Source organism: Dryobates pubescens, chromosome 4, assembly GCF_014839835.1.
Source record: "Dryobates pubescens isolate bDryPub1 chromosome 4, bDryPub1.pri, whole genome shotgun sequence".
In the NCBI taxonomy this organism is placed as follows: Eukaryota; Metazoa; Chordata; class Aves; order Piciformes; family Picidae; genus Dryobates; species Dryobates pubescens.
The window spans coordinates 14,958,714-15,247,071 of record NC_071615.1 but is presented as its reverse complement, the minus strand read 5'-3'; positions in this window follow the sequence as shown (position 1 = coordinate 15,247,071).

Below are 288,358 nucleotides of genomic sequence, written 5' to 3'. Positions count from 1 at the left end.
AGTTGAAATTAACGTCTACAAGAAAGGTTCTTACAAGATTGTCATGTATTGTACTCTTTATGGTTGCCACTGTCACTGCAAATCAGCACTGAATATTCACATGGGGACAAATTTATCATGTAGCCAGCATATCCATAGTGAATTGTAGGCAGTTTTGTGTGGTGGGAGGAGAGCTCTGCTGCAGCATGGATCCACTCTTCCCCTAGATGAGTACAGTGCTGATATATCAGAGACTTTCTGTGGTCCTGTTCCATGTCTGAATGTTTCCAGGGATGGGGCATTTACATCTTGTCTGGGCAATCTGTTCTAGTGGTTCATTACAGACATTGTAAAGAATGTCTTCTTTGTACCTATTCTAAATCTCCCTCTTCTAGTTTAAAACCATCATCCCTTGTCTTGTCACAACAGGCCCTACTAAAAAGATTGTCCTCATCTTTCTTATAGTCCCTTTTAAGTACTGAAAAACCACTATTAGGTCTCTCTGGAAGCTTCTCTTCTCCAGGCTGAACAACCCCAGTTCTCTCAGCCTGTCCCCACAGCAGAGGTGTTCCAGCCCTTGTATCATTTTTGTGACCTCCTCTGGATCCTCTCTGACAGGTCCACGTATTTTTGCTCAGGACTCCAGAGTTGGACTCAGCGCTTCAGCTGAGCTCTCACCAGAGTCAAGCAGAGGGGCAGAATTGAATCCCTCAACCTGCTGGCCACACTGTGTTTAGTGTAGCCCAGGATATGGCTGGCCTTCTGGTGCAGTTCATGTCTAGCTTTTCATCCACCAGCACCCCTGAGTCCTCTGCAGGACTGTCCTTATCCTCCAGCCTGTATTGAAACTGAAGATGCCACTGAATCAGGCACAGGACCTTACACATAGCCTTGTTGAACATCAGGAGGTTCACACAGACCCGATTCTCCGTGGAATCATGGATTGGGTTGGAAGAGACATTTTAAGGTCCTCTAGTCCCACCCTTCTGAAGTGAGCAGGATGCCTCTAAGATCATCTAGCTCAGAACCCCACTGAACCTGACCCTAATTCCCCTTAAGACCCAGAGAGACTGAATGACCCTTAACCATTCTAAGCAGCCTCAGCTGGCCCTCTTCCCATGGCTCAGGAGCCCTATTTAAGCTTAGGTCCACATGAGAGTTTCTTTCCTCCTGGAATCTGCTGAGTATTGGTCCTGCTGTACTACCCTTGCTCAGGTACTGTAAGACTGCCAGCACTGTGGGGTCATTTTTTGGAAGCAGTCCCACCCTTGACAACTGTGCAGTGGCTTTTCCCAGCATGGTTGGATCTAAGTTGCAGAAGAATTGTATTGCTCTTCTATGTCTTCCCATATCTGATTTTACTCATCTCTATTGTGACTGCTAATGTGGGCTTTGAGTGTCTTTTATAGGGCAGTCTATTTTTGATGTGGTGTTTTTTTTGTTTGTTTTGCTTTTATCTACTGAAGTTGTTCCCTGCTTTGTCTAAGAAGCTGCATAATTTATCTGCTGCTTAAAACTCCTCCCTCTCTACAGCACAAAGAATGACATTTTCAGTTTACCAAAATAAATTTAAAAAGAGGGAGAGAGCAGGAGGAGCCAGGGATATGTTTACATGCCAGTGGCTTTTGTTTGTGCCTGGCAGGTAAAATGATTGAATGGCTAAATCACTGTTGTGCTCCTGTATGAGGTCATCATTGATTTCTATGAAATACTTAAAAATTGTTCCTACCTCCTAAAATCTATATTTTTGAAGATTTATGGGCTGTCCATGAAGCATTCAGTCATGAATATGTTACACAACATTTTAATATGAAACAAATCTTTGGGTGATAATTGTTGTTTTTTCATTTCCTGAGCAGAATACGCTCTTGTAAGCACAGCACCTGCATTGATCTATCACTATCTAGAACGACTGTAAATGTATTTACGTTTCAGTTGCTATGATAGACACTAACTTGTAGCTCTTGGTGAATCTTAGTTGTGAAATTGTGACTTGAATACTGTGGGCATATGCTCTCCCTTGTTGCTGGAAGGAGTTAATTTCAGTTGAAATGCAAGGAACAGGGTTATTGTGGGCATTTTAAACAAGGGACCTAGATTGTGTCCCTGAAGCAGCCTTAGTGGTCTTTCAGCTCTCCAAATAGAGTTGCCATAGAAAGGTTATTTCTGGATACCTGGTCACTCCAGCCAGGCATGCTGCCTAAAGGTCTTGAAGGATAAGGATATTTCTGCCGTGCGAAGATAACCTCAATCTTTGTGAACTTCCTGGTACATGCTTGTCAAAATGCTGGTTTTAATGCAGATCTTTTTAGCTCTGTACAATGCTGTGCTATCTGGTAGTTTGCTCGAGCAATTGCACTCATATTTTCTAGATGGCTGGAGGTATTTCTGAGCCTGGACTACTAAAAATCTGGATGTTGTATTGTCCTACTCATGAATACTTTTCCTAATAAATGCAGTAGAATTCAGCTATTAGCTTCTCTTTTGGTGAGTGCCAAAATGCAAACCTGTATTAAATCTTAAAGTGAGTTGGGAAGATGTTGTCTTTGTACTCTCACTATATGTGAAGCTTGTCTTTAGTAGGGTCTCTTTAGAGAGGAGAGTAAAAGTTGGTCTGCTTGTGCATGCCTTGAGTCCACACCTGACTTTATTGCTGGAGAGTGTATCGTGCCACAACACGCTGCAGTGATGCTTTTCAGGTGTGCATAGCAAGAAGGATGAGCCTCTGCAGCTGCACAGGGAACACTGCAGATATATTCTCCTGCTTCTCATCCCTCATTTTCCAAGAGCTGTCTTGACACACTGCTTGAGCTGGGATTTTTAACTATGCAGTTATACTGTCAAAGAGAAATATGGATTGTGATCCACATCTGAGCTGTTTGCATTTTGTTTACGAAATACTGTATTTTTGGATTCAGGTCTAGTCCTGCACACACTTATTAGAGTACAGGCAGAACTTAGCAATGAAAAGATAACATCACTTTGGTTTGCATCTTAAAACTGGAGTGTTTGCTGAAGATGTGCTTGTTACGTCCTAAATGCAAACAGTCCCTCTTAAGTCTTCTAGTAGCAATCGAAGCTTACTTAGCTCAAAGCTAATTTTGAAACAAAATCATCAAGCATGGCCTTTAGAAAACCAAATTATGCTTACAGGCAGAAATTAATCCTGGCTGTGGAAGGTGCCACATACAACTTAAGCTTTCCATTAACAGCTCAATAATCCTCCAGAGTTGGAGGCTGTTTCATACCAATACAGGAGCAATACAGAGAGAACAGTCTAACCACTAACCACTACAAAAGGGGCAAAACCAGCTATTTGATTTGGGTTACTACAAGAGTACCGTCACAAGCCCATCTCAGTTTGGGGGTTGTAGGATTCCTGTTCATATTAAGCACCAAAACCTGATGTTAGGATTCTTATTTGAACAGTTTCTCTTCAAATGTTTTTGTGCTCTTTATTTCCCTCTCCCCCCATTTATTGTTTACAGGGTCCCTCCTTACCTCAACTTTTAAATGAGTCTGTGGAATAATCAAATAAGTTTGTTCTAAGGTGGTAGGCATGCTTATTTTTCAAAACTATGTTACAATTTATTTGTAGGGAATAAATTTTTCAAGAGGTTTGTCAACACAGTTATTTCTCAGACTCCGCATAAGTAAATGAATTCTCAGAATTAATGATAATTGCTCATAATATGGTTAAGGTGGTTAGGATCATGTACAGATACAGAATGTTCCTCAACTTTTGACTATGTAATGTGATAGTGAAGAGATTCAGCCTAATCCTTTAGAATGAATGGTAGCAGAGTATGAATCTCTTCTGCACTAGCTCCAAGTAGGAGCAGAGGCTGGATAGTATCTGTACCTAATGTCACCTCACTGAATCAGCTTGCTGAACTCTACAAGCTTCTGTACTATGATCTCATGCTGTTGATTTGCCATCTTGGTTTTGTGGCATGTTCTTTAACTTTGAACTATTTCTCTGAATAACTGGACTATTGAGGAATGCTTGGAGGACAGATGGGTGCTGGTCAGACTTTTGCAGTGATCCTTGGAGTCCTATCTGATACCTGACCTACAGTTATCTTTCTAGCATATTTGGTATGGAGCTGAAAGCAGGAGATTACAGATGTGTAAGCTGCTGACATTATCATAATCGAGATACACTGGCTTGCTAGAAGAAATTTCAGTAAATGTGCTGAAGCTTTCAACTGGCGTAACACAAACGCCTAGTGTTTACTTTAAATGTCTGCATTTGCATCTTATGCAACCCTGACTAAAAATTCTACACTCTTCATGGCTTTGGATTTGTACTGAGAGCGAAGTGTTTCTCTTCATCTATGCTACCCTGCTGCCTGAGGCAGAAAGTAGATTTTGATTCTGTCTGTATTTGCCTCATTAGTAGAGGAAGCATGATCAAAGGCCCTCTCAAGCTAATACCTTAACACCTGTCTGGCCTTAAACATTGATGAATACATTCTGAGTCCTACAAAGCAAGAGGTAGTTAGGCAAGGATGATAACAACCAGGCTCCCATTTACTCCTCAAGCAAGGCTGGAAGCAGTGCTGAGGTTTGCATGCTGCTCTGTGATGCTGTCTGTCCCAGGGCTGCAGGAAAGCATGTGGGCAGAGCTGGATGCTGAAGCCAGGAACAGGGTTTTTGTGGTTCTATTCCAATAAGCAACTTTCAGTCTGTTCTCCGGGAAATGGAGGCATATATAATTCTGTTGCCATTTATCTGCCTGTTTGAGTCTCAGATTTAGTCTTTTAATGATAAGAAACAAAAAAGAGACATTTCAAAGCCAAATAATTCTCTTACTTGCATCTGGTGGAGGAGACCCAGGGAAAGAACAGCCAGGCAAGCTTGTTCCTGGCAACTACCAGTGAAATCACATGTGAGGGCACTGCTAGAAATGGCTACATAGCAGGATGCTGTTCAATTAGAAATCACTATCAGCTTCCAACACATGCCAATCAGGCTTCATTATTCATGTAGCTTTTCTGTCTCAGCATCTTTGATATTGGGGTGTACAGTTTAGAAATCCAGCCCCAAAGCTTACACCTTGTGGATTTAGTCTCTTACAGCACTGGGATTTTTCAGGCTGTCTCACCAGTTAGATGCGGTAAGCTTTGCATTGTTTGAGTATTTTCTAACCATCGCTCTTTCTGCTTTTTGCAACAGTGTAAGGAAAATAGTGACATTTTATTTTACTGGTTTGTGTTCTGTTTTACTGTCTGTATGAATGCAGAATTTGCTACAGGAAAGGTAAAAGAACAGCAAAAATATCTTCACAATTAGTAAGCAAGTTTAGCTAATGATCTGTTTTGTAATTATTCCCTACTCAGCTTAATGGAATAATTTTTGTTGCCCAAATTACCAGAGACTAAATTTTACATATAAATAGAGAATATTTCCTCTATACAGCCATGCAGCTCTCTCTGTAAGGCAGAGGAACATGTATGTGCATATTTTATAATACCACTGAGCCCACATTTTTCATTCTTTTTAAGTCTCAGTAGGTTTATGTGGCTGAAACTGTTGGGCCTTTGATCAGCCTCGCTGTTTGAAATCTTGGAGGGGCTAATACCTCCCTGTTAGCAAGGGGGAGGAGATGAGCACTGAAGCTTACAATCACACTCAGTCACTCGGTGAACTCCTGAACCAAAGTGTTTTGGAGTGATTTTTTAAGTGAGAGTTTGAATTCAGTGTTTGAAGTTTGCACTAATATCAGTGCCTCGGCACAGAGTTAACAGAAGTCTTGGCAAAAGAACGTGTTCATAAAAGGGACTGGAGAAGTGCACAGGACATAAGAGTACATAATTGCTCACATCTAACTATCCCTTACAGGCATGTTGATCACCTTGAGGAAGGTTCTTATTTGTCCTTATTTGACATCTTGTACTATTGAAGGTAGGCCAACTCACTGTATTCTCAAAGCCAAGGTTAGAGGTTGCACTCAGAGGGCAAGGAATGTGCTTTTAGTGCTGTTCCCCAGTTACAGGTACCAATGTGAAGGCTGGAAAGGAGAAAAAATCCTAGTAATGTACTGAAATATCTTTTCTCTAAGATAATTGAGACAAAATGTCAAAAGCTTTGAATATAGATTTCTGGAAGTGTTGTACATGCTGCTGGCTTTGAGAGATGGTGGAGGTCTTCTGGTGGAAAAAAAAAAATGTATCATTTGGGTGGCCTCTCAATCAATAAAGAGCAGTGAGGAGGAGTAACAAAAGGTGCAAAAGTACAACAGATGAATGTTTATTTCAAGTAAAAGCATGGCTAATGGAAAAAAAAAGTGAAGGAAGACTTACTGAAATGAAATGATTACATAAACTTGTATGCCAGTATTAAGAGGCATAAAGTCTGCTATTGAAGTAGGTGACATGATTTCCATGATTGAGATGTCAGAAATTGATAGTTATGACTTGGGAGGGATCTGGTAGGCATAGAGAGAAACAACTCTCTTGTATGAAAGCACATCTCTAGGTAAGAGATACTGAAACTAAGTTGTCTTGATGAATGGTTAAGGATCGACTTCTGATCAAACCCCCTCTTTAGTTTAGCAGCCATGAAGTTGCAAAAGAGAACTGGGGAGGCCTTTTGCTGTATTGACTTGCAATACTTAGTGGAAGAACTATGGCTAGTTCAGCACATTTTATTTTGGGACAGATGCTGGAGGTCGAATGGTGCAAGTAGTAGACCACAGCTGGACTTTTAAACTACCACCATTTTAGAGCTATTTTATTTAGTATAAGAAAAAAATGTGACTAGTTTTCCTAATTAAAGGCAATGGAAATGCCTACAGAATGAAATGCTAGTGGTTACTTAACTATATGGAGTAATTCTGAGGTATACTTGAGGCAAGTAGCCTACATGACTGAATAAAAAGTTAGACATTGAACAACAGAGTTTGGACCCTGCTTTCAGGCTAGAGTATTTGCCTACTACCATGTTAAAAATAAATGAGGATCTGGAGAGTGAGAGTATGATGGGATGCTAACTGAAACAGTTGCCTCATCTCCTTTTTGAGGCAGTGTGGCTTTATGATTTTTTTGTTTGTTTGTTTTTTAAGATTCTGAAAAGTGTTGGAAAACAGGTATTACTATATATCATACTTGACTGTATACTTCTGTATCTGAATTTGAATTGTCCTGCACAAGCTGAAGGTATGAAGTTGCTTGGAAAGTCCAGCTCACTTTTGTGGGTAAGCTTGAGTTTCCAGTTTTCAGGAAGGATGCCAAGTCAAACTGGGAAAGGGTGATTATTTTCTGCCTTTCTCGGAAGGCTTATTCTGTGTTTTCCCCCAGGGTCTGTACCAGTAAAAGGTGTTTTGCTCTTGGTCTGAAGCGGAGCTTCCATTTAATTTTGTTATTGCTATGAAATCTTAGTAAAACTCCCAAATGTTCAATATCTGTAAAAATGTTTTGCCAAAAAAGCTTCTCGGAGATCTGTCTGGTTTTAGACAGTAACTTTATGCTAAAGGTACAGGAAACAGTAAATAGATGCAAGAAAAGCTTTAGAGGACGGTGTGTTCTGCAAATCCGCAATTCTCATTATCTCCCCTCAGCAGCACATCCAATCCATGACTGTCAGATGAATTGGACCTTGCATTGCAAAAGGCATTATCTTCCATTGGGAAAAAATGTTCAGGAGGCATCAAGGAGTGCTCAGAGAACAAGAGCATCATTTAAGCAATGAGTAGCTGCTGACTCACCAGAAAAAAAATCTGCAGAGGCAGCTAATTTACATATAATGACACTTAGCGTTTGTAAATACTGCCTTGCATCTACCAAGAGCTGTGCAAACATCTAATCGTACATCACTTACACAAACAGATTAGTTCTGTTAGCCACTTTGGACTCCTCCATTCCTGAGAAATATAATCCAATCTGTAGTCTCAATTTGACTTGTTTATCTTTCAATGCAGCACTTTGTCAGGACAGAAAAAGGGAAGCGAAAGTCCTAGGATATTCCAAGTTGCTTTGGGAAGTAAAGGGCCCCCTCTTACTGAGCAGCAGGGGGGTGGGGGTAACGGTACTTAACTGCCTTTGAAAGTCACTGCTTCTAAATGCCTACAACAGGTAACACATATTTGTGTGATTCTTTCACATGTGAAATAGTTATTTTCCACTGAGATATTCTGTTGTGTTTACAAATGCCTCGAACAGCAGCAAGAGGAGGGCAAACTGAGGTGGCAACTGAGAGGAAACCGAGACTAGATTCACGCTGTTTTTCTGTCAATTTAATACGTGGTATTTCAGGCCTCTTACTAAATTATTCTGCTTTGTAGATGAAGTAAATGCTGAACTCTGAGCTTTCTGAGCTTATTAATCATATTAATATAATCTTAGACCAATGCATCTGGAAAGGTGTAAAATTTGAACAACAGTTAACTACTTAACTGCAGTTACTCACTTGACTACAAGTGAGTTAGCTTGATATTCATGTCCAACTGAGATAGAAATAAAAATGTACATTGAAGAAAATCTTGAGGTTTTTTGAGGGCAAGTGGTTGGCAAATTATCTTTTTAATGAAAAAAATACAAAGCCATATGAGGAACTAGCATTCCTCAAAGTGTGTGTATGTATATTTAGTCATAATGTGTGTCAATCAATATTAAGTTCAACTACTGTTTCTTTCCTTCTTTCTGTAAAACTTAAACCAACAATAGGGGGCATAAAGTCCTACATCATTGCAGCTTCTATTGCTTCTCACTGAGCTCTCTTTGAACCTGATGATGTGCTTTTTGAGCAACTCTGACAGGCAAGTCTGACTGGACTGTGTCAGAGATTCTGGGTTGCATTTCTGCCTCAGCCATCAGTTTTTGTATGTTATTTTTAGTACTGAGTGATGATTTAATACTATGCCATATTTTTGATAATGAAGCATTAATACCAACTTCATAGCATCCAAGATTATGAATAAATTTGTGTGTATGTAATATATATATAAAAATAAAAGTTCATAGTATTTAAGAGTAACAGAAGGGTCGTAATGAGGAAACAGGTCAACAGAAATCTAGAGTGCTTAGCAGCTTGTAGTAGGTATCAAAACTGTGTTTCTTGACTTTATTCCATTTACTTCTTCATGAGTAGAAGTTGGTAATAGACTGTTTTAATACTTTTTCAAAAGCTGCCTAGGAAACCTAGCCACTAAGTCATAAAGGGAATGGGTAAGTCCCCAGAAGACTTCCTTTCTTTTCTTTTATAAATATTCAGGGGGAAAAGCAAGATAGATGTAAAATAATTTTCCTTTATCTATTATCTTGCCTACTGCAAGGAACTCAAGCAGTTTTCTCAATGTTATGGAATTTAACATTAAATAAAAAAAAGCAGAAACCAAGATCTGTTCTAATATCCTTCTAATTTCTTGCTCAGAACCAATCAAGCTGCTAGTCTGGGAAATTCATGACAGCACACAGATTGATATTTTGCTCTCTTTGTTTTTTATATACAGAATTTGGGTACACTGTTAAAGGGCATTAAAAAAGAGTGTAGAAATTGGTTTCAAATGTAGATATCTGATTATTTCTTGAAAGAATATTTACATCATCTTGTGGCAAGCTAATCTTGAGATTGTGGCAGTGTGTTTGATTTGTTGTTTGGGTTTATTTTTTCAATACTATTGGTTAAGGAAAGATGCTTTCCAAATCTCGAGAAGATTCTTCTAAAGCTGCTGAACAAAATCCTACATTGAAGTAACATTGATAACTTCTGCTCATTGAAAATAAAGATGAGAATGCTGAGCTGGAGTGTCTTTAGAACAAATACATTTCTAAGGATCAGAAACAGTTCAAAACTTCTTTTGCATCTGCCCTTGTGTAATTTTGTACCCATTGCTAAACCTCCCACCATAGTGTTTTTTTTTTTCTCATGTAAATGAAAGGAATTCACGGGCTTAACGTTTTCAAAGTGTTACCTACACTCCTAGGAAAAGTACACTGTATATTTGGATTGTTGCATTTCATTTTGCTGGGTCTCAGCCATTATCTACTACACGCGGGAAAGAATGTGATTTGTTTTCCCAAGAAACGGTTCTCTTCAATTCCTTTGAAAAATCTCTTTCACTAAATCTCTTACAGCCCTAATTCTTTATAGAGATAACAAACAGCATGAGCTTTGTCTTTATATGCTCACAAAAAATACTTTGATTAATTCTAAACTACAGTCAAGGCAGAAGACAGAGTTATAATGGATTTGTAAATGAGAAGAATTGTACTTCAGTTTCTCCTTTTTTTTTTTTCCTCTTCTCACCCCTGCAGCTTTATTAAAGTTCACTGCAGGTGAGGAGAGGAGAGCTTACATTTAAGCTATCAGTTTGGAATATAGGAAGAGTTCAGATTTTCCTCTGAAATGTTTGTTTCTGAGCTTGATTACCTTTTTTTTTTCCCCCCTATGTTGGCATATCTCTGCAAAACACTGGTAGCATAACATTTATGAAGTTCTCAGAAACTAAGGTGAGGTAGGGAAAGCGATGCTCACACCAAACATTTTTGTTTAAATTCTTGTGAAAAATGTTATAAACCAAACCAGTATCAGAAAATCTTCAACAGTCAGAAACCCCAGCTTTAGCCCCTTTCTACTCCCTAAAACTTCAAACTTTTATGTAGTAGCAAAGATGCACCTCTGCTGCAGAAAGATGCCTGAAGCCAGGATGCATCTTGTGGGAGAGAAGGGAAGGCCCTCTGACATTGAGCACGGCATTTACATGTGGACCCATGCCAAGAAATTATTGTTTTGAGTTTGCATTTCTTATTTGTTTTATTGCTTATATAGCCTTTCTTGTTTATATAGCCTTTCTTTCTCAGCTACCATTTGTTTAATAAGCTGAACCTTGTTGAACATTTTAAATCTTGTTCCAGTGTATAATTTTTTAATGGAAAACTCTTTTTTTCTTGCTTACCTTTTCTTTGGATGTGGTTATTTAGCTCACTCAGCGGTGAGTTCTGCTTGCTGACAGAATTACTGAAAAATCTATAGAAGAGAGACCATCAAATGGCAGCAAGAAAATTCTCCTTGTGAATATGAAAACATTCTCATGAGCATGAGGGAAACTTCTGAACTGCCCGCAAAGCAAAGCTTTGTTGTGCAAACTCACGGTACAGAAGCAAGCATTATTTTTCAGCAGCATTATCCAGTTTTGTTCTAGCACTGTAAATACCTATTTTTCTTGGTGTCCTAGCCCTGAGTGAGAACTATAAACATCACAATATGCTGAGCTAATGAGGGAGCACCAGGCTGGGCTCTCTGCAAGTCTTTGTTTTGCGGTTTTAAATCAGAAAATCAGACCCTTAAATTTATCTGCACATAGCCTCTTTTTTGCCTGTGTGGTTTAATGTGGCTTAATTAACTAATGTCTTAAGTGAGAATTCAAGTACCCATGTAGATTAAATGAGGCAATTTAGGATCCTGCAGGAGCTGAGTCCCTCTGAAAATACATTACATCTCTTCCACAAAGGAATACAGAAAAACCTTAGAAGGCGTGAAAGGAAAACAGAAGTGAATAAGAGAGGAATTTGTCTTTTTCTTCATTAGTTTTGGTATAGTTTTTGCTATTTTCTTCATTTGTTTTTTGGTTTTCGTCCTCCAAATGTTTTGACTTGGCCTCCCAAAAAGAAAGAGCATCCTGCCAAGAGCCCAAAGAGTTCAGGGCCCCTTCCTTAGCAGCAGCTTTACTCAGGATTGTGGAATAAAAAGTACTCTGCTCCCAAACTCTACTTCTTCCATTTGGTCTTCAGTGGTGACCACAGTGGTGTAACCCATGGCTGGTGCTGCCAGCTCAACCAAAGCACATGTGCTGCAGCCCAACAGCCATGACTGTGGCAGTACTGCTGTGCAGCAGGCTCCATCTTCTTCTGAGTGCTAGGACCTGGGCATGTGCCGGCTGCATCTAGTTTGAACACTGCTGGGGTGAGGGCTGCTCCCGTCTGCTGCTTGAACCTCTGAAAGGGCCACTTGTGGGGAAGGACTTGCCTGGCTGTGGTGGGCTCTGGGCAGCACCAGAAACCAGGGCCTGGGCCAGCTCTGTGCCTCAGGGTAGTGCCGCCACAAGCAATCGGCTTCTGCTGCCCCTGGGCATCCCCTTCCAGTGCAATGTTGCCCTACTCCTGAGCAGCCCCAGCATCACTTGGGGAGCCAGCAGGCAACAGGAGTGAGAACCACAGCCGAGAGTGCAGGCAGAATTGTTTAACAATTTGAGGTGCATTAACTAATTAGAGAGAAGCCTCATTAACATCTAATATTAATGATGTAACTTGGACTGTTAGGCTCTTTAAAACCTTATCTAGGCAAATGAAAACTTCTTAGCTTTGTGTCTTGCTGGTGCACTGTCTTTCCCCTACCCAGCAGGATTTCTGAGGGTGACTCTTTATCTGGCCTATGGTTTGCTTTTGCACATGGTGTCCTAGTTGGGCTTCTGCTGCCTCAAAGGTCTCATGTTGTAGACTGTCCAGGTGCCTGACGTGGGCCAGGGTCCATGTTTAACATCACCGAAACTTCACAGTTATTTGCTCATGTGCTATTATTTTTGCAGTTGAGATGAATATTCAACCATGTAAAACAGCCTGCTATGTTAAGAGGCCAATTGTTGTATGAGTGAGGATGCTGAAGAATAAAACTTCTGTAGAAAACTTTAAAGAGCTAACAGTAAGTCAAAGGAAGCATATACACACATTTAATTTCTACAGACACATATCATGCCAAGGCAAAAGAAAGAGAGAGATGTACTTGTTAACAGTCACCACAAAGCAGACACTGAATTTAGAATAATGAAATCTTCAGAATTAAACATCTACAACTCACTATCAAAAGACTTCTTTGGATTTAGCATCTCAGACAACATTGCAGTTGAAATAATGGAAGTATAGTATTATGACTGTTAAATGATAAACTCCTGTGCAAAGAACAATTGCAAGTTATTCCAAAGTACATTCTTTCTGATGAAGGGTGCTTATAAAAATGCAGAGGCTCATCACACCTTGTATAGATTCAGAGGCAGTTAATGGTGAAGGCTTCTGGTAACAGAAATGAGATTTGATAAGTAATTGCTAAGATAAATATTACAGAAATGCTGAGGTCCTGCTTTTAGAAGCGAGAAAGGCTTCTAATTCTATCAGGTGCTCCTGAGAATGTTGCTATTCATTATATCTCTGCAGCATTTCAGTGTTTAAGTACCCATTTTGAGATTCTTTGGGCCTGATTTAAAAAATAATAATGGCTGAGCAGTTGGGATGCCCACAGAATTCAGTCAAGCTGATAGAAGGCTGAGTTGCATTATGATCAAAGACAAGATTGTCAGTGATGAGTTTGCCAAGTGGTATTTTAATATAAAAAAAAATAATATAAAGCTAGTTTTGTGTCTGCTAAGGCTTTCTTGTCTGAGTGCTGAGTTGTCTTTGTTAGAAATGGACTGATCCAATGCAACCTGGCCTCTGGACCTTGGCTGGCCACTGCTGGCTTGAACTCCTAGGTGAGAAAGGCTGTTTAATGTTCTATGGGAGATATGGACTACTCCTTGAGCTTTAGTTTCCTCTCTTTAAAAGCCCTGATTTTATCCTCATGAGAAGTATGAAAGCACTTTAAATGTTAGGAATGCTTATGATACAAGAAACTGTTTTCTGCTCAACTCCATTTACAGCTATGGGAATATAATAAAATATTTAGGCTGAGAAGAATCAGTACCCTTAAAATATTATTAGAAAAATATTTTTCAGATCTTTAATACAAATATTCAACTTACACAGACATTTACTGTGACTGTTTTTGCATGTAGCTGTTTTTATGAAGCTATTTTGGTGTTCCTGAATACTATGTGCAAAAGAAAGCATTCTCATTTTGTTAGTTACTACTTATGAAAATTACTTTATGCACCTTATTTATAACCTAAATATAAAGTTGTGACTTTATCTTGATTGTTATGTCCTAGTGGAGTAAAAATACAGTTATACTAAAGCAGCAACAGAGGAAAGAAATCCTGTGGTTTCTGTAGGTAACTATTGCACTCTCTATTTTACTGGGTTGGCTTACAAGACAAAAATGCTCGTTCTTTATTTGTGTGAACAGCCAACTGTAGCAGCACCAATGTCTGTAACTGGATTTCATTATGGAAATTCAGCTAAAAAGGGCCACAGGCACAAAAATCCATTAAAATGTTTCTATTGCTTTACATATTCTTCTGTGATAAAAATAGCCCTATATTTGAATTTAAGAAGCTTTAGCCTAAAGGGTAGCAGATGGATATTAAGGAGATTATAATAAAGAAGGGTATTATAGAAAAGATAAAAAAAAAAGGAAAAAGGCAGATGGGGGAAGAACCATTCTTTCATATTTAGGGACAACATTTGTAATAGCAAAGGTATTCCAAAAATCTGATATCTTTGCAGGTAATCGATAATGACTTGTTGACTCTTTATGTTACTACACGAAGGCCTGAAATAAAAATGTCTCATCCTGTAATGATACAAATGACAGCTAAAAATTGTGAATGGATCGAGGACACTTGCATTGTTGTCACTGTAACAATGTAAAGTGTGACAAGTGGCTGCCATCTGAGCATATTTTGAAATAAACAGCCAATGCTGTTTGGCTTATTAAGAGTTTCAAAGAGCAGCCTTCAGAAGTTTCTGAGAATGTGCAACCATTGCCAACTCGAGACACAATTTCCCTTGCTGTAAGTCTACTTTAGAGCTGAATCTTTTTCCTTATTGTGGCAAATTTGTCCTGACAGATTTGAAGGGTTTCCCAAGTTTCTTCAAAATTCCTGGTTCCCTTGGAGGCCAGAAAGCTTTCCAGCAGCAGATCAAAATTTCTGCTTCAAAAACAGAAATAAGTTCTTAACTAGTGTGTGTGCACAGATCACTTACACTGAACAGCTTGGTACATGTTCTAGAAGTTTGGGACAAATCAGAATGACTTGCCATATTTGCATGGGAGGGGAAAGCATGTTATCAGCATACCTGGCAGTTCCCAGAGGTGCACAGGAGTGAGACTGCAACTAACCTGTCCACAAGCATTGAATAGTGAAGCGGTAGCTTATTGCTCCTTAAAAGTCAAACAGAGTTTCAGTAGTTCAGCATGCTGCACCCTGCATCCTTCTCCCTGCCTTTGCAAAGGCAAGGTTCTTGGATGGCAAGGGGTTGCAGCATCCTCTGGATGCCTGTGATGAAGGGTAGAGAAGCTGACAGGAGGGTGGGGAGTAAATCATATGTGGCTCATCTCAAGCTCTCTGGTGTGCTGCCTGTAGTTGGCCCATTTAAGTCGTCTGGGATTAGCTGGCTTCAGTGGGCTTGACATCTGTGTGAGTAAGGTTAGGCTTTCTCTTCAGTTTAAAGACTGTCATACCTAGCTGGCCCTAATAACATTTCAATGATTGCATTCCCCTTCTTATACTTACCGTTTCTTGGCTGAATGTTGTGAGCTGTGTTATAAGGAAGGATTTGTTTGATATTGCTCATGCTGTTTGAGTGAGCCTTGGGACTTTTCCACTGAAAGATAAGGGAAGAAAGGAACAAGAGAATAAAAAAAGGAAACAATTGCAGGTCTTAATAACTAAGAAGGGTTAAACAAAGAGATGACTGCTGCAATGCCTAAATGTTTTCGGCATCCCTTTAATGTGAAGCCTTTTCATCTGAGTTATACCTTCAGAAGTCAGATCTCGCTAGACTCCCTTTGAGTTTTGTTTCCATTTCTGTCCTAATTACCTTTCTCAGAGTGAGATTGCTCTTCTGTCTTAGCGGAGGGGGACTTTTTAATGCAATGTTGTATTTTATATATATATATATAGAGAGAGAGAGAGAGTTGGTTTCAAGTCTTTTGTTCTTGGCACTCACCATATGCTACTGTTTAATATTTAATCAGCCCCACCTCATCAGAAACACTGCTGGCCTCATTAGATAATTAATGGCTGCCTGCGTCTCATTTGCTTCAGTTGATACATCTGCAGCCAGTAATTAGAGCAGGAGTTTATTAGTTGCACGGGCTTAGTTTATTTGTGAAACAATCTCTCCTTTGATTGAAGCCGCTGGGATTGGCATATGTGGACAGCCTGCCTCCCTGTTCAGTAGGGCTCTTTTGTTTACATTTTTGCTACAGTTTTGCAACACTGCACATCCTGGCAGTCCTAGGAACAGTTGGTGGTGAAGATTTGCCTTTTATAATTTAGAAGATAATTGGGTAATTCAATGCAGTAAAGCTACTGCAAAGCAATTCTGTAACTTTGAGGAGGGGTGAGAAGGGAAATCTGCTAGACAATTTGTTCATTTATAGTTTATAGTTTTTATTTTTTAGGATTTTTATCTTAGTTTTCAATCATTTCTTCATCTCTAGATCTGCGAAGGCTATATGTGCATAACACTGTGTTTGGCAAGCTTTTAATTGACAATTTGTATCTTTATATATTAGTTAAAATCAAACCAGTGTTCTTAAATATTGGTGAGTGATCACATGCAAGTATTGGTAACCTCTCCTTCTTAATGAATTCCAGCATTAAATCTCTCTCCTTGGTCTGCCTCTTCATTTGAAAAAGTATAAAATGTACTGTGATATTTTCTGGCCCTGTGAATTTATGACAAGTCCCTCACTGAGTGGTTTAAAGGAAAACCTTTATACACTTGACTATATTAAAATAATGAGATGAAGTGTTCCTGCCTCAGAAGGAAAATACAGATTCAATCTCTGAAATATCCTTTCTTATTGTTATACCTCTTCAAGTATAACAGCCATCCTGATTAAGTGTTGGGGTTTTTTTTTCCTCTGAGAAGGTCAGTCTTTCTTCTCCTCTTAAACAGGCTTCTGTACCAGGCAGAAGCTTGAAAGTTTGAATGGGGAGCTGCTCCCTCCTCATTTGGCATCCTTACTGAGCAACGTGCCTTGGTGTTGCCTTTGTGTGTACAGGTATTGCTGTATTCAACCTCTGAATGGCGTATGGGTATGCTGAACAGCCCCTAGCAATGTGATGCAAGAGTTAAGTTAATGCTGGGAAGAGGTCTGTATCACTCAATTATCTTTACCAGGGTGAATAGAAAGGACAAAAGAAATATTGTTGTTTTTCCATTTGTTTATTTGTTTTTCTCCAAAGGGCTGGATTGTTGAGTTGGCACTAATTTTTCAGTGTGAGAAAAGATAATTCAGGCTGCTAACTCTGTTGTTGCAGAGGATTCCAACTACAGTGAGTGGGTTTGGTGGGGTCTTGTTCCAAGACTACGCTCTCAGATCTAACTGTCTTTTCCTGTGTCCAAGAATTCCTGTAGTTAAGCATTTGTGATATAAAGTAAGCTTGATGATATTAAACCTGGAGGGGATGGCTGACACACCAGAGGCTGTGCTGCCATCCAGTCAGATCTTGACAGGCTGGAGAGCTGGGCAAAGGAGAATTTCATGAAGTTCAATAAGGATAAGTGCAGAGTCTTGCATCTGGCGATGAATAACACCAGGCACCAGTACAGACCAGGGGATGTCGTGCTGGAAAACAGCTCCATGGAGACAGACTTTGAAGGCTTGTGGACAGCGAGTTAACCATTAGACAGCAATGTGCCCTTGTGGCGAAGAAGGCCAATGGCATCCTGGAGTGCATTATGAAAAGTGTGTCTAGCAGGTCTGGAGAGGTTCTTCTCCCCCTCAGCTCTGCCCTAGGGAGACCACACCCGGAATGCTCTGTCCAGTTTTGGGCTCACCAATTCAGGAGAGACAGGGACCTGATAGATAGTCCAACAGAGAGCTACAGGGATGACTGGGGTGCATGAATATCTCTCCTATGAAGAAAGCCTGAGAGACCTCCGGCTGTTTAGTCTGGAGGAGTCTGAGGAAGATCTTATCAATGTCTATAAATATGTGAGGGGTGGGTGTCAAGATGAAGGTGATGGCCCAGTGAGAGGGCAAGGAACAATGGGTACAAGCTAGAACACATGAGGTTCCACCCACCATGAGGAGACACTTCTTCTTGGTAAAGGTGAAGGAGCACTGAAACAGGCTGCCCAGAGAGGTTGTGGAATCTGCCCTGGGGACTTTCAAAACCTGCCTGAATGCATTCCTGTGTGGCTTGTCCTAGCTGATCCTGCTTTGGCAGTGGGGTTGGTCTTGGTGATCTCTGAAGGTCCCTTCCAACCCCTAACATTCTGTGATTCTTATTTCTCATGTAGTACTTCTGTCTCTACGAGCATGTGTGCTTCCAAAAAGCATATACTATAGCTGCTGTGCTCTGGGATGATTTTTACTCCTGCTTCTTATCCCTTACATAACCAGGTGAAGGCTATTGCAGGGCTTTCAGCATGGTGATAATTTTTACCTTCAGTCTTGCTGTAAAAGAATATAGTGTGAGTCGATGTTTAAGTTACACCTTCTTTTAGCTTCTGTGCAAACCAAGTAAATGACTGCAGGTTACAAGTATCCTCAGTCTCCCAAGAGGGCTAGGAGAAACGTAATCCTGGGTGAGTTATTCAGTTAAAGACATAAACAGTCTGACAAGATTTGGGGCTGCGAACTCCCTACCCTTGTTCTTTTCATGAGGCAGTAAAATGCCTTTAGCTGTCTTTCCTGTGAAGCCTTCATTCCATTGTTTGGTGCTTCTGGGTGGTTTTTCTATTGTTTGGTTTTTTCCTTATTTTGTAAACCCACACTTTGTTCCTGATCCCAGATACCACTCAGACATGGCTGCTGCGCTGTTTTTTTTTTTTTTTTTTTTTTTTTTTTTCCCCTTTCTGATGTTGTTTAGAGATTTAACCCTGGAGAGAAGCTAGAACTCATTCTAACGACATCTGTAAATGATGGTACCAGGCAATCTGGCTTCACAATTGGAAGGGGTGTCAGTAAGCAATAGTTTTACTGTAGCTCCAAGCAATGGTTTCCTTATCAGTCCTCAAAACATTAAAAAGTCTTTTCTTCTACTAGATAATCCTTTATCATACCTCTGTAGCTCCACTTAGCCTACACTGGCAGATTCAGTGTGTTTTGACAGTTCTGACCTGATGAAAAAGCCTGTGCTATGTTTGTAATTGATTGTACCCATAAATGACTCACGGACTCTATTTTGTTTCTGTTGTTCAGTGTGTCACTTGAGCTTTTTGTTTGTGTTTCTCTGGTTCGATTTCTCCACAGTGAGAAGAGCTTTGCAGAAATAAGCTTAGATTCTCATTTGGAAGGTGTTGCTGGGCTGCCTCTGGAAACAGAGGAGAAGGAGAGGCAGCCGTCAGCATTTTCTGAGCAGAGCAAGAATCTAATGATCGCTGCCTGTACTCCGTGGGGTATGGCCAGGCTGCCTGGGCGCTGCTGCCGGGAAAGCTGGATCAGACTAGTTGGTTAACAAGCCCTTCTTCCTTCAGACTGTGCTGTCATTGGGATTTTTTTTGGTCAGTAATGATATCCTGAACCCTGATCATGGTTAATTTCTACTTTACTCTATTACTGATACAGGGAAATCTACCAAACCAGATTTGGGTTAAATATCTCGATGGTAGTGCTAGATCTTTTCACACAACTAATTTTAGTAAGCATTTGGCTAGAGATGTAGATACCTGTGTGGATTGCCTGTACTGCTTCATAGATCTTACATATTTGAACAAACTGTGCATTTGTTAAGCTTTACAAAACTTACTTTTTTTCTGGAGCCTCCTATGTCTTATGAATTATGTTTTTAAATACCAGGATGTTGAGGCTTGATTGTTTAATGCTGTTACATTCCCAGACCTCCAAAATGGCATCTGGGTTTCTAAATTATGAAGATGCCTTTGAAAACTTCTATTTTAAAAAAATATTTAATTCTTTTTCATCCTAAACACTGCACTTTGTTTCTAGTTTGTGTACCTCACTACTTTATTAACTTACAGGACACTCATTATTGAGTGTATATTCTGTTAGATTGTGACATTTTTTCACTTTGCGTGGTGAAGTAATGAAGGCAAAGCCAAAGGCATATGCTAGCTGATTCTCCAGAGAGCCAAATGTCTTGTGGTAGTGGTGTTTTGGTGACTGGTTTGTTGTGGTATTTTTTTTTTTCTATCTCCTTTCCCTCACTTAAACTTTCTATGGCAATTTATCCTTGCACACCCTCTCCTCAGATCTGAAATGTCTTATTCGCCCATTTTACACAACCTCAACAAGAGAATCTGCAAGACTAGAAAAGCATTCTTAAATTTTCATTGGGGTGGAGGGAAATAATAAATTCCAGACTACTGCATACTGTTAAAAATCTTGTTTAAAGTAATATATAGATGAAACCTAACACCAGCAGTTGAAATGTAAGAGAAATTTAGCTGACATATTATATAATGGTGAAAGAAACAGAAGAACACAGGCTTCTTTGATTACAAGGTTATGAAAGGTTACAGTAAATCTCTCTGCATATGCCCCTTTTTTTTGTCTTAAAACATTCTAATTTTAATGTTGTCAAGTTTATATATTCAGAGTCTATCTCCTTTTAGTAATCTCTGGCTTGCCATTCTCTCAAAGGAACACAATCATGTTAGTTCCAAATAAGGGCTCTTTGATCTCTTTTTATTCCTGCTTTGTTTCGGCACAATGAAAGCGAGGGGAACTCAATTAAAGTGACTTAGTCTAGTCTCTTGACAGAAGTTGTTACAAGTAAAAGGTTTGATTCTCTCCTCAGTTAAACCACTGTTTTGCCAGTGTAGCTACACTGACACTATCAGAGTTGCATTGACGGAAAGCTGATATAATGGAAGAAAGGATCAATCCCAAAGTTTTTCCAAATAGGCCATTTGAAGGAACTACCACTTTCTTTCTCCGCTGAATTGAAAGCAATTTAATTTGCTTTCAAAGTAGGCTGTTCAGTGAAAGATTCCCAAAGTGAAGGTGACCATGTTTTCACTATGAACAAGAAACAGACTTTTGTGGGAAAAACCTTTTGTATTAACATCTGGCAATCATATAAAAATAAATTATAAAACCCACATGCCCATGGCTCTCCCTGTTGTCAGACATTAAAGCAGGAATTTTGCTCAGATATATGTATTTTTAGATTGGTTTTTTTTTCTCCGCAGTAAACAGGTCTTAAACTCCTTTATCATGCATCACACATTAACAGTTTCTTTTCTGAGAAATACGTGTGTTTCAGGCTGTATGCACTCAGCTTTTATTTTCAATCCAGATAATATTCTTTATCCCCAATATATGTTTTTAGGTCTTAAGTCAGCCTGTCTTTTGTAAAATCCAGAGATTTGTTAGCGCCTGCAGGGATTCTGAACACTTGGTAATTACTCCAAAATAAAACACTTGTATTGAGAAAATGGAAACTGTAAACATTAGTGCATGTGCTCCTGTTCAGAAAGCGAGTTCAAGAGAGGAAAAGATCACTGCAAACTTGGAGTATTCCAGTGAAAATAGAATACACTGCTCTTTGTGAAGTACAGTAACGGGTCATTAGTGCTTTGTATAACTACTGGGGTTTGGCATAATATTTGGCTTTTTGCTGTTCCATTTCTAACTTGGACATTAATCAGAGTCTGGGCTATAGGAATATATCTTTGGAGAGATGATGACTCCGAGACAACTAGGAAGAAATACAAGCTAACCTGATGGGTTAACCTAACCTTTTCAACTTGTTTTTGTTTAGTTTTTGAGTGGTTTAGTTGCTTTTCCTCCTCCTTTTTATATCTGCATGCAATTTTCATTATTGATTTTTACTAATTTAATTGGAAACACTTATTTGCACATGTGCCCCTTCATATTTGAGCAGCACTATCATGATTAAATGATCTCTGTTATTACCATAACAGATATCAAATACATCTTCTCCTTTACCACTTTTGTTTTGAGACATCATTTCCTAATTACATCTTGTGAAGGCTTTTTTGTTAGTCAGTGGAGTTATTTCACATTCAGTTGTGCACCAGCCTCATTCATCCTATAATGCTGCTGTGAAGTTTGTGGTCCTTAGGTTCTCCACCTTCTTAAAGATTCCTTGTCAAGCTTTATTTGGGAAGTGCCTGACTTGGCTTCCTTTCTCTTCTCTCAGGATGCACACCTCCCCAGTGTGTGAACTGTTCAAAGATGGTTTTCCTATTAGAATCTAATAGAATAGAATTAACCAGGTTGGAAAAGACCTTTGAGATCACAGAGTCCAACCTATCACCCAACCCTATTCAATCAACTAAACCATGGCACCAAGTGCCCCATCCAGTCTCCTCTTAAACATCTCCAGTGATGGTGACTCCACCACCTGAGCAGCGCATTTCAATGGCCAATCTCTCTTTCCGTGAAGAACTTCTTTCTGGCATCCAGCCTAAACCTTCCTGGCACAGCTTGAGACTGTGTCCTCTTGTTCTGGTGCTGGTTGCCTGGGAGAAGAGATCAACCGCCACCTGGCTACAACCTCCCTTCAGGCAGTTGTAGACAGCAAGAAGGTCTGCCCTGAACCTCCTCTTCTCCAGGCTAAGCAACCCCAGCTCCCTCAGCCTCTCCTCATAGGGCTTGTGCTCCAAGCCCCTCCCCAGTTTTGTTGCCCTTCTCTGGACACGTATAAGAATTACAGTTCATACAGTCAGGTTAGTTACTGTGTCCTATGTGATTCCTCCTTTTAGCCTTCCCACTCTTCTGCTCTGCATTTGTTTCCCACTCCTGGGTTAACCCCTTCCTCATCTTCCTCTTGTTTAGTTGGAAAGCTTCATTACTCTGCTTTATCAATCAATCCTGACCAGTGTAAGGGTTGACTCTTTTTGGTTTTTTTTTTAAACACAAAATATTGTAGTAGTAGTGGAGATTACCATAGTAAGAAGATCTCAGAAATGTCTACTTTGTTTTTCTTCCCCTTTTCTCTTGCTTCTAATCATTCTTCCCCTTTTCTCATGCTTCTTCAAAATGAAAAACAAAGGTCATGTGCTTACTACAAAGAAGACTGAAATTACAGATGAGCAGGAGATGAAGGGCGAGCAAAGAATGTAAGTGTGGAAGGCATTTTGCTTTCCTCTCTTAATCAGTTTGTATGCACCTAGAATGAATTCAATGATCTCTGTGATATTTGATCAACTTGTATTTAAGCAAATTCTCTTCTTGGATTCAGAGGTGATTCAGTGACTAGGGAACACTTCAGATAACTCTTTGGTTTATATACTGTATACTGAGGTTTGGCTACCTAATTAATTTGTTTATTAGTAAACTTCAGAATGGGAGATCACTTCAGAATTTTGTACTTTTCAGTAGGGGAGGAAAGTTACTTGCTTGCAAGGATCTGAATCTAGTGATACATAGAGCTGGAGTGAAACAGTAAGACATTGTGCATAGTTACAGAATCATACAATTGTCAGGGTTGGAAGGGACGTCAAGGATCATCCAGTTCCAACCCCCCCTGCTATGGGCAGGGACCCCTTACACTAGATCATGTTGCCCAGGGCCACATCCAGCCTGGCCTTAAAAACCTCCAGGGATGAGACTTCCACCATCTCCCTGGGCACATCCAATCTGAATCTACTCACTTCTAGTTTTGCTCCATTCCCCCTGGTCTTATCACTACCTGGCACCCTAAAAAGTCCCTCACCAGCTTTCTTGTAGGCCCCCTTAAGATACTGCAAGGCCACAATAAGGTCTCCTCAGGGCCTTCTCTTCTCCAGACTGAATAGCCCCAACTCCCTCAGTCTGTCTATTGCTCTGTGATAATTCTGCTCCATTCACTTAAGTGGAAAATACCATCCTAAACGTGATGATGAGGAAAAAGATGAGTTATTACTGAGTTGTGCATATGTTCTTCCATATGCTAACATGATACAATTAGGTTAAGATGAAGCTACAGCAGCATTTTCTACCTGTCTAATAATGCTTTCGTGCATTCACCTGTGCTGGATGTGGATTTCCTCTGTCCTTTCTTTTTATCTGCTATACACAATGTAGGTGCTGCTACAGGAGCAACACAAATCCTTTTAGTCATGTGCAGCCTCCTGTGTATTTAGGCCTTACCGTACTACAGTTTTATCCCCTCCACGCATACCTTTGGTTTTACCAGGCTCTCAAGAGGAGGTTTATCTTAAGCTTAGTGTGAAGAGGAAGTCTAAATTCTGAGCTGTCTCTAAATCAATTCTCTCTTCCCTGGTAGAAAGAGTGCCATTCATGCCTATAGTGGAGACAGTACTCTTTTCAATAGTAGTTAAATCTTTTATCCTTATTTATCTTATTTTAATTCAACAGTTCTAAAGTGCTTTTCAAAGTAATCAGGTGTGACAGTGCTGGGGTTAATTAACAGTTGGTATGCTGCCAGCAGCTTCCCTGTGATGGTATTGATGATGATACTGATCTTATCTGATAAGCTTTGCTAGGAAAAAACCCTCTAGAAAGAAGCAAAGGCATTATGATATGAATGTGTAAGGACGGTAGGTGTCCTTCCTGCTGTTTTATCAATGTGTCTGAAGGATTTCCTTTGTGAGAAAGAAGAGAAATTCAGCCTACCCCTTATCTGTATTATGCCACAAAAATCTGTCTTCAAATGACATCAAACACTTGTCTCAAAACCACAAAGCAAAGAAGTATAAAGCAGAATCTGAAAACTCATCTTACTGATTGCACTGAAGTAGTATCAGCCATGTGATTCTGAAGGTCGCTTGGTATGTGAAGACATGAGTAGTTGCTATCCATGGGCTATGGACTTGCCATATTTCAAGTTTCAAATTGTCAGCTACTTGCACATCCTGACATTAATGAGACACATAGTGAGGCCTTTGTTTTATGAATCTGGAAGTTTTGCAATGTTTGTTCGAGGTAGAGCAGTCTGAGAGGCCTTAAGGACATTGATGCCTTGTCATGTCTTGCTTTTGCAGTGCAAGGAGTTTTTGTTTTCCTACCACAAACTAACTACAAAGTATGATGCTAATAAATTCTTTAAGAAATTTAAAAATAAGCTAGCAAAAAGCTTCACATAAATACACCATGCTGTTAAATGCTCATGGAATTGAAAATATAAAATAAAAAAACCAGGTACCCCAGTTAAGAACATGCCTTAAAAGCCAGCGGTGACTACCATATAAATTGTACAATGGCTTAAGTGGAAAGGACCTTAGTGATCATCCACTCCAACCTCCCCACCGTGGTCGGGGATGCCTCTCAACTAGACTCAGCTGCTCAAGGCCTCATCCCACTTGGCCTTGAGCACCCACAGGGAGGAGGCGTCCACAACATCCCTGGACAGAGCTTAGATTTGCCAAAAGCACATGTAAGCTGGTGTTCTTTATCAGTGCTTAAAGCCTGTCTCTAGTACTGACCAGCTCTGTCTCGCACAAGCTGTCTGAAAATGCACGTGTTTTTACAGTCTCTAAGTACTAATGGTTTTTCATGTAGCCATCAATCAAATTTATATACTGGGCTCTGGTTTTTAGAGACAGGCAAAGGAGAAGTCCCTTCAGACTACTGGAGCGTTGCTGCTCAGCAGGACTGCTAGGATGAAAAGTCAGTGCAAAAATGATTTAGCTCAAGGCAGGTGAATGGGCAAGATATTAACCATGGATGCTGGGAAAAGTCAGCATCCACACTATCACTGTGGCATTGTTCCATCCCTGTTTGTGAATGCTTTTCAAGGATTTAAGATGTACACATCAGTACTTTTCACTGGAAAATGATTTTTTTTTTTTTTTTTTGTTCAAAGCACTCAGGACCTCGAAAAAACCCCAAAGAAAAAACCCCTAACAAACAACAACAACAACAAAACCCCACCAAAACCCCTACACCCTGATTAAATTGGCTGTAAAACTTTCTCACTGAAGCCTGGAAAAAATAGTTAAACTTTCTTGTTGGTTTTGGTGTTTTTTTCAGTTGCAAATACTCCTGATTATGATCTTAACATTTGTGTTCTTTAAAACTGATCTCCACGTGTCTGAAGTCATGTTTTGCTGGATTTTTGGCTTCACTTGAACATAGTTTGTTCATAGACTTATAGAATAGAATCACAGAATCAATAAGATTGGAAAAGACCTCAAAGATCATCAAGCCCAACCTATCACCCAACATCTCGTGACTACTAAACCATTGTACCAAGTGCCACATCCAATCCCCTCTTGAACACCTCCAGGGTTTGCAACTCCACCACCTCCCTGGGCAGCCCATTCCAGTGGCTAACAACTCTCTCTGGGAGGAGCTTTTTCCTCACTAAGCCTAAACCTCCGCTGTTGCAGCTTGAGACTCTGTCCTCTTGTTCAGGTGCTGGTTGCCTGGGAGAAGAGACCAACCCCCTCCTCGCTATAACCTCCCTTCAGGTAGTTATAGACAGCAACTTCTTAACTTGAACTTCTGTCATTACTATAATTTAATTCTTCAGATTTGCCTCTGCAGCTTGGCGCTCCTGCTTCTTCACCAACTTCTAGAGTTCTTTGCTTGAGCACAGGGCCAAAGATGTTTTAACCTAAGCAAAATTTTTGTCCCCCTTTTCATTTAGAAGAACAATGATTACTCTGGATGAGAGCATGAGTTTCTGGCCTGGTTGTTTTGATTTTACAAACCAAAGATAATGCAGTTTGGCAAACATTACACATCATTATTTCCAGGTACTGATCAACAATTATTTTGTGGGAACATGGCAAAATTTTGAGCCAAGCTGGTATTTGCTTGTGATGGCTGCAGTAAGAAGAGTTCAACTCTCCAAAGAGCTTACAGTCTGATATGAAAATATCTTCCTTTGAGATATTTTGTCATTTTTAACTCCCAACAATCGTGAGGCTGAGTTTGATACATGTTGGTTAGGTTAGCTTCATTTAAGAAGTATGAGAGGCAATTTTGTGGAGTTCTAATATCTCTGTGAATACTTTCTTTTAATCAGCTAAAAAGAATTCTGTGTTGCTTCTCATTTTGCAAAATAGTGAAAATAGGTAATAATTCCAAATTTCTCCTAGTGACATGACTTCTGAAATTCAGTGATGTCAGGGAAGCTGTTGAACTGAAGACTTCTACTAAAATATTGCTTCCTTCATCCCAATCCTGAGAGAGCACTTTATATATAATAGCAGTCCTGTATTCTTGTCTCCCGAATGGGGTTGGTTATTTCACTGTTCTGAGTTGACTGTTGCTTAGGTACTGCTCAATTTGCAAGTTGTGCTCAAAGGGGTTCCAAGGTCTTGGTAGGTCTTGAGTTGGCTGTAAGCGGAGGATGTTCACAGTTCGGGGATTAAAGTTATCTAGAGCAACCATTTAAAAGATTAATTCTGTGTAGAACATACTGGCTATTTAAGATAGCATTAGTTAGGTATTTAATGCACCAACTGAAAGTAGGAAAATTTAAAGTATTTTTAAGAGTTATAGAATTGCTTTTAAATTGTTTCTAGTGTTGCATTTTTGACTCAAAGTGGGCAAAACCTGACCATTGGCCAGTCCATCTGTTCTGTTCCTGGTAATTTTAGTATCATCCCTGACCCACATATCTGATGTTCTCTATTAGGAAGTTCTTTGTTGTCATGGATATCTCCACCTCTACACTTCAGAGGACACAGTCTCAAGCTGTGCCAGGGGAAGTTTAGGCTCAAGGTGAGGAGAAAGCTCCTCCCAGAGAGAGCTGTTAGCCATTGGAATGGGCTGCCCAGGAAGGTGGTGGAGTCATCATCACTGGAGCTGTTCAAGAGGGGCTTGGACTTGGCACTCAGTGGCATGGTTTACTACTCATGAGGTGTTGGGTGACAGGTTGGACGTGATGAACTTTGAGGTCTTTTCCAACCTTATTGATTCTATGATTGTTTCAAAAACATTGTATGTGGTGCTACTTTCTGCCCCCAGTGTTTCCTGGTGTACCTACCTGCATATTTGGGCAGAGTGTGATCTTCCTGAGTTCTTTGGATAGTGCTGTTGGACTGCTATAGAAATCAGATTTTTCCAGTTCGTGTTTCTGTATGCCTGAGCACAGACTTCCAGATGTGTTTGAGAGGAAGTTTAGTAAGGACAATACTCACCAGGTCTGAGGGTTCCTTCAAAGAGGGTTTTTTTTTATATGCAGGTATCTCCTGATCCATATTAGCATCATTTTTGGTCTCCATTAAGTCCCTGAAGCGGCTGTATAAGCTTTGAATTTTTAGGGAGCTGAGGTGTCCATAAGATTTGAGGAGACTGTGCTGTTGTAAGCTAACCACATTTTTGAGCAGTTTTCAAACCTCATTAACAAATCAGACACTTCTCTTTTTAGTTGCAAAATTCTGTGTTGCAAGGTCAGTAAAGGAATTTGTTTGACTTTCTCTTTAAAAGGTTGTTAGGTTTGGGTGTTTTTTTGGGGATTTTTTTGTGGGTTTGTTGGTTTTGTTTGCTTGGTTTTTTTCTTGGTGATATTTTTAAGAAAATGGACAAGACAGTGTTTTACTTGAAAATTCAGTCAAGGGCATGTGATAAACTGACTAAACTAGAGCATGTTTGAGTTGCTTTTGTAAGAAGTAGTTTTGGTAGTAGATAGCGTTCTTGGATTTCTTGGAACCTAAATTCCATGGAAGGACTCTGGGGAGCCATTGCACCAAAGATTTTCTTTTTTACATGTTTCAATCACAAAAAGAGTCAGAATGCCAAAGGGTAGTTCAATATATTGATGACTTTGGAGCCAACATTAACTGAGAGTGCGAAGGAGGAGGGATGAGTCTGCAACACACAATGAATTAGAGCCATATTTTTAATATCTTACTTGAGCCATTCTGTTTGGGATATTGGTTTACACCATCTGCATTTTGGTTCTAACAAGCAGGGTAAAACGAACCAACAAAATCTTGACAAGATATACAGTGTATGTCCTTTTACAAATTTAGCTTTAAATGGATCATAGTATCAGTCAGGGTTGGAAGGGACCACAAGGATCATCTAGTTCCAACCCCCCTGCCATGGGCAGGGACACCCCACAATGGATCAGGCTGGCCAGAGCCTTATCCAGACTGGTCTTAAACACCTCCAGGGATGGCACCCCAACCACCTCCCTGGACAACTCATTCCAGGGCTTCACCACTCTCATGGTGAAGAATTTCCTCCTCACGTCCAGCTTGAATCTCCCCATCTCCAGCTTCATTCCATTCCTCCTAGTCCTATCACTACCTGATATCCTGTACTTCAGTTCTGAAGGAACTTTTCCTTTTAGAGTAGCTCTTCCTCTCATTTACTTAAGTGTAAGGAAAAAGAGCTCACTTTGTGCTCAAACATACGGTACTCTATCAAACTTGTATATAAATTACTTGATTCTTCATACTGCTGATATTCTTCCAATTGTTTTAATAGACCATAAAAATGGTAATACTGTGGTAAACCATTAAATGCTTAGCCATTTAGCCCAGCAGTATTCCTTGTTTAATAGTTTTACTCATTTAACACTTAGGATTTGTAACAGAGTAAATCTAATTTTAAAGTAGGTTGAGGAAGTTAAACCACCTCTGGGGAATAAATCTACACTCCCTTACCTGGAGGGCAATACTAATTTGCTATCCAGACCCAGAACAGGCTCAAATGAAGTCAAGCTCCAAGGATTACTAATGAGTGAGGCTTACATTGTATGAGCTAAAAGCCTTTGAATGCTATTTTTTACTTGAGAAACTGGCTGAACAAAAGTCTGAGAAAATCCATGCCATCAGTAGACTGCTGGTGCTTTAAGCATTAGTAATTATCAGCCTTCCTCCTTGGGATGTTAATGATAGTGGTTTGACCTTACCCCAGCATCCCTATCTAAATGTATAACTTAGCCATGGGTTTGCTTTAAATCAAGCACTAAATCTGAGTGCCATTTCATATGAATATTAAAACAAAAAAAATAATCAGGGTCTACTTGGTTCTTTTGTCAGCTAAATCTTGGGTAACTGCATGAATTAAATTAATGGATTAAACTGACTTTTAAAAAATGTATTTTATGTTTTGTGTTGGCCTAAAGAGGAGCACTTCTCTGTATTTTCAGTGCAGATGAGCTAGTCTCAAACATCATTATTATTGTCATCATTATTATAATACATATTAGTGGCAAGGCAAGAGAGTTGCTTTGTGTGGAGACCTTTAGCCTTTCTAGCAGTCTTCCACTCTTTACCTATAAATCTTGCAAGGTGTATTCTGAGGTTGTCAGGCTATATTTCCACCTTGTCTTCAGTTCTCTTTGTTCTGCTGATATATAAGAACAGAGCATCAAGGTTTGTTTGAAACATTAGCAAGCTGCATCTAGACCTTTTCAAAACAAAGTGTGAAAGTGTTTGCAATGATTAGCTAGACAAACCTTAACGATGAATAAATTGTGATGTAAAACACTTTGCAGGGCATAAAAGAATGGGAGAGGAAAAGATTAGGTCTCTGTTCCCTCATTTAAATCCCGTTCAAGCCCAGAGGGTTTAATAGGTACTTAAATGGTGCTCTAGAGAGTCTGACTAGAACTTATAGGGTGCAAATACCTTCATCTGACTTTCTACTGCAGCTGAATTTTGCCCCCAATGGCCAACCTAAGTTAAACCTAGCTGTTTTCTTTGAATAATGAAGCAGTGGAAAATCCAGCAAGTATGTGGAAATCAGAACTAAGAACAGGCCCTAGAGGATTTTTAACCTAAATAGAAGAAGCTGTATCTCCAGCTCTGAAAGTTGTTACTGTTTCTCTATTCTTTCTGTTTGCCTCTAGGATATTCCTGAAACGTGTGCATCTTCTGTTTTATGTGATGTACTTGCCTGCTTTAGATGTAGAAAGAAACAGGAGGAGGTGGACGATGGCATGGCCTCCAGCACTTTGTTTATGAGAACATCCTTCTAGCAATTTTATGTCTGCATGAGGTAGAAAAATTGTTTCCAGTCTGCCCTTGAGCTGTGGATCAAGCATTTTACTTCCTCTTACTTTTTTTCTGCTTTAAAACTTTATATTCCTTTTCCAGAGTCTTTAGACGGATGAGATTTTTGTCATTTGTACTGGTTGAAGTGCTTTCAGCTCCCTTTCTTTTTCCTAGCCATGTTTCACAGTTGATCAAGATAGCATGGTGCATTTCTTTTTCTGCAAAAGAGCCATCCTGAGACAAGCCCTAGCATGTTGTCTTTTCCTCACGATACCTGTAGGACCGTGTTACAGTGCAATCATTGCCTCAAACTTCTTTTATTACAGCTGAATGAAATGGGGCCGATTGGTCTGTTAGCCAGAACTGTGTCCGCAGGCTGTGTATCAGCAGGTATGCATTCAGAAGGTGTGGAGAACTAATCTGACCACTGGCTCCTTCCTGGGAGAAAAGACATATTTACTTGTTCATTTGTTCCTTTTCCAGTCCCACTGTTGCTGACATTTGAGAAATCCTCAGTTTTCCCCCACCTTCTCCCCACCCCCAAAAAGCCAGGCAAACCAAAAATCGCCAAAAACCCACCCAAAGTACCCCAAACCCTGACCCCTAGAAATGTTTTGTTTTGTTTTCCCCCCAGAGAAGGTAACCTGGCACATGGTCATAGCACTGTGTATCATTTAGCCCTACAAGTATTTGCAGTGCACCTTGGGCTCCAAGGGCTGCATCACCTCCTGGATGGCAGCACCACTCATGTGCAGCGCTGCATGTTTCTACATGTACTTCCAAGGTAGAACACACAAGTACTGCATTTCCTGTTGGGAATGAAATATTGGCCTCTGCAAAGCTGCTAGATCTATTTGTGAATAAAAATGATGACAGTGTTTTTCCTAGTAGGCTCACACACTCTCTATGTGGTGCCCTGAGGGAGAGGATTATCTGATATATTAGTTGCATCCTCTGAGGAATTACAGGTGTTACACTACCGCAGCCTTTGTTGGGGTAGCCAGTGTGATACTGGGCTTAATTCATAGAAGACAAAGAAAAGCCTATTGCTCAAATACCAATGCATCATCTTCTGGCAATGTTGATTCCTAAGCTGTGATGACTATATAGAATACTGCCTTGTTTATCATATTGCTAATTTACAGAAATAAATTTCTTTATCCACTGAGCTTTGAGGCATGCATGTGCAATCCACCAGTTGTAACTTGTGTTATTAGCTCTTATCCCTCCACAGCAATTTGCCAAAATAATTGTCTCAGCCACGATGACCTTGTTATGTGATGTTTCCGAGTAAGACGCACAACAATTTATTTCTTGCTGTAGCTTTCTTGTTTGAATTAGCATAATTTCTTCTTAAAAACAAACAGATCTGACTCTGTTCAGCAGTAGAGCAGATAGAAATTGTTCATGCTGGTTTTACTGTGTTACTGTTTCAGCTTGAGTTTTTATTTACTTTTGGGAGATAACAGTTGATAGATCAGGAGGTGAACAGCTGCTTTCGTGGCGTAATGCAGTAGCATGTGGCTCGCTTCTATAGGGATTGCTTTTAAATATGAGTGTCAGAGTGAACTTTATAATGAGGAACACTTTACTGCAGGGTTTGCTTTTGTAAAGCCTATCTGAAAATCTGTGCAGATAAGAACATACATATAAGGGTATTTCCTAGCCTTAGTTTCCGGTCTTTTTATGACTTATTAATCTACAAGAGAACCTTTCCTGCTATTCTGTGACTGTTATCAGTGAAAGCCTGTCTCACACTCTTGGGCTGGGCATGTGTGCAGAAATACAAATGCTCCATTAAAAAAAAAGAAGTATCTTTTTATTTATTTATTTTTTACACTGCTGTAAACTAGAATAGAATAGAATTAACTAGGTTGGAAAAGACCTTCGAGATCATCAAGTACAACCTATCACCCAACAGCATCTAATCAACTAAACCATGGCACCAAGTGCCTCATCCAGTCTCTTCCTAAACACCTCCAGGGATGGGGACTCCACCACCTCCCTGGGCAGCACATTCCAATGGCCAATCTCTCTTTCTGTGAAGAACTTCTTTCTAACATCCAGCCTAAACCTCCCCTGGCACAGCTTGAGACTGTGTCCTCTTGTTCTGTTGGTGATTGCCCAGAACTGGACACAGCAGTCAAGGTGTGGCCTGACCAGTGCTGAGTACAGGGGCAGAATGACTGGACTCTGCCCATCTGTCCAGCCTGTCAAGGTCCCTCTGCTGAGCTCTCCTACCCTCTAACAGGTCAACAGCTGCCCCCAGCTTGGTGAAAGACCCGGAAGGCTCATCTTCCCTCCAAGATGCTGTGTCTTTCAAAATTCATCAATATTTAATCAATGAGGCAAACATTTTAGTCTTTTATTGGTAGAAATGGCAAGGAACCCATTCCAGAAGTCAGATTTCCTGGTCTCCTGATACTGTGCTTATTATCTTATGCTCTACCGGCATTAACACTGATTTAAATTACCGGTTACAAACCACAATTAGATATTCACAGATTTTTATATCAGAGTTCCTTTGGAGCCACTGGGTGTATACAGTGTGTTTCTATTAATTCTATCAATTTATACTAAGAACTTTCCATTGACAGCTCAGTTTGAGGAAGCATTTTGTTTTCACCTTATGTGGAGAATGAGAATCACTCCAGTCCAGAAATATCCCCAGGCTTCTCTCTGGAAAATGTGGATGTGTAGGATTCATTCAGTTTGCCTTACATGCACATTCTTCATTCACACCCATCAGCTCCATGTGCTCAAACAGGCTCGCTGATCCTTGAAACTCTTTGTTATTTTCAATTTTTATGTCTTTAGCAAGATATTTCTTGAAATATTCTGGTTGCTGGCTGTTTGTTGGTTGGTTTTTTTAATCCCTGCTGATTCTGGTTTGATGTTAATTTTGTCAGAGTTGTTTTCTTTTCTCATGTGGATGCATCTTCTGCTTCCTGAAGGATGTCTTTTCACATCTAATGGCCTCTCTTACTCTGCTATTTGAGCACACTGCCTTTTTTTGGAAGCCCATTTAAAATTATTTCTGAGAGGTAATGTGCATGTACTCTGAGCTTTTACAGTGGTGCCTTTTAAAGAGTCTCTATGCCAGTTTTTATAAAAAGAAAGCTTTAAAATATTTATATGAATATTTTAAAATTTTAGCTGATTCTTTTTAATTTATTTTTAACTAGCCTCTTCATTTTTGTACCATTCTTCTTTTTCAAGTTAAGCAAGCTAACCTTTCAAGTTAAACCTCTTGTGGGTTTCTTTCAGGTTCCTTTTTGGCTTGCCCGCCCCCTCCCCCCTTCCCCCCCCTTCCCCCCCAATCTTCCCATACAAGCAGATTTGTATCTGAGTGTGGTGCAGTGTCTATTCCTGAGTTTTTTTTTCTTGGGTAACTACTTCTCAGACCTTGATCTGATTCAAGAATTGCTTCTCATCTTGTGAGTTGTTCCATTAGCTGCTCCAAAAAGCAGCTCTCTGTGGTTTAGTATGTCCACCTAACATGATATGTGGCCATAGTACACTCTATGGGGACTAAACAATATTTGCCAATATTATTCTGCTTTCTATCTTCACAGCAGTCTGCTTGCCCCAACAATCTGTAGCCATTGTCTAACTGGTACGTTTCACGTATAGTTTGCATTTCTATTTCAATTTATCTTGCTTCGCTCTCCAAAGCTTTATAGAGCATTAGGAGACATTTTCCTCATACTTGCAAAAAATAATTATTAATCCTTAGTCATAAAAGATAAAGGGTTCACAAGAGACAGTATGTCCCTATTCTTCTCATTCCACTGATAACGTCTTTCCTTCCCCTGTAGCCTTGAATTGCACTATCTCTTGGGTAATTCTGATGATTTGCAGTTGTGTTTTGTTGTATCAGTAACTTTTCATCCCGTGTTCTACCAATTACACTGCTGCCGATTGTCCCTGCATGCCAGTGCCACCTTTTAGATCTCCTGTAACAAACTGCTTGTAAGCCAGCTATTCTGTATGTCCCCTTCACCACCAAGTCAGCAGTGGTTTTCAATACAATTTCTCAAACTAGAATACCATACAAATTTTCATGAGTTTTTCCTAATGGATGACAGAAATTCTTCATTTTAGATATTTCCTTTCATCACTTCTAATCAGTCAGACTCCCTTATGGGTTTTCATCTCATAAAAACCTCTTGTAATCTGTGGTGATTTCTTTTGTTAGCTGTCTCTTACTTTCTGGACCACTTTTAAATGTCTTCTCTTTTCCCAGTAATTGCTTGTTTTCTCTCCTTAAGCTGTTGAGTCATTTTCTGAAACCTACTAGGAGTTCAGCATTTGCTTTCAATCCTTATGTTCAACTTGGAAAAAAAAATATCTCCCTAACTATACTTACCCTTCCTGATCTTCTCCGTGTTGGCTTTATATGGCAATTACTCTCACTCTAATACACTATGGACTCAATCACCCATTGTGTACATGACTCTCGACTAATTTGAGTTAATTGCAAGTTAATTACTATTTAAGAGATTTGATTTTCTTCATTATTTGCTGAGCTACATGTTAAATTATGCTTTCTTTGTGACAAAATGACTTTATATAATCACAGGTATATGCCCCATTCAATGTGTTTGACACTGTTAGATGTGGCCACAACTTTTGCGCTTATGTTTTTCTCCTGTTTATTTGAAAACACAATTCTGCAATATAGATTTCTCATTTACTTTTTGTTCTTTGATGGCCCTGATGTACTCCAGGAGTACAAAAAGCTTTCCTGCACGTCCAACACAATGTTTCTAGAAAGATTACTATAGATGTGCAGCTCTATGCAAAGTTTCTTGTGCTTGTTATTTTATGTTTGGTTTGTTGTTTGCAGGTTTTTTCTTTGGTTTTGTTTGTTTTGGTTTTGTTTTCATTTTGTTTTCTTAGGCATTGATCTATTGAGATTATTTACATTGTGACCAAATAAACTTCATAGAATAGAATAGAATAAACCAGGTTGGAAGAGACCTCCAAGATCATCACGTCCAACCCATCATCCAACATCAACTAAACCACGGCACCAAGCCCCCCATCCAGTCTCCTCCTAAACACCTCCAGTGATGGCGACTCCACCACCTCCCTGGGCAGCCCATTCCAATGGGCAATCATGCTCTCTGTGTAGAACCTCTTCCTCTCCTCCAGCCTAAACCTCCCCTGGCACAGCTTGAGACTGTGTCCTCTTGTTCTGGTGCTGGTTGCCTGGGAGAAGAGACCAACCTCCACCTGTCTACAGCTTCCCTTCAGGTAGTTGTAGAGAGCAATAAGGTCTCCCCTGAGCCACCTCTTCTCCAGGCTAAGTAATCCCAGCTCCCCCAGCCTCTCCTTGTAGGGCTTGTGCTCGAGGCCTCTCCCCAGCCTCGCTTCCCTTCTCTGGACACCTTCAAGTGTCTCAATGTCCTTCTTGAATTGAAGGGCTGGAGGTGAGGAGGAAGTTCTTCACAGAGAGAGTCATTAGCTGTTGGAATGAGCTGCCCAGGGTGGTGGTGCAGTCTCCATCCCTGGAGGTGTTCAAGAGGGGATTGGACATGGCACTTGGTGGCATGGTTTAGTCATGAGGTCTGTGGTGACAGGTTGGACTCTATGATCTTTGAGGTCTTTTCCAACCTTGGTGATTCTGTGATTCTCAGACTTGTCTTAAGCAATTCTTACTTTAACTCTTTGTGCTAAGTTCTTAGGAGCTTATCAGAGTTTCACTTGCAGTGTTTTGGGACATATCATCATCCTCCTTTTTATCATAATCAAAATCTAGTCCTTCAGTGTAACAATTTAATCAAATTTAACATGCCTATGTGATTTCCTGCAATGGCTTCCTCTAGATGTGATCTTATTTGGTAAAGCTGGTATTTATCTACTAATTGCAGAGAGCTATGGGTTCCTTATTAATATGGTGCACATAGTATTGTTTTGTATTATGTAAGTAGATTACAGTACTGTGTAGTTCCTTGCATGGTATTTTTATCCAGTTTTATATAGGGCTTTTAGCAGCACTTCTGCTCAAGGCAACAGTGTATGGACAAGGTGGTGTGCAGCTGGGGAGAATTGTATGCAGGAAATGCATTAGAGAAACTGTCACTGAAGTTTAGCAGGGCTTTTTTTCCCCCTGAACACTGTGTATCAACATCAGGTATTATTTGAATTATCTAGAAATAATCTGAATAAAATACTTGAAAGAAAGTACAGGCAGAAAGCAGAAGCAGAGTTATACATCTGAGTTAGAAAGCACTCCAATCTCAAGAACTAGCATAGTGGGGAATTTTTGTTCCTTTCTACTTTTATTTTCCTTCTTGTTTTCTTCTCTGGAAGTAAAACAGGTTGGACTTGATGATCTTTGAGGTCTTTTCCAGCCTTTCTGATTCAATGATTCTATGCCTATTAAACTTTTCCTATTTCTGGTGTTTACTCACCTTGGGTACACATGGTGATGCTAAATATTCAACTGTAATTTGATGGAGTTGCAATGGTTTTTGTCATAGATGGTAGGTTTATGAACAAAAAATTGCAAGAATTTTGAGTTAATTACTTTTTCTTCTGAAAGCCTCTATGCTCAATTCCTAGAAAGAGGAGAAATTCAAATCCCTTGCATCTTGTCGTCATTGCACCCTCCTTTCCTGTTGTATGAGATTTTTACCCATTAAATATTAAAACTTAGTGTACATTTTGCCAGCTGATGTGTCCATCTTGCTTTTATCACATAGGGATTACCCTATGTGCTCTCATCTATTGACCAGTATCTGGAACTAATAAACAGCTCTGCATTGTGACTTTTATTGTAATTTTGAGTGTTTGCCTGAAGAGAGATTCTCCTATACTTCTGCTTTCAAAACAGCACAGATATCTAAGCATTACTCTTTTACTGAGCTCTATCTTGCACCATTTAAGGTCTAAACGAAAACTAGTTAGAAAAACTTTCTTAATTGTATGGTGATCTTCTGTGTTACTGAAACTAAACAGATGAGATTTTGAAAGAAGAAAACTTGCCTGTGGTATAGCATGGTGCATTAATTCCTCCTTATCTTTTGCCTCCTATAATAGAGAGATTTTTGTGCTGTGAGCTCTAATCATATCTTGATCTCTACAAAAGAGGGGTGTTTGTGTCAAATGTGGCTTTCTTAATGAGGACCTGCTGTTCTGTGGGAAAAACTGTCACTAATAATAAACACCACCCAGTTTCTGCCCTTGTAGTAGGAATGAAAAACGGCTACTGAATCTTTCCTCCACAACTGCGCCAACTACAGGTCCCCATTACCTGTCAATGGCAGCTGAAAACTGATTTATCCTCTGATGGTCAGAATGCTGCCTAAGCTCATTTGTGGAATTGTTTGGGATTTTTATTTTTTTTTAAAGACAAACCCAAATGTCTTCCTCTTTTTCAAAATGATTTTGTTGGTGTTCTCTGAAGCTGGTCAAGTTACTTTCAATCCATTATATTGCTAATGGACTTTCTGGACACAGAGCCTGTGTGCTGTAGGAATTGCATACACAGGCGATTCCAGCCAAGCTTTGGAACTTACAGGTAGTCATCTGATTAGGAGATGGGAAATCAGATTGCATGGTTTGTTTTGTTTTTCTTGCTTTCAATGAGAATTTGCCTGATTGTCCCCACTTTTGCAGTAAATACACAAGAGCCTACTTTCCACGGGGAAAAGATGAGAAGCTCAGTAAAGTCATTACACGCACCACAGTTCTGGGTTAAAACAGCCCACTCTTGCAAGCACCTTCCCCCCCACACTGAAACAGGGGAAAGGGCCATGGAGGCTGAGTTGTTAGTTGAGATTAAGACAATTTACTACTGTATTGGAGAGATATCAGATTACACAAAATATAACAGGAGAGAAAAGGTGCTGGCATATGCAACAGAGGGACAGAACTTGAACACCGCTGAACCCTGAAAAACTGAAATCGGAACAACAACACAAAAAGGTCATTCCCCAGCAAGAAGCCAGGGAAGAAACCACAAAAACACAGAACAGGAAACCTCACAAGCTATGGAATATAATTCAAATCCCATAAACCCTTGCCAGCTCCTCCTTGTCATTCAGTGAGCATGATACCAGCATGGTGTAGAATATATGATCTAGCTGTCACTGTACCACTGAAGTAGGAAGGTGGGGGGTCTACATCTAGTGGGACCAGTGGCTTAAACCAATACATTCATTTTCCAATGCCCTGTTTTCCTCTGGAGTGATCTTCGGTTACTCAGGGCTGCAGGAAGGAAGCATAGGAAAACTGGTAGAAGAGTGCTTGACTTAAAAGAAAAGAGTGAAACAAGATCTGAATAGAGTAACCTTTTCTGGAAGATTGTCTTGGTGAAGGGAATAAAAGTTGCTCCTATTGAATGTTTGTTTTTGAAGACATCAAAAGGAACAAAGAAACTGGATGCAAGAAGACTTTTTTTAATTTATCTTGCAGCCTAGCATAGGTCTCTCCACAAGTGCAAGGAGAGACAAAATAAAATGGTCAGGACTGCTCTTGTTGTCCTGAGGAGCTCCCCTGCTGACACTTGGAATATGTAAGTAGAAAAGACAGTGTTATGTGGAAAAGGTGATTCCATGTCATTTAGCCACCGATGTTTATTGCACTTTGTTTGGAGATCACGACCACACTAGAGAAGAACAGAGTTAACTGTTACTATTGGGGCCCTTGAGGCTCCTCCATCAAAGGCTCCATTTTAAGGTTGAAAGATTTATACCCTTTATCTGACTCATGGCTACTGCAGGCTTCATGATATACTCAGAATCAAAGGAGCCTTTAAAGGTCCAAACTTCATTAATCTTAAATCCTGTGTAAGCACCCTGGTTCCTGGAATACCAGTTTCAGGAACTTCAGGAAATACTGCATGACAATATCTTTGAATCTTACAGTCCTGTTTTCCAGTGAAGAATTTGAATTTAAAGAGGGGAGAATTAGATGAGAAACCTCTGTTGGGACTAATTAGAAATATTTTGAATAGGAAAAACTATGTAAAGTCATGGCTGTCCAGCTTCCAGCAAACTGACTGCAAAAGGAAATTGGAGACTCCCCCAAAGGTAATTTCTTTTGGAAGAGGAGGGAAAGCTTCATGGATGATGGAGTCTGGTTTGTGCTACTCTTTCTCTGAATGTACCTGCTTGTGGTTAAAAAATGTTGCTTTTCTGCAGCAAATCTCTGAAGCAACAGATTCTAAAAGGGGCAAAAGATCTAATTTTGTGACTGTTGCCATAACATTTGAGATTAGCCTTCTTTACCATCAAAACCAAACTGAAGCTGTGCCATATGCTGGAGTGCACACAGACTCTTGGAACGAAGATAAACATAGATGTTCCTGGTTTAGAGTGGGAGGACTTGGGGGTGGGAGTGTTTTGGTCCTTTTAAAATTATATTTCACAGAGGAGTAAGGAGCTTTTTGTGTTGATATGTCCATCTGTCCCGCTCACCCTCTCAATACATCAGAAAGAAAAAGCTTCTAGAGATACATCTTGGGATGAAAGCAACTGTAAGACTTAACCAAACTCAGTTCAAATAAACTTAGGCTTGTGACACCTGTATGCTTTTTTCTTGGCATCACTGTTTGGGTCTGACACTTCTGGCTGTATCTCTTATATGCAGCACGTGAGATGATTGTGTGAATAGGATAGTTAATGTTACAGGCACACGTTACAAATGGCTCCTCATAGGAAAGTTAGAGTCAATGCCAGCAGCTCCCTGGGAGCCTGTGGCCATGAAGAATCCCTGTTGGGATCTTCAGAGGCTGGCATGGCTGGCCTGTTCCTCTGCCCCTCAGCCCCTAACTGAAGCCATTAAGCACCTCTGTAGGGTCAAGGCCAGGCTTAGAAATTGTTTGAGCAACCGGTACATAGCACATGACCAACATCAAAACCTGGGCTAGATTCTGTTGTCTGGTATCTGTTAGAGCAAGTTAAAGTAAGCATGCATTTATAGAGTACTACTTTAAGCATTTTATCCTTGTCAATGTGTCATTAAAGCCTGCTGGCTTTTGCCAATTACAAATGGTAATGGTTGAAATAAATTGCTCTCATTTTGATAACAGGGAAATGATACTTCTGGATGAGAGGCTTTTGTTTTACCTTTACTGTGTTGTCAGTCAGCGTTCATTTCATAGTGATATATTGATTTGATTAATGAGCAATGTTTAATATGAATGGAATATCTTTAATGAAAGTATTAAACTATCCCATAATGTTCTCCCCAAAGGCATAAATGAGAATGCCACCAAGTGTAGGAGGTTCTCCCTATCTTGAAAATATCAAACACTGTCTGCTGAGATGCTAGAAACTTCATAGAAACACCTACTTTCTTTTTGTGCTAATTAGTAGGAACAGAAATATATGTTCTCATCTGTTAAAATCTTAGTAGTCACTGCAGAACTTGGGGGTTCATGCCTTAGCCTGAGACAAATGCAGGGTTTGGGAGATATGCTAGTCTGAGTTAGTATTTTTCTTATGAACAGGTTGGATGACCTCTGCAGGAGTTTGTCTTGTGCACCAAGAAACTGTTCAATACCTCTGCAGCGTATTTTTCTTGAATGAAAGGTGTGGATTTGTATCCTGGTGCTTTGTTCCTGTGATTTGGAAGAGAAGTGGAGGAGATTATTTTGCTGAAGGTATCTGTATGCTGTCCAGAAATTTCAATTCGGTGCTGGAAAGGTATTTCTACCTACAGTTGAAAAAATGAGTTTCACTTTTTCACAAAGAAGTTTTCACATTGTTTGGAAGTGTTTGCAGCACTGTTTCCACCCCCTTCCCTCTGACCCCTGTTTACCCAGAAAAGTACAAATATACCCTCCAATTCTTGGACAGCGTTATTCAGTACAGGGTTTTTTATGTCACGTACTAAATTTCACTAAGGCTCTTTGTTCATCCATTCACCTCTAATGGCATCTTAATTTCCCCAAAGGGATCTCAGCAGAAAACTTCAACAATCTTTATTTTTATATGTCTCATGATGAAAGAATTACCTGATGGTAACTCCAACTTGCAGTGATCCCTGTTGACTATATTCACAGAGGCTTTAATATGATTATCTTAATCTTTAGGGGGATTTGTGTAAACATGAAGTATTCAAATGAATTGAAATTTGGAAAAGCCTTTCATAAATTTTTTGTTACTCAGTTTGTCAGGCTACTTGATTTGTATCACTTAGCGTTTGTACTTCAAATAAATGCACAGGAGGTCTTGCTTCACCGTAAGCTGCACTTCAGTGGAACAGTCAAGAGTTTGGAGGGCTTGTGTCCAAGACTTACCCATTTGAATAGAGTTGTCATCATCTCTTAATGCTGGGAGACTACTCAAACTGTTCTGAAGCACTGTACACCTCTTGCTGAAGTCAGGTTCTAGTGTACAAATAGTCTTAGTTTTCTCTGTGTCATGCTTTCCAGATTGGATTTCTCAGTGTCCAAGGAAGCTGAACGTTTTCTGTAACGTTTTCTGCAAAAGTTTGATTATGACCATATCCCCTCCCCCCACGATGTTTTAGTGTCATTTTGTTTAATTTTCTTTTCAAAATCTTGCCACTGTCTTTGGAAAATTCTTTCAGGTACAGGCAATTGCTTAAATGTTAAACTACAGGAGCTGGAGCAGATGACCAGGTCTGTTTCTGCTATTTTGCATGTATGGTTTGCAGTTGCTGAACTGACCTGTGGGTTACTGACATCCACAGCAAAACTTACAAGTGTGTACAGGCATAATTCTGCTTATTTAATTTGGACAGAAAATAGAGGACTATCATTTTTACAATAGTATGAACTGCAGAAAGTCCAGTGTGAACTTCTGATCTCTTTTACTGCTTATTCTGGATTTGGTTCTCCTGTTTATTTTTTTTCTTGGTAGGTATTTTTGGTGGTGGTGGTTTGGTTTTGTTTTCTTTTGTTTTTTAAATATCCCATCTTACCTTTGCAATGTTAGGTACAGTGGGCAGTGTTCCCTGTGAGAAGGCTCACAGGAATTGTCTTTAAAATAATCACAGAATCACCAAGGTTGAAAGATACCTCAAAGATCAAGTCCAACCTGCCACCCAAGACCTTGTAACTAAACCATGGCACCATGTGCCATGGACAATCCCCTCTTGAACATCTCCAGGGATGGTGACTCCATCACCTCCCTGGGCAGCCCATTCCAATGGCTAGCAACTCTCTCAGTGAAGAACTTTCTCCTCACCTCCAGCCTAAACTTCCCCTGGCACAGCTTGAGACTGTGTCCTCTTGTTCTGGTGCTGGGTGCCTGGGAGAAGAGACCAACCCCCTCCTGGCTACAACCTCCCTTCAGGGAGCTGGAGAGAGCAATAAGGTCTCCCCTGAGCCTCCTCTTCTCCAGGCTAAACAATCCCAGCTCCCTCAGCCTCTCCTCATAGGGTTTGTGCTCAAGGCCTCTCCCCAGCCTCGTTGCCCTTCTCAGGACACGTTCAAGTGTCTCAATGTCCTTCTTAAACTGAGGGGCCCCGAACTGTACACAGTTTGAAGATCTGTAGAGTTCTTCAGAAGGTGGAGGAAATAGTGCCTCTTATGAGGCATCAGAGAGTGTGAGCTGTAGTGTCTGCTTTTCCAGTACTGTACAGCTTTGGGCATTAGCTTAATTTCTGTGTGCTTTAGTGTAGTTCATTACACCCTGTGCTGTGTGTGCATTGAACTAGCAACAGTTTAGAAAAAGAAAATTTTTATTAAATATGTTAATCAAGTAACACCATTTGGCTTGCAGCCTTGACTATAAAAGATAAGAAGAAGAAGAAAAAGAAAAGGTTTTATGCAAAAATTAAATGTAACCCTTGAAGTAAATGAAAAAACAAAGGGGGAAGATCAGTTGTTCTTTCAAATCCTTTCAATTCTAATACCTCAAAAAAGAAAAAAAAAAAGAAAAGAAGAGAAGAGAGTCTTTATTTGTGACTTTTAGCTTGACTCTGATCTTTTATTACCACTAAAACACTTGTATTTGTCTGAGAAAGTCTCCTTACAAGGTATTTAATGTGTTTATTGAAATGACAGTACATTTCCATACTTTATGATGATTATAGTTCAATTGGCTGGACTGTTCTTGTACAGCATCCAGTAAGTGGTTTTGTTTCTGCATCGGTGGTGTATGGGATTTGCAATAATGGATGTCATAACCCTCCCCTGAAGCTTTGGAAAGAACTGGCCATCAATCATAATGTATAGTCTTCTCAATTGTAGCTCCCAGTAAATGTGTTTTCTTCATTTATTTGGAAGCTATTAGCTGTTATTTAAAAGCACAAGGGAAAGGGGAAAAAGCCCTTTTAATGAGGCTTTGATACTCTGGGTTCTTTAATAATAATGGATTGTTTCATGTTAAATTTAAAGCGTGTAGTTCCTTAGCAAACAGGTCTTTAGTTGCTTCATATAATCAAAAGTAGTACAACTGGAATATGAGGATCTGCTCTGATCCCAGTTTTCAAACACAACAGAAAGAACAAGCATATGTACTTCCCCTATTTTAGACTTTGGAAAGTCAAAACTTTTTCTCATGTAATTGCCCTTGCAGATCTCATCAGTGATGGTTCACATGCTGTGTTTCACAGATCACAGAGATTTGAAAGCTTTCTGATGAGTAAGATGTTCTCTGGCCATCATTACCAAGCCAGCTTTGCTTCCTGCTTCTCTTTAGCTCTTGTTTTATTTCTTTATCTTCCTTCCTGATGCTTAACTTGTCAGTTTAGGTTTTGGTACTGCCACATAGCACAGTAGGGCCTGAGCAGAGTAGAAGAGTTATTGTTTGTCTTTGATGTTGCTTACTTCCCCTTTATCAGGATGACAGCACAAACCTTTAAGATTTTGTGTGACTGCAATGTTAGTTTAACATAATTTTTTAAAACCAAATTTTCTATGTCACTTTTTAATGATTTGAGATAGTCAATAATCTAATAAATCAGTCAGGATTGCATACTATGAGAGAACTCATTCTTTTAGACCCATCTAGTTCTTTTAGTCTGTTCCTTGATTTGTGTGTAGTAGGAAAGTTAATTTAAGACATTTAATAAAAGCCCGCTTCATAAATACGATCACATTCATGTCAGCTGTGTGGCTTTCATGACTTTAAATGCTAGCATCTGTCAATGTTTCCACAATTTTCACTTACTACATTAGGTCTGTTATTCATAGAAGTTCATAGTACTTCTGTCAAAGTTTACAGTGTCTCATAATAAGTGTTCCCTACACTTCGATCAACAAATACCCACTTTCCTCTGACGACTTGACCTTCATTGTAAAGTGCTACTATAATTTTATGTTTTGGTGTGTTTTTTTGTTTATTTGCTTGGGTTTGTTTTGTTCTGTTTTGTTTAAGGAACATCCACACAATGTCCTGTTCTGGGGAAATCCAAAAATCTCTTTTTAAACCTCTGAAACGGCAGAGCTACAATTACCACAGCGTTCCAGAAGTTCCACAACTGGTAGACACACATTGCTTTGCCAAAAGAAATAAAAAGAGAGAGAGAGGAAATTTATTAATGCACAAGAAAAACATTTGGGCCGCCATGTAATTGCTTCTTTTTAAGCAGACTTTCCTCCTGAAAATGCTGAACAAAGATACTGATAACAGCTTGTGTCTTTTTTATCTTGCGTGCGAGTTTTCCTTGCCTTCTGATATAAAGGTAGCCATGGCAACTTAACATTTTAATGACTCCTTTGCAGTGCATTTCTTAAGCAAAGAGTACGTAGAACCTGCACTTGATGACTGAACTAATTAATTCTGCTTTCTTTCAAATAGTAGTACAAGGTAACTATTCTTACTTAAAAGTATTGGAACAAAGATGCCCAATCTGTGAAGGAGAGCACAAATTTACATCTGGAATTTTGTTGATGGGTCCACCTGATTGAAAGACAGGGATTTTCTGTGCTTGTAACATCATTTTTCCTGAAGCATGAGGGAAATCCCTCATGACTCTAAGGAACTGCTCATATTTAATCACGTGTCAGCAGCAGTTCTGCAGGCCCTGGCCTTTTGGCAAATGCAGTATCTTGGAGAATTCTGAAGTAACACTTGAGTTCATAGTGACTGTTGGCTCTGCAACAAGCTATGCCAGACTTTTCTCTCAGTGCTCTCAAGTATTGTATAGTATGGAGTGAAAACAAATGTTGAAATCTTTTTCTAATCAATAAACAATTTTTCATTGCTGCATTTATGTGGTAAACAAACATCTGCCATCTGTAACTATGTTGATAGTTCTATTGTAGGGGAAGCTTGTTAAGTCTGAAAATGATAATTTTGACTTTTGATTTTGGATTTGTGAGTGCTCTAAAACAGTAGAGTGAGACAAGGTTTGATAATGGGCTTTGTCATTCGGTGGTAATTCAGGTTTATACTTTCTGCTCTGCATTTGGATATTATTATTGAAACTCACTATGAATTTTAAGCACAATCTGTGATACTCTAATTCTTTTAGCAAACCTCTTGCACAGAGGTATGTCCTATACACTTCACATTCTGTAACTGCAGTATAGGAGCATCACAGTTTTCCTAATAAAGAATACTTTTTTTTTCTCCCCAAAGTAAAGCTTAAATTTGCCTGCCTTCTTTCTGTGGTCTTAAATCAGAAGCCAAGAGCTGTTGTTTTCGATGGCTAGGCAAGGATTTTGAGATCTCTTCATTTCACAGATACCAAGGTTGACACTCAACTGGCTGATAGAAGAGAACAATGCAGGGCTTTTTTGTGTCAGCTTGTCACTTTTTTAGGACAGTTGTAACCCTCTTGTAAGAAATATCCTCAAAAACCATTAGGATCTTACTTAGGAATTCTCCAGCCTGGTTCTTTTGGATTCCACAGGAGCTAGTAAGATTAGTGTCATAAGCTTCTATTTGCATCTGTGAAACACTTGTGAAAAGGAGTTATTTCACAGCAGTTATTGAGGAGACAGTCTCAAGTTCTAAAAGAATCTAATTCACAGCAATTACCTGGTGGGGGGAGAAGGAAAAGGAGAAAACCCAACACCTTGCTAACTGTTTGGAGAGTTTGCTATGTAGGACTGTCTTACAGACCAGCTCACTTAAGTCTTTTTGTGGCACACTGGTGCTTAATTGATCTTTGAGTCATGCACTTGATGTATCTCTGTTACAAGTAAAGAAAAGAATTTCCAGTTCCCTTCCTGCGTCTTGCCAGCATTCTCTCCCTCTCTGCTCGAGAAAGTGCTTAAGCAAGAAAAAAGTTTGGAGTAAATCCATCTCTGCATTAACAGAGCTTGCTGTAGCGTTGCGCTGCAGCCTTCTTACCCGGCACTTTGTACTGCGGCTTTGAAGAAAGGTGTAGGATAGAGGAAGGTTTGCAAGAATTTTGTGGGTTTTGTTTAGGAGATGTTGTGAATGGGTAATTGAAGCAGGGGTTTTCAGTGGCCTGCTGCAACTAAGAGAAATCTTACTGATATGTGTGGTGCTAGGCGAGCCTTTGGCATTTTATGTGTTCTATGTAGTGTGATCAACAACACTCCATCTTTCTATGGTCATGTTTTGAAAGGGTCACTCAGACATTGATAGGAGGCATATGGAAGGATGGGTGATTTCAGAGGGATGCAGCTTGCTGTACTTATAAATGTCAGGACAGAGATGTTATTTTTAATGCAGGTCTTTTGGAAGATGGGAGAGACTGCTCTGTGGCAGTAGTGCAGAGAATTAGAGTAGGAAAATGCTGTATGAGTTGAGTGTGGAGAATTTTGGGAAGCAAAGGGTTTGTGCATCTGGTATGTCTTTTTGATGCCAAAAAATGTGCCTGGTCTCACATGTGGGATATGTCAGCATTTGTAGCTGTTTCTTGTATGTCAACAGTCAGGAAAGAAGCATAGTTCTTTCTCTGCAATTGTACTTGTGCCAGGAAACATGACTTTAAACACACCAGCATTGCTCTTTGCTTTTCATAAAATAGAAGAATAATAATATTCTGTCCAAGTCCTGCCACAAGATCTATGGACAGACTGGTCAGAAATTATTGTGAGCGCTGTGGCGAGTGCCACGCTTCCTCAAGTTGTGAAGCAGCTGAGCAGTTTGAATGTGCTTTTTTTGCAGGCTGGCTGCCTGGGATGTAGCCAAATTAGACAGCCAGTTTTTCAGTCTTGGTATGTAAATAAAGGAGGATTGTGTCCCTAACTATTAGCCCCTTCTACTAGAGGCAAAACAACTAAGGAGGGGTTAATGAATGAATTCCCTAAACCATTGTGCCCTAGAAGAGGGGGCAGGGGGAAAGAGTAAGTTGCCTTTGTTTATTTTTATCTTTTTTTTTTTTTTTTTCTTAAGGAGGGGGGCACTCATTATACTTGATTAAGTAGAGAGTAATCTGAGAGTCAAAGGCCCTTAATTATGTTTTTGCTTGGTATGAGTTTTGTTTGTCTGACAGGTATCTTTGGCTGCCATGCAAAGAGATTGTGATACGCTTGAAGCTGTTGGCATTCAATGTCTGAACTATTACCCACACCTCTAGACAAAGAGTTCATATGTAGAAATGAAAATTCACCTGCACTTCTCTGAGGTGAAGGAGTCAATCCCCAAATGGCTGCAAACTATGTATGTATGAGAACTTTGGATTGCAGAACAGAGTGGTAAATGCTGAATGTGCAGAATGGCTTAATTTCCTGTGTGCAGGGCTGAGCAAGGTTATTAAGAAGCCCTTTCAAGTTTAAGATTTTCCCCAGGGAAACTCCAGAAACACAGCTGCTTAAAAGGAGGGAAAGACAGAGGAGGGAGGAAAGTAAGAATAAAAAGTGACTGAAATGTGCCAGTGTTTGCTACGTGCTGTAGAGAAGCTGGAGGCGGTATTTTGTACAAATCCAAGGTGAGGCAAGGTAGTAGCAGCAGGAATGGGAGGAGGGAGTGAGCTTTCAGCAGCGCTTGCTCTTGCTCCTGATACCTCATTCAGATGTGTTGCAAGTGTTGAGAGTTGCTGACACATGAGAGAATAAAATATGAGTTCTGAGTGAGTGTTGAATCAACAGCTATAGCTGAGAAAGGGATGAGAGAAGAAAGCATGGATTTATTGTGACTAGTGATGATCTGGGGAAGCTGTATATGTGAAACTTTGGGGACTTCGCAGCATCACTGGGAATGTCAGTCTCACTGGAAGCCACTGGCTGCTGTCCAGTGCACCTAAAGGGATATTGTACTAAAGGGAAAGAGGTGTTTCTGAGAAAGATAGCAAAGTCAAAAAAATAAGCATAAGAATTCAGGATTGACAAGCTCTTTAAAAGGATAAGAATTCCAAGTGGCTTTCTAGAACTCTTCCAAAATGACTAATGAGAAAAGCCCTAATGCAGTGAGGAAACTGAGGGGAAAGCAGCACATGGATCAGGATACTGGTAAATTTTTCAGCTATCTGAAGCAACACAAATGTTTCAGGAATGCTGTGCAGAGTAAATATTTGCTTTCAGTGGTGTTACATTTATCCCTAAATAAGTCTCAAAGAGCCCAGAGTTGGGAACAACTGGAATTATTGCTAGTCTTGGAGCACAGAATATAATAACAGCATAGAAATAGTAGAACAGAGATTCTAACAATACCACAGTGTCTTTGTGCAGATAGTGGGATTAGGTAATACTTGTGTTAGGTCCTATTCCTACTGCCTAGACATTTTGTTTGTCTTAAGACTGTGAGTGGAGGAGTGCACCTTCTTTAGTATAAATACTTTATTTACTTAATCACCTATATACAGCAGGGTGCCCTTGTGGTCAAGAGGGCCAATGGTATCCTGGGGTGCATCAAGAAAAGTGTGTCCAGCTGGTCTAGGGAGGTTCTTCTTCCCCCTCTACTCTGCCCTGGTGAGACCACACCTGGAGTATTGGGTCCAGTTTTGGGCTCCTGGATTCAAGAGAGACTGGGATCTGCTAGAGAGTCCAATGAAGAGCCACAAGAATGATTGAGGGACTTGAGCATCTCCCCTACAAAGGGAGACTGAGAGACCTGGGGCTGTTTAGTTTTGAGAATAGGAGACTGAGAGGGGATCTGATCAATGTCTATAAATATCTGAGGGGTGGGTGTCAAGTGGAGGGGGGCAATCTCTTTTTGGTGGTGCACGGTAATTAACAAGACAAGGTACAATGGATACAAATTTGAACATAGAAGGTTTCACATCAACATGAGGAGAAATTTCTTTACAGTGAGGGACCACTGGAACAGGCTACCCAATGGGGCTGTGGATTCTTTTTCTCTGGAGATTTTCAAAACCTGCCTGGATGTATTCCTGTGTGGACTACCCTAGATGATCCTGCTTTTGGCAGGGGAGTTGGACTCCTCCTCTGGTCACAGTATCACCAAGGTTGGAAGAGACCTCAAGGATCATCGAGGCCAACCTGTCACCACAGACCTCATGACTAAACCATGGCACCAAGTGCCACATCCAATCCCCTCTTGAACACCTCCAGGGACGGTGACTCCACCACCTCCCTGGGCAGTCCATTCCAGTGATGAATGACTCTCTTCATGAAGAACTTCCTCCTCACCTTGAGCCTAAACTTCCCCTGGTGCATTTAACATTCTCTAATTCTGAATCAATGTACATTCCATGTAAATCTTTTTCTTTCACCATCAATATTGAGAATCATATTTATTCTTATTTAAACCTACTTGTTGAATTGTCCAGTTCTGGGCTCCTCAATTTAAGAAGGACATTGAGACACTTGAGAAGTGCAATGAGGCTGGGGAGAGGCCTTGAGTACAAGCCCTATGAGAAGAGGCTGAGGGAGCTGGGATTGTTTAGCCTGGAGAAGAGGATGCTCAGGGGAGGCCTTATTGCTGTCTACAACTACCTGAAGGGTGGTTGTAGCCAGGAGGGTGTTGGTCTCTTCTCCCAGGCACCCAGCACCAGAACAAGAGGACACAATCTCAAGCTGTGCCAGGGAAAGTTTAGACTCGAAGTGAGGAGAAAGTTCTCCACAGAGAGAGTTGTTAGCCATTGGAATGTGCTGCCCAGGGAGGTGGTGGAGTCGCCATCCCTGGAGGTGTTCAAGAGGGGATTGGATGTGGCACTTGGTGCCATGGTCTCGTCATGAGGTCTTGGGTGGCAGGTTGGACTTGCTGATCTTTGAGGTCTTTTCCAACCTTATTGATTCTATGATTCTATGAGTTCTTTAGCAGCTTTAGGTAGGGTGAAAGCCTAGTACAACATTCATCAAATTTCAGGTACATAAACCAAAATTTTGCAAAAACATGCAATAAATTTTGTACCTGAGTTTTTGGATACTTAGTAAGAAATGCTATGACAAGACAAATATTTTGAAACATTGAATTATTCATAATGAAGTATTTTAATTATTTGGTTAATTACTTTACAGTTTTTTAGCAGAATAATTAGCTGAGCTTCAGTAAAGTCTGAAAAGACCTAGCATTTCTGGAAATGAATTAACCTTGCTGAAACTTCCCAACTTCAGGATTAAGCCTTTTGTTGTAAAGAAGTTAGACCTCTAATACGTGTGGGAATAAATATATTTTCAGCCAGCAGCTTTGTGTAGCTACTCTTTTGTGATTACAGCCTGCATAACCATGAGAAAATACTCTTTCCTCAATTCAAAATTTGTGCTGAGTATTATGGAAAAGGATTTTTGACCTGTAGTAAGAGTCTGATGATGAACTTGCTCATCAAAGCGTCGGAATAGCACAAGGGCACAATAAATTGCGTACGTTGGTATTCGAAGGTGCAAAACTCTTCTGTGCAAAGGGCAAGTTCTATCATGGTGGGCTGCACCCCTTATTGTTGCCATACCTCAAGAAAGACGTGCAAAATGACACTCAACAATTGCCAATAGTTGCAAAAGAAGCCATTCTTAACAGCAGAGATGTGTATAAACAGGAGATGTTACAGCGTAAGTGGTTACCTGCCATATGAGTGACCTTCAGTTTAATATGCAGTTGTCTGTATTGATTTTATCTTACAGCATGTTATTGAACAGAAAAGCAAGATGAGCCAAATCCCCCTTATTGTTCTTGAATGCTGCAAGACTCCTTATGTGAATAAGGGGACCAGGAGGTGACTCTATAAGAAGAATATTTAGCTGGGTTTTTAGATCATCTGCCAGATTCTAATCTCTGTAGGCATAGAAACAGGATTTTTTTTTTTCCCTTTTTGACAGCCACGCATCTGAAATTAGAGTTTAACTCCTACAGTTGTCAAAATAGATTTTCTGTGGTGTCAGAGCTTTTTCTAGCATCAAAAGAATATTCAGTTTAAGTTTCAACCTTATGAAGACTTAGGTTAGATTTTTATATAGGCTGATTTCTTATCTTCAGCTAGAAGACTAGGTGCAGCGTTGTGTGCCCCTAATTATTATAATTTCTCCTAAAGGAAACAGAGTTTAGAAACAGTTAGTTTAGATGACATATGCCATTGGAGGTTATGTCTGTACACACACCCAGCTGTAATACATCTATTGTCAATCAATGACTTGTACTCTAGATATGCTTTTATACCAAATTTCAACCTAAGGATTGCTGAGGCAGTTGAAATCTGGGTTAGAGTAGATCAAGATGAAGCTGGTTAGAATAAGAGGATATTCTGCTGAGCCAGGAGAAATTTTTAGAGGTGTTCTGTGAACTTGTAACCTGAATATGGGTAAGGAATGTTTCAAACCATCTTCAGTAATTTTTGTTGGAATATTTGCCTTTTTAATGTGTCTTTTTTTATCTCCTTTTTTTTTTCCCCCTTCCCCAATCCCCATCCCAATTTCCGACTTCCTAACAAGATGCAGCTTGAAGTTCATTTAAAAAAAGTCTGAACAGCACAGCTCACATAATGATAAACACTTTACTCTCAGCACAAATTTTATTCTATGAAAAGAAAAAGCAGCAGCTTCATAAATTCCCATTTGGGGCTGTGCTACATTTGTGATGTGTTTGGAAGCCAGATAAATGATAGGGAGGGGAAAAGTTGTATGGAAAATATTAGAAGACATTTTAAAAAAGTCTTTCTTTCTAAAATTCAAAATTTTGTGGGGATAGAGACCGTACCAAACATTATACAATAACAGGTGTAAAAACAGTTTAGGCAAAGTAAGATGATTTCTTTAACGCCTTTGCCCGCAAGGAAGTAATATTCCTCCATTTGTTTTACCTTTCCTGGCCACCTTATCTTTCACACACTAACAGTTGGAGTGTTAGGATTTCTTATTTCTTTCACTGTGGGTAATTGAAATTTATGCACCAAATTAAACTCACCTCCCACGTTGAGAGACTGTCCATTTGAGATCCCACTGTAGGAAATCAGTTTTCTTTTTCAGAGGAAGAAAAGAAGGTAGAGATCCTCGTCATCGTGTCTGTCATGCTTCAAAGCAGGATCAAGTGTACTTTTTTCATCTCTGGCAGATGAATACACAACTGCTCTTAAAGATCTCCAGTTATGAACCCTTTGCAGCATCTTCAGGGAAATCTGTGCTGGGCTTAAGTGTTCTTACAATTAGAAAGATTTTCCTGCTATCTAACCTAAATCTCCTTAGCTGTAAGTTAAGCTCATTATTCTAGTGGTATCCCAAGTAAAAATGGTGAACAGATTCTTTCACTCCATTTAGCACATTAAGACTATTAGCAAATCTCATCTCAGTTCCTGCCTTTTTTGTTTGCTAAGCATCAACAGTTTATTTCAGACTCTTCTTGATCACTCTCACACTCTCTCTTTTTTTTTTTTTTTTTTTTTTTTTAAATTTTCTTTTTAATTAATTTGCACTATTTTAGTTGATACTTAGATGAACTCTTATTTCTGGACATACTTCTATGCCTCCCAGGAAAGTGTTGTCTGTATTGTCAGGACATAAGCCCTATGAGGAGAGACTGAGGGAGCTGGGGTTGCTTAGCCTGGAGAGGAGAAGGCTCAGAGGAGACCTTATTGCTCTCTACGACTACCTGAAGGGAGGTTCTTCTTCCCCCTCTACTCTGCCCTGGTGAGACCACACCTGGAGTATTGGGTCCAGTTTTGGGCTCCTGGATTCAAGAGAGACTGGGATCTGCTAGAGAGCCACAAGAATGATTGAGGAACTTGAGCATCTCCCCTACAAAGGGAGACTGAGAGACCTGGGGCTGTTTAGTTTTGAGGAGACTGAGAGGGGATCTGATCAATGTCTATAAATATCTGAGGGGTGGGTGTCAAGTGGAGGGGGCCAATCTCTTTGGCAGGCAGAGGTTGGTCTCTTCTCCCAGGCAACCAGCACCAGAACAAGAGGACACAGTCTCAAGCTGTGCCAGGGGAGGATTAGGCTGGAGGTTAGGATGAAATTCTACACAGAGAGAGTGATTGTCCATTGGAATGCGCTGCCTGGGGAGGTGGTGGAGTCACCATCATTGGAGGTGTTTAGGAGGAGACTTGATAGGGTATGCATGGTTTGGTTGATTAGGTGGGTTGGATAATAGGTTGGACGTGATGATCTCAAAGGTCTCCTCCAACCTGGTTTATTATCTTCTATTCTATTCTACTCTATAACATTTTCTGAGCCATAAGCAACTTATGATCTGCTATAAACGTCCGATCAAGTCTTCAGAATTCCTGGCTAGCTGACTATTCACTCTTTCCAGATTATTTCTCCCATTAGCCATACAGTTCTGGGGTAGTTTTAAGGAGAGTTTGTTTTATTTGTACTGATTTTGTGCACTTGTAGAACTTCCTGCACTCCTGTGTCTCCTTCAGAAAAAAATCAATGTGTACTCTATAATCCTGTTACTGAAAATGTTGAAGTGTCAGAACCAGTGCAGAGAGTGAAGGAACCTGTCTTAATGCTCCCTCTCTAATGGTGGATGCCTAACAAGTGTAGACAATAGTTTTCATCCTGTATTAGTACTGCTTCAATATTAGATTAATCTACTTCACAGGGCTTTTTGTTCGCTGGATTCTGTTGTTTATGTTTTACATTCTACTTATATTTTTCAAGATTACCCTTAAGAATGTGTCAACAAGCTTACAAGTATCAGCAGGTTTAGCACCTACCTTTACCTTTTTTTTCCTTTTTCCCTCCCCCTCATGCCTGTCCTTTTATTAGAGAAAGGAATTAAGTGTATTTCTGGTAACTACTTTTTGCCAAATCTGTTCTGATCACTTCTCATAATTTTGAACAAATAGTTTGAAGATTTGTATCAATATTTTTCCAGGTAAGAGATCAGACTTTGTAACTGCCTAACCCTCACTGTTATCTTAAATGCTGATCAACACATTTTCCTCTTTTTTCTGTCCTATATTTTACTATTATTTTAAGTTCCAAATGGTGATTTTCTAATTAGCTAAATCCACCCTTGCTGTTTAGAAAATATTTTATTTAACTAAATAATCTTAGATTGTTCTTTCTATATTTTAGAGAGATTCTATTTTGCCCTGATTCATTTGTATTAACTCTACTGGCAAACTGCTTGTAGTTATGTCACTATTACAGACTGAAGCAAAAAAGAGGTTAAACTTTCTGGCCTTCCCCATTTTCCTCTTTCTTTCTTCTCTATACAGTAACAGATCAGTTTTAAATTAGAGAAGAGTAGATTTAGGTTGGAATGTTAGGAGGAAGCTCTTTACCATGAGAGTGGAGGAACGCCAGAATGGGTTGCCCAGGGAGGTATTTGAGGCCCTATCCTTGCATATATTCAAAGTCATGGCTCAACAGGGTTCTGGGCAACCTGATCTAATGGAGGATGTCTCTGTTGACTGCAGGGGAGATGACCTTCAGAGGTCCCTTCCAACTCAAACCATTCTACGATTCTATTCAAAGCATATTGAATTTTGCTTTCATGAAGCCTTTGGTTTTAATCACAGTCTCAAAATGCATCACGGGAACTTTAGGCTCGAGGTGAGGAGAGAGTTCTTCACTGAGAGAGTTGTTAGCCGTTGGAATGTGCTGCCCAGGGAGGTGGTGGAGTCACTGTCCCTGAAGGTGTTCAAGAGGGGATTGGATGTGGCACTTGGTGCCATGGTTTAGTAGTCATGACACCCAAGTAGTCTTGGGTGACAGGTAGGACTTGATGATCTTTGAGGTCTTTTCCAACCTTGTTGATTCTATGATTCTGTATTCTTTCTTTCGTTTCAACATGACTGTCAACTACTATCTCATGGTGGCTCTTATCGGTGCATAGCAGAAGGATCATTGCTATCACTGCATTATGAAGACACTGAGGAACTAATTTCTTCTATCACAGGCAACTGGAGACCTGTTTGGATTTCAGGGAAATGTCTGAGCTAAGTGATTTCAAAAGAAATGGAAAAGAGTTGAAGAGGGATGAATCCTACAGGTGAACTTAGGCAATGCACGCGATGTCACAGCTTAAACACTGCAATCTATCTGTATCATCAAACTGAAAAAATGTAGGAGATTTATATTGTGTTTCTCTTGGGGGATTATTTTTCTTTGCCTTCTTAGCAGCTTGTAATGTTTCATCTGGGTGTGTTTTTCCTCTTTGACTGTGGAACGTGAGTCTTCCAAGGACTTTTGGAGTTGGCTTTATATTCTAGAAGAAACTGTCTGTGAAAGAAGCATGAAGGGAAAATATTGAAATAATATCCATTTCTGTGAGAAGAAACAGTGATTGTGACTGCGTGTTATACTAGAATTTACACATGTTTTAGGGTATTGTTGGGGTGGAGATTTTTAAGGTATCATTCTGTTGGTTACTGCTACCTATGACCAAACATCAGACAATCTAATAGAAGCTAATATCTTATATTACAGAGAAACGTGTTCTAAAAAGCCTGGATGCAAAAAGCAGGACTGATGTTTTCAGTTTAAGATGCCTTTCACTGCAGGATCTTGCAAACAGGCAGTTACACACACCGATTTTTCCATTTATAAGTGCATAATTTAAGTTTTCTTGTCTCAGAACAATTCCACTCCCTTTCCCATTGAAGTTTTTTGTAAGACAATGTTGAATTAGATGGGTAAATGAGTTTGCAACAGGACTACTGAAAGGCCACTGAGAACATACCAATTTTTGACCATTATTTGTAGTTTTTCAGTATTAGGAGAACACAGTAGATGTTGTCTGCAAAGAAATTACACCCTGTATTCTCCTATGACACACATCTGCAGCTTTTTTTATGCAATACATGTTTACTATATTGCTCTGTGGTGGAGATTGTCTGTTTGTTTTTCCTTTTTTAAATTTTTTATTTCTTGTCTGCATCTGCAAAGGGTTATTTAGTTATTTCACTGATGGAGACTTCCAGAAAGCCTACATCAGATCTTTTTATTAGTATTCCCCCCTTCCCCCCAATCCTTTGCATATAGCAAATGCAATTAGCAAACTCAGTGAGTTTGCTTAGATATACCAGCCACCTCGCAGGGGGAATGGCATCCAATTTCCCCTCCCTTATCTCCTCTGCACTAAAAAATTGTAAGAAATCTTATTTTAATTCCACAATCTAGCATGTAATGTTTTTCTGCACATAATGTGCTGTGGACAATCTCGAGATCAATACATTTTCTGTTTTGCACTGCAGTGCTATGTGCATTAAAAAACATGTCAAAAATGGATTTTTATGCATATTTTAGATGCCTACTGTACCTTTTGTAGTGAACAGGATTATGAGCATCTGAAAAAGATAGCTGAGTTTAACTGGTGTGCTAGTCCAGTCCTCTATTGTCTGAAAACAATGCATGTAGCCGGACTGGGCTGATAGCCCATAATGACTTTATTATGTCAAACAAGGTATGACATACCTGGTCTTGAATAGGCAGGGTGATGGCTTTAGGAGCTTTGGAGGAGAGCTGCTGGTTTAACAATGATAAGAGATAACCGCTTGAAGGCAGCAGTTCTCTCTTTCAAACCACGTGTAGCTGTGCCATGTGGCAGACATTGCACTGCAGGGGTCTGGGACATACCTCTCTTTGTGATTGTTAGCAGCAACATAATCTACACCTCCAAAGCTTCATGAATTGCCAACCATCGTAACACTTCTGACACTTTAGTGAGGCCAGAGAAAGAGGTGAGCTCAGGCTGTAGGAAGGACCAAGAAGAGCAAAGTTTCAGTGAAAACAGGTTAAGAGGCAGCAGGCTGGAATATGGGAAATTCCCACTTGATGTAAGGGAAAACTTTTGCTCTAGGAGTGGTAAAGTACTGGAATGAGTACTGGAGATGTTGTTCAAGACTTCACTGCACACAGCCCTTGGAAACATACTTAAAGTGAACTTGCTTTGAATTTGGACTAGAGACCTCTGGATATCCCTTTCAACAGTCTGTGGTTCTGGGCATCACAATCCAAACACAATTAGTTCGATTTTGTTGCACCTTTGTGTTCATAAGTTAAACTGACACTGAAAAGACTGGCATATCTCAACAGAATTTTGGAATGAAATAGTCAAGAAGGTTTCTCAGTCAAAAAGCTGAATAATTTCAGGCAATTAGGCAGATCTTCAGGTAGAATCACAGAATCAATCAGGTTGGAAAAGACTTCAAAGATCAAGTCCAACCTATCACCCAAGACCTCATGACTACTAAACCACGGCTTCAAGTGCCATGTCCAATCCCCTCTTGAACATCTCCAAGGATGGTGACTCCACCACCTCCCTTGGCAGCCCATTCCAATGGCTAACAACTCTCTCTGTGACGAACTTTCTCCTCACCTCCAGCTTAAACTTCCCCTGGCACAGCTGGAGACTGTGTCCTCTTGTCCTGGTGGTGGTGCCTGGCAGAAGAGACCAACCCCCTTCTGGCTACAACCACCCTTCAGGTAGTTTTAGAGAGCAATAAGCTCTCCCAAAGGTACTTCTAAAACCCAAACAAACCTGGGTTCCTAGACTTTTGCAGACTGTCTGTGTCATCCTGAATTTAGCTTTTTAATTGGCCAGTAGCTTATTGAACAATTTGAAAGGTCTTAAATGATTTCTAGGCCAAGAACTACACAATGACCTAGACTATGCTTATAACTGTATTAGTAACTTCATACATTACATGATGGGGAGTCCCAGGAGCTGCACATGGAAACTGAATTGTCTAACCTTCACTTCATCCTTTTATATGCTTGGTTAATATCACACCAGCTACTCATGCAGATGCACCTATATTTTTAATATATGTATAATATATATATTGATATATAGTCAATGGAGATAGGTTGGTTTATATATCTATTTAATATATATATATTTTTATATATATTTAGTAAAATGCTGTAAAATCTGGCAAGGAGATTGTATAATTTCTGCAAGGTTATAGAATTTTCTTTAATTTTTCTAACCTGTTGTAGACACCCAAGACTTCTTTTTTTTTCTTCTCCAAAATTAAATAAACATTTAATTAAATAAAGATTTTTTTTTTTTTCTCTTCAAAACAGAGCCTACAAATATCCAAATCCCAAAGCTACAATTTCTCAACCTTCCTCCTCTTCCATGAGATGTTGCTATGGTTATTACCCTGCTGGGTAGTGAAATGCAGTAATTTGTTTAGCAGTTCCACAATACTGTACCCGTATATGGGAGGCTTGCATTTGCTAAGTGCATCAGTGTGACAAGTATGCTGCTTTTTCACAAATGCTTCTAATATGAATCATGGCTTGCAAAGCACATATATTTTGGGTTAGTAACTGAAATTCTTATGCAGCAAAAATGAATTTCCCTGCTAACAAAAATAAGTTTATAGAAAGCTGTTTCAAGTCCGAGGTGACTTAATTGTGGCCTTCCAGTATCTGAAGGGGGCCTACAAGAAGGCTGGGGAGGGGCATCTCAGGATATCAGGTAGTGATAGGACTGGGGGGAATGGAATGAAGCTGGATGTGGGGAGATTCAGGCTGGATGTGAGGAGGAAGTTCTTCACCATGAGAGTGCTGAAGCCCTGGAATGGGTTGTCTAGGGAGGTGGTTGGGGTGCCGTCCCTGGAGGTGTTTAAGCCCAGGCTGGATGAGGCTCTGGCCAGCCTGATCTAGTGTGAGGTGTCCCTGCCCACGGCAAGGGGGTTGGAACTAGATGATCCTTGTGGACCCTTCCAACCCTGACTGATACTATGATACTTTTCTTCCTTTTCCCCCATCTGCAGAAAATTTGATGGGCCTTTGTTAGAAAGAGCTACATGTGTGATATCTTTGAGAATGTGTAGGACATTATTAGTTGGCAAAATAATCAGAAGCTTGAAAAAGTGAAAGTCATTACTGAATTTAGGAGCAGGAGAATTGTACTGGGGTCTGTTTAAGAAAAATGGTGAGAATAAAAATTCTCTTGTTGCATCTGTTACGTTTCAGTGGCTTACTTCAAATGTTAAAGCATGACTGTAGTAGAAGAGGTAAGCCATGATAGGATTTGCAAGGGTTTCTTTGAATAAGGCATGTATCTTCAAAAGTACAGAGTATTTTAAAGGCACTTTAGTTTATAGGCTTCTTGAAAGAGTTGGTCTGCAATGAACAGAAAATATTTGAAAAGGTAGGAAGTGGTTTTATTGTGGCAAATAGAATAAAAATTTGGGGCTTTACTTGATAGATGGTGGGGTTTTAAGCGACCCAGCTCCAGAGGAGCTGAATATGATCATTAAGTAAAGAAGATGCTGCATTGCAGAGGTGGATTTCGAGGATTAAGAGGGCAAAGAGAAAGGGTCTGCTGTTTCATAAAAAGATGCAAGGAAATAGGCTGTAGTCAAAATGAGAGTGGGTTTTATATAGAGAGAAACCCCAGCAAATTGATGTTTGGAAAGTATAGCAGACTCGCTTTCACTCAGAAATCCACGGCAAGAGATCAGGCTCACTGCCACTTTGTTGGCACTCTGTACAGAAGTGAATGCCTTTTGCCAACCTTTTCAATGCAGGGAATGTATCTGCACCTTATGAAAAATTATAGGCTAATTAGGCTTTTTACTCAAGAGAAGTGGGAGAAGATTTCCATGTCCCCCTGGCAGCAGGTTGCAAGGTGTTAGAGCCTTCTTTTGTGAGTCCCACCTATGCATTAGAGATTTATCAAGATACTGTGCTCTTGTCTAGTGATGCATAGAATCATAGAACTGTTAGGTTTGGAAAGGACCTCGAAACTCATCTAGTTCCAAGCCCCCTGCCGTGGGCAGGGACACCTCACACTAGATCAGGTTGCCCAGAGCCACATCTTTAGGTCCAGCATCTTTTTGCGCTTGCTGTTCCTTTTCATGTCACGGAAATTCATTTCTCTTGCCCAACTCCTGGCTGTGGGACCAGGTAGTCCTTTTATTTCAATATGCAATCATCATTTTTTTTTTTTTTTGACAAAGAATTGATCTTCTAAATGTCTACTCTACTACCTTACCAGGCTGTGGTTATTCTGCCCTAGACTGTCCTTAGTTGTGTTCAGTCTCTTGTCATAAAGATTCAAGCAATGAATATTCTACCTCTTGTTTTTGCAAAGTAGCTATTCTGCAGCTTAATCTTACAACCAGGGTGTTGAAGTGAGTAGAGTGTTGACTTCTCATACCTAATACCAGGTGAAGATGTGCGAAGGGAGGTTTAGATTAGCTATTAGGAAAATCTTTACTGTCAGAGCAATCAGGCATTGGAATAGGCTGTCCAGGGAGGTGGTGGAGTCACTGTCCCTGGAGATGTTAAAAAAACCACATAGATGTGACACTTTAGGATATGTTTTAATGGCCAATGGCTATGGTGGTAGGTCAATACTTCAATACAATGTGAGATAAAAGCACAAATCATATTTCATCCTTTCCTCCTTCACCTATTTGCACATTTTAATGCTATCTTTCAGCTATCTGTGCTCCTAGGATTCTAACAAACTCTTCTGTTAATTTTTAAAGGATTAAATAAGTGTTTTATTGCAATTGTCTGGAATTTTCTTCATTCAGTCTTGCAGAAAAAGTATGTCTGTCAGATGTGCCTGTCTTTCTGTACTGAACTGTCAAAAATTGCTGCATGACTCCCAGATGGATAGAGAAGTTGTTCTCAGCACCTTGACTTTTTCCTTTCTAAACCACCCAGGATTCTCCTAACCTTTTATTTGCTCCACAATCACATACTCAATTCGCAATAGACTAACTTCACTTCTCACTCAGCCGTCCAGACTGTTCCTTCTATAGAGAGGTTTCTATTTTTCTACTTCATCTGCACTGGCTTGAGCTTATGGGATTTTCCCCCCAGGTTTGTGGATACTTACTCTAATCTCCAGAATGTGCAAGTTTTGTGGTAGTTTGGTTAGTATGATGTGTTTTGAAATGGCATTTGTTTTCCTGAAAGTCTTTTATTCTTATCTTCTATGCCTTCCCAGTCACCCCCTTCACTTTTTCACAACCAAACAAGGCTAGTATAGCTTGGGTCCTTAAAGGTAAGGAGTTAACAAAATTAAGAGAATAGCAGGGTTAGAACAGAACCTCCAGACTCTATATTCTATGCACAGTAGGAGAAATACAAAGAATCTTTCACCTAAAATATTAATAGCAATACTTACATGGGGAAAAAAAAAAGCGCCCAACTTGACTGAAGTCAACCAATTATAGTTCTGTTGATGTTAGATGCTGTATTTCAATGTTGATATTATTATGATGTTGATGATTACAATCAATAGATTATAATTATGTTGATCTTATTTTATATGTGCTATATGTTGATGTTGAAACTGTAATCATGTTGGTGATTAAAATCAACAAATTATAGTGATATACTGATGTTTGTAAATTGGATTAGGTTCCTCTTGGCCTTCCACGTTTGAGTTTAGAATATCTCCAAGCATACTGATTTTCCTTTTCTGCTCACTTCTGCCTGGCTCTGTCATCTCTGCACCTCCCTGTAGGCAGTCTTAGAAAGCAGTAGACCTTCCTGCTCCCTTCCCACTGAGCCTTGTCTACCTTCAGGCTGAAAAAATAAATTTTGTCTTTCCTGGAGTGTCATGAGCAGCAGCTGCTGCCTATGTTGGTAACTCCACTGGACTGAAGTCTGGTTTGACAATGTCTTCCTTCTACTGAAGGCCACAGATGTGTCCTTCCTCTTCTGTACATCCAATTTGCTCTTGTGTAACTCAGTCTTCCTCTATTGTGGGTAGTACTTCACTTTGCCAGAGTCTGCCTCCCAGCACACCTGTGAGTAGGGCTTGAGGCATTAATCCTTATTGAGTCCCTTCTGTATCCTTTAGCACTGCATCCTTCACCTCATTGAGCAGTGGGCTCCTATTTTACTTTGTTTTCCATTGCTTGGCCTATAGAAGTCCTCCTTTCCTGCCCTTTGCATCCCTTGCCGGTTGTGTTTCTCCATGCTTTCTGGTCACAGAGCAGCATAACCAGGAGTAACAGCAGGCTGAATTGCTGAATGGCAGATAATGCAGTGATGTAAGTCTTGTGATCCCAATTCAGAAAACTTTTCATTGTTTTCTCAAAACCAAATTTCACCTGTAGCAGGCTGCTTTAGGGAGTATGTGTATAAGATGAAATACAAGTTTATAGTTCTGAACCCTGGGTGCTGAGGTAGAGCAACTCCTTCATACTCTTATTCAGCAATAAAACATTAAAAGCTTGTTTCATCTCTTCTTTTGACAACTATGTCTTAATGACCAAGAAAAGAGGTAGCCACACAAAAATATAATAGGGCTTTAAAACCCTAAAGGAATCCAGTCACTAAATTGTCTCCAATTATTTGACACCCACACATGCTGGCTCAGTGTACTACGCTGAGGATATGTTGATGACTTCACCAGCAGTTTCACATTAAAATCACCGAGCAAAGCATGGAGATTTTATTTTTCACTCTTTATGTGGGGAAATAATAAATATTTTTGTGACTACAGTTATTTTGTTAGCTATATTTACATTGGCAAGCATCATTTTAAAAGTAACTATTAAACTCAGCAGTAAAAAGTGAGAATACACACACACACACACACACACACTATTATGCTCATTAAATAAGGTTGTGAACTGACTTCATCATTAAAGTCGAGGTATGTAAATGGAGAAGAAATGCCAGTGCAGTGTTTTACAGTTTCAGTGTTTCTTAAGAAGCAAATCTGATTTCCCTTCACCCCAGTGAAAATTAGGATAAAGTTTTGGTGTTGGTTTTTTTTCATACAGAGCTGGATATAGATTGCATCCTTTAGCCTCAGTTAAAATGGTAATAGTTAATGCAAGAATAGTATCTTTTGAATTTGTGAAGTTGAATTTTAAGCTGAGGGAGTTTTCCTTACTTTTTAAATTTGGGTATTTTTTAAATGATAACTTAAAGATCAAGCAACCTTTGGTCACAGTGACCTTGTGCCCTTCTTATTAAATCTTGTGTAAACAAGAAAAGCTCTAGACCAAATGACGGTAAAAATTGTTGCAAAGAGGCTCCACGTAGCATTTCCGACTCCTTGGCCTTGCTGCAAACGAAGTCAGGAAATCTGCTTTAGGTTTTCACAGATTTTTCATCATAAAAGTTCAAGAAATTCAAGTAAAAATGGGTAATCCCTGAAGAACACAGACACTGTAGAGAGACAGCAATTGCTTCAGGAAGAGGAATTCCAGGGATTTGCCAAAATTCTGTGGTGTGGTGCATTTCTGCTATTGGATAGTGGGCAAGTTAATATTATGCCTCAGTTTCCCTGCCCATAAATGGGGATAATGATACTTATCTCCTGTAAATTGCTTTGGGAACTTTAGATTATGAAAGCTGAATATGATTATTCATTATGTTTGCTTCCTATGAATATTCTAGTGAATGTGTTTCGCAAGGGGATGATTAATTTTCAACAAATATCGGAGACTTGAGAAAATGAGTTTATATCCTCATAAATATAAATGTTCTGTTTCAGATATTGAGGAAATGTGACATATTTGTATTCCATACAAATGAAGCCAGTGTTATCAAATGAGGAACACTGAGCCCACATGTGTTAATCACATGTTCTTTCATGCCATGAGCCGTCAGGCTTCCCTCATGTCAGAGGGAATGCTTCTGAGTGAGGAATGTTCAGACAAAAGTAAGGAAGAGTTGTAGATATGTAGTTTAGTAATTTATGGCTATTTCCATGTGTTACAGAGGGATTGCCTATGGGCTGTTTGCTCTGACAAGTTTTAAATATAGGAAGAGTCATGCTATCAGTCAGTTTGCCTGCTATAACATTGGTCATGACTATCCTGTGCATGTCACAAATGTCATTCTAGTGTAACTGGAGGGAGAATACTGTAACTATATATTTCAGAAAGGCCTGAAAGTCAAGAAATCAGAAATCTATGATTTACCTTTTTAGGTTTTTGCAGTGGTTAGTCATCTTCGCTGTGAAGATCTTTTGCCTCGCAGCTGAGTTATCCTGCTATCTTTTTTCTCTCCATGAAGCTGCTTAGATGGTGGAATGACTTAACAGTACAGACCCCTTTTAGGTAGGCTAAAGATATCAAGTCTTTGTCTACCAATAACGAGACATTCTTCTAACCTAATTTGTGATATATTTGCACTTTCCCTCTAATTTTTCATCTCTCTTTAAAACTGTGATTACCAGATACAGTGTGGATTTATATGGACTCTAACTTTGTCTTGTATGTGTTCATTACTCCTTTTTTGTCAGGTATAGAATTTGTGTTTGGTTTTGTTTATAACTAGCATCATAACAGAATTATCTTTCCACTTACTCTCCACTTCCTTGTCAGAATTGAAGGTTTTGGGCTTCAGTCTGTTATTCTCTGTGGTAGGACTTTTAATCCGTGCTCCTCAGTCTATAATTTAGGTCAGTATTTAATTCCGTGCAATTTTCTTGAGAGATGAAATCTTTCTAGATGGCTTTGGTTACTATATCACCTACAACTTATATTAGGAGTATTTGTATTGGCATTCAACTCTGGTCAAAACATCCTAGCTTTGGTCATTATTTTGGTGGGTGGGTTTGTTTTTTTTTTTTTTTTTTTTTTAATTTTTCTCTCTTTCATGTTGTCTCTCAGTTACACTGTTATCTACCAATATCTTTTACCAAATAAGAATGCGTGTATGTGTGTGTGTGCGTGCTGGGTTACACCCATCCTAGGTGGGGAGGGTTGCGAAAGCCTTGCTTCCCCCGAGGGACAAAAGAAACCTGATCCAGGTGGAAGTGGCTTCTTCCTCCTGGCAAGAGGGGTCCCCTGGCTCTAAGACAGTCTGTTCTGCTCCCACTTCCTGTCCAGCCAGACCATAAAGGGGAGGGCATGGCAGCCTTCTTTTTTCTTTGTTCCTGCTTCACCTGTTTGAAAGGACCAACAGCTGCTGCCAGCCTCCTGGTTCTGCTGCATGGTTGGGCCTGATCTTCTCCCTGCCGCATCCACGCTTCTCTAAAGGATGGAAATCCCCATACAGAGAGGGAGATACAAGGCCATCCAAATTTGCTTTTGTATATTTTCCTATTCATTCTTATTCTTTACCCTCGTAAATCCTGCCTGTTACTGCTATATATATAGAGAGAGAGTTAAAAAATTTACTGCTCCTACTTCCAAACTGACTCCAGATTATTTTTTGGTAAATTTCAGTTAAGGCTCAAACAACCACAGTGTGTCTGTGGATCTTTTACAAAGCAAATCTTGATGCATGAATGAATATGCATGAGAATACCAATACTGTTATCTTCACTTGCTCTTGAAAAGCAACATGTAGAAATATCTCTTTAAGTGTCTGAAAAATATACTTAGATTGAAATCAACACAATTGTACTCCACTTAGAGGAGCAGGAGTTAAGAAGCAAGGGAGAGAAAGAGATACTCATCTCCATGTCTGCCTAAACAAACACCATTAATGTTTTTATTACTGCTCGCAGGACTGGTCAGAAATGAGTTGCATCAGCAGAGGTGCCTTTTGCCCTGAATTTAGTTGTTGTTATTATTAAATAACTCATCAACAATGAGAATTCAACCCTTCTTAGAGAGACAACTGTCAAGTTGACAGAAATTCATGTAAGGAACAATTTCTGTTTCCAGTGATGAAGCACCAGAAGCATCACTGACAGACAGAAAACAGGAGCCAAGGAATGATTTCAGGTAATCTGAAACATATAAGGTAGAAACTGAAGAACCTTGATGCAAGATTTCTTTAGGATAGCTTTTAAAAAGAAAGCTATTTTCACTTACAGGAGCTTAATTGAGTAATTATTGCCCTGTGGGCATGCTAAAGGTCAGTAAGCACTTGTTCCAACCCTCTGTAACAATCTGACGATTAGTTGGGGTGTTGAAAAAAACAATAAACAAACAACGAAAAACCAAACCAAACAAAAAAAACCCAGACAAAACCAGAAAGCAGCCAACAAAAATCACAGTTTGACGGTATGACCAAGGTTGGAAGAGACCTCAAAGATCATCGAGTCCAACCTGTCACCACAGACCTCATGACTAGACCATGGCACCAAGTGCCACATCCAGTCCCCTCTTGAACACCTCCAGGGATGGGGACTCCACCACCTCCCTGGGCAGCCCATTCCAATGACAAATGACTCTCTCAGCGAAGAACTTTCTCCTCACCTCAAGCCTAAACTTCCCCTGGTGCAGCTTGAGATGGTGTCCTCTTGTTCTGGCAAGCCAACAGGCCAAAGAGCTTTAGAATTTTGTCAATTTTTATTTCATTTTACTTTTTTTTTTTTTTTCTCTTCCCCAAGGGGCGTGAATAGGCATTGAATTGTGCCTGGAATGTCTGATTGTTTTGTCACTCCTGCTACACCAAGTGATTTTTTTATTTCCCCCCGCCTTGCATTTATCATTAAATAAAAACTGCCAGTGAAAGAGTTGAGCTGGAGGAACATATTTGAAAGAATCCTGCACCAGTCAAGCTCGCTTAGCCCCTTAATCCCTTACATTGGCAGTTGAATCCAAGAGACATGTAGCAGTGCACAGAGGAGCTATAAACAAACAAGGCTTGAAGCTCTTGGCACTTTAAAAAAAAAATTGCCTGTTTCTCTTAAATACATTGCAATAAAACAATAGCTACTGAACATTAGTGAAGAAAGAAATCAGCTGTGAGAAACTCCAACTAGCTGGCCTTCCGGTTGTGAGGAAAAAGCACTATGAAAGAGGTTGAGGTAAATCCTGCTAATACTGTACCAAGGTTTTGGAGGACTTATTAATAAACTACCCTAGTAGAGTACATGCAGAAGATTAAACTGGCTGGTCATTTGAATGGTGGAATATTTGTCTTGGGCACTGAGATGCTCAGTTCCCTGCTATTTAAATAGCTTTCTGTGATTAGCCATTATACTACTACTGCCTTACCACCTTTCTTCGCCTGTAATTGCTCACATTCTGCAACCTTTTTTTTTTTTTGCTATAGAATATGGGAAAGACTTAAATAAAATTAAATATCCTGTTTTTAAAGTGCAGCAATGACAGCAAGGATTCATTCTTGTAATTAAGACTATTTCACTGTGAATAGTTTGAGTATCCTGTTAAAAATGCAACGTGAAGAATTTTTCTGCTGACTTAATGATGCATATGCCCCAAACTGAAAAAGCAGCATGCAAAATTGTTAAGTTTTAGTGGATTGAATTTCTACTACATTAAAAACATTGCACTCCTATGAAATACAGACTTAAGAAGAAACACTGTGTAACATAGATGACAAATGGATGAATTAAGGCTTTCCAGTTGGCCATTTTATGCATGCAAAATGCATTTATTGGTGGGGAAAGTTATAACTTTCCATAAGAAGTGGGTTGGACAGGTAAGGAGTTAGGAGAAACTTGTAGAAGGAGATGAAACAAAATTAAGCTGTTTAAAACTGAATTTGCTTGTTATGCTTTGTACTGCAGTTGGTCTTTCTTTTATTATCCCATACATTTTCCTTTCTGCTATCTATCTTAAACCTCCTGTTACTTCCTTATACATAGTAAAGTGTGTGGGAAAAGCATGAGGTGCTATGCTTGTAAGTTTACTTCATTTGTATAAAGCTGCTCCTTGGAGTGGTTAGTAATACATGTGCCGGTATGCCTGTGAGGTGAGGATTGCAAAATCATATCTCATGGGAATGAGTGGTACACACAGTCTTGTTAGCAAGGGAATTTAACAAATCCCCTGTCTCCAGGCTGCCCAAGGTAACTTTACATCCCAAGTCACACCATTTCCAAAGCACACTGCATCCTCCAGCATGGATTCTGCAGGGCAGAGAAGAGGCTTCCTTGATGAATCCTCCTCCTCCCAGCTTCCTCAAGAGTGTGATAACTGTTGGCCATGAAGGTAGCAACTTTTGGATGTCTGTCTGCCTTTATAAAGCAACTCTGCTAAATCAGTGCATTCTTTGAACTGCTTGTTGGTTTACTGAAATCTGGAAGCAACATAGAGCGCATCATTGTTTCTGAACCTGTATAACTTAACACTGTGTGGCCATAGCAGTGAGGTTTCTCTGATAGCCTGGGATCTTTTGCATCATGAAGTATCCCAGGGGTGTATCAATGGCATCTTATAATGCCATTTGATGTCACCCCTTATATGCTACAGGATTTACTTATGTTGCTCTGAGCATGATCCTTGTGGAAGTCAGTACTGCCAAAGAGACGTTTAGTAGCCACTCCAGGAGAATGAAATCCTCCCGGCAGTTCATGTGCAACGCAGGCAACAGAACACAGACTCACCATAATGTGTGATTAATACACCATAATGTATTAATCATGTGCCTCTCTGCTATCCTCTCTAGAGATCAGAGAAATTATGATTTGTCTAACTGTGAACTAAATAGATAGTCCCTATTTATTTTGCAATGCTCAGAAAGCCCTGAAGTCAGAGTGATGTCTTAAGTGAATGTTTCCCATCCACATCCAAGGTTTGTTCAGTGTTTTGCATTCACTTGTAATGGGTTGGGGCAGATCCCCTCCCCACCACAGGCAGAAATAACGACTCAGACAAACGGATTGCAAAAGTGATGAAAGTTTAAATAGAAAGCAGTGAATGTTACAGAAAACCCAAAGCGCAGTGACAAAGAAAGATCCCATCCCCACCTGAGGGTGCATCCAAAACCCCCAGGGCTCCTTCTTCCCCCTCCCTCTGCTGGGCTAGTCTCAGCTGGCCAGGCCTGAGACTGCCCATCCCCCTGTGGCCTTGGGCCTAATCAGGCCCATGGCCGGGAGATCTCTCCCCCAGTTACCAAGTCTCAGAGAGGGAAGGAAAGAGGAAGTGCCAGACCCCGCACTGGATCTTATAGTGGTGCAAAGAATTATGGTAGGAAATACACAATTTCCTGTGTCCATCCCTCTGGGCTGGACTTCTGGACACAGGAAGTGAATGCACCAGGGGGGCACCCAGCTCAAACTACAACATCACTACATCATAATTTTGTCCTAGAATTCGTGGGGAATTATTTTCACTCAGATGAAGATCTCTTCATGCTGTTCAGGCAGTGAAAAAGGAGACTTAAAGTGGGAGTAATATTGAGTGCCATTAAATTGTCAAAGAGATGCAAAGCAGTGTTTTTGTAGTTGGATGTTATGTCCATCTGCTTGCTTCAGTTCTCAACATAGTTGAAAAGGATACTGCAGCAAGTGGTGAGCAACTAACTTAGAACAATGGAAAAGATAGTAGCCTTTTTTTGTTAAACACCTGATTTAAGCCACTAGAAGAGCACTTTCTACTATTACCAGTTTTCTAAGCAATGATGTTCCCTGGATGACTGTATTGCTGCTTCAGTTTACCTAGGTAAAGTCTTTTACTCATTAGTGAAATTTGTGGATTTAAAATAGAGAATATGTGTGAGTGCCTGCATGGGCTGAGAAAAGTTAGCTATTACTGCTGAGCAATGATAGAATAGAATTAACCAGGTTGGAAAAGACCTTTGAGATCATCAAGTCCAATCTATCTTCCAACACCATCTAATCAACTAAACCATGGCACCAAGCACTCCATCCAGTCTCTTCCTAAACACCTCCAGTGATGGTGACTCCACCACCTCCCTGGGCAGCCCATTCCAATGGCCAATTTCTCTTTCTGTGAAGAGCTTCTTCCTAACATCCAGTGTAAACCTTCCCTGGCACAGCTTGAGACTGTGTCCTTTTGTTCTGATGCTGGTTGCCTGGGAGAAGAGACCAGCCCCCACCTGGCTACAACCTCCCTTCAGGTAGTTGTAGAGAGCAATAAGGTCTCCCCTGAGCCTCCTCTTCTCCAGGCTAAACAACCCCAGCTCCCTCAGCCTTTCCTCATAGGGCTTGTGCTTGAGACCCCTCCCCAGCTTTGTTGTCCTTCTCTGGACACACTCCAGCAAGTCAACATCTTTCCTAAACTGAGGGCCCCAGAACTGGATACACTACTCAAGGTGTGGCCGAAGTGCTTACTTCAGAGAGATATTATCACAGAGCAGTATCAGTGGGAACTCTTAAAAACAACCAGCTAAATCAACCCCCCAAAACTGCAAACCAGCAAATAACAAAGTTCATGGCAGGGACCTGTAATGAAAGAAATTCTGATTTGGTATTCAAGCATTATATGGTAACAGGGAGAGCTCTTTAAAGATCTATTTAGGATCTTCCTACCTCCTGGTTGTCACTTGAGAATCCAATGCCGTGATGAAAGGACAGGGAAGCTCTTCTTTCAGTCTTTAATCTGTATGTCACTGAGCTGGTTTTCATTGAATTCAGCAATATCTTTTCTTTCAGGAAGGAGTACTCTGAGATGCTGTTAACATTTCAGATCTTGATTTTTGGTAGTGCTGTCTGATAGCCAATATTTATTTTATGAATAATATCTCTTAGTATGAATATTTGAATTAAATTTAGTAAGAATTACTATGAATAATATATTTTAACATCAAAAGCAATCACTAATACTGTAGTATTTGATGTTCTGGATTTCCTTTACCGTATAAAATCCTTCTCTGTGCATGTGGAGTCAGATTCTCTGGTTTAAAATATAAATACATAAATTATGGGTTTAAATATTTCACTGTATGTCTTTTGTCCTACACATACTCTCACAAGCTCATTGCAAAGTGGCCATTTTACACTTGTGAGAAATTCAAGTTAAATCCTTGGAGTGAGGGTGAGAGGCAGCTGGCTGTGGTGCTAGAAATTTCAAAAGGCACCTTCACAATGAGTTTTACAGCGGTTGTATGAGCTCAGAAGTCAGTGGTTAGTTCTTGTTCTTATGGAAAGAAGTAATTTAAGAACATGTTCTGGCTGAGTTAATATTGGAAGAGGAGGAAATTAAATGCTTTTGTGATACTTTTACAAAGTAAAAATGGCAGTGTGTGAAAAGTAGATGGTTATGCAGATGAGAAATTTGAGGAGGATTGTAGAAAGGCTGCAGTAAGTAAAATAAAGGAAGGCAAATTTTCCTCATGTAAGCAAGTTCAGTCCAGCAGCAGTTCTGGCCATCTAAAGTTGTACAGCATCTATCACGGCCAAGTCACAGCCTTTTGGTGAGGACTTCTAGCAGTTCTCCTGATATTAATAGCTTTATGTGGTAAGTTGGATCATCCATATGGCATTTCCTAATAAACTAATTTCATTAAAAAAACATGTCTCCAAGAATAAGTACAGGTCTGTACTGTTCTGTTTCTGTCCTATGGCTAATGGAAAAAGGATTAACTTTATTACCTCTGACTCAAGATACAAATGTGCAGTGTTCAAGGTCATTACTGCAACTCTTTGTCTCCTTGAAGTGTAATCTTAAGTGCATGCAGAACAGATGCTGCAGAAGAGACTATTGTCTGGTACAAAGGAAGTGACAATCTGTAAAAAAGTTGTGTTTACAGTCTCTTCCCTGCATCTGTGCTTTTTGAGCCTAACCCACAAGCAAAGTAAATATATGTTGGTGACATTTGCTTTTGTGTAGAGAATAGATTTTGTAGACCATTAATTTTCTTTCAGAAAGAGAACAGTCATTGAACTTGCATTCAGAACAAAGCATTCTATGGATCTCTAAACTTTTATGGACCTTGTTTTCAAACCAGGTGAGCTACAGTTTTACATCAAATATAAAGGGGGAAGAGGCAGACAGTTTTTCTTTTGAGGTGATAATGAAGCAAGTCTTACTGCTGAAAAGTTGGAACTGCTTCAGCAGTTTTGGTGAATGTGAAAAAGTGTTAATGCTACTTACACGCCTCTCTAATTTTACTGGCTGAATAGAAACAGAAAAGAGCAGCAAGGAAATTGTTTCTGATTCCAGTACTTTCTTGAAATCCAGCAGTGAGCATTCATGGGTTTAGACCTGGCAAACCTGACCAGAAACATGATGCATTCTACCTGATCTAGTGGAAGGTATGCTGCCCATGGCAAGGGGTTGGAACCAACCCTGACAATTCCATGTGTTGAATGAAGATGTTATTTGTAGCTGCCTTTTTTTGATGAAGGGTTCACAAAACAAAAGATTCATTACTGGTCGGCTAAGTTAGGCATCTTCTTCAGATGAGTGGCCAAAACAGCAGGAGAAGGAAGGTGAAGGGTGATGAAATCGAGGAGCCTGGGCATCAGAATTCTGTTGGGTGTGCTGTTCAGTGCATGCACTGAAGCACCTATGAGCTGCATTATTTGACTCTCTGATCTTTGGGGTTTTTTTGTGGCCATGGCCAAACAGTAATAAAAGTGAATTTGCAGGTCCTAGATGTGCAGCACAGCAGCTTGTTTTAGTCTATGCTTTCTCTTAATGTCAGTGTGAAATTAAGGTCTGTAAAACAGCACGTTGAAGGAAGAAAGTGAGATGGGAAGAGCAATTCCTTTCATTATTTTATTTACTAATTGGGCTTAATTTCCAGCATAGTTATTTTGGTCCATTAGTTCTTGGCTTCATGCTCCCCTTGTTTACCAGAAATTATTTTAACACAGTTGGGTTTTATGAGTAGGCATCTTTGGTTTGGACTAATTCAGTCTTGCTGTCTTCAGTTTTTGCTGACTTCAGAAAAATGATTTTGAACATCAGCCTGAACTTCCATTTCCTTGGATAGCTAAAGTAGCCCTGTGGAACAGGAGCTATGTAAAACTGTAGTAGTACTGTCTTTATTTCCCTGTCACATGCTTACTGTTTTAATTTGTTCTTTTTTGTGTGTGCCTGTTTTCTTAGCAACCTTTGGGAAACTGGAGCAAAAACAATATAAGATGAAAAGTCAGTTCAGGAGCATATGAACTTACTTTACATTCCAGCACAAATTTTAGCATTCTGCCTTTGCTGCAGAAAAAACTGTGGAGGAAGATTAAATTTGCTGTGTATATTTAAGCACACCACCTTTTTTAACTGAAACAGTTGTGCCAAGAGCTTTGTTGTTTGGTAAGCAAGTGTTGACATGCTTGCAAAATGAGGCACAGGGGGAGAGGAAACACCCAACATCTTAATCTCGTATGCAGAAATGAAAAAAGATAGTGAGAAAAGCGATAACTTTGTGCAGTTTAAAAGTAGCAAGAGCTAAAGCTCTACTAACTGGATAGATTTCTCTCCTTGTCTGGAGATTTACATTAGTTTTAATAGACTTCTGATAGATTTCCATGATTAGCGATGCTATTGTAACAAAATGTGGTGGTCATGTGAAACAGTATTGTGTCATTGTCCACAGACTACTGATTAGAAGTTGTAGGGATCACAGGGAGCTCTACAAATCTTTATTTTATCTGGTGTGTTTTCACTAAAGCTTTACAGCAGGCTTAATCAGTTGAACATGAATTAATGATGGTCATCAAACAGAAAATAATGAATCACAAATAAATACTTATTGCATAATTGAAGTCACAAGAATTTTCTATGAATAAAATATATTTGTATTTGCAGTGCTTAAATTCAGTTGTGACACTGTTGGTCATAAACAGGTTTCTGATGGAAGTATTGATGAGCTATGTTAAATTAGTAATAGCTTGAATACATTTCTTAATTATGTCACCAGCTTTAGAGGAATGTTGTTGAAAATGAATTGTGTCCCATTGGTTTTGTCTATACTTGAAGCAGAAAATGGTGTTCTGTTTTGATTTTTAGGCTGTAATATACACTGGAGACTCAGTTAGTGATATAATGTTTGAGATTAGTCTTTTTGTGTGCATATATGCAGGGGATATTATGCAGTTTAATTCTGCTTTGCCAAAGACAATTCTGATGACTTTTTCATCAATGCAGTAATTAGCATAGATTAACGTGTCTTGCCAAAACCATAAATATGCTACTCTAAACCTTCTGGAAGAGCAAGACTGAATATGCCAGAGTTTTTTCATACATGTTGCACTATTAACAGGAAGAGTATTTAAGTTTTAAACAGAAACAAACAGAGCTAAAAGGATAATTAGGGGGTCGACCTGTGCAGCTGCATCTGAGGCTGTCAGTTCTCTGGAAATATTCAGCGTTAAGAAAAGAAGGCTCAGAAGAACAGTGGCTTTGCTTTGTACAGGGCTCTGTGAGATTGTGCTACACTGTTCAGTGATCAAGGAGGGAATGATTTCTAGACCTGGACTTACACTAGGTGTAGGATCTTTGTAAAGCACATCATCTTTTTGTACATCAGTTTCCTATTCATGAAATACCTCTTACTTACACAGCTGGGACAGTGTGAAGTTTATATCATGTTTTTAATCAATCGAGCTGAGCAATCCTCAGTCACTGCAGCATTACTTTTTGATAGATTATTTGAATGCTATCAGTTGAATTACCATCACACTTTTCAATAAAAACCATCTATAGGAAATTTGCTTTTCAACGTGTGTTGAACATAAACCACCTTCTGCTTTGAAAGCAATTCTATCACTATTGCTGTCCTGCTCTGAAATCCATAGTTATGGACCATAGTAAAATCCTTCTTCTGAAGAGCTCTGAAAAAGAAACAGATAAACAGAAAAGAAAGGAAGGGTAAGAACATGATAAGTAGGAGCCTTAGTGTGTCAGCAATGTAATTATATTTTGCTCTTCTTTTCTTCACAGCAGATGAGAAATTCAAGGATATAATTGCAGAACAAATAATGAGCATTGTAAGAGTGAGCCACTCCTAAGAAATACAAAATGGTCAGTGTTCAAAGATGTGTGTTTAAAAATGGTACAGAGATAGGTAAGAGAAAGCTGGAGGAGTGCAAGTGCAGCACATAGGAGAAGAGGGGTTTGGGATCATGTGAGCAAGTGACAGAGTTAGAGGAGAAGTGCAAAGAAACTTGTACTTGAGACAGAAGAATCCAATGTGGTAACCGACTTCAAGAGTATAGAGCATATGTTTATCTACAATAATATCAACCCATGGGTGATAGAGGAGATAACATATGCTTTTGTGAGCCCTGGGGAACTGAAGTGGATAAATAAGAGGGAAATTAATGCAAGGATCAACTTTCCTTATTGCCCCTTTAGCACTCAGTAGTTCTGAAGTATGATACTACATCAGTAAAAATATTTGAATGAATGAAAGGCAGAATGAAAAATAGTAATCCATGCACACAGTTGCTGTTTTCTAATCAATGGCACATCTACTTGTGGAGTGGTATCTGATGTTCTATAAAGCTTCATGCTTCTCTTAATGTTTCTGAGAATTATGGCCATCTGTCTTGAAAACCCAAAGCAGACCACCCTCTGTAGAAATGTTCAAATGCTTCAAGTCACAGTTCTCCCTTTGGCCTATCAAGGAATTTTCAGGTCTAGTCCGTGGAAGAAATCCTCTTGAGAAGTCTTCTACTTGCACATTTAAAAATTTCCAGGAAAGAAAAGTGTAAGAAACCTGCAACCCAGGGCAGTGGGTTAGCAGATACGGCATCACCACAGCTTTTCTCCCTGTTTTGGTATTTTCTTAATGGTTTCTTCTTTAAAGACATGGATATAAATAATACACCTTATCCACTTCATCTTTATATTCCACTAGCTAAGAAAAGTTCAAAAAGGTAAAATTTAGAGTGGTTTTCCTTGCTTGGAATAATGACTAATTAGAGCAATATTTACAGTGCTGCTTAAACTTCTGGTCGACCTAGTCTTGGATTCCATTTCTGACAGAGGCCAGTGTGAGACACCCAAGAGTAAGATTAGAAGGCCTCCCACTCAGCAGTTCTAATAAATATCTGTTCTGCAAATAAATATTCCCAACAATAGAGCCAACTAACATGCAGGAACAGCTTCATTTTTGTCATAAGATTTGCAGCATTTGGGTCATACTTAGACCGAGGACAAAGAAACAGTAAGATTTTCACTTTATTGCCCCTATTTCACCAGTAGCAGGAATAGGTCAGAACAATTACAGTGTGTCTCATAAAACTGTCTGCCTCCCTACTCTGCAACTTGATTATTCCATATAAATTTTCAACAGAAACTGTAAAATCTGCAATATTTATACTGTGACATGAAGCTGCAGCAATGTGGAACCTCTTCATTTGCTTATGCTGTCTCTGTCCATGAAAGAATTGAGATTTTGGGTTGTTTTGCTCTTTACAGACTGTTAGACAATACCATAGACTTTGCCCTTCACAAATCTGTTTCACTGTAGTGTGTTCTTTGAAAGTTACCTAACATTTTGGTCCTAAACACATGCGAAGGAATAATTAAAACAAACCCCAGCAGTATCTGTGGGTTGTATTTTTGAGGAGAAAAAAAATGACAACACACAAAATGTTTTGGGGGAGAACTTATCAAGAACAGCACTATTTTAGGACCTGAGCAAACTTTTACATCCTTGTGGCAGCGCCAGTTGTGTTCTGGTTTTTGAATGTTGTCAAAAATTATAAAGCATAAAAGCTTTCAAGCACTGAAGATTAATCCTCCCTCCCAGAAAGATATAGATTGTAGTCAAATTCTATAAACCTCGTTTTGCTGCCAGCTACATATTTTTAAGTATAATTCTGAAGCAATATCAAAGCAGATGGTGCAACAGCAGCATTGAAAAAGCATTTGGTGTATTGTAAGTGTCAGGTTAGAATTCACAACCTGATGAATTGCCCACAAGTTCGGCGCTAAAATGGTGCCATTTCTGTTTTAAAACAACGAAGTTGGAAACTATTTTCAGAACTAGAATTAAAGTAAAAAGAAGAAAAAAAAAAAAGACAATAAATAACCCATATGTCCCTTGTTGGTTTTAAATATTTAAGTGTCAAAGGGAATTATGGAAGCGACCGTTATGTGTATTGTATTGCCGCGAAGCTTTACATTTGTTCAGGATTTTCACGCTGCGTGAACAGTGCTTGCCAAGACCTTTGCAGCTGGTGTTGTCAGGGTATACATTGGATTGGAGTTTTACAAAATACTTCAGGAGCAAACACACCCAGCTTTGAAAGAAACTTTTTGTTTTAAAGCAACGTCACTGGCTGGATTTGGAGATCTCTTCCTCAGGTGACGGATAAAAAATGACCTTTGTAACCATGAGTAATGTGAAGCACTGAAGATGTTAAAGCTTAGTTTCCTCACAGCTACAAGGTTACATGATGCTCTTTCATATTTCTGTTCAGGGAAAAAGAAAAGGAAACAAACAAAACCACCAAAACAAAACACCACCACCACCAAAAAACAACTATGATTCCTCTCATACTTTCATACTATAGATAAGAGGAGCCAGCTCCCATTTAGCTGGCAATACCCACAAAGATATTAGCGGTTTTATACCTGTGTTTCAACACCAGAGGACCTGTGGATCTTCATTTAGAAGCTAGGAAGACAGAAGGCTGTAAGAAACTCTGGAAGAAGAAGCTTCCAGAGAATAAGAAACTGCTTATTCCAGAGTTTTTCTGCTCTCTGTTACAGAGAGAATCCCCTGCTGGCAGATTAGTGGCACAGACCTGGGAGGATTTGCCATCTGACAGCCTCTGACAGCGTCGGTTACCTTGTCAATGATAATGCAGCTAAGGAAGCGTCTTTGGGAGGAAAGCCAAGCATTGATTTGTTTCTGGAGCTGTGCTGGTTCATTGGCAGCCCTATGGGCTTTGGGAAGCAAAGTATAGCTTGTTTCAAAACATGCTGCCATGCTGGAAGGGAAGCTTTTATAATGGCAACCAGTACTCTGTGACACAGCCTATCGTGTGTTCAAGGAGGTCTCCGCGGGCTGCTAGCAGTGAGAGCACGTGGCTCCTCAGGCTGGCTGTACTACTGTATTGCAGTTGTGGCTTTGCTTATGTACAGATAGCTCTTGGGGGGCTGTAGTCAGATTCTGACTTGGAGATATGCTTTAAGAGAGGAAGACATCTTCCTCTGTAGCTTTGGACATAGCAGGCTGGGGCATTGCTCGCACAAAGCCACATTCATTAATACCCTTTCCAAAACAGTTCTGTAAGCTTGGTGCATCTTCAGTGGAAAGTGCAAAGCCTGTGGCCTTGCAAGTCAGCAGGCATATCATGGAAACAAGGTGGTGAGACTATCTCATTCTGCTAAGAATGTGAGAAGCTTCCTCCTGTAAAGCTTTGTATGGTTTCCAATATGTTGACCCGTGGAGAAGTCAGCTGCTTCTCAAGAGGCTATAAAAATGAGAAGCTTAGCTAGAAGTATTCCACTGTATGACAGGTTTATGGCTATAAGCATACTACATGGGGCATGTTGTTTGAAAGAGATATGAGATGCTGTTCTGAAAAAAAAAAAAAAAAAAGTCAAATTCTGAAGTGAGGCAAAGACAAAAGCAAGGAGGGCTCTTGGTACATGAATAAGTTGTTTTTTTTCCTCTACTTTGAAGCACAGCTGATGTTTAATCAAAACTTCAGTGAATTTAATATACACTGTAGGTATTATAGTACCTATAATCTTATTTCTTGCTTGGTTTCCTGAAAGGAAAATAAACTCTCTTAGGATTTGTTGTTAATGAAATGTAGGTAATGTGTTTTCTGAGCTTAAGAAGGTGATGCCATGAGGCTGCTCTGGGAGGAAATATGAGCGGTCCTATCACTTCTGCCCTTTAACCGTGCTGGCCCTGCACATTCACCATGCAAGCAGGTGTCTCTCTAGGTCAGTGATGCTGGCAGGCTCTGCTGCTCTCCAGGGGAGGGGAGACAAGCCCTCAGGTGGTGACAGTGGCAAGACTAGAATGGCTGTTACTTCACTCTGCTGACCAAGGGCTAGGAAGACCTTGTAAGTTCTCCTTTCTCCTCTGGGACAAGTCAGTGCTTTTCTAATTAATTAAATCTAGCCTTAACAGAAAACCTGAAAACTATCTCCATCTTTATGTATCTTCACTACAGGTTAGTATTTCAATTACCAGTAGTGCTAAGATTTAACTAAGGAGGGATTTGTAGATGCTTTACATACTTGTGCCTAAAGCACAGAAGATTCCTGTAGTTAAGCTGGCACCTAGGTATGGAGAGTTTGGCTGACTTTGGCTATCAATGAGTGGAGCAAGATGCCCAGACCCAGTATCATAGGAATTGCAGTCCAAATCCCTTTTTTTTTTTGGCTTCAGGAGTTAAAGCAGAAGCATTTATTGCTAACTATTGTGCATCCATGAGCTAGTAAGAGATTTCTAAACTTGTGCAGGAAAAGACTTCTTTTTATTGCTAAAATCTTTCTGTTATGGAATGAATGATCAAGTACTAAGACATAGGATTTGCTTATTTTTAGCTTATATATCTGATTGGGTTTTTTTGTCATCCTGATGTTCTGTGTTTGTGGTGATGGCAAAATTGCTGTTTGGCAGCTGATGGGCAAGTGCATAGGGAGTGAGTGGGCAACACCGATTTTGTACTAGAAAATATAGTTGGTGTTAAATGGCAGCAGCAGCAAGAATGCAAAGGGAAGAGCAAATGAACCAATTGCCCTTCATACTCTTTGGCTGCCTGAAGGCCCTAAAAAGGGACACAAGTGTTGTGCTTATACGTGTCTGGCAGCTGCTTTCTTGTAAAAGGTGTGGATTTATATTTTTAACTGTTAAGAAAGAAGTGGGGATTATGCCTTTACCTTTCTCCTTTGTGACACGCTGTATTATTGCCTCAGATGATGGTAACTACAGGTTGATTCTGTAGTCTAACATCAAGGCAAGACAGGACTTCCTAATACACTGCCCCCATCATAAATTGAAAATACAGAGACAGCTTCACTCAACTTCTCTGCACCAAGTGTCTCCATACCACGTACGTGCTCAGGGTTAGTTGCCTTGGAAACAAGTGAGTGTGCACACATGGTGCAAAGAGGGTCCGCAGTTTGTGGACGTGGCCCTTGGGGGCCCCATTACAGAATTTCTTATGTTTAGAAATACTTTGTAACAAGGCCCCTGGTGTCACTTATTAGCAGTAAAGTGTACAGCAGCCTTCATCAGCATCAACTTACCAATTTGTTTCTTATGGAAATGAATCCACGTTGATGGTGCATTAGATTTTTTGGAGATTTTATGCCGGAGCGGAATTCGTCCTTGCTTTTTATGCTGCCACTTGACACACACTCCTTTAATTTGCCTGCTTTTCTTCTCACCTTATTGATTTCAGCCTTCCCAGTGAAATGAAGTAGCCACTTGCAGGAGAAGGTTGGCAGAAACAGAGAAAATAAACTTGTATAGCGGCATTTTGGCTGCACCATGATCTGCCTTAAATTACAGCATTGGAGTGGAGCAATTGTCATCTTCACTGTTTGACTCATCTGATGTCTTTTAAAAAAAGTTTCATGTCTTCATTTTTTATTAAATAGTGTTTTGATTTCCTTTAAAATGCAAACTAAAATGTTAACATTTTAGGGAAAGTGCTGCATGATTTAATGCATGCCTATGTTACTTTTTTTTTTTTTTTTTTTCCTCTAGTATCCCATAGAAAGTAAAAAGGTTATTGATATTTTAAAGGCTGTGAGCTAGATAGGATAGAATAGAATTAACCAGATTGGAAGAGACCTTTGAGATCATCAAGTCCAACCTATCATCCAACACTATCTAATCAACTAAACCATGGCACCAAGCACCCCATCCAGTCTCTTACTAAACACCTCCAGTAATGGTGACTCCACCACCTCCCTGGGCAGCCCATTCCAATGGCCAATCTCTCTTTCTGTGAAGAACTTCTTCCTCACCTCCAGTCTAAACCTCCCCTGGTGCAGCTTGAGACTGTGTCTTCTTGTTCTGGTGCTGGTTGCCTGGGAGAAGAGACCAGCCCCCACCTGGCTACAACCTCCCTTCAGGTAGTTGTAGAGAGCAATAAGGTCTCTCCTGAGCCTCTTTTTCTCCAGGCTAAGCAAACCCAGCTCCCTCAGCCTCTCCTCATAGGGCTTGTGCTTGAGACCTCTCCTCAGCTTTATGGCCCTTCTCTGGACACATTCCAGCAAGTCAACATCTTTCCTAAACTGAGTGACCCAGAACTGGACACAAATATCTGACGAAAAACAATTTACCAGGCAAGTTATGGACAAAAGGCTGAGTTTTAGGGATGTGGAAGAGGCTTCGTTTTGGTGGAACTCCTGTAGTGGTACTGGTGGTAGATAAGTTGATTCTGCTGTAATGATTGCTTCGTTATCCTGCAAATACTGCAGTGGTACCTGTAGTTTGTGGTTAAATGACTGCTAGAGATTGAACTAGCAAATACATGGAAATCAAGGAAAGGGAAATAAACACCAATTACTATGATTGTTCCCTCTCCCAAAGGGAAAGAAAAAGCAGCAATTGAGAATAGATTCTTGGAATCACTGGAAGTCAGTGAAGAGAATTATCTCACTGGGCAGGGAACACCAACTAGGTCTTCCCTGATTTACAGCAGTCTCGAGCTGAGATGTGCTGTGAAACAGGGATTCAGGCATGTCAGCTCACCTGTTAGGCTCCAGACAGAAGTCCAGGAGCTGCCATTCTTACCCAAGAACACAAAGTAGCTGGTGAAGGCAGTTTTCTCCTCAGGAAAGTAGCATCCAATTATGTAGACAGTCATCTGCTCTAGTAACTTCCACTGTGGCTATACCCTTCTATGGAGCCTCTCAAGAAGGAGTAGTTTTATGTTATGGACTGAAGACCACAGTGAACAGAGGTTGTGGGCCCTCTGGGGCATTTTTGTCCCCATCCCATCCATGGTGGAAATGCATAAACTTCTCTTCATATCTGCTGTCCTGATATGCTTGTAAAAGAAGAGGAGAGACAGAGAGAAGGGTATTTCACTATTTATATTGTGTAGGTTGGTTTCTTCCACTGACAGTCGTGAGATATTTGAAGGGAAGGGATAAGGACTATTGGAGGAACCAGGCAAATATGAGAATTTAATTTGAAGCCCAAAGATCTTTTGCTATTATCTTTTAATTAAAAATCCCAGAAAATACAAGTCTGAAAAGCTAAAAGGAATGAGAAGCATATACTGAATAGATGGCCTTTTCAAGCAATCACACTTCTGGGCTCTTTAAGAGCCTCTTTGCTTCAGGGCTGAATTCCTATAATCAAAGCTGTACATACACTACTATACACCGAGATCAGTATCTTTTGAGTAAACTGCTTTCTTGTCATTAAGACTTGACATTTCTGTTCATTGTGGCTGCCTCACTGCAATGAACTTTCCCTGGAGGATATACAAACTCTATTTTCAGACATGTATACCAGGACGGGGCTGCATATGAAACAGGCAGAAGAAATTATTCCTGTTCACAGAAGATGACTGGAGAGGAACACAAGTTACTGACACATGGTACACATTTTTAGACAAGAGAGGATATAGAAATTGGAGCAATAAGATGGACTCTGTAAGGTTTTTAGTCTTGTGTAGTCCCTGACTGATGTGGGTTCATTTTCCTATAGAAAGGTCTCTTAGGTTTTGTACTGCAAAGCTTTAAATGTCTCCAGTGATAGAACATTTGACACTTCCATTGTGAGATTGTACTAAAGACAGTAGATTTCACCAGTAGACAGTCTCCTAATATTCTCTAAAGGAAGAAAAAAGAGAGAAGTGTGAAAAGTTTCTCTGTGGAGAAATAGAGAAATCCTAATGAAATACTGCCACTGAATAAGCTGAGCCTATAAAGATCCTGCAAGAAAAAATGAATGGCAAAACTCCAGAGACAGAGAAAAGATTAAATTCAAAATGGCAAACAATGAAAGAAGAGTCCTTTAATGAGCACAAATCTAAATTACTTGAACTTCATTGTGTAAAAGGTCTCAATTTCTGAAACCTGTTTTTCTTCCGCCGTCATCTGTTAATTACAGTGAAAACGTCCCTTGAATACCTGACATTATTTATAATTGGATCTCATTCATTGTTGCTCATGATAGTCTCATCATTAAGGCTGTAATCTATATATATGCGTGCATGGCTTTAATATTGAAAACCCCTGTGAACTGTGAGCTATAAGTTGTAACTTTCCTTTTTCTCTTCCACTTGAATAGGAGCATGCATAATTATCACCCGAAATTCCCCCACAGAAAAAAACCCAACCAAACAAACAATATCCCTAGGACCAATAAATAACACCAACAAAAATCCTTCAAAATGCCTTTCTGGAAAAGAAGAGCAAAGGAGGTTATCAATGTGATTTCACACTGCCCTCTAACCTTTCCTCATGTATTGTAATTCTTTCTAAGTTGTAGTTATACTTTTATCTCTACCCTATGGTTGTCAGGGATGTTGAAGCTATATTTGCTTTCCCGTGGCCATATCCTTTATCCTGGCTACTGGGGACAAAAAGTGGGTATTTGCTTCTCTGCCCAGCCGAGATTACTTTTGCAGGAGGGAAAGTAAAATAATCAAATTTCCTCCTTTTTATGCTTGGATCTTCCACACTATCTCAGGGCATTCATGTTCCATGTTATTTAGAATGAGGCAAGCTGTAAAAACACCAGAAGATTTTTCCTTCTTGCTTTTCCTTTTAGAACTCCTGAAATTTCAGAGCTCTGATGACTCTTTCTCATACCATAATTTCAAGCCATTGATTTGTTCTAATTTTGTATTGATGTTTAATGTAAGGAATATCTGAAGAGACTACAAACTCCAGGTTATTTAATATAATTTCAGTTAATCTTCATTAAGTCTGAGTAACTCTGCAGTGGCAGAATAAGAAAAATATGCTTTGAGGAAGGTGGAGCTCAGAAGCAGCAATAACTGCTCATGCTGTGCATAATGTTCTTCCAATTAGCAATCCTTAGAAGTTTGCACCTAATAGAGATTAGCATATTAACTGAGAAAGGGTTGTCCTGTGACCACTTAGATATAGTAAAACTCTGCTGTGAGTTCTTCTGCATTAACTTGCTCTCAGCACTGGGAAGTCTGTTCATCTAAAAATGTCAAGAAAAGATGTAAGGGGGAATGTTGTGGGCTCAAGTGCCAAGGTGGGAATCCTGACATTTTCCACTGGTTGCTGTCAATATGAGCATTTTGCTTTGTACACACAGAAACAGCTTTGCAGGGCTGAGCATCTTGGAGACTGAGTCAGACACATCTGAATGGAGCCAACATTTATCCAGCTGAGCCTCTCAAGGGACTCACAGTGCTGATACCACCCAGTAGCTGTCCACTACTTACTACTCAAATACTAATCAAATTGATGCTATTTAAAAAAAAACCCAACACATGATAGGAAATGTCTTCAATGGCTCTTTCTTTTGATGTTGTACCATTAGAATAAATTTACCCTATGAGTAGGATGTCTGAAAATTTACATTTCTGCAGCTTGAGCTTTTATAATAAGCAGAGTCTTCCCACCTAAAGCTGCGGCATTGCACATTGAGAATCAAAGTTTGTTTCGTGTCCTTATCGAGTGAATGACAGTGTTCAGCACAATTAGAGCAAGCATACCTCACCCTGACAAACCTCCCTGGCTTCTGGAAATGCAGAGAGATGAACAGTACTCAGATTTGTCTGATAACTGTTGTAATATGGTTTTGGTGTTCACACACACACAGAGAATGACCACGGTTGTAAGAGACCTCAAAGATCATCAAGTCCAACCTGTTCAATCACCCTAGAGTCACTACAAGCACAGCTTCCTGGCCAAGATGTTACCAATCAAAGATGTTTATTATGTTATACAGCAAGGTTATGTATTCTTTTAGAAAGCATGTGTGTCACATCTTAATTGGTTATTTTCTACTGGTGCATGTGTGTAATTAAGGCATACAATAGGTTAAAATAAGAAAACAGTATTTCAACACATCCAACCAAATTCTGGCACGTCTTTCCCTTCAGTTACAAGATGCTTACATTCTTTTCTAAGTCAAAGATTAAACACAGCCTTCTCTAACTCAAGCAAGGGCAAATCTTCCCCTACATTTCCCTCTTTCTTTCTCCCAGCTACTGATAAGGTGTGCTTTCCTAACTCAAGGGCAAAACATAGCTGTTCCAAAGCTATCTGAAAACAACCCTTCTCCTACAGATAACAAACCGCTCTTCCTGAAAATACATTTAGGTTAGTAGAGATGAAAACAAACTAACAAAAAACTTGAGTACTTTGCCCACAAGCTTCAGATACCTGTGGTAGAACTTGAAGGGCTCAGAAGGGGTGTCTGAAGCCAGAGCAGTACAATCTAGTGTGACCTGCCAGCTTGGTAATCAAAGATTGACTGTTCCCACTCTCTGGCTGCTTCCATTCAGATTCTGTGCAGAGCCAGTTATGACTGTTGCTTGCACTGAGGTGCAGTGATCTCTCTATCCAGAAATAATTTCTCTGTTTCAAAGATGCTAAGTGAACAAGTCAACACTCTCTGAATCAGGCATATAGAGGTCTTCAGCTATAACAGGTGGGATGGATGCTTTAGTTGTAAGCCACTTGCTCAGTTAACAGCCTCCTTGGAGGCTGTGCTTCAAAATAAGCTCTCCCATTTGTGCAGTTCCTCAAGACTGTCTGTTGATCCATCTTTGTTACTCGGGGGAGGACAATGTGCTGTCAACTCTGTCTTTGGTTTTCTGATACTTCCACTCATTGTCTGCTGAAGGAGCCTCTCCTGTCTCTCCTACAAATGATGCAGAGTGTTTCTATTGCCAGTAACATGGGAAATCCTCACACAGACAAGACACTAGCTTCATGGATGTAGCTCAAAATAAGTCTAAATCAAATTGATGCCAGTGAGAGACTGACTTTGCTCAGCTTTCAATGCTACTAACATCAGTGAGGATGAATCATTGTTAGCAGTGGTGGGAAAATGATGAAATAAGTCTCCTAGTGACTTAGGTCTCTTGGGATACCTGCTGCCCCAGGCACAGCAGCTGCTTGTGCAGTGCGTGCCTCTCCAGCATCTTGTTCACTCCTGATATTTAGTGATGGCTGGAAGACTCTTGGCCAGGTCTTTTGCAGGTGCTGAAGGTGGGATTTATTTAAGCCTCTTTCAGGGACAGACCATTAACTCTTTTTTTGTCCCTCAAATTGATATTTCTGATGCAGCGCTGCCTGGCTCTCACATTTGAAACAGCACTTTGCAATCGGCTCGTGTTTGGGAGATACTGATCAGCTCACTTTTGCCATCGGTCTTTTAGTTAAAAATACGAAAGAGGGGATCATTGCATAAATCTGGATTCCCTGTGCATGTTTAAGCCCTACCATTTACTGTAAGAAAATGTGGACATAGGGGCTGCCTGAAGCAAGGCCTTACTAAAGATGTAGGCTGGTGTAAAAGAACAGATCACTGTTACAAAATAAAAATGGTCAGGTATAGTTTTAAAACAGTTAAGATTAAGATTATTAGACTGTTAGATTCTTTGACATTTGAAGACAACACAGTGAAATAGTCTAACTTAAACTCCTATTTTTCTTTTAAAATATTTGTCTGATCACTACAACAATAGCACTCTTGAGAAAGGATTTGGTCTAATCATGGAGTGTTTGCAGTAGCAGTTAAGGTACATGTTGTACTTGCTGCCAATTAGTTTAATTGATGTGAAAGTCTGAATACATCTTAAGAGGACAAGATTTCCCTACCTGAATTGGGCCTTCTTCAAAGACCAGGGGGAACAGATTGTGTGGAAGAGGGGAGGAGGGAGCTGAGTATAACAGAAAACATCTCTCTCTAATGGTGTCTGAATCAGGACAGAGCTGGATCTAGGGGTAGAAGCTAGAAACCCACCTCATCATCTTTGACTTCACCTTTTTAATCTAATTTGCTAATTGACTGTTTCTGCTCCCCTAATAGGAAAGGGCTTTGCATTGGAATTTTGATTTGTATGTTTAAACTTACTATGATTTAAATGGAATGCTTCCTGATTCAAGGCAGTTTGCTTCTCCTGATGTCACTGCAGTGTCACAGAAAGGAGAGGAAGGTGACAAGTTTAGCCTGTTTTGCAATAACTGCTGCTTGGAATCACAGAATCACCAAGGTGGTAAGATACCTCAAAGATCACCAAGTCCAACTTGTCACCACAGACCTTATGACTAAACCATGGCACCAAGTGCCACGTCCAGTCACTTCTTGAACACCTCCAGGGATGGTGACTCCACCATCTCCCTGGGCAGCCCATTCCAATGGTGAACAACTCTCTCTGTGAAGAACTTGCTTCTCACTTAAAGCCTAAACTTCCCCTGGCACAGCTTGAGACCATGGTTTAGTTAGTCAACCCAAGAAGTACAGCACTTTTCTTCAAGCACAGATGATCTGGGTTGACATTTCCAGGAGGTGGGGAGATTCAGACTGGATGTGAGGAGGAAGTTCTTCACCATGAGAGTGGTGAAGCCCTGGAATGGGTTGTCCAGGGAGGTGGTTGGGGCGCCATCCCTGGAGGCGTTTAAGCCTGGGCTGGATGAGGCTCTGGCCAGCCTGATCTAGTGTGGGATGTCCCTGCCCATGGCAGGAGGGTTGGAGCTAGATGATCCTTGTGGTCCCTTCCAACCCTGACTGATACTATGATACTATAATAATATGTTGGGTGACAGGTTGGATTTGATGATCTTTGAGGTCTTTTCCAACCTTATGGATTCTGTTTCTGTGATTCCAACTTTCTGTTTCTCTTGTTCTGGCGCTGGCTGCCTGGGAGAAGAGACCAACCCCCTCCTGGCCACAACCACCCTTCAGGTAGTTGTAGAGAGCAATAAGGCCTCCCCTGAGCCTCCTCTTCTCCAGGCTAAACAATCCCAGTTTCCTCAGCCTCTCCTCACAGGGCTTGTGCTTGAGGCCTCTCCCCAGCCTTGTTGCCCTTCTCTGGACATGTTCAAGTGTCCCAGTGTCCAATATTTATGTAGCGTTTTGTTTTGTGGTTTTTTCTTTCTTTCTTTCTTTCTTTTTATTTTCTTCTTTTTTTTTTTTTCTCTTTTCTTTTTCAAATAAAGAGGCAGTTGAGATGTGATCACTCCTGTGTGATTGCAATCGCAGCTTGCTTGGCTTCCAGATAGTTGAAGCTGTCAGTTTAGCTTTTCCTGAAATAAAGGAAGGGTTAATTTGTGGGAAATTTATTTCCTCTCAAGCTTCTCCCTGTAGTAAGCTGCATTCAAAGGTACATGTGCACACTGCTGCCTCAGCCCCTGCTGTGCTGTGCTCTCAAGAACAGATCCAAGTTCAGGAGAAGAGTTGCACTGCCAACACTGCCAGGCTGCAGCCAGGTGCCAGCTCTGCAGCTTGTACTCTCCCTGTGCAGGGCTCTGCAGAGCCATGCTGGCATCCGTGCTGGAAAGAACCTCTTAGCTTCCACTTCTGGCTAGGGTGAAGATTTTTACAGCAGCTGCCAAGCAAAGCAGAGCAAAAGGAGAGAAGTTAGGAAATCACGACCAGCAAACAGATGGAGGAGGAGAATGGGGATTTTCATGCTCTGATGGCTCATTTGGCTCTCTTTGTTTTGGGCTACTCTTTGGTACCGTGTCTGTATTTCCCCATTCCTGGCTTGAAGTGCATGAATTTAAAATGCACTGCCATTTAAAAAAGGGAGATAGGAGCAAAGGAGAGGGAAAACGAATCACTGTAAAGAAATCCAAACACTGAAATTGCAAAATGCTGAACAGTGACCGAGTGTTGCTCCCTTGCAGTATTAGATGATTCCTTTATGCAGTGACATTTTAGATTCCTTGTTTTCATTTGGCTCAGTTCTGCCTGAAACTGTAACCCTTTAGGAATTCTTTCCAGTAAACTCCCATTCAAACCACTGGGGATTTCAACAATCTGTTGGCACAGTCTTCCACTGTGTCTTTGAGTTATTTATAGATTAGATCTTGCATCACTGAAATATTTCTGCCATATTGTTCAAGATAAAGCCAGTAAATTCAATATGCCACTGTGTATCCCCTGACTTGCCTCCAAGGCCTTGTTTTTCACAGAGTAAAAAAATACTTCATAGAAGAGTGGGAGCTCTCTGACTGTGAAATAGGCTTGAATAATAACACCAGGCTCTCAGCTGAAATTTTATACTCTAGCTGAATCGTCAAGTGCTCATTAAACATCTATCTACTGTAGGAATAGATAACAAATCTTCCTCTTGATGTTACCCTTAGGATCTGGACAAAAAAATAATTTTATATTGGAACGTGAAAATGGCAAACTTGACCAAGCCATTAGCAGTAGTTTCACTTCCATTTGATTCTAACCTGAGAAACACTTCCCCTTGATGTTACTACAACACTAATATAACAGCACTCAATATTCTTAGTAGACCTTGTGGTGAAGCATGGAAAGGACTCTGTCAGACTCCAGCCTCCCTGGACAAATTGTCTTTAGGCCCAGACACCAAGAGTGCATCTCTCTTCACATCAAAATACTAAAGGGCATCAGGGCACATCATGAAAGTGAAGCCCATTGGAATGGGCTGCCTGGGGAGGTGGTGGAGTCACCATCATTGGAGGTTTTCAGGAGAAGACTTGATGGGGTGCTTGGTGCCATGGGTTAGTTGTTTAGGTGGTGTTGGATTGGTTGATGGGTTGGACGCGATGATCTTGAAGGTCTCTTCCAACCTGGTTTATTCTATGTATGTATGTATTAAAACACACAGCCTTTAGCATCTTTTCCTTGTGAACTTAATTTTGTGGTGGGAGAGAAGTGTTTTGAATATGAAATAGATACAAAGACCGCAACTATGAATAGTTTTTGTCTTCTACAACCCTGTTTTAGGAATGACAGCTGTGGATCATGCCAAATACTTCGATCTAGTTCTTTAATACATTCTTTATATGGCATCATTTTTCTTTGCAAGTAACAGTTTTCCTGTGCTGTGCAATGACTGTCTGATGGCACAGTGGAGTCTCTGCCACGCTATCACTGAGTTTAATTCCCTCTTTAGAGTGTTGCATGACCCCTTACTTGTCCTGTGTTCAAAACCTGCTCAGTAATGGCTACACTAATTCTCTTCCCACTGCAATCTCACTCTATTGCAATCACATTTTATTTTAACCCAAGTTTAACTTGTTGCTGCAAGGCTGTATTCTGTTCAATATAACAAACTGTCAATTTTATGTTTGCACAAATATTTGATTTTTAATGTTTTCATAGCCTAGTTTAACTGCAGTCTCAGCAAATAAAACATTCAGCTCTACAAAGTCATGCACCATAACTGTTACATGTTGTTTCTAAGTGATTTGCTCTTGTTTCTTCCATTCCCCACTTAAATGAGAAGCCACCAGAAGCAGTTTTTAGTCCTCTCATTACTTACTCTTAATTGCAATATCTATCAATTTAGAGTGTGTCAGTGCTTTAGTGATAGGAGAGTCACTAAATAGCTACTGTTAGCTATAAAAACACTGTGTCTTTGAGTTTTGTGTTTTGTTTTAAGCCTACTTCATGTCAGTTTTGTTAGGTGACGGGTACTGTAAGGAAGAATGAAGTAAAGAAGTTGTCATTCATAGCAAACTAAGATAGCTCTCACAGTACAATCATTAGTTTATCAGCAAATAGTTCTCCATTAAAACTACTTTATGATTAACTGTTAAAAAAGTGAACTTAATTTTAAGTTCCTCTGGCAGTTCATGTTTTGTTTACTGGACAAAACTTCCTGTCAAGTTTGTGTTCGTATTCCTATGGCTGATATATCTTATCTGGATAAAAAGGTAGATGCTGGATTTCTTTATTTTGGGGGAGCTGTGTTTTGCATGAGTCATGTTTGAAGGAGAACAGAGAAGGAACAGTGAAGGATTGATTGACATTATGTGGCTGCAAATATAAGTTGCAAACCCTTCAATTTTTCCATGCCAACTGATGGGTCTTCATGTACAAAGCTATTTGAGTTTGATCTCCTGCTTAATATGATCTTAATTTTACCTTGAGAAAATGTAATATGTGAATTCAGCAAGTGTGAGTAACCCTGAAGCTGGCTCAACATTGTAAAATATTCAGGACATGTCAGAAGAAAATAGGGCAGCAGGCATTTTTTAATTGAGCTGTATGGACATGCTGGAATGTGTCCAGAGAAGGGCCAAAAGGATGATTAGAGGGCTGGAGCATCTCTCCTATGAGAACAGACTGAGACAGATGGGGCTATTCAGTCTGGAGAAGAGAAGGCTCTAGGGAGATCTTATTGTGGCCTTCCAGTATCTACAAGAAAGCTGGTGAAGGACTTTTTAGGGTGTCAGGTAGTGACAGGACTAGGGGGAATGGAACAAAACTAGAAATGGATAGATTCAGATTGGATGTTAGGAAGAATTTCTTCCCCATGAGGGTGGTGAGACACTGGCACAGGTTGCCCAGGGAGGTGGTGGAAGCCTCATCCTTGGAAGTTTTTATGGCCAGGCTGGATGTGGCTCTGAGGAACCTGATATAGTGTGAGGTGTCCCTGCCCGTGGCTGGGGGTTGGAACTGGTTGATCCTTGAGGTCCCTTCCAACCCTAACAGTTCTATGATTTTATGCCCTCAAATACTTGATATAAAGTTCTGCTTCAATACATTAAATGAACAGAATTAGTGATGGGGAGCTACATTTCATGTGAAAATGGTGTTTTGCTACTAAGTTGCTGTTGGTGAATATAAAGGCAAGCACAAGGCCAAAAAAAGGAAGCAGAGAGGAAGGAGTTGTGGCTGCAGTGGCTGTTGGTATTTGTGAGATGCTGACATTGCAGAAGTTACAGGCAGCCCTACTGTCTTTCTCACTTTGTGCTTTATCCTACAAAAAGATAAACTGCTAAAGCATATTTTTATTTAAAGCCTTTCAGTTCTGTGTGTAATATGCAAGTGCATGAGGTAGTGAGAAAAAAAAGAGCAATGAAGAGAGTTTTCTGTGGGGTGAGGGAGTAGGAGGCAGCTTGCTTTTCTCTGCTTGGTTTGTATAAGGGAAAGAGTTACAAAGAGCAGTTTTGAATCACAGAGGATATCCTCTTGACCTACAACAGAGAGGCAAATAGCTTCTTATCCCAGATTTGTATTTGATATCTTGAAGGAAAATCAGACAGTGAAGTAAGTTAAGGTTGTTAGTGTCCCCTATACTAATCCCTCTGAGCTGCTTAACAGTGTGCACTGTACCGTCCATGCAGTTACGCTGCTGCCTTTGGAAAGTCTTTGAATTGCTCTTCTGTTTCACTATGGTAATAAGATCTTCTGAATCATAATAGAATTCATAATATTAAAAACAAGAGATATAATTTAGGTTCTTATAAAAATGTGCATTACTATATTTTAAACTAAAGGAGAGTCAAGACTTTATTCTCTTTCATGTAGCACAGCCTCTTAAGGAATTGCTTTGCTTTTTTTTTATATAGGTTCCATTATGGCCTAGATATTGGATCCAGTAATATGTTTATACTAAGACCAAGATGTTATTTTCTGTTATCTGAGCACTCCAAATCCCATATTTTTAGATGATAGTGGTAATTATGATAACATTTCCAATTTAGAGCGAGTGCTTTGTGTTTTCAAAGTGCTGTGCAAGATTTGTTATTTTAACAAACAAGGGGGTCAGATTCTGCTAACTGTTTTATCAAGTAAACAACTGATGGCAGTGGAATGTCCTTTGTGAGTAGCTGTGGGAAACAGACCTACCCTGTGGCTTCTTGGGTCCCTATCCTCCTGAATATTAGCTCATCTTTTCAGATGAGAGTGATAGGATAGAAGTCCTTTACCTGCTTCCCATTGTTGTTATGCAGTGTATTATTTGATAAAGAATAGATCTGTCTAGAAGATACACTGTTTTAGACATCCTCTTCTGTTAAGGTAGGGTAGAGTTCACCAGTAAAGGAAAATACTTGATCCAGGAACCCCCCAGGGAACTCTTGGGGTTCCTAGAAGCATACAGTACTGACAGTCTGAAAGATCCTTTGATACAGCCAAGTTGTTTTCGTGTAAAGAGAACCATCAGAAAACCCAAACAAACAAAACAGAAAAAGGAGATGGAGATGCTGGCCTAATGTGTCTACTGACTAGTCAGTATTCTGACTGAGGAAGAGGACCCCAGAACACCCAAAGTAACCAAGTTCAGTTGCTAGGCACCACTCGATGTAAAAACAAGCAAACCAACCCCCCACTTTCACCTTTCTGTTCTTTTCTTGACAGTCCTGGGTACAAGGCAGTTAAATAAATAGAAAACCCCAGCTGGCTGATAAATGTTGTATACATATCTCCATATTCTATTAATAGGACCACTCACTGCTTTTTGCAGTTCCACCTTCTTCAATTGATTTTGCAGAAGGTGAATGTGTTGATGGTTCAGATCCTTCTTGTAACAACCGGTCATTTAGAAGTAGACTGTTGGCCTTACTTTTTAGTTAGTTTGTTTCAAAATGAAGGTAAATATGGAGTAATTTTAGAATCACCAGGTTTGGAAAGGACCTCGAAGATCATCCAATTGCAAGCCCCGTGCCATGGGCAGGGACACCTCACACTAGATCAGGTAGCTCAGAGCCCCGTCCAGCCTAGCCTTAAAAACTTCCAGGGATGGGTCTTCCACCACCTCCTTGTGCAACCCGTTCCAGTGTCTTACCACCTCCATAGTGAAGAACTTTTGCCTAACATCCAATCTGAATCTACCCACCTCCAGTTTTGCTCCATTCCCCTCTAGTCATATCGCTCTCTGACACCCTAGTCTCTCCCCAGCTTTCTTGTAGGCCCCCTTCAGATACTGGAAGACTACAATAAGGTTTCCTTGGAGCCTTCTATTCTGCACACTGAATAGCCCCTACTGTCTCAGTCTGTCCTCACAGGAGAGGTGCTCCAGCACTGAAAATGTGGCATTAAAAATCAAAACAAATAAACCCCACAAAACAATAAAATTCAAAGCAGTAGAATAAAGGCTTGTAGAAGAGAAAAAAAAAATAACAAGCACATTATCATTAATTGTGACTGTGAGATTATACATTGTGTTAGTGACTATGAGCATTTCCTGTTGTAATAAAATAACAGAGTTAAATAAATGACTTGTCCAGATAGCTCTGTGATAAGTCCTTTAGAAACATTTCAAAGGAAGCTTGATAATAAAGGAAATGTGAATTTTTACATCTCCACTTTGACTAGAGCTGAGATTGAGATGAAAGTGTTTGATTGTTTCCCAGACTATTAAGTGCTCTGACAAATCAAGAAGCACCAATACAAATGGTGGAATCAGTGACACAGGCTTTTAAAAAATGTTCTTCTGCTAAACATATAAGATCCAATTGAAAGCAGTTTTGATTTAATGTGTCTTTTCAACACTCTGAAGGAGCTTTCCATTCTAAACCTCAAGATTGCTTTGTGTGTTTTGTAAAAAGATGCACAAACTATAATTCTTCTTCCCTAGAAGTGCCAGAGGAAATTTACTCGAGTTTGGGCAGTTAAGCTGTCACATTTGAATGAGTTTGTTTGTGCAAAATGTGTTTGTAGCCTCTGTTGTAAGAGGCAGTGGTAATGCCTACTCGAAGTGCACTGATAAATAAAGCGAGGTGCAAGAATCTCCTCAGCAAAAGTTAAAACTGAGTTTTTATACTGACTAATTGGTGGCCCTTCTAGGGGATGTCCATTGAATGGCTGTTTGAAAGGAATCTGAAGAAAATTTCTGGTTTCTTTCCTGAGGAAGGTCACACCAAGTGAGGCAGAGATTTCACATTGTCCTTTATTTGTGCTTTCCTTGTCAAATGGAGCACTTTTATGTTTCAGACCTAGTGTCTTAATTGATGTAACTTTCCTAATGCCTTTGTAACAGACTGTAAGAAAGGAAACCCAATCGGTAGAGAGCTCTTAATCACATGCATATATTACACTCCACAGGATGTTTCCAGCTCATTTAATAGCTTCCTGATGCCCCAATAACTCCATCTTTCAAATAGTGCTTATTTTAACCAGTTGTTAAGTAAAGCTCCAAACATTCTTCAACCATTTTGTGTCGAAGGTAAAGTATAGAGGTCAGGAAACCATGTGAGTGATGGCTTGTTAAAATATGAATGGTTTAAAAGAATGAATTATTATGTCGATATGTAAGGAATCAATAAATAATTCCATCAGCTTGCTACTGAAATGATTGACAAAATTTTGCAGGAGAGTGCAACTGCAGGTAGCAAATAAATCTTATGTGACGAAACTTTTCTGAAAGAAGCTTAACAGTTTTCTTACTCTTTTGTTGTATGCACTGATCTATGGGGATAAGAATTTCTACTAGTTTGATCTGAGCAAAATATTTATATTTATTTTACAATACACCTTAGATATGGTTTGATCTCTTGAGTAAGAAACAGTATCAAACCTTCAGCAGCATGGATTTTTCACAGCTAGCATTCATTTCATGATATTTTTTGAAGGCAAGCTTGCAGTTGCAGAATTATTGATCATGCATGTTCATTCAAATCCAGTGGGCAAAGAATACACTGGTGTTACCACTTACTTTCACTGGGGGTCTCTTCTTTAGTGACTGAATTAGCAAATGCAGATAGGAAGGGAGGAAATGTTCTATAATCCACATCATTCCATAGTGAGAAAAATTTAGAGTGAAACTCGGCTGAACAAACCCAAACTCACTGTGTGCAACTAAGCACACATGTGACAATTGCTTAGTGACAGCCTAGTTTCAGCCACACCTACTTAAATCCTGCTTTGTGCTTTCAGCCACTGAGGGGGTAATACAGACTTTGCTTTGATCCACCAGGTCCTCCCCAACACATACTTGCCATGACAAATGCGGTTAAATTTTAATGACTGTTTTCGTTTGCACTGTCTTGATTCCCATGATTCCTTGCACACTTACAAAAATAGATTCTTTTTCTTATGGACTGGAATATTCAGGATAGCAACAAGTATTCACAAAGTAGAACTGCTGCTTGAATTCAAAAGTGAGATTTCTTGTGTTGCGCTGATGAAAACCTTGAGACAGTGTCAGGCTGTTTGCAAACAGGCAGCAGCAGAGGTGCCCAAGAGGCTGCAGTTTCATAATTAGGTGTTTAGGGTTAAACTGTAACCTGTTGTAGAGATGTTTGGGTCTCCTCATTTGAATGTGTTTGTAATTGCTTTTGTGCAAAGCTTGCCTTTCACTTCTGCCAGCCTGACTGGTTAACTTTACAGTATTGTGGTCATTTACCAATGCCATCAAGTGTCAAACCATAGAATCATTTTGGTTCAAATAGACCTTTAAGATCGAGTCCACCCATTAACCCAGCACTGCCAGGTCACCAATAAACCATTACCCTCAGCAGCACATCTGAAAATCAGAAGGCACTACACCAAATCAGAAGGACTCTGTCTTTTTTTGATATTCTTACCAGATACCCAGGGAAACTTCTTGCATGGATATTTCAAATCCTGACATATTGATGGGGTTCCCAGTGATTGAGCCTTCTGGAGCAGGTGTTTGTACTTGCTGGCAATAAAAGCTCTCAGAGCCTCCATTTTAGAGACCACTTTCATCTCACAGCTGTTTCCTTTCCTCTTAAATTATATGTAGACAAACTGAGAAAACAAAGCAGGCTTGTGAACAGAAACAGCAGTCCCCCCACGCAGGTTGACTGCTCTCTTGTAAGGACAGCACAACTGTGGAAAAACAATTGAATAAATGACATAGACAATAAAAAAGAAGCAGTTAATCACCTTCTGTGTGCCCTTCATTGAAAGCAAAATGCTACCCTCCACCTTTGTGTACTGCCAACTACCATACAAACTAACGGAAAATCCAATTGTCTGCACTGATGCCGAGGATTTCCAGTGCTACAGTCATGGGAACCTTTGGCTGAAGCAGACTTGTCCCTGGCAGGTTCATTTGTCAAAACTGGAATGTGCTGTAAAATGTTTTGATAAGTTTCTGGTGAAACGTGGATAGGTCTCAAAAATCCATTCATTGGGTAACTGGTCAGATGCTCTGGAGACAACTTAGGTTATTGTTGGTAGGGTATTGTTACTGTTTGAAGGGGGAACTTTAGCCTAGTCCCTGCCTGTGGTGCCAGCACTGCCAGGGTTTTGCTTCTCTGTTTTCAGACCACCACAGGTGTATAGTGCAGAGTCAGAGACAAGCATTCCTAGGTATCAGTGGGCTAGAGGAGAGGTGAAGGACAAGTTATGGATTGTCTGTTTGTCTGCCAAGAGCAGGTTAGACGCCTGGAAATAAATAGCTGGAAGATTTTGGTTCACTTGGTGCCAAATAGTATGATCTTTATTAAGATTAAATGTAGTTTTCTCTTCTAATGTTTAGTTTAAAAGGGAAAAAAAAAAACAACCTCTGAGAAATGGAAAATGTCAGGGATGAAGAAAAGTTTTTTGTTACAATATGTTGTTGAGTTTCAGGTGGTTGAAATGATGCATTTTGGAGGTAATTCCCACATGCAAAGCATCTGTTTGTAGCAGAATGTTTGGGCTTTCTCTTTCTGAAGTATCCTGGCTTTTCAGAGATGAAGAGACTGTGTCTGGTGTGTAAAATGCTTTGATTTATCAGAGATAAGCCATGTTGTTAGCAGAGATGAAGGACCATGTTTACAAGGTGTCTATATCCTCAGAAAAAAAAAAAAAAAAGAAAAAAAAGAAAAAAAAAAGGAGTTTCCAATAATTGAATAAGGTGTCCTGAATGTATAGATTAAACTAGAAGGCCAACAGCAAACATGATGAACTTCAAAAGAACAGCTTCTCATCTCTCTGGGGACCTTCATTAACGAGTCACCAGATAGGCAATTACTGTACAGTTCTTATAATGACCAGGATCAGACACAAGCAATCAGCACAGTAGGCAGCAAGAAAGCAAGCAGAAAAAAACCTGTGAAAGTGTGCCATTAAATCTTAATTATTCTTCAAAAGAAAACAAGCACAACTAGGGGGCAAATAACTGTAAGGATATACACAACTGTATCAAAACCTGCTGGCTCAGGGCAATGATATTTAGTTATTAGCAGCATCAACGTTTATTTAAAGCTAAGCACTGTGTTAACAGATCATTCAGAGGTGTATTTTCCACCTGTTTGTGAAAAGCTAAGTAAGAATTAGTCTCTGCTACCACAGGATTGCTTCTCAAATTAAGATATACCCATGCACAACCCCTCCCATTATTTTTGCCTCTATTCTAATAGCCTCCTGAAATCACATCTAGGGCGGTGGCCTCAGGTATACATACAGGCAATGAAAGGCAGCTTTCACCAGAAGAATGACTGAAATTGCTAGAGAAGGAGAGGCCATAAAGGGAGAAGAGAGGGCATCAGGACTGCACACTACTGGGTTTAATGAAGTCCCAGCCCAGTGTTGTAGCCACTTCATCATGCTAGAGTATTTATGCAGCAGATTTAGTAGAGGTCCACAGTTAGCAGTGAACACTCCCCTATTGCCTAAGTGGCTTCTTTGCAGCTAAGTGGTCCTGTTGAGCTCACCAGAATTCTCTGGGGAAATCCTTTGATGATTATGGGAATATGAGTTTCTTGATGAGTTTCTTCTCATCCTTCTTTGTGAGAAATAATTTGGAGCTTATGAATAACACAGGCCCCATATGCTCACTGCTGTTAGGGAGGGGGACTACGTAGACAAGGAGTTATTATGTGTTAACTCCTGTAGCAGGAACTTGCACCTCTTTCATCTGATTTGTCTTAAAAAAAAAAATATCTTACACCTTGACAGCAAAGATTTCCAAAGATTTCATTTTTTTTTTCTCTCTCCCAACTGTTCTCAAACAAGTAAACCCACTTGTGTGTATCTTAAGAGGTATGAGTCATTTGCTACAATGTGGAGCTATTACTTGACCATCCTCACACAGCATGTAAGCCGCCATGTCTTATTGTGTGCAAGTTGGTTTTTAGCCTTTCAAAAAACAAAGGTGTTTAGGATCAAGAGGACAAAAAGGTAAAACCAAAAATTGTCCTGCTGTTAGCATAAGGTTCACCTGCTGAAGTCCGAAGGACTCTAAGTTTGAGATTTGAGAAATGGGCTAATTTCTACTTCTTGCAAAACACGCCAGCAAGAAAGATGGCAGAAAGAGGTAAAACTTCTAATAAAGGAGTACTGGTACTTCTAATGGCTACACAAATTGATCTGTTGATTTAGTAAGTGCATGTAAATTTGAAGAAATTTATTCTCTGCCTTCATACCTAGGGAGATTTGACTTGAAAACTGGTAACTCTCTTAGGATAACCTTCCTTCAGAGAAACACATTGAGGAAGTTACTTGTTTGCACATTATTGTGGATTTAGCTCCGGAGCGCTGTATGAGTAATTGTCTAATGACTTTTTTCCTGAGTATGTTTTTCATAGTGCACTGTATTTTCCCTGCAGGAAGAATAATTATGTAAATAACTATTATCAGTCTATAGTGTGCAGCTAAAAAGTATAAGATGCATTGTGTGATCGTATATTTGTGTAATACGCCTGGCTTTGTAAAAGATGAAAGTGAATATTGGAGCCGTGGTCGTTTATTTATATCTATTTCTGTGCACTTATCACCTAAGGTGTTTTAACAATTTAAAGATTTGTTATATCTGGTATAGATTATTCAGTGTGGAAATTACCCCCACACAATAGTAAGATTCTGCAATCAGAGCTTCCAGATATGGAGGCTGAAACTGGCGATGCATCAGTGCTTTTGATTTCAGTGCCAACTGTCACAGTCATATTACCTCAGTAAGCATTCCCCTAGTTTTCTTGGGAAAACAAACACGATACTAGGAATAATGAACCTGTTGTGCTCTTTCAACATTACAGATCTCTAACACATTAAAAAAAAATTAATTTCCTAATCTTTCCTCTTTTTGTACTCTAAATCAGTTTGACTTTTCTCTTTCAAGCAGTATTTAGTTATCAGGATACAGTATGTGATATGTCCTCGAGTTAGTTTGCAGGAAGGATGCATTAGTCAGTGTTCTCTTCCATCAGCAGCTAATATGAAAAGGAAAAACAAAAAGAAAACCACACAAAAAACCCCAACCCAACATGTGACAGTAGAACAGCTCAGTGACTTCACAAAACCCAAGTTCATCTTGCATAATGCACTTCAAAATACCTTGCTGGACATAAATCAAAGTTGCTCCCAAAAAATTTAGATCAGCATGCTCTGTTGAGGCGCTTTTAGAATATCTGGGTCTATCTTCAAGCAGTTTAATTTAGTGACTGCTCTTGCTAAATACATTTATCAGTTATTTTGAGCCAAATAGATGTTGAAGACTAAATCTCAATTCTCTACATTATTTTTTCTGACTAGGAACTCATGGTAGTTTGCTGGATTCGGAATTTTTATGATTTGTTATTATAACTATGTAGTGTTCACAGATTTTCTTCTCTTCCCTCTTCCTCTCCCTCGGCATGCGTTTGCCATATCTCTTGTTCTGTTTGCCTTTTCTAAGGTGGCCAAAAGTGGCAGTTGAAACTAGCCTGCATAATTCCCTGCTGATTCTGAATGAGCCTGGTGATTGCAGTGCCCTCTCGGCTTCTTAATGAGCAGTCCAACATGCAGCTAGGCCACATTCATAAGGCACTCTTGTTAGTTTTCATCTGTTTTTGGCAGGGATTGCTGATTCTTTTGGAATGACTCTATCCATATGAGAACTGAAAATAATTATATATATGAATATTTACTTGGTTGTTATCCAATGGTTTGTAAGTGGCACTTCTCCTGTAGAAGAAATAGGATAAGGTGCACACAACCTCAGAGCATCCTTCACAGCAAGCCTCGGCTACAGCGAGCCTAAAACACAGCTTCTCTGACTAGCTCTTCTGCACTAAGCAAAACCTAACCAACAGATTGTCATAATAGTCCTGTCTTCCTTTGGCATGTGTAACATTTTATTGAGCTCTCCATGAATCCAACCTCAATTAATCAATGCAAATAAGCAGGTATTCATAAAGAGGTCAGAATTCTGATGGCAAAAAATGAGTGCAGCCTCTCACTGCCCTTCTTGCACTGTCAACCTCACTCATCCACGTGACTCTCCAGAGGTTATTCTTGTTCACTCTAACAAAAACTCTGAATGGCAGAGTACCTGGACATGCTTACCAAAAACTACACCTGGAAAGACCATTGAGTACATACAAAGATGATGTCCATGAGAAGGTGGATGTATGCTAATTGTAGACACAATGCTGCATGTTCAGACCTGTAAATGTTATCTGATATTCTGCGTGGGTCTATGGAACGATGAGAGCAAAGGATTTGCAAGGTCACCTAATGAACTCTCACAGCTGACGTTAAAATTCGGTAACTCATGGCTCCCCACATCCCAGTTTCACTTTATCATCAGTAGTATACTTTAATCATTATACAATCTTCATTTTTGCAACTCTATTTTAGCTATTAGTATTGACTGCCCTGACTATGCTTCATTTCTGTAGGAGGTTAACAGGTATTTATTGCCAGCTATCAGGAGAATGTGATGTGAGTTCATCACCTAGGCAGAGAGATCCTCTATAGCAAGGCCTTTTATTTCCAGGCCTTCCCTTCTGTTTTATTTTTTTTCTTTCTTTCCCATTCACCCTTTTCTATTTTTCTTGACAACTTTGATGTCAACTGGACTGACAGGTCAAAGTGAGCAATACTCTTTCCCTGTCTTCAGATGAAGTATGTCACCTTTGTGTCATTCTTAGATGGTGTTATGACCTGGAGCAAATCTTAGTTCACTTCCATACACTGATTCTTGGGAGTTGTGCTAAAATTTATTATTAATAATAATAAAAAAAGTCTTTAAGGACATATTATTCAGAAGAGCTTTTCTACCACTTAGCTTTAGTGAGTTTATTTGTTTAATTGCTATTATTAACTTCTCAATGTTAGGTTTTGGCATATTTTTGTGTCAGACTCCTTTTTGAGGTTTGCTGACAGAGCAGATACACTTTTGAAAGCAACTGGAACATCAAGCTATATTAAAACCTAGGAAATCTAATGGAGGAAAAGGAGGAACTGTGCATGGTAACTGCATACCAGTGTAAAATAAGTAGGCACCTCTAAAAAGCTGCATATCTTTAAATATCAAGCTTCAGATATTTTAAAGTTAGTTTATTTCTACTGGGATATTTTCTTAGCAAATCTGTTCTGACAATGCAGTTCGTAAATTGAAAGTACTTGTTCAAAACAGCCTAAGAGCTCTTGATTCTTGGTGTCTCTTCTGGCAGCAGGTCACTGTTAGGTGTTTCTGCTGGGTGAAGGAGCTCAACCTGTGTACATGAGAGAACAATAAGATTTAGAATATTTCTTATCAAGAAATGTGGCCAGCAGTCAAGAGAGGTGGTCTGCGTTTCTGCTCTCTGCCCTGGTGAGACCTTGCCTGGAGTGCAGCTCAAGGCCCTCAACACAAGAAAGACAGAGACCTGGTGGAGAGGGTCCAGAGAAGGGCCACAAAGATAATCAGAGTTCTGGAGCACCTCTTTTATGAGGACAGGCTGAGAGAATTGGGGTGGTTCAGCCTGGAGAAGAGAAGACTCTGGGGAGGCCTTATAATGGCCTTCCAGTACCTGAAGGGGACATACACACAAGCTGGTGAAGGGCTGTTTAGAAAAACATGTAGCAACTGGACAAGGGACAATGGTTTTGCACTGGGGCAGGTAGAGATTAGGGACAATCAGGTTGAATGCTTGTGGGCAAGAATTAGAGGGAAGACCGGTAGGGCAGACATCCTGGTTGGAGTCTGTTATAGACCACCCAACCAGGAGGATGATGTCGACGAAGCATTCTATAGACAGCTTAAGGCTGTCTCAAGATCTCCTGACCTTGTCCTTATGGGCGACTTCAACCTGCCTGACATCTGCTGGGATCTCAACACAGCAGAGAGGAGGCAGTCTAGGAGGTTCTTAGACTGCATGGAGGACAGCTTCTTATCCCAGGTGCTGCGTGAGCCTACCAGGGGCAAGGCTATGCTTGACCTCCTCTTCACCAACAGGGAAGGGCTGGTGGGTGATGTGGTGGTCGGAGGCTGTTTAGGGGCCAGTGACCATGAAATAATAGAATTTTCAGTATTCAGTCAAGCTAAGAGGGCCAGCAAGAAGACCTCCACTCTGGACTTCCGGAGGGCGGACTTCAGGTTGCTCAAGGAAATAATTCAGATGGTTCCTTGGGAGAAAGCCCTTAAAAATAAAGGGGTCCAGGAGGGCTGGACCTGCTTCAAGAAAGAGCTGATGAAGGCTCAGGAGCAGGCTGTGCCAATGTGCCGGAAGAGGAGCCGCCGGGGCAGACGGCCAGCCTGGCTGTGTAATGAACTTTTAATAGAACTAAGGGAAAAAAAGAGGGTGTATAATCTGTGGAAGAAAGGTGAGGCAACCCATGGAATGTTTAAAGAGGTTGCTAGGGCATGTAGGAGGAAAATTAGGGAGGCAAAAGCATATTTGGAACTTAAACTGGCCTCTGATGTGAAGGACAACAAAAAGTCCTTCTATAAATATATTAATAGCAAGAGGAAGGGCAGGGACAACCTCCACTCCTTGGTTGACATGGAAGGAAATGTTGTAACACAGGATGAGGAAAAGGCAGAGGTACTTAACACCTTCTTTACCTCAGTTTTTACTAGCTGGAAAGAACGTCTACCAGACAGCTGGCCTGCAGAACTGGCAGAGGGAGCCAGGGAGCTGCATGGTTTCCCTGTGTTCCATGAGCAAGTGATAGGAGCTCTCCTCAGCAGCTTGGACCCCCACAAGTCCATGGGACCAGATGGGATCCATCCTAGGGTGCTGAGAGAGCTGGCAGATGAGCTGGCCAAGCCACTCTCCATTATTTTTCATCAGTCCTGGCTCACTGGAGAGATCCCAGATGACTGGAAGCTGGCCAACGTGGTACCCATCCACAAGAAGGGCCGGTTGGATGAGCCAGGGAATTACAGGCCTGTCAGCCTGACCTCAGTGCCAGGAAAGATTATGGAGCAGGTCATCCTGAGTGCAATCACGCAACACTTAGAGGATGGCCAAGGGATCAGGCCCAGCCAGCATGGGTTTAGGAAGGGCAGGTCCTGCCTGACCAACCTGATCTCCTTCTATGATCAGGTGACCCGCCTGGTGGATGTGGGGAGGCCTGTGGATGTAGTCTACCTGGACCTCAGCAAGGCCTTTGACACCGTTCCCCATAGCAAACTCCTGGCCAAGCTGTCAGCCCATGGCTTGGATGGGAGCACACTGAGATGGGTTAGGAACTGGCTGGAGGGCCGAGCCCAGAGAGTGGTAGTGAATGGTGCCACATCCAGCTGGCAGCCAGTCACCAGTGGTGTGCCCCAGGGATCAGTACTGGGCCCCTTGCTCTTTAACATCTTTATTGATGATCTGGACGAGGGCATCGAGTCCATCATCAGTAAATTTGCTGATGACACCAAGCTGGGGGCAGGAGTTGATCTGCTGGAGGGTAGAGAGGCTCTGCAGAGGGACCTCGACAGGCTGGGCAGATGGGCAGAGTCCAACGGCATGAGATTTAACACATCCAAGTGCCGGGTTCTGCACATTGGCCACAGCAACCCCATGCAGAGCTACAGGCTGGGGTCAGAGTGGCTCGAGAGCAGTCAGGCTGAGAGGGACCTGGGGGTGCTGGTCGACGGTAGACTGAACATGAGCCTGCAGTGTGCCCAGGCAGCTAAGAGGGCCAATGGCATCCTGGCCTGCATCAGGAACAGTGTGGCCAGCAGGAGCAGGGAGGTCATTCTGCCCCTGTACACTGCACTGGTTAGGCCGCACCTCGAGTACTGTGTCCAGTTCTGGGCCCCTCAGTTTAGGAAGGATGTTGACTTGCTGGAACGAGTCCAGAGAAGAGCAACAAAGTTGGTGAGGGGTTTGGAACATAAGCCCTACGAGGAGAGGCTGAGGGAGCTGGGGTTGCTTAGCCTGGAGAAGAGGAGACTCAGGGGTGACCTTATTACTCTCTACAACTACCTGAAGGGAGGTTGTAGACAGACGGATGTTGGTCTCTTCTCCCAGGCAAGCAGTACCAGAACAAGAGGACACAGTCTCAGGCTGCGCCAGGGGAGATACAGGCTGGATGTTAGAAAAAAGTTCTATACAGAAAGAGTGATTGCACATTGGAATGGGCTGCCTGGGGAGGTGGTGGAGTCGCCATCGCTGGAGGTTTTTAGGAGAAGACTTGACGGGGTGCTTGGTGCTGTGGGTTAGTTGCTTGGGCGGAGTTGGATTGGTTGATGGGTTGGACGCGATGATCTTGAAGGTCTCTTCCAACCTGGTTTATTCTATGTATTCTATGTATTCTATGTATTTGACATTAGGAAGAAGTTTACTGCAATGGTGGTGGAACACTGGAACAGTTTGCCTAGGGAGGTGTCAAAGGCCTCATCCCTGGAGACATTCAAGGTCAAGTTTAATGGGGCTCTGAGCAACCTGCTCTAGTTAAAGATGTTCCTGTTTACTGCAGGACTGTTGGACTAGATGACCTTTAAAAGTCCCTTCCAACCCAATGTATTCTATGATTCTATGATTTCATCCATTCTGTGGACATTGCCTGTTTTCATTCTGCTCAGTCTGGAAAAGTGCCCTAACTTTACCGCAACTGATGGCACAAGCAATCATTGTTTTTAACAGGGTGTTTACCAGGAGTTGTTTTACCTGGATTTGTTTAAATTGTACCCTTTTAACTGCTTTTTCTCAAACCAATCTATAGAGCAAATGAATTTTTTAATTGGAAAAATCCCTGTGTCCTGGTCTAACCACAAAGTGTTATGGGATTAATGAGGATCATTCTCATGTCCTTTGTTTCTGCTTATATCATTAGAAGTATATAAGTAGCAAATAAAGAAAAAAACAAAACAAACAAAATCAAAATAACAAAAATCACAAAACCAAACCCAACCAACCAAAAAACCAAACACCAAACCAGTGCATTTGGTCTGAAAGCATTTAGAATTCCATTTAGAAGATTAAGCACACCTGCTTCAACAGCAGAATGCATTCCATACTAGTGAATTGTTAGCAATAGCTAGAGAAAGACTAAAGGAAACATTTTTACTTGATTCACAATGAATAATTTTGCCTTAGTGCTAGTTTTCTTCTTGAAATATAAGCCTGAGATGTATTTCATCATTAACCTTTTGAACTGGGCCGAGTATAATTGGCAATTCTTCCGCTCTGTCCATTTGTCTGTATTATGCTATTCCTTTTATAGAAGAAATAATTGTCTTTTTTGCTGTGTACAAAAGTTGTTGGTGGTTTTTTCCACCCAGCCCCCCCAACCAACCATTGTAAAGGATCACAAATATTATAAAGCCTCTGAGTAATATCCTATTGCATCCAGGTTTGCCTAACAACAGTTTGCGGTTGCATGCAGAAGTTTTTCAGTATGTTCAAAATGGCAGCAGAGTACAATTGAGAAATCCTGTTTAGCAGATTGGATTCTTACTTAAGAATCTTGTCTCTACTTAAGTCTGGCAGCAATGTGCTTGTGCTGTCTCTTAACATGCCATAAAACACAACAGAGGCTTGAAAGTTGTGCTATGACATACACCTGTCTTGTTTGAAATCACCTCTGTCAGAAATACTGTGCTTTGTTTACTGAAGAGCTAATCAAAAATTTGGCCAAGTGTAACTGCAATTACCTTTTAATATTTTTAGCTGCCAACCTGCAAGTCTGTCTTTTTCACAGTGTGTTTTCTGGAATATATATATATATATATAAAAAACATAATAACAAATATCAGAACAGCCTTAACATCTGGGGAAGAGACTAGCTTCAATCAAAATGAAGGATGATATGTTTCAGTACTTTTACGACAAGTGGGAAAAGATTTCAGAGAAAGACTACACAAAGATTTTTAATGGTTTTTACTTACTGAATCAGTATCTTCTTTTTCCCTGTTGGTTGAATGCTGATTGCTGAATATTTGCCCTTTGCCCTTAATCATTATTTAATACATTAAAAAATACACCATCAGGGACATAATTTTTATTTCTCCTATTAGTTATGCTTCTGCTGAGTGCACTGTTCACTAGTGGGTACTAGCATGCTGTTTTACAGTAGAAATTACACAAAAGGGGCACACATTTTCATTAGAAGTGCAATTATCAGGCTGGTGGTTGATGGTTTACTGCTCCTTTGGCCCACAATTTATTATCTAAGACAGAAACTGAAGTAATATGTTTTGATACATCTGGCTGGGTCCAGACAACTTTTAAAGTCCATGGGTGTTCTGCCCTTGACCTCCTCCTAAGCTGAATACAGAGTACTTAACTGGTGGAATATCACTAGCATCTTGAGATCTACAGATATAAACCTTCAGAGTGGAATTGGATATTATCACTTTTGGCTTTGCTTTCATTGCACAGCGAAATACTCTTTTGGTGGTATGTTTGTCCACTTTTGACTTCTCAGATCTCCGAATTTAAATGCAGGCAAAATTTTCTCAAGAAGATTTTAACTGTCTGAACAAATCCAGACTTGATGTGTGAATCCAGACTGTTGGCCTTGGTATGTGTATGACTTAAAAGGCCAGTGGGGTGTAAGCATGAATATTGTTTTTTTATGCATCCAGTTATGTCCCTTTTTTTGCTTTAAAACTGTAACATGGATCTGCTAGGAATTAATTTCTTACATTAATAGAAATAGACTTTCAGCATTTTTATGACCCTCTATTCAGAGGACTTTATGTTTTGTAAATCAGATTACTTCTGTCTAGTATTAACAGAGAAACCAGAGCACTAAGATTTAATATCAAATTTAAACTAATTAGATTAGGAATTTGAGATTCTTAACTTTTGATGACTCTCAGTGATAAAATTCCAATCCCCTGCCTTGTAGAACTCCATCCTCTTAAAAGGGTTTAAAATTAAGCCTTAAGGCATTAAAGCACAGGTTTGACCACTATCACATGGGAAGTTGGTGGCCAGATTGAGAAAGGAAATTATAATCTCTCTTGTCATCTTTAGGCTATTTCATCATTGTCAGAGAACAGTTTACACTTCAAAAATATCCTGTCAAATTCCTAACACAGGAAAACAGGAGAAAACAAGAGACTAACTTAACACCTTCAAATAAGGATAGGAGCATAGGCTACTTTTTCATTAAAATATGTCATTTTGTATTAGTTTAGCTGTATCTTTAGACATGTGATACAGACACATTAAAGACTATTAATCTAACAGACATCCTCCTGTAGTACAGGTCTGCAACCAATTAATGTTTTATGCAAATGTAAGCAAACAAGCAGAAGCAGCAGACTGTGTGCTTCTCTCCTCCCAGGATAACCCTGCACTCCTCAGCTGGTACTTACTATCTAAAATGCTGTGATAATTTCTCATTGTGTTACTTGACAAAGGCAGAAAAAATTCTTTCAGAAAATGCATTAGAAGACCTTTTTCAATATGTTTGCTTCCAAGACAACATTAACTCCAGTGAATGGTGAAAGTAATAGGGATCACTCAGCCTGCCTTAAGGCCATGACAAAACTATAATCTGTTTGTTGGTAATTCTGCAGCCTTGTGAAGCTATAATCTGTTTGTTGATAATTCTGCAGCCTTGTGAAGCATTCTCATTTGCTCCATAAATTGTACTGAAAAATAGCCTTCTTTGGAACAATGAAATGCAAATTCCTCTATGTTTTAATAGGACATAAGTAGTTAAAGTAGAAAGAAGACTAAATACACCAGGTTCTTAGGAGATTGCACACCCATCAAAGTAAACTGGAACCCAACAGATCAATAGTTAAATAGCATTAAAAAACAGTTTTGAGAAAAATATCATAATTGACTTTGCCATGTGCTTCATTTTCTTTCTACTACACTGTCTTCAGAGTGAAACACAATCACCCTTCATAGAGAAGCTAATTATCCTCTGCCACTTAAGCCCTCAGTAACTGATCTCTTGGCAGCTGGTAATCAGTCCCAAACCCCATTGTAAATTACATTAAAATCTGTTGGAGAAAGATTGGGAGCACAGCTCATGTGTTCCCCAAAAACTACAGCTACCAATGATCACCTTCCAGAAAACTTTCCTTGTATGTTTCACTTTTGAAAGTTTTGGATTTCTCTCTTTCTGGGTGTTTCCACATTTCCACACAGTCTCAGGCTGTGCCAAGGGAGGTTTAGGCTGGATCTTAGGAAGAAGTTCTACACAGAGAGAGTGATTGCCCATTGGAATGGGCTGCCCAGAGAGGTTGAGGAGTCACCATCATTGGAGGTGTTCAGGAGGAGACTTGGTTGCATGGTTTAGTTGATTAGGTGGGTTGGATTACTTGATAGGTTGGACATGATCTCGAAGGTCTCTTCCAACCTGGTTTGGTCTATTCTATTCTATTCTATTTCAGATCTCAAATGGTGAGAACATTTTGTGTTCTGTCTTCACTGGAGCAGGCTGCCCAGGGAGGTAGTAGAGTCTCCTCCAGAGACATTGCAAATTCTCCTGCATGTGTTGCTGTGTGACCTACTCTAGGTGATCTGGCTGCGGCAGGGGGGTTGGAGTCGATTATCTTTATGAGGTCTCTTCCAACTTCTAACATTTTGTGATTCAGTGACTATCTGGAAGTATGCTCAGACACTGGTAATTTTTGCTGAAACATTTTGCTTAAAGTTGCCTTTTTGCATAGTTTCACTGAGAAACTCTGACCATTGACTAAATCTTGCATTTGCTGGAGCAAGTAACAAGGGACGTAAGAAATGGGACAAGAACTGATTTGAAAATTCAATTCCATACTGCTATCAACTCTCCCAGGTTACAGAACCATTCCATCTCAAAGCAGCAATCTATTTGCCAGATGAGCTTGATTTCACCTCCCAACTTTGTTTTGCTTTGTTCTGCCCTGAGGGCCAGCAGTCTTCTTCAAGCTTTTTGAAACATAACTACTGTTAAGAACTGTTTTGTAGATGATGATTTGAAAATCGAAACTCATTTAGATTTGTTCCATCATTACACAAAAAAACCCCAGCCTGAAACCAAAGCCAGAAATCTAGTGAGTGACAGAAGAAGGGAAACAAAAATATGATGAAAAGGTTTCTCTGGCTGTGGTTTGAATATAGATAAATATAAAGTAACACTGGTTGATTTGGGAGTGTAGGGGCAAAAACATGTTAATTATATAAAATTGTGTGATAAAATTAAAGGAACAAGATAAATTCCATGCAAGTTTTAAGTGGCAGGTGAATCTGGTAAGTCTTGGCTGATTTTCTGCTGACTAGTTGTATCTGTCTGCAGTAATTAATTCTCTTAATAACACACACTGCAGAAAGGGTTCCTCATTGTTACTTTTCCACTCTTGGCTTAGACAGTTCCTCATTGTGTGATCCAAAGACTGATCTACAGCTCAGTAGAAAATTTACCATTCACCTTCAAAGGCTTTCTTTATGCCCTAATTTGTTCTAACCTTTCACAAGGGTAGTGTGAATTGAATTGAATTAATTAGTAGGTGCAAAGTATATTTGTATCTTTGCATTAACAGACCTGCTCTGTATCTATCTTGCTCTTCATCACCCAAGTATTTAAGGTCTTTGACATTATTATACACTAAGGAGGAAATTAAAATGTTTCTAGTCATTGTTCCTCCTTGTTAGGCAGTCACATTTTTCAGTGCTTTTGGTTAGAAATAAAGGCTGTTGTGTAGCATTGAATCAGTAGGTGATTGGTGTAGCCTTTTCTTTTAATTGTCACCATCTCTACCACAGATCAAATCTTTTTTTGGCAATTTATAAAGGAATTGCCATGAAAGGGAAGAGTCTTTAGTTCACTTCCTTTTTTTCTTTCTTTCTTTTTTTTTGACACTGGCTTGCACATCTGTCTAGCAGTATTGCAATGTGCTGTTGAGTTGTAAAAAGCTATTGTGCGCATAATAGAAGCACCAGAACTGAAAGTACTTTCTTTTCCTGAGAAACAAGAATATTTCTAAGTAAACAAGAACATCAGGAGACCCAGATATAAGTGGTATTTAGGAGAACCTTGCAAAAACTCTCAATATTCCTTTTCTATTTCATTAAGTTGTGTAACCTGATGACTCTAAATATTCAAGATATTTTGAAACACCTGTTTTCTACATAGCCCAGATTCACATGCTTTGCTTGTCTTTGTACCAAGTGCTGTGCTGAAGAGCAGCTTGTAGAGAGGGTAGCAATGTATTTCCTACCGTCTTGAAAGGCCACAGGAAAATAAGTGTCGGTTAGTACTGGCTTAACACTTTCGTCCTTAAAGTCCAGAGAGTTCCTAATAATTCTTCTGATGCAGAATATGGTTTTATGTAAGACCAAGTGAGTTACCTGGTCTTTTCCTTTTTTTGTCTGATCCAGGACAAACTTTGCAGTGCATCTGGATAATTTGTGGCATGCTCTATGTGTTCAAATGACAGATCTGTGATCTCGCTGTACAAATTGCAGCCTGTGGAATCAGTGTGTCTGGTGAAGATTTGAATCTTATGCTCTCGGACATGAGTAGCGTCTGTCACTCTGTCAGAACAAATGGCTACATTGCAGACATTGTGCTGACTCATTACACAGATGTGTCTCCGCACCAAATGGCAGGCAGCTGTGCTCTTTGAATATAGTGCCAGAAGCAGCAGGAAGGGGGAAGGAGGGACAGAAAATTGTCCTTCCATCACACTGTGTAGGATATGGGGTCAGAATATTTAGCATGTGCCAAGCATTTAGTATTTTGCTAAGTGAGCTCTTCCACCCTCTTCCCTTAGGATCAATTTAAGATGAATGCTTTATCTAGAAGGAAGCACTTTTTATTCCTGAGAGAAGTTGTTAGGCATTTCTCATTTTGCAGGTATGGTGCTGTTTTTCCATGTTTGGGGTATAAGAGAGAAAATACCTAGGCAAAAAACCCCAACAACCCAAATTCTTTAAAATGCATGTTGCTGTTATCCTATTTCTCCACAACTGCCTGTTTTCCCATTGTAGCCAAATTCCCTTAGTGCATGATGATGAATGATGATCACTTACTGACAGGTGACACTTCCTCAGCCAAAAGAGCCTCCAAATCTAGTCATCCTGAAGTTCATCTGATCCTGCAGTTTCCCAGTTCCTAATCCAGTAATGCCACCTGGGTCTATTTGACTACAAGGGACGATAATTTTGCTTCACTTTCATCCCTGAGCATTGAAGTGCGCAGAGGTTGAAGCCCTTTCAATAAAAACCTCACTAGGTTTAAGCTACAGGCTTGTGAGCAGTGCTTTGGTAGTAATACCTTATTTTTGATACTGTTTCTTTCATCTGTGTGGTTTTGAAAGCTGCCTAGATCATGAAGGCTGCAAATTATTTGTAAACAGGACCCTACTACTTGCAAACATAGAGGTTGTTTTGTAAAGTAGGATAGATTGAATTATTACAGTCAAATCCTTAATGTTACTCTTGTTTACAGCACACTTCCCTTAACAATAAATCTCCAAGCCCGTGGGCACTTTCAATTACTGCATCTTCCTTGCTTAGCAAAGGAACTCATAAACCTTTCTTTCTGCCATACCTTTTTGAAATATCTTTGTATGTAACAAACACTGCGTTGTCTGACGATGCTCATATTAAGGAAGACTTATTAAAAAGATAACTTGTGTGGTTCACCTGTCTTTGCCTGTGACCACAGGAAAGAAGGGATGCACAGATTACTATAGGCAATTTGAACCTTTCTTCAAAATGTATTCCTATGCCATGCGAGAGAATGGGTAGGAAATACAACGGAATGGAAACTGTGATGTGTAAAACAATTATTTTTGGTATAAGCTCTTACAGACATACAGTACCAGAACTCTCAGTCATTCAAGCTGTGCCAGGGGAAGTTTAGGCTCGAGGTGAGGAGAAATTCTTCACTGAGAGAGTTGTCAGCCATTGGAATGGGCTGCCCAGGGAGGTGGTGGAGTCACCGTCCCTGGAGGTGTTCAAGAGAGGATTGGATGCGGCACTTGGTGCCATGGTTTAGTCACAAGGTCTGTGGTGACAGGTTGGGATTGATGATCTCTGAGGTCTCTTCCAACCTTGGTGATTCTGTGATTCTGGTTTTATAAATTTTAGAGAAACCAGAAGATGCAGCTATAAAGCTGTAAAGATCCTGCTCCCACAGAGGATTTCATAGCCTTGTTTGAAAGGTGTCCTGTTTACAGAATTTCTTGACCTACAAATGGCAGGGGGAGATTCATTCCCATTTTACAGAATGCAAAAATGAGGTGTGTGCAGGAAATAATATTCAAATTTCCCAACTGCCCTTCTTTTCTGCTCACATCTAGAAAAACTACTGAAAACGTAGGAATCACAGCCGACAGCTCCTAACAGTTTGTCCTTATAATCTCTGTGTGCTTTCATTATAGATGAAGATTGTAAAAGGTACGGTGTGGTTTGAATAGAAATCATCACTTCACCAGTGAGTTAGAGGAATAAAAATTGGGTAGAAAAAAAACCCAAACCACACAACCCAAACCCTAGCTACTAAGAAATATCATGGTGCAAGTTTTCTGAACACAGATAGCTAAAAGTAATTTCTGAAATTTGTGCTTAGAAGTATAAACTGATACAGTGCTGAGTTGCTAGTGGAAACTGGAGATGCTCATAATATGTGAAAATTGGTCCAGCTACCTAAATGTCTGTTAGAAAACTAATTTTAGGAATGATAGTTGGAAAACGTTGATGGATATTGCCAGTGTCATATTTAACTGTTGAAAAAGTAATAGCATATAATCTTTTATGCCTCAGTGTAAAAATATTCCTTAAAATAAATAACAATAAAAATACATGAAGCATACAACTCCATCACAAAATAACTGTAATCTCATTTTGTAACAGTAATGAATATACTGCAGCAAGCTTCACTGATTAAAAACTTTGGGTGCCAAGTTTGTTTCCTGTTTAACAAATGGGAGGTAAAATGCAGACTACTTTTCTATATGGTGTATGAACATGTTAGCATTACCTCTAGAAGGCAGCCCACATGCCTTTATCAGTCTGAACTTCAGGTTTAAATGTTTCCAGCTGATGAAAGCTTAATTTGGGTCACCAGAGGAACTCTGAGTGTTGGAGATAGAAAGAAAAGAGAACAAAAGGCAGGAGGTCTGCTCTCACCTGCCATGCACTCATTCAAAGAGTGAGCACACTCTGGTACAGTAAGTTGATCACAGGAAATAGGGTTCAGGTTGGGACAGAGGTGTGACAGTTCAGGCTAAACCATCACAAGAGGGAAGAGGACATCAAGAGCTATATCACTTGTTGTCTTTGCCATCCTGGTTTATTTGGCTCTCACTGGAGTATTGTTTTATTTTCTAAAATTTAAAGTGTTTATGAGATTTGCCTTGTGCATTTCATCCAGTGGCCCCTCTGATACTGCAGCTACTTAGTGTCCTAATGCAATACTAGAGAGAAACAACACACTAAATAATTCTACTACCCTGCTGTCTTTGAGAAAGGAATATTCTTTGTTAAGATGAAGATAAAATCCTGGGTTCTATGGAAATGGTTATGTCAGCAGTTAGGTCTGCAGTGATACGTCTGTACTTCTGCCACGTAGAGCTTGGATCTTCTTGTGCACAAGTATTCTTGTTAGCTTGCTTCTTCCAGGTCCTCATTTTAAAGTTCTCTTAGTTACATTCTTTGCAGTTAAATAATATGGACAGATAAGCCTCTCCCAGTATATACAGATTTCATAAAATCACAGAATATCCCAAGTTGGAAGGGACCCATAGGGATCATTTGATGCCTCAGACCTGGCAGCCCAAGTCAGGTGGTCCAAATAAACTTTTTCAGTTTAAATGCTGCCACTGGTGCCGATCCTCAGACCTATTAGAGAGGTGCTTTGAGCATGCAGAGGGAACAGTTTGAGAAAAACTGTGTCTCCAGGGACAGAGAAATTAAAGAAGAGGAAAGGTCCTGTTGATGCTAGAAGCAAAGGTTTTTGCAATCTAAAAATTAAAGGAAGATGAAGACCTGAAAAGAGATTTGCACTGTTCACTGTCAAATTGGGATGTTTGGCTGACCATTGCTGCTGTGGTGTACATGGCCTATTTGTGTGCTTCCCCTGCTTTGCTCTGTCTTCTGCTGCACTGTTGCTGCACTGTTCAGGCCTCTTGACAATTAAAACCAAACATCAAGACAAATTCTGAAAGTATTTGGCCCTGGTCCACTTTGACAGTTATTATTTATATTGGTGTCCAATGAAGTGACATGAAGAAAAAGTACTTTCTACTTGTGTACAAAACAAATCTATTAATACATTCAGGGAATCCTTAGTTTACGTTCTACTTGGACCCTTGCAGCATGTGATACACCAGAGCTCCCTTTCCTGCTTGAAGACTCTTCATCCCAAATGACTTTGAATCAGACACAAAACATGCAGCTCCAGCTGTCAACATCCTTTTTCCTCTGTTTAGAAGCAGTGCTATGGCCTGTAGGAAAAAGACATTAGGACATTAGAGAGCTCTTTCCTGCTCCTTCTCTTTCTAAAAGCAGTGTATCTCTGGGTAAGGTGGAGTCTCAATCAGGTAGCATTATATCAGCAAAAACATATTGGTGAAATTTTTCTACCAGCTGGTACAGACTGACAAGTCTCAGTCACTAAAATGGAGCCACAAGTGAGGGTAAGGGGTACAGACTTTGAATGATGAGCCTTTCCAGTGTACAGTACTTTGTAGATGTTGCTTGTGAGGTTGACTGACCTCTAAAATACATTAATCATCTGCCTCTGATGTAAATCCATTGCAGAGGAAAAACATTCCTACATTCAGCTTTTCATGCTATACATAGAGTAAGGCAATGATAAATTTTGTTCTTTCCCACTTATTTAAGACAATTGATTTTGTGTGGATCTGAAGGTGTTTATAGAATTACTCTTTGTCAACAGAATGTCTCTTACAGTACACTGGCTAAGGTATATAAACCTGCTATTTAGGGGGCCACACCTGCTAAAATCTCTCCTATCTGAATTATTGGATGGTTTTGAAGGTCCTATCTGAATTATTGGATGGTTTTGAAGGTCAGTTATATTAATGAAAACACAAAATTCACCTCAATAAGTAGATCACTTTATGACTATAACTATTGAGGACATTTGGCAGCTTTTTAAATGGAGTGTTAGAAGAACTAAAATGTCTTTGACGTTAATTCTGATAATATGGTTCGGGATCTATAGCCCATTCTAGAACAAAAAAATTAGAAGATGGAAGGTGTTATTCAGAGCTACAAACGAGAATGCCGTACTGCAATAGTTTTAATTGACTTTTAAAGCAAATTAGACAATAATAATAAATAAAAATTAAAACAGCTAACTCTGTTTTTACCAGGTAAGCGTCATGTTTACATCTACTCACAGCTGGCAGCTGATAGGACAACTGAGTAGACAGAGGAGAACAATTCCACCTGTCGAAAACTCAAGTCTTCATGAAAGGAAAGCTTAGCCATTTCTTCTTCTTAATACCCTTCTAAGGAACAGCAAGACATTTGCCTTTTAAAATAAGTTTCAGATTCAATTATTTAATAGTAAGAGATGAACAAACATGAAACAAATTTAATAACTGCTAAATTAATGCAATTTCCTACACTTGTGTTTGGTAGCTGAAAACAAGCTAAAGACTCAAACAGCTGTCTAACCTAAGGAGTGTGAAAAATTACTGTGCCAATGCGCACTCTAAAGAAAATGCTTCCCACCACTCTCTGCTGTAGCTGTAGGAATCAAAACTGAAGGAACTAATTTAAAATACCTTTCAACTTGTTCTGATTAAGAAGTTAAATTCTCTTGGATTTCAGGGCTTGAGTTTACATGAGCATGTGAGCGCTCGAAAGCAATTAGTTGTTGACATTATTGAATCAAGGCAGTTTTGAAGTCACATTGCACCTTTTTTTTCCCCTTGCTTTAGATATTCCTCTAATGATCAGCTGTAAAGAATAGTGTGGAATTAGTTTAATTTTTGATTATGCAGGAAGAAATGAGCTTGACTATGATAGACTGTACTGCCTCTGGGGGGCTTAAATAGCCATAATTTGATTTAACCAGTTGAAATAAGCAAGCCTGTCATGGTAGAGGGGAAAGGCTATACTAGTTCGACAACATCTTTTTGCTGCTAGATGAGCTCTGCAAAATAATAGTACAGTTCTGGCCACTTGGTCTGTAAGAGTGTGAATCTCCATCTTCCTCAATCCTAGCAACTGTAGGTTATAAACATTCAATTTATTTCCCTTTTTTTGTTTGTTTTTGTTTTTCTCACATGAGTCAATCTCTGAAAAAGTAAAATCTGTATTTAATATAATTTCTGAGATGAAAACAAAATTCTTCCTAATTTCTTCGAGGTGGTATGTGATTTGTCACATCTCATTTGCAACTGTCAGTTTCAAGAGGTAACTACATGGACCTGAATTATTAGTGTTTTGGGCAATACTTTTTCTAATTCCCTAAAGTTTACTGACATTTAAAATTGGGTATAAAACACTGGATATGAGGTCTTCCATTCTAAATTTGTAATGGTATGAAAACATTGGGCACCATACACTGAGCAAAAAGCTTTTGGAAGAAGAATGATGTCAGAAGCATGTCTCTGTCTCCAATGAATGGAGGCAACACACAGAAATCACCAAAATCTGAAGCACAGCCTCTTTTTTAGTAAAACATTCTAAACATCAGCAGGAGTACACAAAAACATTCTTTACTATAAAGATAGTAAATAGAGTAAAATCAGATAGTTCTTTGTCCTGAATTAGAAGTCTGTCAGCCATTTTGGGCTAACTCTTTTTGGGGAAAAGACTTCTCCTCATTAGTAGGCATTCAGTCCATTTGCTTTACGGTGGTAGGACACAAATATAATAGGGCATTAATATTATTACACCAGGTAACTGTTTTGTTGCATTGCCTGTTTTGTAAGTCTTACCAGTTGTAAAGGCATAGCCTAAAATTGCCACACCAGTAAATAGCACAGCAAACATAACAATCATGAAGCATCCCAGAAACTCACAATCTTATAATTAACTTAATATCAAATCAAACGTAAAGCTTAGTAAAATAGTCATCCAGTAGAAAGATCATTTTCTTGGACAGTAAGACTCATGATTAGCTTCTTGATATTCATTAGACAGAGGATCTTCTTTCACACTGGACCTTAAATCTCCTATCTTTCTCACAGAGGGTGCACCTGAAGAAGAATGAAAGTAAGTCTTCAAGGTCTTACACAGGTATGACCCAAAAAATAGCATGGGAGGATCACAGTATCATAGTATCACAGTAACTAAGGTTGGAAGAGACCCCAAGGATCATCAAGTCCAACCTGTTCCAACAGACCTCACAACTAGACCATGGCACCAAGTGCCACGTCCAATCTCCCCTTGAACACCTCCAGGGACGGCGACTCCACCACCTCCCTGGGCAGCCCATTCCAATGACGAATGACTCGCTCAGTGAAGAACTTTTTCCTCACCTCGAGTCTAAACCTCCCCTGGCACAGCTTGAGACTGTGTCCCCTTGTTCTGATGCTGGTTGCCTGGGAGAAGAGACCAACCCCCTCCTGTCTACAACCACCTTTCAGGTAGTTGTAGAGGGCAATGAGGTCACCTCTGATCCTTCTCTTCTCCAGGATGTCATCTAAAAATCCAAATATCTGAAAGCAAGAACCTGAATTAGTAACTCTACCACTTGCTTTTGAGATCTCCTGTGACTAGGGAAACCAAGCAGAACTGAGCAGTGCGAGTACCTCCGATGGACAAGTTCTCACAAATAACACGGATTAGTCTCTTCCATTTGGCTGACAGTTCTCATACTCAAATGAAAAGGAGACCACTCCTAGAAAAGAAACAGAAACTCAGACAATTTATAGATGGACTTACTGGGTTAAACAGAAATCTATCAGCTGTTTTTAACTAAGTAATGAAAGCTGTGAGGCCATTTGACTTTTGGGTGTATATTATCCCTAGGCAAAGTATCACACATGCATTCAATTAGCTTTAGCAGCACACTAATTTGAGTTTATGAAGCATATTGTCCCCACAGCAAAGAAATGCTCCAGGGCTATTGTAGAGCAGTGTGCACCACAGCCTTACATGATTAATGAGTTTTTATTATTACTGCTAGCCTACACAGGCAGATTTACAAATTATCCAGATAAAAGGTCTGGGTGGCCAGTTCTTCCTGCGCTTTATGTCAGCACTTGAACTTTATCTGAAATGTGAAGTTTATTTGTATAGAACCCAACTTTAGCATTTAGAGACAAGGGAAAATATGTAAGAGCTGGGTGTAAAACTTGGGAATGTTTTGTGAAAAGAATTCTACCAATGTAGTTTTTTAATCAGGAGGAAAGGTGGAATTTCATTAAGTGCTTCTGTATGATGGAACTAATCATGAGGGAAAAAACCTCTCTGTATTTATTATGTTGATTTTAAAGTGGAGATTGTCATCATTAAACTGGTGTTGGATGTTTTAAATTTCTTTTTTAGTATTTCAGATTCACTAAAGCTGTATTAGCAATAGCCTTCTTTCACTCTACAGTTAAAATACAGGATTAAGACATAGTTTGCTTGCATCTTTTTAAGCAAGTGCAGCTAACTTTTGTTCCTTCTCTCCTATTCCTGGGTTTTTTTCTTTATTTCAAGAAATGTAATTTTTGTAGGTCTTTCTTCTGGTAGAAGAAGCTTCCCTGCCCCTTCTATTTGCAGTAGAATATAAGCATTCCGTAGCCTGTCATATATATGGTTTAATATACTTTTGCTATTACTGTGCGCCAAGTAGATACACCTCCCTCAGAAAAAAAAATAAATAGAGAAATGCAGCTTGTAAGTAGTGGAAACAAACCCCAAATATAACATTGGTATGCAAAATGTTATCATAAACGTAGTTAAGAAGTAGTGGAGGTTGGGGTGGACTAGGCAATGAAGTCCTCTGTTGTTCCACACAAATTAGTCAAGTGGTTTTGGTCCCCACCTAGGTTGGACCTGGGTGCATAGTTTAGCCCTTCCCTTTCCCCACCAGGGCAGGCATTAATAGCTTCCATCTACAGATTTTCCACTGTTTCAGAGATTTGCTTAGTTCTCTGAAAGCTTCAAACCATCTAGAAGTCTGATCCTTTGTCTTTTGAGGTCTTGTCATTGATTTTAGAGAGAGCAGTATCAGGTCTTCAGTAGAGATTTAACTTGTATTGCTGCAGTAGAGATTTAACTGGTATAGCTGCGCTCTCATTTATTTCTTCTGGCTACATTTTAGGACTAAGTAAAAGCCATTTCTGAACACAAAAGAAAAAACAGGAAAGGAAGGATAAAGTCTCCTAGGTCCAGGAAAGACAGACTTCTGTCTTTGAGGATCAGCTACTTCAGTAAAAAGTATAAAAGCAAAAGACTTGCTCATGTTTCCAGGCTGTGTATCCCAGAGTGCACTTCACATCTTGACTGCACAAAGAAAACAGCTTATCAGCAAAATGCTTTCTAATAAATCCATAAAGGCTTCTCAGCCTTTTCTGTTTTCTTTCAGTATTTTTTGGGGCTATAGAAACTGTCCAAAACCTTTCCCTTCCCACCCTGTAAAGCGATGCTCAACTTGTAGCCCTTTGTTTCACAGCCTTTCACAGAGGTGTAACTTAGCTGATACTTGCCTGCTTGATTTGTCCCAAATGAAGGAACACTGCTAGTGCAGACTGGAACATTCATACTGTGAATCAGCTAATTTCATTTCAGAACGTTTTGTCCTCTGTTACAGCCTTATTCTTCCTGGTTTGTAGACTCCTTCCCACTCCCCCCCCCAGTTCCTCAAATCTTTCACATTTAACTGGTTACACAGCTAGGAATATAATGTTTCAAAGATATAAATAATAATGAGCTCCTTTAATAAAATCAGACATAAGTTATGCAGCAGACGTCAATTATAATGGATTTTAAAGGTTTTGATCTAGAACCTGGGTGGCATTACATTTAGACTAATAACTGTAACTATGATTTATGTGTTTGCAACTGAAATGGTTTCAGTGCTTCGATATATGTCCAAAGTAAAATTTATAGTCTGCTACAGAATGTATAAATAATGAACAGCCATATGTCATATTGCATTTAAAAATTTGACTTCTTCTGCAGCCAGCATAAGGTAAAATGAATTAAAATTTTAAGTTCATTTGGGATCAAGTTCCTTTAATACCTTAAAGCAGCTCCACAAATATCAAACTGATTTAATTATTTTTCCTGATAAAAAAAAAAAAATAAAAAGAAAAGGAAAGAAATATTTTTAACTTTGCAGTCATATTCAAATGGAGCCACAACAAAGAATAAAACTTATGCTGATAAGAAAGGAAAATAATTCACCTTTCTCCTAAAAAAAAAAAAATTGTCACTAATTTTCCCATTGAGAGCAAAACTATAGAACAACAGCTATTGACAAGGAAGTGGTGCACAAAAAAATTTAGTGGAAAGAATCACAGTTACTCTAATTTTCAAATTAATCCCCTCCCCCAAATACCCATTTGGAGAAGAGGAGGCTCAGGGGTGACCTCATTGCTCTCTACAACTACCTGAAAGGTGGTTGTAGCCAGGAAGGGGTTGGTCTCTTCTCCCAGGCAACCAGCACCAGAACAAGGGGATAAAGTCTCAAGCTGTGCCAGGGGAAGTTTAGGCTTGAGGTGAGGAGAAAGTTCTTCACGGAGAAAATCATTTGTCATTGGAATGTGCTGCCCAGGGAGTCACAGAGTCACCATCCCTGGAGGTGTTCAAGAGGGGATTGGACGTGGCACTTGGTGCCATGGTCTAGTCATGAGGTCTGTGGTGACAGGTTGGACTTGATGATCTTTGAGGTCTCTTCCAACCTTTGTGATACTGTGATTTCATGTTGGAAAAAAATCTGTTATATAATTTTGGTAAGATGAGCTGCACGTGAGCATATGAACATGAACGCCAGCTGCCATTTTCCAGCCGGTCATTTGTAAATTAGAAGTGCCCCTGACTACACTATCTTTTGCAGCAGAAAGACCACCTGACCCTCCCTTACAGCAGGGACTTCTTTTCATAATGCATCTGCTTTTTCTAAATCTTGTGTGGCAGTTTGGGCTGGATGCCTCCTGCTGCTGCCACATGGGGTGCACCTTTGGTGCCCTGGGTGTCCAGCCCAGTGGGTGGACACAGGAAGCTGCGTATTTCATTCCCATAATGTCCTGCTCCCTATAAATCCATCTGCAAGGTCTCACACTTCCTCTTTCTTACCTTGGTGCTCTTGTGGGAGATGCTCCCTATCTGGTAATGGAAGGGGAGTTATCTCAAGGTTTCTTAGGCCAGACTAGGACTAATGCCAGGAGGAGAAAGGGAAAGGGTAATCTCAGATCTGGCCAGCTGAGATCAGCCTAACAGTGGAGTTGGGGGGAAGAAAGAGCCCTGGGGATTTTGGGTATTACACTCGGGTAGGGAGAAGGGAAATGTGGGATGCTTCTGGGTGTGCTGTGAGGGATTCTGTATGCTCTGGGATTTCTTTTGTCACTGTGCTTGTAGCTTCTGTAAAACACTCAACTGCTTTTCCATTTAAACTTTCCATCACTTCTGCAATCTGTTTGTCTGAGTCTCTTTTTTTTTCCTGCCCCCAGTGGGAGGCAAGGGAGGATCTGCCTCAACCTGGGACATCTTGATTTGCACATTTTAAATCTTGCTGACCAAAATATTCCTGTTTGGTGGTTGTGTTTTGTTTTTTCTTGGCTACCTGTGGGAATTTGTTGTTGTCGTGGCAGGACTTTGTACAAAAAATCAGATGACAACCAGTGGCTTTCTATTTTGGCTATAACAAGAGACAGGATTTCAGCCCTATAGGAAGCTAAGATGTGCAAAGATTAGACTCTGGGAGCCCGATTATCTTATATTGTCAGATTACCTTTGCACCGAGAAAATGTTCTCCAAAATTTTAGGTAGTTCTTCTGGCATTCACAGCAAGCAAAGTGCTAAGTGTTCAGCACTGCCTGTGGCTCGAAGCTTCCATTTTGCTTTTGTACAAGAATACTCTTTTCTTTTATTCTCTGGAGTGCTGGTACCACGACTAAACTTAGTGAGCTCTCCAAGGACCAGAAATAAATAAATGAAATATTTGTAGTGAAGCCATCAGCAGAGATGACATCTATTCCTCGGCAGACCCTTCTTTTGTACTATTGGGAAGTTATCTAACTTCTCATAGAAAATGCTATTGATTTTTAGCCTGTTTTGTCAACTAGTCAATAGCCACACAGAGAGGCTACTCCTGATAATGCTATTTTCCGGCCCCCCCACTGTTAGAAGAAATGCAGCTGTACATTATATTAGAAATGTGGCTAGCTTGGTGGTTTTTCTCTTGAACTTTAGGTATTAATACATATGCTTGGTTTATAAATGTCAAAGTCTATTTTATCATCTCTTTAAAAAGGTGACTTAGCTGAGACAGATGCTTTTGCTTCGGAATAGTTCTGGTGTCTTAGAGCTAACGTGCCTTTGGGCTCTGACAGACATTTGGCAGCAGATTGAAAATGAGCGTCTGAAACGCTTGCTACTCTCACCTTCTCTATCGCAGATTTAGTTTGTCTACACCAGACTGAAGTCACAGAGCTGGTTTATAAGCACCTCAGACACCCCCTTGCTCAGAAATGGCAACATCTGTCAGAGAAGGGCAGAAGACTAGGAGAGGAATGAAAGCACAAGTAGCTTGAAAATTCTAGCTGATTTTTTAAAGATTTTAAATTATGTAATTAGGTAAGCAAAAACAATAAAAAAATAGAAAAACTAGTAGTTCGTATTCTATGACTTCCAGTGAACATCAAGACTCTTTCTGAGTATTGAAATGCCAGCTCACACAAAGTTCTCAAGTGAGTTTAAATTGGGGGGGAACATGGCATAGCATTCAGAGATCAGTTTGTTGATAATACTGGGTACAGTGTTGAGATTGTAGTGCTCACTAAAGCATTTGGAATCACATTTCAACAGCTTTTGTAAGATGAATATTTCATTGCTCCATGAAGTCATGGGGTGTGATCATGGGAATGGGTATTCCTCCCTAGAAAATGTTATTGATGAGTAAAATTTGAATTTCACCATTGTTTCCAAGATTGTGATGCCACTGAACAATGAGCGAAGCACATTTATTCAAGACGTGGAAGTCTTGCATCAGTTTGGTGAGCCCCGCTCTCCATCTGTCTCTTTCTGTCTTGAATTTGCCACGCCAATTCTGCCCTGCCAGATTTATTCCAGAGCACAATGTTGCAATTTTCTTGTTCCTTGGCAAAGTCCTAGTGGAAAAGATACCCAAATACCAAAATTTAATGTTAACTTGTGGATCTCACCATGTGTGGGCACCTGTTTGTCATGATACCCAGTAATCAGCCACGGTGCCAGTTTTCCTTCGATGGGAACAAGTGCTGTAGAAGAGATTCTGTTTGCAAACGGATAAGCCTGCTTTCAGGTGTAGCTTATCAAAGGCACCTGCTGACATGGTCTGATTATAATCAAGAGCACCTTGTCTCAACAAGAGCTTATTTATTTTCTGCTCTTTCTGAAGAGTTGCCCCAGCTTTCCAGAGAAGTGCCTGGTTTTAGATTTCTTGGGGGGATTTTTTTGTTAGTAAATAATTTTAGCAAAAGACTGTTTCTGAGCATGGGTGAGTTTATGAAAAGGTCAGGAGATATTTGGAGCACTGAAGATGTGAGGAAGTTCAGTCATAGGGGAGGTCTTGTCTCATGAGTGCTATAAGGATGACTGTAGGATATGAACATCTCTCCTATCAAGAAAGATTGAGAGACTTGGGGCTGTTTACTCTGGAGAAGAGAAGGCTGAGAAGGGATCTTATCAATGTCTATCAATATCTGAGGGATGGGTATCAAGACAAAGGTACCAATCTCCTTTCAGTGGCGTCCAGTGATAGGATGGGGAACAACAACAAGCTAGAGCACAGGGGGGTCCACTTCAACACAAGGGATACTGAGGACTGGAACAAGCTGCCCAGAGAGGTTGTGGAGTCTCCTTCTCTGGAGACTTTCAAAACCTGCCTGGATGTATTCCTGCATGCCCTGCCTTAGGTGACCCTGCTTTGGCAGGGGCGTTGTGTTTGATGTACTCTGGAGGTCTCTTCCAACCCCAAACATTGTGTGATTCTGTGATTTAATGAAAGTATAAACAGCTGGAATTGCCTCCTGTAGCCCAGACACTTCAAGATCTAAAAGCAGAAGTTTAACTACTTCTTGCAAAGGTATAGCTGTTACTTTCTTTATATGAGGCTATGTTCTTAAATATGTTACCCACACATTATGTTATGGCTATGTTATTAGAGGTAAACCATGCAATACTCTTTGTGGCAGGTCTACCTGCACTTTCCAGCCTAGTTAGGTTTATTGTTGTTCAGTAGCATGCCCTTGAAAACAGCCGTTATCATTGAGCTGAACTTGCACCTTCCAGAGGTCTATGACTTCAATCATGTCATACGGTAATTTCACTCTGCTTCTGGTACTTAGATGATGGGGGGGTGGAGGGGATTAAAAAAGATATCCGTGGCAATTCATGTCACTGATCAAGAAAGCATTGCTGTGTCTCTTTTCACCTGTTGTTGCTATTCAAACCATGCCAGGATTTTAAAACATCTTTTGTTTCACCAGCTATGTACCTGCAAGTTCCAATATGTATTTATTTATGCCTTATAAATAGCTAAACTCCATTTTTGTTGCTGTAGTTGAAACTGTGATGGTTGGACTTAAACTTGTCATAGGTGAAGAGAATTGCCACACTTCATTGAGCTTCTGCCTTTTCTTGTTTGTTTTTTTTTTTTTTGGTGGCTTTCATTTGTTTTTCTGGTTTGTTGGGGTTTTTTTTGAGTGGGTGGGGGGTTTTTTTGCGGGGGGGGGGGGGTGAGGTTGTACTGCACAAGCTTTCAAAAGTCTTATTATTGGGGGCAGAAAGTGAGCCTTTGAATAATATGATGCAGCAATAAAAAGTGACCACTCATTTTGGTTAAAGTTCAAGTCCTTAGTGAAAGATCATTATGAGAATGTCATTTACATGACTAGTTAATGCTTGGATCAGACATCACTTTTAGAGAATATGTTACCATAAGCACAGGGGTTTGGAGTTTTTTGTTTGGGCTATCATACATTTTTCTTTACTTCACGTGTATTTTATCCTTTCCATAATGTTTTGGAGAATCAAGTGAACATGTTTTATCTTTTATTCTTCCATTCCCATGAGGTTTCTTTTTATAATGTCATACAGCCACCTCCAAAGAATTTGTGATGCTTGCATTGTCCTATACACGTGAAGGCTAAGAAAGATTCTGTGGGTGTGCAGCTTAAGCTCTTTAAAATTCATTTAATTATATGCAGTGTTTCCAAGACTTTAATGACTTCATAAATGTGTGAATCCAAGTCAAAACCAACAAAGTTTCAGGAATTTTCAGAACAGTAACTTTTATTCAGGCTTATCTCAGGAACAGGGATGAGTGCTCACAAGGAAAGAGAAGGTGAGATGTTGATTTCTGTAGTTCCTTTGCAATATTTAAGATGTAATACTGTAATACTGAAGATACTGGGATTGTTTAGCCTGGAGAAGAGGAGGCTCAGGGGAGGCCTTCGTGCTGTCTACAACTACCTGAAGGATGTTTGTAACCAGGAGGGGGTTGGTTTCTTCTCCCAGGCAACCAGCACCAGAACCAGAGGACACAGTCTCAAGCTGCACCAGGGGAATTTCAGGCTTGAGGTGAGGAAAAAGCTCTTCACAGAGAGAGTTGTTAGCCATTGGAATGTGCTGCCCAGGGAGGTGGTGGAGTCACCGTCCCTGGAGGTGTTCAAGAGGAGAATGGATGTGGCACTTGGTGCCATGGTTTAGTAGTCATGAGGTCTGCGGAGACAGGTTGGACTTGCTGATCTTTGAGGTCTTTTCCAACCTTATTGATTCTGTGTAAGATCTAGTTGGAGATTGGAAAAGTGTCTATTTTATTTATGAATTATAAAGTCTAACTGAAAATAGTTACACTAATACAGGGTGTGACTGACCACAGCTGTTGAAGAGAAGCTGACAAAGGGGTCTGTTATTCTAGATAAACAGCTATCAACATGTGAGGGCAACAGAGTTGCTCATGTTGCTCATGAAGTTATCCACTGTTCAGCCCAACAGAGAGAATAAAATCTTGGCAATTAGCAATAGAATTTCTGAGAATTTTGAGCTGGCTTCAATCTATGAATTCTTTCCCAGCAGCTGGGGCCACATCATGATGGTGAGCATTTTATAGAGACTGGTAATGTCAATACTGTTGTTGAGCTGTGTATTGCAGTTGCTGTGTTTCTGTAAGTGTAACTGATATTTGTAGTTTTGGTTTTGCTAACACCATGCCAAATCAAGAGTCCTTTGTAACATCAGGTGTCTTCACATAAGTCTTCATATTAAACTTTATACCTCTTATCTGTGGAACATCTTAAAAGACCATGGGCAGAGAGTATTTGACTCTGACAGTGTCCCACTTCCCCCACACAACTAAAGAAGGAAAATATACATGGAGATGGTTTTTCAAAGGCATGGGAAAAAATGTCGGTCTAATTCAGTTAAGACATGATCATTCTGCTTGTCTCAGCAGTGTAGCTCTAGGAGCCAACTTGACATTAGTCGCACAGGGGAAAAAAAGCATGTTGAATCAGCATTTCAGCCTTTCTGTTGAGAGGCTAAATTTTTTCTGATGGTGTGACAGCCTTACAAAGGTCTAATGTGCCATGTGGAAGACCTCACCAATGTTTGAAGGCCCCTGTGCCACAGAATACAGCATGCCTCTTTTACAGTCTCAAATACTGTACTTCATTTCTGGTCCAGATCCTTACAGAGTGACTCACAGATCTTCTTAGATTGAACCACTGACTTCAATAAGATTATTAGCAGTAATGAAAACGTGCCAGGAAATTAAATAGCTTTGCTAATAGATTTTTTTTTTTTGGTAGTCTTATTACAGATTTATTTTACTAAATAAATGTCCTAATGAAATTGTGAGTAGTTTTCAAGTGTAGCTCATTATGTTAATTTGGAAAAAATGAAATGTTACAAAAAGTTTAATGCAATATTAGTGGCATATATGAAACTAGATTTTTGCTAAAATTAGGAGAAAACAAAAAAATGCTTTAAAAAGGATTCATACTGTAAAAGATATGGTAGTATGCAATGTATTGTGTTTACTGATAATTGTGCTGGACCCAATCATAAATGAATCTTTATGAAGTTAGTGGGACTAAGATGTTTAAATTCATAAATATTCACTTGTCTTCCTTGTACTGCAACAGCTAACTCAAATACACTATTGATTGTGTATAGCAGAGAGCATAACCCCGTAACACCTGTCTAGTGCCACTCTCACCAAATACAGCACTTGCTAACTTGTCAGTGAGGTGACAGATACCTGTCTTCACTGTTGGCCTGAATGAAAGCCTGCTGAAGTTGGGCGAGTTGGTAAATTTATTCCAATGGACTAGATTGAAAAACCTGTTCCATGGGACACGTGGCAGAAAGAAGTAAGCCTTTGGGCCGTCCTTGTCCAGCCTCATGGCTGAAAGCACAGATCACTGAGTTCATTATTCTCTTCTATTTACAGAAGCCTGGAAGAACCTTTTCTCCCAGTGCTGAGCTTCAAATAATTATGAGGCAATTTTTTTTATTGTGTGAAGTTATTATTCACTGATTTTTGCAATGGCTTTGCGTGTTAGACCTAGAAACATAGATTATTCCTATCCAGTTCTTTATTCTTACTTTTTTATTTTATTAAGTGCTGTTAACCAGGCCACTTGTTCAGGTGAACATGCTCATCTCAGTGTAATCTTGCTGTGATTTGTAATATGTTCATCATGTGAGGCACTGAATTCATAGGTGTTGTTCATTGGACTGTGGCTGAAGGTTTATTTTACTATTGTGTTTTTGCTCCATGAGAGAGATCCTCTTAGAAGTTTGGTGCTGTACTCTGTAACTGAGTTTCAAGATTATGGAACAGGTCATCTTGAGTGCAGTCGCACAGAACTTGGAGGATGGCCAAGGGATCAGGCCCAGCCAGCATGGGTTTAGGAAGGGCAGGTCCTGCCTGACCAACCTGATCTCCTTCTATGATCAGGTGACCCGTCTGGTGGATGCAGGGCAGGCTGTGGATGTAGTCTACCTGGACCTCAGCAAAGCCTTTGACACCGTCCCCCACAGCAAACTCCTGGCTAAGCTGTCAGCCCATGGCTTGGATGGGAGCACACTGCGATGGGTTAGGAACTGGCTGGAGGGCCGAGCCCAGAGAGTGGTGGTGAATGGTGCCACATCCAGCTGGCAGCCAGTCACCAGTGGTGTGCCTCAAGGATCAGTGCTGGGCCCCATGCTCTTTAACATCTTTATTGATGATCTGGATGAGGGCATCGAGTCCATCATCAGTAAATTTGCTGATGACACCAAGCTGGGGGCAGGAGTTGATCTGCTGGAGGGTAGAGAGGCTCTGCAGAGGGACCTCGACAGGCTGGACAGATGGGCAGAGTCCAACGGCATGAGATTTAACACATCCAAGTGCCGGGTTCTGCACATTGGCCGCAGCAACCCCATGCAGTGCTACAGGCTGGGGTCAGAGTGGCTGGAGAGCAGTCGGGCTGAGAGAGACCTGGGGGTGCTGGTTGATGGTAGACTGAACATGAGCCTGCAGTGCGCCCAGGCAGCCAGGAGGGCCAGTGGCATCCTGGCCTGCATCAGGAACAGTGTGGCCAGCAGGAGCAGGGAGGTCATTCTGCCCCTGTACACTGCACTGGTTAGGCCGCACCTTGAGTACTGTGTCCAGTTCTGGGCCCCTCAGTTTAGGAAGGATGTTGACTTGCTGGAGCGTGTCCAGAAAAGGGCAACAAGGTTGGTGAGGGGCTTGGAGCACAAGCCCTATGAGGAGAGATTGAGGGAGCTGGGGTTGCTTAGTCTGGAGAAGAGGAGACTCAGGGGTGACCTTATTGCTCTCTACAGCTACCTGAGGGGGGGTTGTAGACAGGCAGAGGTTGGTCTCTTCTCCCAGGCAACCAGTACCAGAACAAGAGGACACAGTCTCAGGCTGCGTCAGGGAAGGTTTAGGCTGGAGGTTAGGAGGAAGTTTTACACAGAGAGAGTGATTGCCCATTGGAATGGGCTGCCTGAGGAGGTGGTGGGGTCGCCGACGCTGGGGGTGTTCAGGGCGAGGCTTGACAGGATGCTTGGTTGTATGGTTTAGTTGATTAGGTGGTGTCGGATGATAGGTTGGACACGATCTCGAAGGTCTCTTCCAACCTGGTTAATTCTATTCTATTCTTGGTCCTGCTAGCATGCCTTCTAACACAGTCTAAAAGCCTAGGTCAGACTAGGTGTTTAAACATGTCTTTCCAGGGCACAGATTTATTCTTTTTTATTTCTGAAGTGGTTATATTAGTATTTGAGGGCCCTGGATGTCTCCAGAACTTTCTATAGAGTTATCAGATTTTAGGTGACTGAGATGAATGCTGCTTGAAGTGGTGGTTTCCTTTTAAGTTAGGATACATCATCAACGGCTACTGGAAACCAGATGAGCGATCCTAGTTTCTCAACACATAGCCTCCTGAAAATATTTATTCCCAAGTTTGATATGAATCATGGAATAGGGAAAATTTATTTGATGCTGATATTTCATGTTTTGGTAGTGTGGCTTGAGCTGTGCTGCTGTGTGATCCCTGGGTATTGTGAAGTCTTCGTATGCTTGGTTTGTCTGAAGGATAAAGTCAGGCAGCAGCATACTTGCACAAGGAAACTACTCATAATGGAACTGTAGGTTATTGTTTCAAATCTTTGAAAAATGGTTTTTTTTGAAAACATTAGAATTGTTTGCTGATGGTAGATAATCAAGAAAATCCACAGTTCAGGGAAAGTGCTCCATATGTCATGCAATTCCAGCACACAATGGGGTATCTCCTTAATGACTTGCTCAGTGCCCCCAGTTGTATCTCGGTGTTAGAAGACATATGGAGCCTTTCCCCCTTAACTGTGAGTTTCCTTCCTGCTACTGTTTTTCCTTACAACCTTAATCTGCTTTTAATGTACCACAGTTGTCTTCTCCTGCCAATAATCTTTTATCCCTTGTTAGGTGACTTCATTACAAATGGCAGAACTAGAACTTCTACATTTGGAGGGAGATGAATGCTGAAATTCAACTTTATTTCTCAATAACTAAGCAAGGGGAGCTTTGAATTAAGCGTGGTGTTCTGTGTTAGGTTTCACATTGTAAAACCTGATGGCATAAATGGTGCCATTCAGTGCTCAGTAGTCTATATAGATGTGTGTGTACAGAAGAGTCTAATGCAGTGCTGGGTGGTTGTTTCTGAACCTTTTGTGAAACCCCAGGTATAGAAGTACACTTGTTTCCCAGTCTGATGAGTTTTAATCAGTTTAGATGTTTCACAGGGTGTAGTTTGGCTCTGGTCATATAAGAAATAACATGAACTGCAGGCCCAGTTTACAGGATATTTGTCCTGTCTTTTAAATCTTTTATATTCCACAGCAGTGGTGTACAGACCTCCCTCTGAATAGGACTCCAGCAAGCTACTCTGCAGAAAATGTGGAAAGATCAGAGAAGAATTTGCACTCATTTTTTCAAATTAAGAAGAACATAGTTCAAATTCTACTCTAATAAATTCACGAAGGGCTAGTCTTACTGATCTATGCTTTTATTTAAAAGATTTTAGACAGAAATATTTATAACTGGAAATGTCCTTACTTGATTCAAAGCCTAAAGAGAGCAACAAGACTTTTTTTTTTTTTTAATTACTTTGAAAGCAGATTTAAAACATCATATATTAAGTAAAAGATGATAAAGGAGGATGATTTGAATTCTGATACCGAGAAGTTTTGTGATATATGAAGGCAAGAGAGGTGATGAAGCCATTTGCTTCCCAGGACATGGGAGTCTGAATAGAAACCAGTGTTCTTCCTACACAAATGTGGAGTGGTTTGATGATGAATTCCTCTTGAGTGCAAATACTTTATTAAATGAGGGGGATCTGAGAAGTAGTATGCATCAGCACTGCTTAGGCCACACCTTGAGTTCTGGGCCCCTAAATTTAAAGAGGACATTGAGACACTTGAACGTGTCCAGAGAAGGACAATAGGCTGAGGAGAGGCCTTGAGCACAAGCCCTACGAGGAGAGGCTGAGGGAGCTGGGGTTGCTTAGCCTGGAGAAGACAAGGCTCAGGGGAGATCATACTGCTGTCCACAACTACCTGAAGGGTAGTTGTAGCCACGTGGGGGTTGGTCTCTTCTCCCAGACAACCAGCACCAGAACAAGAGGGCACAGTCTCAAGCTGTGCCAGGGGAAGTTTAGGCTGGAGGTGAGGAGAAAGTTCTTCACTGAGAGAGTGATTTGCCATTGGAATGGGCTGCCCAGGGAGTCACAGAGTCACCATCCCTGGAGGTGTTCAAGAGGGGATTGGACGTGGCACTTGGTGCCATGGTTTAGTCATGAGGTCTGTGGTGACAGGTTGGACTTGATGATCTTTGAGGTCTCTTCCAACCTTGGTGATTCTATGATCAGAAACAGAACTGGCTTAGGCTGGTTTTAGGTTACTTTTCTACTACCTAGAATGATGCCAGAAATCAAATTATGACAGTGGCTCACAGTCGGGTTGGTAGTCTTACTCCTGAAGCAAAGCAGATTTTGATACTATACAATGCTGATGCCAGAGCCGCAGTTTAGCTCTTGAAAGTCACAGAAATCATGTGGATTAACCATGACAGAAATAACTGTTGATTGTTCAAGGTTTTCCCTGCCTAGGAGGAAGTGTATGCTCAGAGAGGAGGTATAAGATTTACTTTTTAACCTAGGTTTGAATATTGTGATTGGAGTGGAAATTTATTATAAACAAATGTGATGTTCTCTGTTAATGGAGTTGGTAGAAAGATTTTTCTGCTCACCTGATTTTTATAATCTATCTGTGATGGGAAGAGGCTTGTTGTGAGCCTGTGGTGCTAGAATACACAGTGGAACACTTTGTTTGAAGTAAAGGATTATCAGTAACTGTAAGCTTGATTTCGAAATTGAGAACAGGTTAATTTTTCAGCTGGTGAAATTCTTGCCGGAGAGAATTCCCCCTTTTGTGTTTTGCTTATGGTTGTCTGATTTCCAGCCATTCCACAGAAAACTCCTGGTCTCCTGAATTGTGTGAGATTTCAACATGCAGCAGATGAGAAAGGGTTGGTTATTATCCAACTGTGGAGTTTGGAAGGCTTCCCAGTGGTCTGCCCAATGAAACATTTTTAGATCAAAGCTGGGGAGGGGTTGGCAGGAAGAGGTGATGGTCCATGAAAGTGGTACGCAGAACTGTCTCATAACCTTCTCTCTTATTGCCAGTAGACTATTTGGATGAAAACAAAGACCTGAAAAAAATCTACAGATGCCTGAGTAAAACCATCCTAAAAATGTATCATTTATGAGAGCTTATAAACGAAAGCTTGTGTTTATCACATTCTTCATGCAGGGAAAACTTTTTGTTGTGTGTGCTTTAATGAAGGTTCTGTAAGTTGCTTGGTGCTTTTCTTTCCTTTTTTTCTTTTGTTTTTCCTTTTTTATTTTCTTCTCCTACCTTTTAATGTTTCTTTCTTTAGAGTGGCATTTTTAAGGGGGCGTGGGGTGGGAGTGGGAATCTGTTGCTTATTGTTCACTGAAGTGCCGTTTACTGAAGAAAATTTATTTCCCTCTCCTCATGGTTACTGGCTGGTCATCACAATTACCAGATGCCAAGCTGTAGAACACAGTTTTCCAGAAAATGGCATCTGGCTTCCTGGCAGAGTCCACAGGCACTTGTATTGATGGTTTTGGAGCTGCAGCTGGGTCTGGGTGAGTGCTGAGGGAGTATATGGTCCACCCTGTCATTCTAGATGCTATTTACCTTTGGCTCACCTTTGATTCAGAATCATTTAAGCATTTGTGCTTTTCTGTAATGCTGTCAAACATCAGTCTCTCAAATGGCTTTGTGCAGATCCATTCACAGTCAGGAAGAAGAAAGTCGTTTCCCATGATCACTTTCTGCATGTTCTTGTGAACTATAAACCTGCTCATATACCATCAGGTGGTTTATTTATCTGCCAGGCTCTTTCGTGCGATCATGGGGATAGAACCATTCCTTTAAAGGGAAAAAGAAGAGAGGGATTTTTTTTTTTTTTTCTGTGAATGCAAATGTGATCACACCTGATTGGGTTCCACAGTTAAAAGATGCAGAAGACTGTTGTGTTAGATTTCTGCCAGGGAGATTGTGTGGCATAGAGGTGCAGCCCTCCATTTGGGAGCACCTGCAGCCCTTGTGTCTGATATGCACCACACTAGGGTTTCAAGGGGTTTGTGCCCAGTGTTTTACTGTTTCCTGGGGTACCAAATAGCCTCCAGAAGGATGCAAACCACAAGCACTTGACGAGGGAGCAATTAAACTGAGTTCTCCTAATCCAGCTCCTAATCTCCTGTGATCTGTTGAAGGAATCATTCTCTCTCTCCACTGTAATTTACTTTTCTGCTTGTCCATGTCTTATGACACAACTTAGATGTATTTTAAAATAGCAGTGGTAGGCACCATAGGTAGTGTAAATAGTATTTTTGCCTTCTGGAGGCTCTTCCTCCCAGTAGAGGAATTTCTTTTTGACAGAAACACTAGCACTGTGTCTCTACTGTGATGGTGGTAGAGAAATTGGGCTGGGTATGACTGAGAGCACTTTACCCTTTTTTTTTTCTTGTCTTACTTAGGATTATCAAGTTTCTGATCATACAACACTAATCCTTTTGTGTTGTCTCTTTGGCTAGTACCAAGATGGCAGTGATGTTGCTGCATGAAAATATGCAAACAGTCCATGCTCTGCTTTTAATGGTAACATCTCAGATGCAGAATTATTGCTATTATACCTAATTGCTAGTTCATAGTGTGGTATTCAAAATGGAGTGGTGGCAAGGAATCAATGTACAAATCTATTTATTTATAACCAAGTGACCTTCTGCTCAGTGATATTATGGCCCCTAGCTAGGGAGAGGAATTCAGCTTCCCTGTGAATGTCTGGCTCAGAGTTGACTACACCATGGCTTTTGTTCCCCAGCTAGTAGTGACAAAGCCTTTGACAGCATCCTGTGGGAGATGGTGCATGCTTGAATTCAATTTGCTTGATGTCCTTTGACCAAGCTGCAATTCACTGACTTGGTATAATTTTTGATAGGCAATGGCTGGGGATAAAATCCCATATGGCCCTTTACATCATTCTGCTTGGTACATGAGAAAGTAGAAGACTATACCAGTAAAAGAATTGGCAGTGTTCTGAAGAACATAAAAAAACCTTAGAAATGCTGCACAGTGAGGAATCTTGCAGCCAACCTAACAATAACGCATTCAATTTTATTTTTCTTTGGTTTTCATGCACACATGACCTTATTAAGTTTCTAAACATAAACATATTCCTTTTAAAACACATCATCAAAGTGTACTTGAATTCTAGCCCTATAGGGACTTGACATATCAAAAGAAATTTGCTGACATAAACTGGTATGTAGAGCTTGATCTATTCTAATATATGATTTTAATGTTTCTCATTTTCTTGCCTTGCCAACTCACATCTATCACCCACTGTCACATTTAAGTTTCCTAAATTACTGCTTTTAACTTTTTGTCACTTATTCAGTGAAGAGATAGATTCTAAAGCTCAGCTCAGCTTTTTTTTTTCCCCCCCTTTTTTTTTTTTTTGTGTGATTGTATCTTAATATTAATACTTTGAGGGGGGAAATGGAAATTTTTGTTCAGTTAAGGAGACAGCACTTTTTGATAGATTCAGGATGCATATTGTCCTGGTTTCAAATTCAAGACCTGATTTAATTTCCAAGCAAAGCAGGGAATTCAGTGAGGCAAATGGAATAATGGCACGTGTGAATGGGGAGGGTGTTCTGAGCTTTGTAATTACGAGCAAGACAAAATACATCTTTACTACATCTGTTTATCAGTGATGGATAGATAGATCCATTTTCTATTGTTTGTAGTACATGCATTGATGACAAAGTGCTCTGCTAAATTCTGTTGTTTGCAGGATAAGAGGAAATAATAATTGCACTCTTTAATCAAACTGCTTTGACCTCCAGCTGACAATTTCAAAGTTGCTTCTTCCTCAGCTTACTGCTGATTCAAGGCATCTCAGCCTTTAAGTGTATTATAAGAGCTACGATAAGAAAATATGTGTATTATAAGAGCTACGACAAGAAAATATTTCCAGACACAACAAATTTTGAAAATACATACTATTTTTTTAAAGTCACATTCCAGTTTTAATCTTACTTGTTCTTAGAATCTCATTTCTTAGTAAAATTACATTCTCTTTTAGCTTTTTATGATGCTGGAGACTTCAGCGTCATTTCTGCTTTGACTTTTTTGTTGATGTGGGGTTCTTTTAGTTCAGGTGACTGTTGGGGTGTGTAGGTTCTTTGGGCAGGAGGGAGGGTATTTTTGTAAGATACAAAGGAAAAACAAAGTGAAGTAGATGGGTGGGAAGATGAACAACAAAGTAATTCAAGTTTGCTATTCGTCTGACTGGTAGAAGACTGAACTGATTTGCAGTTTGTGTGGCTGGCTTATTTAAAGATGTGTTTTCAATTGGAAAAGGAGTCATTTATGTGAATATTGATTAGAAGCATCTAGTATTTGAAGAGCAAAGTGCAATTTGTCAGGAATGCTCACTGTACTCGTGGGGATAGTTTACTTTTTTTATTGTTCCCTGCCTGTATTAATGTGTGAGGATCTCTAATAGTAACATTTGCAATGCACGTATGAGAGGCCTGTCTTTCTTTATAACAGATATATAGATGTCAGAGGCCCATAATTTGTAATCAATTCTACATTGGTGAAATAGAAAATGTATCTGTGATGGACAGGAAATATATCAGGGAAACTAATGTCTGAGCTTCTGAAAAATTCCTTGTCATAAAAGGTGAGAAAATACACTGTTAAAAGTTGTGGCAGATAGCTTGGTTTCCTTCTTAAAATGAAAATTTGCTGCCAAGCAACTGTTCTTTTACCTGTATTTAGATGGAACACCACTTTAACATTCAGTATAGGTAGTTATGTTGGACATCCTCTGCTGCAGTTTTGTCTTTCAAGGGTATCATTCGATCACCCAGTGTTTGTACTTCTGTTCTTTAAGGAGAACAGCACATTTATATTACATAGAAGTCACACTTCAGTGATTTATTTTCCTCTGCAGAAGTGTGTATGCAGCACCAGATTAGTTTGCAATAGGATAGTCTCATCTTCCTCTGGTCACATAGGGCAAATGCATATGCATTCGCTGCAAGAGGAATAAAAATTGTAATATAACTAATCTACATTTAAACAAACTGCCCATCTAGCCAGCAGAACTGGTCAGGGGTCTGAGCTGTGAGAGAGGCCTGAGTTCTGCTTTGCCTTTTCTTCCTCTGAAGGACTGGCTATGAATAATTGTATTTATACCTGGCCCTTAAGTGCACTGTGCTGGGTGGATCTGTGCCACTGGCCAAAGAGAATCCAGAATTTCAGGTTTATGAAGGGAAGTTCCTAACAGCTATCATGACATGATTTTTGTTTATCAGTATTGTTGTAAGGTAGAGAAGAAAATTGCGTAAGATACAAAGTGGGCCTGGTGTTGTGTCCTTTTCCATCAAATGATTCATTGTGATCTTTGGCAGGTCCAAAGGTATTTCAGCTCTTGTTGAAATTAGTTGGGCAACTTAATGGTGTGTTTTTCTGTTCTGTAGGAGCCATTTCAGTTGTTTGGGGTTTTTTTTGTTTGTTTGTTTAGTGTTTTTAAATATAACCTGTAGAAATTGAGTCATTTCAGGAACAGGCAATAAATGAGACAAAGGAATGCAGCTCATTTATTTACTAGTTTGGAGTGCTATTATTTATACAAGAGTATGACAACTGATACTTTAGAAAGGAATGACTTCTAATTGCTGCCAGTGGGCTGGGTGAAGATTTTTGTTTGCCTTTAACCCTAACAAGGTATCTATTTCTCCCTAATTATGAAGCCTGAGCCTACACTGGCTTAGGAAAAAAGTTCATTGTTTAAAGTTTTGCAGTCAAGTGCTTAAGACATGTAGCTTGCCTGACCTAGTTACCCGAGTCTTAGATGTGTTTTCTGAGATCCTTTCAACAAGTCTCTTCCCTTTGATTAATTAATTTCATGACATCTTGCAGAAGGTAATTACAGAGCTGTCAATGAAGTCATAAAATAATTGTGACAATTCTCCTGTGCATGAGTTAGAGTAAATACCATGACCTCCTTTTGCATTTAGTTTGCTGAACGAAACATATTTATGCAGCAGTCCAGGTAATAGTTTGGGAGAAAGCCACTTGAAGCTACCATTTAACATCCATCTCCTTTGTAGATTTAGGCCCATAATTAATTGATGTGAATTGTGTTCTCTGCTGATTCTCTTCTGCAAAGGGGTGCCTAGGAAAACAGAAGCCATCAGCTGAACACAGGTTTGTTAAAAGTTTTTCTGTTGGGATATCTTTGTGGTTTTACCATGCAGGCCTCAAACAGAACCTTGATATTTTGGCTGAGATAGTATAAGAGCACTGTGCAATACCAGTGTTACATCACTGCCAGGTGTACCTGAACAAATGAGGAGAACTTGTTGAGATTTGGATTGTTTGTGGTGTTTGGTTTTTTTAGGGGTTATAGTCTTTGTTTTGAATAGTTGGCTTGAAAGACAAGCTAGCAGTGTATTTCAATACGCAGGGTGATACTTCCACTATTTAATTAAATTTGTCTGGGTTGCAAAACTTATTCAGATGGAGATGTAACAGAAGCACTAAAAAAAACCAACTATGCTAAAACACTGTGAAAGGTGAAACAGCAGTGTGATTTGCTCCCTTTTCTCTACACCTGGAACTTCACATGACAAATTGTCTGTAACTTTCTTTGGGTCCTTGAGTAGTAGAGCCAAGATGTGGTAGTACTTTCCTTCTGAGAAAAGAGCTTTGGACTTGAGCTAGTCTGGCTCCCAAGGGAGTGTCAGCAGAAAAGGACATGGCATAGCCCTCAGGTTACTATCTGTCACATTTTTAAGCATTTTCCCTAAGATGATGTATAAATGCTTTCTTCTTTCTCTTATCAGTGCAGTTGGAGTTCAGATACTAAGTGTAATTTTTCTTTAGTTAATGATATTTCCTCAATATCAGCACTGCTTGAGGCTAAATGATTCGTTTTAGTGAAGAGTAATGTCAGTAACGATAGGAGGTCAAATAATTTTGCTAATTCTTCAGAACTTTGCTCTTTTTAAAAAATACTCATCTTTTCACATACACAGTGGAGTGGGTTGGTTCACCTATCAGCTTTTACTTGAGAAATGTTTTAAAACTGTAAACGGCTCTTTTCAGCGTCAGTTTGAAAAGCAGATGACACAAAAGTATTTTCAAGTTTGTGATCACAGAATCACCAAGGTTGGAAGAGACCTCAAAGATCATCAAATCCAACCTGTCAGCACAGACCTAATGACTAAACCATGGCACCTAGTTCCATGTCCAATCCCCTCTTGAATACCTTAAGGGATGGTGACTCCACCACCTCCCCAGACAGCCCACTCCAATGGCAAACGACTCTCTCAGTGAAGAACATTCTCCTCACCTCTAGCCTAAACTTCCCCTGGTGCAGCTTGAGACTGTGTCCTCTTGTTCTGGTGCTGGTCGTCTGGGAGAAGAGACCAATCCCCTCCTGGCTACAACCACCTTTCAGGTAGTTGTAGACAGCAAGAAGGTCTCCCCTGAGCCTTGTCTTCTTCAAGCTAAACAACCGCCAATCCCTCAGCCTCTCCTCATAGGGCTTGTGTTCGAGGCCTCTCCCCAGCCTCATTGCCCTTCTCTGGACACGTTCAAGTGTCTTGATGTCCTTCTTAAACTAAGGGCCCCAGAACTGGACACAGTACTCAAGGTGTGGCCTAACCAGTGCGGAGTACCTCCATGCAAAGAGAAATGGCGTTACACTCAGATGAGTGTTCTGAACATAGGAGTAGGTTTATAGAAACTGAGCAGTTCAACACTGTGGAACAAAAGGATAGTATAGTATGAGTATACTCTTAGTGCATATATAGAATAAACAAATACTCTTGTTTCAGAGCCTCAGTGTTTAAGTGATACTTCTGGACTGCTTCTGCACCTCATTCATACCTAAAGATAATTTTGAAGCCTGAATTTTGGGACCTATTTGCACAATTGTCAACCAAGTGGCTGAAAAAAAAAATATTATTGAATGTCCTGGTTTTAGTTGGGATAGACTTAATTTCTTACCTAGTAGTTGGGTAAGGATGAGAATAATATTGTTAATACAGCAATGTTTTAGTTGTGGCTAAGCAGTGCTTCCACAGAGTCAAGGACTTCTAAGCTTCTCACCTCATCAGTCAGGTGACAGGGGGGTACAAGGAGCTGGGAGTAGACTCAGCCAAGACAGCTGACCCAAACTGGCCAAAGGGGTGCTCCATACCATGTCATATCATGCCCACTGTATAAACTAGGGCCAAAACTGTCTGGGGACCACTGCTTGGGAACTGCCTGAGCATCAGTCAGCAGGTAGTGAGCAATTGCATTGTGCATTGATTATTTTGTATGTTTTAATTTGGTTATGATTATTTTACCTTCCCTTTCTTTTCTATTCCATTTGTCCCTATCTCAATACATGAATTTTACTCTTTGTGGTTGGTTGGTTTATTTTTGTGGTGGTTTGTTCCTTCCCCTCCTGATGGTTCTTTCTTCCAGTTTTCTCCCCTATCCCACTGCAGGGTTAGGGCAAGGAGTGGGTTGATGCCTATTGTTCAGCTCCCTGCCAGGATAAACATGACAGAATACCCAATTAACAAATCTCAGACTGTAATAAAAGATACTAAAAAATATATATTTTGACATATAACCTGACATTTAAAATGCAAATAATGTAAAAAATCCACATTGTGCTTTAAAGTGCCCTAGAAAATGTGGAGAGAGAATGGTTTCAATTCCTTGTCTAATGAATAGAATTTAGGTATGGGACTGGGAAAAACCCCATGGTTTTCTGTCTTTTTTGAGATCTGGCCTGAGGACAGTTCAGGCTGTGCTGGTAAGTGCTTCTATAAAGGATGCTTAAGCTGCCTGAGTTGTAAAGGACCTCTGCGGTCTGGAGATCTCAGTGGTCCTGCAGTTGCATCTGTCTCGGATCTAGCCTGTCCAGGTGCATCCCAGGTATTCCTGCTGTGAACCAATCCAGCTTTTGGAAATTGGTGCTAGATAATGAATGGATTTATTTATATCACTTCAAGATAGCAACACATTATTATTTTACTTCTAACCAAGAGAGAGAGGTAAAGAAGACAGCCAAACAAATAGCCTTTTGGCAACAAAAAGCCTGGTAATAAAAATATTAGTTTTTACAAGGGAAAAAACCAAACAAACATAAGCCTTTGTTTTGGAACCCTTTTTTGGTTTGGTTTCCTTTGGAAAGATGCTTTGAGCCATTGTAGGAAGTGACCTTAGATTACTGTAGGTAAGCAGCCTTCTATTAGATGCATACTGAATTTTTATAGCTATTCCTTTAAAGATTCTATTAATTGGACAGTTAAAAAGTGTTTAATAGTTTCAGCTTAATCAGAAATTATGTATTTTTTTCCCTTTTGTGATGTCCTATAGTTTAACAGAAAGTAAAACTGCCATCTTAGCACCAGGACAAGAGGGAATGGTTTGAAGCTGAGGGAGAATAGTCTCATACTGGATCTTAGGAAGAAGTTCTTCAGTATGAGGATGGTGGGACTCTTGAATAGGCTACCCATGGAGGTTGTGGATACTTACTCCCTGAAGGTGTTCAAGGCAAGATTGGATGAGGCCTTGAACAGCTGAGTCTAATTGAGAGGCATCCCTGCCCATGGCAGGGTGGTTGGAGCAGGTGATCTCTAAGGTCCCTTCCAACATAAGCCATTCTATGATAGTTCTACAGGAAGTCAGGCAGGGGTTCATGCTCACAGGTCCAGGCAGGATCTGATAGCATGAAAAGCTGATATGACAGTAAGGGCACGTGCCTAGTAATAGGTCTTATCACTGTGCACCAATTAAATCCCCATGACTTAGCTGGTTTTGACTTTTATTGTGCACTGTGAAATTTTCTGGTGATTTCTGTGGAGGAGCTTGATGACAAGATAATTGTAATATAGGGTCTTTAGAAAACATTAGCAGTGCTTTTTAGATTTTTCTGTAGGTTTTAGTGTAAAGTGGGCTACCCATAACTTTCTTGAAGTATTGTAGTCATCTTAAGGGCTCTTTTATCTTTATTATGTTGTAGTGTTGATTGTAGACAGCATAAAATACTTCCAGTTGGTGGAGGGAAAAACACAATGGCAGAGACATCTTCTGTAACTTAACCATGAACCAAATATGGTAGAACAAGCAATTTACAAAACCTTAACACAGAAAGGACCTCTTTTTTTTCTCATTAGCCACTGTGATGCAGTAGGTAACCATTTTGTTTGAGTAACAGATGAGATTATTATAAGATTATGCAGTCACTCAGTTTTAATCATCTGAGTGGGAAATCTCTGCTGTCTTATCAAAGGGCAGTAGATGAAAACCGACATCTCCACAGATCATTATGAAGGTAGCCTTGTATGAAGGGACCACTCATCTCCTCTCTCTCTAACTAGAACTGCTGCTGAGGGAGTTATGTGCTGGGTGAAAATGCCTTGATTAAAACAGACTGAAATCTAAATACAGTTAGACTGAGGGGATGAAGAAATGTTTTATATTCATTGGGTATCATAACAAGTGCATAAAGTGAAACAAAAACAGTAGGAAAAAGCTCAATTTCCTCATAATTTGTCCAAAATGACAAATTTAAACCAATCTATTCTTACTAGTACTGGCTGAAAACTTTGTCTTTTGGGATGTCCATATAGTACATGCAACTAAAAATCCCAGCCTCCTCAATGCAACCTGTGCACTTGTTCCAGTAAGAAGCTTGCATTTTTTTGTTACTAGTAAATAAAATATTTGATGAGGCAGAGATCTAAGAAGTGAGAGCTTTGTCTTCTCACGGGCACAGAGCTACTGCATATGGCTCTTCTGTTCCAGTGCAGATCAGAGCACTTGCATCATGTATTTGTTCTTACAATTGGACAGCCAGACTTGTGCACACAGCTTCTGGGTCTACAGATTACCTAATGTTATGATGAAGCCATTGTTTAGAGAAGAGACAATATTTTGGACAGCATAGGCCAGACTGTGTGTATTTCTCTTCTGCCATTCAGGTGGGAGAGGAGAAAAGGATGTACGTCATGTAACCAGAGTGGATTTAAGCCCGACTCTGGCCGCTTTCTTTGCTCTACAGTCATAATTTGTCATTTCTTCTAGAAAATAAGGTAGAAAAGATGATAGGCCTGGAAAGGGTTTGACCCTTTATCAGACATGTCCCTGAGGCGCCAGCTGCCTGGCCAAGGGGCCGGGAAGTGGCGCGTGCTGGAGCGGCTGGAACTGGCTGGAACCAGCTGTGCCCTGCACAGAGCAGCGCCTCAGAGCACCCGGACACATGAAGCTGAGCTCCTGCTCTGTCCTTGGAAGCCCTACGAGAGGCAGTTCACCTGGCAGCCATAAAACTTCATCTGCCTACTCTGAGAGGAAAAGTTTCCAGTTTGTGCAGGGCACCTCCGTTGCATGGAGCGTCCCTTGGAAGCAATGGCTTCTGCTTAGGCTTTAAGGCCCTTACATGTTTAGCTTTGATGCATTATTTAATTAACTTACCCTACAAGATTTCTGAAGAGCTGCCTTTTGAGCAATTGCAGCCCAATAAGGCTTTTCTCTGTCTGTGGCAGCATCTTCTTCCAGAGCTGGGAAGACAGACTTGTATACAAGGTAATACTTCATTTCACAGGTTCCATAACTTGCATTGCTAATGCTTCATAATGCAGGATGTGCTGTACAGCCTACAGCTAATGAGTTACACGCTGCAAACTGTGAATCTATATTGACTTGCCAAGCGTAAAACAGTGTGCCGTTACAAATGCTACGTATATCTTTTTGTACCTTCTGCAGAGATTGTAAACAAGCTGTGTGGATGTGTTCTGGAATGCCAGAGGAGGGGTCATTAGCTTTAACAGCAGAGCCTACCATCTTTGAAAAGAGAATGTGAAAATTAGGTCTTTCTGACTCTGGATTGGTTTTGCACTGACCAACAGTGTTAGTACCTTTTGTGTGCTTTATTACTACAAAGATGTATATTTTTGCTTGCCTGTTCAAATTGCTGCAGTACTTTAATGACAGAAATAGCAGTTCCACTCATTCATTTGGTAGGCTAATAAAGAAATTTTAAAAATATCCTCCTCTGGTTCAGGGACAAAGCATCCAGCAGCAGGACTGCCACAGCAATGCAGGGATCTCAAACCCTTGGCACAAGGGGCTGAAGGGTTTGAGATCCCTGTATTGCTGCTGCATCCCTGCAGTATGTTTACAGGCTTCTGATTCTGTGCAATGCCTTGATGCAGAAGAATGTCACTTAATAGGCAGAGATGGATGACAGACTTTTGGGAGTGGGGTAGGAGATTGTTATTATGTAGTTTACCAACTGATATTCCCTTCTCGCTAGTGGTAATTGGTGAATGTTTCTGCAACCTGAAAGTGTAGTCATTCTGCTACTACAATAGGGTATCATTTTGCTGTAAGTGGCAGGGTGAATCATGGCAAGCACAGGATATCCAGCAGAACAAATAATTTGCTGACTTAGTGCTATCTGTATCTCATGATATGCTGGTAACTAAGGCAATTTTTCCTAAAAGGATGAGTAAAAATGCTAAAATTGCTTTTTCTTTATTCCCTTCTGCTCTGTCTTCCCTCCCCCCTGCTCCCCATAATGATTAGACAAAAGCCAACTAAAGACAAGAAAAATAATCCTTTCTGGCAGACTTAGGACTTCCTGAGTCATCAATCCTTCACAAAGACCTAGGGCCCACTTCCTTTTCATTTTATTCCTTTGGCTTTTAGATTTATAATGTTGTTAGGAAAAAGAGATTCAGCCTCTTGGTCTATAAGAACCTGTTTAAACATAAAGAGGCATTTACTTACAAATAGCACCGTATTGCCTATGCATTTATCTTGACAGTCCAGTTTAATTTATAAAGCATAATGTGCTTGTAACTCAGCCTGAGAAATGTAGTTTAGCAAGCACTATTGACTTACTAAATCTCCCTTCTCCCTCTTATTGTAAATCTGATAAACCAAAAGAAGCATTCTGGGTACTAGAGAATCTAAATATTAAAGCAGGGTTCTTCAAGATGATCTTGATAGCACTTCACTTAAAACAGCAGGTTGAAGCAATAGTTTATCCTATTGTGAAGTGGTTTAATCTTTCCTTGATCATTTCTCAAAGATGTGGATGTGCTGTACAGTGAAATTGCCAGATTTGTGCTGAATTGCAGCTTTGGAACTCATTATTCTGAAAAGGTTATCTAAATTGAATGGCTTTAAGATGGCTCGTACAGTTGTTAGAAGACTTCTAGCCCTTTATGTGTTTGACCGTACAACCTGATGAGATTCGTGTGTGCTCTCAGATGCAAGCTTTAAATCTGTTGTTTGCTCACTAATTTGCAAAATGGAAGTGTGTGTTTTCCCATTTCTGGCCAGAGAAGTGCAACATTTTATTTGAATTTTTGGTGCTTGTATACAGACCAGTTATGTAAATCCCATCACAATGATCTACTTGCCATATAAATAGTGCCAGGAAGATAGAAGGTTGTGTTTGAATCATGGGTTATAAGCTTAAAGACAGACTTCACACATTGAATGCCTGAATCCTCTTGCCCTAATGCTTTAACCACTGTTCAATTTCCAGAGAAAATGTAGCTTCCAAACTTCAAAGAAATCTAGTTCCAAAAATATGTTTGGGGTTTGTTTTGGTGTTTGTTATATTTCTTGTGGCAACTTAACTCTCATTTAAGCAATAGAACTGCATTTCATTGTGTCTTCTGCTGTATGCTCAGAAGGGTTTAAAACTGATGCTTTCTCTTACTTTGTTGTTTTTCCTTTTTTTGGTACAGCACTAGCTAATGAGAGTTTTAAGCAAGTGATTCAGACAAATTATTTACTTTGGATTTATTACTAGGTCTTAGATTTATATTTTGACAACTTTTCAAAGCTCAGAATTACAGTTTCATTAAAGGTTTGAGTTTGTTGGGGTTTTTTTAGTATATTACTTACCGGCTAACTAAAATGAGATGCAACACATTTTCTGTGGTGTTCAAAGAAAAATGTACAGTTGTACTATCTTATATAAATATGTTCTCGCTCTGAGTATGCAAGAGATTAGGGAGACACCATTTGTATCTGTCTCTATATTCTTAGAACCATAATATTCTCTCCTGCAACTGTCTTCTCTATTAAGGTTTTCTCTTAATAACTTTCTTCAACATGACTTTTATATCCAGTTCTTTCTGTTTTTTTTTCATTACCAACCTTGATCTAGCAAGATGTTGCAAAGAGATTATTCTAGCACAAATGGGAGAGGATGCTATCTGTTCATGGACAGATGGCTGAACAGTCCCCTGCACTAAATAATACGGAGTCTCAAGCCTCTCCTTTCTCCAACTGTGCACCTTCCACTAGAACAAAGAACAAATTTATTTATTATCTGTATTTATTATAGCAATATCTTCTTTCATGGTCATCAAGCTTTTTTCATCGCTGTGATCATGGAGAGAAATATTAAGACCCTTAATGTTTTACACAGTTTTTATTCAACCTGTGTGTCCTACAATTTTAAAATTAAGAAAAAGAAGATAAATAAACAGCTATGGTTTTCTGGTGTTATTCTTGTTTAGATTGATGTAAATTCTGAAGTGTTTGGAAGATCTTCAATATGCTATTTATATTTACACAAATGGCACTGAGGATGAGGATGGACCTTTTGTGTCAGATTGCATGCACGGACTCCCTTGTGGGTGAAGCAGGAATCGTTTATTGGTACAGAACAAGCAGTTTATGTAGGAAAAATCAAGCAGGCTAAGCAATTCCCTGACATTCTTGCACCACTGCTGCTAATTGAGTTTTCTCCTTTGATATGCAGCTGTCCATTGTTATCTTCATCCCATATCAGGTTGAGCTTCTCCAGCATGGAGGCAAGTGTCCTCCTGTCTCTCACTTCAGGTTGTTTACCACGCTCAGCTCTTTATCATCAGGCCATCCTTCCAGTATCAGCAGCCTGTTGTTCTTTCTTGTCCTGAAACCTTCCATAGATACTTTCTGCTTTCCTACACTTTTGTACTTGACCAAGAATGCAAGCCAGGTCCTGATCCCTGCTATTGATTTCAAGCCCACAACAGCTGTCTAATTTATATATATTTTTTTTTTTTCAGGAGCCCCTGTGAGTCAGCAATTTTCCTCTCGAAACAAATAAACAGTAGTCTAATTCTAATGTAAATCCTGTGCTGTAAATACGTAGAAAAAAAAATATCACAAGACATTTGACTTTATTGACTGCCCCATTATTTTTTAGGGGAATTCCAGAGAGAATTTTTATGTTGACTACAATGTAAGAAATGCTCAGCAGTACAGAAAGGGTAGTTGCAGGTAGTAAGAATGTCATGTACAAATGCAGGACTTCTCTGAAGAGTGAGAAATCCCAAAGCCCTAAAGAAAAGTCTGTAGCAGTGGTTTGTCATCTCTTGCTCAAGCTATTGATAGTGATTTGTAATCTTGGTATGGAAAGGAATATTTCTCTTTTTTCCTTGAATAGACTCAGACAAATAAAAGTTACAAAGTAGTGTTTATTCAATTAAGAATTGTCTTAAATGAAAATATATTGGGACTTTGGACAGACTTCTGAGTTCTGTATTAAAGATTCAATGAAATCTCAGACCATTTCATATCCAGAAAATAATGTTTAATGATTGCAAGCAAAAAAACAATTTAAACTCAGCAGATTGTAATTTGGTTTGAGTGGCAGGTGCTTTAAAGCATTTGCTGAGATGGACAGTTGCAGTGGGTTGAATTGTGGCTTGGATCACACCCCAGCAAAAGGTAACTCCTCACCTACAAGAATGGCTTACATTAACATGTCCTCTCATCTCAAGCTACCAATGAGCTTGAGAAAAAGAGAATATGAAGAATAAGCAATGGCAGGTTGGTGACCCCTCACCCCAAATCCTTTCTAGGAGACTGGTTCACTTGTATTTTCACAACTCTTTCTGAAGAAAAAAGAAAGAAGCTGAGATACAAACATAATTTAGTAACAAGCCAATTCACACAGGCTCTGTCTGTCTGGTGATCTGTATGGGCTGTAGTCAGGAGCAGAACAAGGATGAATTTCTGACTAGATGTTTATACACAGGCTGGCCCCTGGAGGCTCTCATTAGGCAGCACAAACTGGACAGGCTTGTGAAAGCAATCAGATGATGCTTAGGGGATTTACACATGGAGCAGAGAGAAGATTGACCAGAGTTCACTCTCAATAAACTAGTTCAGGCATCAGAAGCATGAGAGTTACCGTAATGCTCAGCTTTGTATGGGCTGATTGAACAAGCTAAGACGCTGTTGCTTGTGGAGCCCACATGCTCAGGTAATGCTGCATGGCTCTCTACCCTGCAGATACCTAAATGAAATCAATGCATTCCTAAAGGAGCTTGGAAGCAAGGCCAGCAAGAGCTGCTGTGTGCTGAGCACTTAGGGAAATTTGGTCATTTTATTTTAATGTGATTTATTTGACTTAAGATCAAGATATGAAATAAATCAGTTTTATGTTTCCTTAGCGCAGTAGAGCTGGAATCTACTTGTGCGTGTTACCCATGGCTGCTCTCTGACGTTTGTGTGTTTATTATGCACAGCAATTAAACACCCCTTTTTTCCTAGACAAATTAGAGCTGTGCGAGTTTGTGATTCTGCTGGCAGGCTTACAAATCTTGCTGTGCAGAGCTCACAGTGTTTTCTAATTTTTCTGTGTCATGATGTATCTTGTATGACTAGGGTTGTTTCATTTTCATAGCAAAGCTGTAATGATTTCATACTGATTAAGTGGAAATAATGCCAACTTCTGGAGCTTCTTTGCTTTGCATAGTTTTCAGAAGACTGCACCAAAAATACCTCCTCTTATGCAAGAGAGGATGAAATGTGTTCTCTGTACTTCCACGAACACATTTGCAAGACTCTGCATACTGGCAGGTATTTTGAGCAAGAATCTACATCTATGTATGCAATATATGTAATTACGTAGGTAATTGCTGCTACCTGTTAATGATAATTTGTGATAGCATCTCTTGCAGCGTGAACACCAGCATATCTTTATGCTGCAGTGTATACTCTTGTCCTGGTTTCACTGGGACAGAATTCTCAGGCATCCACGAGCTACAGCTCACTCAAAGTTTGGAGGCTGCCAGGGCAGCTGCCCCAAGCTGCCTACAGGTGTATCCTGTAGCATAAATGTCACACCCATTACAAAGGGCCAGCTCTGATGAGGACAGGTGCTTTTGCTCATCCTCTTCCTTCTCCTGCTTCTCTTCAATCCTGGAGGGGCTTGCTTACCATTCTGCTCCCATGGACTTCTTTGCTGTGTGTTGTTATCGCCATGCATTCATTGGGCTGAGTATAATTTTGTATACTTTGTATTGGTATTAGTGTTAAGAGTAGTTGTGCTATTTCATTAAATCTATTTTCATTTCAGCCCATGGGTATTCTCTCCACTTCCCAATCCACTTTCTCTGCTTAGGAGGGGTCACAGGGAGATAAAGCATCTGCTTAGAGTTTAGCCCTAGATACAGGCTAAATTTAGGCATCATCTCAGTACAGTTACCTGGCAGCTGCCTGGAGCAGTGCAAGAAATCTCAGTTTTATATGCCCAACCCTTCTGTTCCCTTGTGGGTAAGGAATGCAGTGTTGTTTGATCGCCACATGCAACATGTGGGCTACTCAGGAGCTCAGCTCTGGAAAGCCACCAGGTAGACAGCTGTTGAGTTTAAACAACAGATAGTCAGGCTGGCAGTACATCAGATAGGAACTGGGCAGATTTACAGGAGAAACCTATCAAAAAATGCATTGAAATCAACACATTCCCACAAAATGTTTTGATTTTTACATGTGGAATGTTTTTCCCTTTGAAAACCCATTGGAATTGTTCCAGTCTTTTTTTTTTCCCCCTCTTTTTTCTCCTTTGCTTTCTCCCCCATCCCTCAGTTAGATTTCCTAAGCAGAACTGAACTAATCATTTAGTGAGCATTTTCTGTGATAGTGTGAGATGCCTCAGAGGGAAATTCTGTGTGTTGCAGAACAATGATACTGCTTGGCATCACTGATAATTCTCTTGCAAGCTTTCAGTATATCTAAGTAGATGCTCAGTTCCTAAACTTTGCTCCCAGAACTGAAGGAATCTTCTCTGATAAAGTCGCATGTGCATCCCACATTGCATAGATGACTTAGAGAAATCCCATGTGTTTGCAAACCAGATGTGGCATATAACAAAATATTTTTTCAGAAACTAAGTTTTTCACTAATGTGATGTGTATATTTAGGGAAGATACCTGGATCTTATGAGATTGTGTAAGAGAGGAAGACCGAAAAGAAAAAGCTGTAAATGAGTTGTTGCACAGATGGAAAATTGCAGAGACATGAAATTTTCAAGAATCTAAGTCTGAATTCATTTATGTCTTTGCATCCACTTCAGATGCACTTGAGTTACAAAGTTTTGCGAGATGAGAGCGTGAGGAGTAGGGATTTTTGCAAGGTAAAAATGAATGACAAAAGGGTAGATGGAAAGGGGATGGAGCTATACTACCACCACCAACTGCCTCCAGAAAGTGTTCACAGAATCATAGAATGGTCTGGGTTGGAAGGGACCTCAGAAGGACACCTAGTCCAACGCCCTCTGCAGTCAGCTGGAGCATCCTCAACTAGGTCAGGCTGCCCAGAGCCTGATCTAGTCCAGTTTAGTTTGTATTCCCAATGGCATATCAGGAGGGAGGGGAAAATGTGCTGTGTCTGTGTGAAGGGCAATGAAAGCAGCTGTGGAGGGGCCAGAGTCTATGTGAGGCTTGTGAGGAGCACCACAGTCTGCAAAAACATTGGCGATTTCTCCTTTCTCTTCTTTCTCAAAAAGCCAGCAGCAGAGAGGGAGGATCATCTTCTCCAGACTTAATGCTCTGGAGGAAAATATTATTTTCCTTTCTGTGATGCACCAGATGAAAAGATGTTTTTCTTCTCTAAGTTGTAATTATGTATGCCAGTGTTGTAGCAAATACCAGAGCTTGAGTGAAATGTTTTGGCACTAAGAGCTGTGGCAGGATGTCAGTTTGGCAGGATCTGCGCTCCTTCTATAGCACACTAGAGAAGTGGGGCTGGGAGACTCTCCTACACAGGGAAGGTGAAACTTGGATGTGACTACCTAACTGCTTAGCATTTAGTGTGTATATAACAAGGAAAATTGGTTGTTAAAGATATGCTGAAGCACAATGGGTGCTTGGCCAAGGAGCTGTGGGAAGGGAAGCAGCATACCCAGACTTGCTCAGGAAAGAAGTTAGTCATGGGTACCAGTTGCTGACAGAGAAACAAAAAGCACGGAGCAGAGCCTTCTGCCTTGCTTGGAGGAAAGAGCCCTCCATCCTTCTGGAAGTTCAGCCTTTGGCAGAAATTGGTTGAACCAAGATGGTTGAACCATACTATTGTGTCCCTGCTGCTTCAGCTCATGGAGAACATGTTTCTGTTCTTGCTGTGGTCCTGCCTCTCTTCTTTTCTGCTCTGTTTTTACTGATGTCAAAATCAATTTGAAGTGTGAAGGAAAGGGCAGAAATTGCTTGAAAACTTGCAGTCACTGAAGGACCAGGTTAACAAGTTTGTGACAGTCTGAAAATGAGATAAAATTATGGCTTGGAATCAATTCCTAAAATTAGTTTTTCTGGTTTTGCTGACCTTCACTTGTTTATGGAGCACAGTGAAAAATCCAGAATAAAATAGTACAGTTTGCCACACAAACACCAAATATTCTTATAATTGAGGTGACTGTGAAGTTTATAAAAATACTTTATAAAAAAGATTTGACTAAGATTTGCTGCATTCAGGGCCACACTTTCTATGGGCAGGGGGAAAGGAGCAGCGTTATTTTTCCAGAGAGGCAAAGCAAAGACTGTCACTTTTATTGACATGGATTCTGTCAACCCCAGTGCTTCAAGATGTGCAAATCTCTAAGCCTGAGATGTCCATTTTGCAACTCTGTGATGAGATGGAGGCAACCTGCAGTAGATTTCAAATCTAATGGACAAGTATTTTGATTGTAAACTCAATAAGTCCAAGGCTCATGTTTAACCCGGGATGTTTTGGGGTTTTTTCTTTCACTTTTTTCCAAGTGTTGTTTTGGGATTTGGATTTTTGTTCACAGATCTTTGAGACAGACAGTACAAAGTGATCTCTTTCCCCTTCTTGGAAAAAGTATTTTATTCCAAATGAAACATTTAAGCTTTTGGCTAATTCCCAGGGATACAGAGGGATATTCTGCAATAAGCTTCCCTCTGAAAACAGTTTGGCTGTTGCCCTAATATTAAGAACGGCAGGATTCCTTGGCTGTGGGGGAAATGAGATGGTCCAGCTGATTGAGGTTATGACTGAGCCAAGATGAGTCAATTACCTCGATGTGCTGAGCAGCCATCCAGAGTACAGCAGAGAGGAGAAATGCCAGGGCTGGTGCTTTCCGCTCTGACAACAAACAGCTGCACAGAGCTGTGTCTAGGGAGAGGAGCTGTGATTGTCCCCAGTCTGGGAGAGTGCTAAACTTTGGTTCATTTTATATGTCTGCAGTTGGTGTCATTGGAGCTGTTTTGTTTTCTGGTCTGGTAATAAAAATTTGCAGGAGACATTCAAAATGCATAGATTTTCACATTGTGTGTTTTCAAATGGTTGTCAGGCGATGCAGAAATTGCTGGGCATTTGCTGACATAGGGATACGACACAGATGCAGAAGGCCTTTGGCATTCACCAGGAACAATAAACTCAGAGCACTGAGAGCGCTTCATGCCAAACGTTTAATGGCTTCTCTTACTAAAGGGGGCGTTTAACAGCCTCATCCTTTTGTGGATATTTTATCTTTGTTGTATGGACTTGAGGCAGGCTGTACAATCATCACTTTGACTTGCATCTGTGGGACTCAAGGCATACTCATAACCATCTGCTGTCTGCAGTTCACAGTGATACCAGTCTCTTCAAGACCTTGCTTCCTTTGGTTTGTTTTCTGAGGAGAATACAGGCATTGTACATCACATTTTATCACTTTGCTCACCCTTGCAGTCATTAACAACCATTTCTTTATGATTTCTTGTGCAGCCTGAACCTTTTGCATCTTTTGTCATATAAATCTAGCAGAAAAAAAACAACCACTTATCCTCTCTACTGTAATCCCCTTGGCTAAAGACTACTCTAAAGGAAAAATAAAAATGAATGATTGCAAATAGCTCTGATCACAACTACATAAAAGTAGTATTTTTATTTCTTATCTTTAGGATTCAATAATAACTGATTGTGTAATTATGAAGTCATCAAGTCTAGCTTATGATGAAAAGTTTCTTAGAAGAACTCTGGAATTAAAAAGAGAGGGGGGGTGGGAATTATCTGTAATCTCATAGTCTATCTTCTTTCTATATGAATTATGATTTGTTTTTTTTTTAACCTTTCCTTGAAAAATAATTCATTATTACAGAATAAGACATTGCAATTTGTAAGCTATGGAAACTTGAAAGTGGGAATTAACACTTGATATTTTATAAAAGCCACACCAAATGACTAAACAGCACATGGTTACTTTTTTTACCACCTTGCATTTTCATGTCCTTCTTTGAAAGTCTGCAGGTTTCACAGCATATGCTAACTTCTTCCTCACCTACATATGCTAACTTCTCCCTCCTAGCACTGCAAAGCATTCTGTTTTCTAGAGCAAAATACTAAGCAAATAGCCTTTTAACTTGGTGTATTCATTAGTCAAAAAGAAAAGACCTTTTACTTCCACCCCACTTAATGCTTAAGTAATGCTTCTTGTTTTGGATTGCTAGTCCTACTTAGGCCAGCCATCATTACTTTCTTCCTCCATTTCAGATATTCAAATAGTACCTGAACCTTTGGCAAGTGAGGCTTTTCTCATTCTCTAGCGTCCTTTCTTCCAACTGTGTGAGATCCACTTACCAACCTGATCTTTCAGATACCAGTCTCAAAAGACCATTTTCAGGATGAGGATGCCATTCGGTTGTCCTTTTCATGGGCAGCCAAACCTGAAAGATGCTTTGTTGGAAAGATGAATTTCTGTGTGTCACATCATTTCAGGTGCATGTTATTCCAATGGATTTAGGATAGTATTTGTCTCTGCAGTGTCTAACTTTCTTCTGCAGTCAATAGATGCCAACTTCAGTAGCAAGTTACACTTGTCTCTGCACTCTCGTTAATGTGATGGATGCTATATAGGTGTATTTATGCAATTCTTCTTGATCTTGTTTTTGTAGTAGTTTGTAGAGTATGGCATCATTACTCTAGTCTTTCATGTAGACACCTTTCCCAAGAAGATTAATACTGGCCTTAATCCTGAGCATGAACATCTTTTTCAGCTGTCACCGTGTTCCTTTTGCATACAAAGTTATTGAGCAATTTTGCAGGCCTGCCTATGTATTTTAGGAATACAAATCCCAATGGAGAGAGTTATTCCACAAAAAGACCCTCTGTATGGATTTAGGAAGAGCAAAAAACCTTCTCTCCTGTCCCTGGCATTACCTGCTGTAAGTGTCTACTAGTTTAAATTTTTATAGTCTAACATAAACAAGGCAATATATAGGTATTGCAAATTTTATTCCACATCAAGCAGAAAGTGAGATGAGGCATTCATTACTAACAAATCATCGGAATATGTTTGCATCATTTGGTGCTTTTCTGCTAGTGGAAGAATAAATAGTCTTAGTAGGAGACAAGTGGATCTGTATATAACCCTGCATTAACCTCTGTACATGCTGGCTTGACAAGATTGATAGTCCTCCCTCTTTATGACAGGAATAAAATCAATACTTATTAAAATGCCATAGCTGTACAATTAAATGTTTTCCATCAGTGGGAGATAGACATGTGCAAGTTTGGGGGTTTTTCATTGTTTAAGAGCTGCCACATTGTGCAAGAGAACTTCCTGGTTTTCGGTAAGAAGTGAGAGTCTAGTCTGTGGGAAGGTAAAAGCAAACAATGACACAAATGCCCGCAAACTTACTCTGACACCTGCTATGGCAGGGGCAGTGGGCTGGGTGAAATTCCATTTCCTGCACTACTTGGTTTTTTAGGTTATCTTGATGTCTTGCTCTAAAGGAAGATGCTTTTATTTTTGATTCAAAAAGTTGACCAGAATCCTTTTGGCTATAGTAATGTTAAATCATAGAATCAACAAGGTTGGAAAAGACCTCAAAGATCATCAAGTCCAACCAGTCATCCAAGACCTCATGCCTACTAGACCATGACACCAAGTGCCATGTTCAATCCCCTCTTGAACACCTCAAGGGATGGGGACTCCACCACCTCCCTGGGCAGCCCATTACAATGGCTAATGACTCTCTCTGTGAGGAACTTTCTCCTCACCTCCAGCCTAAGCTTCCCCTGGTGCAGCTTGAGACTGTGTCCTCTCATTCTGGCACTGGTTGCCTGGGAGAAGAGACCAACCCCCTCCTGGCTACAACCACCCTTCAGGTAGTTGTAGACAGCAAGATGGTCTCCCCTGAGCCTCCTCTTCTCTAATCTCTCTAAACAACCCCAGCTCCCTCAGCCTCTCTTATTTAATCTAGTCTATCAATCTAGTCTAACATTTTAAAATATTTTTTTTTCCTAATTTGGAATATTTTCCTGGGTATTAACTAGTGCAATTTTATAGAATGTGGGTTTTTTCTGTTGTTGTTGGTTGGTTGTTTTGGGGTTTGAGGTTTTTGTTGGGTTTTTTTGGCTGGTTGTTTTGGTTTTGTTTGTTTATTTCTTCCAAATAAAAACATTGATTATTAAAAAAATCAGTTCTGAAATCAGATACTTGGCTGACAGCTATTTGTGCATACGATTATGGTTGTGCATGTAAACATTACCAGTGGGGCTGTATACTTAGATTAAATCATACATAAATATTTGCAACATTCATTTGTGCAACAGAGGATGATTTCATGGCCAGTTTCAGACATTCAAAGCAAAATCATTAGACGGATACAGAGATGGATTCAAAGCTTAGTGGAAAAAAAAATGAAGGTTGAGATGGGGTGTTTTCTGTACTGGTTTTGAGTGTTTGAAGCCTATATGAGTATTTTCTTCTTCTCTGAGAAGCAGCACTTTTTAATGGAAGTTCAAAATCTTGCAGAATTTAACTTTCAAGTGGAATCCAAGTGTAGTAACAGTTGATGAGGGATGACATATTTGGATGCTGCACATCTCATACATCCTATGTTAAGCATTTTTATTTAAATGGTGGCATTAAAGGAACAGGAATAAGTAATTCTCTCTTACTTTGGTACTTCAGAATTTTAAATGAAAAAAAAAAAGATGAAAGATTGAATCACTTCATGATGGATGGTACCTATATCTAACTGGGGAGGGGAGGTGGGGAGAGCACCCAATTTCTCTGTATAATCCTAGCTGAGGTAGTAATGGTTAATGTTATTATTATAAAACTTAAACATATCTTACCTTCTGTCGATAGTTGGTATTAATCTCTTATGACATTTGTGTTAAACTCCCATGATTAGTGCTGGCTGAAGAGAGCTTAGCTTAGAGAGCCTAGCTTAGTCTTAAAAGAAAGTGTCACAAGCACAGCAGAGCTGACTGCAACAGCTATGTCTGCCTGACACAGCACAATGCTGTGAAACCTTACCCGTGGGGTTTCCATGGATGTTAGCACTAACACTGCTTTGCTTCAGTGACATGCACCCATACACTCTAGATTGTTGCAGCTTATCAGCATTGCACCTCATGTTAATGATCTTCCAGTCTCAGGAAGATGATTAAGTGCTTGCTTGGTGTAAAGCTCTATATTCATGCTCTGTTTCTGGCTCCAAATAGTTTTATTTTGGTGCTGTGATTCACTCCATTGTACTCAGCAACTGACTTCAGGACAATGGTACTGCAGCTTTCATCCCTGTGACTGCCCTTCAAACAGCTGTTAGCATAATTCATGAGTCCACGATCATCTACGGAGGGCGTTAAAATTTATTATTGGGACTTTGGTGACTGTGATTTAGCTCAGGCTAAAACACAAATACCAGGAAAAGAGCACTTCTCAGATGTAGGAAAACATTCACTAAACTTCATTTGGGTCTCACACAGCTGAGAAAATGATGTGGTGTAAACTTGGGCTTTTTAGAGCTGTCCCTGGGTGACAAAGTAAAAATGGACACCGTTTCCTTTAAATCACTGCTATGCAAACCTGGAGCACTTGTGCTGCTTACTTTACTAGAGCCTCGCTAAGCAGATGGTACAAGCCTGCCAGTGAGTACTATACATCCCAGGTGATATTTCAGCAAGAAAGATCTGTTAGTCAAGAACATTCTCCTTCCAGTCAGTGGGGGAGAAATTTATAGAGCAGTGTGTTATGGGACTGCTGATTTCTGAAACAGAAGATGGCCTTTTTATTTATTCGTTTGGGATTTTGTTTTTATAGCTATGCTGGCTGGTTCATCTTGGTGTCTTTCAATGGAGCTGAGGCTCTGGAACAGACATGCTGTATGAATAAGATTGTCTGGTTAATTTTATTTTATTTTATTTTATTTTTAATACTTCTGATGGCATTGAGATTTCTTTTCAGAGAAAAAAAAATATGTATTCCTTTCTGCTGATTTATTTCTGACTTGTGCTGTCATAAAGATCCTCCCAGGACATTTGTTGTTCGCTCAGTAATTTAAACTTTGTGAATTTCTTTAAACCTTGTTTAAGTTAAGTCCCAGTGTATTTTCCTCTGAATAATGTTTTGCACTCAGTCCCTGAAAAATGGTTTGTGTTTTATTTTGATATATATATATATATATATATAATTTTTTTCACTGGCATCTTTTTTAGTTCTACTGACAGTTTTCCTGCTCTTGCTAACAGACCTCTGGTCAAGTGTCCTTGGAGAAACACAGACAAAATATTCTCTGCTGGAATATTTTTGAATTTGGAAGCACATTAATGGATTTGAAAATTTAGCATTCTAGGGAATGACTGCTGCAGGAGTTATTTGAACTTGCACTGTTTTCAATACCATCTTCCCAGTCCTTGATGCTGCAGAGTCTCCATTTAGTGTACTAACACCTGTGGGAAATACTGTATGAATATTTTGTTAGAATTTTGGTCACATAAGTGGAAAACAAGTTTGAAAGCAGGAGGAAAACTTCAGTGGAGAATGAGATCTTCTCATGTCTAGCACACTTGAAGCACCGCAGTCAGGACAGGTCAGTTCTTCCTGCTGTAGAATAATCATGCATATATTTGAGCTGGAGCCTGCTTTGATGGAGGGATGTCAGCAGGGAACTTAGAACTGAGTCTTGAAACTGTTCCTAGAAAATGTTCTTAATGAGTTACCCCTTACGTTGTTACAGTTACTAAAATCTTGCACCCAGTATGGCATGCTCAGATGTGTATTGAAAGTATGCAGCAAGCCCCAAATTAACTTTGCCCACTTGAAATTTAGTCACTTCTTACTCTTTTCTGGATTACCACATTCAAGGATGGAGGTGCAGCTCCCTTCCATGATTTCCCCAGTCAGCACAGCCCACTGGGATGCAGGGATACCATTCTGCAGGTACATGTTGCACATGTAATGGGCAAGTGCACACTGTCCTTCTGTGTGGTATGTGAGCTGGGGTAGGTTTAGACAAAGTCTTACACTGCACAATATCTTTGATAAGACCACTATAATGAAAGAAATTAGAGAAAACATCTTCTAGCAATTAGTACAGCTTGGGAAACCCACTTGCCCTTACATGCTTGTAATTCCTTTATGGATGTGTCCTCTGTGGATGTAACCCAAGATCTTTAATAGTTGTCAGTCTATTGGGAGAGAAAACCTGTGTGGTGAAAATAATGTTTTCCTAAAGCTTGTCAAAGCTGGAGGAAATTAAGAACTTGAAAAGCCAGTACATGTGGTCAAAGCAGTGATGGTTTCATACCCAGCTTTTAGAATTGCAGAGGGTCAGGGGCTGGAAGGGACCTCGAGAGATCATCTAGTCCAACCCCCCTGCCAAAGCAGGATCACCTATGCCAGGTCACAGTCATCCAGGCAGGTCTTGAATATCTCCAGAGAGGGAGACTCCACAACCACCCTGGGCAGCCTGTTCCAGTGTTCTGTGACCCTCAGTGAAATGCTACTTCCTCCTCTTTCCATGGAACTTCCTATGCCTCAACAAGAAGCCAAATATACACAACAAGAAGCCAAAGGCTAAATATTTGATTCTTTAGGAAGTAAGGAGTGATGCATGGATTGGATGCAGGTACCTTGCCTCTGCAAGATGCTGACTTTGTACGTGAAGTGGTAGAGATAGTTTCAGTAGTATGTGTAAAAGTAGAGATGTTTTATAGATGTTTGATAGATGTTAGGTTCACCTTGACTGATGCTTTCAGGACCAGATGTAATCAGGCAAAGACGCTTATTACATTATACAGCAAAGTTATGTAGTCTATCAGAAAGCACATGTGTCACATCTCAATTGGTCATTTTCTACTGGCATACGTGTAATTAAGGCATACAACAGGTCAAAATAACAAAACAATATTTTTAACACATCCAACCAAATTCTGCCAAGCTTCTCTCCTTCAGTTACAAGGTGTTTATATTACTCTCAGAGTCAAAGACAAAACATAGCTTTCTCTAACTCAAGCAAAGGCAAATCTTCCCTATAGTCTTCTAAGGCTTTCCCAAAAGAACCCTCTTCCCACAAGTATCAGGAGATATCATGAAATGTCTAGCTAAAGCAATTTTCAGAAACTCTACCTCAATATAATGATACAGTTTTAAAGTAGAAATCATCATGAATGACTGTGACAAACAAACAATACTCACATTATGAATAGGTAAGCATAGGCCTGATTTATCAATGAGGCATATCCACAAAATGGCTAAGCTACCCAAGACTGCTTGTGTTACTTTCTTGTTTTGTGCTCATAACCAAAATGCTTGATTCCCCTCTGAATTTGTGTGAACAGTATGCACTGACATATAGAGAATCACTATCTTTATTGTTGCCCAAAAGGTTTCATTTTACAGATGAACAACAATGTTGGTGGGGGCACGTGTTATTCAGATTCACCCTTAAATACATTATGGTCACCATGATAATACAGCACAGGTGTCCATAGAGCTCATGGCTATGGTTGGAAAGCAGCTATGAGTCCCTTCAAGCTGCAAAGGTCTCTTCCTGTAGAAAGCGCATGATAACCGAGGTTTGTATTGCCAAAATTAGACTTGTCAAGCTGAAAGGTACCAGAAAGGTGTGCTTGACATAAACTGAGCTCACTATCTGACCCTTCCTATCAACAAAAGGCACAAAACCATGCTTCACAACTACATTTTTCACGAGTTTTCTTTGCTTTGCCATCTGTGCTGCCAACTGTTCTTCTACTGTATATCGTCTGCCTGAAGAAGTGCTAAGCAGGTGTGGCACATGTTTGGCTTATTCCTGCTTTGCATGTGTAATGTAATTATATTTGACAGACTTGGTTTGATTGAGAGAAAACTATGAATTGGATTAAATGTTTTTTGTTTAGACTTTATTAGCCAAAGATGCCATTGCATAATTAATTTGTGAATAAGCAGCAATCTTGCAAATGAGGCAGTGAATCAAAAGCAGAGGAAGACATTATAGCCTCTTCTCTGGATGAGTTTACACATTTCTTATTTGTAGTATTCATTAAAAATACATAAAGGAAGGTTAACAAAACATTGCAACAAAGAACCACAAATAAGCCAACAGCCACAGAAGCCTTCATATATGCATATAAGTAAAAAACAGGAAACCACCTCAAAAACAAGAGGCTCCGCTAGATAGTAACTCCCTTGGTATCTGAATTCTATCCCTGGATGCATTCTGTTCAGCTCCACTGCTTTGGAGCAAGAAATGTATTTATGTAAAGAATTTAAATGTAAAAATTTTAAATGCAAGGGAATTTTCAGTGTTAACCTCTTCAGTTTTATTTAGAGTAGATGCTACTGATCTTGGTTTTGCTGGGGCAAAGTTTGTTGAGGAGAGCGGAGGCTCCTGCTTGCCATTTCCTGCTTGGGCTTCTGCTCTTGCTTGAGCTTCTCTTGACCCTATTTCTCATTCTTGTTCCTGAGGACTGCTTTCTTATTTAGTATGACTGCCATACCTCTGCTGGGCTGAGAATAGCTTTGCATACTTTGTATAGGCATTTGGGTTAGTTTGGCTGTTTCATTACATTTGGTTTCATTTTAACCCACGAGTCTCCTCTCCTTTTCCCAGTCCCCCTGATCTGCAGGGGAGGGGGTCATTCTATGACAGAGAAACTGCTAGACATTAGCACTGGACACATGCTAAATGTAAACACGGTTCTTTACATTTTAGGGCTGGAAATTGTCTGATTTGATTTCTGTGCTTCAAAATATTTCTAGCTGCACCTGTTTCTGCTTCATCTTTAGGTCATATAAATCATGCAACCATGTAAACCATACTACTCAGAACTGAAGGAAGTGCAATGATATGGTTAAGAACACATTGCTGCAGCTTACTTGTTTTCTTATAGGGACACAGCCTTGACCTTAACTATTCTTATTTGCCCATAGATTAAGGGTGTGGGACCTCAAGGACGAGAAGGCCTCTTGGTGCCCCCAGAGCCTTGACAACTGATAATTGGTGATAAATCTACTACATTTCACATCAATTCTTCTACTTGATTCCTTGTTGGCTGATGCTCATCTTTGAACATGTCTCCTTGTCCCCGACATGTGCTGTCCCAGTCAATATTCCTTCTCAATACTATCATGCATACTTCATAAATTCTCTTTGGGTGCAATATACCAGTTCATCTCAGTGCAGCAAGGATAAATAATATCTAGCTCAGATATGCAAGGGTGTTTTCACTCTAGGGTACCAAAGATGTAGGCTTTACTTGACCCAATGACAATAAGTTAAAGTGAAGGTATCCTAAGGTACTCCTTGAAAAGATGAAGCCTGGATTATGAACTTCCCTCTTCTCTTTTCTTTTCTTTTTCCTTTCTGTTTCTCAGAAGTATAAAAGCAAACTGTTATTACAAGTATTTGTCATGTATTTGTTTATTGTATTGTAATAAAATAAATAATGATTTTTAATTATCAATACTGTTGAGGTACTAACTTCCATATCAGCAACACAGCTTAGCAACAGTTCTTAGTCAGAACACATGCACAAATTGGTCCTCTGAAAGTGCAGTTTATGAATTAGATTATAAGGCTAGTGAGTTTTTAATGGTAAATTAATGATTTATCTTAATTAAACTTTTGTATTATTTTAGTTGAACATATTCCTTTATGCCAGCATGTGCAAGTAAAATCACCAATGCCTCGCATAATGGGTAAGAGAGCAAATAGCTTTCATTCCAGAACAATCATGTTCAAATGCATCTTCTGTGGCAAAGAAATGAAACAAATAGGTTGGAGAAATTTTGACAGGTTTAGCTATCTAATTCCTTCCTGCTGCAACTTTTTCATTTAGATGTGAAACACTGTGCTGCTTCTGCTTCCCAGCAGCATTGCATTTCTTCTCTCAAGTGTCGTAATCTCAGTCTGGCAGGGCAGATGATTGATGCAGGGTCATTTAGTAAAAATTTTTCTTTCTTCAAATTAAGTTACTTCCTATTCTTTGCCAAGGGTTTATGGGGTGGTAAAATGGCTGGTCTCCATATTTACTCTAATTCTTTGGCCAGTGCTCAAACCCTGCCTTCAGTCACGTGCTCTCTATGATAATTGTGTTTTCCCTGTGAAGCACTTTAAGCCTTCGGCATTCATGCAGATGTATTGTATTTGCTACTTCAGATAATGGGGGTTTCTTCATTATATCTGTTTTGGATCTTTCTATACAATTCCAGTCATCTCAAATCTTTCAGAGAAGATGCTCAGAACATTAAGTACTATGACAATGCTGTTGATTTTTCCAAAGACTTTAATACTCTTTCAGGAGCTCCATAATTCTTAAACACAGTCTTCTCTCCTTTGTGATTTTTATTACAGAATTCCACTCTTTGTTGTTTGAGTTTCAATCAACTCCATTGCTTTTCAAATCCCTCCAGCCTTCCCTCAATTTTATTTATCTTAGTCTCAAAGGAAGCTGTGGAAGCTTGAAGGTTATCGATTTTTAAATGAAGAGATTGAAGAAGTTCTTTTACTGAGGTGTCTTGTAAAGTGTTTGAAGGTGGAGAGGCTGTGGTAGGCATGGAAGATGATCTTGTGGCTGCAGGGTGGGCTCACTTGACCCATCATGCAACAGTGTTTATTTAATCCACATGCTTCTTCTAAGCACCTTCTGGCACATTTTTGTTTGTTTGTCTCAGACAATGTTGTAACACTTGAAGAGACTGTTATTGTTATGGTTTCAAAGGCAGTCGTGGGCTTTTAGGCTTCTAAGTGTGTAATAGGAGCTATCACCTTTGCTGCAAATGACCTATGTTTTTAGAGCGCTGCTCAAAGCCACTTCACTTGGTGTGTGCTTTGTGTCAGGTGTGTGCTTAGCCTCTGCCTGGGAATTAGACACTGCGTAAACAGGGATCTTGCCACCTCAACTTGTTCAGAAATGTCCAGAAAAAAGTGGGAGGCGGAGGAGAATCACAAAATAAATTGGGAGTACAGTGAGAGGAAAATGCCAAATATTGCCAGATAAACCTCTTTAAAGATGTCTCCTTTTTGCCAAGTGGAAAAAACTGTGTAAGGATTACAATCCATCACCTAGCAAGCTGTTATTTTCCTCATTTTAATTCTTTCTATTAGGCTTTGGATTTGAATAGGGATCCTCTGGCTTACAAATAACTGGGTCACTGCCCCTATCTCTTATCTTTGTAAATGAGGGAAAGATGTAAAACTAAAAGTCACTATTCCAATGAGGTTGTTAAGCCTCTGGCCTTCTCAGGCAGTCAGAGCTGGCAGTTTAGTAAATCATAAATGCTCACATGCCTCTGACCATCTTAATTTTTGCCATGTTGCTTTGGGGTTTAATCCCTACTGGAGATTGTATGCTGTCATTAATAACAGATAGTAAAGACAGGAAAAGATGTGAAATATGTTGTGGTGAGGCTAGGGCATGCTGAAAGGGCATGAAACAGATTTCAGTGCTATGAAACCCTTTCCAAAACATTGTAATTTGACTGGTGGGTAAATTTATGGACTGGATTTTGCATCATTCAATTTCATTTGTATTTCCCAAAGAAGAGCATTAACGTTTCCAAGCCTGATGCACAAAGTCCATTCTTCTTCAGAGGAGCAGTGTTCATAACAAACTAGCCCCTATTTTACTACTGGTTGGCTCTGACAGATGGCTGAGAGGTTTCCATCAGAGTATCTGAACAATGTTCCAAATCATTGAAGCTACAAGGGAAACTTGGACTTGGGAGCAAATATTATGGTATAGGATTATTTTCATTTATTTTAAATATATCAATGATACAGAGCATTAATTCTGTCTGCTTGAAGAGGAGTTTAGAGAAATCTTTCATCAGAGAGCACTGACTACTCTCAGGCGGATAAAACTCAACATAGTTGAGATCCATCTTTGACACATTAGAAGATGATACTGATTGCTTTACCGTTGATACAAAAAAACTTTCAAGAGCAGATCACTTTGTCTTTTTTTGTTGCTTTTATTTTCATTTAATGGTGAGTCCATATCTTAGCTTCAAGATGTTTTAATGTTTTCTAAGAAATTACAAATCTACAGCAGAGGTCTCTTGTAATCACTACCTTTCTTTCAGGTATTTTTACATGCTTATGGTCTCTATAGTATCTTTAAAAATATTATCAAATATTCTGAATCAAAGTAGAATTAATTACTGCTAGAGAGAGCATAAAGGAATCAGTTATCTTTTTATTTTACAATGGATATTGTCTTCTGAGATTCTTTTGACTCTGTCAATTTTCTTCACTCAAGACCACAAGGAAAGTCTCTTCCATCTGGCACATCTTCACACTCACTCTGTGCCTCTGATTTCAACGTACAGAATTTACCTCCCTGTATATAATACTATGAAGCTTTAGACCATGCTGATTATTTAAGTATTAATTGAAGCACTTGTGACTTACAATATTGCATGTAACCAAAAAAAAAAGCTATGAAAATTAAATATCTACTTTATTTACTGAGAAGAGTAACACCAGAAGTGCTCTGAAGCTCTTTAAATGGTAGAAGATAAGGACATTTTTACTTTGAAGTAGCTTAGTCAAAGCAAAACTTGTAATGCTGCAGGCTGGAATTCTCAAAGCATCACAGGGAAGTTAGATAGAAGGCTCTCATTGAGTTTCAGTAGGGCGATTCTTAAATTCAGAACTGAGTTTAAGAAGATCATCGCAAAAAGGAGATTCGGTATGTCTAGAGGGAATAAGTTTGGCAGTATCTGAACTTCCTTTTAATAGGAAAGAAGAGAAATATTAGTACATGTTCTTTTTTATGCATCTTAATCTTCTTTCCTAATTTAGCAACACTAAGAAGAGGTCCTAAGCCAGGAAGGGATTTTTTCACAAGGGCTTGTAGTGATAGGATGAGAGAGCATGGATTGAAGCTTGAGGAGGGAAGATTTAGACTGGAGATTACAAAGAAATTCTTTACAGTGAGGGTGGTGAAACACTGGAACAGATTGTTCAGGGAGGTCATAAGCTAGGTTGGATGAAGCCTTGAGTGACCTGGTCTAGTGGAAGGTGTCCCTGCCCATGGCAGGGGGGATTTGAACTAGATGATCTTTAAGGCCCCTTCCAAATTCATGAATCCATGAACCTATGAACCTTGTCCTAGTCTGCCACACATCATTAATGAGATGGGTCAGATTTTGCTCTCAGTGTTGTTTTCCTGGAGAGACTGGACATCATGTAGTTTTGACGATGTTTGCTGTGCGTGAGTGAAAGCCAGGATGTTGTTATATCACTTCATTTCATATCAAATTACATTTGTCACATAATGGTATAATTGCCAAACACTAGCAGATGCAAGTGTTATGGTGCAATAAAACATCGTAACTGAGGACAGCGTTTGTATTTTCATTTAAAAGTTTGGGTTTCAATATGAAACTTTGTAACAGAGTTGGGATGTGAGTTTCAAGATGTCTGTCCTTACCCAAGTGGTTTTATTCAGGTTTCAGAATTAAGGAAAAAAAATAATAGAAATATCAGTATGCAGACTGTAGAAAGTACTTAGGCTGTGCTGAGATCTCCTCTGTGCTGCAAGCACTTCACCACTGTGAGTGCTTTTCTCAGCCAGGGCTATGGGGCAGTGGGGATGGGAAATGCGGGTACAAGTTACATTCAAACAAATGTTGTGTAAAGCAAATCACACAGTGCACCATAAGCTGCATTTTCCTCAGTCAAGTTGACCTTTATTGAATAATAAAAATGCAGTGCATTGCAACAAATTCATCTGCAAAATGCGAAACTAAAATGAAAACTCTTTATTTATTTTTTTTTTAAATTTATGTAAAGAAATTGTGAAAGTCAACATTCTGGTGAGGAGCAAGTTCTTCACTGAAAGAGTCGCTAGCCATTGGAATGGGCTGCCCAGGGAGGTCACCATCCCTGGAGGTGCTCAAGAGGGGATTGGACGTGGCACTTGGTGCCATGGTTCAGTCATGAGGTCTGTGGTGACAGGTTGGACTTGATGATCTTTGAGGTCTCTTCCAACCTTGGTGATTCTGTGATTCTGCAAAAAATGAAGGCTCCCAAATTCATTTTACAGCTGGTTGTTATTAAGACTTAAATTGGTTTGGATTTGGGTAAGGGTAATAGTTTTGCTGAATGTTTTATTTTAATTGATGCAAATACACGAAGAAAACTTGTGAATTTGCAGATATTTTAATGGCTATAATATCTTTAATTTTTTTTTTCCCTCCCCCACCCTGTCTGCATTCATTACAGCCAGATCAATGAAAATTGATAAACCCATGATGGGGCAAAAGAAAAAAAAAAAAAGAGGAATATATTTGTATTCATTACAGAGGATCGGAGATAATAATAATAAAATGAAATGTTGTTATAGCGAGATATAAACCCAACCTAAGGAATTGTTCAATATGTGAATAGCTAGATACATTTCATTACTGTGATATGGAGCAGCTTGATAGTGGAAGCCAATAATTTAAAAAGTCTTGAGCACAGGGTTATGCTGACTATCCAGTGCAATACGTTAATTGACAATAAATCCTGCTTGCCTATAAAAAGCACTTGACTAGTCATTTTCAAGATGGTCGTGATTTTTTGTGGTGCGGAACTTTTAATTTACAGGGATGATAAAAATAGATTTACTTTCAGCCACTTGTATTTGATTTAATTACCTAATCAACTATAAATCATCTACTATTGAAAAAGTAATTTAACAGAGTTGATATTTTGCCGTCATTTTTCTTTTTTTTATCTTAAGTAAGAAAGAGTCTTTTGTTAAAGGGAGGCTTTAGAGGGATTAAAAAAAGTCTGTCCTCTTTGAGAAAGAGAAGTTCAGAGTCAAGAAGTTTCAGTTTACTGAACAAAGACCTTGATTTTTGGAAAGCCTTGTTTATGTGTGACAGTTTAGGCTGTGCCTTTAAGCTAGGAGCTACAGTTGGTGTAAAAAGGAAACAAAAGGAAGATAATTCTAAACTAATTTCATAGAATCATAGAATCAACAAGGTTGGAAAAGACCTCAAAGATCACCAAGTCCAACCTGTCATCCAAGACCTCATGACTACCAGACCATGACACCAAGTGCCACGTCCAATCCCCTCTTAAATACCTCTAGGGATGGTGAATCCACCACCTCCCTGGACAGCACATTCCAATGGCCTCTCACCAGCCTTGTTGCCCTTCTCTGGACACGTTCAAGAGTCTCAATGTCCTTCTTAAACTGAGGGGCCCAGAACTGGACACAGGACTCAAGGTGTGGCCTAACCAATGCAGAGTACAAGGGCACAATGACCTCCCTGCTCCTGCTGGCCACACTATTCCTAATGCAGGCCAGGATGCCATTGGCCTTCTTGGCCACCTGGGCACACTACTGACTCATGTTTAGGTGGCTGTCGATCAGCACCCCCAGGTCCCTCTCTGTTTGGGAGCTCTCCAGCCACTCTGACCCCAGCCTGTAGTTCTGCATGGGGTTGCTGTGGCCAAAGTGCAGCACCCGGCACTTGGACTTGTTAAATGCCATGCCATTGGACTCTGCCCATCTGTCCAGTCGGTCAAGGTCCCTCTGCAGAGCCTTTCAACCCTCTAACTGACCAACATCTGTTCCTAACTTGGTGTCATCTGCAAATTTGCTGATGATTGACTCAATCAACAATCAATTAGCTTCTCTGGCTGAGTTCAGCTGAGCTTTTTGTTGATGTCAGTGGGCTAAACCATCACACTACAACATTAGGATTACATAATCTTGTGCTAAGAAAGCAGACAGGAAAAGTGCTGTATGGCAAAGGACTACCTATGGATATCAGTGATCTTAAACAGGCCTTGCACAGTGGAGCTTTCCTGTCCAAGAAAATACCATGCTGTTCAGAGATCAGAAACGTACAGCACAACCATGGAGTAATAACTTACTGTACCTTGTCCAGGCAAGGAGCACAGAAACCAATCTCAGTCAGAATGGGTGTGACTTGATAGAGGATTGGAAGGCTTTCTATTGTGAATTGAACTCCAAATTTTAATTCCTAACTGAAAACAGGATATAGTGGTGTGGTGGGTTTTTTTTTCTATATTTTAATAGCTGTCTCACACAAACTACCACAATACACACAAAAATCTGAATAATTAAAGTGTAGATTTGAAGAAGCAATAATACTCAGAATGAAGAGGGATGAGCTTTTATAAACAATAGGTGACAATAGTCAGAGTTTTCCACATACAGACAATCTCATTAAAGAAGCAAACAATATGCTGGCTTGAAAATATTTAATCCTATCAGAGCTAGGCTCCTAAAGTCTAGCTTGAAAAATATTCTGAATCTCATAAATGCCATTAAGACAAGAATGGGTATGACAACCCCCAAACCATGTTTGCAATGCTGATAGTGCTCTAGATGAAAAAAGTTCCAGATAAAGAGCTTTTGGAATATATTCAGAGAGAAATTTTGGTCAGATGGATTACAGGTGTCAAAAAGGAATCCAAACATTATAAAATAAGAATTTACTGCAGCATTTTTTTTTTGCCATTTGGTATTGTTTGATATTAATTTAAAATAGATAAAATCTCAAGTTCACTATTCACATATTTCCTACTGTCAGGGTGGAGAGGAAGAAGAAAAATGAAATGCACATAGCATTATTATAACAAACAAACAAAACCCACCAACAACGACGAAGATGATGATAAAAAAGTGTGTTAGCGTAGGATTATTAAAATAATAAAAGCTAAGAAAGTAAAGATAAGAACAGTCATGCCATTAACATTATGAACGAAGAAAAATCAATGATAGAAAATATCTTCTGGAGAATTTAGGTCACTTTATGAGTTGGGAGCAAAGCCAGCTTCTATAATAAGTGTAAAAGAATTGTGTGAGATAATGAAAACTCCACCAGAAACTGGAGATTTGAAACTAAATTACCCTGATAGCTAGAAGGCTTTATTAAAGTTAAGGAAATAAACAACAAGAAAAGTATGCATGTTAGTAAAAATGTTTATTTTTCTAATGGATAACAGAAGGTTTTAAAAAAACCTGAAGAAATGGATATACTATAAATCCTATAACTTCTTCCAAGGATGACTTAGGATCTTTGCATTTTAATTTTCACAATCAAAGGTTTTCTTTTTGGGAAGTCCACAGTCTAATTCACAAGCAAGATGAAATGAAATCTGCCTTCACAAATTCCCTCACAACTACCATAGGTAAATGAAAATTGCCATATTGAGTTAGACTGGTACCCTTTTATCAGATGAGACTGAGATGAGGTCCTTGGAAGACAGTATAAGAAACTCTCAGCATGAAAATTAGGCTATAGTAACCTACACAGAAAAGTTGTTTTTTTCCTACTCAGTGAGCAGTTAGATTACAGAGGCAGGAAGATTATGTTCTCACCAACCGTTCAGAGCTTCTTTTAAACCCACTTTTGCTTAACTTTTAGAATTCATGGGATTTTAGAAGAGTTATTTAGTACAACTACTCATGTATACTGCTGTGGAGGAGCCTTTGAATTACGAGCCTTGTATCTTCAGCTGTCGTTGACTTATTTCTGCTTTGGGTCTGGATATTAATTTTCTGAGAGCAGGCTGATGTCTTGACTGTAGACATTAGTTGACTCTATGGCTTTGCTCAGTGTAAGAAATTCTAGATTGAAGTTATCTTGATGCTACGCCTTGGTGTTTCCTTCCTCATAAATGGGCATGGCCCCAGCACGTGTTACACAGTCATACGAGGAACTCCAACCTTTCTGTCTGTAGGAAAAGTGGAAATGGGCAGACTTCAATGGGTAGGACATATGTGGGAAGTGTTGCTAATCTGGATGTGTCAGACTTGCTGCAAATCGGCTTACACATACAGTTGCTCTGCAGTGATGACACACACACCACCTTCTGTTGCTGGACAAAAGAATCTCTGCATGGAATGAGACTAATGGCAAATTTAAAGGATAGAGAACTTCAAGAGCATTTTGTTTGTAGTTGTGTGTTGTTACCATGCCTGTAGTTGTTTTATTCTTCTGCTATTAGCAATATTTCCATATTGGCTTACTCCAGGAATACTCACATTTATGAACTGACCATGCATGAAGTCCATTTGACAAGCACATAAGCCAGTAATTAAGTTTCTGAGTATTTCCTAGGGGGAAAAGATTGTCTTGAAAACCCTTCTGTTCGGTGGTGACTGAATGTTCTTTTGGCCCAGAATGTCACCTCGATAACAGAAGTCTAAACATAATGTTGTGTCTATATTTCTCATCTGTGAAGTCCCAACAGATTTTTGTTGTGAAATTTAAGCACAGAATGCAAGTCTTAAAATAAATACCATGATGAGCACTATGCAAGATGTGATCATTGAAATATTGAGGAGTAATTTATTCACTGATGTGCTGAGTTTGTGTGGCAAGACTTTGGTAGTTGGCAGCTACAGGTGTGGCTTCTGTGCTGCTAGAAGCCTCCCCTATGCCCAATAGAGCCCATGTCATCTGGCTCTAAGACACACCTGCTGCTTGTCAAGGCTGATCCCATGAGCAACAGCGGTAGTGCCTCTGTGATAACATAACTGTGATGGAGAAGGAGACTCACAGCTGCAAAGTTCATGAAGGAATGCCTCCCATGGGAAGGACTTCATGCTGGAGCAGGGGAAAAGTGTGAGGAGTTCTCTTCCTGAGGTTAAAAGAGATGCCCAGACAAGGTGTCATGAACTGACCACAAGCCTCACTCCCTGTCCCTCCTGTGCAGCTGGAGAGATCAGGACTAAAGTTAGGGCCAGGAAGAAGGGAGGGGTGGGAGGAAGGATTTTTAAAGATTTGAGGCTATTTCTCAGTATCCCAATCTGATCTGGTTTGAATAAATCAGATGAACTTTTCCCCAAGTCTGGTCTATTTTGCCCATGAGCATAATTGATGAGTAATCTCTCCCTGTTCTTAACTCATGAGACTTCTGTCAGATTTTTTTCTCCTCTGTCCAGCTGAAGAGGGGGAGTGAGAGAGCAGCTTTGGTGAGCACCAGACATGCAGTCAAGGTCAATGCACTACAGCCAAGTAGATGTTGGGCTTGTTCAAACCTAGATGATGCTTTTAAGTGTTTTTATAGGTGACAGGTTCTACTCTAAACTTTACTAGCAGACAGGATGAAACACTGTTACCTGTTTTGGTGGTTCAGACAGTTGCCTGAATTAATTAATTTAGGTTATCTGTTAGCTCCCTAAGGAAGTAGGAATGGGGGTGCAATGGAAGGAGAGCAAGAATTTTTGACGTCCATACTTCTCTGAGTAGTTTGTGACGTGCTCTCTCAGGTCTGTTTTAACCAACAAACTTATGGATTTGTGTCTGTGAATATTTCCAAATTATATGCTAGGTCTCCCTTCTCCTGGCAGTGCAGGGCAGGGCAGCTGCTGCCCTTCCAGGAACCAAAGACACAGTGAGAGAAATGCACAACCTGTGAACAGCAGCCATATAGTTCCCATAGCAACAGTAACTCTATGAACACCCTCAGAAGTTTCTTCCCCCTTCAATTTTTTTTTTCCCCTTTTGTTTTTTTGGTACTTGTATACTTTATCAGGCTAAATGTTTTAAAGATGGAAGGTTGATTAAATGAGTCCTGCATGTCAGAAAGAAAAGAATATGACATCTGTAATTGTTTGGATGCTGCATATTTTGATGTATTCAGAGGTAGATTTGTTTGTTTTTATTTTATTATGCAAATTTGTGCCTTATAATAGTCTTTCTATTCCCAAATAAGCTATGATAATCCACACTGAAATCAGTGTTATCAGTTATAGAAATGATGCTTGGGGTGGGGAACAAAGTGTAACATATACCAGAGTATAACTGAGTCCTCAACTTTAAAGATATGTTCACTAAGAATTCCACTTTTTCTTTATGTTCAAGGACTATTACTCAAGGTTACATCAGAGGTATCACAATTGTTAACATTTAGCCTTATTTTTACTCTTCTTTCCATCATAATCTTAACAAATTAATACCTAATACATTCTCAGGCAGAAATATTAGAGGGACTTGGGGAGTTTCCTTGCACACCACAACATCATCTTTTTAACTCGGTGTCCTTGAAAGGTACTCTGTTCCCAGATAAGAACTGTGAATGATGCTGCTCTGTGGCTGCTTTCAAAGAATTAAGGCAGAATATTGCCTTTGTTTGTTTGTTTTCTGAGGAGCACTGATTCTGAGCCAAAAACATTTTGGGTTTTTCTCTTTAGGCTGAACTGCGTGTGAAATACATATCAGATAACTGGCATTTGTTCTAACATAATACATGAATAATAAAGCTTTTTAAAGAGAGAAGAAGGTGTCAGAATTATTTAGGAACTGCTGATACTATCAGCAGGACGGAAAGAAAGATCCTTTCCATTATTGTAAGACACTGACTGCTTTTAAATAAACTCAGTCCTTCCTGAAGGCACGATGTAAAAGCTGTAACTTCTTTCTGTTATTACTGCAAATCCAAGTACAAATTGTGAATTGGCCCAGACAGTAATTCCCTTAGTTTTAACCTTTCAAACTATAAAGAGGTGTACCTTTTTTTTTTTTTTTCCACTCAGTGTTTGCTAAAAATGAGGCTTTATTATTTTTCGCATAACGACCAGGATGTTCTCTGAACAGCCAGTTAGTGTTTCAAGGTTTCTGACTTAGTTTTCTAATGCAGATTCCCTAATTCCCTCTCCCAGAGCAAGTTTGTGTGTCACATCTGTAGTGTTCCTAATGAGCTGCTAATGAGGCTTTGCAAACGTTGAGGCACAGACAATGAGGTGGTGGTGCTAGGGAAGCTGATCTAGAGATGGTTTGGTGAGGAAGGAGTCGGCATGTGCAAGAGTTTTATTATTGTCTCCCTCCCTGTGCTTTCCTCCTTGTAACTCTAATGCCCAAAGCTTTAAGAGAATAAAAAAGATTCTTGATTTCACTCGCATGTTTTCTTTATTCGATCAGCACTGCTTTGTATACTCTGCTACAGAGTAGGAGTCTTGCAGTTTACATTCCTGAATTCCATAGCTGAAAAGGGAAAACAAAATCCTCACCCAACAGTAGGGAATGCCTGAGTTGTCAAAATTAGTCTCACATTCAAAATTGAAGATCACATTTTGAATTGGTAACAGATGGAGAAGTGCTGACGTTTGCCTTAGTGTCTATAATGCTTCTCAGGCTAGAATGTGTTTTTATTTCTCACATAGTTCACTTGAGTCTTATAATTCTAGTAAGAACCCTTATAAACAAAACAAGGCACTTTCAGTGTCTGCAGACTCCCTCCTCCAAGGAATGACAAGGCTAAACTTGTTCAAATGAAATATGAGCTAATTAAGGTGAAAGTATTTCATGCTTTTCATTACTTGTCAGTCAGATTATATGAATTTAATCCATTTAGTCTGAAGTATGGGGGGTTTTCACTGAAAATAGTGAAATGAATGGTGGTGGTGAAGAAAGCAGTTCATTGGCGAATTCTCTGCTTCTCAGGAAAATGAGGGAAACTGAAAGACTTAAAGAGCAAGATTTGGTCTGCCCGTGTTAATTACCTTTTTTGTACTGCCATTTTGGATCAAATTAACCTTTTTGGTACACGTCTCACATGTAAAATGTGGGAAGCTCCGTTACTCTGGGAGCAGTGTATGGTCTGTTGTCATTATGGAACATGGCCATGGACCAATATTTTTGCAAGTTAAGAAATAATTTTCATGTACTTTTCCTTACTGCTTAAGCTGCTTACTTACCAAGTTCAATCTTCCTTCTAAAAGAGACTCTTTATTTGTGAAAGTATTTATGCAAAGAATACTGGCATTATTTTATAGCGACTTTCTAAAGAACCAGACAAGTCTATTTGAAGCTTTTCTTTGGTATTAACTAGATATTTTATCATAAGTGAGCAGGGCGTTTCTGGTTCACTAGACTTTATTGCTTTCTGGAATGCACTTCAACCTCATTCACAGTTCAAGTTTATATAATCCTTATGCCTTTCATACTTTTAAATCCTCTGCAGTGTTTTCTGTATATCTGACTCTCCTAATATCCACAGAACTTGGGTCTTACAGTGCTTTCCTGAGCTAGCATAGTTCTGTACTGGGAGTGAAATACAGGTTTTCACCGATTCTTTTCCTGCTCATAAGCAAAGGTGGTCAATGTTTTCTTCAACACCAGCATCCCCTGACCTCAGTTTTCCCCTCTGAAACTCCTAATCCATTCCCTACAATGAAAATATGAAGTCTAGCTTGCTCATTCATTTGTTCTTGTTCTGCTGCCCAATTTTCCTGAACTGAGTATGCTGGTTGTTTGCGGCTTATTTTGTTCACTCCAAAATTTGGAACCTTAAATGCAAAGAGAATTTGGTTTGTGTGAATATGCAAACAAACTTGATATAGACCAGTCAGGTTGTACCTTCTTTCATGGACTGGTCAAAGCTTGTCTATCCTAATTGTGGGATGACTTTGATATTTGACATTACACAGCCATGCTGTTTACAAAAACCATTTGGACTATTTGGAAATGATTTGGTGCTCCTCTTAGGTGTTGCTAGACACACTTGATGCTGATGGTTATAAAACTTGTGCTGCTACTGTAAAGTCTTAGATTGCTGAATATGTAGCTTGGAATAATTGTGGATGTGTGCTGAGTCTCCTGACTAGCTTCACATGCAGAATTTCAAGCTACGTAGAATCAGCTATATGATATCTGATATTTTGAAATCATAATTGCCAGTTAAATGATGCACTTAGGCATGGGCCTTTGTCATTAATAGACACGACAAGTTAAGATTTGCGTTTCATATGGGTAACTACTGAGAACTGGTAATCAGCAGCACTGAGCCCTCACTCAGCAGTGTAGTGTTATACAGAACAGTCTTATGTCACAGCGTTCTGGGTCAGGCTTACCAGACTTGTAGCTGTTGCACTGATTTATGTTACTATAGTGGGTGTCCATGCCCAGGAAATGGCTGCAGGGACTTCTGTGTGTGGAGAGGCTGGGGCTGCCTCACAAATGCATAGTTAAAATGTATGTTTAGAAATGTATTGTGAGGCATTTACAAGACTCTGTTTGGGCTACTGCAGAAGAGCCTTACTTTGGTGGGTCACCTGTTTTGCAGTCATTGCAAATTGAGAGTGTTAAGTTCAAGATGATCTGCTGTGGGCTGCTAAAGTAGTTGCAGAACAGGCATGTTCTCTGCTCTGCTCTTACCACTCAAGGCGTCTGTCTGTTCTTCTGTCAGCTCTCTTTGCTTGGATTGCCATTTATTTTCACAGAAACCTGTTCAGCTTCAGGGAGCACAATCAGAAAGCAGCCAGGTCTTCTCTTTTGCTATGCAAAATGTTCAGCAAATCTGTTACCCTCCATCTCTCACCCAAACACAAAATTCCCTCTCTGAGGTTAGAACACTGTGTCAAAGCAGCAAAGTCTCAACTCCATGTATCTGTGAAGCTAAAAAGATGACATTTTCTGACTAGACTGTGCAACAGCTGTGTTCCTCAGGCTATGCTATTTCAACCCTGAAAGCACAGGGAGTTTCTGGTTAGATCCATAAAAATTCTTCCAGCAACAGTATCTACACATCACCTTTCCAACCAAGAATAGTTCAGCTATTTATCATGGCCATTATGTTGAAATTATTTTTTGGGGGGGGTAATTTTCATCCTCCCTTTTAGGGACTCTCTTTCTTCTGGGGTCTTCAGTATGCCATTGACTATGATGATGAAACTGTGCCTTGAAATATGCCTACAAACCTGTCCTTTCTAATTGCTCTTTCTATCAAAATTTCTTTTGCAGGATATATTATATTAAAGAGTTGTATTGTTTCAAGCTCATGTGAGTTGCAAGGCGCTCCAGTTTTTCTCCTAAAGCCTCGCTCAATGAATGCTGATGGCAAACAAGCTTAACAGGTTGTTGGTTTTGTGGAATCATTGTTTTTACAATGATTCCACAAAAATATAAGGGAAAATGATGTGTCACAGGCTAGGATATTATAAAGAGTGAAATCATGTGGATTGTTAATAAAGTAATAATCAGGAAGTGTTCAATTAAAGATGGATCTTGAAGCTGTCATGCCATGTGGCTGAGATGACATGCCCCTTGATCCTTATGAGCATTAAACTCTGAGTCAGTCTGTGTTTGGATTTCAGGATGGGTAGGCATTCAGCCTTGTATCATCTCAGATACTTTAGGAGAATGTGATCTCCAAAATTGTGACTAGATGTATAATGCTGTAGTGTTTGCCAGAATGGAATACACTTAGCAGCTCTGAGAGAGACACAATATTGCTGTTTCAAAGAACCACAGAATGTTAGGGGTTGGAAGGGACCTCTACAGATCATCAAATCTAACCTCCCTGACAAAGCAGGATTACCCAGGGCAGGCCACAGAGGAGCACACCCAGTCAGGTTTGGTCACTTGCTATGGTATAGACTTTGCCATCGCTTTTCTGTCCCCATTTCAAAGTCTTTGTCAAAAGCAAAGAACTATGTACATATATTCATTTATGATAACAGGGTGAAAGGGAAAACAAAGAAAGAGACCCAGGAATATCAGAATTATTTTCACAGAATTGTCAGGGTTGGAAGGGATCACAAGGATCATCCAGTTCCAAGGCCCCTGTCAGAGGCACTTTCCACTAGATCAGGTTGCCCAGAGCAACATCTAGCCTGGCCTTAAAAACTTTCAGGGGTGGGGCTTCTACCACCTCTTTGGGCAACCTGTTCCAGTGTCTCCACCACCCCCTTATGGTGAAGAACTTCTTTCTAAGGTCTAATCTAAATCTACCCTCCTCTAGTTTGGATCTATTTCCCCTGGTCCTATCACTACCTGACACCCTAAAAAGTCCCTCACTGGCTTGCTGAATATCTTTTTGTATTGAAAAGTACTTAAAACATTATATTTTTTTCTGCTGTGACTAGTTTTATCAGGAAGTAAATTAAACTTGTTTAACTTAACGCTTTAAAACTAAACTTATCCTCTCTCCCACATAGCAACTCCAATAAATAGGAATGTTGCTAATCCTACTGCCTAGATCCATTCTCATTCTCATGCTTACGCGCTTACTATTTCAATGTTTCCTGAGAGTTCCTTTAGTTAGCTGAAATACAGGACATTTTGGATCACTAGAGAGAACAGAACAGTCACACATGCATTTTTCTCCCATCTCTTCCCAAATAGAGAGGTGATAATACTTTTGCATTTACTTATCTGAAGGGTACCCTCTGCTGCACTGCTCTTCCAGTGAAAATTAAAATACAGGAGTTGGCTATTGATAGTTAAAGGAAATTTTAGTTACTTTATTTTTCAGACCATTTAAAGGAATTGATGAATTAGACTATACTTCTGTTCCAGTGAACAGCACGGTAATTTTTTTGCAGGTTTTAAAGCACTACAGATTATATTTTTGTAACTGTACTGGAATTAAACAAAGAAGGGCATGCAATAAAACACCTTAATTGTTCCACGTTTTCAGGAGTAGGCTTGATCATGCGTCTGTGTATTACTTGTTCTCTTTAATAGCCAGAGGAGACTATTAGCTGGAGGAGAGATATAGATGTTTTATAAACCACCTGTACAAATGCAAGGCTATTAAACTGTCTTCTGTTGAGAGGCATTTAGGTTCAAAAAAACTAAGCTTGAAATTGATTCTTGATTTTTCGCCACACTGTGTGATGCTTTTGCAGCAACCTTTGATGTGACAAGCATGAACGCAGAAGCTCTTTGTCATAACTTTGTGTCTCACCTTTGGACCCCTGGAGGGCTTCAGAGGCGCTGAACTTGGGGGGAGTTGAGGACAGGGGGTTGTTGAGCAGGCACAGTTTTCTTATACATTCTTCCTCTGCTTTGCAGTAGAAGGGACATGGTGATAGCTTCCTCTCATGCTATAGGAATTTGCAGTGCCTATTTCAGTAACAAGGCCAGATCCTAAAATTAAAAGTAGATGCATCTCTGGCTGGGTCCTAGTAATTTTGCTAAAAGTCAGCAATAATACATGTGCCCAGCCACCTGCCTGATCTCTCAGCTGCAGCAGTCAAACATTTGGCTTCTCCTTGAAATATTTCATAATAGTGTTTTTAGTATTGATTACATTAATCATCAGTTGGCTTTCTTCTGTAGCCTAGCAAATCCTGAGTCTACTCTTGTGTGTCATAAAGTAATGCAGAAAGTCTGGGAAAATGGGAAGATTTTCCTTTTGGAGAAAAAAATGCATGTTCCTTTGCTTATGGGCTTGTTTGAAATGTATAGCATTATTTGTAATTATAGACATAATTAATATTATAAAGAAATTTAATTATGGAGCACATTCTTTTATGGTTATTACAGTCATTTTCTGCTGAAATGCAGCCATCTACAGTGTGAAGCATAGGCTCACTGCTGGTAATCAGTGAGGGAAAAAGAAAATATCATTGAATGATTTGACTTTGGCCTGATCTTTCTGTGCTTTACAACACAGATAGGGTAACTTTAATGAGTGACTTCAAGGAGTAATGTGATAGTTATGTCCTGAATGTGAATGGAGATTAATTCAGAATCTGGAATCACTCCAGAGTTGTAGGAATTAACAATCAGGTGCATAAAAAAGAATTATCTGCAGTAGATGAAGAGACTATTAGTTCTTTGAAAATGTCTGGTATCTAAGAAGGCTGTTAACAAGGAGACCTTAAGTAGAAGAGAAATGAGGGAGGGGTTTTTTGAGCAGCAGAGAATTAAGTCTGGTTTTCTGCTTGCCCTTTTTTTTTTCTGTTGCATGCCCTGCATGTCCCTATTTCAAACCCCATTCACATGTGCATTCCCCTTGCATTGCAATCCCCTATTTTAGTTTCCTCCAACACAGCCAGTTCACCCCATGGTTCCCCTCAGAAACCTGCTCTTGCCCCTAGTGTTTGCCTTTCAAGTCTCTCCCTTTTCTCTGTGGTCCTCAGAGAATACCCCTGATTCTCTCCACACCGCTTTCCAGCATTTCAGTCACCACAGTGAAAAGCTACCTGTGTAGCAATTGGCAAGCTAGCTGTTTCTGACAAAGATGAGCCCTCCTGTCTTTCCTTTGACAAGATATAACAAGGTCTCTTTCCTCTACCCAGATGTCAAGCTTGGCTAAAGTTGATCCAGGGAGAGGCTAAAAATATAGAGAGTATCTGAGCAAGAAATACAGCTCAAATATCTACATGATGTCATTGGATCAGACACTTCTGAGTCCGATGACTCCTCTACCTTTTGCTAGGAGACACAGGGGTTCACGTTGCTGGGTCCAACCAGAGTGTCACATCTTCAAAGGCCTGCAAATAAAAAAAATTAATAAGCAAATCCTGGCTACAGCAGAGTTACACTTGGCACCCCTGTTACCAGGACCACAGCACTAGCAGCTCCCTGGGACTTGGCAGCAACAGGAGACATCCAGGACTACAGCCCTATGGTGCTGACTGGCAGTTAAAACCTGTTACAGACCCTCATGCTTTTCAAAAACACCTCTATCACTGCTTTATGTTGAAACAGTCTTTAGTAAACAAACAAAAGTATAACCTCTGCTTTGTCTGAACGAAGCTGCTTCATGAGTACAGGTTGATTCATCTAATGAAAGCATTATGGCTATACATGTATGTATTGTCCACAGCTCAATGCTTTTTTCCTCCCTTGCTCTCTAAATTCCATGCAGACAGAGGTGTGGGACATTATGTGAAGTTTGGGTGCATGATAGCTTTTTCATGACAGCAATGCTTGACCTGGTATGTCCACTCCTTGTGACTAAGCAGTGCCACAGAAGCCAGCAGCAAACATGCTTTGTGGATAATACTGATCTGAAAGATACAAAAAACCTGAATTTCCAAGAACTTTGTCAGCAGAGGAGCTTTGGGGGTAGGTTTCTTCTGTGAACTAAGAACTGGTTAAAAAAGTAGAAACAAAGGATAGGCATAAATGCTAAATTTTCATGCTGCAAGGAGTTTATTAATGAGGTCTCGCAGGGCGCTTTGCTAAACTTTGTGCTGTATATTTAGAGAGATTTTCTCTGCAAAGTTTCCTTGATGTAAATTTATGCAGGACAGTTTAATCAATAGCAGACATGTAAAACTTACAGGAGGATCACTTAATATTGAATTATTGGACTCCAATTATTGTTTATAGAGAGGAAAGTAATTCTAACTTTACTTATGTCATTATGGGCCCCAAATTAAATGTTGCCACTCAGGAAAGACATCTTAAAGTCATTGTAAATTGTTCTCTTAAGACATCAGGTTAGTGCTGACTTGCTGCCAAAACACTAAGTAGCACATTAGGAATTGCTAGGAAATCAAAAAAGAACACAGCAGAAAATACTCATATGAGGAAGGATTGAATAAACAAGGACAGCTCTACAGCTTAGAAGTTACTTGGGGAAAAAACTCAACTACTACACCGGGGTTCAGTGATGCTCTCATCTAGGGATTTTATACATTTTGTGTAGTCAGACAGATGTCTTAGTTTTCCCTTAAATGAAAAAGAAGCTCAAATTAATGTGGAAAAACAAGACAATATCCAGGATTTTTTTCAGCTATCAGCTCAATTCTGATTTTGTGTAAACAATTAATGACAAGTTTTTAATTTCTCAAGTGACCTTAGGCCTTGGACAACAAACAATTGCTGTTTCTAGACTGGGACAATAGACCTGTTACACTCTGAGAGCGAGAGGTACTGAATGTTAGTGTACTTTTGCCTTTCTTACTGGCTTAATTGGTATAGCTACTCTGCCTCTCTTACCAAGTGCTGCAAATTTTTCAAATGTGGTATCACAAGCATGTGAATACCATGGTCTGTTCCTCCTTGCTCTTCAAGGACTTAGTACATTTCAAACAAATAAAAGTGAGTCCAGAAAGTTCTGCTTTATCCCTGCTCAGAAATGCTGAGAAAAGATCCAGATTTTCAAGCATAGGGACTGTGACCCACTTATTTTCATGACAAACAATCTCCTCTAAAAAGTATTTTGAACCTCTCTTTAACATAGGTTTAAAGCATTTGATGTATAAAGCAAAGGATTCATTGTAGCAAGGTGCCTTGTTCCCTTTCCATTTTAGCAACAGATTTTATTTAAAATAACAAGAAAAAATTCCCCAAGCTTTTTACTCAATCTTCAGTTGCACCAGTGATAGTATTATGTATTTGTTTTTCCCTGGGGGGAAAAAAAATATAAGTCAATAGCTCACATCTGCTGCTCTGTTAGAACTCAGTGTTGTTTCCTTGAAGAGATGAGACCAATACTCTCAAAAGAGGAGAGAGTAGCAACCCAGCCTGTAAATACAAATTCTGTTGTAATCTTGCAGCAGCACTTGGGGGACTGATCAGCAAAGGGCATGCTCTCACTTGACACTGCAAGAGGGACCTGGCTGGTAAGGCTGCAGAATGAGGAAGCCAGGAGACATTCTGTTTGTGAGGAAGAAATCCTTCCTGATACTGCTGAGGCCCCTCCTGTATTTTTCCAGCACAAGCAGCCTGCTAATGCTGTCAACTTTCCCTGACACTGCATGCACATGAAAACCTTGCTCTTTACCTCTTATTACTGTGCTAGCAAATGCAGTTATACTGCAAAATGTCACCATTACCAGTTTGTGTTACTTGCAGGGTGGTTTTATGCTCTGTCTTCATTTGGAAAATGCTTTGCTGGCAGATATATATTTCTCTCCATAAAGCATTCCTACCAATCCGAAAAAATAACAGTTTGATCCGTAGTGCTGTGTCTAGCTGACAGTGCAAAGAGGAGATTCCTCCACATGTTCATGCACTATGCATGAAATGCAGTTACCCAAGCCTGGATGTGATCAGGGAATTAGGCTCCTCATGTGAAAATTTCCTTGTATCCTTAGTGATCTCAAGGCTCTTTTCCCTATAACTTAGTAAGATGATGGAAGAATAGTGTCTTTCAAATGTCTGTCACAAGCAGGTTAAACAAAGGGAAAGCTGGCTTGCCAAGCTGGAAATGAGTGAAGGGATTTACAGTAACATTTGAAGGCAGCTAAGAAAATTTAGGGAAATGTAAAATCATGTAAAACCTGAACAGCCCTAGAGGAACAATAATATTCAGAAAGTCACAGTGAGTAGCAAGCACTTGTTTGGATTTTTTTCCATTTCAGAACTAACAAAACTGGGTGATGACTAGGTACCCCAAATACTCATTCCTGTTAACAGAATCATAGAGCTGTAGAGGTTGGAAGAGACCTTTGAGAACATCAAGACCAAACACTCACCTAAAGCTTGCAATCCCACCACTGCTGCTAAGTTACTACCACTGCATCATGTCCCTAAACACTATATTCATCCATCTTTTAGCTACCTCCAGGAATGGTGACTCCGTCTCCTCCCTGGGCAGCCCACTCCAATACTTGATAGCTATTTTCTGTGATAACTGTATTTCTGTGAAGAAATATTTCTTAATATCCACCATGGAACCTCCTCTAGTGTAGCTTGAGTCCATTTCCTCTTGTTCTATCCCTTGTTGCACATGAGAAGAGACTGTCCTCCACCCCACTCCAACCTCCTTTGAGGTAGTAGTAGAGAGTGATGAGGAATCCCCTCAGCCTCCTCTTCTACAGACTAAACAACTCCAGTTCCCTCAGCTGTTCCTCATAAGACTTGTGTTCAAGGCCCTTCACCAGCTTAGCTGCTCTTCTCTGGACACAGTTCAGCACCTCAATGTCCTTCTTGTAGTGAAGAGCCCAAAACTGAGCACAGAAGTTGAAGCGTGGCCTCACCCTAGACCTGCTGGCCACACTATTGCTGATACAAGCATAAAAACTTTACCCATAATCTCCACACATAAGAGGTCACTATTCAATAACACCACCACCAAACCCCAAAAGATGTCTGGTCTCCTTATTCATGGAGAGACATTGAGTCTGTGGTTTTTTGCATTCCTGGAATGAGCACAAAGCAGCCAGCCAGCCTCTGGCTTCATTCAGAATCTATTCTGTTTCATCTTGTTATGCTGACATCCTGAACTTGCTAATGTCAAATCAGTAATTGCCTCTTTGACTACTGAATGGCCACTATGTCACATAGATCATATCTTCTCCACTACCTTTCAGATTTCAAAAGGAAAGTCAGGCCAGCATCATAACTCAGGTTGCTGCTTTAATAAGTACTGTGTTGATCTAAGTAGATATGGAAAAAAAAGACTACAATACTACTTTCATAAATTCTGAAATAAGACCAGACAAAAGTGGGTTTTCCATGCCAGGTAGATTAACATGTTTGTGCATCACATGATGCCTAATAATGCAGTCAGAAAATGCAGGTGAGTGAAGCAAATTATGGAAGGAAAACCCAACCAAATTATAGTATATAAACTACCTTTTTTTGATCCTAGATGCTGGAAAAAAATAATTTCAATGATAATGTATAAAAAAATTTTCAATTTTAAGAAGAAACATGTCAGTGCAGCTATTGTCAGTTTTAATATGCTAACTAATAGCTCGTTCTGATCTAGTTTAATACATAAATTAAAATAAAACTGATGCACACATCAGTCAAAACATAAAAGGTATTGACTACAAATCCTTGGAAATGGTACCTGCCTAACTAAAATATAATCAATGTCCTGACACTAGCAATGTGGCAGACTAAAACATTATCCATCATGTTCAAAACCAAAAAATGATTAGGTTAATATACATTTTTAACCTCATTTATATTCAGTAATGTATTGGATTTATAATGTTTGGGCTGACTTCTCTTAGTATTCAGGAGTAAATTTAATGGCAGTAATGCTGCCGAAACAGTAAATTTAAAGTGACTATTAGAGAATGTTCATCAGAAAGTTAATGTGGAACTTGGAAGCCTGAGTGGTCACAGTGGAAGCTGTCTGCCAAGAACTCTCCTCACCCAGAGGAGAATCAGAAACAATAGAATGAATATCAGACACTCATAATGTACGCTGTTGGTGTCCAATTAATGGACTAAAAAGTGGAGAGGGTTTGGCAGATAAGGCAGGGATGAATAAATTACAGAATCTTAATCTGCCAACAGACAATGATGCAGAATTTGTTAAATAGTTTCCCACTCCAAAATATTCACATAGCATTTTTAATAAAACTATCCTGTACAGGGGCACCTCACATCCCAGAGAACCTTGCCAGGTGCAGTTGTGACAACTGCAACCAAGCCAACCCCAAAGCTGAAGGTTATTTTAAGGTAATTTAGTTCAGAAGGCCCAAACTGGACCCAAAATCTCCCAACTGTAAAATGAAGTTTTGTAGGCCACAGTTGTCTTGATCGGGTTCTCAGAGGACAGTTGTCAGCCAGCACTGCAAGTGGATTCATAGTTATTCATGTTGGCAGTCTCAGCAAAAGGACTGATGAATATGCAGACACAAGGCCTCCATTAATTGAGCTTCCTGAGATACATTGGCAATGAGGTGGTGTAGTGAGAGTTCTCAGTGTTGCTCTCTTTTGTTTGCTTTGTGTTGTAATGGAAATCTTCCTCTCCACAGCTTTTATTCCATAACAGTCTAAATCCCTTCTTTATGATGAAGTCTGCGTGCTTGCACATGTGCTGCCTGCCCGTGCAAAGACAAGGGCTGTGGGGATCTGAGGTCCTGCACACTGCTAACAAGTTTGGCATGTACAAACTTGCTGCATTTGGGAACAGGAAATGTCACTAATCTGGGACTCCAGAAAGTTTCAGTTTTCTCTTTCATTACGGATGCATTGTTCTGAAATCCATGAATGTATTAAAGATCTATGAAGATGGGTGCCATAAATAATTTTGAAGATGTGGACCTTGGTGTTTTATGTTTCCAGTTCCCATCTGTAGCAATATGTCCTTACCTCACAATTGTACTGCAAGGTACATAGTCTCCAAATAGGTACAAGAATGTCAGGGGATTCTCTGTCAGAATGTGTGGTAGCAGGTCCATGGAGGAAAAAAGTACAAAGAGCAGAAGCGAATTGTGTTGTTTGTTACCGGAATGAAACGTCAGGTTTAGATGTGTGCAAATATTTATTTATGCAAAGAAGTTCAAAAAAGGCACCTGTCTCTCTGGGAGGTGAGCATATATGGGTATTCAAACTGAAGGTTAAGCAGAACATGCAAGTTTATGTTTCCAAATGTGCAAAAGGAGACTTGATGGGGTGCTTGGTGCCATGGTTTAGTTGATTAGGTGGGTTGGATTGGTTGATGGGTTGGACGCGATGATCTTGGAGGTCTCTTCCAACCTGGTTTATTCTACGTATTTCTAAAAAGCAAGGAGAAGTTCTCAGTAAGCACTTATGGACAGGACCTTGACTTCGCACCATTCCAGAGGGCAGTAGCCAGTATATTGCCCATGGTGACTGCAGAGTAGTATGATGAGGAAGTGTAGCCTGAAAACAAAAAGCTGCTTTATTATTGTATAGCATGAAAATTACTGTGCAGCCTGGGATGATAACCAAAAAGGCTATAATGGGTTTTCACTCTGTTTCCAGGTGTCAGTAATCATAGCCTCTCTTTTTTTAATGCAATTTGTAAATGGTTCCATCTACTACTGCTGACATGTCACTTGTCCCTGCAGCACTAATGCTGCCATGCTGATAGTTCAAATTTTCTGGAAGTGGCCTTAACTCCTAGTGATTGACAGGAGTTGCTGAGTTCCAGGAATGCCAGTTCACCCTGGAAAGTTGTAGAAAGAGATGCTATGGAGAACTTCTGAGAGAAGTCAAGAAGAGTTGGAATTAAGGGAAAGGTGTTCTGCTGCTCAAATCTATCTCACATTAGCATCCAAGTGAAGGGATTTTTGACACTCATTCAAAATTCCCAGACAGATGAAGCCCATGGAATCTATCCAAAACCATAATGTGTTCACCTGTAATATATTGAGATATATCTTATGTTGCAAATCTGAAAGTAAAAACATTTTCTGGAAGTAAAAGTACCAAAGAGGAAATTAAAGTCTTGGTATTTACATTCTGTGCCTCAGTAGACTAGCAGCATTTCATACTTACTGGACGTTCCGTCTTTAAAATGCTAATGATCACAGATGATGGAAAGGAAGACTGGTTCAGACCTAAATGATTTAGACTCTAAACCTGTTTTAATTCATGTCAGTAGAAAAACTTCCCCATGTTCCAGGGGACCACACTGAGCTTCTAACATGGTATTACATTTTGTATTCATGAGCTGTACAATTCTCTTGCATCTGTCAGAATTTGTGAATATCTATAGTTTTTAAGACTTGGTAGAAGTGATATTTCTGTCTTTGCAGGGGTTGGGGTAATCTTCATTTTTTTTCTAAGGTTAGAATAGATTTATATTCAATGACACTTGATTAATCTAGTTAATAAATGTATATGCATATACATATAGTTATATAAAAGAAGGTTTATGACTGCCCAAAATCAAGAGCAGAGCTCAGCAAAAATGAGGAAAGTGAACCCTTGCACACTGTAAGCAGAGACATTTGTACACACGTGGTGTGACACAGCTCAGGTATCATCTCTGAAAAATGGTAATGGTGGTTGAGGTACAGACTGTTTATGAGCTTCTGGTGGATCACATGGATTTATTACCTTTATCAACAACTGCACTTGTTGGATGCTGGCTTGCAGTACTATTAGTTATGTCTTTGCAGAATGGTTAGCAGGGTGTCACTCTGGGTTTGTCTCAGAAATGCAGTCCTACTTTCCCACTTGTCTGCTCTGTTTAATTGTTTGTTCCTCAGAGGAGCACTTCTATCTAACTTAGGCATTAACCATTTTAATATGCTGAAGGTTAACCGAAAAAGTTAGGTTTCTTTTTTAATGAAATAGGAAACCCGTATCTGCTCCTCAGGAGGGCTTCCTCTCCAACAGCTAACATGTATTAGCAATTATCCTTCAGAGGAAAAAGCTGTCTAATTATTACCTCAAGTGCAGAGCACTCACCTGGGAAGCCACCAGATCAAGGTTCAGGTCCCATCACTGACTTTAATATTAATTTGGCATGTGTGTCTGATAATCAAATAATAATCTGTCCAAGATGGCTGTAGATTGGATTCTAGCTTTTTCAGGAGACTGTGTCTGAAATGTGGTGTCACAATTTTCCAAACTGCATTTTAGGGCACAAGGTAGCAGAAGATATTGTTCAAACACTCCAGGAATGCTGAGCATAACTGAATTTCAGAAAATATCACAGTATCACCAAGGTTGGAAGAGACCTCAAAGATCATTGAGTCCAACCTGTCACCACAGACCTCATGACAATGACAAATGACTCTCTCCGTGAAGAACTTTCTCCTCACCTCGAGCCTAAACTTCCCCTGGTGCAGCTTGAGACTGCGTCCCCTCATTCTGGGGCTGGTTGCTAGAGAGAAATATAGAAAGAGTTTTTTCTTTTCTTCTTTTGCAAATACTGGCACAAAACATAGAATTGTTCTCAAGGTTTGGGGTAGGTTTGGGTTTTTTGCCTTCATAACCAATCTCTGCCTTATTAAAATCAGGACCTTTTTCCCTTCTCCAATTACAAGGAAAGTTGTAATTGCTGGGCTAATATTAGTTAGTAGTTTAGTAGGGGTTTCTGATTTACCTGAAGAAACAGAGCTTAAAGATTTTTCAAAGCTGTTTGAGCTTGTGCATGGACAACCTTGTTACTTAAACAATTGTTTTCCAAAAGATTCATTAGCCCTAGCAGTCTTTTTTCCAGTGGTTCTGCCTGGTGCTTACAGATCTTCTGTTGCCATGTCACACAAACATCTTTTTCTCACGAGAAATAGGTGTGTCTTCACTGAGTGACTCATGGCCAACGCTTTCACATCTTCTGTTGTTACCGTGTTCATCTGTTAACTTCACATCCATGTAGCTGAGTTGCCATTCAGGTTTCTGGGGTGTGATGTGTGTTTGAAGCAAACAGAGGGAAGAGTCCTTTTGCTCAGAATTATTCTTAGAAACATTCAATTTCTAAATTTAGCTATGAGAAAAAAAAAAGAGGAATGTGGAATCTAAAGACTTTAGATTATAATTCCTTTGGTAGTAGGACTTCAGGGCAGTTCTTGGTGCTGGTGTTATTTCCGAAGGAGCAAGTTTCCTAGGAATTAATACAGCACAAATAAAATTGGTAATCATTAAAGAATAAGTCTTGTATGAATGGGGCTGCCCCTTCTTGTCTATAGCAGGTTAGATTTCAGCTGAGTATCTTGTATAAGCTGTTATGAGATAAGTGAAGGCAAATATAGGCTACATCGGTGATATCTGTTGAGAGATATTTTAAAGCAGTTCATGTAGGTAGATATCATTACTTTTAAATGAAAGACATATGTTCCACACGATGTTTGACAACTGACATTTGAAAGGCAAAATTCTTGTTTATGATATTTAAACCACAGGCAATATCCAAAGTATTTTCTGTGTGCTTATGTGGCTACAGTGTTTAATAATTTAAAAAGGCATTTCAGTATGTTTATTAAAATGTAAGAAGGTCAGGTATTAAAAGGGAATTACATCTTGCAAAACTGTAAGAAGTTATTTTGTTATTTATACAGCCATTAATATTACTGAACAGAAATGCTGCACAAATAATAATTAGATAGTCCAAGCAAATTCTTCCTGTTGCTGCTGACTACATCAGGCTAAATCAGTCTTGTTCAAATGAAGGCTTCAAATGGCATATTGATGGTTCAGGCTCAAGGAAAAACACAAACTCTCTTTGGCTGTGTGACCAAGGTGACACAATGACTGAAGCAGGCAGAGGCTAACAGAATACTTGTGAATACTGAAGAACATTGACTTCCTCCTTTCCTGTGAGCTGATGGGCGTCACTAAAAGCAGCTGTATCAAAAACCATAAAGCTAATGGGTCCTACTGAGGAACTGCTCTTGTGTTACTGGCAGAGACTGAAGGCTCAATATATGCCTAATTAGTAGGCACTAGTAGTGAGTGTGCAGTCAAGAAGTATACAAAAAACCTGAGACTACAAAAAGCCCTGTGTTAGGCAAATGTGCTGAGATGGCATGTAGTTAACTAACTAATTGTGTGTAGGGAAACATAATGAATCATAATCATTAAAACTTAGGTTACTGGACACATAGAGCTCACTTTTTGGCTGAGAGGTACCTTGTGAAATACTCAGGTGAGGCCAATAAGCTTTGGACTGCCCTTGCTACTTTAATAATCTGCTAATGGGAAGGACGTTGAAATGAATTTATTTGCACATCTAAGAGCTGCAATAATGCTCCTTCATGTAATTCTGCTCTTTCATTTGGACTTCAACATACATGTTTGCAGGTGAAGAACTTAGTGACTTACAAAAATTTAATTCAGAGCTCTCATAAACCATCTGTACAGGTATGCCAAATCACATGTAAGTGAAGAACAAACAAGCAAACCCCAAACTCAGAAACTGAGAGAAAACATTCAGAAATTCTTGATCTAATTAAAATATACTTCTGAATGGTAAAATCCTTTGGTCTACTCTGAGGCCATCTGTAATATCTGATTTATATGGCACCCAAGTCTATAGTGACTGTTAACCAAATTTTGCCAGAGATTACCTAAGCCAAATATTTTAAACCTACATTACGAGGCACAGTGGGTCATATGCTACTTTCAGGAAGAGTGATGGAATTTCCACACAGTAATGACCAAATTAATTTTAGGTTAAAACTTTGTTTAAAAATAATTTTTATATATATATAGTGAGTGTTGTTCACCCAGGAGCAATTTCTGCTTTGCTGACACTTCCATAGGGGAGTGCTCAGCCAGATGTGGCAAATCTCATCCTATGCCTGGACCACCTAGGACTACACAACATAGAAAATCAATTTGTGCAAAGAACGTGCATCTTGACCATCCTGCCTTCTTATCTGTTCTAAGTCAACTTCAAATGTTCCCACCAGCTACAAGAGCAAGCTTAAGTCAGAAAAAGGAAAAAGGTGAGGCACAGGGATTCTTTCAGACACCTTCAGCCTCCTCCATTAAAAGAAAATAAAATTTTAAAAAATCCCTTTTTCTTCAGTCAGAATGAATTGCAGATTACACAGAATGAATTACAGATTACATTCCAGAAGAAAAGCTAATTATTCTCTTCTTTCAATTTTATCTTGTTCCCCAGAAAGTTTAGCAGTGGGTTCCGTGAGAAGCTGAAGGTTATTTTATTCTTCTCTTCTGTCTCATTCCAGCTCAATCAAATGTTCACAACATACCGCTTGCCTATCCAGCTAATCCTATCTAGGGTCAGTTCCTCTGCTTTGTTAAAGCTGCTGATCTGTGAAGTCGCTCCTCTGTTGTGCCTTGAATGATCCTTCTGGGTCAACTTTTTTGGATTTTGCAGTGTGTTTGACACAAGTTCTTTTAAGGGGCCTTTTCCAGCACTAACCATGTGACAAAGGTTAAATCCAAACTTCTCACTGGTGTGTTCTGTGCTTTTGGAAGTAGTTAGACTTCTTTTCTCTCAAAGATTTGTATTTGGCCTTATCACTTGTTTCTAAACGTTTGTGCAAGGAATGGCAGAAAAGTACTGAATGCTTTAATAACTCTTTGATCTTTTATGATCCTTCTGCAAGGAACATGACTCTATTCTTGCAGTTCCCTAGTGCTTTCCAATACCACTGGTGTTAGACTTCCAGAGCAAGACGGCAATGGTTGCACTGACCGTGTAAGTTACTGCAGCATAGATTCAGTTAACTGACTTGTAAAACCTGCAGCTTTCACAGCTTTTACTTTCTGAATGGTAGAATTATTCAGGGTCGAGCTGATTTTCATGACCTTTGCTTTTCACTTATAAGAACCATTTGTTTAGCATGTCTGACTGGACTGTTGGTCCACTGCTGCACTTTATTGATGAGAAATCTCCTCTTGCAGGCACAAATGACAAAACTATGGTACCATATACGCCTCAATTATTGACAGTACTCCTGAAAAACATCATTTTGAGACTTAGCTCTTAAATGACATTTTAAGTTTAGGGAAGACTTTAGTCCCAGCTGAGCCACTTCAGATTTTTGGTTAGTAGCTTAGGTGCAAATTGTAGAAGCAGACTTACTGGAGATTCACATGGATGACAAGCTAAAATATTTAGCCGTTGCTGTGTTTGTTATCTTTACAAGCTTGGGTGAATATGTTAGAAACCCATAACCTGTGACACTCTTGTTGCTGTGTTGATAATTATAGGCTGATTACATACACACCTTCTTAAATGTGTGAATTCTGTCCTCCTCATTACTAATCAATGAATTTAAAGTAGCTCATAGGTTAGTTTAGTTTTGGGAAAAGCTCCTAAAAGATTGCCTGTGAAGTTTATTTGAACTAAGAAAATAATTATTTACTGATAACCTCAGTTAAGTGGTTGATCTTGGCAGAACACAAGTTCTTTCTGTGACTGGCAGGACTCAGAGATGTCATGAAAAGACTTTTCTTTTTTTTTTTTTTTTTTCCATGTTTGAGATTTCCATTTCTTATACTGAGTCCACCCTGAAGCTGAAGAGAGTGTTATTAAATTTAAATGCTTTCTTCCTTGTCTTTCCAGCAGTGGAAAATAATTTTGTCTATTTATCCATGTAAGTACTGTGTCCACTCAGAGCAAACAGAAGGCATCAGTGTCAGAGCCAGGCAGATACTTTACCCCCATGTCCAATTTGTCTTTTGTGTATTGCAGAGTGCAGCTGCAAAGTGCTGGCATCTACTTATGTAACACCTAAAGAAACAAACCAAGGACCATTACATTATGAACCATGGGATGGATTTGAAGAGGATATATAGAATTAATGCTCTTGTGGGGGCTCTGAGCAGCCTGCAAGGCCCAGCATTCATTCTTTAGTCTGATATCAGCTTCTCCCATTTCTTAGCAGGGCCCAAGAGCAACTGCCAATGGATCAGCAGAGGCTAGACATTCAAACCTCCTCAAATCATTTTAAATAGCCTTGCCTGAGTTTCATGTTGACAGCGAGCCAGGTGGAATTTTCCATTTTCTTTCTAGCTTTCCAAATAAGAACAGTCCTACTTTCTTTTGACTCTGGTTTTATATAACCAACAAAAATGACAGATAGCCTTGAATTTGGAAGATTACATTGGCCTGTTCTCAGCTGAAATGTTCTGTCATCGTTGACGTATGTGTGTAAATGAGCACTGAAGTGTGAATGGCCATCTGTCCGGGAAGTACGAGAGATCCTGATTACTAAAATGAAACCACAAAAAAGCTTAGTGCTTAGCAGCAGCAGCGAAACACGGAGGGAGAGCAAGAGCCTTTTTCACACGGTGCATATTTATAGTAGATGGATGATGATAACTCAGCAATTGCCTAGACTCCCTGCCCCATATTTTTCTAAATATGTTCACTCTCAGGTTGTTGGTTTGGTTTGGGTGGTTTTTTTTGCAAATATTGAGCTTTCAATATTCACATCTTTTGTAAAAACAAACTAAAAGAAGCAGTAGGTATTTTCCCTGTCAAAAATAGTTATTTTCTGAGAGGCCCTTGTTCATTTTCTCACCAAGAGGTGTTCTCCACTTGATAAGGCTTTTAGCCAGAACGTGCTCTGACTAACTTTCAGTGAGGGTTTGAACCTGCGTTCCCACACGATTGCTCTGCAGCAAGGCTGAAGGCTATTCCTGAGTGCATCTCTTCCTCTGTAAACGTGGAAAACTTCCTGAGGAAAGGCTTTTGAAAAATCTAGAGAGATTTTGATCTTTAGAGGGCTGCTGTATCTGATTCAGCTCGAATATGGCTATAAGTGACAAAAGCTCCAGCAACAAGCACTGCAAGTGGGTCAGGTTTTCACAGTAATTTCAATATCTTCTTACAGAAGTTTTTTTTTTTTTAAATACACCTTCTGAGGTGGAAAACTGATGTTTTATCACTTTTTTTCTTTTTTGTGGGGGGGGACAGTCTCCTGTAACACTTTATCTTAAAACCTCAAAAATTCATTTCCTGCTTTCAGTGGTTTTTGTGGTTCTGAACCAGTCATTTGTCAATACTGCTCAAACATGAGCTGGGTATCTTTTTTAGACCACTCACACTGAATCAAACATTTCTCCCCCCCCCCCCCCCATTTCTTCATTTGCATTTTTCATTGTTTCCATTCTGCATATAGTTATGAAGGTACATAAAGGATCAGGTCTTGAAATAACCTGTTGATTTTCTGTGACCGCACACACAGGTGTTGTGTCTGAAATTTAAGGCACAAAAGTATTAACATGTAAAGCAGCAGATATAGATGGCATATTTGTTGGTAAGCCTCTACAACATTTTTGCTTTCATGGGAACTTGCTTCCTTATAGCAGGACTCTCTGTAAGTTACCAAGCCTCTGTGGAAAGTTGAGGAGATAGTTAGACAGCAAAATATAACTGCAATGTTTTTTTTCTTTTCTTTGCAGTGTTAAAATCACCTAAGACAGGAAAATGTGTAGGAAGCCAGTTAAAATAAGGGCATATTTTTCCCTTCTTTTTGTTGGGTGGATGGTTCAGAGAACACAGCAGCTTTGTATTCTTATTTATTTATTTATTTAGAGTGTAATCTGAAGAAATGAACCGTGAAACACAATTAATGAAATAGCTGTGCTGAATCACATAAACTGGTGTCTGCACAGCTGCCACTCATGTCACAAATGCATCTCTTGCCTAACGTCCACCAGGAGAGTCATTAGGCAGCCGCTTTTGTGGAGGGCCTCCTGTGCTTTAATTTCAGTGTATAATAGCACAGGGAGCTGGCTGAGTAGCCTTACAACTTTTTTCTTTCCAGCAAAGATAAGGTAAAAGAGACATGGCTGTTACAGGAAGAGTATGCTGAAGTGGGGAGTGGTGCGTAGGCAGGCTTCGATTGCTGGGAAGAAAGAGAGAATCTGCCCAGGTAGAAAATATCCGGAGAAGTGCAGGGGATTGTTTAATCCAAAATGCAAAATGACTGCCTGTAGTTTTTTGATATCAGGTGGCACTCCTAACTGTCAAGCTTTTTGCTTCTGTGTGTATCACCATGATGCTTTTCCTTCCTTTAATGGGTGTGTATTCTGTGCCAGCCACAGTGTGTCACAAAAGCCAGAAGTGCTGCAGGGGCTGGTCTGAAGAGGCTGACCCAGGTCAGCTCCACTGAAAGTGGCACAAAGCCAAAAGCCTTCAGAGCCTCGGGATCCAAAATCTTTTTTGCTTGCTGAGGAGTTAAGGAGTGGGGGAGGTTAAAGGACACCTCATCTCTGAGCATTTGCCAAAGTAGCTGAACACTTTCAGCTCTGTATACTGTGTCACCACTGATAGTGGTTTTATCAAGATAAATCTAGTCTTGCTCAGGAGGATATTAATAAATTATCTGGTAATGAAAAATGTGAGAGGAACCACACTCTTACATCAAGGCCTGATGATTACTTTGATAGATGCAGTGGCAAGATTTTCCTGACAAGGCAGAAATGAAAAACATGACACGTGGACCTTTAAGGGTGACCTCAGAGGAAAATGCAAGTTGCTGAATGATACAAAAATAGAACTGGAAAACAGAAGCTTGAAGGGGCTCAATGTCAACAGCCAGACAGATAGGCTAGACTGATCAACTGATCATTGAGTTTAGTGTCAAAAGCAGAGCAGGGAGACAGAAGCCTTACACTTGTCAGGACAATAAATGTGGTGGAGGGAGCTTTGAAGAAACATCAAGTGTTAAGAATTTCAAGAGAAAAAGAGCAGGGGGAAAGTTGAGGGGAAGGAAAAGCAAGCACTGATAAATAGTGGGCTAGTCAGGAAATAAACCCAGAGAGTGTCATCAATAAAACTGCCTGCTGCTTTTACAGGTATTCTAGAGAGAATGATTATAAAACATAAATGGACACAGCTGAAAAATTTCTGCATTAGCTTGAGATTTGCATAGGGGGATAAGAGATTAGGTCACTTTTGGAGAAACAGATTGATGAAAATAAGGCTTGTCAGCACCCAGGTTTTAGATATGAAGTTGCAGAAGAGGTAGATAACGACTCTTGATGGATCTGAGAGTTTTACTTAGTGTTCGGCTCTATTAGAGTTCCTGTGAGAACGTGTATGAATTGTGGTTCCAGATGTTATTGATGCTGTGTCCGGCTATTCAGAATGGGCCAAGGTAAACTGGAAATCATACTTCAATATTGTATAGCAGAACTTACCATAAATGTGAACTGATGGAAAGCAGTGGCAAAATTAGAATCATAGAACCAATAAGGTTGGAAAAGACCTCAAAGATCATCAAGTCCAACCTGTCACCCATGACCTCATGACTACTAAACCATAGCACCAAGTTCCACGTCCAGTCCCCTCCTGAACACCTCCAGGGACGGTGACTCCACCACCTCCTTTCCCATACTTGTTATTCTGAATGCTGATACCTGGGATCTGTTTCAGTATGTATCTGTTTACAAACAGCTATTTAGTCTAAAAGTAAAGTTTGGATGTCCACCTGTCCTAACCCTTATGTATTTCCCAGGACTTTCATTCTAAAAAAAAGGCAGTGGGTTATCTCTAGTTTTAGAGAAGTGCTCACCTTTCCAAATAAGTGACTCCTGAAGTCCACAAACAGCAGACAAGTAGATTGGAGATGGTGAATCAGAGCTGAAGGTGTTGGAGTGGTCTGTAAGAGCAGGTGTAAAGGCTTGGTGGGTGTGCGTGTTTCTGTGTGTGCATACGCATGGCTGTGTGTAGGGAAATGTTTGAGGTTTTTTTCCAGTTTGTACTGTTGCAACTACTGGGCAATTACCAGATGTCAGGAAGGCCTAGCATCTAGTTCTGGAGTGGAACATAATAAATGATCTACCAAGGGGTTTCAGCAAACACCACAAATAGCTTTAAACTGTCACTACAGAAAAAAACATGGGAAGGTGACATTTGGTGACATACTGGATGACATTTGAAATGACAGCACTTGCTTTCAGATGTGGCATTCCCTCCTGCTGTGAATCAAGGGAATCTGTACTTTGGTTTTATTGATGACCCTAATCTCTGCAAAGTGTAGGCAAAAATACAGTCCTGCCTGTAGTATCCAGTGAGAACTGGTGCAGTAAGAGAGGGCAAGGGGAGAGCATTTACTATGCACGGCATGGTCTGAATGGCTTAGCTATGTAAAGCAGTTATAATCTCTACTTTTGCTTCCACTAAAGAGTTTAGTGAGGAATGAATGAAGAGCAGCAAAAACCCAACCCACTGGAGGAGTGCACCTGCTGTAGATTTCCTAGGACTGCAAAGTTTCACCAGTAATAAAGAGCAGTTCAGTGCTCAGGTTTCACCAGCTCCTTGCTCCTCTCAAGAGTCATCAGTAAGTGCTCACCTTGTAACACATGTAAATGAGCTGAAAGTTCACTTCTGAAAGCTCTTGGAGCTATGGGAAAACTTGGTTATTAGCAGCTGCCTGAGTTCTTGTTGACTGCTTCCTTGCTGCATACCTGTGAGCCAGAGCTTCTTTTGATTGCTCCTTCCCTTTGCTCATAAGAGTTGAGTTAGGAGAACTCCTTGCGGTACCAAGATCCCTGAAATGATGACAATCTTGAGTATGTGTGGACTGGAATCTATTGAAAATCCGTGTCAACGTGAAAGGCTTGTCAAGTATGGCACCTGTTTTGGTTTTTCCTTTCACATTGTTAGAACTACAAGGAAAAATGTTTTCAGACACTGTTTAAATTTATTTACCATTTTTAATTGAGAAAGTTTATGCTTCTGAGCTTTTTGTGTAAGTTTAAAGAAACTCTCAAATGTAGAACTTGCAGAAAATCATCAACAAATCGAGTCTGTTCTTCCCATTATATATTGTATCATTGCTCAAGCCAGTATACAAAACCCTTTTATGAATCAGCATTAAGCTTCTGGGAAGATAGTCTGAGTCATTTGTTATCAATATTATTTTAGATGACATTAGCTGGCAATAAAATTTGGATGCAAGCACAACTTTAATTGTTGAATATGGTATTAACATATATTGTTAATATTGCATTCATAATTATTGTCTGGTGTTTAAATGAAACTGCTGCACTGTAATAATTTTGTGGCATTCAAGAAACAAGCATTTGATTTGCGGTCTCTAAGGCAAAGGAAGGGGTGCAAGGATGTGATGAGAGCAAAGTGAACAGTAAATTATGTGCCTGAACTTTGTTTTTAAGCCTACTATTAGTAGAAAGCATCCTGTTGGATTTTGACCTCTGTAGGTGGAACAAGTATAATTCTCTTCTTTTAATCTGCTCTAGAGTCTGTTTGATGACCAAACAAGATCCTGAAGCTCCTACTCACTAATGCTGAACAGGTTAAATATATCTATGCAGCACAACAGCTGTAGGGCTTAAAAGTGGCACAAAAGCCTTATATTGGTTCTCTCCACAGGGAATGAATTTCAACTTCATGAGCATGACTTTCTAAGAACTGGTCTCCACGAGGAATACAAGAATCACCTTAACAGATTAGCCAGTAGTCTATCTAATTTAGTGTCCCATTTCTCCAGGCTGATATAAGAAACAATAATTCTGGTTTATGAAGCAGATGGAAAAAAAAAAAAAAAAGTAGATATTGGCTGTGGGGGAAGGAAGGAACAACATAACTATGGATGACAGTAGTTAGGGAATTTAGATGGACAGTGTCAAATCTACATTCCTAACACTGCTGTTCAGATAGCACCACCTACCTTGAATAGGACTGGTCTTTCCCCTTCCCTCTTCTGCCTCCCTCTTTCTGTTATCAGGAAGCTTCTTACAGACAGAAAGCACACACATATACACACACAACTTATCTGAGAACCTTTTAGCTTTCAATGAATTTCTTTATTCGCAAGTGAAATTCTGGCATTCACAGTTAAAATTTCTAATAGCCTTTTTTTGCTAGAAAATAGTTTATGCAATGTCTTTCAAAGCTTTCTCTAGTATTTTCATCTTTCCCATGGAGGTCATGGAAGGCTTTCCTGGTGTTAACATGAAGAAAACTTTAAATCTACTATAGCTCTTGTGCTCAATAACAACTTGTGTCAAAGAATTATGGAGGTTGTTACAGCTTGGAGATGACGTCTGAACGAAGACAGTGATGTTAATGAAGGGGCCGCAAAGGGATTTTCTTTAGCCCATACACAACTGTAGGACTATTCCACCAAACACTTCTTATTTTTATCTCTCCCGAATGACAGTTGTTCTCTCTTCTTCACAAGCCTTGGTTTCTAATTGTTGTAGCTACAATAAAACACTAAGAGTAGCCACTGTACTTCTTACATCTCTCTGAAGAGCCATCATGGCTAGTGTGAGAATGGAAATAATAAAGTTAATTCTCTGGAGAGCCTGACCTCATTATCACACATGACCACTGTTGCTGTATTTGTTTTCCAGCTGTTCTGCTATTTCAGCTGATGAGGTAGGAGTGAGGCCTGATTTCTCATTGAGTTTATGCATCAAAGCATTCTGTTCTTTCTCTTTTTTATTAAAATGTTTATCAGGTGTGCTCAATTATAGAAACATTAACCAGCCCCCAATTTTATCTGTCTCTAATACTGAAGCTATTTAGTTTTGGGTTTTAATCATGATCAAGAGAATGTGATATGGAGCAGGCTTATTAAACTTGCAGATGTTACCAACTAGGAGAAACCTGAATGGGTGGTGGCAGGATCTGACAATTAGATACATGATTTTGTTACAGATTTATGGCACTTTTCCACATCTGTGGCTTTATTCAGAAGAGACAAGAGAAAACTACTGGGCTTACAGAGAAACAATCAACTGCCTAAACACAAGACAGAATACAGATGGCTAGGTGGAAACTCAGTGGGAAAGGATCTTCAGATGGTGCTCTGGAGATGTTTTTCTTGGTAACAGCAACATCAGGAAGATTTTCAACCCTTCTGCTGACTTCTTGCTGCCTTACAGCCATTGATCTACTTCAAAACTGCCCAGTTGTTTTTCTCGGTTCATTTTCAGCTGGATTACAGCTCAGCTGACAGATGCTGAATCACTGGAGCCATCACAGGGGACAGAACATAGACATGCAGCCACAGTCACCACGATCACAGCTTTCAACAAAAATGTCATCCTGAGTAATCTTAAAATAATGGTGAAACTGGATTTGTGCTCTCCATGATGATGGCAGATAGGATAAGAAATTCTAACTATAGAAAAGGAAATTTATCTCTTAGGTTAGGAAAACTTTTCCTTGACTGTGAAATGTTGGAGCCAAGAGGCTACAGAGGCTGCAGAGACCCTCTCTGTAGGTCTTTAATGATCTTAGATACACATCTATTGGAAAACCCTATGTCTGATTTTTCTGCCTACAGTCATGGAAACAGATTTGACTGATCACTGGAGGTCACTTCCAGCCCTCTGATTTATATTTCTTAATCATTTGTAGTATAAAATGAGTGGAATGAGAGCTTTTTCTTAACTTACAGGACCTGAATTTTGCAGAAATTGCCTTTTTATTTTTAATCACTTCAGTGTGGGTAACTAGATCAGCCTCTTCTGGTTGCTCAGTGTGAGGAAAAGGGAGGAAGAAAGAACATCGATCATATGAAATCTCTTTCTCAGCATTTTGACAGTAAGATGGCATTTATGAAGAACTTGGGTCATACAATATGCATCTGTCTGTCATTAAAAGAACCACTTTCTGAGCAGTTTTATTAATCATAGAGCTTACTACAAAAAAAGTGTCAGTGTGACTGCGCCTACAACATGAATTCAACAAAGATACTCTTGATGGTTATCTTTATCTTGATATGTCCTGATAGAGGTTGGCAGTTTTGAAGGAACACCCATTTCTGTTTCAACTGAAATCGTAGGACTGCTTTTCAGGGGTCTTTTGATGATCATGGTGCTGTTTTGTATAGGATCATGCTTAGCTCTTCATTTTGATGTCTGGAATGACTGGCTAATACTGATGGAGAAAAACATGGAGATATTTGTTGTCCTGAACATTTTATACAAACCCAATCTCTGTTGCTAATTATCACAACAATTGTTATAGAAGCTATTACTTGAAGATGTTTGTCTTTAGTCAAAAGACCTGCTCAATCTTTGAAGTTGTGTGGTTTCATTTTGAGACTGTCCCAGAATTTTCCTCACTTCTCTTTGATCTGCAGCTTCATCCTTTAAAGCTCAGAAGTGACACTGCAATTGCCTGCCCTTTTTGAGTCTTCAGTTGAATAAAGAACTGTGGGAGCTATAAGGTAATGGTAAGGGCTCTTGAACTGTATATGCTATTGTGTTTTAGTACTTTGTATTTAGCACAGAAATGCATTCCTCAGCTTCTGAAACTAAAGGTGTAGCCCAACAGATCTTTCTGATAGGCCCATAGCACCAAGATCCGAAGTGCTTGCTAAAAGAAGTCTTGCTCTCAGCAGGAATAATTTGCTTGGATAACTGCTTGGATTCCATGGAGACTGATGCCTAACTGGAATACAGAGGCAAAATAATGCTGCAAGAAGCCTGCAGGACCGTTTGCAGCCTTTTCAGACAGAATTGATAATTATTGCTCCTAATGCTATAGCACATCTCTCTTCTTATTTGTCCGGTAAACCATGGTTTGCCTCTTTCTCTCTCTCTTTTTTTTAATTTTTTTTTTTATTATTTTCCTTTTTTTTCAAATGAATGAACAAATTTATTTTCTCTAGGTCATGGTGGTATTAATTCATGGCATCTTGTCTATGCACTCCTAAGAACAGCGAACTGATGGCGCTCAGCACACAACAGGCTCAGATTTTTAAAGTGATTTTTGATAGAACTGGGGAGGTGGACAAACTCAGACAATCAGGAGGAGATGATTGGTATGAAAATCCAGAGAGGCTGCAATGTTCTGCATAATAGCTGCAGCAGCTCTTTGAAATGGCAATAGCATGTAGCTGATGGCAAATAGATTCCTCAGTCTATGAATTTTAAAATGCAATATGCCATGTAGAACAATATAAATCCTGGAATACTGCAATTTATCTGCACTTCGTTGTCTTAACTCATGCAAAGACAACAATACTACATCACATCAGGAGGAAATCGTGGTTTAGTATTTTCATCCCTGAGATATTGGACCAAGAAACAAATATGCTTTAATAATAGTAGCCCATGTAATTTAATTATGATCTCTTGTGAACTGAGAAACTGTATCTGTATGCTTATTACAGCTTTATAAAGGTATAGATTCTAGTAAAACTAAGTGTGCTAAATCAAGTGAGATTTAAGCACTTATGGCTCTACTTACTGACGTCAGATTCAAGGGGTGCGTATTTGAGAATATTGGTAGATAATGATGGTAAGTGTTTCTCAAGTGCAGGGCAGGAATAGGAGTTCATAGACTCATTCATAGAATGGTTTAGTTTGGAAGGGACCTTAAAGAGTTGAGCACAAGCCCTACGAGGAGAGGCTGAGGGAGCTGGGATTGTTTAGCCTGGAGAAGAGGAGGATCAGGGGTGACCTCATTGCTCTCTTCAACAACCTGAAAGGTGGTTGTAGCCAGGAAGGGGTTGGTCTCTTCTCCCTAGCAACCAGCACCAGAACAAGAGGACACAGTCTCAAGCTGCACCAGGGGAAGTTTAGGCTGGAGGTGAGGAGAAAGTTTTTCATGGAGAGAGTCATTCGTCATTGGAATGGGCTGCCCAAGGGTGTGGTGGAATCACCGTCCCTGGAGGTGTTCAAGAGGGGATTGGATGTGGCACTTGGCGCCATGGTCTAGTCATGAGGTCTGTGGTGACAGGTTGGACTTGCTGATCTTTGAGGTCTCTTCCAACCTTGGTGATACTGTGATACTGTGAAGGTCTCATCCAGCCTGGCCTTGAACACCTCCAGGGCATGACCACAGTATCACAGACCTCCCTCCAAAGGTTTCAGAAGTGGATACCGCATTGGCCAACAATTGAAGTGCCATGGTAGAGAACTGGACTTCTCTTCTGTTGAAGAAATTCCACTTCATATACAAAACAAAATTTTAGATCAGGTGAAAAATAATTCTGCGACTTTTTAACATTCACCTAGAACACGGGAAACTCTTCCAGTAAGTGCTGGCATGGAGCTTGTATGTTCCAGACACAAACTTGCAGGCAGGTCTTTCCTACTAAAAAATTTGAAAGAAACTGGTTTATTTTCCCTAAAGTTCCCTAGAGGCATGAAAAAGCTAAATGACCTTTTTTAGTGTGCATTATATTAAGTAGGAGTTTTCTTTCCTGACAAGCCCTATTAGATATGAAAGCAAAGATAAATGATAATTAATTAGGTTATTCTAAGGCTCTCTCTATAATGACAGACATATGCTATATTTAAGCTTGTAAGAAATTAATATCTGTGCTTATGGGAGTGGATTCCTGCCTGGGGAAGCTCGGGGTGAAAGTGCCACCCTCGTGCCCCTAACAAAACCAGCATGCAGCACTTCCACTAGCTTTTTGTACTACCTATGGAAACATTCTTTTTTTGTCTGTCTCTGAGAGAGAAACATGAGCTCATTTCACTGTGGTGGGTAGACAGGGTCCTGAGGAAAGTGTATTAGCAGACAAGTGAAGTAGCACAAAAGGGGTGGGACTGTTGCAGCTATGGTGGCAGAAAGAGTGAGGCAGGAGAATTTGTTTGTTTAGGCACAGTCTACGAATTTACCTCTGCCACTTTAGTTTAAAGAAAATAAACTGTGCTTCTGCCCACAACTACATAATTACATTGTACTCTAATATCTCTCGACTTCAAAATGACAGCTAAAGCAGATTAAAGCTGTTTACAGCCTATGGGAAGTAGTATGGTGGCTGCTGGCAATATTTCTTTCTCGCTCAGTAACCAAAGTCTGGTCATAAATCTATATTCTTCTTCAAGGAGGAAGGCTGTGATTAAAGGATTCCTCCTACAGCTGTGGCTTGGTGATAAGAGCTTTATGTTCAGACCCTCCTAAGCGACAAAAAGAAAAAAAAATCATTTTTCATTAAGTTAGCTACTCTAATTTGGTGGGGGGTGGGAAGAAGGGAGAAGCAGACAAGTATTTTGGTCAATGACTTACTGTAGATTTGGTAGAGAGCATTGTATACGGTATTTCTAAGCAGCAGCTGGGATTTGAGAGATAGACTACAGCCCTTGTACCACCTCATCTGTGTCCCTGCACAATGATAGTTTTCTCTGCAAGATGGGTATTGTGAATTTAAAGAAGTTTCTTTCCTGAATACTTGTTAGCTGTCTTAGTCCTGTGCCAGAAATGCAGGCTCACCTGCCTGAAAAACTGCAGGCAGAAACCCGTGAACTGTCCTTCTGAAGCAAATATCTGCATGGAAAGGAAAAGAAATTCTAAAACTCACTACTGCTGATGTTCTTTTGTCTTCAGCTGAAGCCTTCACAGAGTAGTTGTAGAGATCAAAGGAGGGACTCCTTGCCAACCAAAGGGACTTCGTTCAAAGGTTTTGAATGGCCAGAGCTGTACAGTGAGGGCAGACATGATCCTGTCAGGCAGAACTTAAAATGAACATTTTTGTGAGACCTTTACTACTGGAAAAATATCCAAACGGAACTAAAAGCACCTAAACAAAGCCTAGTAACCCAGAACACAACCATTCTGAGGCATATTTTGCAGGGTTTGAATGTTTCTGATGAGCAAGCAGCACTTGATTACAGTAGGGAGACTAATTAAACTATACACCAAAAGCATCGTGGGAATAATATGATGCCTGGTACAAGAAAGAAACAGGAGCAAACTCTAATCCTTCAGCAACTCAAGACACGAGTTATCTCACTGTGGCACATGCCTGCAGTTGTGCTCTTCAATTCAGCAGCAGCAAAGGGTGCAGTCAGATCCAATGATGTGGCTTTAGATTTTCTTAATTTTTAAAGTCAAATAGACTTACATGGGAATCTTTTGTTGGTACTAAGTTTACAATGTTCAGTATTTAATTTGCATTAAACTGAGCAAAATGGGATGAGGGTTAATCAAATGGTTTTATCACTCTTTTTAATTATCTTCATTATGGTGGAATAAGATGTAAATTTTAATTTCACCTTGTTAGCTAACATTTGTCACCAAAAGTTTAGATTTGCACATCATCTGTCATTTTTAATAGGAGCAGATGCTTGTGGTTTTGAAGAACCTAAATGCCTCAAGTATGGTAGACATTATTAATTTGATTGATATACAATTTAATGTAACTTAGCAATTATTAATGCCACTTAACATCAGTGTGGATATTCAGAAAGGTAGCCCATAAACCAGAAGAGTAATGCCAAGCGAAGAGAAGGCTGCTTTTTCCCCCTAGATTTGCTTCTGAACAGATACTCCTTTTAAGCTCACTACTGTAAACACTCTTTCCTTCTCTCCATCGAATTTTTAGTCATAGCTATCACCTGGAAGGTTATTTTCTGGAAGCATATAGTTATCTCACCTTCTGAGAGGCAAGCAGTAAGCTTACTCTTAGCCTGAAGACATTTACCAACAGTGTTTTATATGTTACATTTATCAACTCTTCCAATCGCAGTGAAGCCAACTGAAAAACATACCTGCTAATGGAAAAGGACTATTAAAGTACTGCTGTGCGTTCACCTTGCACTAAGCCAGCTGCATAGACCTGTGCCATAAATCACAGTTAAATGATTACATTCCACCAGAAGAACTGCCGAAAGAGTAAACTTCCAGCCAACAGGGAGGCTGTGCTAACAGAATGAGAAGTCCATTCATTTGCAGAATAACATTATCCAGGTGTATACCCTGGGTTCACATTAAACAATAGCAAAAGGCCTTTATGATATGCTGAGCCTGTCTGGCTTTCTTCTAGGGGTAGGTATGAGGTCTCTGTTTTCGAGCACTGTCTGCTCCTGGAAACTGTGACTCCTGGAACAAGGAGGGGCCTGGGGTGCTGGGCTTGGAAGCCAGGGGTAAATCTGAAGAAGAATTAGTGGTGGCTGAGGTTATTGCACCAGGCTGCCAAATGCAGTGGCTAAGGAGCTTCTGCACAGCCACTTTGTTGTGCAGCAGAGGGCTGGCAACTCCAGCATTAATTCTGTAAACCATCTCGTAAATCTGACACAGCTTGTCCATCAGGGAAGACAGTGTTTTTCACTGAGGTTTAGAAGACTTTAATTTCCATCTCTGGTCCAAGCACTTCTGTGCCACACTGGGATTGCAAAGCTATGTGTCGAAGTGGGAAAGGAATAGCTGGTTGCTTGTCTTTCCTATGTTCCTCAGGAGGCAGATAGATGTCCTGCCCTTTCTGTCTTCTGGCCAGGGAGAAGCTAGAAAGGCTCAAGTCTTTCTTTAATTATAGCAGATCAAATCTTTACTCAGCAAACAACCCAGTACCTTGATCTGTGGCAGCTGTCAAAGTATCGATGCCTTTGCTTTACACCTATAACCTCTGAGTAAGGTAATGTAGCTCAGACTGCACTATGCAAGCAGTGATGAGAAGAAATTAAAGGGATGGTAGGGAGTGTGCGCCCATTCCAGAATGCTGGCAGGAAAGCCTTGTGTGTATGTAGTGGCAACAGGGAATGTGAAATTTGAATGGGCAGGGGGTGTTGCTGGAATCTCAGTGAAATTTCAGCCCTGTTGAGTGGAGCTGGATGAGTGCAGAGGAGGGGAAGTCACCACACTTGCATTTTCTACCTGAAAAGGGCCTGCATAAAGCTGAAGTTGAAAGTAAAGGGAAGGACAGTTCCTGACATCAGAAAATGCAACCATTAGCAGATAAATCAGCGTGCTAAATGAAATAATGGTTTTTTCTTCACTAAGGCATTTCTTCATAATCTGGAAAAAATACTTAATAATTACAAATTGTAAATAAATGTTTAACAGATGTCTGCTTAATACCTGATGGTCTCCATTTCCCTCCTCCTATTTGAGAAAGCAGAATTTGTATCCCCTGAGCACTGGGGAAAAGAATAAGTGAAAGGATTTCAATGTGAAATGAGAAAGTTTAGTGGAAGCGCATGAAGCTTTTGAGTTCAAGGAAACCAAATGCTACTAGCAAGCCTTAAGGAAAAAAGGCAATCTGTTGGTCCCAAGAGACTGAATATCCAGAGCAAGTCCTGCTGCACCTCGGACTTCCTTTTGCTATTGCTTAGCAACCTCATCTTTACACTTCTTTTGTAAGCAATACAACTGAAATTTGCTGTGACATTTTTATAAGTGTGCAGTTGTCACTGTCACACCCAGGGAATGATCAGTCCACTGCCCTAGCGATGTCAAAAAGAGGAAATAATGGGATTGTGTAATAGATGTAAAAGCCCAACCCCAAATGTAGGACAGATAGACAAAATTTTGGTTTTAAAGTATGGACAGGTACTTTTTTGCATTATGCTTCAATAAAGCATTTAAAGATAGTCATGAATAATAACTAAGTAATTTTATGCTGAATGACTGCAGAGTACAGAAATGCTTGCTCCCTCTCTTTTTGAGGGCAAAACTTTCTTCCATTAAAGGCCACATATTCCTTTCATTCCCGAGATGCAGCTTCCATTGATGCCAGTTTATGGTCCTGAAACTGGTCAATGATTAAGAAGGAAGGTATAAGAGAGAACTTTGTGGGTTCTTGTCTTCTAACAATTTGAATCAAATACTTTCCCAAGAAAATGTGTTTTGCATGTATTTTGTATTCCTTCTTTCACAGCAATGTCTCTTTTTCTAAGGAATTTGCATTTTGAAAATGTTGTGACATGTTGCATTAATTGAATATACAGACTCAGAAACTGGGAGAACCTTTTCAATAGCACTGAGTGCACCTAAGCTGACTGGAGGCTCACTGCATAATTTCCAACAAAAGGAGGAAAGGGAAAATGTTTTCTTATTAAAAGCAAGTTCAGTAACACAGCAAAGCAGCAGTATCACTGTCTTCTATCCACTAAAAGAACTTCCAAGGGTTTGTGAAGGAGAAATCTCCATCTGACAGGCTACTCCAGTTGACAGTGAAGTTCTTGGTTTCCTGCAATTATAGACTTTCTTGATAATATTTTGGAGTGTATCTCTGACATTAAGATAGTCACATGAAAACACAAACCTTCATTAAATTATATCTCCATGCTTCTCTTTCTATGTATTTCTCATTTCTGTCATTGTGACACCACAGCAGTCCCGTTTTTTTTCAGCTGGCCACAGTTTATATCCACACCTGATATGATTCCTTTCATGAAGGGTATGCAGGAGAAGAATACAGAGCTCAACTGCATCTCTAAGTCTCTCTCCTTGGAGTGGCTATGGAGAGCTCTATCACAAAAAGCACTCTTTAGGACTAAGATAGGTTACAGATGCTTCTCTAGAGTGTTTCACTTCTGTAGCTAAAGTTGGACCATCAATCCGCTGCTGTCTAGTAGTGTGATCCCACCCCTGTCCTCCTGACTTGCACTTCTACTGCTTCCCTTGTGCTGGCTCTGTCCCACATGCCACTTCACTGACCTTAGGCCTAACCCAAAGGCACCCAGCTCCACTAAGTTGCAAAAAGTGTTTGTGGGGTGTTCACTGGTTTGGCAAGAGGAACGTGATCATTGATGGGCCAGAGAAACATCAGTGCAGGTGAGTTGAAGGGAACTTTGCAGATCTTGGAAAGGGTGATGGGAAGAGAAGAAGCAAGGCCAGTGGGAAGGCAGCTGCAGCTGTGACACTTGTCTCTATAATGCTGGTAAGCAAAATTCTGTATTGTGTTCTTCCTCACAGAACATGAAAGACAAATACTATCTCAACAAGATAGTTATATTTTAAACAGTGTTATCTAAATCAAAAATAATTTCCAGTCTGCAAGAGCTTGGTAAGAAGAGTTTCAATTGCAGTGTGGGTCTCTGACAACAAATGAGCTATTTAGAATCTTATTGACAACATTTGCATAAGTATAGCGGCCTGTGAGGTTGCAGTTTGTCATTTCCTGTTGAATGCTTTAGTTTTTCACTTTAAAATCTGTGACAAAGTAAAATTATGAAGTGTTAAGTTTCCAAAGCTTTTATTAATGATGTGTTGTGTAAATCCACCCTTGTACAGAAGGCTATCCCTGAATAATGAGAAGGCAGAATACTAAAAAGAATTTTTATAGCTCCTTTCCTCCAGTTCCGTCACTTAAGTCTAAACAGATCAAACCTCTCTAACACACTAGTAAGATTCTGCTGCATGAAATGCAATTATTATATATAATGAAGCCAGCATTTTCCCACTTTGACACAGAAGTACTCGATTCCTTTACGCTGATTTTCCTCAGTTGCTGGAAAAGTAAAACCTTACCTTTTAAAAACTGTTTTATGCACTGTATAAGTGCTTCACTTTTTTTTCCCAACCTAATTTTTGGAGTGAAGCAGCATCACCACCAGCAGTTTTTAAGCAGATGAATTGGAAATTTTTCATCAGGGAAGCTTAAGAAATGGGAGAGACAAGGAAAATAACTATGAGAAGATAAATAAGTTGGTCTCATCAGAAAAGGTTTGGTTGGAACAAAGACAGTAATCTCTTTCTGCACTGAGTTCCAAACATCTGAAAACATGGGATGATGACCTCCAATCCAAAAGCTGCTGTTTACAATGCTGAGGACATTAGGCATATGGCCACTGGGACATGCTTTGTATTGATGGTTCTCGCTTTGAGTACCCTGCTTATAAATGCTTCATGATCACAAATGGAAAGGTGTTAAACAAGTACCTTTTTATTATTGCTTCCTTTTCCTAGAATCTCTGTCTCTGTTAGCTCTAATTTTACAGTCCTCATGAAAACAACTTTCCCCTATTAGCCAGTGAAATAATTGCTGACTTATGGCAGGCATGGCAGTGCATTTGAAGCACCTGTCCTCTGCAGAGATTGCTTCAGTTGACATGAAGTTCTCTGTGGAAGGGTAGATGACTTCTTCAACACCTATTAAAATAATTGGAAATGAAATATGATCTCTGGTGTTTAACAATGTAAAATCATAGCCTAATTATTGATAATTCCTTTTTATATTTATGATACTATATTAATAATGAAGAGCTCATTTTGTATTAATATGGATGTCCTAAGTAGTATCTCCCCTGTAATTTATTGTTCATTAATGTATCATTATTAGAAAGTATTCCCCCCTAATGTTTTACTGTTGCTATAAAGCTGAGGATATGGATAAAGTTGAGGTAAGAATTTACCTTTGCAAGTAGCTGAAGTGAGAGTGAAGGTTATTTTCTTGTTTCAAGACTTACTTATTTTGCAATTTGAAAGGGGGTAAATGAAGAGCAAAATCTAATACTTCTCATATCTGCCTGACATTCCTGGTAAAGACACAAAATGAGCAAACCTCATATTGACCCTGGAATGAATAAGAACTGTAGAACTACATACAAAATAGTACAGCAATTACATTTGCATTACAGATGCTCTACAATAGCTTCTAATGTCAAAGAAAGTTATTGAATTTAAAATTGTGTTTATTTCCCTAGAAGTTTAATGCAGTATAATCCCGTATTTCGAGCCAGTGATTTGGCTAATCTATCTCATGGTGATGTCCTCTTCCCTTCCATGGCATTCCCTTTATCACCTTTGTGGGAGACTGAAAGGAAGACTTCATTTATTTCTCAGGTCTGCAGTGGCTATATGAGTGTTCTAGCAGACTGTTATAGTCCTGTGTTTTGGAAGATTAACTGAAATACAGAAATTAGCAATTTTTTTCTCCTGCATTCAGCTTGGTTTGATATTTTGCAGTTTTTCAGGCTAAATCCCCTGCTGTTAAGTGCTGCGTGAGTGGCTGTGTAAGAGGAAGCTAAATCCTTCTCCCTCTAATGGTATTATTTAGAACAGGTTTTAAACCTTTCCAACTATTTGTAGTGCTCTTTTCACAGTTAGGAAACAATTATGATTTTCCATCATGAAAACAATGCCACTGTCCAGAGCATTTAAGTCTTTGAGGGTCAATAATAGTTGCAAACACAGAGTTGCTGGAAAGATCAGCGTGTTTTACAGGAACTCTGAAAGTGCTGAGGATGGAATGTCAACACTTGAGGCAGCTGTGGCAGGGGTGTTGTGAAAGCCTAAGCACAAGTGTATGTAATAGCATGTGATGCAAATACATCTTTAATGTCCTTATGAATCATTCATACAGAGCTTCTCAAACAATACCATGGTACTCAGTTTGTAACATCCAAGCAATACAGTTCATCTTGCCCAGGTCAGGACCTGTCATAGTGCTTCATCTAGGTACTGAGATGCATGTGTTTAAGAATTTTGTCCTTGAAACACTTGCTATATTATTATTATTTTCTGGGTACTTTTAATGATAGGAATAGGTGTCAGCTTCTTAAGCTTCCATCGCTACAAATGTGATGGCATTAGCTAAATGTGTTGATCTGGCACCATCTCTGTAGTAGTGCTATGGCTGTTAGTCAGCTAGGGCTTCACTGTGTACCTTCCACAGCCATGCCTGGAAGCAGTGGATATTTCACATAATGCTGTTTTGAAAGTACCCTTAAGCTGCTTTCTGACCCCAGTGGCTCTCTGGAAGTTATCGATGGTCTTGAGCCTCCAGGTTATCTGGCTGTGATAGCTAAAAAGCAGTCTTAATAAAATGACTTGTGAGAGATTTGTCAAGATCTCTCCATGCATTTGAAACCATGCTGCAGTTAGTATAAAGGAGCACATAGAGATCTTGCAGTATATTCCCAGTAGAGTTTCACATCGCACTATAAATGACTTATCAAATGGCTACGTATCATTTACATCCGTGTGGAGTTTAGTGTGAATGGTTTGTTAGACACTTTTGTCAACAGCCTCTACAAATGCATTTAAGTCTTGAACATTTCATTATAAATGGCTTACAGAACATATCTGTAACCTTGATAACTCCATTCACTTTGTTAGTAATGGCTCCTGGAACACTTAAAGCATAACAATGGCCAAAATGTATATAAATATTTCATCACAAATCTATTGTTACTTATCACATGCTCACCGAAAGCATTACAGAATATTTATTAAACATTTATAGATTATTGTTGCTACAACTTGTATGTGATATAAATGCATTATTCATCTTATAGTAAATCAATGTTGGGCATCCCTTAGAAATAAAGTGGTACCAAGAGGATTTGGGGTCTGTAGAATTTGAACAAGTTCATTTTAATCATGTGCAATTCAGTTTCTGTATTGTGTTTGTTTCTGTAGAGTTAAACGAAGAAGGAAATATGTAAACAGAAAAAAACCCCTCAGTAATCAAAGACAAAATGAGGAAATGGTTGCCTTGAAAGCCCTGGCCATTTAGAATAGAATAGAATAGAATAGAGTAGAATTAACCAGGTTGGAAAAGACTTTTGAGATCATCGAATCCAGCCTATCATCCAGCACTATCTAATCAACTAAACCATGGCACCAAGCGCCCCATCCAGTCACTTCCTAAACACCTCCAGTGATGGTGACTCCACCACCTCCCTGGGCAGCACATTCCAATGGCCAATCACTCTTTCTATGAAGAACTTTTTCCTAACATCCAGCCTAAATCTCCCCTGGTGCAGCTTGAGACTGTGTCCTCTTGTGGTGCTGGCCACCTGAGAGAAGAGACCAACCCCCACCTGGCTACAACCTCCCTTCAGGTAGTTGTAGACAGCAATCAGCTCTCCTCTGAGCCTCCTCTTCTGCAGGCTAAGCAACCCCAGCTCCCTCAGCCTCTTCTCATAGGGCTGTGCCCCAAACCCCTCCCCAGCTTTGTTGCCCTTCTCTGGACACATTCCAGCAGCTCAACATCCTTCCTAAACTGAGGGGCCCAGAACTGGACACAGGACTCAAGGTGTGGCCTAACCAGTGCCGAGTACAGGGGTAGAATGACCTCCCTGCTCCTGCTGGCCACACTGTACCTGATACAGGCCAGGATGCCATTGGCCTTCCTGGCCTCCTGGGCACACTGCTGGCTCATGTTCAGCCTACTCTCAGTCTGTTCTGTCTCTAATATCTGCCAGCAATCATACTCCGAACTCATGAAACTGCAAAGCATGCTCTCTTCTCACAGCTATTCCAGTGGGTTAGATGGCATGTTTTCTGGAATAAATAATTTGGAATGAGGTCTACTCTCTGTAGCTGCTGCTTTTATTTGATTTGTCTTACTTTTCTTCTAGTTTCCAGTACCCCCACTTCATTCACTTACTCATTGGAATAGTGGGCAAAGTACACAGACTCATTGTCTGCACATCATCATACATGGGCAGATCAAATGAATTTGGATATATGGTTGTTTGGGGGTTTTGCATGTTTTATCTGATGCAGAAAAGTGAGACTCAGACAAACAGATTGCAGAAGTGATGGAAAGTTTAAATGGAAAAGCAGTGAGTGTTTTACAGAGAACCACAAGCGCAGTGATAAAAGAAGATCCCAAAGCACACCCAGAAGCCTCCCAGCATTTCCCTTCTCCCTACCTGAGGGTACACCCAAACCCCCAGGGCTCTTTCTTCCCCCCCTCCACCGTTAGGCTGATCTCAGCTGGCCAGATCTGAGATTGCCCTTCCCCCTTCTCCTCTTGGCATTAGGCCTAGCCAGGCCTAAGAGGACTCGAAATAACTCCCCCTCCACTACTGGATAGGGAGCATCTCCCACGGTAGCATTGAGGGAAGAAGGAGGAAGTGTGAGACCTTGCAGATGGATTTATAGGAAGCAGGGCATTATGGGAATTAAATACGCAGCTTCCTGTGTCCACCCACTGGCTGGACACAGGGGGCACCAGAAGTGCACCCCGCATGGCAGCAGCAGGAGGCACCCAGCCCAAACTGCTGCAAGTCTACAGACAGGAATCGGGATGCTGTTTAAAGTTAGCGCATAGTAAATACATTGCTCCAGGGAGGACAATTTAGGATTCTGATCCAGAACGCATATTTACAGTGGTTCAGTAATACATATGAATAGTTCCTTTTGCCTGCGTAAAGTTACTTGAATGTTTAAACAAGGGCAAGAACCAATCTCATGCTGGTGACAAGATGCTATCAACATTCATCTATCTATTCTCTGACATAGTTTCCTTTAGCACTTTGCTATTCAGTAACTGTAAATAGATGGAGCAATTTAAATTCTTACCTAGCGTTCAGAAAAGCTTGATTCCCCTGGAACTAGCACATCATTTTATTGAAATTACTATGAATATATGAAAGACACAGAGCTAAAAACCTCTGATATTACTCCTTTTTCTTCTTTTTTCTTCCCCCTTTAATTATTATTATTAATGCATCTATTCATCTGTTCTCAAGTAACATTTCCTCATTAAGCATGGCTTTGTATGACCGGTTATTTCTCGTCCCTTTATTCTAAATGCTGGCCTATTTAATTAATTTTGCTGTAATACAGAGGGAGGATATAGCTGAGTGTTTCCACAGATGGGGGTGTGTAAGTAAAGAATCAAGATAATCTCTCAAATTTATTTTCTCTTGGCCTTGTGGTGTTTGCAGAACATTTGATTTGTTGCTAACATACTTGGGTAAAATTTCTTTAGGAGAAGATGTTGAGACTATCTGTGAAGTAGTAGAAGTATCTATTTTTATTTAGTACTTATAGTCTCAGTTTCAAACTCATATATACCTTGCAGACTTGTCTCACTGTCACACCCACACAGCATTGAAATCCAAGAGAAGGAAAAGGGGAAGATGGAAAAATGAGCACTGTATACTTCTCATGTGTAGCAGTCACCATGAACCCAGCATCTTTGACCTACGCATGAGTGCATTCTGCATTTATTTTCTCAGTAGAGCTATTTTGTAGTCTTGTTTTATGTTACCTATGTGTAACAAACTGATTTCACTGAGAAGAGAAACTCAGTAATCGCAGGCTTGCACAGTTTGTGTCTTCTCTAGTCTGTTCATATGTAGGTCAATGTAGAGCAAGAAGTGCAGTGCCCCCTTTGTGGTTGTGGCCATTGCTGCTTTTTGTCAGTGCAAGGACAGGTCTGATGTAATATCTGGAGGAAAAGCCACTTCTCTGCATCCTTCTTCACTTTCAACTCGATTCAGGCATCTTGGGGAGGGGGAGAAGATACAACTGGACTTTGCAGCTCTTTGTCACTGCACTTCAGTCTATTAATTTGAAGGTATTTTGATGTGGAGGTGATATTTATTTAGCCATTCTTCTCACATCTCCAAAGCATGTAACAGGCTCCACTTCATAACAAGTCTCTAATTTGGCTTTCAGTATTTCAGGTGTCTGTTTAAATGTTTAAATGGATGTGAAGATTTGATAAGGAATCTACTAACAGCCTGACACAATTTGGTGTAATGGTCACTGTTAACAGGTGGTGTTTCTTCAAACATCAGTGAATGTTGTTAGATATTTTTGGCATTTTCAAATGCTCATTAGTGTCATCCTCAGGGGTCTGAGATGGTCATTATTGAAGAATGAGTTCCCAAGAGAAAAAGGCTCTGCCAACAGAAGCCAACAAGTGACAGAAGTTCAGTAGTTGCTAGGCGAGCCACTTATGGAGGTGGTGCATGGCTAAATTAGCTTTCAAAGTCTTAAGCCGAACATGTAAAGAACACTGATGTCATGTGGCATATTCTCCAGAGGTTAAATTTAGGTTCCATAGCTCACACTGCCAATTTTAAAAGGAGGGAAATGTCAGCTAGCACAGAGCTGAGGTTGAGGGTTTGTTGCTTGTGCAAATTCCACTGACATTGACATTAACTAAGTCTGGAAGATGAACTATGGATCTGCTTCAGCTGTCCATGATTTCATCTGTATTGCTTGTTAGTTCTCCAGTTTGTTCCAGCACAATACCAATTTGCTCCAGTTGACTTGACAAGCTTATGTTTTGTGCCTCTTATTTGTCTGGAGGTAATTTATAAACCCAGATACATCCCCTGTGTGATTACACAAACAGACAGGTAGTATTTGTGCTGTTTGCCACCACTTGGAAGTTACATAATATTGAAGCAGTAAGTACATAAACATGGATTTTCACAGTGCAAATTCAGGGGCTGAGTGTCTGCAATATCAACAGAAATGTTAAGCTTCAGAATTTATTTTTGAAGAGAAAACTTCAAAATCAACACAAAGATGAAACTGGAATTTATTTATTTATTTCCCCCCCACTTAAAATCTTGCTTTCTTTTTATCTAAACAGAATGCATCTCTGCATTTTACTTAGATAGAAGGCTCTGTGGAAAATATGAATTTATTTGTGGACTACACAGAGGTGTTTTCCTGTAAAGGTGACAAGTAAAACTCTTAACACTGCTTTGAACTCACCCACGGCTTGATACCCTCAATTTCTCTTCTGGGCTTTGACCAGCTCCAGTTTAGTCAGTGGGAGATGTCACATTCACTTAATTAGGCATTTGTCTCAGTCTGGAGAGGGAAAGAGACTATTCCCGTGTTATGAAATTAGAGGCAAAAATGAAGCCAAAATATCAACAGCTAGACTATTTATTACACAAAGTGGATGGATCAGAAGGAGAGAGAGAGAGAACAGAGAGTGAGAGAGAGAAGAGGGAGAGAGAAGAAGAAAGGAATTATATTACCGCACCCCTCACCCCCAAAGACAGTTTGAGTCTGTGGAGGAAAGGTGTTGCAGCTTTGGATGTAGAGGAGATGTTGGATCTGTAGAGGAAGGGTGCTGCAGCTTTGGCTGTAGAAGAGATGTTGTCCTCTGAGCAGCCTCTTCAGCTCCATGAATTGCAGCAGATGGAACTTAGGACATGGAGAGAGTGTTCTTCTTGGTCTGCTTCTCGGTAATGTCTCTGTCATTTTTCTCTCCTGGTATTCTCTCCGTTTTTCTTCAGAGCAGCATTGTCCCAGTGTTTTCCTTCTCAGCAGCATTGTCCATGTCTTTTCCTTCCATGTTTTCCTTCTCCTGAGCCAGTAGTTGCTCAGATCTTTTATACAGTTTTTAGGTATGTATATTCCAGAGAGTATTGATTGGCCTCTGCCCATTTCCAGGACAGCAGCAGACTCGAGTCTGCCCAATACACATCAGCTATTGTCTGGGCAAGCAGCAAAGCTTTGTTGAGTCACATCAAGAGAGACAAGATTTAGCCTCTCACAGCACTGGACCATGCTTTGCCACTGCCACCAAATGCTATTTTAATCAAAAGCATCCCTAGAGCTCCTTCCCTCAATGGTGTTTATTTTATAGTATTCTCAGGAACAAATCATGCTAGCTGTTTAATTAAAGCAACATTAAAAGAAAAAAACCCTTCAGAAGTGTTTTGGGGGCAGCTTGTGATGAGCCCTGTGCAAGTGTTCAGCAGTGACATGGCATTAAACTCTTGCTGTCTTGTTTGTGGCACTGTCACAAAGAAGCCAGCTCGTGTGGGTCATTGCTGTATGCTATGCCAGAGGCACCTTCCCAGAAGTCAGATGGGAGGGATGTTCCAGGACCTCTAATCTTGGCATCAGCTGCTTTGGTTGCCTCTGTATGGAGATGTGTGTACATTTTCTCTGTTACTTCATGCTTCCTAACTCGTTTTCTCTGGCTTTACTGTCATAGCATGTTGATAGATACCACCTGTCTCAAGCACAAAGCCTCGCTGATGTTTGGCTGGGGCAGTGTGCTCCCACATTCTATATCTAGGCTTACATTTTGCCTGGCACACAAGAAGCAGCAGTAGCATTCAAGTAAGCAAGAAGGAAGAGCCAAATTAAAATCCAACAATCTTGTACGACAGGAATCTCCATACAGCTGCTTCTTCCTCTCATTCTGAACCGTACCAAGAGCAGTTCTAATGTGGCTTTTCATTCTTTTAGCTAATCACAAAACCGTGGTTGCCTGCAAACCAGTAAGCAATAAAGGATTGAAACCTATTTCAGTATCCACAGAGGTCACCTTTTTGATAAAAGCACAAACCAGCTAATTAAATTAATGTAATAATTGTACCTAGCCAACTACCTATTTCCTACCTGTACTGTGGTCTTAATGAGCTCAGCTAATGAACTGTAATGTAATTACATTTAGGGAGGGAGCTGGAAGAATAAAAGAAACAGTAGCCTTCATATAAACCAGCCCCTAATATATTTTATAATGGCAGTGGGAATAAAAGAAGAATAAAAAGAAAAGTTTAAAAATTGTTGAAAGGAAAACATTTAGCAAGGAAGGAAGGTTTCAGATTTGAGTCCTGCTGAGGCACTGCCTGGAATTCTGCACATGGAAAACATTCCTGTCATGACAGAAATCTTTAAAAACCCCTCATTAATCTTTTTCTGAGACCATCCTTATAAAGTCTGTGAAGGCAAACAAGAATTTAAATGAAACTGCAGATCTAAGGTATCATTGTACAGAGTCAAAATGTGCATCCTGCAAAAGCCTGATCCAAGTGCCTGATGTATTTATTATAAAGGCCTGTTTGGCTTGGGTTTAATTTTGCCTTTGGGCTTGTGGCATATCTGGATGTGTTCTGGCCAGCAAAACAGGCTCCCCATGGGCAGTGGTGAAGCATGTGCTATGTCCTCCCATCCCCACCTGGTGAAGGGTGGGGTGGGTTGTTTTTGACAGGCATGAGTCCTGCTAAGACTCTGTTTTTTAGGTCCAGTGAGAGAGAATGACACAGGTTACTGAACCTCGTGGTGGAGCTTTATGTGGAGACTGCTCTAGTGAAGTACTAAAAGGCATAGGGTGAAAGTAAAGTAAAACTAAGAATCATGCTGTGAAAAATTCAGGCCAGTTTGCTGTGAATTAAGTTATGCTTAAGCTATTAGGGAGACAGTGCAGTAGATCTATTAACTGTGCCATTTCAGAGCCGCTGGAAAGCAATTCACATTTCTACTTTAGTATCATAAAATCCAGCACTAGTTTTAATTATTAATAGGCTTCATGCTATTATTATTTGCTTGCACATGCACATTAATCATTCCATGGGTTTGCTAATTTTTTGTTTCATTCAGAAATAAATAAATAAACCGTGACAAGATGCTCAGAGTCCTCAAGAGAGTATGTTCCCCTCTGATGGGCAAGTAACATCTGTGGGCATTTTGCTGGCTTAACAGCATGTCTGTCACAAACTTGGTGATTCAGAAAATTTACTAGCACTCACCTAATGATTAATTAGCCTTCTCTGTAAGGAATGGGGTCTCTTCATTATGCATTTTGTCACCAAGAGTTTCATCTGTTTGCTGTAACACGTATGCTAGAGACTTAATCAGTGGAATTCCAGTAGGCAAGAAATGAGTTAAGATTGGGGGGTTTTGTGAGCCAAATCAAAGTTCCTCTCCAGACATTTAAGAAAGTCTTCAAGGGTCCTAGTCAGTATAGATCCATGGAAAAATTATTTTGTACTAACAAAACTATTGCAGGGCACTAATTTTAACTACACTTATTTGGCTGGAAATACATTATGTCAGATCAAAGACAGGTAGAAATTATTTTAACCGAAAGAATCATTCTATGTACTTGTAACACATACTGTCTGAAAATGTTTTTTTTAAAGACAGTTTAGATTGTAATGTAAGCTAAGGGTTCTGCTTGGCAAAGCCTGCATACATCCTTCTGTTTCATAAAATCTTCAGTTGTGGAGTCTGGGGTCTTCAATGTGTTGAAGGAAAGGTCAAATTGACACTGCAGCAATGAAATCCAAATAATGTATCATCTGCATAGAAGTAGGTTAAAGATTTGTTCATGTGGGTGAATATATCCAAATCTGGCATGTTTCTTATGAAAACAAATAGTTGGTTAACCATCACCACAACCTAAATTCTCTAACTTTTAGCAGATGACTTGCATCACCCATCTTATGTGCTCAGTTAACATTGATTGTTCACATCTGAGGTCATAGAATCATAGAATCAACAAGGTTGGAAAACACCTCAAAGATCATCAAGTCCAACTTGTCACCCAAGACCTCATGCCTACTAGACCATGGCACTAAGTGCCACGTCCAATTCCCTCTTGAACACCTCCAGGGACGGTGACTCCACACCACAATTCCTCCCCCTCAGGTGTAGATTGGCAAGAGAATTGCCAACTAACTTTAACTGATGGCAGCTGCTCAGTTCCCTCAGGTAGTAGCAAGCAATGATTATAGTAATCATAACTGCTTCTCACTCTTCCATCTCACATGAGATGGTCTGCTGCCGTCTCCTCTGAGATGCAGTAGGTAGTTGTGAGTAGTTCTATGTTTCTCTTTGAAATACTCTGTGCTCCGATAGACTATTATTTGTCATCTTAACTTCTCCCTTTTCTCTCATCCTAGAGGGAGTGGAAGTGAACATCTCCCAGGTAGAAGCAACAACAGCTGTAGAAAGAAGCAAGATTTGCTCAAGGTAGGTTTGAGTTTTTATGGGTTGTTGCTTGTTTTGGTTTTGTTTGTTTTCAAATGATGCTTATCTGCTGGAAAGCTGAAAGGCTGTTTATGTACCTTGTCTCAGTGTACATACAGAAGACTCCCTAGCCAGGTTCATCATTATTGACAGCATTCTGGTTTCTTGTAGTTGTCTCTCATTCCATCATTCCTTCTTATGCTTGTTACCATCTCCCTAGCCATGCAAGATAAGGTTGTTTTTCTGTCCCTGTGTCTATATCTGGCGAGCAGAGACACAGGTGGCTGACTGACCTACCTGAGTGCTGCTGCAAGGAAAGAGTGAACCCTATGCTGATGTGTGATTTGAATCAAAAGACAGAATTCAGTTTGTATGGTCTTTCTGCTTATCCCCATGAATATCTCTGTTTAGTCTGGAAAGCAAAATGTGAACCTCGTACCCTCTGTAAGCCTGATATACCTGTCCATGATTCCATGGTTCTCCTTGGATGGAGACTGAAAAAGAGACATCCTCTTGACTGTGTTCCAACTGGTAGCACTGTCAGTCTTTCCTTGTCCAGATTCAGAGTAGTGAGCTGTGGTGGACCTTGAGCCTAGAAGGACCTGGATTTATAAGGGAAGCTGCAGTGGTTAAAGAATAGATGTTAGCAAGTTGTGTTTTATTTAGTTCAGGGTGGTGGGGGTTTTTTTTGAGAGTAAAGTAAAATCATTCTATAAAATCAGTGTGTTCTAAGAATTTTTGTGGTAAATAAATTTCAGTCTTGGAAGGTGTTTGTTTGCAGGAGTTATCTGTGGTGTTGTGTTGGTTTGGTTGTTTGATTATTTTGGCTTTTTTGGGTTTTTTCCCCCATATATCCAATAAGGAACCAGGAAAATACCATGTGACTTGGATGTCTAATTAAAACTGTTCAGCACAGCTTGAATTTACAATTTTGATTTCTTGCAGTAATCTGCTTGTGAACAATCTAGAGGCAAGGACTTATTCATAGAAACTGTTGAGTAAATAATTTTCAGATAATGAAAACATTCAAAAAAGTCAAGATAGTTAATTAGTGAGCAGAAGAAATTAAATTAATTGAATGAATAATTCATAATGAATTATTCACTCAGCTCTATTTTGCATCGTGTGGAAGGTCTGAAGAAGAGACAGTGTTTGAATTAACTCCAAACAGAAAACACATCTCTATTTCTGCTGTGTTGAGGTTATTTATTGATGTGTTAAAATAAGCTGGGGGAGCCAGTCTATTTAATCATTTTACTGTTTTTCTCTGTAACGTGAATCATGCTGGATTTGAGACTGTGGATGCTTTGCCTGCAGAAGTGCATTAGGGAATATGTATTGCAGGGCTCTTTTGTTTTTAAAAAATTATATTTAAATAGGGTGAGAGAAGTATGATCAGAGCTGAAAATGCTCTCTAAAAGCTATAAATTGCATATATGCCACAGTACCAATACTTGCAGTTGACACAATGTCACAGCCTTGGCAAAACACTTCATGCGTCCAAATATATCCTATACAGAACTGTATCCAAAATACAATTTGTTGAAGCTGTATTTGTTTCCTTGGTCTTGGAATGGGTGTTGCTGCTGGGTTTGTCTTTCTCTCTTTTTTCCCCTTTTTTTCTCTTTATTCTTTTCCAACTCTGTTTTGCCCTGGTGAGTCCACACCTGGAATAATGTGTCTGCTTTGGGGCTTCCAAAGAGACAGGGATGTCTCTTACAGAGAGCTATGAGGATGGTTGCAGGATTTGAACATCTCTCCAGTGAAGAAAGACTGAGAGACCTGGAGATATTTAGTCTGGAGAAGAGAAGGCTCAGAAGGGATCTTATCAACATCTATAAATATCTGAGGGGTGGGTGTCAGGATGAAGGTGCCACACTCTTTTTTTTGGTAGTGCCCAGTGATAGGACAAAGAGCAAAGGGTACAAGTTAGAATACAGGAGGTTCCACTTCTTTGCAATGAGGGTGATAGAGCACTGGAACAGGCTTCCCAGAAGTTGCGGAGTCTCCTCTGGGGACTTCCAAAACCTTCCTGGATGTGTTCCTGTGTGGCCTGCCCTTATATGATCCTGCTTTGGCAGGGGGGTTGGACTTGATCTCTGGAGGTCCCTTCCAACCCCTAATGTTCTGTGAGTTTTTTAATTCTTTTTTTTCCACATAGATTTCTCTGCTGCTTATCCTTTTAGGAGAAAAGGGGAAAAAAATACAATGGCAATTAAATAGTGAAATATTGGAAACCAAATGGGTGCTGAAGGGGATGAATGTGAATGTGCATCTGCCCTATGACACAATGGTCAATGAGTGATCAGAGCTCACCTCTATGTCCTTTTACCCTTTTTTCTTCTCCCACAATGCTACAGAAGAGAACAAAACCTCTCCTACCAACAGTATTGTAGGACTGTGTGAAAACAGAAAGGGCTTGCAAAATGATTGATCTTCCTTGTACAGGCATAATATGAAAATCAAACTTGCAGTGTTTCTTGTCAGCATATGTGGACTAGCGAATAAAACAATTAGGAGCTACATCTACTCTGAGGTGTAACTTCTGGCCTCAAGGAAACCTGACTGATGGTGGAATCGCATCTCAAGGTGTCACTGCTTTATGCAGCTGTGATTCTCCTATTCCAAGAAGAGTCTGATGCAAGATTATCCTGGGGAAGGTAGTACTTCTGTTATCATCTCTGTGGAGGAATAGGTATAGATTAAGTGATCTACTGGCCCACGTTATCTGCAGCAGGAGTGGAAGTGACTGAGGTTTTCTTGATTGAAACTATGGCTGTGCAGGTAGAGATAAGATAATTACAAAGCTGAGTAATACTATCCAGCACCACCTAACACTGTCAGACAGTCGTTTCTTATTCAATTTTCTTCTCACACAGAGAAATGCAGTATTACTGATGTAAATCCCCAGAGAAACAGTTTGTATGTCTAGGTATTGATAATATATGCATAGACAGAAGGAGAGGAAGAGATTTTGAATATCCCTGGAAACCAGCACTGTGTTATAACAGATGGACCTTTCAAAAAATGGCTTTTTGGTTGGGTTTAAGATAGTTAAAGGTGGTTCCCATCCTATTCAGAGTGGCTCACTTCAGCCACAGTACAGGCAGGACTGCATCTGCCATTTATCTGCTTTTCTCTACTTCACATGAATCTGGTGAAACTAATATTGGGTTTCTGTTAAGAAGCTCTGATGGATTAAATTAGGAGCTAGTTTCTGCAGTATTAATAAATCTAATCCTGGTGGTTAAGTGCTGAGAAATCCTAACTATGGTAAAGGCAACTGAAGCGCTGAGCTGGAAAATCTAGGCCGGTAAAGACTAAAACCAGACCACAAAATGATCCTTACGTATGTTTTACTTCTATACAGTTCCAAAAGCAGCTCCCAACTGCCAACACTCTTAAGCCCTTGAAACTCTTCCTAAAGCTTATTCAGTACAAGAATCAGGTAGCAGGTGGGTTGTGTTACCCATTTACTTCAGGTCATCTCCACATGGGCAGGTACAGAGTGTGAACTGATTGGATGAAACACATGCTCTGACTGCAGGTGGTTGGAAGGGATGTGGCAAGAATGAAAAATATAATCGTAACTGGTTGTGTTAGAGAGAGAAAGCAAGCCAGAATTTAAAAGAAGAGGTTGTTGTGCATCACTGAACAGGCACTCAGATTTGACTGCAGTAGTACAGAGTTTGTCATGGTGGTTTAGTTAACATGTTCGGTTTTGATGAAAAAGAAAGTGTCTTTGAGTGTTCCACAGAGAGAACAGTTTATATTTGGGATTGTGCAGGTGGCTAATTCTATAAAGTCATGAAGTTCAGTGCCCCCTCTACTGTGAAGTTGCTGAGTGGAGCCAAACCTATGGAACTAGAGGGAGGAAAATGATTAAACTGTTCCGAGGAAAACCTTCTCTTTGCTTTATGTTCAAAATTGTGGATTCTGCCGTTCTACTTTACATTATTGTTGGATGAGATGTCATTGATAGCTCAATGGTGGGAAGAATATGCTAGACTGCTTTAGACATCAGGAGTGTCATCAAGGTGAAGATTCCACAAGCACTTTTCAAACCATGACAAGATTCACATCTCCAGTTATAATATTTTAAAGAAGAATATTGTCTTTGACACTTTTTAAATGACTTGCACACCATTGCAGGGGCCAGGTGCAGCCCTGAAAACAGACTTGTCTAGCTCCCACCAAACACAGCTGGAGTGATTCCACTGACCATCCTCTGGCTGGTAGCATGCTCTTCATTCCTCAGCACGGGCCAGCCCTGGCCTCTGCAAACATTGGTGGCATCACTTAGTAACAATTATGCCATGGATGTTTTCAGTCGTGTGGACACCTGGTCTACTCCGCAATGAAAACAGAGCGCTTTATTTTTCTGCAAGCCAACAAACAGCTGTCAGATGGTGACAACCACAGGTTGTTGCCAGCTTAACAAATTACTGGTCTGTAAATCAGTATTTTGGGATGCTAACCATGTAGTTCAGTGAGATATCACTCAAGAGATAGAAGGTGGGAAGGGATCGTTGGAGGGAAGCGTGGTAACTGCTTTGATTTTATACTGGGTAAAGAGACATTAACTGTTTCTGAGGACTGAATTCTCTTAGTTGTAGAGCCTTCTCCACTAGTTATCCACTTGCTCCTGCTCTTGTCTGCAACTGCTACAGCTTTTATCTGCTGATTTCAGTAACGCCTACCTGTCCAAACATGCCCTCCTCCTGTGATGCAGAGACACAGAAATATTTTATGACATGCTGAACCCTGAATTTATGATAGATGGGAAAATAGCAAATGGATTTCCAAAAGAAAAAGCAGCAAACATTTTGCTTCTGATGACAATCTTCACTGCTTTTCTGTGCTTTGCAAATGCTAAGTATTCACACAATGGGAAGGTCATCAGCACTGTGACATAAAGTGACAGAAAAGGATCCTGGAAGGATATAGAGCTTGATTGTCAGGAAATCTTGCACTGCTGCTTCTCAGGTGATGATCTTGGGCATATTCCAAGATCGGGCTGTAGATGCAAGTCACCAAGGCTGTTCCCAAGGCAGGAGATGGCATGGGAGCTTATATACCAGCCCCCAATTACACCACATGGTTTCATGCACAGCATACTATTAGAAATCATCTTATTAAGATAATTGACTCTCTTGGTGAGCTGCTCCCAAAAGGAAGATATTGCTGGTACAAAACATTCTGCTGGCAGATCTACTGAGTATTGTCTGACATAGATGTTTTTCAGAGATTTTTCCCTCACTTATTTTCATAGCTTGAGGAAGTTCTCTTTTTTGGCTTTTTTAGTCTTCCTTGTTTGAATGAGGATGCTAGTTACAGGGAGGCACATTTGCAGATCCACTGCACAGGTGAATAGGGGGAGTAGGTTGAACTGACAGTTAATCAACAGCTGGTGGTGATCCTAGTTCATGCTCTGTAAAGGGCATGATGCTAAATCAATTAAAGAGAATTTCAGATTGGTTTCAGTATGAAGTTCATGTACAGATACAGACTCTGGAGACTCTATTCCTTCAGCTTTGCAAGTTTTGGCTATTTGCCTTATACCTCTTTTGCCCAAGAAGTGAAGCTCAAGTGCTGTTGCAGTGAGTGTAGAAAGAGACACTCTGCATAGCAATGTTTTGAGCCAGGGAAGAGTCCAAGTGGTGGCAACATCAGTGAAGAACGAGTATGCCTGGCAATGTAAATCTGAACATGTTTTGGAACTCATTAGTGTGATAGCTCATAACGACTCTATTGTTTCAAACCAAGTGTGACATACCTGGTCTTGAATAGACAGGGTGATAGCTTTAAGAGTCCTGGAGGAAAGCTGCTGCCTTAACAACAAAAAGGCATAATTGCTGCTGAGGTTGGAAATTCCTCTTTAAAACCATGTGTAACAGTGACAGACTTTGCACTGCAGGGGCTTGGGGCACACCCCTTTGGAGAGACTGCACTCCCCCTCCCTTGCCAAAAAAGTATAAAAGGACCACAATATCTCTGGTCCAGGTGTACCATCTAGCACAGAAGACCCTGTTGGGATGTACACCCACCTGCCATCTTTCTTTTTCTATGACTCCTTAATCTCTCTCTCTCTTTTTTCCCTCTTCTTTTTCTTCCCTCCAGTCCATTACTGAGAGTTTTCACTGGCTCTGATAAACCCAACTCATCAGCCCTTTAGTGTCAGCTCTCTTTAACTTACTCCAAGGGAATTTTTGAATCTTAGCATGACCTCCCCCACTGCCCAGGGTTAGCTTGGGATACCGAGTAATGATGTCTTGTTGAATGTGAGAAAAAGCTAAAGCACTTGAGAGTTTCCTAAGTGTGTATTTCATCTAGAACATTTTGCAGAACTAGAGCCCAGTAGCAGGTAAAGCTGATGTGAATATTGAACATTTTAAGTTGTTGAAGTTTTCTATGGGACATTAGAGCATCGTTTGTGTATGCTTTTCCATCCTACCTATGGGCTGACCTGACATAGTATCAAGAGGTTCACACTACATTCATGACAATATCTCAAAGGATTTCTGTATTCTGCAGGTAATTCTGCAGTGTCTCTAAGTGAAGAAATGTTGTATTGTGTATGGATAATCTATATCTAAATCAGCTGTGAATGTTGGTACAGTCTTATGCAAATGGGTGTCTGTGTTGGATGGGCATGTAAATGTTTGCTCTTGAAGACTAAGAATATGATTGACCAGGCATCTGCCCAAGCTTCTGAGGTACAGTCAGCATGAGGTCAAAACATGTTCATATAAAGCAGCTGCCTTAGTGTTTGGCTATTATTTTACTGACCTTGACAAGGTAGTCAGCACAGAAACAAAATGATGGGAGCGCAGGGGAGAATACCCTCCATCTTTCTAATGTTTGGGCAAACAGGGGCTTCACAGGGTCACATGGAAGTTGGGGTTGGAAGAGACCTCTGCAGCTCACTCCAACAGCAGTGCTTTCGTTTTTCATACTAAACATACTGTGCATATTTCTCAGACATTTTTATGGCTTCCTTTCCTAACTGGATGAGTGGTTTTCTTTATATCTACTACATATTTGACTTAGGAAAAAGTGTCTAATTGATAGTCTATTACTAGGTGTGTTAATGACTTGATAAAGTATTGAAATATAGCATCACAAATGCTCTACTGCCTGTGTAGCTCTTAATACCTTTGCTATTTCACTTTCCTATTTGATGATAAGTTTTTGCTGGAATATGTTTTGCAATTACAATAAGAGATTTAATGCTGTTTTGAACTCTGCCAAAGTCTGATTAGATTTTCTGCTTTGGCCTAAGTTACTTCTTTGTGCTTCAATTCTCTCTATATAAAATGTTTAGATTGCAGGGCTTTAGATTGCAGATCCTAGTAATTAACTGCAAGTGTGATTTTTAGTTCAGCATAAGGTTAAGCAGCTTCCATAAAGCAAAATCCTATTTATTCAGAATGAAAGGATTATAGAGAAGACATAAAGTAACAGAAAAGCAGTTTACGTACAAGTCTGGGTTCCCAGGAATTCATCAGGGTTGAGATGAAGCCCCTTACAGAAAGGCAGTATATAATACCTTCTCATGGGTTTTAGGAGTTTTGGTAGCAATTCCATGGCACTCCTTCATCACAGGATAGACTTCTTCCTATGGATAAGGATGCTCACTGTCTACATTTCTTGGTCACTTCTTGATTTCCTCAGGAAATAAACTGCTACAGCTGCCTACAACATTGTTAATTTCCTATCTGTACTAGTGACCAGAATTCCTGCAGGACATCCTCCTTAGCTGAGATGGTCAGCTGCAACATCTGAACAAAAATACCAGTATCACTGCTGCTGGCTTGAAGTAGACAAGCTACAAAACCAGTTTGAGAAGAGTGTATTTAAGGAAAAATCCCCGAATGCTTGCCCTGCGCTTATGCTTTTTCCGGGACAATTAGCTTTGGCAAAGGGGAGGTGAGTTGAACCTTTCACTTGGCTTTGGTCTGACCCTTTATGAACATTCTTACGCTCCTAGCAATCAGACACGTCTAATATGGTTATTCATCAGTTTTCAGTGGTACTGCAGGCTGCCCAGAAGACCTGACAGAGACTGTGCTTGGTACAGCATAATGAGAAACAAGCCCTAGTGTGAAGATCTTTACAAGCCAAATAGACCAGAGTGACAAAGGTTAGATGGGAAGTAACAGCCAAATGAAATTATGTGATTTGTTCAAAGACCACACTGGGAGCTGGGGGAAGCATCAGGGTCTTGCTTGCTTGTTTATCCTGTAGGTCAAACAGCTTAGATTTTACATTTCTGTTGCAGCTTCTTTTGTATTTATTTCAAAAATGTAAGACCTCTCCTCACGTAGCCATCACCTTTTCACATTTACTCATGTTCTTCTGTATTAATGAAAGTCTTAAGGTTCAAATTATATCACCTTAGTCAGGATGGGGGAGACAGCTACTCATTTTTCACAAGTTTGATCAAGATTTTTCTAACTACCAGCATGTCCTCTAATCCTAATATTGTCCAAATCTTGGGTGTTTTCGGTGCTTCTTCTAGACATATTTTTTTTTTGTTAACTTGAAGCATTCTGGTGTTTGTAGGACTGAGCAGTTACCCAGCCTCACTGTATATATCAAAGAGTTGAGCCCTACAGAGGATGAGAACTTGTCTCTTCATCCAACATGAATGAGTTGAGCCCTACAGAGGATGAGAACTTGTCTCTTCATCCAACATGAACATGTAATTCTTCAGGGGTCCATCTTTCACTGCAGGGAGGTATAAACACTTTCAGCAATCCTGTAAACAACTTTTGAATAGGTTGAAACTTTCAAAACAATTGGACAAGTTCTTTTGTTCTTGCCTTGATTTGTTTCTATTCTGCAACTGCTTTTCCTTTCCTATTGAGAATTTTTTTCCTCCTCCTGTGAAAGACTACCTGTCTGTCCCCTGGTAATCGCAGAATTCACGCCGGAAGCTCCTTCTTCAAAATATCTCTTTGCAGAAATTCTCAGGTGGGCACTGCTCTCTCTTGATGTGTGGAGTCCTTGCTGCAAAAATAAGAAAATCACACTCTGCCATTCCCAAAGGCCAAGTCAGATCTTTTTCCTTTTTCTTTTTATTTTTTAATTATATATTTTAAATCACAGTCACATTCCATTCCTGTATTTCTGCACATTCCCCAGTTCTCCTGTTTGGCAGCAGCAGGGAAAGCCTCTTTAACCTGGAAAGTTAGTGAAGGAAGAAGTAAAGGTGAGGACTGAGGCAGTTCTAGGAAATGGGAGAGATGAGAGGACAAGGTAGATGTGGTTTGCCTGGGACACCTAAAGACATGCTGCAGCTCCACTGCAGGAGTCTTGTTTTCAGTATCAGGCTCTGGTGGCACTCAAAGCCCAAGTGCTGAGCAGCAGTCAGTGTACAGCAAAGATGTACATGTCCTTTCAGGTGAGAGGAAAGGTTGTTGTGACTGGGAGCACTACTGGTTCTCCCTCTGTGGGATAAAAATCTGGAGGCATGCTAGGGCAACTCAGAATGGTACAAACTATTTGTCTTGCTGTTCTCAAGGCACATTTAGAACATAGTTTGAAATGGATGAAAAAGTACTCCACTTTAGTAGTCATAGTGGAAAACCAATTCTTGGGACTGCCATCTGATGATATGCACATGTTGGGTTTGGGTCAAAATAATGGAGTTTGACAGGGTAGCGTCAAAACAACCTTGGCAGTTCAGCCAAAAGCACTCTAACAGGTGATCAGACTACATGAACAAGAGCCTGAGAAATAGGTTTTATAATATTTATGACTAAAACAACCTAAAATGATCTTTGGTTAAGGTTTGTGCAATACTATATCTCTACCACAGTTTCAAATTAAGATGCAGCAACATTTGCTCTTCAGTGTCAACATCATCACATAGATGAGGAATAATAAGTAATAAACCAAGTTTTCACAGATGTTGGGTTGAATCTTACATGTATCCTAGAGGTGTTCAAGAGGGGATTGGATGTGGCACTTGGTGCCATGGTTTAGTCATGAGGTCTGTGGTGACAGGTTGGACTTGATGATCTTTGAGGTCTCTTCCAACCTTGGTGATTCTGTGATTGTGTACCTGCATATTTGGGTAAATCTTCTTTGTGTCACTTGGTGTATATTCTGTTTATCTTCTTAAGCACATGAATATTAGATATATTTTCTGTACTTGGAATTTTGTCCTTTTTTTTAAAGCCAGCATTACATGCAGACTGGAAAAAATTGGAGGGCATTAAAATTTGTGTGTGTGCACTGAAAGAGTTCCTTAACATGAGCGCTGTGAAGATGTTGTTGTTGTTGATAAAAAAAAGCTAACAGCATTGTTTTGGTCATTCATGTTCTTCTAAAAGAAACCCAACCAACCACAATGCATTTACATTTTAATATTGTATCATATAAACAGACATCTATAGCTCTGCATACATTATTAATACAGGTTTATTGCCTGCTTTATTGGTTTCACTACTGCTTCTCCTCTTGGGAAGCCATGTAAAATACAAAGACTGCACAAATGCCCACATTACATACAAAGCAAATAAGATTGCACAAGTACAAATATTCACTTGAGTCGCTTCCTGCAATTCACAGAACGTAATAACAAATAGTCCATAAACACAATCCCCTTAGCTGCTACTGTTATTCCCAGCATTTTATGTTTTTTTATCTAGGGCACTTGTGCCTCCATTAGAATACTGAACAACATTTGATTCCTGTATTTTCCAACAAGAAAAGAGAATTCTTCTTGTGAAGAAACAGAAAACGTTAAAAATGATTCAGTCACCACAATTGCACAGCAGATGCTAAGGGGGCCTAGGATTGAGTTTCTCTCTGGTTCTAAGGAACCAGTTTTCTTCAAGTTTCACTTCAGAAAAGAGTTTAAGACTTTAACAAAAGAGATATTAGCAGTGTAAAATACATGCAAAAAGGGAAGGCTGGAGACAGGATTATTTTCAGAAGTTAATCTCGTGTCAAGCACTGACATATTGTCTTAGGAAAGCTTCCTAACCCACAGATTCTCAGACTGACGTCACAGAGGTTACAAGTTCAGTAATCCCCATTCCCAGTGCTTTTAGAGGGTTTGGTGCCTTTGTTTCTTTTTGGTGCAAAATAGAGCACACATACTGCTCCTCTAGATACTGAGTGATTCCAACTGAAAATACTATACAGTCTTTTGTGTGTGTGTGGGTGGGAATAACCGCAAGAAGATGGGAGACTGGTTCTGTAGTATGCAGGGGCATACAACATGCAAATACCTCCAGGCAGGGTCGCACCTAGCAGGCTGCTCCTGAGCTTTTGCAATGGAAGTTCCAAGTAACAAAGCTGTAAGCTCCCAGTGCACACTGGACTGGAAGAAAGACAGTATGAGCTATTATGCGCTCACATATATATTTCAGGTGAAAGTATCAGAGCTTAGTTTTCTGGTTTGGGGGCTGGTTTTGTTTGCTTTTTTCATATTGTTGGTTTTAGCCAAAATGTGGCTTTTGAATATTTCATCCAACATCTTTAGGGAAGCAAACTTAGGTTGTTGAAGAAATGAATGCGAGCAAAGAAGATGAAAGATGACTCTATACCGTTTATGTGCACAGAAAACTATACCCTTTATATGCAGAAAGTGTAATGTGATTTAATATTAGGCAGCATCAACAAGCTGTTTTAGTTGAGACCAAATGAAGAAAAAGGGCCAGTGAAAGCCCTAATTTCAGGGGGTGCTCCTGGGATAACATCAGTCTTACCCCTGCAAGTTGCTCTTCTGCTGCCTTGTGCTGCAGGTTTTCTTGCAGCTGCTGCGTACCGTGTATTCCTGTTAGGCAGCTGGGATGCTCCAACACTTTGTGATCCCTTCCCTATAATTTCTAAGGGCATATTCTCTTTGATGTTGCCCCACAATATCTTTCAATGTTTAAAAATATGTATTACTGAGTTTGGGGGGATATTGGTTTGTGTTTCTCCAACATCCAAAATTTTTCAGTCTGCTTCCCACATGCCTCACAATTCCCCATCTGTTTTACTTTATTCCACTTGTTACCTTCTGATTATCTGTCTTCCAAGTTCTAACTGCACTTTCAAGTTCTAAATGCACTAAACTTTAATTTATGATGCTTTTAGGAGCAACTGGTCATAGCAACCTTTGTTTTGGTAGCTCTTCATTCAGTTGGCTGTCATTTGACTCTTTTCACACACCAACATTTTCATGCTGATTTCCTGAATCTTTCTTCTTTGTCCATGGCCTGTCCTCACGTGGACCACTTCAGTGCTGCTCCCTTCAATTAGTGCTCCCTTGCAGACCTCAGGTACGTTGTGCTGGGGCTTCATAGTATCAATAAGGTTGGAAAAGACCTCAAAGATTATCAAGTCCAACCTGTCACCCAACACCTCATGACTAACTAAGCTATGGCTTCAAGCGCCACATCCAGTCCCCTCTTGAACACCTGCAGGGATGGTGACTCCACCAGCTCCCTGGGCAGACCATTCCAATGGCCCCTTACTTTCAGTAAAGAACTTTCTCCTCACCTCAAGCCTAAACGTCCCCTGGTGCAGCTTGAGACTGTGTCCTCTTGTTCTGGTGCTGGTTGTTTACCATTCAGGTAGTTGTAGACAGCAATAAGGTCTCCCCTGAGCCTCCTCTTCTCCAGGCTAAACAATCCCAGCTCCCTCAGCCTCTCCTTGTAGGGCTTGTGCTCAAGACCTCTCCCCAGCCTCGTTGCCCTTCTCTGAACACGTTCAAGTGTCTCAATGTCTTTCTTAAATTGAGGGGCCCAGAAGTGGACACAGTACTCAAGGTGTGGCCTAAGCAGTGCTGACTACAAGGGCACAATGACTTCCTGCTCCTGCTGGCCACACTATTACTGATGCTTGCCACAGGCTAGCCACACAAGCTCTCGGCATGCCCCACAAGTTAAAAGACTAAGCAGTGAAGTGCCCTGTTTTCTAAGATAAACTTCAAATTGCTGCCCTCTTTGGTTCCTTTCCTTTGGTAGCTATCAGAACAGTATTTCCTGCTTCAGACATCTCCTTTTGGAAGGATAAGCTACCACCTTCCTCAGGATTTAGAAAGGTGGCTCCCTTCCCTGGCAGATCTAACATAATAGGAGATTTCTGTAATGAAACCAAACCAGAGAAGAGCTTTATAAAGGTCTCTGCAAGTCTGACACCTTGTGCTCAGGAGCAAGTGTTCTGACTTCTCCATTCCTACCCCTGTCAGCATTGATAAGCCTCTCTTACCTGACACGAGCTTTTATTGCCCTTGACTGCTCTCCATTTATATAAAGGTTAAATCTTCCCCTCCATCTGTGCTTTACAGCAATATACTATTTAGAAAACAGTGCTTCCATTCAACACAAAAAAGAGAGATGAATTTGGCATGGCTGTTGGTACTATTGGGGTTTTTTTGCTGCTTTTTTTTCCCTTTCCTCAGGAATAGGTCGTGAGTAGGTGCAGCTTAAACTTTTTCATGTTCTGACATGCTACAATTAGGAATGCAACAGGGGAATTTGCAGGTCAGCCCTTTGTCCTTGTTCAATACAGAGATAGATAGCACAGTGCAAGTCTGTTGTGTTTAGAGTTATGCTCACTGAAGACAGGGAGGGGGGAACCAAAGATTTTAAATGATCAGATATGTATTTTGATTGTTAAATTCACTATTGCTAACAGGACACATTTCAGACGGTAATGTCAAATGGCTTTTTTGCCACCTAGGCAAATGTAAATGGGCACTGTCTTATTCCTCTTTGCAGGTCAGGCAGAACACTTAGACTGGCATCACTGGAAGGGTCAAAAACCCTCTTGTGCTTTTCCAGCTCTTGCATGGGTGTAATCCTGAAAGGCCTGGGTTCAGTCACTGTTTATGAAAGGTTGGTGCTAGAGCTTCACAACCTCTGACAATGAGCTTAGTTATGCTCCCAGTTACAGCTCTGCATTCCTGGGTTTGTATGCTGAACAGTTTGTCTGATGAAGGGGTGAGGTGAGAACTCTTGTTCTACCTTTTTTCATTGCAAATTACCTCCTAGATACAGGATTTGTGTCATGGCATTTGGAAGTGACTTCTCTAACAACATACTGTGTATGTAACTTCATAGCAATATTCTTTCCTTTTCAGTTCCCAAAAGTCTTATCCACCCTGATTCTCTTTCTTCCTGCAGGAAACAGGATCTTCAGAGGGTTTTCTGAAAGCTCTTTGTAATATTAGTGAACATGTACAGGAAAACCCTCAGGTTATGTTCAACTCCTGGTATCCTTCACTTTAGATTTAAGAAATTCCCTTAAACTCTCATTAGTGGAGACCTTCTCATTCCTATAAAAGTTTAAAGAAAATCTTTGTCTCATCAGAGATTTAGCACAGCTCCTCAGTGTGGCTGGAGAAAGTAGATTCTTTGTGCTTCCCAGTTCATTTTGGAGCAAAGACAATTGTTTGAAAAAAAAAAAAAAAGTGTCTTTATTGATGTGACCCTCTGGCTCCCTTATCACTTTTAGACTTACTCCCTTTTCCCTTCTTCAGCCTTCTGCAAATCTTTTAATTGATGGGAGGGAAAAGTCAGGGTTTGGTTAAACACTGATGAATCCAGGCAGGATTATTTGGTTTCCCTCTGCACTCTTGCTGGTTAATCACCTAATGTGGCCCACTGTACAACAGGGGAATTCTGTTTGTGCACTTCAAAGGAGAGTGGCATAAGGAAAAAGAATCTAAATATCTGTGAACAGCTAAGTCCCTGATTTTCTCCCTCATCCTACTGGGGTACAGGGGAATGAATGAACAGCTGTGTGATGCTTAGTTGCTGGCTGAGGTTAAACCATGACAGTATCACAGGTATTTAGTATGAAATTTCTCACCATTCAATTAGATTTTATTTTATTTTATTTAGGTAGATCCATTAAAACATTATGTAGAGCATGGAAGTTTCTAAGGACCTCGTTCCCTTAATGAAACAATTAACTTGCAATTTTGGATTTGATCTAGAAATGATTGAACGTGACAGATTGTCTGCCTTTTGGGGCACAAAACTGTGTCAGGGTCAATCATGTTTCCTTTGGAGTCAGAGGGAAAGGGGCTTTCTTATAAATTGGAACACACCAATGGCTTACAGTAGTAAATACCATAACTGATTTTGTTAATGTTCTTATAAGATTAATAAAATAATCTGGAGACAATTTGGTATGTCAGCAAGGTGGTTATTTAAAAATCAAATTACATCAAACTGAGCAGACCTATTAGCTGGGTGAAGTGTCAATTATTTAGGAAAATGGGAAAACAGCTAACATGTAAGAGCCTAGAAAGAGTGACAGAGCTCTAAATCCTTATTCTCTACTTGAGTAGCAAAGCTGCCTTGTTGCCTTTTGCCCTAGGTCCTGTACTTTGGGAAGCATCAGCATTTTGAAGGCTATGGAGGAAGCTGTTTCCAATCCAGCTAGCTTCCCTAACGTTAAGGAGAACTCTGTCTGAGGGATCTAGTACACTAAGATGCTTTGTTATATCTTAAGACACATTTGTCACCAAGCCAATCAGCTGTATAGGTCTGCTGGCTTGTTTACTGTTCTGCCAGTGTCAGAGGATCATAGAAAGCAAAACTAAAACAGAGAATGTAAAAGACCAGAGCATGAGAAACTACCTCATAGTGGTGGCTATGGGGAAGTACTTCATACCATTTATGTGGGGAACAACTACTAAGCATCCTTTGGATAATTTGCCTTTTTTTTTCCCTCCAGCTTTCTTCTGCTGAAGGCATCATTTATTTTATTCTCAGCTTTATTTTAACATTATTATGGGTTTGGACTGTTTGCTAGAAACAAACATGTTCCTTGTGCACTACTATAAAATGATGAAGTAAATGCTTTTTAAATGGTGTTTTTATCAGAAAATTAAGAATCTCTTTAGCTGCTACTTCTAGGCTACTGAAATGAACACCCATCATTTTGGCAGTTGTCCATCAGATGTTTGCAGAAACTGAGTTATTTACATATTGGAAACTGTTCACAGATACATTAAATAACATTTTATTGTGGACATCTGCTCTGTGAAAATTCTGCCAAAGTTTGTATCGGATAAATATAGCAATTCAGATTTACAGAAAGAATCTGTTCCGAAAATATGTTAAAACTGCTGCCCCTCTTTCATTTCCTAGCTTTTAGACAACAATATTTTGCAGAAGCTGTTCTTGATAAGAGTCTTGAATCTCCTCTGCAGAATAGCTTTTTTTTTTTTGTTTTGTTTGTTTCTAGGAAGCTTAGAAAGAACAAAGAAATATCTGCATCTCCATGATTATCCATTGAAAAGAGCGATACTGCACTCAAACATACAGGAGCTATAATAGAATACATAAAAATTACCTTTCCTGACAAGCTGATACATGCCTATGCATTTCCTAAAATGTCCAAAGCAAACACATATGCTTTAGAGTGCCTTGATATCTGTAGGGTGTGTTCAAATAATTGATCTTCACCCCTTTCATTTCAAATATTCATTAGTTTAAAGATGTGGTTTTTACATTAGAATAGATCAATGACTTGTTTTGCCAGTTTTAGGTGAAATTTAATGGCCTGTTTTTCTATGACAGTGAAATGTGACTTCACACCAAAAAAAGAGGAGTTTTTTTTCTTTGCAGTTCATGTTTGGCAATACTTACAGTAGGAGGCCAGTTTCAGTGTGCCTTACTAACTCCGCGCTGAATTGTATTTTGACATGTCACTGCCGAAGGCCCAGGGTTTCTGTCAGTTGGGCTATATAAAGTAGTAATTAATTCTGCTATAAGAGTCTCAGCATCTGAGAGCTTTTGAGATGGGGCTCATTCTCTGCACTGTCATAGGTTGATTGGCACCTGTTCTCTTTTAATAACCCAGAAAGGAAGCTTGCTCTCAGTGGCTTTTGGGTAGTGCAGTGTAAGTTGTGCTATTGACAAGGAAAAAACGGCCAACTCTTGCTGTGCTATATAGGTAACAATTAAGTTAACTTTAGCAAGGGCTGATGGGGATGGCATTCTGCAGATGCTTCTGGGAGAAACACAACTGTAACAAACCCTAAGGTAGATTTCGCCTGTGGACCCACAGTGTGATTTCTTTAACAGTAAATCTGGCTTAGAAGGACAGAAGCCTTTTCAGTCTGAATCATTTCAAACTTGCCCCGACAGCAGATACGATCCTACAGTGCAAATTCAACCATTTGAATAGTTGTTTAACATGCCCCTGCACTAGACCCTCGCTGTGAAATGATCCTTTCTCTTGAACACATGTATACAAGTTGCAGGGGAGGGGTGTGTGGAATCGTTTAAAACACCACAGATGGATCACTTCACAGATCTCCTTTGAAACATATCTATAGAAACAACTGGATCAGCACCACTGCTTTGGAGAATAAGTTGTAGTGTTAAGAAGCAGCATCTGATAAAGATAAGTATTTCTTACACTTGATTTGCCACAAAGGAAGAGTAATTTATTTTTGTTGATAATGTGCTATTCAGCCACTTGAAACTTTCTGCTTTCTACTTGCTACAACAGTTTTAAGAAGTAGCACGTGTGCTCTGCATGACTACTTTTCACAAATTAAGTTCCTCCTGCCCAGCAAAAAATAATCACAAATCTTACTGTTTTCTTCTATGTTATGACATTGACCTGAGGAGAAAAACAGAGAGAATAACCACCCCTCCCTCTTTCCTCCCACTAATATTATAGTTCTCTCACACTTTTTCAACTAGCCATATAAGAATTATCACATTTAGATATTCCATGAATAAGAATTATATGTTGAGTAACAGAAGCACAATTAGTGACAGGAATTTCAAAACCAGTCTGGGTTGGTTTCACTCCATTACCATGAAATTTAAAAGGATGGGACTGGAAAGAAAATGACCAGTGCTTTGTGTTACCATCCCTGGAGGTGTTCAAGAGGGAACTGGATGTGGCACTTGGTGCCATGGTTTAGTAGTCATGAGGACTTGGGTGACAGATTGGACTTGATGATCTTTGAGGTCTTTTCCAACCTTATTGATTCTATGATTCTATGTTTTAAACAACATGCCATTTAATAACCCATCAGATGTTAGGTATGGCTGAAAGAGTCCTAACAACAGCTACACAAACTATTTAAAGCACAGTCCAGACACAGTGTCAAGCAATCTAGCTTCAGGTGGTATTTCAGTTTGAACCTTTCCATGTGTTCTTCAACAAACTGATGTTGGGGTGAAAACTTACATCCTGTTTCAGGCAAAGCTAGGCTGACCTCTGACCCTCTATGAAAGCCATACAAAACCAAAACATGCTTTCCGTATATACGGTTTGTTGGTTGGGATTTTTGGCATGCCATTTCTGCCTCCTCCATGTTAAACATATGACTTTTTGAGTCAATGACAACTTGTGTTATTTGCATTAGTAGTGTTCTGGACTTCTTTTCCCCCTTGTTGTTATTTGATTAAACTAGCTATTATCTGATTCACCAGTCTTTGAGAACATCCCATTCAAAAAGGAGTCAAGGTGTGATGAAATGAACTGCAGGGTGTTTGTGGGTTTTGGTTGTTTTATTTTGTTGGGTTGGGTTGGCTTCATTTGGGGATTGAATTTGTGTGGATTTTTGGGTTTGTTTGTTTCTTTGTTTTGTTGTTGGGATAAAGGTTTTTTTGAGGGGAGTGGTTCTTCTTAAATTTTATTGTAGTTATGGGCTGGACTTTTTTGTTTGGTTAGTTTGGTTTGTTTGGGTTTTTTTCCCTGTTTTGAGCATGGTTTTGTTTGTTATGAGTTCTTGTTATTGGGTTTGGGTTGTGGGCTTTTTGTTTTGTTTCTCTGGGGTTGGTTTGTTTGTTTAAAATCAGACATACCAATTAAACTCTGACTGATCAAATTGTTTCTTGTAAAATGCCCTTATCCTTCAATAAGAGTGAGACATTTTTAGCACAAATAGATCTTCCTGATCTTAAGAATGCAGCCAGGTGATTTTTCTGGACTTACCTTTGGTTCAGAGAATTGTCTGTGTTATTTCTGTGTCTTGGAGACTGAAGCAGGAAACCTAAGACTCTCCCTGAAATTAACAACTGAAAACAAGCTCCTTTTGGCACACGAGTAAGGGGGACAAAGAAATTCTTTGCTGTATCCCTGACTGCACAAAACCTGAAATGATTGTTGATTTTTCCTCTCTAGTCCATAGCCTGGAAAGCTGGAAGTACCTCTTTTTAGAAAAAAGACATGGTACTACCATAGCATCTCCAACAGGAGATGAAAGCAGAAGGACCTCTGCTCACTTACAAAGTTGTGTGAGACTTGTAATGTGTAGTAGGAACAAGCTAACTGAGGCTAGCATTCAGCAGCTTGCAGTTGTGCTTTTATCCAAGGCTGTGCTGGAGGCAGTTCAGTTGAAATCGCTCCTGAAAATACAGGCATCTCCCAAACTACTTGTTTAAAATCTGCCTCCAGTAAAATTTACTCCCTGTAGCAGCTATCATCTCTTCTGTCTGGAGCTGTTATGTCCTTCTTGCCCCCAAGTATCTCACTGGGCATCGCTGTTGATGCATCATCAAGAACAACGGAATAGTCGTGTATATAAGCTCTGGGGAGCCTTAAACCACACAAAGACATTGCTTATGGCTTGCTCATGGATCCAGGGCTGCTTCTTTCTCTACTTTTTTTTTTTTTTTTTTTTTTTTTTGGTGTTAGGAGCTGAAATGTTCCTTAATTTTAATGAACAATGAGATTCTGTGGGATAAAGTTAATACCCCTGTGTCACTATGTTATCTAATGTTGATGCATTGATAAAGATGGGGAGGAATTAAATAGCAAAGTTACCACTAATAATGTACTTTTGCCTTTCCTTGTCCTAGCATCCTGTAGCCTAGAAAGCTGAACATCATGTTAGAAAATTTAGCAGAGAGACTTTTCTTATGAGTTACTGCATAAAAACCTTTGCAAAGAACTCTTCTCAGTGTGCAGAGGAAGGGGTAGAGTTTTCCATGTAGCCTCTGCCAACAGGCTTTTTGTAATGGTTGATTCTGGAAGCTTTCAGCCTTAATGTAAGACTGCCATAGAGTGGCGAGTTTGTTTATTCTTCACATTAAATTCTACTGCAAGCTATGCAAGAGTGGTCAAAAATTTTCCAACAGCAAGTTTTTCCATCACAAAATAGCGATTCATTGAATTACAATATGTGTTGGGACAGGGTTGAATGGTTAAGACACAGCTTTCTGTACTCCTCTTTTCTCAGAGGAAGTAGCCCTTGAGATCCTGATGTCAGGCTGCTGTTACAGCAGGCTCTGAGCTCAGCCAGCATTTCCAATCTTCATTCTCCCACTCCCTCTTCCCCCTCCACTGAAATTGTGCTCCCTGTTCACAATATTGCTGAGCTGTCTGTAATGATAAATGATGTGCCTTTCTTTAAATTTCCTTTCTGCTCAGTACTAGATATTGGCCGGCTTGGACGTGTGTTCTGGGTGGATAAATTACTTTGGCAAGTCTTAGAGAATTTATGCACATGGCAACAGATGTACCCTGCGTGGCAGGATTTTTCTTTGTTGCTCTAATTATGTAACTTGATTTTACCTAAGGCAATTATATTTTCATGCACAAAGATTCAGTTGTTCATTTATTGGTTAGTGGTTTTGGCTGGGGTTTTGTTTTCTGTTCTTGTTTGTTTTTTTGGTGCAGGGATATTTTATTTGTTTGTTTGGTTGTGAAGGTTGTTTGGGTTTTGTATTTGTTTGTTTCTTTTGTTCCTATATGCTTTTTTTGGTGTGAAATATGAGCCTCTGTGCCTAAAGAAATTTTGGTCTCAAACCTTGTTCCAGGCCAAAGTAGAACTGGGCTGTTACTCGACAGCACATCACCCTTCAGTAAGCATTGGTCGCTCCACATACATGACTTGTGCTGTGAAATGGATCTTTAGAGGTTCAGAGAATAGAGGCTGAGTTTTATTTTGTAATAAGAATCATTGTTTGGTAAAGGTAGCTGTATACAACATTTGGGAGGAATTTAATATGTGTGGAACCAGGCCACACTTGAAAATGTTTTTGCTCTTAACATGGAAAGTAGTCTACCTTTGATAGTCAGAGAGGAGCTTTTCCTATTTCAAACTATCTTAGGGCTTTTCTTTGTACCACAGGGCCTGTGAAAAACAGAGTTTTCTGCAGAAAACAAAAATAATTTCAGGCTTTTGTGCCATTTACCCCTGCAAATTTAAATTATTACTGGCAAAACTGGCTGGGCTTATAGGAGCAAATACAGAGGGGAAAACCACTCAGGGTTGGTTGTATATTCATAAACAGTTATATTTAGCTTGTGTCTTCAGCATGTTCTGGAAAGTATTTCCACAGACAGATTTTGTTACATGGACTTAGATTTTCAGGCACCAAGCTTTCAGGTAGTATGAGCCTTTGCTGGTAGTCAGAAACCTGTACCGTGGTGCTGTGGTTTGTATGAGCAACAGTGAGAAAGCACCATTGAAACCACTTCAGTTCCTCTTGCCAGCCTTTTCTCACTGTCTGTGTTTTATGAATCTCCCAGTTTTAAGTCTTTCTTCAGTCCATTTTGGACTCTCTTGCTGGGCTAAAATATCTATGATATAGCTATAGGTTGCTTGCAGAAAATTACCTTTCTCCAGGGGAATTCTAGAGATGGATTTGAGTCCCAGGCAGGAAGTCAAGCCCATGGGTTAGGATCCAGATCAGGGGTACAGAGCGAGGCACAAGCATGGCTGTGGTGTAGCTCAGGCAGAGATCAAGGTCTGATGGCCTCAGTTAAATGCAGCTCTGGAGCAAATGAGGCCAGGCCCCTCTTTCTTACAGCTCTTTTCACAGCAGTCTGAGGCATCTATCAGTGCTGGCCTTGAGCACAGGTAGATGAAGTCTCAGGAGAGGAGTTGCTCTCAGGACTCTGACCCAAGCTCACTGGCAAAAGATGATGCCCTCTGTGTCCTTCTTCTGGTATTGAATGACTTCTTGAGGACCTTGTACTCTTGTCATCCATGCCCTTGAAGACATAACAAAAAGTTAGATGTGTATACCCCTACACATACCCAAACCAGAAAAAATTCAGCCTGTGCATTGCAAGTGATAACAGTTTTCTGACTTTTAAAATTATTATTATGATGATTTTTCATTTCCCCAGTAAATATTCTATTCAAATAGAAGGTATTATGGAGACATATTTCTGTTATACCAGCATAGCTTGTGCCTATAGCTCCTCCTTTCCCTAAACCTGCAAGAAATGCAGCAACGCAGTTTTTAATTCAAACAGTAAATCCCTGCTACTATGAATTCTTTCCTTCTTTCCTGCAGCTTCCCTCCCCAACCCCCTCCTCCCCAGAATATCAGTACTGTAAATAAGTGTCTGGTCTAAAAAGGAGTAGGTGGTGCATAATATTAAAAACAGTAGCTTGTTGAGCAAAGCTATTTAAAAAGATTCTGAGTATCACATAATAAAGGTACTATCAGCAAATACCAGACTAGCATCTCAGCTAGCTTTACTGGGCTGTGAGTTATTGCTGTGGTCAATAGATCTCTTTTCTGTAGCATTCTGCTTATGTAGGTGATAAATCTTACAGTCTTATGGGAATAGGGTCAGGCTTGTGCTACTTTGCCCCATTATTTTTCTCCTACATCATTTAGAAAACTGCTGGACTGGACCATTTTTGGTGCAGTGACTTTTTGTCCAGCTACATAGTAAATTTTATTGTGCATATTAAATTTTAGCTCAGACCACACTTTAAAGTCCATCTTGATAGAAGGTGAAAGTGAAATAAAATCTTAAGCAAAAGAGCAAACAAACGTAAGAACTAGAAAACAAATGTTGTTTTAAATGAAATGATTGGATGCAAAATACAGAAAGCTGAAACCAAGTTTTGGGGTTGATCATAAAAGTTTGGTTTTAAAACTATGTTTTGGATCTGAAGAATAAATCATCTAGCAGTACTGGCACTCAATCACTGAAATTTTCTGTAGTTCTGTAAGCCCTGGGAATATTTTAAGTAATGGGTTGTTTGAAAATCTTGCTACTAATAGCCAAACAACATAAGGTGATGTTAGGTAATGATGGACAAAGCACTTGAACCTTTCATGATTCTCAGTGCAGCCACCTGCCAAGAATCAGAGATTCCACTCTGCTCCTGTCTGCTAGTTCTGCTCCCCCATTTTGCTGGAGATGGAGAAGTGTGCTACTGCCCTGTGGGAGCAGCACATGGAGTTGGAACTCCAGAGGTGGATTGTCTTATAATTCTGAGGTCTGCTTCTGTGAAATCAGCTGGTAACTTGATTAAAAAACACCAAGAAAACCCAAAAAAAAAAAAAAAAAAAAACCAACAAAGAAGGAAATCCTTGTAGCTCTGACTTCAGTGCAGTATAATCACTCCTTAAGCATGGGCTTAGATTTAGTCCACTCTGCTTGGGCATGAAGCATACATCTTGATCATGGCCTCTTTCTGCCCTAAGTGCCTATCCATGTGCAGTTGCAAGACTGTCAGAAATGACAAAACCTGGAGATTGCCTTGTACAGGGCACTGGAAAGATTAAGCATATCTCTAGCCCCAGTCTTAATGGTTTGTAATTGGAAGATTTCCCTTTTAACTGCCTCTTCCCTTGACTGGCAGATAATGTCATCATTTTGACTGGTAGTCCCCAGTCAATCATGCATCATTTTGTAATGCAGATTTCCCTTGATTCCCTGAAGGATATACTAGACTCTGAGAGTCCCTTGCCAGAGGCTTTACATATTGCTGTTCTTCTCAGCAGTAGGTAAGTCACAGGGTTGTTTTGTTTTGGTTTTTTTATTCTTTGTTTTGAGAAGTCATGTGAGTGTTCCCTAATCAGGCAGGACTAATGTGAAAATACACACACAAAAAAGCACCTTAAAGTGTTCCAGAATGATTGACAACTGACTCTCAAATTAGGCAGCCTTGCTATTTATTGTATGCAGCAATGGACCAAGTCTTGGAAAAGATGCAGTTCAGAATAAAGAGAACTTCAAGTAAAAGAATATAAAACTCTCTGTAGTTTATGTGGTGATATAGAGAATTTCAGATGCTTTGCACTAGGATGTTTGAATTTGAATGACATAGCTGATTTACTGACTTTATTTTTCCTCCACCCAAGAATCCCAAGCCAAAACCACATACAAGCATGAGGTGTCTTTTCTTTCATGAGACTGCACAGTCCTGTAAGTATGAAAAGTACAATAAATATGAAAGACAGGAAACTAAAATACTTGGCTCTATGATCTAGAACAGTTTTGGCTATCTCAGATGTTCCATTAGTCCAGACTAATGGACTAAGATTAGGAATGCCATCTAATAGTATCAACCAGTTACAGGACAACTCAGAGATGCAGATTGCCCATAATTATAGGTGGCAGTGGAATAGCATCTCTTTGATCACATGCTGGATTATAATTGGACATAGTGAGAAGAATGGGCTGGTCTGTTTTCCTAAAGTATGATCTCTTTTCTAATAGTACAATATAAATCATGGAGCAATTACTTTTTCTAGTGTCTTCCCTCTGGAAAAAAAAAAAAAAAGGGCATTCAATGAATCGTTTTATGTAAATACCCTGATGAACAAAGCAGTTGCATTTAAAGCAGATCTCAGAAAACAAATTTCCAGTGTCATGAAATCCTATCAAGAGAGCAATTTAGGTGCAAATAAAACTAATAATGCTGGCCCCTAGCCTAGTTATAACCCTGAGAGTTCAATTTGGTTATATTTTAAAACTAGCTCCTGAAGGATTCTTATCTTCATCTTGACATATAGTGGCATGAAGGATTGGAGTTGAAAGGTATAAAAAAAGTAGATAGTTTTTTTTTCTTTTCCAGAGAACCGTTCCATCCTCATTGTGAACCAGAAGTGCAACTTTGGATATTAGTTTTAAAGTCACATGAACTGCCTGCTCTGGCTTTAGAAAGCAACGAACACCTATACTGTAAATTAGAGCACTCTTATTTGTTTCAAAGCTATACTTATTTCTCCAGAGAACAACTGCAGCTAAGTGATGGTCAGATATTGCGATGACATCTTGGGGTCTTTGTTTCTTATCACTACCTTAGACTGTGAAAATACTCCACGCTCAGTAAATAATTTAAATGTGGAAATTGATGGCATTTATCTCCCTGTTTAAGTCAGATTATATCAATTATTTAGTACAGAATTGTACAATGTGTTTTAGTAAACCTCTCTAGTCCTTGTTCTCATGTGCTGGCTCTCTTTTCCTTTGAAAGCTTTTCTAAGAGACCACTTACCTTGCTTGCCCTCAGTTGTGTGTAGATCCTCTGGAAGTGTACAAGCTTCCTTACAAAGGAGTATTAGAAAAAAGATCCAAATGGGTATTACTGGTTTTGTTCACTGAACAGAACAGTTGCAAATGTGGGATGTGAACCTGAGCCCACATGAATTAGCTAGACTTACGTGGAGAGACTCAAAAAATGCAACTGACACTGTTTTTCATGGCACTCTGAGTACTCAACTCATTGGTTTCTTTGTTAGGGTAGGTTTCAAAAAGTATTTTTTTTCTGCTCAGAAGTTTCTCGATATTGTGCTTCACTTTGCTCACTAATAAGTTCTATTTGGTTAAAAATGTGCACTTAAATTGTTCCTTCTGCAAGTCTGTTCAGAAATAATGAGGCATTTATGTCTGCATTAATTATAGATTGAAACTATATCTCAGATTGGAGAGTGTCTTTCTTCTTGTAATATAGCCTGTGGGTTACTGAGCTCAGAGTTACAGTAAAGCAGAAAAACACTTTACTTTTGTATATGGATGCTTTAGTCAGTCAGTAATTAGTGGCATTTTTCTGATTGTGACAAGTTTATGGTGATATAATAGCGTGTAGGTGTAAAGACTACCAGCTCATTGGGAACATTGGGACACGGGAACAAATAGCTCCGTACACGTGAGAATGCAAGGTGGCTTTGCTGTTCTTTTAGCCTGCTACTTGCCTTATAGATGTAGTTCAGTTGCAGTAGCGTGGTAGTATAATAAGATTATTAAAGTTGTATAATCTAACCATTAGAAAAAAGTTCTTAAAGCAGTTTTCGTATTCCTGATCCTTTCCTTCATATGTATGTTTAATATTTCATCAAAAAGAGTAACAAAAAGTTCATACTATACATGAAAAAAAGAGTAAGGCATGGAGTTAGCCCTTTTCAACTGTCTGGAGTAAAAACTGTGTTTCAAGCTCTTTTTGAAGTTGGATCTTTCAAAATCTAATCTTATGAGTGTGAATCGCTGTTAATTGGATAGGTGCATAGGTAGACACCTGTGCAGTGCCATGTTATATATGAAAGAACTGCAAGGAGAAGCAAATTGTGGATAAATCAATGAACCGTTTGGACTTCAAACATTGCAGATGAAAATCCCAGGTTTTGCCTCTCATTGCCTACTTCTAATCTTTTCTCTCTTTGTTGGTAAGCTATTTGTGTGAAGGAGGAGATCATAAAGTTATCATAGTTCTACTTGTTTTTAAAATTTAAGCCAGATTGTTCTCCATCTAGCAGAATCTGTTTCCATTCAATTGTACAACAGATTAGTAGAGTGTAGCCCAAGCCATGTTAGTGAACTTCAAAGTGTGATTTTTGCAGGCAGTCTTAGGCTCTAGGGAATCTTTCCTTTTGTAAGCTCTTCCTGATTTCTGAGTTGGGGAATGTGTTTAGTTTCCTATGGAACAGCTAGAGGATTTGCACGAAGAATGGCATGCCCAGTTCACTTTACAAACACAGTTCTTGACAATATCTGAAGGAGCTGCCATGAAGGGGTGTAATGTGATACTGTGTTACAGGATGTGTGGCAGGGTAGTTCATTTGTTTTGCACTGTCCTCAAACCTTCCATGAGCTAAATAGTGGGTCATTTTTATGTAGAAGGTAATGGAACAGTATGGACTTAACTGAAGAGAGCCTGGCAATGCAGAACTTCCTCTCTAGTGAATGCCCCTATACCAGTCTTTAGTGATAACATCATAACTGATAAAGCCAACTTGGTAGGAAATGTCCTCTTCCCTCTAGCTAGACTGTGTAAGCACAGAGAAGCTAGATGTTAAATGGGGAAAAATTGGGTTGCACCTTTAAGAAATAGTGTTAATACTGTGTTAGACTCCAGATACTCTTTATCATATAATCATTATCATAAAAAGTCTTAATGTAAAAGGTCCTAATAGAGTCCCACATTGTCTCAGGAGCAACCCGGATTGGCCTTTGCATTTAAATTAGAGAATAATTAGATCCAGGAGGAGGGGGAAAAAAATGGTGAAGTGCATTCTGCTTTTCTCTTCTAAGGGAAACACACACACAGTCCCCAAACTATTAAGTAGGCATTGTGAGAACATGGAATACATTTAACATTGTGGAATGAAAACTATTTATTTTCTCATCCATTGCGGTATGAATGTGCAGCATTGTCCTTCATCTGTTCACAAGCTCTCTTTAACAGTTCAGCCAGAGTTCATCTCAGAATAAATTGGTAGGACAAAACACCACCACCAAAAAGCAGCCCTTCTACCACCCCTGTGTTCAGGTAGAAGCATAAGAAGCTGAACACAGACAAGGCTTCTGAATTTTCTTAGAAAAAGTACTTATGTTGCCTGCTAAGGAAAGTAGCACTGCAGTGAACATTTTTGAGATAGAAGTGTTTAGTTTAAACCTTTTAACTATGAAGAGTTGACTATTTGCAAACAAGGCAAGGGTGTGTTCCTTCGTACAGCCTCATTTCAGACTACAACCAGTATTTACAATTTGCAAAGGTGCTGATTACTTTATGTAATAACTATTCTAAGTTATTGTTGAGAACTTCAGCATGAAATCCTGAATTGCTTGAAGCCAGAAAGAAAGAAAGATCCACATTGAGGTTTCTCTGTAATTCTTTACAAAATAATACTTTCCTTTGTCTTGGATAATGCTAGCTCTTACCAAAGCCCTGTTAATATCTGCTGCCTTATCGGTTTTGTTCTGACATACCTGCTGTTCATCTGTCTCATGAGAGAAGGGGGCTAAGAAGTGAACTGTGGCAGAAGGATTTTAACCCTGTGCTCTCTTTGCATTGACTCCTGTAATGGCTGCCTGACATGCTGAAGGTGAATCTCTCCGCATCTAGGACTGCTTTAGCAGAGAATGGGCCAGTCTGAAACGCAGTCATTCTGATTTTCCTCTAATGCTAGGACACTACCTTGCACGTGAATGAGGACTAGTGCTCAAAAGGCTTGATGGGGCATAAAGGGTACTCTTGACAACAGTTTTTCAATGAGTTTTTTGCTAGGCTCCATATATATATAAAGCTAGCAAATTTCTAGCAACTCACACATCCCTAAGCATGGCTTACAGTTCAATAGCTGTTTCAGTACTGGTCCTTGGAGAATCTGCTCAGTCTTTCCTGAGGCAGGGAGTTGCAGAAGAGAGGCTTAAATATTTATGGCACCTTAAAGCATGAAAAAGTTACTGCCTATATCACCATCTGTATCCTGTCTTGAGGAAGCAAAACAGAATAACAATAAATAGTAACGCATTTGTGTGGTAACAAGTATTAGAAGAGTTTGTATTCCGTGAAGTTAGAACCAAGGGCTAATGCAGAGGTTGTTTCCACTGTCTCTATTTTGTTCTTTTAGAGCTGCTAATACTTTTAGATATTCTCTGGCTTTCCTGAAGGTTGGGAAATAGTTGAGTGTAGTCATCTGAAGCTGAAATATTTCCTATTACTTGCCTGTAAGAGATTTATTTAGACATCCTTGCTGCAGTGAGAAAATAGCTTGTGTATGTGCCCTTAAAAAAAGCAGTCCACAGAGAATATACCTATCTTTGTGTGACAGATAAATAGTTCCATCAGGATGAAGTTGAGGTTAACCTTGTATTATAATGTTTTTGTTATTCAAGCTATGGTTTTGAGCCAAGCAAACTCCTGAAAACCTCTTGAGGATGAAAAGTTTTTATCCAGATGCAATCTCTGGTTTTGGGATCATCAGTTACCTAAAGTGATGGCTGAGTATCTGCTGGTTTTGATAGGACTTCTAGTTTATGCACATGGAGCACAACACACAAGGTGACACTGGGAATAGATATGCTGCTTGGTACAGCGCAACCGGGGAGGAAAATGAAATGGGTCCTCAGGCTGCCCCATGGACAGTGCTGACACTTGTGTATTCTCTGTGCTATGGGGCCATGGTTTAACTGCAGAAGTTGAGCCTTCTCTCTCTAATCTCATTACATTTTACAGTGGTTTATATTAACAAGGAGTACTGTAACAAGTGACTACGCCTCTTGAGTTTAGGAACACTTTATTGGGGCTGACAGAAGCTTTCATTTTAAACACATTTCTATAAAGTGGAAAAAGTCTGGAACACCATATTTGGCAGTTTCCTCTCATGCTACCATTTTGCTCCAAATGAAATATGACAACACAATAGTTGCAGTAATTACAGTAATTGACTTCAGAGAGTTCAAGATGATCATGTAATTAGCTGCTTTATGGGAGAGAGATCACCACCATCTCTCTATTTCCACGCTTCTGTGGTCTTCAAAGGTATTTTACACAGGGCTGTAAACCAATGCACTTCTACCTGAATTCTGAATACAGTTCACAAGGTTGACTTATGAATTTAAAAGCAAAATCAAACTGTCATAAGAAAAAAGAAAAAGTATTGCCTTTTCCCCTAAGCAGGAAAAGTTGCTATCTGGATGCTCTTGCATAGCCAGCACACGATGAGAGAAGTTGTAATTGGCAGAGAGATAATTCATTTAAAAATGTCTCTTTTACTAAAGAATTGAGGGTAATTTCAAAAGAATAAATTAGATGCCATAAAGGATCTTTACTGATGTCTTTTCAAACTTTCTGTGGGAGAAGGAGAGGGCAAATAGTCTATTGAGAATTTTTATATAAGCTGTGAATGAAACACATAAAGCTCTAATTGTTAGGAAGCCACTGTGCTCTGAACGGTTCACATATAATAGGATCATTTCTATGCAGCTTCAATAGAAGGTTCCTCCATTTTCTGGAAAACAGACTTGTGGCATGGCAGACACTTTGAATTCCTTTGCCTACAAAACAATTTTGCAAAGAAAGACTGTAACAGACACCAACTCCTCTCAGATTTACCCAGCTGATTTACCCAGTAAGTCTCTTAGTTAGGGAATATGCTAAGCAGATAAAAATCTGTCAAAATAATGTTGTTACAGATGTACACAGGTTTCGAAGCTCCAGACAGAATGAAATTTTCCTTTTCACTTTTTCTATACTATTTCAAAACAGTAGACATCAAAGCTGGAAAACCATACAATTTATCATCAAAAGGGCAACACAGACACCTGAACCAAAGTGTGGGATAGTCAAATCTTTTGTTCAAAACTGCTTTTTAGAAAAGACATTTTGAGCTATAAATTCTAATTAAAACCCCTTGATTGTTTATACACAGCTTTGTACCTCATTAGAGTATGCAATAAGGTTATAGATTATTATCTGCTTTCTCAGAGAAGCAAAAAACTTAACTGGAGCAAAGCTGAGCAATTTTATCCAACAGTGGAATTACCCCTGCACTGAACAGGAGATTGGACTATGATCACTTCTGAAGGGTTATATGGAGGTTAACCATAACTCTGTGGTTAACTTTAGCATCCTCTTAATTCAAGATGACATAATCTTAATTCAGACTTGAGAGCAATATGTGTTAATTACTGTTGTGATCCATGGTAACTAATCAAGTGATCCTTTGGCAGCCCACTTGCTAAGTAAAATGAAATATAATAAACTCTGGAAACTCTTGCTTGTACACATCTGTAGTGGGATTGTGCCCTGTTTGGAGAGACATTCCTTGCACTAGGTGAAATTTGAATTCCTGCCTTATTCTTTGATGTGGCCATGGGGACAAAGTTAGATATAGAAAGAATAGATAGAATTTTCCAGCTTCTAGGCAGGTAGAAGTAGGTGGGTGGTGGATGTGGCTGTTTCAGTACATAGGGTAGCTTGCTGCTAAAAGTTGTTACTTGGTGTGTGTGCACACATTGAGACTGTCTTGCTCTTTCACAGACAAGAAAAACAGTCATATTGCAGTGTCTGTGGCTAGACATCATAAGAATCTAGATTCTGATGGATCTACTTCACTATCTGTGAAGCAGTTTTAATTTTGGATCATGCAGTGTGAGTTAGCACTTGAGTTTCACAGACTTTAAAGGGTTTGAAGTCAGAGTTTCTATATGCAATATGTAGCAGAGCAGATAGCTAACAAAAACATCCACAGCTTTTAAAAACCTGCACCTCTAGAGTTAGAAAATTAAAAGGGAAATCCTCTTCAAAGTGATAAATACACTGAAGCTTGTATTAAATAACCTCTCAAGAGACTTCCCCCCAAAAAAATGTCTCTTAGGGATGGAGCTTGATCTTCTTCTGCATGTTATCTAATGTTGCAGTTGCCTTCCCTGTTGCTTTAAGTTTCAAGTTTGAGTGATGCCTTGATCTGCCAATTAGGATTTTGATAATGTGTTAGCTGTGAGCAGCTACAAACAATATTTTTTCCAATGGAGTTTCAAATGACAAACTGTGCAGTACAAGAATTGAAGAACAGCTTTCTTTGCTTGTCTTAACTCTTTCAATGAATTGACATAGATATTGGCCATATGATCCGTTCTTAGAAGTGTTGTAAATGATCCCCAATGCAATCACATTATTATTTCTCAACTATCTGGAAGCTGGTGACGTTTTTTTTTGCCTCCTTACTTCCTCTGTGGATACATAACTCAAACATTATTCTTTTTTCTTATCTGTTTTCCTGAATTCACTCTTTCCTGTATGTAAAGGAATTCTTCTTGTCAGACCAGGCTTATCACTGCTGAGTAAGCATGTGGCTGTTATGCAATGATCAACTATTCCCATGTCAAGATCCCTTTATAAATTTTATTCTAAATCATAGTACCACATACACTCAGATTATTACTTCTTTAACTTATTTTCAAAGGTTACTTTCTTCCACAGTAGAATAGAATAGACTAGACCAGACCAGGTTGGAAGAGACCTTCAAGATCATTGCGTCCAACCCACCTAAACAACTAAACCATGGCACCAAGCACCCCATCAAGTCTCCAATAGTTCTGTGTTTGTTTTTGTGGTGGGTTTTGGTTTATTTTTCCTTTTTTTTGGTGGTGGCTTTTGTTTGTTTGATTTTTAAGGTTGTTTAAAAAAATAATAATCCCTGGCTTAAAAATACTAGATAATAAATCTCCCCTTTAAAATTGCAATAAAGAAAATAAAACTCTTGGCAATCTAGAGCTTCAAGCTGGTATTGACTGAATTCCTGGCAGTTGTGCTCAGTGATTGCTGGCCTTGAATGTATGAAACTCATGGAGAAAGCTACAACTACTGGCAGGATATTCTGTAGACTGGCAGCCAGGATCAACACGCTCCTAACAAGCTAGGCCTGAGCTGCAGAAATGCTTCAGTAACTAATGCACTTGTTGGTAACATTGCCCTGGTGCAAAAGCAGTTAAAATCTCTGTAATGACATATCTGTCCGAAGCAAGTGTGTATTGATTGTCTAGATAGGATTATGAAGCACTAAACCCAGCTCCATTTAATGGATCCATTTAATCCATTTGCTGGATCCTCTAGTGAGATCCTCAAACTACAAAACTCTGTGATGTGCTGCTCCAGATAAGAGCAGAGAAAGTTCTGTACGTAAAAGGTTCTCACATTTCAAAATTGGTTCTGTTCTGCACTGGAGTGAAACAAACAAAGAATAATAATAATAAAAATCATTTAATTGTATACAAACCCCACCCCAAAGTCAAGCCCAAATAAACCAAAACCAAAATTAAATCCATTAACTCCCTTAGAATATTTATGTGGGTTGTCAGTTGCTTAAAAGCTCCACTGCCTGTATTTGGGTTTATGTACTTTTTACTTTTCTTCCTGTTTTACTGTGTAGTTCATCTGCTTGAGTTTGCCCATTATTCTGGTGTTATTTTTCAGTAGGAACAGGGGAGCCTAATCAACTTGAACTAAACCATTCATTATTTTACATACCCCTATGGTGTTCCTTTCTAAGGAAACAAGTGATTCTCACACTGGAGACGACAAAATATTTTCAGCCATCTGAAAGCTGAAGGCAGCACTGTGTGGGAAGGGCATTTTTCATCTATAATAGTGTGCACAGGCTCCATGTGTCCGAATTAAAACCAGCTTTCAAGTAGGTAGTTTAACAGCACTCACAGCTGGCAGTACAGAGCCAGAACCGCTGTATCAGGAGGCAGTCTGTGGATGTCTAAAAAAGATTAGCTTGAGTGACTTCCATTTTCTCCTCTCTGAATGGGTGAACATGGTAAAGTAGCTGTTTCCTGTGGTTACATATTATATACAATTATGCCACTTGTGTGAATTTCCTCTAGGAAAGCCTGCGCAGCTTGCTGGGGTTTCTTGTTGGTTTGTGGTTTGTTTGATTCAAATTTTGTTTGTTGGGGTTTTGTTTGGGTGGTGGTTTTTCTGGTTTGTTTTTTTTTTACACCTCATAATGATGTGTGACAGGAGCTTGTTGCCTTAGAAGAGATTACAGGTTCTCAAGCTTTGAATTCCTTCAGCTCAGGAAAATGTGCCTGTGTGCTAGGACTGAAATGAGCCAGAGAATATTTTGGTTATATTCTGCAGCAGTTGTAGATCAGGTATGATGCAGTTACATGTAAGAATGTTTTAACACTGAGTTCTTTGTCTAAAGCCACAACGATTCTTTCCACATGTATCATGTGCTGCTGGGATTGTTTTTGTTGTCACAGAAGGAATGAATGATCAGAAATTCTTCTTTCTCAGGTACCCTAGTTTGACATAGTGATTAACAGTCCAGCTTGGAAGATCTCACTCTGCCTCATCTCTGGAGCTCAGTCTCATTCATTTCTTTACACCCTCTCCCCAAAACACAAAAGGAACAAACCAGGCAACTAAATAGCTCAGAAAATGTGGCATCTCTAAAGCATTTGTGGCCATATCTACAGGGATTTAATTGTTCTTTCCTCAAAGTCTAAAAGAGGATTTAACCAATCCGCTGACACCAGCTCGGTCTATCTGCCTTAGCCCTTGCAGCATAACAAATGTATGGAACTACATCAAAGACATAACACTTTCCTTTGATTTTGGTTTAGCTATCTCCATTTGAAACAAACATTCAACACGTAGCACATTGTTGATTGCTGGAACATGTTGATCTATAATGCAAGTTGGGGATGAATAACAGCAGTAGGAAAACAGTTTTTGTCTGATTTGTTTCATATTGCAGGTGTGAAAGGTGTGGATTCCAATTGCCTTTGGAACGATATTATTGGGGGGAAAAACCTTTCTCAGCAAGAAACACCTAATGGGATTTTGTGGTGGATTTTGTTTCATCATTAGGCAAAATGTTCCTACCTCTTAGCCTCACAAGATATTCCACTGCTGGCCTTGATATTCACAGTATGAATTGTGGCTCGGGTGGCAATGCGTTTCCACAAGGAGACAAGGTGATAACTCTTCTGACTGGTTATCGCTTTCTCAAGAATAAATCTGGAAGGATGGATGTGAAAAAATATCATTGGATCAATGGCAATACAGGCAGAAAGAGCTGCCACTGCTGCAGACAAGGATGGCTTTTTGTTTCCCTTTATTTTGGAAAACATGGCCTTTCAGATTTGTTGTAGATTGTGCAGGGCATGTGAAGTGAAATGCAAAGGTGAAAGAAGGAGAGGAGAAAAAAAGCAGCAATCTGAGGAAGTTGAATTTTGAATTATAGTGTCTCATAAAAGCTGCAATAGAGACTGGGACTCTGGTATGAAAACACAGGAAGAAACTATCTCTTTCCTGAAGAAATTTTAATATTGTGTCCCAATCCTGCTAGGAATTGCACCACTCCTGAACTTACTACATAAGTTATTGAAGTCATCAGAACTTCAGGATTCTGAATTGCAATCTTTATTACCAGTACACTACATCTGTAGAGATGAATGTCCTGTTGAAGTTGATTTCAGTTTATAGCATAAAGAGTTGTGATGGGGTATGCCCATCCTGGAAGCAGCGGGGGGAAGGCTTGTGAGAGCATTGCCCTCCCTGCAGGGGGGTTTCCCCTTGGGAAACTGAGTTTAGCCTGTTCCACTCCCTCTCCAGCAAGCCTATAAAAAGGAGGACACTGCAGCCACTAGCTCTCTTGGCCCCTGCCTTTGCCTGGACAAGGACTGCCACAGGCTCCCAGCTTCTCTGCCACGTGGTCCTCCCTGCTACATCTCTGCCTTTGCAAAGGACTGGTTTTGTATTTCATTTTTTTTTCCTTCCATCCATCCTTGTTCCTTACCCTTGTGAACCCTATCTGTTATTGTTTCATTTATATATATATGTACACACTGTTTAAAGAAAGTTCTTTATCTCTCTGCTTCCAAGCTGAATCCAAATTCTTTCTTGGTGGATTTGCTCCTTCCCTTATTTTTCTCCTCTCTATTAGGAAAGAGGAGGGAGGAGCGGGGAAGGGATTCTCAGCCTTGCCCCCATCTGAGATCTTAAGTCCCAGTTAAGGCTCAAACTACCACGAGAGTTAATTTTAACAGATCTTTTGTGCACCATCAAGGATGCAAACACCTGTGTATGGGACACAAGGCAGCAAAATAGCTAATATATTTCAATTTGGTTTTGTCTATCAATATTACCAATATTTGCCTTTTCATGCTTGAACTGACCCATTTTATTGTTTTACTCTAGCACCTCATTTTCTTTGTCATTAGTCCTCTTAACTAGACAAAACCTCTGGGCTTTTGCAGGCTTCTCTCTTCTGGGGTTAGCTCTCTAGATTGCAGTACTTTATTTAGAAAACACAAATGGAAGGCTGCTCCCCTAAGATTTTATCATGCAAGACTTCACCAACAAGTCCAGCTTATTTGCTTGGTGTTTTCCATAGGACAGCAGATAATTTATTTTTTTCTTGATTTCTTCCTCTTTTCTTGCCATTTGTTAGATGCTCTTCATGTATTTCTTTGTCTTCTCTTATGTATATAAAACAATAACCAGATCATCTCTACCTCACAATGTTTTAACTCCTAATGTTCTTTTTATTTCAGATGACAACAGGTTCCTGTGTTTAACTTGAGGCTCTTAATTTATTTTTTCCATTAAATTTTACTTAAACAATGTTGTGTTCCCTGAATTAAGATTTGCTCCAGCCACTGTCTGTGCAGTCATGGTGTCTCTGCAAACATGAATTTGGTGTGCACGAGTCTTTTTCACCTGATACTAAAACTGTTGGATGTCTTAATTACCTTTCTTGCCATGCCTGCATGTTTCATGTGTGATGAGAAATCCTTGTCTTCTGTATGTTATCCTGGCCTCAGGGCTGGGTTACTCTGAGTGGCCACTGGCTGAGGCTGTCATTGTTCAGATAGGGAAGATGCTGGGCTTTGCTTGCTCCTTGAGCTCAGTGCTGTAGGCCCCATGGTGTCATCACAAAACATCACACAGTTGCACACAGAATGCCAGCACGTGAAGGCAAAAGTGAAGTAATTGAGTGAAGCTGAGAACAGCAAATACATTTGATCTAAAAGTCAGTTGCCTTAGACATGTTGATATTGAAGGCTGCTAATACAAATATCTGGGGAGAAGATGGAAAGAGAGTTGCAGGAGAGGGGAAGTCATCAAGTGAAGCCTGTAGGAGTTGCACCTGCTCTTGCATTAATCACTCTTTGAAGACTGCAGGAGAGGAGCTCCAGCCTCGTGGTGCTGGCTTGGAATTTGGCAATGTAAGCAGATGTTATCCTGTCCTTTACAAAGAGAGGATTATGAATCTGACAAGACTGGGCATATGGGATAAAGTAATCTTATGAAAGACTGTTATGTGCTCTCCTAACAAGGAAGAAATTGTTGCTTTTTTTTTTTTTTTAATCAATTTATGCAACTTGAATTTTTCAAAATGAGACTCATTGTACACTGCAATCTCTTTAACAACTCTAAACAATGCAAAAATTAAAAATCAAGGTAAATGAATCACCTTTAAATAGAACTTGGACAATTAGTGTGATGTAGAACATGATTTCATTTTGCCTGTGCACTTGCAGCTTTTCCCCCTTGCATAAACCTGGTTTTAATTCTGGGACAGGTGATACAAAAATAACACATAGAATAGCTCTCTCTATGCTCTCAGGTGCTACTCCCAACAGGATTAACTGTGCAAGTGTTGCACTCTTAGAAAACAAGACTGATCTGGCATGCATCAAGAACAGTGCAGCCAGCAGGAGCAGGGAAGTCATTGTGACCCTGTACTCAGCACTGGTTAGGGCACACCTTGAGTCCTGTGTCCAGTTCTGGGCCCCTCAGTTTAAGAAGGACATTAAGACACTTGAATGTGTCCAGAGAAGGGCAACGAGGCTGGGGAGGAGCCTTGAGCACAAGCCCTACAAGGAGAGGCTGAGGGAGCTGGGGCTGTTTAGCCTGGAGAAGAGGAGGCTCAGGGGAGACCTTATTGCTCTCTATAACTACCTGAAGGGTGGTTGTAGCCAGGAGGGAGTTGGCCTCTTCTCCCAGGCAACCAGCACCCGAACAAGAGGACACAGTCTCAAGCTGCACCAGGGGAAGTTTAGGCTGGAGGTGAGGAGAAAGTTCTTCACTGAGAGTCATTCGTCATTGGAATGAGCTGCCCAGGGAGGTGGTGGAGTCACCATCCCTGGAGGTGTTCAAGAGGGGATTGGATGTGGCACTTGGCACCATGGTTTAGTCATGAGGTCTGTGGTGGCAGGTTGGACTTGATGATCTTTGAGGTCTCTTCCAAACTTGGTGATTCTGTGATCTCATACTTGGAGATCTGATTATTTCTATTCAGGAAAGGATTGAATCCTGTGAAGCTAATAGCAAAGTTGTCAAGGAGCAGAGTGGTACTTCAGGGCAATGACACCTCTGGTATTTCAGGCTATTAATGGGTGCCTATTTTTTATCTTGTGAGGAAAAAGGATAAATTTCAGATTGTGAAATTCAATATAGAAACAAGAAAGAAAACTAAATTACTTGTCTTAGATTGTGTTGATTTTTAAGTCTGTTCACTTCTTCTTGGATCCCACTGCATAAACCTTAGCTCTATTATTAGCTCTGTTGATGTCTAACATTACTTTCGTTGTAATTCTGTTTCCTCTGCACAGGCCATCAGAAACAGGCTCCACAGAATTGTGAGTAGCCTCTTACATAGCAGATGAAAGAGAAATACAGTTGTTACATATCTGTCTCTTTTTTGTGGTTGTTTTTTTTCTTTTTTTGTTTGTTATGGTTAACAGATCTGTGCAGTAGGACTTTTTGGAGTCTTTGTTTAAAAGTACAATGGTTAATCTTGCAACAACTGGAATTTGTTGAGATTCCACTGAAGCGGTTCTTTCAGTTTTGGAATATTTTGACCATGGTAAACCAGTGGACAAAACTGAGCATCTGAAGTTTATTTTAGCAACAGCTCTTGTCCTAGGAGATGATTGTATCTCAAAAACCCCTCCAATGCAAATCAAAACAGAGGGAGTATGCTGCTAGGGCTCCAAGGACACCAACAGGTCCAAGCATCATCACCTCCCTACCCTCCATCCATTGCCCATCAGCCTCAGTAAAGCTCAGGCCCTGGTTGGAGCTGCACTGTGGGATAGCTCTCTCCAGCTCCATTTGAACACTGCAAGGAATTCCTTCCTAAGCCTTTCTCTTGAGATGAGATTTCCTGCAGGAGCTTTCCTGTTCCCACTAGCCTGTGTATTTTGTCTCTTTGAGCAGGCTGATGATCTTTCTGTATTGTCTTATTCCGGTCTCAAGCTCATTTCCTGGAAGCCAGCTGCAGGTGACTGGTGAGGCTATACCCATTCCTGTAGAGAGACAGCTGGTGGGTTTGCACAGGTTTGAGGTGAAGTTGGCAGAGTCAGCAGAGATTGTACCTTCCTGTTCTGACAGCTGCTTCCACTAAGAACATTTTTTTAGGTTAGCTTTGGTCTTATGTCAGTGCTATTAAAGGAAGAGACAAAACTTTTTGCTTAGGAGATTGACTTAGCCATAGGTAAACAAGCCCCTTAAATACTTGCTTTGTGACCTCCTTATTCAATTACCAGTTTTACTCCTCTATAACAGGATGAGCCTCTTAAAGGGTGTAGTGATTTATAAGGGTCCAGCTCCTGCAGGCATTATACAGCTACTAAGTGCAGTCTGTGATGGTTTGGGAACTAACGTCTCTAACACACATAGTATCCTTTATTACATTAACAAAAGGTTCACACTGGTAGGGGTAACTGCAATATTCTACAGCTTACCATCACTAGCTGTTTTTTTTTTGGGGAGTGGAGAAAAAAAAAACAACAGTGAGAACAAAAGAAGTAGAAAGGGGAAGGGGAAAGAAAAGGAGGGGAAATGTGGCATTATCATTTTTATGAAGAGTTTGAGGGACATGCATACAGGGAATCACTGCAAGTGTAAGAGTGTTCCTGCTCTTGCTGAGCTAATTTTTGACTCACTCACTTGTATATATTGTGTGGGAGTATGTGTTTTCACTCATAGAAATGATGAATAGTCTCCTGACTCAGCAAAGAAAATTTCACTTCAATCTTAATGTTGGAAGACTGTGATAAACATAGTCTTCTGCTACCTTGTGGACTTGGAATAACCATATTTGCCACATTCACTGTGCATGACTTGCAGTTCGACAGTGAATTAACAGTGCTTACAAAACCCTGATGTCAATGCAGTTAAACTTCTTAGTAAGATCACTGGGTTTTTTTGGGGGGAATGACTTGATTATAGCAGCACAGCTCTTTGCAGACATCAGAAATATAGCCAAATTGTCCAAAGTAGTATAACCAGTTTACTGCTATGATAATTGGGTATCCGTGTACTACTAAAGTGGTCTTAGGGTTGATGTTGCTGTAGATAGCTCAGCAGTTAAATTGCAGACAGCATATTCCAGACCACTCAAATTATCAATCCTCTAGACACAGTAACTAGCAATGGTGCAATGTGTGCAATGAGATCTTTAAAAGTGTTTGAACTGATACACTAGAATGAGAGGCTCAGCAATATGATCTGCCCAGTGTTGAGTTGGAAGTGGAAACATGGTCCAAACATTAATGCAGCAGTTTGGAAAATGTATATTTTTTTTATCCTGGACTTTGGACATAACATCTGCTTGGGATAACACTGAGCAATCAACTTTTCTGTTGCATGTCTACTTGATGTTCCTTATGCTTGTGCCTGTTGTAGGTTCTTCCATAGAAAGACTATCCTGTGTATGAAGTGCTCAGGGAAATGAATTCAAATCATAAGATACAGATTTTATTTTTCCATAGAACTGTAGATATTTTTCCTTTGAAGGCAAAACTCAAAACCTTACATTTTAAATGCTACAAAATGGCTCCCAGCTCAGCCTCTTAGGAATAATGCTAGCAGTGAGTAGTACTGTCTGGCCCAGTTCTGCTAGCTGATGTGCAAGGCCAAGTCTTCTGGGGAGTTTAATTTCCCTTTATGCACACTTGGCTCACTTCTAGTTGTTGGGTAGATCTGGTATTTGCATTAGTTGAGACTCAGCTGCCTGCACTGAAGTTGTTATTTATGCCACATGCTGAAGGAGGAGCGGCCAGATCTGTCATGCTAACGTCATGTTAAGCTTAGTGAGATGCTAAGAAAAGTGAAATTTTTTGTAATGTGTAATGCCTAACTAAACATCAGGATTCTGAATTCCCCACATCTCTGTTTTTTAGGTAAGCTTCTTGCAGGTACCACATAAGGCTTGGGGCTAGATTTAAATGGGGACATCAATTCCTATTTTTGTCCAAATGGGTTACAGTGAGATAAAGCCTCATTCCATGCCCTTCCTTTCTTTTTGCAAGCTCATGCAATGCTTTGTCCTGTATTTGTTGTAAATGTTTATTAGGTCTAATATGAGAATACAGTCAAAAGTAATTCTCAGTATGTTAATAAGTGCAAAATTTCTCACAACCAGTGTGATGACCTTGAATCAGCGTTACTATGTATGCTCACATACATCTGACAATTTTATCCACACCTTCCTCTTCCCAACTTCCCCTAGATGCATAGCCCTTGGCATCTTCACTGCAGAGGAGAGTCCACCTGTTTTAGCCACACATTGTGGTCATGAAGGAAACAAATCAAATGTTGTTTAATACCAACTGTTTCCAGATGTCCTTATTATCCAGTTTATTTGATTTAGCAAATGTAGCTCTGCTACCTGATTTGATACCACTGAATTTATTTTCTTTTTAATCTCAGGGGGTGACAGAAATACCCTGTTGCTATTTTCTCTGCACATTTACCAGTCATAGCTAAAATTGCTTTTGCATGTTGAATTGATCAGATTAGGTTACAATTAGCTGTCTTGCTGGATTTTGATTGCATCTGTGTGAGAGGAAAAAAAATTCTGTGTATGAATGATCTGGCTAGTTGTGCTTCTGTGCTTTGCATGCAACAGTTCCTAGTGGATTAGAGTATGATTTTAACAATTCAACCAACTTCAAGGATCCAGGAAACTATAGACCTGTCAGTCTGACCTCAGTACCAGGGAAGGTCGTGGAGCAGGTCGCCTCAAGGACCATTACGCACTATATAGAGGACAACCAGGGAATCAGGCCCAGTCAGCCTGGGTTTACAAAGGGCAGGTCCTGCCTGACCAATCCAATCTCTTTCTATGACAGGATGACCTGATTATTACACAAGGGAAAGGCTGTGAATATTGTCTACCTAGACTTTCTAAAAGCCTTTGACACTTTTTCACACAGAATTCTTGTGGACAAGCTGGCTGCTCATGTCTTGGATGAGCACAGGCTCTGCTTGATAGAGAATTGGCTGGGTGAAGGGGCCCAGAGAGTGGTAGTGAATGGAGTTAAATCCAGCTGGCAGCCAGTCACAAGTGTTGTTCCTTAGGGCTCAGTGTTGGGACCCCTACTCTTTATTGCTGACCTTGATGAAGACAGATGTGTCATTAATAAGTTTGCAGATGACACCAAGTTGGGTGGGAGTGTTGACCTTCATGAGGGTAGGGAGGCTCTACAGAGGGAATTGGATAGATTGGATCAATGGGCCAAGGTTAATGGGATGAGATTCAACAAGGCAAAATGCCAGGTGCTGCACTTGGGTTACAAAAACCCCAAACAACACTGCAAAGCCTGGGGCAGTGTGGCTGGAAAGTTGCCTGGCAGAAAGGGACCTGGGGGTTCTAATGGACAAGCAAGCGATTATGAGACAGCAGTGTTCCCAGGTGGCCAAGAAAGCCTATGATATCCTGGCTTGTATCAGAAATGCTGAGTCCAGCAGGAGCAGGGAGGTGATTGTCCATTTGTACTCAGCTGTGGCAAGGTCATACCTCAAGTGTTGTGTCCAGTTTTGGGCACCTCAATACAAGAGAGATGTGGAGGCTCTGGAGCCAGTTCAGAGGAGGGCAGTGAAGATGGTGAAGGGCCTGGAGAATAAATCTTATGAAGAGCAACTTTAGGAGGTGGGGCAGTTTAGTGTGAAAAAGAGGAGACTGAGGGTAGACCTCATGGCTCTCTACCACTACCTGAAAGGATGTTGTAGAGAGGATGGTTCTGGTCTCTTCTCACAGGTAATTACCAATAAAGCAAGAGGGAATGGCCTCAAGCTACAACTGGGTAGGTTTAGACTGGACATTAGGAAACATTTTTTCATAGAGAGAGCGGTCAGGCATTGGAGTGTGCTGCCCAGGTTCAGTCGCCAGCCCTGGATGTGTTCAAAGGTTATTTAGATGTGTTGCTTGGGAATATGGTCTAGCGGATAACCTTGTAGAGTAGAGTTATTGATTGGACTTGGTGATCCTGAGGGTCTTTTCCAACCTGAATGTTCTTGTGATTCTGTGTGATCCTGTGATAATTTTTGGCTTAATGTAGCAATGCAGACTCATGGAAATACTAACACTAAAGGAAAGGATTTTTTAGTAATTTTTTCCTACCTTATTCTCAGTGCAATAAAGAAACCAGAAGCAGATTTCATAGGCTAGACATAGAGAGGAAAACTATGCTCTCTCTTCCCCTGCCCCTACCCTCCATCTCATTAAATGAATTTTAATGGTAATAATTTTTTATTTGGTAAACAATTGTGGTTTATTTTCAACTCAGGAACTTCTGAATAAAAGAAGTTTTATTTAACCCTGCCATTTTTAAACTCCAGTGTTTAAGAGGTTTTCTCCACTTCTACTGAGAATTTAGAAGAGATCACTCTAAGGCAGGATTATCTGCTATCTGCCTAATACAGATTTTGCTGCTACTGCTGAAGTATTTAGTGCTGAGGGCTGTAAGAGCCATCTTACTGAAATAGATGGGCCTCAAGTCCAGTCCAAAAGAAGTGTTACATAGCATTATCTTCTCTTTGAGTCTACTAAAAAGAGCACTAAGTGATACAGGAACAGATCTGGTGTATGTCACTGCAGCTTTATCCAGTTGTGGAATCAGACTGAAAACTACCAAGCTCTCTGTTGTACAAAATAAATGGTGGAAGGGTTCCCAAGAATTAGAGCCTCTGTGTGAAGAAAACATCTGAAATATTGTATGTCAGGGCTTGGGATAGATACAGAAACATGCAAGAGCCAAGGAGTTGCACTTAGCTTTAATGAATGTTCTACAGATTTGAGCTTTAAATGTTTCATTCAGCCCCCTGCATGCCCTGGCTGCATTAGAGAAGTGCAGTGTTAAGGACAGTGCTAAGGATATCCTTCCTCTGTATTTTTAAGTGTCAAGTACTAATATGCTCTCTGCTGTAAGAAGGCTATCTGGTAAGCTGTAGACTCAGATAAAAGATTGTCCCTCTCTCTAATCCTAGAAGTAACTCTTTTTGGACATGCTGTGAATGGGACAAGATGGTTGCAATTGGGCTAATAATGGAAATCCATGGCTTATATAAGATCTTGTCTTTTCCTGTTTATCGTCCCTTGAATCTTTGTGTTCCTAGGCTTCTCAGCTTTTTGTCTGGATTCCAAAGTGTGTTTCTATTACTGTCTTAAACATACCAGTCTTGAGAACTAAATTACTGCTTTTGTGAACAATAAAATCTTCATCTTTTTCCATCAATTCATAAATCCTCTAAAGGCCTGAAATCTTCTTTAAGGACTGTTAATGCTAACTTAACATACATGTGCATCTATATTTATTTCACAGTAAATATTTCAAAGGGTGTCAATAAGCACTGAAGTAGAAATGATAGGCCTATCTTTCTTATCAGTGTTTTAAGAGTCAAACTACAACTGACACCTTTAGGGGAAAGCAAATCACTGTAAAATCTCATGGCTTTTTGGGTATTCTTTAGAGCTCCTTCTTGCTCTAGCTGTGATTTCCTTTTTACTCTGTTATTTAGCTGTTTGGAGGGCATTTGATCTTTCCCGGCATACAAGGATACAGACTTTCCTGAATGGATATTCAGGAATTGGAATGCAATGCCACAACTCTGTTTAAGGGCACAAATTAAGGAGAAAATGGAGCGACTTCTGATTAAATGGTGTGTGGTCACAGAAATATACCACTGCTTGTCATTAGGACCTATTTAAATGCTACCTTTTAAGCTTAGAATAGTACAGTTATGATTCCAAAAGAATAGAATAGAATAAACCAAGTAGGAAGAGACCTTCAAGATCATCGTGTCCAACCTATCATCCATCACCACCTAAAGAGCTACTTCTAATAATTTGTGGTTCAGCAAGGACCAGTGCACATCAGGAGAGGAGAGATTTGGCATTGTTAAAGTGTTTGATGTCCATAAACACCTGCTTTGAGTTTGTGTAGCCAATGGAAAGTAGTGGATGAATTACAAACCTAGAAGTAAATGGTATCTGGTAGTACAGTAGGAATATTTAGTTTTTCTTTCCAGCTTATTGTATATATTTTGCCCTTTTTTTCTCTCTGTAAGTGGACCAGGACATCTTGGGCTGAATGGAGAAGGTGTGAAGAAATGGAACAGAACAATGCCAGCTATTCTTGTCTCTGGACAAAAAAAAAAACTGATAAGAGTGTGGGAATGCAGCTACTAAAGTGCTTTTGCTTCTCTAATCTTTCTGACATCTGGAATTGCTGAATGCAAGAGAGATATACTAGTGCTTCAACAGATTTGTTCAATAGAGTGTGTAAATAGATAAGATTTAATTCAGCTAATGGAGGAATGGAAAAAATGGTGAGGACAGTAATTTCAGTAGACCTTGCCAGCACTGCTCACTCTGTCCCCCCCACCCCAACCCCTAGCAAATGCTCTTACTGTAAGAGACAGAGCTGATAGATTTACTTTCTTTTCTGTTGTAGTTTAGGAAAGTTCAAGAAGTCAGCTGTCAGCTTCTGAGGCCCTTGCAGGCTAAAGAATTTCAATTTCAAAGTACACGAGATTAAAGTCTTGAAACAAAAGATCATCAAACACTAATAATTCCTGACTCTTGCTGGAGCTGTGAAGTGGGTAGGAAACAGTGCCTCTTTTTAAGGGGTATTGAGTATGACAGTGAATCTGGCACTCAGTTCCGTGGGGACATATAAGGATGATATGGGGGAGCTCAGATGTGAATGAACAGATCATTTAAGGCCACTGGAAAAACCCACCCAGTGAATGTGCACAAATTGCTTTCAAAGGAGGAGTTCTACAAGAACTACCAGACCTCACTTCCAAAGCAGCTCAGAAAGCACTGTCATAGTAAATCTTATGGAAAAAGGTGTAGTGTACTTCAGACCTCAGCTCCGAGCGTGTGAAATGTTAGCTGCTGACTCAAAAGTCCATTCAGTTTAGCACATAGCTATTGGGAATGGCATGCATGCCACCATAAATGGGACATGCATGACTTTATGATTAAACTACAGAAAAGTTATACTAAGCAGATAAAAAAAAATCTGAATGTTCACCTTTGAATACTTCAAATTCTGCTCAAGTTACTTAAAACAAAATTACCCTCTCCAAACTACATATTGCATGCAGAGTTCAGCAAAGAAACTGCAAAACTTTCTGTACAGGAACCTTTAAATCATCTTCTCTTGCTGCTTTCCCAAACAAGATTTTTCAGCCTGTAGATTTACTTTGCAGATTTGTTTGCAGATTTAGCAGATTTACTCTGTTTCCTGGTGTATTATGTTGCATTTGGCTGTATTAAAATGCATTACTATTTTTTTTTTTTAGGGTGCAAGTAATTCAGATCTCTGTAATAATAACCTGCCTTTGCGATTTACTGCTCCACAAAGATTTCTGTCAACAAGAAATTTTACTGGCAAAAAATTCATAACTTGGTCCCACTGCTGACAAAAAATCTGCAATAATGTTGGGCCAAGCTCTTTCTCTGACTGCAGACTGGAAGGGGATGAGCTCTTTGGTTTCTTGTCATTAACACATAGAATCATAGAACTGTTAGGGTTGAAAAGGACCTCAAGGATCATTTAGTTCCAACCACCCTGCCGTGGCCGGGGACACCTCACACTAGGGCAGGTTGTTCAGAGCCACATCCAGCTTGGCTTTAAAGCCCTCCAGGGATGAGGCTTCCACCACCTATGTCCTGAAGTCAGTAAGTCAGCTGTTTTATTGGTATGTTTTTTTTGCCTCATACAGAACAATTCTTCATCACAAGTTAAGTTAAAGGCAAGGTGTGTATGGCATCAGTGTAGCTGCCTCTATAACTGACCCCGAATTTCTTAATAAACAGACAACCAGAAGAATAGATTTGTGACTTATATCCTGTGGAAGCGATCCTGAATGACTTCTCATTGCTGATAGTGTCCCAGATGTAACATTGAAATGCTTTATCTACAACTAACCAGAGAGGGAAATGAAGTATAGTTGTCCAGGAAATATTTCATCATAATAATAATAAAGAAAAACAATTGGAAATGCTTTGATAAATCCTTGAATATTTCAGAATTTCCTCAGTCTGTTGATATTTTAGCAAATGCAAGCAAACAAAACACCAAAAGAAGCCCAAAAGTGATCATTGCTTGTTCAGAAACCCATGTCACTATTTCTTGAATTCATTGGTGGATACTCTTCAGGATTGATAATGCAGAAAAAAGGTTTGCTTTTAGCAAATTGTCCCCACTAATTTTCTTTTGATAGAAGACAAGCTGTATGTCATACACACAGCCACTTTTCACTGCAACTTGATAGCAATAAAAAAAAACAACCAAAAGCTCTTAGATTTCTTTCACCTATACTGGGGCTTGTTGAGAATTAATTATTTTCTGAGATACTCGCCTTGAGCTAAGTGCTGTTAGCAGGTGTGGGAGGAGGTGGAAATAGTGTTTCCCCAAAGCCATGAGGCATGTTTAGCTGGCAGCAGGGTGGAGTTTTGCAGGTGAAGGATGGGGAAACAGCGCACAGCTCCTGCAGCAAGCACAGTGACTTTTCCACAGAGCAGAAGATAAATCTGTGCTTTGCATTTGAAGATGGAAATAAGAGCATGCCCTGGGTGTGGCTTTGTTTGCAGTTTCTTTGAATCTATTCCTCTAAGTAAATTTGAGCTCTCTCTATTTTAAATTATTACTGATTTAATCCAAATCAGTAGTTGGTGGTCTCGCAAGACCTGCTCTAAGATATCATAAACCAGTGATGACTCTTGGTGTGCTTGTTTGAAGGGAAAAACTCCCAAACACAGCTTTGTCTCCCATCTGAAAGTGACTTAGGATCCTATCGCATTGGGTAGTGTGTTTTTATAGTAATATGCAAAGACATATGCCTGGAAGACACACTTAGAATTTGTGATGCCTTGTACTGAACGGTGACTGGGAAGAATGTATTGCATTTTCCTCCCTGGGTTGAATGGTTTGGAATGGCAAGATGTACTAATCAATAGGAGTTGCTTTTAGCTTGTGAGAGGCTAGTCAGAACCAACATTCTCAGGACAGAAATTGCACGAGCACTTAAGATGTATGATTTTAGTAAAGGCCAGTGGATGGCTGTCAGTGGGAATGCCCTTCCAGCTTGAATTGCCTGTGCTTTGTGGGATGTGCATTCATAAGTGTAAAGACACAGAACAGTAGCTTCTGTGTTAACATGCACAGGGAATGTTTCGCTTCTCACCCACAGTCTGAAGCTGAAGTGCCAGCTCCTTTGACTATTGAGGAAATTGTGCCAGAAGGCCAGTAAAGTGTCTCTCCAGCACACTCAGTAGCAGGCTTCTGTGAAGCAAGCAAAAACAGGCTGGGCAGAGCACTCTGCTAATCTGTCGATATTGCTCCAAAAATGAAGTTAGCTTGAGTATAGCAGGCAAGGCTACAGGGAGCTTGAATATATTTCCACTGCATTGCAAGTACAGAAATAGATGGTACCCAAAAGAAAAGAGAATTTATATCCCGTATATCAGTAGATTTTTCCCAAAACATCACAAAGGGCAAATTACTCAAGAACTTTAATCAAGTGACTGAGTTTGTTTGGATTAAAAACCTTTCAGCTCTATTTTCACTCAGCTCCCATGTTTGTGTGATTGCTTCAATTTGCATTTATGGGCCTAACATATTGAAGCATCAGCACTCACATCTAAAATCAGCAGTGTTAAGACTATGCACTGGGAATTTTTATTTAATCAAAATACTAATTTAAAAAAAAAAATAAAAAATGTAGATGAAAGAATCATGAGAAAATACCAAGGAGCAAACAGGCCACCTCATTTTTAAATCTCCCCCTGCCACTGATGTCTACAGAAGTCATTGCATTCATTTATTTTCTCTATCAATTTTTTGCCTTTGCCTTCAGTCTGTAGGAAAAAATAAACCCACACCCATGCATTGCTGTACTGAGGACAGCAGCGTTCATTGCTACAATGGCTTTTGGGGTGTCTGGTTAATTGGTTTAAAGGACAATAAGGGGAGAAATAAACCACTTTTCTCAATCTGTTCAAGTCAGAATAGAATCAGAATAGAATTAGAATAGAATAGAACAAACCAGGTTGGAAGAGACCTTCAAGATCATCGTGTCCAACCTATCAACCAATCCAACTCACCTAATCAACTAAACCATGGCACCAAGCACCCCATCAAGTCTCTTCCTGAACACCTCCAATGATGGTGACTCCACCACCTCCCCAGGCAGCCCATTCCAATGGGCAATCACTCTCTCTGTGTAGAACTTCTTCCTAACATCCAGCCTAAACCTCCCCTGGTGCAGCCTGAGACTGTGTCCTCTTGTTCTGGTGCTGGTTGCCTGGGAGAAGAGACCAACATCCGCCTGTCTACAACCTCCCTTCATGTAATTGTAGAGAGCAATAAGGTCACCCCTGAGTCTCCTCTTCTCCAGGCTAAGCAGCCCCAGCTCCCTCAGCCTCTCCTCATAGGGCTAGGACTAGTTGGTGTGATTGCATCACTGCCCTCTTCCATTTTACTGCAGTGATAACTGTTCTTGCAGGATCTGTCTAGTAGTGATACAGCTGGTATGTGAAACTTTAGGAGTTTTGTTGATGCTACTCATTTTATTTTATTGATGCTTGCACAAGTATCGAAAAATGGGGCAAACAGCTACTTTGAGTGATTCTGGACATTGAAGTGGAATCCACCACAGCATGGAATAGCACCTGTGATGCGGGAGTCCTTGCAGCTGAGTTGCAGATACAAGGGCAGATTACAGAGTGAAGCCAGCCAGCGCAGGGCCCTGCACTTAGAAATGGTGAGTCATTGTGAACAAAAAGTATCATCAGTAGCAATGGGTGCCAAAATTTATGAAGAGCTGTTTTGTCAAACAGTGCCAAGAACAGCCTTGCTCTTCTTGGTTGTCCCAAGGTCTATCCAATAGCTTTTGAACTGATTGAGTTTCTAATACTTGAGTTATTCCATCTACTCCCCTATTATTTTTTCCTACCTGGCTGGGGATAATAACAGCTATCTTGTGTACCAAGGAAGCTTCTATTTGAAGGAATGTTCCTGCTCCCTGAGGTGACAGCTAGTGCCTTGTTCTCAGTAATGCATTTCTGAGGCTGGTCAGGCTGAACTTGGACTATACAAGAGTTTTCCTCATCTGAAATAAGAATGGACATTGATTGAATAGAATATTTATTTGTATTTGATCTGTTTGGCTTGCATAATTTTCAATGAGTCTGTGTGTGATGGTTAGGCTTTAGTACAACAGTACCTCAATGATAAACTTCTAAGAAGATTATTCTTTTGTGCACCAGCCATAATGGTATCCGTTGCACAGACAAGTCCTCTCTAATATGGAGAACTGGGAGCAAAGAGGTTTTCTAGCCTTTGAAGTGCATCAGGAACTTTTTAGCATTTTAAAGCACTGTATGTGAGCACATTACAAAAGAAACATCAAGGACTGAAGTTCCGACCAGTTTTGCTCCATCAGATCAAATATCCCCAACTTTGAGTGCTTTATGAAAAAAACAAACTACCCCAAAACTTCAAATTTCAGATGGTTTCTATGAGTGTTCAGAACCAGGTCTTTATCCCAACAAAAGGCCTGGTTGTTTCTTTGTTATTGTTTTCTTTTTTTCCCCAGGCATGTTGTAAATAGCACAGCTAAACTCAAGTAAGTTTGGTGTTAGGAAACGCTCCCTTACTGCAGCAGTTTGAAAGGAAAATTCAGCAGGACTTTAGCCATTGCTAACTCAGCTTTGTTCCTCTTTTTGGCTTAGAAACTGAGGAAAACCTATTCCCTTGTCTCAGACAGTCAAAAGGCTTTGTGCCCCTAAACGAGGGAGTGTAAAAATGCATGATTGAGGCAAAGAAAATGGGAATAATAATGTACCCTCCGAGATGGCTGGTGCCCAGCGCTTTGGAGCGTGTGAAATGGTGCGTTGGTGAGCACTGTTAGCTCCTTAGTACTTCTCCATTGTTTCCAGAGCTCTGAAAAGTCTTGGAAAATTCTTGTTGTTTACATCTTTGGTGCTGTGCCAGATCCTGCAGCCTGCATTGAATCTGTGACCTGCAGGCTGGCATGCTCCTGCTTTCAGTTAAGGTGTGAGCATAAAAGGATACATTTAAACCAATAAGAAAGAAACAGCTGAGGACAAATGCAAGGAATTCTTGTGCTGAAACCAAGGATTTGCCATCAACCTCCAGGAAATAGTAAATACCCCACAAAGTTAAAATAACAGCAAAGGTTATTCATTTATAGAGTTGAAATAGAGTTACTTTATGACTAAGAGTTGGTAATAAAGGTACATATACAAGGCAGTTGGTAATGTGGAGTAATGTTTGCAGTAGGAATCGGGGGATTTCGATATTTGGTCAGTTCTGCCATTGATTTACTGCATCAGACTCTCAGCACTGCACCTTCATTTCTATTATGATAAAAGCTGGGTGATAAATTTCCTTCTAAAAATCCAGTGGATCTAAAAAAAAACTTAAGACTGTAAAAGGTGCAGGTGATCACAGGGCTACGATTGTTTGCAGCATCATTGTAACATTTGGATTTTAATTTCCGTATTTTATTTTATCTCCATAATAAACTTAACGTTTTTTACAGAAAAGTTAATTTACATTATGAGTAAATGTTTCATGATGCCCCCCAGAGAAAATACTAATTTACTTCTCAAGGTTTCATTAAACCCCCAACTCTTATGTCTTCTATGGTGATAAGACAGCTTGTCTCATTCATGGTCAGCCACTAAATCATTTGTGCCAACCCATATGTTGATGCAACACTGCTGCACGCAGAGCTAAAGTCAGAGCCTTAAAGCAGTAGTTTTTATATTGATTGCTTTGGGGATTTTTTTCACTGGTATGGCTCCACTGGCATAAATTATCATCCATAGGGTGAGCAACAGTAACAGCAGAGCATAAGGACTAACCCCTGTGCTCTTCACGCAGTTGTTATACAGCCAGAGCAGGCTGGGGACACCTGGTGCAAAGCAGCTATGGGTACCTGCCCTGCTGTTATCAGCCTGCCCTCACAGTGAATACAAGCTGGCATCAAAGGGTGCAGGGCCTGTCTCCTCATCCATCACCCTGAAAAGATTTCAAAACGTTTGATTTAAAATTAGTAACAGTAAAAGTAAAAACCTAGAAATGGTTTGAGGGATGTGGAGGGGAGGAAAAATAAAGATCCTACACAAGGGCTCAGGCAACCTGGATTTGCAGGCGAGAGTCAACAGGGTGAGAGTGGCTTGATCTATGGGTAAAGTGTTAAACTGGGATTGAGACACACAGGTTCATCCTTTGGCAAAGGCTGCAGGAGTGCAGTCAGCTCACACGCTCTGCCGCTCGGGGTGCCTCTGCAAATCCGAGATAATAAAGTTCCTCTTTGCTCAGCCTCGGCTGGCATTGTCTGTGAGGAGGCTGAGCTTTTTCCGAGAGAAGCTGTTTTGCTCTGCACATTGTACAATGCCATACACAATCTTATCCAGGTTCCAGGATGGTTAAATCAATGTTACCGCCCCATATGCTCAGCACTGGGTACAGTTTGGATCAGTAATTTATCATAATCTTGTAGGATGGAAAGAAGAAAAGTCTGGCGGTCTCTTTCTTCTTGAGGATAGAGCTTTTGATTAATTTTTTCCCTTCTCTTCAGGGTTAGCACTTCACATTATATATATTTCAAGGTAGGGAAATTACTCACTTGACAGCTGTGGATAAAACATGAAATTTTAGATAATGTTTTAAATTCACCAGGGACAAACCTGCTTCAAGGTAATTTATAAATTAAACTAAATTCAAATATTGTCTCCTGGCATGTATCTGTAATTAGAAAATTCTCTTGAAGAGGAGAGAGATGGCTGGTATACAAATTATTTTGCAGCTAAAAATAAGAATGTCTAGAGATTGGGTGATATCAGGCAAGTCATGCATTGAACAAGCTTTTTCATTTTGCATTTAAAAGTTTTTCCCAGCTCACCAGCTTGCCTAGCATTAAGCTTGCTATGTACAAGTTAATGGGGAGAGAGTCACAGTATGAGGTGGTGAATTATTTGTGACTGTGCAGTTTCTCTGGTGTGAATTGGATTTCAGAATTCCTTTACCTGCATCCCTTGTTCTCCTCCATCGTGTTTTTCTGATACCTGAAAGGGAGGAAAAAATACTCCCTAAAGTTGTTTGCCTTTTTTTGTTTTTTTAACTTTTGGGAAATGTTATTTCAGAGCTGCTCTCTGTGTGTTTTCATGGGTTTGGTCTTTATGGTACCGTCAGCACAATGTCACTTGTGTGTGAGAGCTTGCCAATGCTACCTGAGGCCACATGGAGGCTTTAGCATCAAAGGCTGAGAGCCTCTGCCCTGCCCTGCGAGTGGTGGGATGTTGCCCTGCTTTGCTTTCCCTCCTCCTGCATGCTCTCCCTTCCAATGCATTTAATTCATTGCACAGCAATCCTCTTTGCATTCTTGCCTTTCACTTGCCCAGCAGCTGCTTCCACTTGAGCAGTTGCTTACCTCTGCCTGGCTGCAGTGGCAACAGTTTCAGGCATGAGGAGGGAGCTGACAGGACTGGGAGACACTTGTGTACTTTTTTTTGTCACTAGCCTTGTAGTCGCATTTCGGCTCCCAAGCAGAGCCTACACTGCCGAGGAAACATCACTGGCTTCCCCAGTTCTATAGTTCTGATAAAAGTTCTCTGCAGTGAGGGATTCATTCAGGCCAACAAAACAGAGAAGAAACAAAAATCTTTTGCAAGTTTGAGTGTGTGATTACATGTCTCTAGCAGATTACACTGTTCAATTTCTTTGTGAGGAGTTGTGTCAGAAGGCTTTTTACCTAGACCTGCTAAAATGCATATAGAAAGCCAACACTGTTTTTTTACTTTCTACCATAGAACAGTAAACAGGAGGTGCATCAGTCAAAACTGGTGCCAAACACAGGTTCAGCAGGTTCCAAGGTGCCCTCTGTTCAGTAGGTTTCTAGTTCTGACCTGCAATTGCAGTCATATTCAGAATCTTAATACGTTCCAACTGAGTTTTCCTTATTGCACTGTAATGTAGAAGCAAAACTGCAGCTGTGTTAAAGCTAAAAGACAGGGGAAAAAATATATGGGAAGAGAAGAGTCTTATGTAACTAAAGGTATACAGAATTTGGATAATTTTCAGAATAAGAGAGACAATATTCCTCAGAATATTGTCCTTCCTTCAGAAGCTCTCTACCATTTGGCTTTTGGAAGGACCATGTTGGAAGTGACTTAGCACATGCAAATCTCCATGGAGCAGAAGTACTCTACAACTACACTTGTGCTGTGGCAAAAAAACCCAACCACCCAACAAACCAGCATTAACTTATTCATCCCCCAAACACAGTTGTCTTCTCACTTAAATAATTTTGTTGTTTTGAAAGATGAGTGGAATGCTGTAGAAAGCAAGTATAAGGATTTTCCCTTTTGAAAGGAAGTTTTTTCACTCATTTCAAAAGTGCAAATAAGTAGATTTAATGAGACATTAAAATAGGCAAAACCATGATGATAAAGCCACTGTTCTGGCTTGGATTGAAAGATATATATTCTCCATAAATGGAACTTTTTCAGGGATCTTAATTCGGAATATTTATATGAGAACTGGCTTTCGGCAATTTAAGGAGGAGCAATGGAAGCAGGCTACAACTGTGGCAGTATAACAGTTTTGGCACATTTAATTTGAACAAAAAATGTTGAAAAGAAAAGTAGCAAGTAATTTCTGTTCATTGTAAGGGTTCAAATGAAAGAGTGTGTACCTGAAATATCAGTTGTGATTAGATCTGTTGATAGCCTTCCATATGACACATAACTATGTAGCATCACTTTTCGCTCAAGCATTGAAAGCACTTCAAACCTCACGTTGTCAAATGTTTCACCACCACTTTAATGGATCCAGGCACTGCTGCTGCAGTGATGTGCACTATGAAATATCCACAGAATCATAGAATCAATAAGGTTGGAAGAGACCTCAAAGATCATCAAGTCCAACCCGTCACCACGGACCTCACGACTAAACCACGGCACCAAGTGCCGCATCCAATCCCCTCTTGAACAGCGCCAGGGATGGGGACTCCACCACCTCCCTGGGCAGCCCATTCCAATGGCTAACAACTCTCTTGGTGAAGAACTTTCTTCTCACCTCGAGCCTAAACTTCCCCTGGCACAGCTTGAGACTACCCTTCAGGTAGTTGTAGACAGCAATAAGGTCTCCCCTGAGCCTCCTCTTCTCCAGGCTAAACAACCCCAGCTCCCTCAGCCTCTCCTCTCCTCTCCTCTCCTCTTGCGCTCGAGGCCTCTCACCAGCCTCATTCCTTACAAATGATTCCGATCTCTCTTTAATAAGCTTCTTTCTTCCCTTTCTGATATACAGGAGCTACCTTGAATAGTTCTTTTTTTTGTTGTATGTGTCTCAATGCATTGGCAAGGTAGTTTCTTTTCTCTGAATGCTGTGAAATGGATTTTTAATGTTACATGGTGATGGATAAGCCTTTCAATATTTTAGCAGAAATTACTGCAATAAGCTAATTAGTTTCCCTAATGTGTGGTATCTGAATTGAGATCACAGGCAAAAGAGCTATCTGATGGAAACACCTGGGTTTGAATGTTGTTTTAATTTTGCAACACAGCCCTCAGCTATCAGTGTGTTTTTCTATATTTTGCCTTAAGAAAAAGTCTTTATTTCATCTTCTGAACTGTTTTGTCCTTAGAAAAGAGAACTTTGCCTACTGTGTTGAGGGAAGAACCTGGAGGACAAATGATACTGTTTGATTTAATATACAGCTCCAGGAGTTACAAGCAAACTTGCTTCGTACATGGAAAAGCTTAGTAAGGTGAATGGGAAAACAAATATCAACATGTGATTAAGTCTTTATTATTCTTGTATAATATAGTAAGAAAGAATTAATGAAGTTTAAGTTAATTTGTTCTTTGTAATTTGGAATTATGTGTGGAGGCTTACGATTTGAACCAGGTAGCTTTGTGCAAACTTTAGCTGGTGAGAGAATTTTCTGTGTTGTCATCCTTATGTAGTGTTCTGTGGCCATTGGGAAATTTTAAGTTTAATTTAAGACATGAAAGGAGTTTGTTGGAGGCTGGACCTTAGGATGCTGATGGCACCCAAGTGGGAGTAGCTGCTGGTCATGGCTTTGTTGGGGCAGGGAGTGGAAGTCACTGCCAAGTGAGGGTTGAGTTCCAGCCACAGACAGGAAAGCTTGCACTTACCTTTCTAGGAGTGCAGACAGATCTAGAATAGGGCTGTAAAATGTTTTCCTTATGGTCCTTGGTTCCTTATCTTTTCTGGTTTGGGGTTTAAAAGGAGGAAGAGAGATCAGAAACATAAAAGTGAGCTCTAGTGAGTGAGGAGGTGATAACACCTAATATCTTGTATTACTGTGTGATGCAGTTGGTTTCAAGGGTTTTTTTAATCTCCTCTTGGATTAAGAGGCTCTGAGGCATAAGAAGACTTGACTTTTTGCTGCTATATAAAGGTACTCTGTTGGTGTCTGTACTCTGTTTGGGTGAAGGATCAATTGAAGAGTGAGTAGACATAGTTCAGTTTGCCTTCCTTTAGCTGATACAGGTTGAAAAGCAAGGAAAACCCAACAGCACGCTCATCAGCTGCCTAAAGCCTATGGCTTAAAAAAAGCTTGGGCCAACTGCTAAAGCCTTTGTAGAGGTTAATGATTGCTCAGATATATCTCCAAGTTTGCCATGCCACTCCTGAAAATGCTATCTATACTTATTGCTCAGCAAACAGACAATGTGCAAATCTTCCATGTGCACTCAGGAGGAGACTGTGACCTCTTGGGCCAGATCCTGTGAGTAGATGTCATCTACTTGGAAATGTGCCCTGACAGTTCCTCTTTTGAAGTCAAACCAAGAAAGCAGAGCTGACTTTGGAAGGAAGGTTCTGTCCAGGGTCCATCTGGGTTAGAAGCTCTGACTGCTGCCCTCAATCCACAGCATTTAAAAAATGTATTAAGAATTGTGGACACATTCGCAACGGATGTGATGAGAATGCTCTTGGGTAACAAGTTGTCTTATCTAGGCCACTTTTTTTCTGTACAAAACCACACTTCAGGGTGTAGCCAGGGCAGAAGTTCAGCTCTGTCACAAATCAGTGTGTGGTTTCTCTCAGGCTGAGTGTGCTTGCTTCTGCCCACATTTTCCCCTCGCTGAAATTTTTAGAAGCTGTGATGTCAGTAGGCCCTACAGAAACTTTTAAGGGTACAGCCCTGTTGGTGAATGTAGGAAATACTATTTTTAGTAGTTTACTTAAAGTAGTAGTGGCCCAAAAGTATGAACATACAGCTGCGTGTGACTTAGGCGAGTTTGCAAAGGTGGCATCCGAGCTGCTCCCTTCAAGTGTGCTCAGCGTGACTGCAGCAAAGCCTGGGCTTTGTAAAGGAGGGTTTAAGGCCCTTGGCTGTCTCATCTATCTGTGCCAGAGATAGCTGGGCTCTTCTCCCATTACACAAATGGAAGAAAACTGGACCTGTTTCACTAACATCATATTTGCCTGAATACTGAGCAGCCTGACAGTTTCTCTTGCCTTTCAGTTATTTCTAATTCAAATAGGAACAAATTGCTTATATCTACAAAGACATTGCCTTTTTTGACTCATTGTACAGGAAATACTGCAAGGAAATGCTGGTGTTTTTTTTCAGTTTTTCCTTCTGAAACCTACACAAAACAGAATTAAAGCTGACACAATTAGCTGTCAATGACTTTCGAGAACTCTGTTAAACAAAAACAATGAGCAAATGACAACTATTTAGAATATGGGACTCTGTTAGTTTTAATATCTGTTAGGGTGCTGTATTTCCAAGTCATAAAAGTGACAAGAATGGCATGTGCTGTGTGAAAGAGAGATGTTATGGTCACTTACAAAATTGTTTTTCTCTACTGCTAACTCCTGGAAAGTCAGATATGGGTAGTAAATGTTCTGAGATACACAGCATGGATTGTCATGAACAGACACTTCTTGCAACACAATTGAAAGTATTTGTTCCTGTTGGCAAGTGTTTTGCTGCTGCTTATGAAGTACTCAAAGTATTTTTAATTGCTGGATAGGTTTGTATCTATAGCTACCTTGTGCTTACGTTGTGAGAAGGTACAAACTGTGCAGAGAGGTGTCAATGTTGTGACTCGGGGGAATAGTGGGTTGCTTGAGTGATCGTATCAAGCCATACCAAAGCTTCAGCTAACCAGCACTGGTCAATAAAAGGTGTCCAGGATGGAGAGCAAAAAAACAACAGTAAAAAAACCCCAACCAACCAAACAAAAAACCACCAAAAAAAACCCCCCAAACAAAACCCAACCAAACCTTTTAGGACGCATCCCCAGTCATCTGTGGCATATATTTTTAGATACTTGTAGCTGTTAACCCTGGATGAGATTTTTTTTCTTTTGAATATGTGAATATACTTGTCTTAAATCCATGTAAAATTTCAGCACCAACAGAATCCCAAGGGAATAAATTGCCATAGCTCTTTTTAAAGAGATGTACCTTTTAAATGGTATGATCACAGGTTAAATACCTTTGTTCGTTTGAACTTCAGTTTTGTACCTGACAGTGGTTTTCTTTACACCAGCTCCAGCTGCTTAGCTCTTAGCATAGAAAATATCCCAGCCACAGTCTTGATTTCTAAACACCAGTTCATCTTTATCCCTGCTCCCTCCCACACTTCTATTCTTGTTTTTACTGATTAGTAGTCAGTTTAAAACTGATCAAAGCTCGGTTACAGATTATGGACTTGCTTAGTGGAAGCTGCAGGGATTGAGAAGCACCTTTAGAGCGGATTGTGCTCTGCAACAGCCAGTACAGTAATGCAAGAAAAAGACATAATGGATGAACTGCAGAGCAAACTGAATTAGATACAGTTACAGCAGTGTAATGAACTGATGCCTTTAGTAATTAGCCAGGGCTGAAGTGATCTACTGTGGATTATATTCTTTGACTCTCTAATAATCTGAGTCACATTTTCCCTAGTTGACATTTACCAAAGACCTCAAGTTAAATGCACTTTTTTTTTTTTTTCCTGGTGTTTCATAGCTAACTTTCAAATGCTTAAAATCTGGATGTTAATGCTGCAAGCTTCAGTTTAAATTGTCCTGTCTGCAATTTTGTATGCTTCTAACTTTATTACAGTTCTGTCCTTTAAGTCAGATATATCACACGTTACAGCAGTTACATCAGAGTATAAAATTTATCTAGACTCAAATATGGTAATAAAATTTAGGTTCTTTTCCTTGGAACTGGCTCTTTATGGACCCATTTTCCCAAAAGAATATACTCCGACTTTTCCAGGGCTTCACTAATGTCCAGCCCTGTATCAGGCATGTTTGGTATTGGGCACAGAACCACTGCAACCAGTCTGCAAACATACAGCATAGGTGCACCCTACATAGTGTGACATTTTGCTTGATGTTCCCCAAACCACTTCTCCCAGGCATCCTTGTTCTCTTTCTGCTCCTTTGTTTACTTTTTTTTTCCCCCCAAATCAGAAAGTATTGCTCACACTGTGCACTTTCATGTAACAAAACAAAACAAAGCTATTTTAAAATGACACAATGATATGAAGGTTGAAACATGCATCAAAATTTTGAGTATTTGATGGTTGCTTGGTTAAGATTTGATGATCCCTGACGTTTTAAGTTCTCTCTTTGGAGTTTCCAGGTTAGTTCATAACTTGGAGGCCTGTAGCCTAGTCTTGACATAGGAGATGATATTTTGTGCCTTTCAGAATGAGAGCTTCAGGTGAAAAAGTTCTATTATCATAAGACTCATGTCAATCTGCTCATGTTTCACATTGAGGGATCTTGACTGAGAAATTCAAACACTAGTGTAAGTAATGAGCAATGCCATGTGCTTGGCAGAATGTATTTATAGTTTTCTATTTCTCTCTTTAAGACAACTCTAGAACTGACATCTTGTATGTAAACCTCAGGCTGATGTATGTCAGGTGTTGGCATCAGGATTATGAAGTTGGAAACAGACTTCAGCAGTCAACAAATTTTGTATTTTCATCTTGCTCAAAATATGTTTATGTTGATAGTAGTTACTAGCACTTATTTGCATAAAGAAAAGCCTCTAAATGCTGCTGCTTATCTGGTCTTTAGCCTCATAGCATTCATAGCAAAGATGCTGTTAGCTGAGCTGTGTTATTTAATCTGGTGTTCAAAAGAAAATGTCAACCAGACCAGCTATGAAAACTAAACTATTCCAATGCCTTTAGGACTTCTTTCTTCCATTAGCCTCAAATGAAAATAAACATAGAGATTTTTTCTATTCTTCACTGAAATCCTTCTGTCCTTGTTTCTCTTTTTGTGTGGCTGTGAATACTGCATCTCCTTTTCCTTGCTCCTTTCCAGTATCTGTCATTACTCCTGTGTTCTGCTGCATTTTGTTTTTCCCTCTTTTCATACTTGAAAACTCAAATAGATTGAAGGATTTAGTGATCTAGTTTTCAAATCAACCAAATACCTAATACTGTTGGGTTTTCCTGTTATTCTGCCTGCAAGCATCCCTCTTCTCAATGCACCTTTAATGACTTGTATTATAACCACAGTATAGATCACTTGAAACAAAGGTTACATTGCTTCCCTGCAGCCTGTCTCACTGGTCTTTGGCACCCTGGAAGGATTCACAATATGCAGTTAAGAAATATCTCTTCTCTTACTGGATGCATCAATTAAATTTTGCTTCTGGAATGTCAAGGAAAGGATTGTGTTACATTTGAATTTATCAACTATTAGGATTGCAAAAACTGTTAGAGCCAGGCTATTTTGTTTTATCTTCTATTTGTACAGTTGATTGGCTGCTTCAGACTGAGGTCTCTGACAAATGAAGTTGAGACAACTCTTGATTAACTGCAAGTGGAAGACAGGGAGTGTTTTATATAAAGCATGTAACAAAATTGGCTGGAGAGCTGAAAGACCCTGAGCTTCAAGTGTCCGAAGCTAAGCCTCACAGCAGATGATTCCACAGTGAGGTTCTACTGCTTTTGAGACCTGGGCTGCTTTGCTGGCATCTTTGCATGTACAGTAGAGTTACGTGAGAACATCTGAGTTAGGTTTGGATTGCAGGAGTGACCGTAGCTGTGTGGTTGTATTGCTTGATGATCCCAGCTGAAAAAGGGAGGAGAATGGAGGGGAAAAGGTGAATATGTATGGTCTGATAGGCCTTTCTAAAATGTCAAATTTAACAACAGCAAGACTGTGCCTTCTGCTGAGGGTAAGAGGAGGACTGGCTAGGATCCTTTGAGTCATGCCCCTGCTGCTGAGAGCGTAGGCAGGAGAGAGCCGGCTGGGGTTGCTCAAAATGAGAAAACCAACAGTTCTGTAGGGTGGATTGTCACAGGCCCAGGCTCAAACTCATTCTCTGGCCCTGTTTTATATCCTAGCATAAGCATAACCTTGAAGCAAATGTAAGAAAACTGTCTCGGTATAATCAAAATACAGGACTCTTCCTTTGTATGGTGACTGTACAAACCATGGCTTCAGGGAGTGGAGGCACGTGTGTCTTTTGAGAGCTTCCTAGTTTTTTAGCCCCTTCTGTGATTTTTGGAGAGTGCATCGAGTGCCTGGCATGAATTATTGCGTTTGCTGATTTGTAGTGATGTATAGGAACAATCACATGTCGTCTGACTTGCTACTTCTTGTAAACATCACAGTGGAGCATATTCTTGGCTTGCTTTAACTGCTTCAAGCAGAGGATTTTAATCCAAACCTGTGCTATAGCAGAGTATTTTATTCCATTCCCATCACAAGTTCTTGAACAGGAATCCTGGGGAGACAGTCCTTTCCTCCCCATGAGCACTGTTACAGGGGTATGTAAAATAGGAGTAGGGATGTTATCAGCCTCTTGCACAGTAGCTAAAAATCTGGGACGTGACCATTTTCATGTTTTGTAACAAAAGAACATGAATGACATACAAAAATGAATGGAGCACCAACGAACGTTAGTAATGTGTGGATGTTCCTGGAAGCATATTCTCTTTTGCTATTCAGCTGTTTTAACTGTGTAAGTAATCGCAATGCAAACGCTTCTGTTTGGCAAAATGGGACATGCCCACTAACCCAACCAGCAATCCAGATCTCCTGTAAAGACATCTTGAGGCAGTAAAGGGGGGATTTCATATGAAAACAAGCTCATGTTTATTAATGTGAAGGAAGTATTTTTTCTTCATGTTTGAAGAGTGGTTGATATTGGAGTGATCACTTGTGATCATGATCTTTACTTGACAGTTTCTTGCTAACTCATGGGCCATTTGCATTGTGTTTGTATACAGGGTAGCAGTGGGAATAACCAGATCACCTACTTGAATATCTTAATGAGTGCCCCAGGAAGGAAAGATAAATAGTCTAAAATACTTATTAGTATTTTAGAATACCAGCTATTAAGGGAATTCTTACTTTAAGAAGTTTGAATTATGTTTTTATTGCTTGAATTTTATACCAAACTTCAGTTCTAAATAATTCTGTTCAATGCGAGACTGTTGACTGTGCTTTTAATATTTTGCATTGACTTTCAGTGTAAAAATAACAGCTCTGCATACACTTGCACAGTAATAAGACAAGGAACAACAGGTTCAAACTTGAACATAGAAGATTTCACCTCAACATGAGGAGAAACTTCTTTACAGTGAGGGTGAAGTCTTTGTCTCTGGAGACATTCAAAACCCACCTGGATGCATTCCTGTGAGGATTACCCTGAGTGATCCTGCTTTGGCAGGGGGGTTGGACCTGATGATCTCTTTAGGTCCCTTCCAACTTGTAATATAGTGTGATACTTTTTCTCGTTTTAAATATAGTGTGAGCTCATCATCATAATGCTGTTTTACTTGAAAAAAGTCTGAATTTTGGTTTGAAACATATTGTTTGAAGAACTGCTGGAATAAGGCAAAAGTTAAGATGGGCATTCATCCAGAACTCCAGACAAACTCTAAATGAGCCATTCTTCATCTCTGTGTAAGTTGAGATCACTTTCTTCCCTTCTCTGGTTTAGCTCTGTGTGCTTTCATCTGAGACTAAAATAAAAGGACCTAAATTCTGAAAAGACACATGTAGTGCCTTTTCAGAGACTCAGTAGAACTGAAATAGTTGGGAGTATGTTTTGGGCATTTATCCAAGCCTAAACAAATCTCTACATAGTCTGAGGAACAAGAACTGAATTGCTATTACAGTAACTGTTTTCAAAGTTGAAAAAGAAACCAGGCAGTAAGCACAATAGGCAGAGTAAAACAAGTCTGCTTTTCCCAGCTGAATAAGAAATAAGTAGATTCAGCCTATAGCCTTTTTCCTTCCCACTTCACCTGTGAGAGCAGCATTTTGGAGGCAGTTATGTTTTAACTTAACTTAGAAAAAATAATTGAAAACGTTGAATTGCCCCAGACAGTCTGTGCAACATGGGGCAAAGAATGGAGCTTAATTTGTGGTTCAAAGCAATTCACAAAGTGATTTCTACAAATCAGTTCACGGTCTCTAAACTTGGTTAGTTTTGTTGTATGCAGAAGCAGCCTGATGTGTTGCTTTTGCCCGAGTCTCCCTAGGCTGTGCAATCGTGTACTCTTGGAGTGAATTAATGATTTTCTGCGTGCACACATTTTCCATTATTCATTTAGAAACCTCTGTTCTCAGTGATATTTTAATTTTAAACACTATGAATGTGGTCAAAGTGGCTTGTTTCAAGTTTAAACATAAATGTATACAAAATAGTTTGCACTTCTTACCATTCCTCCACTCATGTAATTAATGAAGGTCTTCAACATCCCTAGTGTGGTCAATGCTGTCAGTGAACTCCTCTTAGGAAAGGCTCTTAGCTGTGGACTAGCAGAGAGGAAAGGAGGATTCTTTGGCCTCCATTTTACATGCTTTTGTGTAAGTGCAATGTACTGCACATTTAGTCTGTAGCTTTAAATGTGCAGTGTTAATACCAAAGGCATAATTGTTCTGTTTTCACTTTGTAAGAGGAGAGATCTAGACACTCAGAACATGCAGAGGAAAATCACACAGTAGTCAGTCTACTGCTGATGGTTGAAAGAGGCTTAAAAACACATAAAGGTCAAAAATATTGTAACTGTAAATGGAAGTGTTTGAAGTTGGAGAGAGATTTATGGAAGAGGACAGCATGAATTGGCACTGGAATGATTCTTTTCCATTATTTCTCTAAATCACTCTTTTAGTAGTGTTGAAATCAAGATAGTCAAGTTTGAAAATTAATGGGTAGGAACAGCAAATAATTAGGAGCAACGCTATCAAGAACATAATATGTTCCCTTCTTCAACTACTGCCATACCTGATCCCATAACTGCAGCGAATATGAATATAGAATGAAAATACATGTCGATTACCTTTCCAGCTGTCCCTCAACACACCAATTAGAGTGATGTGGTGGATATTGTCTAAGGAGTGCTACAGACATTCACTGAGAAATAAAAGATGTCTCTTTATTTTTCCTAAAAGTGAAGCTCACACTACAGATTCCTTGTACAGAGATGTAATGTAGTGATTTGGAGGATGCCATCACATACCACCAGCACACAGAACACCAGACTGTGCATTACTTCAGTATGAGATTCAAAGTCTCAAAGCGCACAGATTTATGGGACATAGCTCTGCAGCTGTACTCCGGGAAACACACAGGCCACACGCTCCCCTGGTTTACACTGTTGCAGTTTCAGTGATTTCTGCCCACTGCCTCTAACATCTGGTAACAACCGCTCAAAACCTGCTCTGTTAACCCTCTGCCTTAGGATGAAGTTTCTCCAGTAAAGGTAGGTAGAAAACCATGTAAGCATTAAAGTGATTTTTCTACAGAAATTTCTGAGAAGGCCACTTTAATACAGACAAAAGTAGTCTCTGAATGTAGGTGTTTCCATTATGGGACATTTAAAGGGTGCTAAGGCTGAGACAAGAGTTATTCTCAGGCCCCTTAGGAGTAGCCCTGAGAATGCACGTGGGAGGTGGAAAAAAAGCCTGCTTCTCATCTGTGAATGAGAGCTGAGGAAAGTCATTTGTGTTCCCTCCTCTGCCTAACAGAGCTGAGCACTTCTGACTTGGACATTCATATCTGAGTAGACAAAAGGGACAGAGAAGTCATTTCTGGAAAAAAGGAAAACCCAGTGGACAGCATCAGAGATGAACAGGATTAGCTTGAGAAAACTTCCAACTTCCTGTCAAAATCCAGCTGTGATTTAAACTTTTATATCTGAGCTGAGCCTGACCTTCCTGAGCATGTGAATCCAGAACTTAAGTGGAGGTCCTCAGCAAATATTTTGTGTAACACAGCAGGCATAAAGGAAACATTTCATTTTGTATTTAGTAAAATACAGAAAAAGTGCTAGAGGGTTTGAAATAACCTTGGATTCCCTGTGCTAGCACTGTAGGTATTGAAGGACAGAACCTCTCCCAACACATTGCTCTCTGTTGCTGACCTGCTAAACCTCCAGATAATATTTCTTTTTTTCCTAGCTGTTGCCATTATAATTTTGTGATGGATAAACAGCATTGCATTAGTGTAGCTTTTGCCTTTCAGTTTTCTTAAATGGAGTTATTGAATCAAAACTATTTAATCCCCCCCCTAGAAATTCTTCCCCTGCAAACCCAGAGGAATGATTGGAGTGGCTAAAATCTTCTGTAAATCACTGAAGAACTTCCCAACTCTTTACTGTCTTCATACTAAGATCGAATTTTAAATAAGCAGCTTTCATGAAAGGTGTTGTGGTTTTCTTTTGGTTTTTCATTTCAGTATGAATGAGTGGCTTTTACTTAGAGAGGAGCACAAAGACTTGCATATTTTTATTTAAAAAAAAATAAAATCAACACAAACCAACCCACCAAAAAAAACCAAAGAACACCAAACAAACAACCGGTGTAGGGTTTCCCTTACGGCCTAGATGTGAACCGCCTATTGTGCTCTGTAACCCGCTATGGTTTCAGATGCCCATTTCTAATGGACTATCAAATTCATTACAGCTGTTTAATGTTATTTTGTCTTTTCCTTTTTCTTTTTGCTGTCATTGGGGTTGTGGGGTTTTGTCTTTTCTTCAGAAAACATTTTTCACTGATCTGAGATGCTTTGAGAACTCGTGTACATCTCGAAGCCTCGTAGCGTTGAATGCATGCTCCACACTGGATCAAGCATGCTCTGACAATGTGCTATGATGCAAAACTTTCTTTATAGACCCATACACGTTTTTAAAATGCTGAGCTGATGTCTCAGGACACTGTCTTCAGTTGTGCTGCCATTTTAAAGCTTTGTTAGAAGCACTCTTACTCCAATTGGATTACTAGTGTAAATGGCAGCCAGCTGAGAAATCATTTCAGCCTTTTCGGTGCTCCGAAAGGAAATCTTTCATGGCTCTTTGTATCCCACGTGGCACATAAATTGTGCTGTAGCCTAGTGCAAGTCGTATCTATTGATGGTCTCTGATCTAAATTGGCTTAAGAATACAGCTAGGATTCACAAACAACATAGAGGAGCTTGAGAGAAAATTGTCCTCTCTCTGTGTTTTGTAATTCTCTTGTTGCAGCACTGTCTCAATCAGGTTTTAGCATACCTGTTGGGGACGCGGAAATCTGTATGTCCCAGTCACACTGCTACTACAACAGGACAGAGCAGGGACATATGTGACTACAGCAGAGGTAAACTGAAGTTGCCACAAATTCTGCTCCTTCCTGTATTAACTTTAGTTCTTCAAATAAAGTAATATTTTTTTATGCTGATGCTGCTGCTTTCTTTATCACCATAAATCATCATTTTATGTTGATGACACTGTATTTCTCTATCACCATTAATCATCTATAATGCTTGAGAAGGAAATGTTAATGAAGAATACAATTTATTAAACATCACCCAGTGGGTGGGCTCAAAAGGTGGATTAACCACCTTATTATAGACAGGGCCAAAATAAAGTAACAACCCAAAAAGAGATCTGTGGATCTGGTGTGAGACCTACTAGGAGAGGTGAGCAGGGCACAAAAAGAGGCCAGAGGGGCAAAGAAGGGTTTGCAGAGTAGGTAAGAGCTCAGAGAAATCTGGGCTAAGCTGGTAGATTGGGGAGGAGTTGCTCTGGAAAAGCAAGGGCATATTTCTATGTCTGTGTCCCAGTGTGCTTTACAGAGACACCATTTGTGATTTGGCACTGTTCTATTACTCTTTGTGAAACCATGGCAGAAATAGATAGTAACTGAAATTTAACTTTTCTCCCCCTAAGGTCCCCCTGCTCTTTGGAAGCACAGGATACCCTCTGATATTTCCCTTGTCTGATCAGAGAATAATCAGCTCTTGCAAATCAAGGAAACGGACTTGAGCTAAATGGCAGCAAAGACAAAACAAATGCCTCAAGCCATAGCTGTTACTGAGAGAGGGTTTCAAACCTTAATTCAGCTAAATCTTTGATTGACTAGTTTGGCTGTGCCATAAACTTTAAAGACCTTGTTGGTCACCTGTCATTTTCAGAGATTGCTTCTATCCCCTGTCCACTCCAAGTCTGTATGGTTCCTAGATGGCACAGATTTCTTTCCTTCCACAACCCACCCCCCCACCCCCCCCCCCCATTTTTATGTTGTTTTTTTTTTCCCCCCACATTTTGATTATGGTATATGATATGGGGTCAGTGCTCAGTCAACTGTTAAATAAATTGCAAATTCTACAAAACACAGCCAGCAGAGTCATTACTAACTGTAATGCTGAAACTTCAAGCAAAATTACATCTGGCTACAATGCTATTCAGATGCATAAATTATACAGCCTCTGATTATCTTAAAGAAAATTCAGCCATTAAACTTACTTTATGGGCACAAAACAAAGGGAACTGCCAAAAGGAATCTGTGCATCCTAAAAGTCATGAGAAGAAAAATAATTGGCAAACCTTTTCTGCCTGCAGTTTTATAGAATGTTCTCTCTCCCTCCTGATGTTCAATCAGCCTCTACCACTGGAACAGATAAAATCAGAGAATGGCAGAACTAGTAGGGGGAACACAGCCTGTGCAGCTTTCAAACAGCAGGTGGGTCAAATATTTCAAATCTGACCCCAAACAACATGTATCTTTGCAGGGGAAATCTAGAAGGGAGACTCTTCAGGGAAGAAAATTGTGATTCAATGCAAAACAAAATAAGAATGCTTGATAGTGGGCTGTGCAGTGTGCTGCAGAACTCCTTCTGAAAGTTTTCCAGCTGCCACAGTGCACGTGAGGAAACAGTCCTCTTAGTGTACAAGTGGGCACCTCACATTCTTGCATTGTATCAGTATTAAAGAGCAGAAAAGAACAAAGAATGAAGCCTGGAGTGGCTGACTGACTGCATAACAGTTCCAATGGCATAGAGATTACACACCACATCAGTGTCAGTAACCCTTTAAACTCAGGGAGTAGATATATTGCACCTTCCCTTGTTCTCCCACACCCAGTCTAATGTCAGTATTGCCAGTGTTAATTCCAGAGTTGTCTCTGAAGAATAAGTGAGCACATTTCTTAAAGCAGTTCTGTCACCACGTTTGCTGACTTGCTTCAATGTATTTTAAACCATTCGTAAAATTGACAAGTAATTGCCAAAATAGGTTAGATGTCACTGACCTTTATCAAAGTCTGATTTTTTCTAAGGCTTGTCTCACAGCTCTCCCCTGTGAAGACATTCAGGGAAGATAATTGCTCCCTAAACTAATTGCCTTCTCTGTTCTGGACTTCTGCAAGACAGAGAAAATCTTGCTATTGTTTCCCATTGAATTAAGTCTCAGCCCTTCAGTTTGGGAAAAAGAGAAGGCACCCCAGTTCTCTGATTTATTTTCCTTCC